At 40.1% G+C, this 287,286-nt stretch overlaps 4 long non-coding RNA genes across 7 annotated transcripts; 2 read left to right on the forward strand and 2 right to left on the reverse strand.

Moving 5' to 3' along the window:
* Positions 1-5,603: 5,603 nt before the first annotated feature.
* Positions 5,604-25,983, reverse strand: LOC109029100 (uncharacterized). 2 transcript variants are annotated; one of them, XR_002008114.3, is made up of 5 exons: positions 25,904-25,983; positions 18,888-19,222; positions 14,853-15,051; positions 11,832-12,715; positions 5,604-7,241 (listed from the first exon to the last, which is right to left on the reverse strand). It is a non-coding gene; the product is annotated as an uncharacterized lncRNA (long non-coding RNA). The 2 variants fall into 2 exon arrangements; XR_010129363.1 differs by lacking the exons at positions 5,604-7,241; positions 25,904-25,983 and having other exon boundaries at positions 11,600-12,715; positions 18,888-19,181.
* A 33,801-nt stretch (positions 25,984-59,784) lies between these two features.
* On the reverse strand, positions 59,785-69,600 carry LOC129525667 (uncharacterized). Of its 3 annotated transcripts, XR_008670095.2 has the most exons (4): positions 69,470-69,600; positions 68,560-68,797; positions 66,471-66,564; positions 59,785-63,531 (listed from the first exon to the last, which is right to left on the reverse strand). It is a non-coding gene; the product is annotated as an uncharacterized lncRNA (long non-coding RNA). The 3 variants fall into 3 exon arrangements; XR_008670096.2 differs by lacking the exon at positions 69,470-69,600 and having other exon boundaries at positions 66,471-66,746; positions 68,560-69,438; XR_008670094.2 differs by lacking the exon at positions 69,470-69,600 and having other exon boundaries at positions 68,560-69,423.
* LOC129525668 (uncharacterized) lies at positions 66,744-192,657 on the forward strand. Its single transcript, XR_008670097.1, has 4 exons — positions 66,744-66,889; positions 180,984-184,446; positions 188,410-188,479; positions 189,392-192,657. It is a non-coding gene; the product is annotated as an uncharacterized lncRNA (long non-coding RNA).
* A 34,267-nt stretch (positions 192,658-226,924) lies between these two features.
* On the forward strand, positions 226,925-267,959 carry LOC109029109 (uncharacterized). The gene is made up of 3 exons (XR_002008126.2): positions 226,925-227,353; positions 230,241-230,353; positions 267,752-267,959. It is a non-coding gene; the product is annotated as an uncharacterized lncRNA (long non-coding RNA).
* The last annotated feature ends 19,327 nt before the right edge of the window (positions 267,960-287,286 follow it).

Raw genomic sequence — 287,286 nt, forward strand, 5'->3', positions numbered from 1 at the left:
GTTCTCACTGGGTTTCATTCCACAATTGAAATATAATTACACTGTAGTTTTTGAAGCGCTCCAGGAAATGCAAGTGGTTTCTATGGTGTGTTCATGGGTGTCACAAGCACCCAGAAATTCAATCGGAGTTGTCCATATTTCTAAACATTTTTATAATGAAAAGAAACTCTTTTGTTATCCTCACTCCATGAATTTAGAGATCTGTGAGAGAAGGCAATTAAAAATGTTCCTGAAATTAAAAAAAAAACTTATGTGTAAGGTAGTGTTATTGATTAGAAGTCTTGAGTTATCAACTTTACATCAGCTGTAATTTGTAAAAAGAACAAAACAAACTAGATGACTTTTTATGGTCTGTGCTTGGTGGTGTAATGCTGTAGAAGGTGGCACTTTTTGGAGGGGGCTGTAGCTCAAGGATGAGGCTAAACCTCTTTACACTGCTTCAGGCTGTCTTGTTTTTCTATACAGTGACATAACATTCTGCTGACATTCTTAGCTGTGGAAAAGGGGCACTGGCTGGCATGGGAAGTGTTCTGATTATTTTTAATTAAATCTAGTAGCTTGAAAACAAACTGTAGAGGTCTTCGTTGTCAGAAAACTGCATAGGTACTGCTTCAAGGAAGGTGCATAAGCCTTCTGACCTCAAGCACACACTTTGCAACATTCTGTTATTTTTTTTGTATCATTAGAACGCTAAGACTCCCTTTCCTATTAATGTTTTTATTGAGGCACAGCATAGCACAGAAGAATGCATAGAGGAGGCATAGAGCACTGTGAGTTTCCACAAAATGAACATACCTGGGTGACAACCACCCAGGATGACAAGCCCCCATGCACGCTCCTGGAAGCTCCAGCTGCCCCTTCTCCCCAGAGGCAACCTACATCCTACTCTTAATACATAGATTTGAGTTCTCTCAGAATGTTGAAATGCTTTTGAAGCAAAGTAGAGTATGCTGTTTTTAAAACTGGGAGGAAAAAAAAGAAATTTCACTCCAAGATTATGAAGATCTTTTCCTGTTTAGGAGTTTTATTGTTTTATCTTTTGCATTTAGGTCATGATCCATTTTGATTTAGTTTTTGGTGTGGCAGTGAGGCCAAGTTACTGGCTATCCTTGGCCCAACGGAGAACCTGGTGTCTTCACCGGGATCCCTTCCTTGGCAGGTCCTGAGTTCCTATTTTTATCTCCTGAGACTGCCAGAAACTCTGATGATTTTAAGAGGCTTTCTACTTCTGTTTTTCAACCTCTACTCCTTGTATACCCCCAATTCAGCACATGCTTTGAAGGGAAAGCCAACTGTGTGTTTGAAACCCTTCAGGTCTCTTTTAGAAGTTCTCTGGCTTCTCTGTCCTCAGATTCTCGGCTCTGCCATCAGCTCACCTCTCTGCTTTCTCAAGTCTTAGCCCCTCCGGTTCTCTTAGCCTTGACAGCCCACCACTGCCTTCAAACAGGTGATTTCTGCATTGAATTTGGGCTTTCTTGTTTTGCTGTAGTTCCAGGTGATGTGGAGTAACAGTGCACAGTGACTCCATATCACCTAGAACAATGGAAACATTTTAAATTGCAATTATGTAAAGTAATAAAGGAAAAAAACCCATAGTGCTGTTATAAGAGGGAATATTAGGAGTCTGTGGCTCAAGTTCACTGTGTTCTGTAGAAACACTGTAGTTTATCAATATCATACCTGAGCCTTCAGCACATAGACACAGAATTAGTGAAAGAAGCCAGCAGCTAAATGCCTAATTCCACTTCCCCCATCAGCCCTTCATTTGTAATGAGTAATTTAACCTCTCTAGGCACCAGTTTCTCTGGTTCTGGCATTTATTCTTCATCTTAGTGGCAAGATTTGTCTTACGTGCTTTAAACCCTTGGAACAAAAGGCAACCTTTGACTAACTTGGCCCATTTAAAAAGAGGTACCACAGAGGTTCCCTTCACTCATTTAAAGTGGTGCATAGGGGCTGGGGAAGGGGTAGAAGGGGGGAAAAAGAAGAAAAAAAATGGAGTGTGTATGCTTGAAAAATCAAGACAATCACTTTTTGTTTGTTTGTTTTGTTTTGTTTTAAAGATGAAGAGGCAGAAGAAATTCCCACAGGGCCACATACTACCAAAAGCTACTGAGAAATAATCCCTTGAGGAAGGATATCTAGGGCAAATGTCACTTTGCTTTCATGCCATTTCTTCCATGGTTCCTTCCACATCTGCTCCAGCAGCCTGGGGTGAACACAGATTTATAAGAAGTCGTTTGTACAAAATAAAATTAAAAGCCACAAGTTAATGCTACCATAAGATTAAGGCTGAGCTTAACTTGATAATATTTAGTGTCCTAGGAAGGCATAGAGTTCAGCTTACTTTTTTTCTCTCATGGTTGAATTTGCAACTGATGATGCTAAGTGATTGAGAAAGGAGTATTTTAAAAGAGAGCCAAGGGACGGGCAGGTGTGGAGGCAGGCTGGACAGTCATCTCTATCCTTAGATAAGGACAGGGATGGGCAGTGCTTCCTGCCAGCTGTCTTCAAGCTGATGGAATTCTGTCATAGAGTAGGGCAGCAGGGACCTTAGAAAATCTGAGTGATCACCCCTTTGGGAGAAAAAAACACATAAATAATTAATTAAAATTCCCTTTTAAAGTAGAGTCAGAAGAATATGAATGCTGTCTACATGGGAGTCAACACCCAGAGATAACATCAGTTAATAGAGGATGTGATGGCTCAGAAGATAAACAAAACAGAGTGTAGGAGAATGCTAAGAAAAACAAATGAAGGGAAATAGGGAGGGGATAAAGCAGATGATGAATTGGGAGGAAGCGGCTACTTGGGGACAAGCCAGGGAAAAATGTGGAAAAAAAAGGAGCTTAGAAAAAGCTAAACACATGTAATTGCTGGGGTGGGGGTGGGGCCATGAGCATTCACTAGAAAAGCATCTTCTGCAAAGGCTTGGACCTTGACTTCTTCATTTAATATTTGGGATATTTCTCTTGAGATTTGGCTCCAGGAAAATAGCAGAAACAGCCACGTGCTGAACAGAGAAAGGCCCCAAAACCTACCAGAGGCAGTCTCTCAAGAGAGTTCCGTCTTTCTCTCTCTGTCCTTTTGAGTTCTCATCCTCTCTCTCAATTTTTGCCATGCTTTTTCCATTATTTTATGAAGCTTTCCCATCTTGTCCCTTCTGATATTTCTTACTCCCATCCAGTTGCCATAGCAATAGCCATAGGAAGTAGAATAATAGTAATAAAAGCAAAGGTGATAATATATATTATTAGCTATTACATGTATTATGGTATATGATTTATTGTATAATATATACCATTCTATATTCTATATATTAATGCACAGTATATTACTATTAGTTTAACAGTTGCGAATAAGCATATACCATTCTTGAGAGTCTTCTGTTTTATTGTGAGACGTGAATGGTCCCTGAATTTGAGTTTTAACTTGGCACTTGAAGATTCGCAGTGTTTTTAAAGGCATTCTAACTCTTGCTGGATCTCAGAATACCCATTCCCAAAACAGTACAATTTCTGTTATTATTTCGAAATACATATTTCCTATATTATAGCACTATGAAACTGTCGAGCAAGTTGTAATCATAAAAATAATGATACTTTGTACTTTTAAAGTGCCCCATGCTCTTAGAGCCAGAATTTCTCAAGCATTCTTGCAAGCTAGGCAAGCAATACCCACCAGTGAAAAACTGAAATATAGAAGTTAAGACCTTGAGCCAGTGCCTTAAAGCAAGTCAGAAATAAAGCTGGAATTTAAGGGAAATATCTTACACTGGACATTGGACTTCTTGTCCTGGCAAAGATATAAAATGAGAAAAATTATAAAATGAGAAAAATTATAAATTAGAATTGAGGAAATATTTTAATCAAGCTTATATAGATACCAATTAAAAGCTAACATATCATAAATAATGCCATTTAAGAGTAGTACTAATAAAGAATTTTTTTTTTTTTTGACAGAGTCTCACTCTTGTTGCCCAGGCTGGAGTGCAATGGCGTGATCTTGGCTCCGCCTCCTAGGTTCCAGCGATTCTCCTGCCTCAGTCTCCTGAGTAGCTGGGATTACAGGTGCCCGCCACTATGCCCGACTAATTTTTGTATTTTCAGTAGAGACGGAGTTTCACCACGTTGGCCTGGCTGGTCTCGAACCCCTGACCTCAGGTGATCTGCTTGCTTCGGCTTCCCAAAGTGCTGCGATTACAGGCGTGAGCCACCATGCCCAGCCTAAGCTTCTATTAAAGATAAAGCCGCGTGCTTTATATCTTAAAAGACTTTGTGCAATGGTCAAAGAGAAAATTCAGAGTCCTGGATCTTGTAACATAATAGGGCCCATACGAGCTGGAGATTGCTAGGCTGACATTGTATTTGTCCAGTCCAGAAACTGCTGGAGAACTGAGGTCCGACGCTGCTGCTGGAGGGAGGGTAGTTGGTTAGGTGAGAAGGAATTAGGAATCAGAACCTGGAATTTGGTTGGTGTTTGCCGTGAAGTTGTGTCACACCCACAGATGTGAAAACAACCCATAAACGCAAACTGTCAATGCCCATCTGTGTACCTTCCATCTTTCATTAGTGAATAATTGCTAGACTGCAGACCTCATGTTCTGTGCCTCTTTGTAACCCACAACTCTTAGCACCAGGCTGTGTTGAGCATGTGGAATGAAAATTGGATTTGAGGTCAAATGACTTGCATTTAGGTCCCATGCTGGCTGGCTGAGTGGCCTTCAATGAGTCACTTGACCTCTTTGGACCCAACTTCACCTTGTATATAACAGGGGTGACATGAATATCTCATAGAATTGTTGCTTCAATACATGAGATACTGGATCTGGCAGAAGAGCTTTGTAAACTATAAAGTACAATAGAAATATTAGTTACTGTTAAATAAATAAAGGATTATCTGTGTCACTCAGTAACCATACACTGATGCTTTCTGGTCCTACCTGTCCTTTGCTTCTAGCACCTACCTCTGGAGAGACCTCTTCAAGACGCTACAAAATGTATCCTGCCCCCAGGGCCAGCTTCATGGGCATATGACCTGTGCAATCTCATAGGTTCCCATGCTCAGAGGCCCAGGGCTTAGTTTAATGCTCTAGCTGTCCTCTTAATATTCTTAATAATTTTTGAAGAAGGGGCTTGTGTTTTCATTTTGGACTGGGCCTTACAGATTAGGGAACCAGTGATGGCTGCCATTTCTTTCTAACTTAGAATAAAATCCCTGATTTTAAATTCCTTGAAATTTGCTTCATTCCTAATCTTTTGCTTTGAGGATCTCCATGGAGCAAATAGTTATAAATTAATATTTCTGGTTAAAATACTTTATATATATGAACTATTTTAAAGTATATAATATATAATAGTTTCTAGGTAAAGCAGAATGCAAAATAGTGACTTGGTGATTGGGATTACTACTATTTTCCCTCTAAATGATCTTGATTCTGAATTTCTGAAGGAAATATTTCTTTATATCGGTAACAGAAGTGCCAAGCACACTGTGAATAGTCAAGAGAAGACAGTGGAATGTGTGAACTACATCATGTACATGACATCAATCTATTGTGAGAGGCGTTCTCTTTGGATGATAAAAACAATCTTATAGGGTGATGGTTTTATTTCATGTATTGGTTTTATTTCATTTATTGTGGCTTAAACTAAGGGTATTTGAATTTCAAAACGCCAGTTGGTGCAGCTTTCTTCACATTCTTTTACAGCAACCCATTGAAACCTTAGACTGTCTAGGAAAACAAATATAATTTATGTTTGTTTCCAATCATAATATAGACAAACCTGATATTCTTGTTAAGGGAAGTTAGGTTGTTTGACTTTGTTGGGTGTATTGTTTGGCAATAAAATGGTGCTCAAATACTTTTAAAGTACATATAATTTGTTTTCAATTATAAGTAAAGTTGGCTCACCTTAGATGGGCTTCAGCTATACCTTTGTAAGTGGTGGACATTTCTGCAGGGGGAGGTAAGTAGTGGCAATTTGGAATAGAAAGTTTGTCTTAGTTATCTATAGCTGCACAAAAACTTGCCAAAAATGTGTCAGTCTGGTTTTGTCTTTCACACTGTTTCTGAGGGTCAGGAATCTGGGAGCAGCTTAACTAACTTGTTCTGGCTCAGGGTCTTCCATGAAGTGGCAGTCGAACTGTTAGGTGGTCCACTGGGCTGCCCAACTGTCCATGAGACTGGCCACTGGCTTCCACCAGAGCAAGTCATCCAAGGGAAAGCAAGACAGGGCCAAATGACATCCATAATCTCTCTTCCAGAGTGGTATCTACCACTCCTCCTGCACTCTACTGGTTACACACCAACCCTGATACAGTGTGGGAGGGGACCATATTAGAGTGTGAGTATTGGAAGCCAGAAATCGCTGGAGACTATTTTAGAGGCTGGCTACCACAGGGTAGGTGGGTACTGGCATATTCCTGAGTTCCACTGAATCCTCTGCAAAAGAGGGGCAATTTCTAAAGTTTGTCTTCTCAGAAGCCCCACACAGCAATTTGAAGGCATGGAAGATCATACTCTGGTCAATTTCCAAGCCCTGTCAATGTATCTGTAGTAGATACTGAACTGGGGGTGACAAGCTTGAAGGAACAAGCATCTACATAAATGAGACCATGTGAAGTGGCCCTACTTACTACACTCTTATTGCCATGTTAAGTGGCACCAGATTGAGGGTACAGGTTGTCTTAGAGAAAGATAAGCAGAAAACATTATGGTATGACGGATCACCAAGCAGTGGGGAGTGCATTCCAGACTCTATACTGTGAATTTAGGGTTTCGTGCCAGTTTGCAAAGCTTCCTGAAGGTAGCGGGGAAGGCTTGGTGGAGAACTGAATAAAGAGATGACATGGAGAGGTGAAAGGGCCTGAGGGGAGGGTGGAAGCCCTGAGAAACGCAGGAAAGGGCAAGAGGCTGGTTCAGCAGCCTCACAGGCTGGGGTGAGGCTGGCTTCTACTTTCAGGGAAAGGCATAAAGGCTCCCACTCACCTTTTACATCAGGAAGATGAGGAAAAAAGAGTTATCAGTAGAGGAGAAGCCAAAGGTGTGGGCATTTATCAGACACCCACCTTATGCAATGCACTTTCCGTGGGTTTCGATTAACTCCCCACATGACTGGGAGAGGAGAGTGTGGTATTCTCTTCTTTACAGAAGCAAGTCTTGAACCCAGGATCATTTGCATCCAAATCACACACTATTTTCACAAAACATCATTGCTGTTGGGTGCCTCAGCTGGAACCTGTGAAAAACAGACGGGACTCCCTGGTGACTCAGAATGAGAGGAGGGAAGGAGGACACTGTGTAGTCAGCATATGGCCATGGGTAAACTTCCTCCTTTCTGTTCACAGTCCTAGGAGGCAGACTTTGACCCTCATAAAGGCACAGCTGTCCACAATCTTTGCCCCGCCTCTAGTTCTCCAGACAAACCCAGCATAGACCAGATTCAGGGTGTGCTGTGGAAGCCAGGGAGAGGTGCTCCTGTTTCAAAATGGTAGTGCTTGCTCTATGTTACTTTAAGTTTAAAAAGTGATTCCTCTTTTGGAGATGAGAGTGGCAGTTTAAAGAAGAGAGAATAATTATGTAGGCAAGAATGTGAAAGGAAGGACCAAATCACAGTGTGGAAAATAAAACCAGAGTGACATTTGCTGCTTAGAGAGTGTAGTGTAGACAGCATGGACAGATAGGCTCAAATTCAGGCTCCACCTTGAAGTGGATTTGTGACTTAAAACAACAAATGTAAGCTCCAGGTCTTACCTGTGAAATGGGGTTGATGATGCCCACCTCTCTAGAACACTGTGTTAAAGGAGGTAACTTTAAATACTGCTATAGGTAGTATGTAGTAGGTGCTATATAAGTTGTAGTTATAAGTTGTAGTTCCTTTTTTTTTTTTGAGACGGAGTCTCACTCTTGTTGCCCAGGCTGGAGTGCAATGGCATGACCTCTGCTGACCGCAACCTCCACCTCCCGACCTCCCGTGTTCAAGTGATTCTCCTGCCTCAGCCTTCCGAGTAGCTGGGATTACAGGCGCCTGCCACCATGCCCGTCTATTTTTTTTTTATTTTTAGTAGAGACCGGGTTTCAACATGTTGGCCAGGCTGGTCTCGAACTCCTGACCTCAAGTGATCCGCCTGCCTCGGAAGATTAATTTAAAATATTATCTTCTGCTTAGAGTGATGGCAAGCTGGAGGAATTGGGGTAATGATGGTGTGTGGGATGGTGTGGGGGAGTGGATGTGGGACAAAATAAAGCTCGGGCAGAAGATGGGATGTCCTTACGGATCTGAAGATGCTTTGTAAAGAATGTGCCATGCACATTATCAGTGGGACCCACCTCATGCCATCAGTGTGTTTGTGGCAGAAGAAGGGAGGATGGAACACAAGGTTCCTAAAACCCAGCCAAATGCTTGTTCCTGCACCATATCATCTTGGGAATGTGGATGCCACATCTCTCTTTTGACATTTCATGGTTATTTAAAGTTTAGCTGTAGCACAGCGTGCATATGTCTAATGCCTGGTGGGAGAAAGTGAATTAATTAAAGTCCCCTCATGCTGTTATTAATCAGCTTCTCTACAATTTTTATAGGAAGGCCAAGTCATCAAAGAGAAACCAAGACTTTCCTCCGTGGAAAGCTTGCATGGGGAAAGGAGAGAGACTCAATCCTCAGGAGAAAAGTTGAGGAGGTAGAGCTTTGGGGGACAGGGCCATCTGAGCCTGAGAACTGTAAGAAGCTTGCCTCTGGAGGGACCAGGAACATCTTATGGGGTGAGGGAATGCTGGTGGGGAAGATTCAGTCAACCAAAAGGAATCTTGCCTAGCTAGGCTTTCACTATATATGTGGAATGAAAGAGCCTTAAAAAAATAGAAGATAGATAAATAGATAGAAAAGATGATGAAGAAAACAAAATTGTTGGGGAAGATTGGAAATTAGTCTCAAAACTACTTTGTAGTTATGTCTCTGTATTTTAGAACTTTTGGCTTAAACTAAAAGGTAGCAAAAATATATAGTTTATGCTCTAATGTAGATTTAATTTTTATCAACAAAAAATTTGTATATGACATTACAGAAGATGGGTGCAGATAAACATTAACCATTTATTTATTAAACTTATCAACTATAATGTAGCAGAATATTTGCGATTACGATTAAAGTAAGGTACCTAAATCAACTGCTTTCAGCTTTGCAGTCACCATTCTAGTATCTAATTATGTAAGTCTGGTAAAGATAATTTCCTGCAAAATTCCCCCAGTTTAGAGCTATTCCTTACACTACCCATTGTGCAGACATTTTAAAGGAAAACAGCAAAGAGAAAGCTCAGTGCCAGGAGCGGTGGCTCATGCCTGTAATCCCAGAACTTTGAGAAGCCGAGGCGGGCAGATCACTTGAGATTAGGAGTCCGAGACCAGCCTGGCCAACATAGTGAAACCCCATCTCTACTAAAAATAAACACACACACACACACACACACACACACACAAATTAGCCATGCTTGGTGGCACGTGCTTGTAATCCCAGCTACTTGGGAGGCTAAGGCAGGAGAATTGCTTGAACCTGGGAGGTAGAGGTTGCAGTGAGCTGAGATCGCACCATTGCACTCCAGCCTGGACGACAGAGTGAAACTCCATCTCAAAAAAAAAAAAAAAGAAAAGAAAGCTCAGTGCTAACCAAGTGTAAAAGTGTGCATTTAAGTCCTCTAGTTTATGTCATTTGTATAGTATATTCTCTGGGACTATAATCTGTTTAAACAAAAACAGCAAGGAGGTACCTCCTCTTTCACCTTTGGAGCCCCGTGCTCCTTCTGTCTCTGTACGAGGGAGCTTCTTCCGTCTTCTCCCTTCCTTCTTGCCTATTAAACTCTCCACTCCTTAAAACCACTCCACGTGTGTCCGTGTCATTTTTTCTAATTTGACATGAGGACCAAGAACCCTGGTGTTCCTCCACTTATCAGAGCCTTATCATTTTGGTGTGTTGGCCGGGAAAGGAAATTCAATCATCAGACTGGTGTGGAAGCTCGGAATTTATCTTGGGACCTCAAGCGGAGAGGATCACCCAACTCACGGGTATTTGAGGATACAAACCCAGGGATGGGCTCGGCTTTAAAGGTCTTATCTGAGATTGCTTGATGGAACAGAGTTTCATCAAAGCCAATCCAAAAGGCCTATGTGGAAATAACCATTCTTGCTGCACTTCATGCAAATAATCAAGCCAAGTATAAGACTAAAGTTCATTCATAATTAGTTTTTACCAAAAATGAGGACTGGAGAGAAAAATTTGGCTCCAAAGCTTATCATGCATTTGTCATTAAATCCTAGTCTCATTAATTGTTTTTAAGCTTTTTTGCCTACATTTTAGATTAACCCTGCTTATTCCTGTGAATCAAGTGGTAATCTCCTGCAGCTTGGAAGAAAGAAAAAGGGATGGGTAATGTAAAAATCTGGACCAATATACTAGTTTTGGGCAATTATCCTGCAAATTCTGCTAGGTAATAAAAGTAAGTAGGGTACCCATAACCCGGAGGTTTCTTTGTTTGGGAAAATAAAACCAAGGCTTCATAAACCACCAACGGGAAATTCTGTATCTGGCAAATAAAACTTTACATGGAAATTATCTACTACACCACTCTTGTGGGAACTGCTATACTCATTCTACTATTTGCAATAGGGTTACACACAGTAGCTCCTTCTAACTGAAATATTAGACAAAGTTTCCACTGCTGTTGTATTTTGCTTATTATCTTTATAGCAGGGATAATAGTTATGGACAAAAAGGAAGCATGAAAGTTTTACTATCACTGAGTCTGCTAGGACTTCTTTTTGGGTCTAGTGATGCACTTTTAAATGAAACCTGCTGCTTTTGGATTAACATCTCTAGTATAGTAAAGGAAAATCTAAGCAGACCCTTAGAAACTGGGTCCACACAACATGGTGATTCCCACAGCCTTCTTGCCCTTGGCCCATGTGTTCCTGGCAACATGACCACCCCCACATATCCCCACATGTGTAGAACATCATGGTGCCCTGCATTTGCATATTAAAAGGCTAGGGTGGGAGGGCCAGCTCTTTCCAGGGCCACGTGAATGACATGCCTGGTCAAACCAATCCCCTGAGCCCTATGCAAATGAGACACCACCTCCTCCAGCCTCTGCATATTATACCTGGCTGGTGTCCACCACACTTGCCACCTCCTTTCTTGGCTTTGAAGCCCCCCACCCTCTGTCTGTACTGGGGAGCTTCTTCCGTTTTCTCCCTTCCCTCTTGCCTATTAAACCCTCTGCTCCTTAAAACCAAAATGAAAACAAAACAAAAACAAACAAAAACCATAACAATGAAAAACTAGGGAATTAACCTCTTGGTTTACTCGTTGTAAACAAACCATCAGATAATCTAAACCACAAGAAGCTTTGTCTCTCTGGCAGGTTTATTTATTCACCCTCCCTTGCCAGAGCAATGTGATTTTAATGGTGTCCAGATGTCTTGGAGGTATTTGCTTGTTTCACTGTACCTTACACTCAGGTTAACCTTACACTCAGGTTAAAGAAAAGGCCTGATGGTTCCTTTTTTATTATTTAAAGCCAAAGCTGATGATTCCATAAGTGAAAAACACTTGCAAAATATATAGTAAGAAAATGAACGGATGTTACATTTAGATTCCAGAAGAATTTTAGAAACATTTTGGAGGTGGGGAAAGTGGAGAAAAGAATGTGTATTTATTCACAGGATTTATGTGACTTACCTACAAGAAGTTGTAAATATTTCCCTTCAAAACAAGAACGTATGCCTACTATATCCCTCTGTGATTTATAAGTGAGAGGTTTGAAGGGGAGAGACTCACATGGCATGGGAGTCTTCCTGGGGCTCATGATGGGGAGGGCATCAATCATCAAATCAGATGAAAATTCCTGAAGGCATTGACCTTTAGTGAATTCTAGGTCTGGTATCAATGGCTGCCTCTTCCTTGAGTTGCTGGAGTCCAGTGGCTGCAATCCTGGGATGCACAGTGTTCTCTCTGGTCCCACTGAAGTGCTTCTCTGAAGAAGACAAGATGAAGTGGTTCCCAAGAATGAACCCTAGCTGACGGGACTCTTGCATTTCAAGCATGGTAGACAGATATAGTTTGTCATTCCCTCGAAGACACTCCTTCGTCTGAGAGACTAGGTTTTTCCAGCTTCCCTGTGGCTAGGTATGATTTTGATCTTGTGACTACATTCTGGCCAATGAGATGTAAACAGAAATGTTTCGCAGCTTCTCACACCTTTTCTAAGAGAAAACCATGTCCTTTTTCTTTCCCCACTTTGTGGACTGGAACATGGACCACTCCAGTGATGGCAAAGAGGGAAGAGGGAGGCTGAGTCTAGACCCTTGAGGACTTTTTGAGACTGCCGTAACAGCAGTTGTGGACTTTTTGCACCTACTGATTTCATTTAGGTAAGATAGAAATGCATGTCTATCTTGTTTAGGCCACTGTTATTTTGAGTTTTCTGGTCCTTGCAGCTAAACTAGGTAAACAGCAGGATTTCATTTTTGTTTGTTTGTTTTGTTTAGGCCAAGATCTTTAATACACCAGTGACAATACAGAGATACTGACACATGATAGGCACATGGGAGAGTACGGAGTTTGGTCATAGCCCTGTTCCTGGGATTCTAAAGCAGTTTCCTGATCCATGTCAGTGGGTCTCCTGGGGTCATGCACAAGTTTCTTTTAGGGCCAGGCTGCTCCTGTTAGCAGTAAAAAAAAAAAAAAAAAAAAAAAAGTAATAAAAGGTAACATGTCAGCAATTCCTTAAATATATTTTATTTGAAGCCAGTTAAGAGAGCTGGTAGAATTCATAATAAGTTCTGCCCTTTAGGATAGTTATTTCTGAGAAGAGAAGAAGAAAGTTGAGAATTAAACATATTCCAAGTAGATATCCTTCAAAGAGGTTAGGGAATGCAGGAAAAAACTACAAGACTGTCTCATAAGCAAATAATTGTTATTCAAAATTTATAAAAAGAGAAGACAGCAAGAGTGTATACCCTACTATTCAGATAAAACAAACTCAACAAAGATTGTTGCAAATATGGCAAAACCCCAGCTCACTACAACTTTTGCTTTTTCTTGTGTCCTAGAACTTCTTTTATGCCAATGATAGTAAGAATGGTTCTGCATTAGTTCCTCCCCTGAGCTGTTTGCTTGTCATTGGGAACTCTCAGCCACAGTTCACATCTCATCCTTAACTAGGACCCTCCTTTATCCTTTGCTTCATTTAGCACAGGGGGTGGCAAACTATGGCCCATTGGCCTGACCACAGTCTGTGGGATAAGAATGGTATTTATATTTTTTAAATGGTTCAAATAGTTTAAAAAAGAATAACATTTTGTGACACAAAAATTACATGAAGCTAACATTTCAGAGTCTATAAAGTTTTATTTGAACACAGCCTTGCCTGTTCATTTACACATTATCTATGGCTGTCTTCACACTCCAGTGACAAAGTTAAATAGTTGCAACATAACCTGCAAGACCTGAAAAGCCTAAAATAGTTGTTATTGGAGCTTTACAGAGAAAGTTTGCCAACCTCGGATCTAGTATGATGTGACATCTTAGTTTTGGAATTCAGAAGTTGAATTCTGGAATTTGAGAGCTGAAAGACTATTTAGAATGCCTCTTGTCAACATCCCTGACACATACCTGGCTAAAGTCAGCAGTCTTATTTTTTGTACAGCTGTTCTATTCTTAGAAGTATTTACTTAAAAGGGAATCCTCTGATGTTCATTTATTTGTCCTAGTTTTACTCTCAGCATGGCCAGGGGTTGGCAAATAATAGGTGCTTTAAACTATTTCATTATTTGCCGAGCACAGTGGCTCACACCTGTAGTCCCAGCACTTTGAAAGGCCAAGGTGGGAGAATTGCTTAAGGCCAGGAGTTCAAGACTAGCTTGGGCAACACAGGGAGACCCCATCTCTACAAGAAAATAAAAAAATTAGCCAGGTGTGGTGGTGCTTGCCTGTAGTCCTAGCTACTTGAGAGGCAAAGGTAGGAGGATCGCTGAAACCCAGGAGGTCAAGGCTGCAGTGAGCTGTGATCGTACTACTGTACTCCAGCCTGGGTGACAAAGCAAGACCCTGTCTCAAAAAACTAAAAAAAGGGCCGGGCACAGTGGTTCACACCTGTAATCCCAGCACTTTGGGAGGCCAAGGTGGGCAGATCACGAGGTCAGGAGATTGAGACCATCCTGGCTAACAAGGTGAAACCCCGTCTCTACTAAAAATACAAAAAAAAAAAAAAAATTAGCCAGGTGTGGTGGCGGGCGCCTGTAGTCCCAGCTACTCAAGAGGCTGAGGCAGGAGAATGGCGTGAACCCGGGAGGCGGAGCTTGCAGTGAGCTGAGATCGCACCACTGCACTCCAGCCTGGGTGACAGAGTGAGACTCCATCTCAAAAAAAAAAAAAAATTAATACTAACTTAGCACTTACTACATGATACAATTAGTCTAAGAACTTTCCAAGTAACGCACAGAAGACTATGAGGTAGAAGAACATTTTACAGGGAAGGATGCTGAGTCACAGAGAGGTTAATTAAATTTTCCAAGCACACGCATCTTGTAAGAGGCAGAGCTGTGAGTAAAACTCAGTCTGGCTCTGGAGTCCAGGTTCTCTGCTGCTCTATTTACCAAAGAGTTAACGAATCAACATTTGATTGTTGCATTGTATGTGTCAGTTTTTCAAATATGTGGAGATGCCTACCAAATTCCTAAAAAAAGGATTTACAGTTCCTCCAAAAGCTCAAGCCATATAATGCTGCAATATGAGAAGCAAAGGAGAATAGTCTCGCTACACTTTCTGTTTTCTCTAATTGTTCTCATTTCTACGTACCCCCAGGATAGTGTGTCCGGAATTGGTGGGTTCTTGGTCTCACTGACTTCAAGAATGAAGCAGCAGACCCTCGCGGTGAGTGTTACAGCTCTTAAGGTGGCGCGTCTGGAGTTTGTTCCTTCTGATGTTGGGATGTGTTCGGAGTTTCTTCCTTCCGATAGGTTCGTGGTCTCGCTGGCTCAGGAGTGAAGCTGCAGACCTGCACAGTGAGTGTTACAGCTCGTAAAGGCAGTGTGGACTCAGAGTGAGCAGCAGAAAGATTTATTGCAAAGAGCGAAAGAACAAAGCTTCCACAACGTGGAAGGAGACCCGAGCAGGTTGCCACTGTTGGCTCTGGCAGCCTGCTTTTATTCTCTTATCTGGCCCCACCCACATCCTGCTGATTGGTAGAGCTGAGTGGTCTGTTTTGACGGGGCACTGATTGGTGCGTTTACAATCCCTGAGCTACACACAAAGGTTCTCCACATCTCCACTAGATTAGTTAGATACAGAGTGTCAACACAAAGGTTCTCCAAGTCCCCACCAGAATAGCTAGATACAGTGTCCATTGGTGCATTCACAAACCCTGAGCTAGACACAGGGTGCTGATTGGTGTGTTTACAAACCTTGAGCTAGATACAGAGTGCCGATTGGTGTATTTACAATCCCTGAACTAGACATAAAGGTTCTCCAAGGCCCCACCAGAGTAGCTAGATACAGAGTGTCCATTGGTGCATTCACAAACCCTGAGCTAGACACAGGGTACTGATTGGTGTATTTACAATCCCTGAGCTGGACATAAAGGTTCTCCACGTCCCCACCAGACTCAGGAGCCCAGCTAGCTTCACCCAGTGGATCCCGCACAGGGGCTGCAGGTGGAGCTGCCTGCCAGTCCCGCGCCGTGCACCCGCACTCCTCAGCCCTTGGGTGGTCGATGGTACTGGGCACCGTGGAGCAGGGGGCGGCGCTCATCGGGGAGGCTTGGGCCGCACAGGAGCCCACGGAGGGGGTGGGAGGCTCAGGCATGGCGGGCTGCAGGTCCCGAGCCCTGCCCCGCGGGAAGGCAGCTAAGGCCCAGTGAGAAATCGAGCACAGCGCCGGTGGGCTAGCACTGCTGGGGGACCCAGTACACCCTCCGCAGCCGCTGGCCCGGGTGCTAAGCCCCTCATTGCCCGGGGCCGGCAGGGCCGGCCGGCTGCTCCGAGTGCGGGGCCGCCAAGCCCCCGCCCACCCGGAACTCCAGCTGGCCCGCAAGCGCCGCGCGCAGCCCCAGTTCTCGCTCGCACCTCTCCCTCCACACCTCCCTGTAAGCTGAGGGAGCCGGCTCTGGCCTTGGCCAGCCCAGAAAGGAGCTCCCACAGTGCAGCGGTGGGCTGAAAGGCTCCTCAAGTGCCGCCGAAGTGGGAGCCCAGGCAGAGGAGGCGCCGAGAGCGAGCGAGGGCTGTGAGGACTGCCAGCATGCTGTCACCTCTCAATAGTAAGTGGTTTGAAAACCATTTAGTATAAAAAAAGGTAGAAGAATCTAGGAATATTTAACCTGGAGAAGACAACTCTTGTTAGGAAAATGGCTGGAGCAATTCTAGGCTTTCCATGATATTCATAAAATCCAGAGCAAAAAAGAGCATTTCCCCAGTGCCTACCTCTTAAGAACAAAGAAACTTATTTCCTCAAAATTTCCAGGAAAGTTTTGGTGTTAGTCAGGGTCTTTCAAGAAGCAGATGTTAAGATGGACTGATATGTGCTCGGATTTTACTAGGGAAAATGAATGTGTAAATGGAAATAGGCAGGGAGCTGGGAAGGCTGCAAGAGCGTCAGGCACTGATGGAAATTTGACTTCAATTAAAGGAAAGGGAGAGAAAGGCTGAATGGAAGTGCCTTATACTGTGCAGTCGAAGCAAATCTTAGGGGAATCCTTCACCCCAAATCAGCTGACAAAGGAGTTGTGTCTCCCAGAAATTAGTCTGTCTTAGTATTCCTTAGGATTCACAAACTTGGGGATGGATTCCAAAGTGCAGCAGCTGGGGCCCTTGGTCAATTATGCTGCCATAGAAGGAGGTGTTCTGGGTGCATTCTCGTGACTGCTACTTCCCTCCTCACATATCATTGGTCTATTATTAAATCAGTCCTTGTCTCAGGGGATTAATGACCTCATTGGCTGAGGCCTGAATTCTTGAGCCAATCACCCTGGCAAGGGGGCTGGAATTTCCCATAGGCCCATTAAGTCTACCGTCTGGGCCAGTTCCCCTGAAGCATGTGGGTTGTGGGGAGGAGGGACTGATGTCTAAATAAAAAATCTGGATATCTTTAGGAAGGGAAAAGGGAAGTCTCATCTATGATACTGAAATTTGAATCCCTATCTATCTGAGGGCAAAGTCTGTGTTTATTTATCTGCAACACGACACCTCTTAAAATCTATGGTGGCTACAGCTTTTAAAAGTTGTGGTTTTGGGAGCAGGAGGATGGGGTCAAATTCTAAGCCACTGAAAATCATCCTGTTATCTATGCCATATGTGTTGTCAAGCCTGGTTTTAAAGGCTTCATAAATTGTCGATGAGCTGGCATGTGCAGTAGAAATATAACCGTCATAATAGCTAATAATTTTAGAGCAATAATGATGTGTCTGATACTGTATTTTATATCCATTCTCACACTTACTGCCCATGGTACCTATTAGGTAAGCATCCTTACTAGTTGCAGATTATCTAGGAGGACACTGAAGTCTTAGGGGGTTAAGGAACTTCCCTGAGAACACAGTTAAGAAGGTAACTGGCTGATTGTCTGATTGCAAAGTTGTAACAGCTCCTGTCCCTCCTCACAATTCTTACTCTATTGCTTCTCCAGCTTGTTTCAACAATGCTTTTAAACAATAAGTTTGCTTTTCAGGAGCCATCCTCTTCCAGGTGAGAGTGGGAGAGCTTTATGTTCTCTCAGGCACTGTATTAGTGGCACTCTACCAACATGGACTTGCGATGGCCATTGAAGGCTCTTGAGACTGGCACAATGCCAACGGGAAGGGCAGGTTGCCCTCAATGTCCAGGAATTGTAGGTAGCCGAATGCAGTGCAGTGCTTTGGAATTACAGCACTTGGCTGACCTTGTAAAGGGAACTGTTTTCCTTATCCATTTTGGTTGCTTAGCTATGTGTTAGTACACACCAAGATCATGTGGAGCTGGCACTTCAGGAACCGAAAGAAAGACAGACAAGGACCAAAATAACAAGGGCCATGCAGAGAATTCCACTGGTCATCTCAGTGACAACTCATATGATTACAGTAATCTTTACTGTGGGTGTGCCCTGCTTTAGGGAACATATGTTAACAACAGATAAATGAAGGAGTGATTATTCACTTTAAAAAGGCATAATGAATTTACAGAAGGATTCACTGGAAGAGTCTTTTAAATATCAATGAAATGCAAGTAAAATGCAATTTATTATACACAATATCATGTAATATGTTTTCAAGAGTACAGTCATTCGCTTAAGGGCTGTTTACATAATTATATTTTGAAGAAATATAATTCAGATAGCTTCCACAAGATCAAATTTCAATATATTTTCATATGTCTATACATCAAGATATATTCATTAGGGCCCTACTATGTCCAAGGCACTATAATATATTGACTCAGTAAGTCTAGGGTGGGTCCCAGATTCTGCCTTCCTAACAAGTCCCCAGACCACACTTTGAGTAGCGAGGGCTTCTAGAGATTCAGGCCCTCAGCTTCCACGGCTACTGATGGTCACTGGGTGTTGTAGTCTGTGCAGCTGGAGTGAATCCCTATTACCGTAATTGTTCCAGTCTCTAAGACCTGAGTGAGAGCACCTGGTTGGCAGCCCAGGCAACACACCTGCATTTTATTCCTTGGAGAGTAGAAGCTTGCTATCTGCTCTCTTCCACTTCTGTAGTGGAAGGTAGGCCCTGCTTCCCACCATGACTCACAATAGAAAAAATCCCTAAACAAGTGCAGATGCTGAGCACCTAAAAAGATGATAAATGTCCACTGTATGAACTATGCGAATTTATAAGTAAAAACTTCATTTAGTTATGTAGCTCACCTTTGCATGATCCATTGTGCAGATGTGGAAGTCCCAGGAGCCTGGTCAGCCACATGATTCTAGCCTTGGACTCTTCCCCCTCCAATCTCAAATGGAAGAAATGGCTCTCCTTTGTCACATGCCCTTTCTTATCTGGCATGCAAAATGCTCCACATTCCAATTTTCATTTGCTTTATTTATTTTCCATTTAACTGCAATTTTTTCTTGTGTCAGGAAGTTTTTTCTCTGGATTTAGTTTGTGAGAGATGATGAACTCCCCAGGTATTTAGTTCGTCCACATGTTAGGATTTACATGGCAAGTTCTCCAATATTAAAAAATAAAGGTAAATCTTATGCTGCAGTTAAGAAGAATGAGAAATGTCAAAGTTTACAACTGTTTGTTCCCCTTTTAGGTTCACTATCCCCATCTAAACTGTAAGCTGACTTTTATTAAAATGTAACATTTACCTTCCCAAAGTGAATTTGTCTTCCTACAATAAGAATAGGAAAATATCACAATTTACTGCAAAAAAAATAGCAAATACAGAAAAAACCTAAGTAATTTTTAATAAAAGCCATAATTTTAAAATAATGGCTTTCTTAAATATACAATACTCTAACAGAGGCCAAAAAATTGGCGTGAGAATTCAAATAAAATCTAATATCCTATGAGAAGAAGATATTGGACAAAGATGCTTGTCAAAACACTGCAATATAGACTTTGATTTCCACATATGGTTATTCATTACCAGTCACTGAAGGGCAGGAATCATAAACAGACATTTCTTGCCTGGGAAGTGAAGACAGTAGGTTTAGATTTTGTTAAGTTAGACAGAAAAAAGGGTACTCAGGACAATCAGTCACTTGGTTGAATTTCTCCACTTTTTAATCAGGTGTAGATATAGCCCATCAATAAAAGGGTCCAACTGCTGGAGTGGACATGAATTGTGGGAGGCTGGATACACTGTCCTAGATGAGGCATGATGCCACAGGGTAGGCAGAGAAGCCTTTCTGTCTTTTCTTCCCTAGACAAACAGGAAATGTTTAGCTCACCTAATTTAAAACTAACTATGGGTAACTTCAACATTTACGTCATAAATACAGCAAATTTGAAACGCTTTGGACTCGAGGTCCCAGAACCTGATTTTAATTTTGGTTCTGGGCCAGGCGTGGTGGCTCACACCTGTAATCCTAGAACTTTGGGAGGCTGAGGCAGGTGGATCGCTTGAGCTCAGGAGTTCAAGACCAGCCTGGGCAACATGGTGAAACCCCATCTCTGCAAAAAATACAAAAATTAGCCAGGCATGGTGATGCCTGTAGTCCCAGCAACTTGGGAGGCTGAGGTGGGAGGATGGCTTGAGCCGGGGAGGCGGAGGTTGCAGTGAGCCATGATCATGCCACTGCACTTACAACCTGGTCAACAGAGCCAGATCCTATCTCAAAAAATAAAAATGAAACAAAATAAAATAAATTTTAGTTCTGACATCCTTTCTTCATCTGAAAAGGAGAGGGTCAGAGTAAATGATTATAATGATTTTTCCTCTAAGATTGTGTGAGTCTAATGACTAAAATGATTTATATCTACAATGTACTCTGTTACGAGAGACACAGGATTAGGACAGGACTTGAACTGGAGATGGAAAACTTTAAGATGTCAGAAATACTTGGAGAAACATGGGAAATATGGGAAGATAGGTAGGTAATAAGAGGAACCTTAGTCAAAAATATCTTCTTGTTGCTTCTCCCATTCCTTGGGGCTGTGGAATGAGGGACATATTTTGCCACAATCATTAGCTGATTCAATGTTGTTTGCAGCTCTAATATCTGTTTCTTGAGAAGCTTTCTTCTGAATGAGACAGTCACAGCAGCAACTCGCCACAAGGAGAAATGATTTTCTGGTTATTGGTGGAGGTAGCCAAAGCACCATCATACCACGGGCAAGATAAAATCAAGTCTAAGATTGCAGATTCTCCATCCTTGATTTTTAAGATTCTCCTCTTAAATAAAGGACATGCAATCACCATACATGGACCTATGAAATGTGATTCAGAACCAGGGAAGATGTAAGAATCAGGAAGTAAACATTAGCCACTGCCGTGAAGCATCTAAATGAAGGTGTCTGCTTTCTGGTTTTCTACGTCATATTTTTCAATGTGTTGAAAAAAGAAAAAGGGGAGTCTGGCTTTCAAGAAAATAATTGTCTTAAAATTCTCTGCTAGGTGAGAGTTACATGGATCTGGATGGATTTACCTATTGTTTTTCTTTTGTGGCTTGAACCATCCAGTATAGCAAGCAGAAAGGAATTTTATTATTCTGCTTTGACACTGAAAACAGTAGCTCAGCACAACACTTCCTACAGGCCCTCAGTGTGTCCAGGTCTTTCGTATACATTATTTAGCACTCACAAAAGCTCTGTGAGATTGGTGAAATGGCCCCCATTTTGATGTGAATATATTATAGCAACTCTGAGATGTATGTCAAGGTTCCCTAGGGATCCCACTCAGGTCTCCTCACTTTAAGTCAGATATATTTCGAGCCACTACTCAGCTTCTGGACTCATCTGGAAAGAGGCATGGCTGTGAAAAGAGAATGGACTTGGCTCAAGAGCAAGTCAAGAAACCAACCAGGTAAAGACTAAAAGCATTGAGGCTAGCCCAGCCCCAAGGCATCAGTGTATATTGGGACCATTAATTGTACAGTGTCTGCTGGGACAATGATGTGCACATCACAGCCTAGTGGGTTGAATAAATGAGTGAATGATACATGTATTTGCCTCTCTCTCTGGAAGGCAGACTAAATATATGGAAGTTTGTCCAAAAGAATGAATATTTCTAAACATAAATTGAAATGCTAATTTCAAATAGATCTCTTTGCCTTCCTTTCTGAAAATGAATTTTGATCTAACTAATTAGATTGTTCCTATAACTTAGGTAAATTTCTCAACCTTATTTCAAGTGTTAACTTTTGAGGACTGGAATATAATGATGAGTGACCACATGCCCTGATAAATCTTGAGCTTACCAACATAAAAAGGAAACTGCATAAGCTTGTGTAATTTATCAGAATTACCAAAAGAAAACTGGCACGCAAACCAACAATTTTCCATTAGCTTGAATTGTTTCCTAGATAGGAAAGTCAGTTAAGAACAAATCTTCATATTCTAATAAAGATTTTACTTCACATAGGTAGCTTTACATGTTATCAAGAAATGGCACTCCCTTTCTAATAGATTAAAGGCATCAAACAAAGGGTTTACAATTGAACAGATCCAGCGCTATCAGAATTTGCTATCTCAAGTGTAAAATATTTCAGACCATAGATAGGAGTCAGGGTAAAGATAAAAGTAGTATCTACAAATAGGTTAAAAAATTAAAAACTTGAAGGAAGTAAAGACCCAAAAAACTTTTAATTATAAATTATTGAAAACAAACACCAACCATGAAGGAATAAGGTTAAAAAAGTATGGCATATCAGTTCAGTGGATATATGATATTATGAATTATGATGCTGATGTCTCTCCATTTTTATACATGTTTCCATGTCATTCAATTTATGCATCATACTCTTATCTAGAAGAGGAAGAAGGACGTAATGAGAATCACAGATGCAGAGCTACATGTATTTGCATAGAAAAATGTCCAAAAGTATTGTTGACTAGAAAGGCCAAGTTGTAGGACATTATGTCCAATCGCATTTACATGTACATGTTCATAGAAAGAAGTCCCAAAGGCAAAATGTAAATCTTATCTTCAAGACAAGATTTTGTCTTCAGCAAAATATAAATAAATGGTGGCTATCTTCAGAGAATGGGAGTTCAAGTGATTTCTACTGTCTTCTTTGTGCTTTTCTGCACTATTTGAATTTTTATATGAAGCATATATCACATTTTGGAAGAAAGAAATAAAGCTAGACAGCATTAAAAAGAAGCAGAGTAATAATCATTAGCAGTAGTGGCAGCAGTTGGTTTGAAAAAGTAAAAACCTTTCTCAACAGAATATAACACATTTGTAAAGGCACTTCAATTTGGCGGCCTTGTGTTAAATTATTTTTTCTACCACTTGAATGGTGTGTATAAATATAGGCTCTGAATGGAATTCCACCAAGATATTAAGATAAAAAGCAGAATATCAAGATGAAATTTCAGCCAAACATCTGAAACCTTAGTCTAAATAATACCAAATGTTTATCTGTTTTCTATCATGTACGAAAAGTACATAAATAATGAAGTTTTCATTTGTCATGCAGACATTGTTAGAATTATCGAGCTACAGCCCAGAGGGAAGGGAATGAGGTAAGGGCATTTTATTTTGCTCCTGTTTTTTTGGAGACATTTGTAAGCAAAAGAAGTAACAGGGTCAGTAACATCTCAAACACAAAGGAAGTTTCAATGCACAGGACATCATCAGATGTATGTTTCAGACATAGTGACAAAATTCAAACAGCACTTCAGTGTTAGAAATAGAAGATTATGCAATGCTCAAATCCCAGTTTGATGCTCAAGAGATACAAGGATATAGGGAAAAAACCAAACTGTTGCTTCCTGCTCTCTACTCTGTACTCTCGCAGTCAGTCAACACTTCTGACACCAGGTGTGTGGGTGTTTTTCTAACATACCAACCGAAACAAGTCTGCAAGGAATTCTCCTGTGGGCACTGGCTGGGTATGTTCTAATTCAATCCAATTATGACACTATCTACCTAGAGATAGCATCAGATACCACAGGATGATGGCTCCGTCCCACAGGATTACCCCCCTCTTCAGATGCCAGTCACGAGCAAGTTGTGACCTGTGCTTCTGACCCATGGCACCTCCTTTGGTTTGATTAATTTGCTAGAGCAGCTCACAGAACTAAGAAAAATGCTTTACTTATGTTTACTGGTTTATTGATATAGAGTATAATATAGGACACAGGTGAACAGCCAGATGGAAGAGATGCGTGGGGTAAGGTTTGGGGGAAGAGGTGGGAGCTTCCATGCCTTCCCCATGCGCACCACTTTTGGGGAACCTCCATGTGTTCAGCTATTTGGAAGCTCTCTGAACCCTGTCCTTTGGGGTTTTTATGAAGACTTTATATGTAGACATGATTGATTACCATCATTGGCCATTGCAGATCCACTCAACCTTCAGCACCTTTCTCCTCCCCAAAGGTTGGGGAGTGGGCTGAAAGTCCTAACCCTCTCATTGTGTTTTGGTCTTTTCAGTGAGCAGGCCCATCCTGAAGCTACCCAGGGGCTGGCAGCTACTGGTCATCTCATTAGCATACAGTGACACTATTGTCACTCTGGAGACCCCAGAGGTTCTAGGAGTTGTGTGTCAGGAAGCCGGGAGGAAGATCAAAGATATATATCTTATTAGAAACCACAGTATCTCAAGAGGTTTAAGATTTAAATGGTTATCTTTCACTTTATCTATTCAGAAATTTGGTCTGCAAGAGTTTAATGTTATGAAGATTAGCAGACAACTAGAGAGAACTAGATTTTGGATTAAGCAGGAACAATTCTCCTCCCTGACGATTTATTATTCTCTGCCTTGAATAAGCACTGGCATTAGAAAGCTAAACCACAGAACACATACAGAATATTAGTATTCAGTAAATAATCATGATTGCAGTCACCAAGTGCAGACAGTCTGCAGTGGGAGTGTTCCCGGTCTCCCTTAAAATACTGCAGCTGTTACATTAATGGGTGAGGATCCAGGGTAATATCAAGGAACAAAGATTGTTGAGTTTGATTAGTTCTAGTGGATGTCATCTTCAAAATGCAACTAATTTGATAATACCAGAGCATTTCTGAGGGAAGAAGGAAAACAAGGATAATGTTATGTAAATAGACATTATTATTTTCATCTCTTTGGATGAAACCATTGACATAAACCATTCTAGAAGCAAAATGAAGCAAGGAAGTGAGAAATGAGTGAAGCAGCCCTTTCTGTCTGTAAATAATTGCATGGTGGGCTGACAGCTCTGGGCCAGAGGCTGTAGAGTGGGCCCAAAGCAGGCTGGCTTCCCCCTAGTAATTGTCATAGTAGCTAGTATTTATGGCATGTTTAATATATTCCAGGCCCTTTCCTAGCTGTTTCACATGGATTATGTAATTTAATCTTCACTGCCATCCTGCAGAGTAAGTACTATTATCACTGTCATTTTAGAGATATGAAAATTGAAGCTTGGGAAAGTTAGGCAACCTCTCAAGGTCACACAGCAAGGAGTGGAGCTGGCATTTGGACTCAGGCCTACGGCCTCCTGAACCACTACATTCTATTGTTTCTAAAAGCTTGCTAGGTAAGAAGGGCCTTATTATTTATAATCCACCAGGGGCTTCATCCTCTAGTTTCAAATCGAGCCGCTTTTTTTCTAATTTGATGCCTTAGAAATAGTCACTGTCAAGCCAAAACCATTTTTATGCTGTTGTGTTTGAAATACTCTCCTTCCACCTGTCTCCTTTCCCACCTCCCCTAGTTCTTAAAGCTGGTCTACAGAAGAATTAAATATCTACCTAATTTGAAAACAAGAGGGAAGGATGGCCCTGGAAATGCTTAGAACTAAAATTTGGGTTTTGAACCTACTGGCAGTATTCTTGCCTTACTCAGTCTAGTGACTTGAAGATGGCCAGTGGACATTAAATGCTCCTGGAGACTTGAATCACTATTAAAGCCCAACTCATTCTTGGTTCAAATTCTTTTATAAAATAAGAACAAAGTTTACGCAGGTAGTAAATAAGTGGTAATGCATATTCAGCACTTAAGTCAGGCTTGATTATCTCCACTAACCTAGAGAAAGGTTAATATGACAGTGTGCATCCAATTTTCCTGCTCCCATTGAGGGAAATAAGGTGGTTTCATCTAGACATTTGAGCCTCAACTCTTTCTACTTTTTAGTAAATAATTTGTTTGTTCTCATTCTTTGGAAGATGAATTCTTTTTGAAAACATTGACCTCTTTTATCGCTTTTGGTTGTCTATTGTCTTTGTCCATTGTCTGTTGCTGTACAGAATACATGAGACTAGGTAATTGTTTTAAAAAAGAAATTCATGTCTTACAGTTCTGGATGCTGGGAAGTCCAAGGTCGAGGGTCTGCCTCTGGTTGCTTCTGGTGAGGGCATTGTGTTGTGTCATAACTGGCAGAAAGCATCACAGAGAGCCAAACTGGCTTTTATAACAGACCCGCCCTCTGATAACTAACCCAAGCCTATGATAACCCATTAATCCATTAACCCATTAATCCAGTAATCCATGAACGGATTAGTCCGTTCATGAGAGCAGAACCCTCATGACCCAATCACTTCTTAAAGGCCCCATTTATTAATATGGTTACACCGGGGATTGTGTTTCAGCTTGAATTTTGGAGGGGAAAAACATTCAAACCATAGTAAATGTCTAAATCAGGACATTACATTTTTCATTAATGGTAACTATTACCATCAGAATTACTGAAATTTATTTGTAGAGAAAATTTCAGATGTCCTCAAGATATCCTCAAGGTGGTCACAATTCTGTTAATAAATTGTTAATCAAAGTGCTAGATCACTGAGATTTTAGTTAAGAAATCATTCTAAAAGTTCTGCTACTAAATCTGATATAATCATTTTTCAGAGAGAATACAAATTTAAAAGTATAGTGTTGAGCAATGGAACTCATAACATTCATGTCTGAGTGCTAGGTTAGACCTAGAAGATGCTGAAAAATCTATAGTTTGAGTGGATAGGCACAATGGTGCTTCTTCTTATTAAAATAGAAAAAGTGACTAAAACATCTTTTTCCAATTGGAGAGGTCTTGTTTCCTTTATCGTATTCAGCTTCCATAATGAAATTTGTATTCCTGCTTTAGTTTTTGTATCTTGTCCAGATTTTTACTCAAAATATTAGTCAAGTCATGTATTTTCACTGTTTCTCACTATTTAATTAGGTCCAAAATCTAACCATTTTATTAAGTACAGATGAATTACCAGTATGTCTTCATGAACGACTCATGGGAGATAATGAGCAAGGGGAGATTTCTATTAGGAAGAAGAAAGAATTGAACTAGTGAGCTGGATCTATATGTCTCCTGCTAAATTTAAAGGCTGCCTGGTTCTTTTTGCTTGTTAAAAGTCAATTAAGCAACAGGTTTTTATTGAGCATAAAATATTCTGGGCAAGGTAATGTGCTAGATATATTGCAACATAGTGGGAAGGGTAACACCCTAAGTTTAAGAATTTAAGTCAGGAGATGAGAAATATGTACATAAAAGTATTATTAAGAATATAAGGTAATTCAAAGCAGATGGAGAATAAGAAGAAAAGAATATAAGGTAAATGTGAAATATTAGTATGAGCAGTAAGTGCTGAAAGAATTCAGAGACTAAGAGTTTGCTTCTGGGTAATCTGGAGAGACTTCATGGAGGAGGCAGGATCCAATATGTACTGGGAAGGATGGTGTGGTGGCTGAATTAGTTGCCTAACCAGCATCTATTCACTATTCTTTTCATACTTTAGAAACCATCCCACATACAGCACACTTGTTTCAGGGAAAGCAAACTCCCTCTTAAGCTCCAAGGGAGAATCCTAATTAGTTTAATGCCAAGCCAGTGATAGTAACATCTCTTCCCTCCCCTCCCTCATGATTCATTCAGAGAACTAGGCTTATGCCAATCAGTAAATGGTAGTTCCTTAGCAATTGGCATTGATCTAGGAATGGGCACAGGAGTGCAGCACACTTGTCTCAGGAAAAGCAAACTCCATCCAAGTTTGGGTCCAAGCAGTCTAAGAGGAAAGACGTTTATTTCATAATTGGGCATCAGATTGGCACTCTCTCCCGCTGGACATGAAAAAGACATCATCAGTTGCCCCAGTTTCTTCTGGTGACCATGTTAAGAGATGGCATGAAGACAAAGCTGATACCTGCAGGAAGGCTGAGGCTGGAGAACAGGGGAGATGCAGATCTGGAGCCCGTTCCTGTGGTGCCTGAAGTTTGATCTGCCTCCAGATCGCCTATTGTGTGAAACAATATATTCTCTCAATGCTCTAGCCAGTGAGAGGAAGGCTTTCTGTAACTTTCAGCCAAAATCATCCTGTCTTCAATAGTAGAGTGGACATAAGCCAGTTGCCCTCTTGGCATTTCTTTCCCTTTTTTCTTGGCAACAGAACCCTGGTTTTATTTTGGAGATCCCTCCTCCACCATTTTGCCGTGTGGTTTGAACACGAGAGATGTTCTTTCAGCTCCAGGTGGCAGTTCTCTGGATGCAGTGATTGATTCAGACATGGGCACAGGAGAAACAAGGAAAATTTGCTGAGGCTTCTGAAAAGAAGTTTTTGCTCTTTTGCATGGGAGCTGCCAGATACATGGTTCTCTATTCTCTTGGATGGCCCATGAGCAACGGGGACCTGTGTTAGTTTCCTAACACTTCTGTAAGAAATCACCACAAACTGGCTGTCTGCAAACAACAGACATTTATTCTCTCATAGTTCTCGGGGCTGGAAGTCCAAAATCAAGGAGCTGACAGGTGATGTGCCTTCTGAGGTGCCTCTGAGGCTTTAGGGAAGAACTCTCTTCCTTCCATCTTTCTAGCTTCTGGTGGTTGATGGCAATCCTTGGTGTTCCCTGGCTTGTGGCTGCCTCAGTCAAATATCCGCCACTGTCCTCACCTGGCCTTCTCCCTCTGTGTCTCTAAATCCATATTCCTTTCTTCCTGTAAGAACACCAGTCACTGGACTAGGACCCATCCTAATTCAATATGACTTCATCTTAATGCAATTACACTGCCAAGATCCTATTTCCAAATAAGGTCACATACTCAGGTCCCAGATGGACAGGAATCTGGGGGGAACACGATTCAACTGAGCACAGGGTGTAGAACTCTTGCAGCCATTTCTGCTATTCTGAAGGAAACCAGCCTGAGAATGAAATCAACACACAGAGCCAAGATCATCTCAAAATAAATGACATCATGAACTTCTGAATCAAACTGTACCAGAATGTGTTTTACTTTGGACTTTTAGTTTACTTGAGCCAAGAAATTTTTTTGTTTAATCCACTTTGTGTTGGGTTTTCTTTTGCTAGTTACAAAAATATTTTAATGAATAAAAGTGGATATGAATTTGGTGACAGGAGGAAAAGCTCTTGCTGAACAATAGAAAATGGCATGAGAAAAAAGAGGATAAAATAAAAGGAGTGTTGGAGAAAAGGTTTGGCTAGAGGAGAGTATTCATTAGTGGAGCAGGGGACATAAAGGTGGATAGTTTAGCTAGTGTAAGTTTTTGGAGGTCTGTAAATGTCAAGTTAAATAATTTGAACTTTTTCTATAGAGCAGATGGTGTCTATAAGACAATTTTTGAACAAGGAAGTTGAATCAATTAATGTGCCACTGAAGTGCAGGCTATTTTGGAAGGGGACAGATTAGGAGAAGAAGTATTCATTGCAAGAGGCTGGAATCAGATTAAAATGTGTTGCTCTGATGTTTCCCAATTCAATCAAGCATCCAGCCATAGATCGCAATTTCTGGACTGGGATTTAGTCCATGCCTATTCCTCTGAACTCATTCCGTCCCACTTTCCCACCCTGATCTTCTTCCTGTCCCCAGAAGAGACCACAATGATTCTACATTTGGGCCTTTGCATTGGCTGTTTCCCCGGCCTGAAATGCTTTTTCTTCTTGATCTTTGTATGTCTGGCTCCTTCTTGTCATTCAATTCTCAGGTCAGCTGTTAAGCTCATCAGAGAGGACTTTCCTGATCGGTCAGTCTAGGGTAGCCACCTGTCCCACTCTGTCAAACTGCCCTACTTTGATTCTTTGCAGCATTAGCACCACCTGCTATTTTATTATTTATTTATTTATTTATTAATTTTTTAGTTCTTCCTCTTCCCTAACTACAAAGTAACCTTCAGAAGAGTAAGGAACTTGGCAGTCTTTTCATTGCTGTATCCTTAGAACCTAGTAGGAGCTCAGTAATTACATCTTGTATAAATGATTAAGTAATATATTTAGCTATGAAGTTTTAAAATTGCTGAAATATTGAATAAATACATAAATTTTAGAAGAGTGGCAAAATTAAATGATTTTACCAACTGAGAGATAAATAAAATATTTTAAATATAAATTTTACTCAAAAAGCAGGCAGGCGTGGAAGAACTAAAGTATGTAAGTATTTTTCTCAATGTTCCAAAGAAACAAGGATAATTTTTAAAATATCACTCTTGTCTCTTTAGGCTGTTTCCACCAGAAATGCCTTGGGCATAAAGAAAAGCCCTGGGGAGCTTTGAGGGAATGTATTTAAGCCTTTCTGTTTCCATTTTTCCCCAGTGGCAGTTTCATTTCAAGGCCAGTGTTCTATAACTAGCTCTAGGTTTCTAGAGCAATCTACGTCTCTGAAATGATTTGGAGTAAGACACATTCTCTGTTTCATTGTATCTACGATGGAACCCCTCCTCCCTCCCATTTCTTCTCTAGTAAGTAGAAACTTGTGTGTTATTTGCCTCCACGAAAGGGGTTTTGACCTTAGCATGAAGCTATCCTACCATTAATCATTATCTTCTTTTCCTTGAAATACGCCATGGGGCATTTACCAGCCCATTATGAAAAATTTTTGTCACATAGAATGAAGCCCAAACAAGCCTTAGCAAAGTAATAAAGGGGAGCATTCTATGATGCAGAGAACTTCCTAAGGCTGCCTTTCTTTATTAGTCTCCCAGGCTGCAATTACTTATAATATACCAGTGCGACTTTTTCTGAGATTATAATGAATGAGCTTGTGTATATTACTGATTTGCCCCTTTAAGCTGAATTGGCTGGTAAATTATTTGAAGTTGCTTATCCAGGCCATGCGGAAAAATCCTAGAGTGTTGACTTGAAGGAATGGGCCAGCCTGGGTGAATTGGGTACTAAATTCAAATGATAAATATAATAATAGCTCAAAAGAGATACACATGATACACATCTGAATTCACTGCCAATCAAGTTTGGGAATGAAATTCTAAAGGCTCCATGATTTTGGTTTGCTAAAACGTTTGTAGTGAATACTATTTGAAATTACTGGTATGTTGGCTGGGATTTAGAAATCTTTAAGTCACGCAGAAGTTTTTGTTTTTCTCCCTCCCTCCCTCCTTCCCTTCCTCCTTCCTCTTAATAGTTTCATAACTTATAATGGCATTTAATCAGGGATGTCTTTTGAATAAATACCCTTAAGGAAGGCCTCTTTAAAAGTAAGAACTTCAAGGGAATTAATGGAGTTATATAATAATGAAATACATTTTATAACTATTTGCATAGTTTAAAATGCTTGACCAGTACCATGCATTTTCAAATTAAATAATCTTTTCTTTTTCTTTTTCCTGGAGAATATGTAGTTCTGTCATAACTACTGTAATTTGTAAAAGTTGTAAAGAACCATTTTAAATAGGCTAAGATGTATATTGGAAAAGTTAATGTACCACAAACTAAATATGTGTTAGTTTATCGTGAGATGTGTGTGTATTTTAGAAATCTCAGCAAAATTTTTGCATTTAATTGAGCAGTCACATTGGAAAGCTATTAATTTATTTCAGCAATGTTGCGTTTTCCAAAATATTTTTGGGCTGTGTCTTTGTAATTAATTTAAGAACTTATAGCATGTTCTTTTGAATATTGTTAATGGCAGATTTTCTTCCATCAAAGACTGATTTGAATGTTGGAAATAGTCAAAATGTATTTGTTCTTAAATCAGTTTTATAAAATAAAAGATCAACTTGTGTTATAATCTTTGGAACTATAGACAAAGCAATACAAGAACATAGGATTTTAAAGCTATTTCATTAATTTTCTTGAGTGGTTCGGAGTGCATCTGAAGTCACTTTTCGAATTGCGATAAATATTTGTTTCCTATTTGATTGCTGTTTAATTTACTTCTATGCTATAGAGGAAAATGTTTTAGATTCCCAGTAATCATCTGACATAATTACTCTTTCGGAGCTCAGGAATCCCTTTACCACTGCAGTACAGAAAAGAGCATCTGCAGATATTCAGGTGTATTTTAAAGGCATCTCATCCCTCATCTCTGCATAACTCAGATTTATGCAACAGCAAGATGAAAACTACAAAATAAAATAGAAACACACTGTTGAACTCCATGTTCCTGAGATAAAAATCTATCTTTTAAATATGCATCTCTGAGTGCTCTACAATGAATAAAGACAAATGTATAGGGGATCAAGACTCATCATTGGTGAAACAAAAATATAATGGGAAGTTTATGGGTTGCAGGCACAGACACAGGGAAAACTGCACTTGAATGAGAATAGGTTCACCAACCACTTCATTACTCCTGATTGTATCCACACCCTTGATTCATTTATTCAACAAACATATATTGAGCATCTCCTAGGTGCCAGGCACTGTTCTTAAGGGCTAAGGTTCTGTCGTCGAACATACCTTTCCCTGTTCTCATGGAGCTGACATTATGGTGGCAAGGACAGACACAATTAATTAATTATATATTTTTAGATATAGTGTAGTTGTGTGTGTGTGTAGAGAGAGAGAGAGAGACAGAAAGACAGAAAGAGAGAGAATAATTTTAAGTAGTTGTAAAAGGTATGAGGAAAAGTTCAGTAGAGAAGGAGATAGAAAGTGATGTGGGCATTATTTTAAAGAGGGCTCTTGGAGACAGCCTCTCTGGGCGAGGTTGGGAGGTATTTGAGGTGAAGCCTGGATGACATTACAGAGCCAGCCTTGCCAATATTGGGAGATAAGCATTCCAGGCAGAAGCAACAAACAGGAAGAGGCTCTGAGGTGGGAGGGGCAGCTTGGGGTGATTGAGGACAAGCAAGGAGACCAGGGTGAATGGAGTGGACGGAGCAGGTGGGGGCTGGTGGGAGACAAGGTCTGAGATCACCAAGGGCTCAGACCCTAGCGGGTTTGAAGGCCCTGTGAGGACTTGGAATTTTTTTGGAGTACAAAAGGGGGCCATTGGAGAGATTTTAGCCAGAGCAGTGACATAATCCAATTTCATGTTTTTAAAGACTCTCCTGTTAAATTTTGTATTTTTAAATAAATTCTCTGCATAATAATGATACTAAAATTTATTGTTTTCCATGTGCCAGGCACTGTGCCAGGCATTTCACATGGGTGCTTAGAATAAAATCCAACTCCTTTCCATATCTTACTGTTATGAGTTGAATTGGGTCTCTCCAAAAAGATCTGTTGAAGTCCCAATCTTCTCTACCTCTGAATGTTGATCTTATTTGGAAATAGGGTCTTTAAAGAGATAATTAATTCAAACAAGGTTAAAATTAGGGTAGACCCAATCCCATATGACTGGTGTCCTTATAACAAGGGGAAATGTGAACATTGACAGACATGCGCAGAGGGAGGCCTATGTGATAAGCCACAGGGAGAAGGCCACGTGAGGTAGAGGATTGGAGTGATCAATCTACAATCCAAGGAACACCAAAGATGACAGGCAAGCCACCAGAATCTAGGGGAGAGACTGGGAACACATTCTCCCTCACCGCCCTCAGAAGGAACCACCTTGGTTCTGACACCTTGGTGTCAGACTTCTAGCCTCTGGCACTGTGAGAATAAATATTATTTTAAGCCACCCAGTTTGTGGTATTTTCTTATGGCAAAACCCTAAGGCACTACTACAGTCTCCTTCTCCCTAGCCCGTTAGGGTTAGTCACACTGCTCTCTTCTATACATGCCTTCAGGCCCTCTGCTTGGAGCAAAAGCCCCAGGGTTCACCCATGGCCAGCTCCTTCCTGTCCTTTAGGTCCCAGGTCAACAGCACCTGGTCTCCTGATCTAAATAGGCACCCCATTTCTACTCCTGGGCACCCTACCCCTCTACTGAAGGACTCCCAACAGTCCCTATTTTAGTTATTTTTTTCATAATACACCCACTACCTGAAACAATCCTGGTAGTTTTTTTTTTAATTTGTTTACTGTCTGTCCCTCATCTGCTCCTGTTCTGTTCACCACCTAGAAAGCCAGGTAAAAGAGCAGGAAGTTTGCCTTCTTCAACACAGAAATCCCAGTGCCTGTAAAATATCCTGGTACACAGTAGGCACTTAATAAATGTTGATTGAATGAATGTGTAATCCGGATTCTAGTTACTCTGGGGTTTAATAGAAATTGGTGGAAGCCCCTCTCCCACATCTTGAGGAAATACCCAGGGTCCTCCTTAGATTTCTATGACTTTCTAGGGATTCACATTCCATGGGACCGTTTGGCCTGAATGTCTGTCTCACCCACACCTTGTCTCCGTGGCTCGTGCCTTCTGTGTCCTCTGCACCCACCCAGATGGGGGCACGTGGCTCCTTTCCTTGACTTCCCTCTCAAGCTACTCTGCATGAATGTGTGTGTGTGTGCACTAGACTTTTCTGAAGCTTTGGAGTAACAGAGGGAGTTTACATCACAGAAAAACAGAAAATCTAACATCAGACAGTAGACATTGATTTTCTTTGTAAAATTGTTTGGCCTCCTCACCTTTGAGAAAGTCTTTTCTGGGTGCCTTTCTCCTAAGCCTCCCAAGCTGCGCAGCTTTCTTCCCTACTCCTTTTACCCTCTTTCCTTTCCTCCCTTCAATGTTTCCTTCCAAGTCCTGCTTATGTATGGTGCAGAGAAGTTGATCATTTTCATTATTTTTCTTGCATTATTCCAGCCCTTGGCCCCAGCCCCATCCCAAGCCCCTTGATATATATCATTTTCCTACACCAGATAGTTCTGTCTGGTAGTATGACTCTGGTGCCAGCTGGTAAAATTATTATTATTATTATTATTATTATTATTATTATTATTATATTATTTTGAGACGGAGTCTCGCTCTGTCGCCCAGGCTGGAGTGCAGTTGCACAATCTCGGCTCACCGCAAGCTTCACCTCCTGGGTTCACGCCATTCTCCTGCCTCAGCCTCCCGAGTAGCTGGGACTACAGGCGCCCGCCACCATGCTCGGCTAATTTTTGTATTTTTAGTAGAGACAGGGTTTCACTGTGTTGGGGTTTCACTGTGTTAGGTTTCACCGTGTTAGCCAAGATGGTCTCTATCTCCTGACCTCGTGATCCACCCGCCTCGGCCTCCCAAAGTGCTGGGATTACAGGCGTGAGGCAGGTAAAATTATTTTTAATTTTACTACATTTCAAACAATTATCTCATTTTATTGTCACAATAACAACCCAATGGACTATATCCTACTAATATCTCCATTACTTATGAAGAGAATGAGAATGGTTAGAAATTTTAAGTAATTTGATAAACATCAAATGACACTGTTAAGACTCGAACCAAAATCCTGGGCTTGTAACATGAATAATGAATATTATATACGTATATAAAAATACAAACTTTATGCAATTATAATTACATATATTATGTATATATCCACATGTACATATGAATATATATATTTTAATAAACTGTCAAAATATGTATACAATTCATCCAAAATATAATTCAGTTGACCTCAATTGTTACTTCTTTTGTCCTTATAGAGTCTTATGTTAAACTCTTCAGGTTTGTTTGTTTGTTTGTTTGTTTGTTTTTGAGATGGAGTCTCGCTCTGTTGCCCAGGCTGGAGTGCAGTGGTGTGATCTTGGCTCACTGCAACCTCTGCCTCCCAGTTCAAGCGACTCTCCTGTTTCAGCCTCTGAGTAGCTAGAATCACAGGCATGCACCAATATGCCTGGCTATTTTTTGTATTTTTAGTAGAGACGAGATTTCGCCATGTTGTCCAGGCTGGTCTCGAACTGCTGATGTCAAGTGATCTGCCCACCTCGGCCTCCCTATGTGCTGGGATTACAGGCATGAACCACCGCACCTGGCCGTCTTCAGGTATTTTTAAGGGACCTGGGAGAGTCTAATTACATTATCCTGGTGCCAAGATTGAGGGGACCAGAAAGGCTTGAAGAATATGGGGTCTGGAATTAGACATACCTGGGCTCGAATACATGTCTGGCCCTGGCACTACATAGCTATGTGAACTTGGACAAGCCTCTTAACCCTGAGCCTTAGTTTCTGCATCTATAAAATGGGAATAATAGCAGTATCTATATCATAGAGTTGTTTAGAGGATTAAATAATACTGCATGTAAGGTGCTGGAAGGTGTGTGGTAATATTTGTGAAATGGTACCCTATGCATATAACATACACAACTTTAGCTAGCAACTCTGAAATAAAAAGTGAAAAGCCAGGCCGAGTGCAGCAGCTCACACCTGTAATCCCAGCACTTTGGGAGGCCAAGGTGGGGGGATCACAAGGTCAGGAGTTCAAGACCATCCTGACCAATATGGTGAAACCCCGTCTCTACTAAAAAAATACAAAAATTAGCCTGGTGTGGTGGCGCACACCTGTAAGTCCCAGTTACTCGGGAGGCTGAAGCAGGAGAATCGCTTGAACCCGGGAGACAGAGGTTGCAGTGAGCCAAGATCGAGCCACTGCACTCCATCCAGCCTGGGCAACAGAGTGAGACTCCATCTCAAAAAAAAAAAAAAAAAAAAAAAAAAGTGAAAATCCTTGTTTAGTGTTGACAATAATATATCTTTAAGAGAAATAAATCAAGATCAAATTCAGAAAAGTTTGCTTTCCAGATTTGTATGTTAAAAAAAACCCAGCCTCTCCCTAAGTTATCAGTTTCTCTTATGAGCTACAACTTCACAATGTTACTTACCAATAGCCTCAAATTTAATGACTCTCAGTCACAGGCAGAGCCATCACAAGTGACACTTGGGAATAGAAATTTCATTTAAAAGGGAGTAGGCTTTCATATTTAGGAATCGAGGTCACCAAGATACTGAAAATTATCTTTAATTTATATTAATTGTACTTATATTTTTATAGGCAAACTGCAATAATGGTATACACAATTCATAGTTTTATGAAGACGTGGGTTAGAAATTCTTATACAGACTTAATCCTTCTTGCATTAAAAACTTTTAAAATATGTGAATCATGGAATTATTTTACTTTTTTTTTGTTTTGAGATGAAATCTCGCACTGTTGCCTGGGCTGGAATGCAGTGGCATGATCTCGGCTCACTGCAACCTCGGCCTCCCAGGTTCAAGTGAATCTCTTGCCTCAGCCTCCTGAGTAGCTGGGATTACAGGCACCGACCACCACGCCCGGCTAATTTTTTGTATTTTTAGTAGAGACTGGGTTTCACTATGTTGGCCAGGCTGGTCTTGAACTCCTGACCTCGTGATCCGCCCGCCTCGGCCTCCCAAAGTGCTGGGATTACAGGCGTAAGCCACCGTGCCCAGCCTATATTTTACTTTTTAATATCATATCCTATATTAGAAATACCAATGTAAACATGTTACTTCCTGTGAAATGTAAAAAATACTTGGGAAATGATTTGATAGGAAATAAATGAGATCTGGGAGCTGAAAAATTATTTAACAAATTCAGATTTTTTCAGGATATAATTGGGTTTAAGTGTGATTACCAACAGCTTGCAGTTTTTTTAAGTTAATGGGTAAGAAGTTAAGCAGTCCCTAGGTTATCAACAAATCTGAAATTAACCATTACTTGAAACCAGGATTTAGCAAAAATGACTGGTAAAGATCTCCTCTTATTTTTCCGGTTCCCACTGTGGAGAAAGTGCCAAGAAACAATAGAGGGGAGGAAAATGGATGAGTCTGGAGCAGCTCTGGCACCGCAGGGGTGATGCATTGTTCATTCAGTACATGGGAAAGCAAGCATATGGTAGAAAGTGCTTTATAAATCCGAAGGAATTTGTTGTTATTTGTTACTATTATTTGTATTATATTACCATGAATGAGTCTCTATTTCTCAGAGCAGATTTTTAAAAAGCAGGTTTAAACACCAGTGAGTGTTAAGTTAGGAAAAAACCAAGCAAGGATTTTTTTTTAAAAAAACATAGATGGTTATTTAAACAATATGCGAGTTAATGGTAACCTCAGAAACATAATCTTTGAAAGTCTTCAAAAGGTGAGTCTTTCTGGGATGTCTGAACTGCATGCCTTGCTGAAGGAGAGAGGCCAGCTTTGCATGGTGTCAGGACCTTGTTTTGCTTAAAATCATGCAACTCACTCAGAATCAAGCTATTTGCCTAGAATGCTAAAATGCTAGAAGAAAATGAAGCATCATTTTACATGTTTTATAGAAGAATCATCATTTTGAAAGACGTGTTCAAAACCTGAATCATCCACTAACAATGCTCAGGAGACCCTCTGTGGCAGTCAATTGTACTTTCTGCACCAAGCGAGATGATGAAAATGTGCAGATATTGGAAAGCCCTGGCTCCTCATCTGCAATGAAGAAGATATACTGTACACATACACCCATATACCACTGGAAACGGATAGGATGTGTTATCCCTCAGGACTGTATGTTTTCTTTAAAAATTCTTATTGTTTCATTAATTCAACAAATATGTATTCATCAGTGACCATATGTAGGACTGAGTTAGGAACTGTAGGAAACACAAGGGAATCGGTTATGGACCCCTTTGTTCAATAGCTTAGAGCAGAGGTCCCCAATCCCTGGGCTGTGGATGGGTGCAGGTCTGTGGCCTGTTAGGAACTGGGGCTCACAGCAGGCGGTGAGCTGTGGGCAAGCGAGCAAAGCTTCATCTGTATTTACAGCTGCTCCCCATGGTTCGCATTACTGCCTGAGCTCTGCCTCCTATCAGATCAGCGGTGGCACTAGATTTTCATAGAAGCACGAACCCTATTGTAAACTGTGCGTGCGGGGGTTCTAGATTGCACACTCCTTATGATAATCTAGCACCTGATGATCTGCCACTGTCTCCCATCACCCACCAGATGGGACCGTCTAGGTGCAGAAAAACAAGTTCAGGGGTCTCACTGACTCTACATTGCGGTGAGTTGTATAATTATTTCATTATATATTACACTATAATAATAATAGAAATAAAGTGCACAACAAATGTAATGCACTTGAATCATCCTGAAACCATCCCCCACTTCCTGGTCTGTGGAAAAATTGTCTTTGATGAAACTGGTCCCTGGTGCCAAAATGTTGGGGCCTGCTGACCTAGAGTCTGGTCCAGGGTTTCTCAGCCTCACACTGTTGTCATTTCTTTGTTGTGGGGGGGGTTCTGTGCATTGTAGGATCTTTAGCAGCTACCCTCGCCTCTACCTACCGGCTGCCAGTAGTACCTCCCCGTCTTGAGTTGTAGCAACCAAAACCATCATCAGACCTTACTAAATATTCCCTGGGGGACAAAATTGTCTCCATTTGACAACCACTGGTCTTTTACAAATGATAAAACATATGCACACTTAACACAAAGATACCAAATGATGACTGACAAGAAAGAAATGCAGATAAACAAACGCTGTAGACATTCACAGGAGGCAATAATCACTTTCAGCTGAAGGCTTGCTGGGCAAGGAAGTATTTACATTAGGCCTTGAGGAATTCCCAGGATTTAGAAATACAATTAAGAGGGCATTCCAGGTGGAAGAAACAGCAGATACCAAGGAATTGAGGTACAGATGGAGTAGTTAGGAGTTTTGTTGGAAATCACATCAGATTGGCTATTGGGGCAGATCCTGGAGGATCAGATCCTCTGATTAAGGAGGGCATATTCTGCAGTGATGGGGACACAGCACAGTGCCTTAGTTCTGACTGGGACAATCCCCTATGGGTAAACTGTAGGTAAGATGTATTGGAGGTGAAATTAGGATGTTGAGAGCTGGATGGCAGGGTTGCCACGGACAGCGGATTACCAAGAGAGTCTAAGGAGACATTGTGAGTGTCAAGACTAGGAGAATATGGACCTTAGAAACATTTCAAAGTAAACTCAAAAAGACTAGGAGTAAAAATGAAAGAGGAATCAAATACGACCTAGCTGTTTGAAGCTTGGAGGTTATTATTAATAGAAATGGAAACTGTTGGAGAAATGGAAAGTTAAGATTAGAGGGAGATAAATTCACTTGGGTCATGCTCAATTTGAGATGCCAGCAGGATACAGTGGTGAATATATCGAGGGCATTGGAAAACCCATTTCTGAGGTTTGGGAGGGAGATCAGCGCAAGGGGAAGATTTTGGAACAATAGGCTCTCATGGCTGTTTCCTCCTCTCTCTGTCACTATTTCTTACTTTATTTTTCTAGCTCTTCTTTCTTTTCCTTCCTCTGAATCTGTTGTTACTTGTTACTTCTCCTTCTCTATTATTCTTTGAATAATAGTAAGAAGAAGAAGAATAACAGCTGTCATTAGGTAAGCAACTGTTACATTGCAGGCAAGGAATGGTGTTTCCTGATGTCTTTGTCCTTCCTCCCACCAGTGTGTTCCTTCAGCTCACCTCCAGCCAGCACATCAGCCTCTTTTATTCCTAGAAAATACCTTACTTGTATTGCTAGTCTCATTTAACCTCTTTATAACTATCAGGTAAGGTCAAACGTATTATTTCCATTTTCAGATAAGAAAATAAAGGCCCAAATATATTAGATTAGTTCCCATGGACCTGACTGGTAGGTGACACAGATGATATTCACACACTGATCACACACTGAGATTATTCTCTTTCCACTAGAACAGGTATGGGTAAATTACTGCCTGTGGGCCAAATCAGACCCCCTCACCTGCTTTTCTATAGCCTATGAGCTAATAACGGTTTTTACAGAAGAGAATCAAAGAATACATGATAATGTTTTGTGACATGGGAAAATTATATGAAATTCAAATTTGTGTCCATTAAAGAAGTTTTACTGGGACACAGTCACACTCATTTGTTTGTATATTGGCTGTGGCTGCTCTTGCCTTACAATGGCAGGACTGACTAGATGCAACAGAAATTCTATGTCTCACAAACCCAAAAATATTTACTCTCTGGTCCTTTGCAGAAAGTTTGTCATTCCCTGCTGTGTGCTCCTTCTGGGCACGTCATTGAATCTATGGATTCAACTATTGCCTCTGTGCACGAACTCTCATGCTGGAATGAAACAGAAGAAAGAGGAGAAATGGCACCCTCCCCCACACCAAGTTATAATAGTCCCACCAATAACATCCCAAAAATGCAGACAGGGAACACATTACACCTGTCAAAAAAGTGGCAGAATCTGAAGCATGGTAGTCAGTGGAACCGGCCACAGTCATTGTGACACACAGTTTATCAGTGTGTCTTTTTCTTTTCCTGAGGTAGTAAAAACATCATATATATTTTTCAAGATGCAAAATAAAAACCTATAAAATCTATGATGACTGAGAAAAGAAAATAAATCTTATTTCAATAAAGCTGGGGGGATTAGCAGATGCCCTGAGTGCCCCCACACTCAAAGCACAGTGTGTGGTGTGAACTCATTTAAATAAATATTTGCTGAAAAATGAATGTATGAAAGCAGAAAGGAGGGGCTAACCCAATACAAAAATCAGCATAAGGGAAAATAATATTTAGGAGGTAAAACCCTGTATCAGGCCATTCTTGCATTGCTATAAAGAAATACCTGAGATTGAGTAACTTATAAAGAGAAGAGGTTTAATTGGCTCACAGTTGTGCAGGCTGGATAGAAAGCATGGTGCCAACATCTACCTGGCTTCTAGAGGAGCCTCAGGAAGCCTACAATCATGGCGGAAGGTGAAGCAGGAGCAGGCATTTCATATGGCAAAAGCAGGAGAGAGGGAGAGAGAGAGAGAGAGGAGTGTAGGGGGGTAAGTGCCACACCTTTTAAATGGCCAGATCTCATGAGAACTCACTCACTATCATGAAGACAGCACCATACTGTGAGGGATCCACCCCAGTCATCCAAACACCTTCTACCAGGCTCCACCTCCAACATTAGGATTACATTTTTTTTTTTTTTTTTTTTTGAGACAGAGTCTTGCTCTGTCGCCCAGGCTGGAGTGCAGTGGCTTGATCTCAGTTCACTGCAACCTCTGCCTCCCAGGTTCAAGTGGGAATTACATTTTAATATGAGATTTGGGGGCAGTGACAAATACCCAAACTGTATCAAACCCTATACCTGAGACCTTCCTTTTCTGAGAATAAAGAAGGGCAGTGAGCTGGAGATAAACCAAAGGTACATGTTGGTGGAGAGGAGGGAGAAGGACAGGCAGGCAGAAGGCAATGACAATCTCCAATATTCCAAGAACACTCATGTTTCAGAGTTTCTGAAGCTTGCCTCCCAGGTGCTGAGCTTGCCTCTGAGTGCAGCTTCTAATTTTCCATTTATTTTTCCTTCCTTCATCTTCCTTCACAGAAGACAATTTGTTCACATTTTTTTGCAAATGAGATGACAGAATGCAATGCATATTCCAATGGCATACTTGAAGAGTTTTAGATCCTCTTTAGTTTTAGAATCATGTGTAAGCTGTTTTAGGGCCTATACATATTTGCTTCAGAAATGTACCATGAACATTGATATTTTTCTATTTCATTATTGCTTTTGGAGAATTTGCTGCCCACTTTAATAACTGAAAATTTCTAATATAATTACTTAGTTATGGTTAATTTTCTTAAACAAAACTGTAATCTTTTGCAGAATTCACTTTAAAAAAAGATATAATCAATTCATTGCCATGTTCTTAAAGATTGGGTGCCCAGCCAGCTTTTGTGAGGCAGAACAGACTGGAATCTTTTCCACCTGTACATCTTGACAAAGTTTTCTTTGAGTATATCTTCTTTCCTTCTTTTAAATCTATTATCTTTCGTTACCTACGGCCCTTCTCTGTCTGTTTCTCTTTACTCTGTTTTCCTTATTTCCTTAATGCAGGGACAATGCTATTCATCTCTACATCCTTCACATAGTAGTTGCTCAATAAATGCTTGATATAGTGATGGATGCTTTTGTTCTTCCTTTTTGTCCTCTTTCATCCATCTCCTTCCTCACACTCCTCCTGTTTTGCTCAGAGGGAATAATATACATTTATTAAGTCATAACCTTAGTCCCTTATATGATTCTGCTTTGCCGAAGAACTTTGTGCCCATCTGGTACCCATCTGGTTAGTGTCATCTTTTGGTCACACCAATCTTTACCCTGATGATATCCAACTTCCCTAGCTTCTAGCCCTAACCCAACACTTCCCAATGTATGTTCTGTGGAACACATTAATGAGATATTGATTTGTCTAATGTAAAAAACAATTTGTGATCAAATTAGAGAAGTATGTTATAAAACATTTAAATTATTTGTAGTGAGATTTTTCAAGTCTTTCAATATGCGAATGAGCAATGAGAATCTTTAAGAGCAGGTATAGAATGCAGTACTTTTTAAATGTTTGACCAAAGAATTTCTCTCCCTCTTCCCCCAACCAAGAACTTCTCAACGGACGCAATTTGCAAAATGCAAAATGCAAAATGTTTGTACTCCTCACTTAGGATACAGACATCTGCTGGACTAAGTTTATCCCCTGCCAGGAAAAGGGACTGAAATTGACATTGAAATTCAATAAGGGAATTAATATTTATTGAGAATCTCTTCCATTGCAGACACTATGCCAGGAACTTCAAAAATATACATTGACATAATTTTCTCATTTAGTACATATCCTTCTGTTAATACTATGAGGCTGACATTATTCCCATTTTATAGATAGTGAAACAGTAGCTCAGTTGGTTAACCTAGCCATGGCCAACTAGCTAGTAGGTGGCAGACCCAGCATTCCAGCCTACATTTGTTTGAAACTAAAGCCAGAACATTTTCCTTTCCACTTGGCTGCTTGAGCAACTGTGGCAACTATCAGCCAACCTATCTCATATGTAACAGTAAAAATAGGCACAAACACAATTTTTTAAAATTAAAATTTATTTATTTTAGAGATAGAGTCTCACTTTGTTGCCCGGGCTGGAGTGCAGTGGCCCGATTATAGCTCACTCTAACCTTGAACTCCTGTGCCCAAGTGATCTTCTCACCTCAGTCTTCTGAGTAACTGGGATTACAAGTATGTGCCACCATGCCCAGCTAAATTTTTAAAAGATTTTGTAAAGATGGGGGTGGGGTGGGGGTGGGAAGGCAGAGGGTGGACCTGGCTATGTTACCCAGGCTGGTCTTGAACTCTGGCCTCAAGTGATCCTCCCATCTTTGTCTCCCAAAGCACTGAGATTACAGGCATGAGCCACCACATCTAGCAAAAACATGACATTTAAAAAGTTTTAGACCAATTTTGCATAAGGAATTAAGAGAACCAGGCAAGACTACTGGGTATGGTTGTGCAGATTGTACACTGCACCATTTGAGGGGAAGCCATGTGACTGGCACCCCCTAAAATAAAGTGCTGTCTTCAACGTCAGCAGCCATATGTGCAGCTCTGGAACAGGAACAGATTGGGAAAGGTAGCCAGGTGCCATGGTACTTTGAGTTTTCAGATGCAAATATAAATTTTGAGCAAGAAATTAGGACAGAATGGCAACAAGTTTTAGGAAAATAATATATGTAAAAACTCACCTCGAAGCAGGTAATCAAAACTTGCACATAGTACAGTATTGGCAAGAGAGGACTGGTACATCCTGATAAACCAAGAGTTTGGAGTCACTTTTTATTATATTCATAATCATTGTGTTCCTAATATCTACGGATTCACTCTCCTCCCTTTTTTTTTTCTTTCTCCTTTTTTCTTTTTACCATCTTCTGTCTTTTCTAGATGTTTCATTTGAGCTGCTCTGCTCCCCACTGGTGGCTGAGCCAGGCCTGACCAGGGCAGGAAGGGTGATCAGTAGCCTCACACACAGCAGCTGGTAGAGTCTGAAGGTCACACTTGGCCTTCCACCAAGTGTCCAATGTGCTGGGGATTAGCCTCTGAATCACAGCCTTTCCCTTCTCCTGCCATGTTGGCCCAGCCATACAAGAGGCTCTCTCTGCCCAGCACACAAGTCCCTTGCTGTGACTGGCATTCTGCTGTGAAAACCAGATTACTTATTAGACGTTATCTTCAGTGAACCTTTGACTAACTTCTGCATGGGACTGGAATATGATCTGCATACCTTTCATTACTGGCCAAGATTTTCATTGTGCATATTGGAAAGCATACAGACTTTGGTGTCAGATACTCAGAGGAACAAAGTCCAGCCTTAACAATTACTAGCTGTGTCACCTAAGACAAATTACTCAACTGTGCTGGACTTTGCCCTTCTCATCTATGAAAGGGCATATTAAGGAATGGCTCACATGAAGGATATCATCTATATGGGTTTGTATTACTCCTCCCTTGTTTTTCTGAGGAGGTCCCATGGAGTAGATATTGGTTAGAATGTTTTCAGTTGCAGGAAATGGTGACTCAATTCAAAGCAATTTAAACAGATAGGATATTTCTTGGCTCATACAAAACAAAATCCAGAGGTAGGACAGCCACAAATCTTGTTGATCCTCCTGCTTAATTATGTCATCAATAAACAAGGGTCCCTCTGTCTCTCCACACAGGAATCCACAAAGAAGACTTCATCCTAAGGTAAATGCTCTACTTAGTAGTATGGTTGCTTTGAGTAACAATTGGTGTCATGAGCTTCTCTGTTCACTTCCAGAGGGAAAATCAACATTTCTCACTGATCTTTGGAGCCCAAGTTCTTCCCGTTCATTTCCTTGAACCAATTTAAGTCATATGCTCTTCTTGAATCAATAATTTGAGTAGCGAAAGGCTAGATGCTGACTGGTCTAAGTTCCTGAACAACCACTGGTTAATGAATCACCATGATTGACTAAGACCAGTAAAAACCATTCCTAACTGTATTGCAGGTATCTAATGTGGAAGGGGTGGGGTGAATGTTGAAGAATCAGACTGTACAGGGTGAAACGCTTGAGCTTTGGTTTATATCCCTACCTGGCAAGTACCAATGGGGTTACAATTTCTGAACTGCAATTTATCCATCTAGAAATGGGGGATAAAAATAGTACCTCTCTCACTGGCTAGCTTCACAAGATTTGTGATGCCCTTAGCCCTGAGCCTAGCAAATTGTTTACAAATTCTAGGTGTTATTATTTCTTTATATGCCTAGAAATGTGGTGCCACTTGCTATATTTGTTTGTTACTTGATTCCTGGATTCCTACCACGGACTCCTCTGCACCAAGGTTGCTGAATTCCATCTGCACATTTCATGCCCTCTCTACATTGTACCTCTGACAATTCAGTTGCTCATGAAGGGTTGACTGGATTAGTCATTAGTCCCTTCTCTCTTTCAGTACTGCCCCATCAAATCTAGACTTAAAACTCTTAAGTCCTCCCCAGTGACACAGGGTATTGAGGTCCCAGCTTGCTTTGTGCCAGGGTGTGATGGTTGGTTTTGGGTATCAACTTGACCAGATTAAGGGACACCCAGATAGCTGGCAAAACATTATTTATTCTTACTACTTCAGTAGGCACTGAACTTGTTCCTCTTATGGAACAAAGCTTCTTTGCTTTGATAGCAAAGCCAGGTGACTTGGAGTTTGATTAAATGATTGGGCTGCCCGAGGTGTGAGGATGTTTGCAGAGGAGACTGGCATGTAAGTCAGTGGGCTGAGTGGAGAATATCCACCTTCAATGTGGGTAGGCACTCTCCAGTTGGCTGAGGGCCTAGATGGAACAAAATGGGAGAGGAAGGATGACTTCTTACTCTCTCTTCCACAGCCAGGATGCCCATCTTCTCCTGCCCATGGAGGTTAGACCCCAGATTCTCCCATCTTTGGACCCCAGCACTCACACCAGTGGACCCTTGGGCTCTTGGACCTTTTGCCTTGAACTGAGATTTACACCATTGTCTTCCTTGGTTCTAAGGTCTTCAGACTTGGACTGAGCACACTGCTGGCTTCCTTCATTCTCCAGCTTGCTGACAGCCTATCATGGGACTTCTCAGCCTCCATAATCAAGTGAACTAATTCCCCTAATAAGTTCGTTTTCCCCTCTTTCTATATATATACATATCCTATTGGTTCTGTCTCTCTGGCAAACCCTGACTAAATCACAGAGCAAACTCATATTTTGATAATTTTCTTGGTAAGCAAGAAATAATAAGTAATGATCATGAACAACTAGCTTGGCAACCAGGGACCTCTATCTATGCCAGAACTAAACATCTCCTATTGTTCTCATTGCTAAGATGCCTGCTACCCACAAGTGAATATTTGCGTGTGACACCTGCATTTAGGCTAGACCTACTTTATTCACATCCGAAACAATATCATTATTGCATTGCTTAGAGTCTTGTTTCTTCTTGGAGATAGTGTTATCAAATATTACATATCCTCACCTGTTTTTAAATTCCCATGGGTTGTACCACTTCTTAAATAGGGTCTTCCTCTTTTGCTGTGTCACTGTTATCTTGAAATATCAAACAAATTTGATATTATTTTTTCCATTTACTTTCTTTGATAGCATGCACAATTTTTTTTTTTTAGTCTAGCCAGTAATGTTCTGAAAGATGTAGTGAATTCCATAGGTTTGTTATGTTCTCATATTTTACTTTCTAATCCTTTGTTTCTCTTTCTTGGTCCTCCCCATGGTAGCTTGGAAGTGACACACAACTGCAGCCCTTTAAAAAAGTAGACTGTGCTTGTGGTGGTGAACAGCTCATGACAATGGCTCTTGGCTGTCCAAACCATTCTAAGAGGATATGGTGTCTAGTCTGTTGTGAAAGACCAGGGAGACCCAAAGGCTACAGTGGCAGTTTCAAGCTGGCATATGGATAGGCGTAAAGGTTACAAACAGATGGTAGATGGAGTTAGAAGCAAATATTTTCATTTTCACAACAGCAGACACAGCACCAGGCACCTAAAGGCAGTGTTTCACATTGCAGTGGGGGAAACCTGAGCTCAGTGGCAGGCTTTGGCATCACCCAAGAGGAGTGGCGAGCTGTCCACAAAGGCAGCATTTGGAAGGGCAACCCTCTCCTCCCTGGGCCACATTCACAGATGTGCACTGCTGGCGGAGACCCTGCTGGCTAGGATGTAGGTCTGGGAGGGAAGTGGTGTCCTGAGGGCCCAGCCTTAGGACAATTACCCAGCCACAGGACTGGGCTTTAGTCACAGATCATATACAGAAATGGCACCACACAAATGTTGAAAAGAGAATGTCTCTCCCCTCATCCCCAGAATTTTGTCTTAAAGAGTAACACATGCTACTTGTACATATGAAGGAGAAATACCAAAACCCAGGTGACAGTTACTGCTGAATTATCAGAAGACCAAAGAGAGGGGGGATTTTACTCACCTTAACCTACTGGTGTTACTTTCTCCGCTTTATACTGACTTGTGTGCAGCTGCCCCCAGGAAGCATGATGGTCACCTAGAGTCCAGTGTTGTTTAAAAGAATCACAGCTGCATACTTTGATGTAGACAAAAAAGAGAGAGTTGAGTACAGTTAGGGCAGCTGTGTGCATGCAGTGCGTGTGCACATATGGGAGACACACTTCTCAAAAGGAGACTGTAGACAACACAGCCCTCTTGTGATGAGAGCAGCATGGCCCTTTTGCTCGGCTTTCTTTGAGGCTGTGCTGTAAGGGTGCTTCTCTTTCCAACCCTGTTGGAATCTATAAACTTTCTGGGACCTTGGTCCTTGGCATGTCTGCCTGGGGGTTTTTGCTTAGAGGATACTGCTGCTTATCTTGCTCACTCCTGATGGCTCACAGTCTCTTTCTGCTTACTTTTGCATCAGGGCTGAGCTTCTGTGACTCCTTCGGCCCTCCAGCCACTGCGGAAGTTATAAGCCCTCAAGAGACAGCAGGAAGATTAAAGGGATGAGCCTCTGAAATTGTATGAATCTGGGGCTTTGGGGAGCCGAGCTTGATTTACATTGGAGCTTTGCTGGAATCATTTCCCATGGACATATTCAGGAGGCTGTTGGAGGCTTCCACTGCCCTCCTCCTTTTCAAGGTAGCTATTTCAGAAAGTTAATTAACCTGGGATAGTTCCCTCCTTTGGAGCTTGAGAGAGACCCAGAATTTGTCTTTTTAAAATGACCCATATCCTGGAAAATGGGGAAGACAAATCCTCATCTTCATCCTCTTTTATCTTAGTAGGCTCATTTTTTTCTTCAACTCACGATAATAATTTAACTCCCCTCTTTTAGATTTATTAACATACATATTTATTAGTTGCTTGTTTTGTACAAATTGCTATGTTAGGGACTCTGAAGAATATAAAGAAGTAGAAAACTCAGTCTTTGACCTCAAGGAATTTGCAATCTTAATGTGATTATAAAACTTGAAATGATAACTGACACATTTTAGACTATGTTAAGTCTCAGATGACTGGAATAGGTGACAAATGCCGTAAGAATTTCAGCACATATTTCCCTCTCTCTCATCTTTGTCTTTAGAGTTAAGCAGTGTGAGTCTGAATCTTGAGTCACACTCCTGTGTGACCTTGGACAAGTCACTTGTCCTTTCTAAGCCTCAGTTTTTCATCTGCAAAAGGGGAAGAAATAATACGAGCCTCTCAGGAGTTGACTGAATTAAATAATGTATAAAAAGCATTTAACACCTTGCCTTGCACATATGAGTGCTCAATAAAAACTGTTATTATTGTTAGTTACCTAGCAATTTTATGTACTCCTCAATGCTGTGAGTAGACATATGAGAGAAAGCTCACAGATACTGACTGCATGGCTAATATAACATTTTCAGACTTTTCAGTGATGTCTGCCTCTATGGAGCTGAAATAATATTTAAACTCTCAGTATCCCTTGCTTTCCACTCTCTCCATGGTTTAATGACTAAAATAAATATGGGGTAATCAAATAAGTTGACCCAAGGCTTTACCAAATGAAGTGACCCAGACCCTGGACAGCTATCGATAAGGACAGAGTCAGAGGGGAGGGGTGGCAATCCTAATAGAGGAAAGATATTTCATGAAGCCAGCACCAATCCCTGCATTCATGGAGGGTGGTAGGAGAGAAGGAACATACAGGAGTTCCTAAGTCTTATTTTAACCTGTTGCGTGCCATGTTATATTTCTGTTCCTTAATTTAGTAGAAAATCTGTTTTTTTTTGTTTTTTTTTTGTTTTTTTTTTTTTGTTTTTTTTGTGACAGAGTCTCGCTCTGTTGCCCAGGCTGGAGTGCAGTGGTATGATCTTGGCTCACTACAACCTCTACCTCCCAGGTTCAAGCGATTTTCCTGCCTCAGCCTCCTGAGTAGCTGGGATTACAGGTGTGCACCACCACACCTGGCTAATTTTTGTATTTTTAGTAGAGATGGGGTTTCATCATGTTGGCCAGGCTGGTCTCAAACTCCTGACCTCAGGTGATCCACCCGCCTCAGCCTCCCAAAGTGTCGGATTACAGGTGTGAGCCAATGTGCCTGACCAAAAATCTTTTTATCCTAACACTTGTAAGTACTGATGCCCCAGGAATAGGGCCTGTGAGGACACAGATTATGAATGCTAACAGACATAGAAGTAAAACTCTCCCTTCCTATGCTTTAAAACATCCCTAAAACTCACCACCACTGTCTTGCTCAGTGCGGGCTTGGTAACTAACAGCTTCATGGGAAGATTTCCTTTTGCCTTTGAAAAGTGCTCTCCCAGTGGCTTTGAGAAATAGCTGATTCCTCTCCCACAGGCCAGCGGTTCCCTTTTCCCACAGGAAGCCCACAGCAGCAGCAGGTGGGAAGCCAGGGAGCTTTTGAAAGCTGATTCTGTTTGTGCTTTACCTATCGCTCCCTTTGAAGGTACTGTGGAAAAGAGAGCCCATAATCGAGGTTCTAACAACTCTCCAGTTAGTTTTAAAAATGATTCAGCCTATGAAATTGTTTCCAGGCCACAGGGCTTTTCCCAGCTCTTCCTAAACTGTGAGCTCAAAGCAAGGACAGCAAAGGACAGAGCTCAGACAACGCTCCCAGTCTGTTTCTGGGAATGTGCTGTCTCCTCTTAGGCAGAACAGTTTACTCGGAACCTGTACTAATCTTCAGGGCTGGTTTATTAGCATGCACCCTAAGGCCTTTCACCTGGCAGCCAGAAGGGCATTTAGTATCAATACAGCATCCCCCATTTAGGTGTTTAATATGATATCCAAATGAACTTCTAGCCAGCCAGAACTATGGGGATCCAAGGACAAGACCAAAAGATGTTTATATATCATTAAACTGGTGACCCAGTAACAAACCACACCATCCAAAGAGGGTGAGTGTGTGTGTGTGCGCATACACAGAATTATACAAATTTCACGTGAATAGCACAATTATATTACACTGTATTTTGGGGGGCTTCAAGGTATTCAATTGTTTAATGCTGATGTATAAATCATCTCACAACTTTTGTAACCTTGATTTGGCATTCTTCATACACACACAATACACGCACACACATACACACATACACACATACATATATATGTGTAGTATGCTTGCAGCCCTGAAACTGAGAGTGACCTAGGACTGCTTTTTATGTTTAAGAGGCCTGGTTATGCAGCAAAAATCACAGCAAGTCTGAATTATGCTGACTATAAACTAAGAATACAAGGTACCCAATATGGCAAGTACAAGGGTATTTACGGCAACAAGAAGGCAAATTAATCAAAGTGGGAACTGTTTTGGAAATTTAGATGGAACACTGTCATAAATATAGATGTTTGGAAATTTCTTCTGGAAAGTGAAGCTCACTCTAACACCAGGGAGAGTTCTCATCATCCCCCTTTTCCTCAGCATTGGTAGTTCATTTTAATCTCTTAAAAATCATGTCATTTTGCATTCATCCATTTCTCATTTCACAGTGCCTACTATGCATCAGATACAGTGGATGTAAAAGCAACTTGTACGTTGTTTGGTTCTATTAAACATTAATGATTATTATTAAGAGTTTAGTACAGACTTCATCCAATGACAGCTATGGTATGGAGTTCTGCAAATCTCAGAGACTAGATCTAGTAGTAACTTGAAATCGGGAGTGTCAATATTCTTAGGTGAACCTAATCAAACATGAACAGGGAGGACTGCATCCCTGAGTTGAGGACTGCAGTGTTTGCTGCCTAAGTGCACGGGGCTGAGCGTTTGGCTCTGAGAGGTGTTTTGGAAATATTTGAATTGGCCTGAATTCTCACCTATGAGGCAAGACTGTGCACTCTTGATGTAGACTGTTTGCTGTGGTTGCAGTTGCCGACCCTGCTTCTCTCACTTTAAAAGATATGCTTGGAGAGGCTGTTCTCTCCTTGTGTGTGTGCCAAAGGGACACCTTCAGCAGCAAAGAATTTGAAAGCAAGTGTGTGTGTGTCTGGGGTGAGGGGAGAATGAGGTGGGGAAGAAACCCTACTTCTCTGATCGAGATTCCAGGGAGGAGATAAAACGCCCTTTAAGAAAACAAGAAATTAGCCATTAGTTCTACAAAGATGCATTTCACCAAAGGAGGAAGTTCTCTTTGTTCAGGGGAAATACTTTTTTTTTAAAAAAGGTCCTAATTCCAGTTGTTGCCCAAGTCAGTTCCTAATTACAACTGACTGTGGCATAGACCTCTGTGAATCCCCTGATGTGGTCAGTGAACTGAAACCCAACTTTTAAGAAGATTTGAGATCAAAAGTATAGTTTTATTAAGTCAACTTAAGATTACATGTTCTGGAAAAAGGCATATTGAGTCTATGGATAAGAAATAATAATTACATACCTGAAGAACCAAAAGGAGAAGAAAAGGGGACCGGTTGATTTATCCCATTACAGATGCAGTGTCTTCTAGCTAATCTTCATTTCATTTCTTTTCTTATTTGGTCTGCTCTGCCCTCCATGGGGTTATTCACCAAAGAGTGAATTGTGTCATGCACTGGGGTCTCATGAAAACTAGAGATAGAAAACCTAATCCTAAATTCTTCTCTTTGAAGAAAACACCTTTCTGAAAGGCTTCTCAGGAGATGCAGAGAGCTATGGTTTTGAGTCTCTGTATTGGAGCCATTCCCCTTCTCCCTCCCACTCTCTAGCCTCCAAGTTTCTATGGTGATATTTCCTCTTCACAGTGATCAATAGTAGTAGTAGTAATAATAATAATAATAATAATAATAATAATAATAATAATGCAATGTTAACAGAAGAAGCAAGCAGTAATAACTCAGGGCTAAAGAAGTCTTCATACTAAATAATTTTAAACCTACAGAACAACTTCAGCTTTACCTCCTGAGATGCTATCTTGTAGCAGGACATTTTTTTTTCTTTTCTAATTTTGCATGGTGTAAAGTTACTAATTATGTAAGTTGAGAATTAGACATGTATCCAGTTTCCATTATCATCCTACAGAGAAACAGAATGCTGAATTCTAGTGCCAAATGTATCATTTAGAGTGCAACATCAGTTCTTCAAAGAAAAGCATTATTCCTTGGGCTGGGGAAGAAGCAGTGAAAATCACAGTTTACATGAACCATTTGATCACTGTCTAGGTTAAAATGGGTCATTCTCTACCTTTGCTGAGTTCACTTAGGAAAAAGAAAAGAAAAAGCAAATGGGTTTTCTCCTGGTTTTGTTATTGCTGTGATGTTCCTTTCTTTGCCATGCTAATGGCTTCCTGCGTGTGTGTGTGTGTGTGTGTGTGTGTGTGTGTGTGTGTGTGTGTGTGGCTATTAATTCACTCACTTGCACTTTGTGTCTGTAGCATGCTTGTCTAATCTGTGTCTACCTCAGAGACCTTAGGGCCAAGGCTATCACCTATAGCAGGGCACCTATACAGTGCCCTGCACAACCCCACTGTAACAGGGCAGTGAATCCTTGAATGAAAGTCTGTACCACTGCCAAGTTTAATACGGCCTCTAACATAAAAGAAAAAAAAGCCATCCTCTTTCTCCTGTGCAAGGAAATAGGTTAGGTTAAGCAAGAACAAAGTTCTTAGATAAGATGGAAGGGGGTCTATTGAGGAAGTGGCGATGTTTTTATCTTTGGTGGTCAGTGGGATTTTAACAAAGAATCAAAGTAGTGCTGCCTGGCCTTAGGTAGATGAGGTAGTTTTATAGCCTGAGCACAGGTCTGGGAGTATCCAAAGACCTCAAGGCAGCTAGGGAGTACTGGGGCCTGAGCAGGAGGTAGCCCTCCCTGCCCTGGGTCACCCTAGCTCTACTTTTCTCTTTGGTTGGAAACCCTTTGGTTCTAGCAATGCCACGGCCATCTCTCAAAGTGAGTGTGGCCAGGAGAACCAAAGAAACTTATCCTCTTCATTTGCTTTGCATTTTCTGCATTTCCGATTTTCCCAGACTTTTAATATATTGAATCATGCAACCTTATGCATTCTGCTAGAACTTTTAGGTAGTAGCAGAGGTTCTAATTTGATTCTATTTTAATTGTTTTGGGGGTTGTGCCCAGACATGGACATTTTTATAAAGCTCTCAGTTGAGCTTACCATTTCTTGAGAGTGGAGAAAGGCTAGGATGAAGCCAGTGAGTGAGCTAGGGTTTAAATCCAGACTGCCAGGCTGGGGCTCTTGATTATCTACTTGCCCATTCTGCATTCTTGCCCATTCTGTATTACCAGTGCACTCCTTCCAGCCCTTCATTCATCCCAATTCTTTACAAAACTCCATTGGACATCTTTCAGTATGGCCACTCTTAAAGTTGGAGACCCCTCTTGGCAACTAGAACAATATGTATGGGAAGGGGCAGATTGTTTGGCTGGGCTAATTGCCTTCATGTGACCTAGTGCTCCTTCTTATGGGACAGGCAAGCCAGTCTGCCCCCTCCCCAGGACCTCCATTTTAGTGGGTGCTATCAGACCAATCCTTGCCTTTGAGAGTACTGTGAGGTCTGTACCTAGACTTAGGATGTTTGAAACATTGTCTGAATGCAATCCGAATGCCTTTATGGAATGCTAGATTCCAACTATGCATCCAAGCTGGCAGAGGAACAGATGGCAGCTTGTCGCTCAATCTGGACTTATAGGAAAAATTATCAGAGAATGCAGTTTTGCTAGTGAGATGAGCAACAGCAGAAATTGCACTAAGTGAAGCAATTTGAAGGTTGGGGATTAGTAGGTCTGTGTCTTTTGACTAGACTGCTATAGTTTAATAACTGAGAAGTATACGCTGGGTTATGTATTGAGATTCATGTATGTTTCTCAGACATGAATTCATGTATGAGAAATCCTGCTATGGTTTGAATGTCCCCTCCAAAACTCATGTTGAAACTTTATCTCCAGTGTGGCAGTATTGAGGGATGGAGACTTTAAGAGGTGTTTGGGTCATGAGGGCTTGCCCTCATGAATAGATTAATCTATTCATAGATCGTTGGATTAATGGGTTAAAGGATTAATGAATTATCACAGGTGTGGAACTGCTGGCTTTGTAAGAGGAAGTGAAACCTGAGCCGGCATGCTGAGCAGCCTTGCTATGTGGTTCCCTGTGCTGTCTGGGGATGCTGCAGAGAGGCCCCACCAGCAAGTCCCCATCTCACCAGATGTGTCCCTGTGACCTTGGACTTCTCAGCCTTCATTACTTAAGAAGTAAATTTTTTTTTTTAAATAAACTACCCAGTTTTAGGCATTCTGTTATAAGCAATGGAACATGGACTAAGATCCCACCAGATTAGAACACGTATGATCAGTGCGGGGAGGCTCCAGAGGCCTTTGCTTTAGCCCAGCACCATGAATGGCTGTCTGTGGCCTTCCACTGGCTCTGCTCCATCTGCATGCTCTGTCAGAGATAATGAAATCAGACAGGCCCACAGAGACTGCTTTCCCCTCCTCACAAATTTTTAATAAAACTCTTTGAACAGAGCTGGGCATCTCTGAAGCCTGAAATTGAAGTGATAAGATAGAAGATTACTCACTTGTCAGTCTGCACCTAACTCTGCATCACCAATACAAATTCCAGGGGAGTTTCAAATCTGCCGACAATTTGAGGCTTTCCATCTGGAGTCTTTTCTTTTTTTCTTTTCATAGGAAGAAAACACAGCGCTAAGGAAGAGAAAAGAAACACTTCGTTCTCTGCCACGAACAACATGTGAATCAAGCCCTGAAACAGGTTTTCACAAAAAAGTAATTTTTGGAGAGAATTGCCTTTGAATAAGTAAGTGTCCTGGATTCAGACTTCCTGAGAGAAAATGTAATCACAGCTGTTTGGTCAACACCACCCATCCACGTGCCTTTCAGGAGAAATCACCACTGCAGGGGTCCAGCCTTGCTGGGTTCCCCTGTTCACGTGAACCTTGATGCCCACGGTCCACCTGGTGCTGGTGAACCAGCACACAGCACACCTGGCCTCATGGAGCTGGTATTCTGGGTGCAAGACCAACAATCAACAAACACATAAGCACCGTCATGTAATGTTAGGTGGTGCCAAGTGCCTGGTGAAAACAATGAAACACATCATGGGGCAGTGGATTATGGTGGAGGACCAAGGATGGGAGAGGGTGAAATATTTTAGATAGAGTTGTTCAGGAAAGGCCTCTCAGTTCCAGGTTATAAATTAAGTATCTATGTAGGCTGGCCCTTTTTACAAAGCAAAAATCTTGCCATTAATTCTGCAAATAAAATTATTCAGTTTTCAAAAAAAGAAAATTTACTAGCCTTAGCTGAAATTTAAGAAAGAATTTATAGTTCTCTCTTTTCCCCACCCTCAACCCTTTCTTTCCTTCTTTCCTCTCTCCTCTTCTTCCCCTTTCTCCTCTTCTCTCTCTCTTTTGTCTAAGTACCAGTGTCTTGCCTTGACTACCTTCTTATAGCCGGGGAAAAGCAAATGCACAATGCCTCTATTCCTTTATAAATGGTTATTTGGGAAATATTTGTAGGGTCCTAAACTCTCTTAATGAGAGAGGAGAAAGTAAGAAACCAGTCAGGCAGCCAGTTAGAGTGAGTCCCTGGTAAAAATTCATTCAAACAAAGAACAGCCTGAAAATCAACCGGCAGGCCCCAGATAAGAAAGAGACTGCATCCTTGAATGGAAACACTTACTCGGTGAACCCAGATGAACAAATTCTACCCCTATTTGGACACGTTTCTCTCTCCTTGGCATGCCTTAGTCACTTATTTTCACCTACTGGTTTCTTACTTTTCACCTATTTTACATATGCCTACCTTTCTGTAATTGGCAGTGGGCTAAGTCTTCATTTACATAGGTTGAGTCATCACTTCAGCCTCTGATTGGTCCCAGGCCAAGGTCCCAAGCCAAACCTTCGCCTTTGCCTCCAATTGGTTCTTTACACTATGATACCTCTTTCTAAGTGGTGCTTTCTCCAAAACAGCCTGCAGACCAGTCAGCACATTCCTCCCCTTCCCAGTCCATTCATACCCTGGACTCAGCCTCATAGTTGGCAACCCTGTTTTGGGCCTTCTCTCCTTGGTTGGGAGCTTTCTTCTTTTGCTTATTAAACGTTCATTCCAACCTCACCCTTTGTGTCCACGCTCCTTAATTTTCTTGGTCATGAGGCAAAGAACCCTGGGATACCTGAAACAACAAGAGACTGCTACATGGTGGTGCATGCGCAAGACTGTAACATTAACACTACTCAGAAAACTTGCTACAACTAACTTCTGCTGTTTTGTTTTATCTTTCTGGGTTCCTAGTAATGTAGATTTTATAATGGATATCTGGAGCTCTGTCCCAGACTTCTGTTATGCCTATAGAAAGATCATGGACCCCTGCTGAAAACAATGAGAAAACGACAAACTCCGAATCTGACTTCTGTACTAATGTCATGTTATTTTCCACATGAAGGCATTGCATTTAAATAAGGTACCAATGGTATACTGTAGCCATTTGCCTTAGATTACAATTGTAGTCTTTTTGTGTGTGTGACAAGCTATCTAGGACTATATGAGTCAGTGTTCTGGCAGAAAAAAACAGTTCAACTCCAGAGGTTTGAGTGAAGCAAATGTAAGAGGGGCTATTGTGAAAGGTGTGAGTAGGATGAAGGGAGATGGTGAGGCAACCAGAGATTAGCAAGAGCAGAAAACCATTATCACCTGCAGAGCTGAAAGGCAGGGGAATGGTGTTCCCAGAGCCCACTGAGAACTAGAGGCCTGGAGAGAGTGGCCTGAGAAGATGCTGCCTTGTCAGAGCTTAGCAGTGAAAGTAGAGGGCAGAGCAGAGGAAAATACCCATATCTGTCTTTCCTCCCACTCTCTAGTCTCAATTCCAATAGAAAGCCAATGGTCCAGTAGCCTAGACAGTGTGTAGGATTTAGCGGCCTCTGCGGTACAGAACAGGACAGAAAAAGGCAGAGAAGGGCATCTGAGGAGAGCAAATGCAAATCCAGACCCCAGCAACCACAGGGAACGCTCACTTGCTCATTATACACTATCTCTGCGCATATCCGTGAGCGCTTCTTCAACCATTGATCCGTCTTTTCTTCTTTCTGTTGTAATAGCCAAATATCGAGCAACGTCACATTTGGTAAATGGTCTCCCTGATCAAAGTGCTAAGGTGACCTAATTAAATCAATGGCTTTTAATTTCATCTATTTCAGCAATTGGCCTGTGAAGGCCTGATCTGACCATGTGTCCTGGTTATGGTCTCTTCCCTCCCCAAGGGCCTCTTTTGTACTTTAAGATAAAAGATAATTTCAAAAGAGTTTAATTAATTTTCTTTCTAAGTAAACTCAAAAGAACTTCCTCTTCTATTCCATTTTTAGGGCCCATCTATAATTTTCTTATTCCTGCTAATAGTTTCTTTCATAAAGAAATATAGGTCTTGAAAGTCGTTGTAAGGTCATTTTCCTGTAGTAGAGACGGTAAAGATGAAAGCACAGCTGTCTGGGGCCCCTCACAGTCTTATTCTTACTGAGGCTTTCCCAATGACTGCATTTTCTGGCTCTGGCTACAATTATTTCATGAGTTACATTACAAACCATTGCAGTTCCTTTCTTAGCTGAAATAGTTTCCTTGGCCTTTGCTGAGAGTTTCTTTTTTTCCCCCATGAAGAAAGAACAGCTCTTGAGAACTTTGCCAAATGCACACATTCACACAAACCCACCCATTAAATCTGTGTTTAAAACACAAAATGGTTCTGCTGATGTTTGTTGTGAAAAATGGTCATTGTCTACATCTTCACCCACTTTTGAAGAAACTGATCTCTCTGCTGTTTCCTAGAAGAATTCTTTCCTTTGTTGTGCTCTATGTGTGAACAGAGAGAAACAACCTTTAAAGTGATATTGATCCCCTGGCTTTACCAACTCAAAGCCCTACAAAGGGCATGTCAGCTCGTCTTGGAGCTGAATAGCATTACTAATTAAACTCAAGATTTATGCTTCTGTTCATCAGAGAGTACTTCATAAGCACCTCCACCTAACCCGCTCTGTAGCCTGAGACTAAGGAGGGTATGCATGAAAGAAACCTCATGAATATTAAGTGATGCTTTATTGAGACCCTCGAGGCCTTGCCAATGGCATGGGAAGCATGTCATTCTTCATTTGTAGCTCTTGAGCATTTAGGTGGTCAATCCTGCAGAGAAAATCTCTACCCACAAAAATATATCTCAGCCCATTCCAAATTAAATATTGTCAGCTCCCTCTCTCTTCACTCCCAAGTCACCAGAAGTTAAGTTAGACTCAGGAAGGTAAGAATTCAGTATAGATGTTTTCACTAAGTGCTAATGAGCTGTGGTATCAGAAGCTGTAAAAAAGCCATCAAGATATTAGCCAAAATCGGAGGGAAGAAAGTTCACCCAAAGCACAGCTGCTGAAATCATTATATTCTTCAGGTACCATTTTACAAACAGTCTATTCCCAGGCCTGATGTCTGAAATAGGGATTTTGCTTGTCTTTACCAGTTTAGTTTCCTAGGCCTGGAATATGATACCAAGATCAGGGTAACAGGTCTTCCGTATTAGGGGTCTCCAACCCCCCGGGCTACAGACTAATACTGGCCCCTGGCCTGCTAGGAACCGGGTCACCCAACAGGAGGTGAGCAGCAGGCAAGTGAGCATTACCACCTGAGCTCCACCTCTTGTCAGATCAGCAGGGGCAACAGATTCTCAGGAGCACAAACCCTATTGTGAACTGGACATGTGAGGGATCTAGGTCGCGTGCTCCTTATGAGAATCTAATGGCCGGTATGATCTGAGGTGGAACAGTTCCATCCTGAAACCATCCCTCCCTCTACCCCCACTTCACCGTCACTTTCCCTCACCCCCCGCAACTATCACACCCTCCCACCGCCACCACCCCCCACCCCGTCTATGGAAAAATTGTCTTCCATGACACCAGTCCCTGGTGCCAAAAAGTTTGGTGACTGCTGTCCTGTATAACCTGGTGGGTCAGTTCATGTAGCTAGGTTGGCTGTAGGAGCTACTTACTTTCCTGGATATAATCAGAGAGAAAGACACTCACTAGCTGCTGACCCAGAGGGAGAAGAAAGGAGCATTTCTACCTGGGATTCTGTGATACATGTTAACTTCCGAAACGACTCAGTTCCTGATGATGCAGAATTTTCAAACTTTAAGAGGCTAAACTTGGAAGAGCCTCTTGAGTGGCTAAGATGATATGCAGGTGCGCCACAGTTTTCTGGGTGTCTACATGGTCATCGCATTGGTGATAAAGCTGTGGTTATTAATAATTAGAGCACAATTTAGAAATTGTTGACATTAAACCTGGAATTCAGATCACATTCCTTCTCTGCTAAAATCTCTTCCATGCCTTCCCACTGAAATTAGAATTAAAATGTCAACTTTTTTGTGGCCTTGTCTGGTCCCTCCCTACTGACCAACCTTATCTCTCTCCTCCTTCCCCTCATTTTGCCAAAGACTCAAGCCCTGCACTGATATTGCTTCCGGTCCTAATCCTAAACTGGCTCTTGTGTCAGGACCTTTGTACTTCCAGGCCTGTCTTAACTCAAAATGTACTATTCTCAGAGAGGTCTTTCTCTTCAGACTGTACTTTCTAAAATAATGCCCCTGTGGCAGGTATTCTCTTACTCATCATATCACCCTATTTATTCCCTTCATAGTAATGATGAAAATAAGTATTTATTTTTACTTTTTATTTATCTGTTTCCTCCACTAAGAGCTCCAATGAGTAGGAACTCTTTAGTCATTATATCATCTCTATCAGCTAACAATAAAGAACGACATGGAGCAGAACTCAAAATATAATTGTTGAATGAAGTAAAGAAACCTTATTTGTTAATATTAATTTTTAATATAAACCATTTACAAATATGAACATGCTAGGTTCATGGTCCACATTTTTTAAAGGATCTGGTACTCCTGACATGCAAAGCTCCAAAGCAGTACCAACCTTCGCTATAGATATGTTCCCCAACCCTGTGTGGGGTAGGGAAGGCTGGCTAAAGTTCGGTTGTAGCTTTGAGGTTATGATTTAGTGACATTAACTGTAACCACTGAAAGAACTTGAGGGAAGTATCTCTTAACCTCTTTTTAAATTTTTCATTTTAGCTACAAATACGGGTATTGAAAGAAGTTTTGACAAAGCACTTTTTTATCTATGCTTTATTGAAAATAAGTAGTCTTTTTAATAATTTTTTATTTTTTAAGAGACAGAGTCTCACACAGTCACCCAGGCTGGAGTGTGATGGTACAATCATAGATCACTGCAAACTTGAACTCTTGGACTCAAGGGATCCTCCTGCCTAGGTCTCCCAAAGTGCTAGGACTACAGGAGTAAGCCACCACATCCAGCCTGAAGTAATGCTGTTAACTGCCTCTTGGTATTTGTTTTCTGCCAATTGCATGCCATTTATTCCTTTTGTAATAGTGTCTATTAGATAGTACAAGATGAGATCTATTAATTTCTATGCTTTTCTTCCTTCCTCATATTTCCTGATACTCTTTGTAGTTGCTAGAGGCTTCCACATTGATACAAGAAGAATTGGGATTGCTGTATCTAAAACTATAAGGGAAATAAATGGTTAATTACAGGTTTGTTTCTTTATTTACTTGTAGGGTTCATTTGGATTAAAAGTAAAGGCTTTGAGAGGAACTAAGTGTCCCACTTGTGAATTTATGCAACAACAAAGGTGAAGAAGAAAACCGTGTGTGTTGTGGGGGAGGGGGAAGTAGGGTAGAAGATGTTGCCCACCCTACCTCTTGGAAAACAGAAAAACTTAGGTGGGAGGTACCCTTGAAGGGCCAGATCTGGGTTACTAGGAGGGGAGAAAAGAATGCAGAGGTGACAGAGCATGGCCAGTGGCCAAGAGCCACATGGAAGCCAAGCCAAAGCTGCAGGTGGCCGTCTTTCTTTCTTTTTTCATTACCCAAGCAAAGAGCCTTTGAGGCAGTTCTCACCTGTGCCAGGACGGAGGCTTTCTTCCACAGCTGCCTGGGGTTCAGCCCTCAGCAGAAGAACACCTGTCTGCAACCTGAGACTCCACAGAGCTCCCATCTACCTGTCCCGCTCAAAAACCACCCTGGTTTTTGAGTGGGACAAAAGGTAGGGTCCTTGGCCACCCAAGAGAGGCAGTAATAAGTGGAACAGACACAAACCTGGGCGGGGCTGGACAGCAGAGAAATTCACTGCATGTGCCCAACCATTTTTCATTAGGAATAGGATGATATCCAGCAGTTTAGGTCATGCTTTTTGTTACAAATAAGCCCTACCACTGCCACTTCTAATTTAGAATTACCTCTAATGTGCTTCTTGGGATTCTGGCCTTGATAAAAATGTAGAAAACCATTTTTCTAACACAGGACTTCAGAAGGCAAATAATCACAGCCTTGTTGGCCTGCAGTGAGGAGTGGGACCAGACCCACCTTCAAGAGCACCCACATTTGAACCCTTGAGGGAATAAATACTTGATGCTCTTTACAAAAATCCTTACCCTTTCCGTCTTCCATTCATATAACCCCTCTACCAAATTATGGACACCCGTGAAACGCTGAGAAGCAGCAGCAAAAATCTGTGCACTGAGCAACAGCATCTTGAAACTTAACTTCATTTTATTATACATCACTCTGTCTCAGAAAGGAACTCACCAGTTCTAACAGTCCTCTTATTGGGAAGCCGGCACAGAGATTTCTCTTTTCTCCAGAGGAAGGAAGAGGATTTTAGTATTTCACTCTAACACTTGAGTGAGTTATTAGGGAAATTCATTGCCTAACTGCTAGCTGCTGCTTCCTTATTATTTCTTCCAGAACCTTTAGCCTCTGATCAGCACTCTGAAATATAGACTGGTCCTGAAACTGCCTTTGCAAAAATTATAACTGAGACAATAATTACAGTGACAAAGATCTGAACTAACCGACTCCATCTTGCTTCTAACCTCCGAGCTGTCCTTGTTCATACCTGGGCGTAGGCTGAACTAACTTTGGGAGCAGCTTAGTTTATAGTTTAGCATGGAAACAAAGACAATCACAACCCTTTCTCAAAACAAACCCCCTTCCTGCCTGGGGACTAGACTGCCTTTTTAGGACTAACAAATTAGCTACAAGATTAGAAATTATGATTTAGGAGTCATGTAGCTGGAGGCTGCAAGATTCTCAACCTCCCAAATTGCTCCTAGGGATAGCATCACTATTGTAAAACCTAAGAACAGTGCTTGAGATATTTTGCAGAACCTGCACTCGATGGACCAGCTGGCACCACCTAGATCTATAAACTAGCTCATCTGGTCTTGTGGACTCCAACCAGGAACTGACTCAGAGCAAGAGGACAGCTTCGACTTCCTATGATTTCATCTCTGACCTGATGAATCAGCAATCCCCACTTTCTGACCCCCTACCTACTAAATTATCCTGATTTGAGGAATGATAAAACTCCTGTCTCCCATACAGCTGGCTCTGCATGAATTAAAGTCTTTCTCTGTTGCAATTCCCCTATCTTGATAAATCAGCTCCATCTAGGCAGCAGGCAAGGATACCCCGTTGGGAGTTTACAGTCCCTGTCCTTGGGGTGGTGGGGTTTTCATGCACGTCTGTGTGAAGAGACCACCAAACAGGCTTTGTGTGAGCAACACGGCTGTTTATTTCACCTGGGTGCAGGCGGGCTGAGTCTGAAAAGAGTCAGAGAAGGGAGATAAGGGTGGGGCCCTTTTATAGGATTTGGGTAGGTAAAGGAAAATTGCAGTCAAAGGGGGTTTGTTTTCTGGCGGACAGGAGTGGGGGGCCGCAAGGTGCTCAGTGGGGGTGCTTTTTGAGCCAGGATGAGCCAGGAAAAGGACTTTCACCAGGTAATGTCATCAGTTAAGGCAAGGACCGGCCATTTACACTTCTTTTGTGGTGGAATGTCATCAGTTAAGGTGGGGCAGGGCATATTCACTTCTTTTGTGATTCTTCAGTTACTTCAGGCCATCTGGGCGTATGTGTGCAAGTCACAGGGGATGTGATGGCTTGGCTTGGGCTCAGAGGCCTGACATTCCTGCCTTCTTATATTAATAAGAAAAATAAAACAAAATAGTGTTGAAGTGTTGGGGCGGCGAAAATTTTTGGGTGGTGGTATGGAGAGAGAATGGGCGATGTTTCTCAGGGCTGCTTCAAGTGGGATTAGGGGCGGTGTGGGAACCTAGAGTGGGAGAGATTAAGCTGGAGGGAGGTCTTGTGGTAAGGGGTGATATTGTGGGGTTGTTAGAAGAAACATTTGTCATATAGAATGATTGGTGATGGCCTGGATACGGTTTTGGATGAATTGAGAAACTAAATGGAATAACAGAAGGAGAAAAACAGGTATAAAAGGTCTAAGAATTGGGACGACTCAGGATGTCTGATTAGAGAGTGCTTAAGGAGATTCGGCAGAGTCCTGCCAGCAAAGATTATTTATTTACTTCAAGAGTTAAGAGTGGCAGTTTGGGGATAGCACCAGGAGATATCAGCTGTGATGGCTTGGAAAAACAGTGTAAACCGGCAGTGTAAACAAGAGCAGGGCATGTATGAGTAGTTGAGAACGGTGAATAGGAGTATGACTAGACAGAAAATAGTAGGGATGACAAGTTTTTTTTCGGGGAGGGGGGCACAGTCTAAGTTGGTCTGGTGTCTGGAATGAGACTGGGGCCTAATAAAAAGGAGCATCTATACAGGAGCTTAAATGGGCTGTATTCTGAGAAGGGAAACTGGTAAAACTATTGTCCAGTCCTTTTTAAGTTGGTGGCTGAGCTTGGTGAGGTGTGTTTTTAAAAAAGACCTTTAGTCCATTCTACTTTTCTTGAAGTTGGAGGACCATAAGGGATATAAAGGTTTCACTGAATACTAAGAGCCTGAAAAACTGCTTGGCTGATTTGACTAATAAAGGCTCGTCTGTTATCAGACTGTATTGAGGTGGGAAGGCTAAATTGAGGAATTATGTCTGACAGAAGGGAAGAAATTACTGCGGTGGCCTTCTCAGACCCTGTAGGAAAGGCCTTTACTTATTCAGTGAAAGTGTCTATTTAGATTAAGAGGTATTTTAGTTTCCTGACTCGGGCATGTTGAGAGGTTCTAAGAGGTGGGCTAGTGGCTTGTACTATAGCATAACCTGCCTTTGCTGGTGTGTGGCGATTAGGCCTGGTGGAACCGCCATCAATAAATCAAGTGTGATCAGGGTGAGGAACAGGAAAGAAGGAAATTTGGGGAAATGGGGTGAATGTCAGGTGGATCAGAGAGATACAGTCATGGGGGTCAGGTGTGGTATCAGGAATAATGTGGGAGGCTGGATTGATTGAAGTCCGGGCCAGGAACAATGGTAATTGTGGGAGACTCAACAAAGAGTGAGTATAGCTGAAGGAGCCGGGAAGCAGAAAGTATATGCGTCAGGTGTGAGGAAGAAAATAGATTTTGGAAGTTATGAGAACTGTAGAGAGTGAGTTGAGCATAGTTTGTGATTTTGAGGGCCTCTAAAAGTATTAAAGCAGCAGCAGCCGCTGCACGCAAACATGAGGGCTAGGCTAAAACAGTAAGGTCAAGTTGTTTGGACAGAAAGGCTACAGGGTGTGGTCCTGGCTCTTGTGTAAGAATTCTGACCGTGCTAACCATGCCTAGGAAGGAAAGGAGTTGTTTTGTAGAAGGTGCTGGGGTTTGAGAGATCAGTCGGACACGATTGGCAGGGAGAGCACGTGTGTTTTTATGAGAATTATGCCGAGATAGGTAACAGTTGAGGAAGAAATTTGGGCTTGATTGAAGTAATGGGGGCTGTCTGTGAAGCTCTGCGGCAGTACAGCCTAGGTAATTTGCTGAGCTTGATGGGTGTCAGGGTCAGTCCAAGTGAAAGCGAAGAGAGGCTGGGATTAAGGGTGCAAAGGAATAGTAAAGAAAGCATGTTTGAGATCTAGAACAGAATAATGGGTTGTAGAGGCAGGTATTGAGGATAGGAGAGTATATGGGTTTGGCACCACGGGGTGGATAGGCAAAACAATTTGGTTGATAAGGAGCAGATCCTGAACTAACTTGTAAGGCTTGTCTGGTTTTAGGACAGGTAAAATGGGGGAATTGTAAGGAGAGTTTATAGGCTTTAAAAGGCCATGCTGTAGCAGGCGAGTGATAACAGGCTTTAATCTTTTTAAAGCGTGCTGCGGGATGGGATATTGGCGTTGAGTGGGGTAAGGGTGATTAGGTTTTAATGAGATGGTAAGGGGTGCATGATCGGTCGCCAAGGAGGGAGTAGAGGTATCTTATACTTGTGGGTTAAGGTGGGGGGATACAAGAGGAGGACGCAAAGGAGGCTTTGGATTGGGAAGAAGGGTGGCAATGAGATATAGCTGTGGTCCAGGAATAGTCAGGGAAGCAGGTAATCTAGTTAAAGTGTCTCAGCCTAATAAGGGAACTGGGCAGGTGGGGATAACTAAAAAGGAGTGCTTAAAAGAGTATTGTCTAAGTTGGCACCAGAGTTGGGGAGCTTTAAGAGGTTTAGAAGCCTGGCTGTCAATACCCACAACAGTTATGGAGGCAAGGGAAACAGGCCCTTGAAAAGAAGGTAATGTGGAGTGGGTAGCCTCCGTATTGATTAAGAAGGTGATGGGCTTACTTTCCACTGTGAGAGTTAACGGCGTCCGTGATGGTCCAGGGGGCTTCCGAGGCGATCGGGCAGTGTCAGTCTTCAGCCGCTAAGCCGAGAAGATCTGGAAAGGAGTCAGAGATCCTTGGGCCAGAGTTCCAGGGGATCTGGGCGTGGCTGCCAGGTGAGTTGAACAGTCCGATTTTCAGTGGGGTCCCACACAGATGGGATGTGGCTTAGGAGGAATCCCGGGCTGCGGGCATTCCTTGGCCCAGTGGCCAGATTTCCGGCACGTGTAGCAAGCTCCTGGGGGAGGAGGTTCTGGAGGAATGCCTGGCTGCTGCGGTTCAGGCGTTTGGAAGTTCTTGTGTGCTGGAGATGTGGCTGGGGTTTGTCTCACAGTGGAAGCGAGGAATTGCAACTTTTTTCTGTTATTGTACACCTTGAAGGTGAGGTTAATTAAGTCCTGTTGTGGGGTTTGAGGGCCAGATTCCAATTTTTGGAGTTTTATTTAATGTCGGGAGCAGATTGGGTAATAAAATGTATATTGAGAATAAGACAGCCTTTTGACCTTTTAGGGTCTAGGGCTGTAAAGCGTCTCAGGGTTGCTGCCAAATGAGCCATGAACTGGGCTGGATTTTTATATTTGATGAAAAAGAGCCTAAACGCTTCTGATTTGGGATAAAGAAAAAGGAGCATTAACCTTGACTATGCCTTTGGCTCCAGCCACCTTTTTAAGAGTAAATTGCTGGGCAGGTGGGGGAGGGCTAGTCACGGAACGAAACTGTGAGCCGGACCAGGTGTGAGGAGGGGAGGTGATAAAAAGATTATAGGGTGGAGGAGCGGAGGCTGAGGAAGAATTGGGACCTAGTTTGGCCTGGCGAGGAGCAGCCTGGGGAGGAAGGGAGAGGTCAGATGGGTCTGTAGAAAAGGAAGATTAGAAAGACTCAGCGACGCTTGGGGTTGGTACTGAGGGGACAGGCGGGAGGGAAAGAAAGAAGATTTGAGACGAGTTGCACTGGGCACAGAGACTAGGAAGGGACTGATGTGTAAAAGAATGCCTGGACGTCAGGCACCTCAGACCGTTTGCCTATTTTACGACAATCATTATTTAGATTTTGCAGGATGGAAAAATTCAAAGTGCCATTTTCTGGCTATTTGGAACTACTGTCGAGTTTGTTTTGGGATCAAGTGGCATTGCAGAAGAAAATAAGGCATTTAGGTTTTAGGTCAGGTGTGAGTTGAAGAGGTTTTAAGTTTTTGAGAACACAGGCCAAGGGAGTAGAAGGAGGAATGGAGGGTGGAAGGTTGCCCATAGTGAAGGAAACAAGCCTAGAGAAAAGAGAGAGTAGAGAAATGGAGGGAAGGGGTTCGGGGGTTCTTACCTTCCAGAAAAGTGGCAAAAGGGGTTGGGGTGCAGAGACAAGAGGTTGGGGCATGGAAATAAGGGATTGGGGCACAGAGATATAAGAGGTTGGGGCACGGAAATAAGGGATTGGGGCACAGAGATAGGAGGTTGGGGAGTGGAAATAAGAGATTGAGGGTTCTTGCCCCATAGAAAAGCGGGCCTTGCCACTAAGGGTGAAGGAGAAGGGGTTGAGGGGTACTTGACCCTCTCCCAGAAAAGCGGGACTTGCCGCTAAGGGTGAAGGAGAAGGGGTTGAGGGGTACTTGCCCCTCCCAGAAAAGCGGGACTTGCCGCTAAGGGTGAAGGAGAAGGGGTTGAGGGGTACTTGCCCCTCTCCCAGAAAAGCAGAGAAGGGGTAGAGACAAGGAGAGAAGGGGTTGAGGTACTTGCCCCTTCCCCAGAAAAGCGGGACCTGCCGCTAAAGGTGAAGGACCAAGGCAGGTGTCCCTGCGTGGTCTGACACCCTTGAAACGTGGGTGTATAATCAGAGAGGTGTCCCTGCAATGATTAAACACCAAGGGAAGGCTGCCTTCCCAGTCCGTGACCGGCGCCGGAGTTTTGGGTCCATGGATAAAACGTGTCTCCTTTGTCTCTCCCAGAAAATGAAAGGAATTGAAATTAAGAGAAGGGAGAGATTGAAGAGTGGAAAGGAGAAAGTAGTTGAGGGACAGTGAGAGAGGTTGGAGAAGAGAGTAAGAAGAAGCCGCTTACCTGATTTAAAATTGGTGAGATGTTCCTTGGGCTGGTCGGTCTGAGGACCTGAGGGCGTAGGTGGATCTTTCTCACGGAGCAAAGAACAGAGGAGTACAGGGGAATGATATCCCAAGGGAGGTCCCCCGATCCGAGTCACAGCACCAAATTTCGTGCGCGTCTGTGTGAAGAGACCACCAAACAGGCTTTGTGTGAGCAACATGGCTGTTTATTTCACCTGGGTGCAGGCGGGCTGAGTCTGAAAAAAGAGTCAGAGAAGGGAGATAAGGGTGGGGCTGTTTTATAGGATTTGGGTAGGTAAAGGAAAATTACAGTCAAAGGGGGTTTGTTCTCTGGCGGGCAGGAGTGGGGGTCGCAAGGTGCTCAGTGGGGGTGCTTTTTGAGCCAGGATGAGCCAGGAAAAGGACTTTCACCAGGTAATGTCATCAGTTAAGGCAAGGACCGGCCATTTACACTTCTTTTGTGGTGGAATGTCATCAGTTAAGGTGGGGCAGGGCATATTCACTTCTTTTGTGATTCTTCAGTTACTTCAGGCCATCTGGGCGTATATGTCCAAGTCACAGGGGATGCGATGGCTTGGCTTGGGCTCAGAGGCCTGACAGGGGTCTCATAAATACTGGGAAGCATATCGAGCGGCCCATGGAACCCATTCTGTGCTCTCTGTTGGGGTCTGATGTAAAGTAGGCAGGGACACCTGTTTTCCTCTTTGTCCTGGGCAGCAGCTGCTCCCACAGAACAGTCTCTGGGGAAGGGGTGGCACACACTGGTCAGTCCCTTTGTTTCTACTGCCTTTACCACCCTCCTGAGAATGTTTTCTTTCCCGCCTTTATTTTTCTTTACCTGTTTCATGTCAATGACCCATGGAGTTTAGGCAGTTCCTTTTGCCCTGCTTCCTCCATCTAATGCTTACCATCCATAAGTATTTGTATTTGGAAAGCAGACTGGATCCTGGTTTCCAGATCATGTCGATTTTATGCATTATTATTTGTAACCAGAGAATCTTCAGCTCCCAGTGGTCAATCTGTCTTCCATCCTGTCTTCCACGAAAGGGTTAACCTTAGGAAGCCTGTAAAGGCAGCACTGCTTCCCTTCTGCGTTCAAGGGCTGATAGGCTGCAGGGCTAACCATATTAGGAGTGTGTGAAGATTTAGCTCCGGGTGTACACAGCGGGAGCTCTCCTGTCAGTCTGAAAGGCAGGAGCTATATTTAGTAACAGGCACTTGGGAATAGCAGCTTAAACGTGGGAGTGGGTTGCTGGAATGCAGATGTGTAGTGAATCTCTACTCCAATCCCCATGGAAGCTTTAAGCTGAAGCCTTAGGAGAGATCTGGGCTCTTCTTCCCCCACATTCTCCACATTGTCTGGATGGCATCCTTTGCAAGTCTAGAAAGCATAATGCAGTCCCTCTCGGCTCCGCTCCTTTTTTAACATGGAGGAAGAGAATTGTGATTGTTGAAAGAACCATCACTCAAAATGTTGTGAACAGTGATTTTTCTCCCCTAAGCACTCACCTCCTTTCCCATATCTGGTTAACTAACCACTAATAGGATGAATGGAATAATTTTATTGTCCTATGATTTCTCCCCTTAGGAAATAAAAATAATCACCTCCCTTTTGTTTTGCAGGAATTTTTGGTAGTAGAAGTATTTTATTTCAGGTGATAGAGGTCCTTACGTCTAGAAATGTCTTCTTTATGGAATGTAATTATATAATCAGGACATAATTATTATGTATGAAGTGATTTCTTATAAGTCTATGCAAATTTATACAAAATTCTATGAGAGTAAAAATTAAGGAAAAATAGTCTTATAGATAAAGTTGTTAACACATTTAATGGTATGGAAGCAAATGCCTATTTAATTGACTCATGGCAGCTCTATTTTAAGGGTAATTTGTTTATCTAGAAATGATCAGTTCAGGGCAGCTTTTGGACCCATTTCACTTTGCTTTGCTTCTTTCTCTCTTTTTTTTTCTTTCTCCCTCTTCTTCCTTTCTTTCTCTCTCTTTCTGTTTCTCTCTCCTCTCTGTCTGTCTTGGCTAAATTTGCCATTTCAATTGACTGAGACTTTAGTTTAAATGAATAGACTAAGGTCATTTCTAACTTTGAGGTTTGGGGAACATGTAAACATTTAGAATATGGAGTTCTCCTTGTTTCCACATATTTACATCTGCTGTAAATCTACTTAATTTCCCCAGATTATTCAGTAGTGGAGAGTTCTAGTCAAAATATCACATAGGCCTAAAGCTCTGGCTGGGAAGATCATCTGACTAAAAGGCAAAGCCCTTGTTTTTTTTCACTACCATCTACTACAGCCAGAATCCTTTCACTTCTGAGCTCCAGCTAGGAGGAGATGATTGGATTATTTAGATAACTCTGGTTAAAAGTAACAAAGTGTAGTGTAATCTAATATGTGTGATTATCTGGGGATCCTTGTTGGAAAAGAATCTCAAGGAATTTAGCTAGGTCAGCACACTCTCTTGGGGGCAGTGATAGGATTCAGCAAAAGTGTTCACAGCAAATAGAAGACGTACATAGTAACCACAGATGGGAAATAGGGTTAACCTTGACACTCAGTACAGACCCAGAGGGAGGTGGAAAAGCTGGGGGTGGGGGAGACATTGGAGATGGAGTAGATTCAACAGAGGAGGCAAGGAAAGGCAACCGGGAAGGCTAAGGAGTACAAATAGCCAGGGAGGGAAGCCCAGGAAAAGCTGGAGTCAGGAGGACACCCCACCAGAGATGATGGTGTCTGCAGAGGCAGGAAGATAGAGTATGACATTAGGGAACTTCAGAAGGTAGTGTTGAGAGATCCAGGCCGGCAGCGAAGATGGTGAGATTGGCTAACCAGGTGCTAGGCTCCTACCATCATCTTGGGGTGGTAGTTTGAATGGGGGGTTGGGGAGGGAAAGGGGCAATGCAAGGCAGAGATGCATTCATTGAGGAACTAAAATAGTGAAGATTTCAAGGCAAAGATTCAGAGATAAATCAGTAAGACTCTAACTTCCAGAGAATTATAATTCATAGTAAGTGATCATTATAACTAGTGTTGATTGCCCATTATATGCTAAGCATTGCAAACACTGAGAGGGCACGTTGCATGCGCTGTCTCCACTAATTTATACAGCAAGCTTATGAAATCCAGTCTCTTATGTTCATTGTTAAACATATGAGGAAACTGAGGCACCAAGTGGTACTTGACTCATAAGTGATAGAGCTGGGATTTAAGCTCAGGTCTCTGACCAGAACCCCAAAACTTAACTGCTTCACTAGAGTAACTGCCAAACTGCTATAGATCTTAAAATCAGTTGGGGGTTTTATTTTAAGAAAAAGGTAGAAGCTCTTTTTCTAGAGTTGCTGTTTTTCTCACAGCAAATTGGATCTGATGCTGTTAGTTGTCAAACATAAGTGCTCATTATATGCAAGGCATTGTGCTAAGTGCTGGGCCTGCAGAGATACATTTGACATAGTAGCTGAAGAAACATTATATAGACAAATACATGAATCACAACGTGATGTGATAAGTGCTTGGAGAGCCAGATATTAAGTGCTGATGGGAAAACTAAGGAGGAATGGAATTAGAGAAAGCTTGAAGACCGAAAATTTGAGGAGCCTGGAGGGAACAATAACAGCTCCCCAGGTGAATAAGGCCATGAAGAATGTCACAGGTGGAGAGGGGAGATTTTTGAAGGTAGAAGTCATCAAGGATCTACAACCAGCCTGGTGTGGTGGGAAATGAACCTGAGAATGTAGATTGAAGCCATGTTATATGAAAGGCTTGTATGCCAGAGTAAGGAAATTAGAACCCCCTGAGTTCTGAACAAGAGCTCCTAAAATCACCTTGTCTTAAGGTCTGGACTGACCTCAGAGCTAGTGGGATGATTCTGCAGGCCAGTCTAAGAAATGATACCTCGTGGGAAGAAAAGATCCCAAGACAAGCAACTGGCAGACCCTAATAAGAGCCAGGTAAACGGGTCCAGGGCAAAGAATTTCTCCTGCAGGGTCATAACTGTTTTCTGGAATAAATAGATAAGTCATCCTCCTTTGCCCTATAACACTCTTAGCTCATTAGTCTGAGCTTCTGATGAAAACTTGTCTCAGTACTCACTAAGATTTTCAATTTCCTTCTTAACCTGTAAGAAGCTGATTAAATTAAGCACTATTGACATCCAGGCTCTTAAAATAGAAAATCATTTAAAGGGATGGGCAGTCTGAATAACACATAGTGTCACTCTCTGGTTCTCCTTTCTGCCACCCTCCCTTGGTTCTAAAGATAGGATATTTAAATGGATGGAGCCCTGTAGGCTTGTAGGTTTCCCTGGTGAACTCAACTCTCCACCTGCTCAGTAGCTACTTGTTGAAGAAAATAACAGAACCAGGCTGATTAATTTTAAATTGATGCTTTAACCTTAAATTCTGGATAATAAACCTCAAATGAACACCTGACAATGGCAGGGAATTCTACTATGCTTCCATAGTGAGTGTACTTTCCTATTATTTCAGATAGTTATTTCACACAATCTGCTCTCTCTTCCAACTTCCCACATCTCCCCTCTTCTTTTCAATGAATGACTTTGTCTTATTATTAAGAAAATGGGATCCAGTAATCCCAGTCTGGGTATAAATCTAAAGAAAATGAAATCAGTATGTCAGAGATGTATCTGCACTCCCATGTCCATTGTAGCATTACTCACAATAGCTAAGATATGGAATCCACCTAAATGTCCATCAATAGATGAATGGCTAAGGAAAATGTGATATATATACATAATGGAATATGATTCAGCCTTTAAAAAGAAGGAAATTTGGTCATTTGGGACAACATGGCTAAACCTGGAGGACATTATGTTAAGTGAAATAAGCCAAGCACAGAAAGACAAATACAACCTGATCTCCCTTAGATGTGGAGTGTAAAAAAGTTGAACTCATAGAAACAGAGAGTAGAATGGTGATTACTGGGTGATGGGGGTATGGGGGATTGCCGGGGGAAATGCCGGTCAAAGGACAAAAAAATTTTAGTTTGGAGAAATAAGTTCAAGAGATCTGTTCTACAACACGGTGACTACAGTTAACAACAATGTGTTGAATTCTTAAAAATTGCTAAGAGAATAGATTTTAAGTGTTCTCACCATAAATATGTGAGGTAATGCATATAATAATTAGCTTCATTTAGACATTTCATGATGTAAACATATTTCAAAACAACATGTTGTACACAATAAATACATGTGATTTTTTGTCAGTGAAAAACAAATTATAAAAAAGAAAGAAAAGAAAAGCTCTTAGCTGGGTGCGGTGGCTCATTCTGTAATCCCAGCTCTTTGGGAGGCTGAGGCGGGCAGATCACTTGAGGTCAGGAGTTCGAGACCAGCCTGGCCAAAATGGCGAAACCCTGTCTCTACTAAAAACAAAAAAATTAGCTAGGCCTGGTGGTGCACACCTGTAATCCCAGCTACTTGGGAGGCTGAGGCAGGAGAATCACTTGAACCTGAGCAGCGGAGGCTGCAGTGAGCCGAGATGGCACCATTGAACTCCAGCCTGAGCAATAAGAATGAAACTCCATCTCAAAATAAAAAGAAAACCTCTCAGAGAAGATAACCTTATCTTCCTGCCGATCTTCCCTATAAATCTACACCTATGCACGTCAGAGGCCAGTTCCTGTACATCTGTGTTCTATATCCTGTTCCCTTTTGAGGGACTTTATCCCTTCCATGAGTCTCTGTCACTTCTGTGTTGTCAATTTCTTTTTTTCTGGATCAGTCTATCAGTGTACAAACAGTCTTCAGTATCTTCCACCTTTAACAAAAATACCTTACATTTCCCAATCCCACATTTCCTTCCAAATATTGTGTCATTTCTTAGCTCTGATTTTTTTTTTTTCTTTTAGATGGAGTCTCACTTTATCATCCAGGTGGGAGTGCAGTGGCGCGGTCTCAGCTCACTGCACCCTCTGCCTCCCAAGTGATTCTCCTGCCTCAACCTCCCGAGTAGCTGGGACTACAGGCGTGCACCACCACACCTGGCTAATTTTTGTATTTTTAGTAGAGACAGGGTTTCACCATGTTGACCAGGCTGGTCTCGATCTCCTGACCTCAAGTAGTCCGCCCGCCATGGCCTCCCAAAGTGCCGGGATTACAGGCGTAAGCCACCAATCCTGACCTTCTTAGCTGTGATTTATCGTGACTTATGGAACCAGTTGTTTAAATCTGGGCTGTTTACTTCCTCACCTCCTATTTCCCCTTAAAGTCATCCCATTTGACTTCTTTTGCTACTACTCTACTGAAAACTGTTCTTAGGCCTATTTGGCACCTGTATAGGTACAGTTCAAGGGGTTTGGAGAAAAACACACATGTTGATTGACTTCACTTTAAATTTGTGATCATTAACTACTAGCATGTCCTAAATGCTGCCCGGGACTTAGACTCCATTTCTCTCATTTATTCACCTCTGAGTATTTCTTTTTTTTTTTTTTCTTTTTTTTTTTGAGACGGAGTCTCGCTCTGTCACCCAGGCTGGAGTGCAGTGGCATGATCTCGGCTCACCGCAAGCTCCGCCTCCTGGGTTCACGCCATTCTCCTGCCTCAGCCTCTGAGTTAGCTGGGACTACAGGCGCCCTCCACCACGCCCAGCTAATTTTTGTATTTTTAGTAGAGACGAGGTTTCTCCTTGTTAGCCAGGATGGTCTCGATCTCCTGACCTCGTGATCGGCCCGCCTCAGCCTCCCAAAGTGCTGGGATTACAGGCGTGAGCCACTGTGCCCGGACACCTCTGAGTATTTCATACTTTCTCTTTTCTCCTTGGACCTTCAGCACCTTCCCATTCTTACTCTAGCTGATGACCTCGCTTCCTATTTTACTTTCCCATTTTATAGAAGACCGAAATAATCTAAGAGACATCCACAGGTGCACACAGCTGAATAGACTCATTACTTGAATCTGTGTCCAATGTTCTGTCCTGTTAACTCAGGTGTCCATGGGCCTGGCTAAGGTCAGCTGCTTTATTTTTGCATCTTTATTTTCTGCTTTATTTTGCTGCTTTATTTTCCCATCTTCTCTTGCCTAGTCGATCACATGGCCCTGGCAATTCTGCCCTTTCATCTCTTATCATCAATGTTTCTCCTTCTGTGTGATTATTCCCAGCAGCCTTCAAATATGCATCACTTCTTCCATTAAAGATAACAGTAACAAAACTCTTGAATTGCTTGAGCCAGGGAGGAGGAAGTTGCAGAGAGCCGAGATCATGCCACTGCACTCCAGTCTGGGTGACAGAGCGAGACCCTGTCTCAAAACAAAACAAACAAAAAAACAAAAACTACAAAAACTTCTCTTGGCCTAATTTCTCCTCCAGTTGCCATTCCATTTCTCTTCTTCCTTTATACCAAATTGCTTGGAAAGAGTAAGCTACACTCGATGCCTCCAGTTTTGCTCTTCTCATTCTCTCTTGAATCCTTTCCAATCAGGCTTCTTCCCCACCACTCCAAAACTGGTTTTTATAAGGTCAACGACTGGCCTCTAAGTTGTTCCATCCAAACAGCGTTCTTATTTGTCATTACCTGAGTATTTATTTTATCATGCTCTTCTCCCTGAAACACTTGCTTCACCTGCCAAACAAAACCTCATGATTGCCTAGCTTTCCACCTACCTCTCTGGGAGCTCCTGTGGGACTCCCTTTCTGATTCTTTTTTATTGCCCCAACCTCAGATACTGGAGAAGTCCTGGGGTCAGCATAGGAACCTTGTCCCTTTGCATTCCACTCTTGCTCTCTTGGTGGTCTCATCCAGCCTCATGTCTTTAAATTCCATATTATGTGCTCCGATTACTTCCAATTTCATATCATATCCTGGACCTCTTCCCTGAACTCCAGATTCATTTATGTGTCAAATGCCTATTTAACTTATCCATACGGATATTTAATAAGCATTTCAAACTTAGTATGTCCAAAATGGCTCTCTTTATTTTCTCCCCTAAAACCTGCTTCTCCTGCAATCTTCCTTGTCTCAAGAAATGACCACATTCGTTGAGCTTCACAGACAAAAACTCTTAAAGTCATTCTTTTTCTCTCTCATGCCCTCCATCTAATTCATTGGCAAGTCCTGTGGCTCTACATTCAAAATATTTTCCAGAGTTCAACCACTTTTTTTTTGAGACGGAGTCTCATTCTGTCACCCAGGCTGGAGCGCAATGGCATGATCTTGGCTCACTGCAACCTCCGCCTCCTGGGTTCAAGAGATTCTCCTGCCTCAGCCTCCCTTGCGAATAGCTGGGATTACAGGTGTCCACCACCGCACCCAGCTAATTTTTTGTATTTTATTTTATTTTTTATTTTTTGAGACAGAGTCTCGCTCTGTCGCCCAGGCTGGAGTGCAGCGGTGCGATTTTGGCTCACTGCAAGCTCCACCTCCCGGGTTCATGCCCTTCTCCTGCCTCAGCCTCCCTAGTAGCTGGGACTACAGGCACCCGCCACCTCGCCCGGCTTTTTTTTTTTTTTTTTTTTTTTTTTTTGTATTTTTAGTAGAGACGGGGTTTCACTGTGTTAGCCATGATGGTCTCGATCTCCTGACTTCGTGATCCGCCCACCTCGGCATCCCAAAGTGCTGGGATTACAGGCGTAAGCCACCACGCCCGGCCTAATTTTTGTATTTTTAGTAGAGATGGGGTTTCGCTATGTTGGCCAGACTGGTCTCAAACTCCTGACTTCAAGTGATCCGCCCACCTCAGCCTTGCAAAGTGCTAGGATTACAGGCATAAGCCACTGGGCCTGACCAAGTTTAACCACTCTTATCAACTCTCTTTTAATATCCTGGCCAAACCATCATCATGTATTGCCTAGATTATGAGGAACAGCTTCCTAACTGGTCTCTCTACTTCTGTTCTTGCTTCTTCTATAGTCTATTGTTAACACAGTAGCCAGAGCTACCCACTTAAAACCGGTCAGATCATGTAAATCTTCTGTTTGCAATTTTCCAATGTCTTTCCCATATCATTCAGAATAAGTCATAAAGTTCACATGGTGCCTATGAAACCCTAGCCATGCTGAACCTGTTCCCCATCTTTCCTCTACATAGTCACTCCTCACTTCCTCCACTTCTACCACTGTGGCCTCCATGCTATTGTTTCACGTGCCAAGCACATTCTTGCCTAAGGGCCTTTTCAATTATTTTTCCTTCTGTCTGGAATGCTTTTCCCCACATACCTTTGTGGCTCATCCCTCACTTAAAGGTTTTACTGAAATGTCAAGTTTCTGTTTAGGCATTTTCTAACCAGCCTGTCTAAAATGAGCCCCCTTCCCCCAGACACACTTCCTTTCCCCTCTCTGTTTTTCCTTTCACGATAGCACTTAACACTATTTTGCATACTATATCTTTTATTTATTTCTCTTATGATCTGCCTCTCCCATTGGAAGGCAAGCGCCATAGGACGGACCAGAATTTTTTTTTTTTTTTTGAGACCGAGTCTCACTCTGTCACCAGGCTGGAGTGCAGTGGCACAATCTCAGCTCAGTGCAAGCTCCGCCTCCCAGGTTCCAGTGATTCTCCTGCCTCAGCCTCCCAAGTAGCTGGGACTACAGGTGCCCACCACCACGCCCAGCTAATGTTTTGTATTTTTAGTAGAGACGGGGTTTCACTGTGTTAGCCGGGATGGTCTCAATCTCCTGACCTTGTGATCCACCCGCCTTGGCCTCCCAAAGTGCTGGGATTACAGGTGTGAGCCACCGTGACTGGCCAGGATGGGAATTTTTAAATATTTCATTCACCACAATATCTTCAGTCCCTAGAACAGTGCCTGGTGCCAAATAGATAATTGCTTGATGCATAAATGAACTCTGCTAAATGCTGTTAAGAACTGAGTAAAATAAGGACATAGAAAGTCTAAAAACTTTTAGCTGCATAGGTGCAGGTACTGAATAGGCAGATAGTCAGATTTAACCAAGGTTTGTTTCAGCCCCACAACCACTTCATTTCCCCAGTTCCTCACTTATTACGGGTAAGACTGTGGAAAGTTTAACACCTTTGTGTCTCAATTTCCAACTATGAACAGAAAATCATAAAGTGTCTATCCTCCATTAAATAGGAGGGTAGATGTTAATACATGTGAAGTACTTAGAACAATGGGACAATAAACAGTGCTCAATACATGCTATTGATCATCAGTCTTGTTGTTCTAGTGATTATTGGTAAAGCACTCTTCCCTCTGCTTCCATGATACCACATGTTTCTAGTTTCCTCCTACCTGATTGGCTATTCCTCCCCTCTTCTCTGCTGGTTCTTCCTCCCTTATCAGACCACTAAACATTAGAATGGGCCCCAGGGCTCAGGGCTAAGTGCACTTCTTTCCTTTAAAGCTCTCTCCCTAGATGATTGTGATGGTTAATACTGAGTGTCAACTTGATTGGATTGAAGAATGCAAAGTATTGATCCTGGGTTTGTCTGTGAGGGTGTTGCCAAAGGAGATTAACATTTGAGTCAGTGGGCTGGGGAAGGCGGACCCACCCTTCATCTGGGTGGGTACCATCTAATCAGCTGCCAGTGAATATAAAGAAGACAGAAAAATGTGAAAGGGCTAGGCTGGCCTAGCCTCCCAGCCCACATCTTCCTCCCATGCTGGATGCTTCCTGCCCTCGAACATCGGACTCCAAGTTCTTCAGTTTTGGAACTCAGACTGGCTCTCCTTGCTCCTCAGCTTGCAGATACCTTATTGTGGGACCTTGTAATCGTGTGAGTTAATATTTAAAAAGCTCATATGTGTATATATATAATAGAAAATATACATATATTTATATATATTTACATATATTTATATATTTTATATATATATAAATATATATATATGTGTAAATATGTATATATATATATAAGCCTCCACCTGGATGGCTTAGCCCTGTGGTCTTTGCTTTCTGACATGCTTTCTATAGTGTTTAAAGGAATTCTGCAGAAATCTTCTTAGTGTAGATATGTGTATGTTTCACAAGTGGATAATGACATTTCATCCAATGAGATTTCCACCCAATGACAGAACAAGCTTCAGCAAAGGCGATGCATAACCATAACTTCTACTCAAAGGCATACAGAGAGAGATGAGCCTCCAGTTAGAAGAAAATCAACTAATTTTGTATAACCAGCTTTTATTGAGCAATCTCTGAACTTCTTACTTAAGAAACCAGATTTCAAACATGATAGCTTATTTCCTAGTTCCCCGGATCCACATACATATAGGCTTCCTGGAAAGAAAGGTACAAGTAGAGAATGCCAGACACACTACAGATTGCCAAAATACACTCATTTGATTTTCCAATGGCATCAATGTGGCAGCTGGATCCAAGATCCCAGGACTTACTCAACAGAAAAAACAGAGACTGGCCTTTGGTAATTCATTGGCTTAGATATAAATCAGCCAGGGGAATGGAGCCTTTTTTTTCCCCCTAAAATATTGATCAGTTGTCTTTCACTAAGATATATTGACCTAATAAAAGAGACATAGAAATTGATCCTGAACCCAACTTTGCAGTGCATGATGAGTCTCTTGACAGACATGAAAAAAATCAATTTATGTGTAATTAAAAAGAATGATAAAAAATTAACATAAATGAAAATTGAAAAACAGAATCCTACCTATCCAGTTGCATTTTGGGATATTTCTTCCCATATATGTCTAGTTTAACAAAGTTTTAAAGCTTCTTTGCCTAGAGGTAAAATAAGTTTTCAGCTTCCTGTCTGTGTTATACAAAAGGATGTCTTAGAGCCTCTGATCTTCCTGAGGAGACGACCCCACCTAAATCTCCAGGGAAAGTCCCTTTGTTTTAGGTTCCAGGCCTTCCCTTTTGCAATTTCCCTCTAACTTTACCTTGAGACAACTTCTTCCTCTCTCTTAAACTTTTCTGTGCTCTTTCACTTCCTTCCTCTCCCTTCCCTGGCTTCCTCCCTAGTCAGACCCGCCCTTGAATAAACACATGTATCCTGAAGTGTTATTGATCGGTTACACTAATTGTGTTATTTTTAGGTATTTTACATTTTATCAGTAGATAAATCCCTTTTGTAGTTAAAGTCATCAAAATAGAATTTGACTTGTGAAATTTTATCCACCAGCCCTCTTGAGGAAATTATGGCATGTAGGAATTATATAAGCTGTAGAGCAAACAGGCTTGGATTGATCGTCTGTTCTGCCAATTAACAACTAGGTGACCTTATGTAGATTATGGAACCTCACTGAACCTCTTTAAAATGGAAATTGTAATGTCTATTCCACAGGGTTTCTGAGAGGATTAGGTCAAATAACATATGGAGACGTTCTAGCACAAATCCTGACACACAGTTGCCTTCAGATGAGTCTCCCTCCCCTACTTTTCCTTATATCATCTGACATGGATTCATGACACTTCTTAGGACCTATGTCAAGCCTTTCCCCAGTACTTAGACCTCACTAGGAAGAAGCTGGGTTGAAACTAGACTGACAACAGCAGTAGGCAAGAAACTGGGTAAAGTTCTGGAGCAATGCTTGCTGAAGGACTTAATTTGAGAGGCACAGGGGATCCTGGGGCAACTATCGGCAATTGGGACCTTCCTCCACTCTGTGAATGATAGAGTTGCGGAAGGTCCCACTGGGTCGCTAAGACACAGTGATGAGTAACCAAATAGAAAGTTCAGAGATTCCATCAACTGCATGTATTGAAAAATCTTCATGTCAAATCTTCATTGGACAAAGATGAATAAAACATTCTCGTCAAGAAGCTAAATAGGACAATATGGCATGGCCATTAAGAAAAAGGCCAACTGTCCAGTGTGGATGCCCTTCCACTGCTGGCTGGTAGAGTGTTTGAACAAGGGTCTAGGGAGTGTGGCTAGGCCAGATCTAGAGTGACTTCTCAGGCCTTACTTCTCAGGCCTTACTGAGGAGTTTGTACATTGCTTTGTAGATAATAGTCACTGGAGAATTTTGAATTTGAGAGTATTCTAGAAATACTATGACAGTAGCACAAAGAAAGTTTATTTAAGAAGGCTGGCCTGGATGAATAAAAACCATTTAAGATACCATTGAAATAATAAAAGAAAAAAGGGAGAAGGAACTAAGAGAAGAGAGAAGAAGTAAGGCATTGGCAGTGAGAATTGATAGGGACAGCTTCAATAATTATTAGGAGGTAAAACTAAGAGGGCAAAGTGACTTCTGAACTGTATTCCAGGAAGTGGAAGGAGCTAGAATGGTTTCTCTTTTAGCTGCTATTGTGGACATCAGAAATGGAACAGTTTTGTGGAAAAGGCAAGTTCAGTTTTCGATGCTTTCAGTTTGAGGCACTTAATGGGCCACCCAGTGGACGATGTCCAATAGACAGTTGGATTTGTGAATCAAGAGCTCAAGAAAGAACTGGCTTGGAAAAACAGGATCAAGAGTCATCAGCCTGTTATTGGTGGTTGATGTCATAAGATTCAATTAAATTGTCTAAGAAGAATATTTAGAGGAAAAGAGGGAATAAGTAGACTCTCCTAGATCACTAAAGTTTCGGCAGCAGACAAAAGTAGAAGTGGTATGAGAACACATTGAGAAGTACTTACAGAAGTAGGATGAGAATGGGAATAAATTAATGTCATAGAAGTAAAGACAAGAAAGAATATCTGAGCAGCAGTGTTAATGCTGCACAGAGGGCAAGTACAATAAGGACCAAGAAGCATCCTCTGCAGGTAACAAGGCCGCATCTACAGCTGAAGGAGTCAGTTCCGTGGATGGAAAAAATCAAGGAGGGACCCTAACCTATGAGGGACCTGTGATAGGTACCACTTACCAAAACAGACACTCAGGAACAAGAACCAAGAAAGATGCCCAACGACACAAGTTGGTGGCAAAGATGAGGCTGGTCTCAGACCAGGAGAGAGCACATTTATCAAACAGATGTTCAAGGTTGGGGGTCAGTGAAGAGCATAGGTGAATTGACACGAAGCCCCAGACTTACTTAAATATATTACTAGAATAGGGCCAAACTTACAGGTTTCTGTCAAATGACGGAAGCTTTTTGGGAGCCACCTTTTCTACTTAAATCATTTCTTTGCATCTTGGGTTAGTCAGTGCAATTTGGATTGAAAGTACCATAAACCCAATTCAAACTAGCTAAAGTAAAAAGGGAACAATATTGGAAGAATATGATATATCTCATATAATTAAAAGATTGAACAATGAAATCACAGAAACGATGATATGCAGGTAAGCATCAGGAAAATGGAAACTTGAGTCAAGTCCTGCCAGGATCCTCTTTCTCAATTTCTCCTCACCTCTTCTTTTCTTCATGTTAACTTCATTCTCTCTATATAAACCACTTCCTCACCAATAGTACCCAAGTTTGTATCTTACCATTAGGGAGAGCCAGTTCTAAAAATACCTCAGGGACAGGCTTGATTGGGCCTGGTACCACCTGTGGTGGCTGAAGAGCGACCAGGAATCACACTTCTGGAATGGACAAAGTAGGGAGGAGCACTCTACAGAAAAAAGGGGTCGAAAGAGCTGGGCTGACAAAGCAATTGATGCCCAGTCTGCACATTCAACTTCAAAGAAGATTGAGGGTATATTAATAGTGTGACCAGATGTCTTTATTTGTCTGGAAAGTCCCTTTTTACACCTGTTGTCCTGGTACAATTATTAATAGCACCCTTATCACTTTCAAAAAATGTCCTGATTTGGAAGATAAATTATGCAGTTGTCTTATTCACTGGGACTCTGAACTGGCCAAAATAGTGAAGAGAATGAGGTTTGAAAGGGAGGTGAAGATGACAGACAGTGACCTCCTTTAGGGTAGGTTATTCTTCACGGCAGTGCCTAAGTGTCCAGAACATAACATGTGCTCAGAAAATGTTGCATTAAAGATCCAATGTTAAAAAAAAAGAATCTAATGTAATAAAAAGATTTTCTCCCCCAAAGTGTTTTATGAAGTCATATACAACACATTTTCCCAACTCTGTATAATATTATAGAGGACTTTTAGACTAATAGTATCATAGAATCTCAAAGCTACCAGGAAATTTTAAAGATTCTTAGTTCAACTGCTTTCTAATTAGACAGTAAACCTGTGAGCACAGCACTCGTGCCTGTTCTGTTCAGTAAATCCTGGACACCCAGGAGCTGGCAAGTATAGGCATTGAATAAACATTTGATTCTGTTTTCAGGGCTTGCTTTTCTTCAATCATGTTTCTATCATAAGGACATCCAATAGAGGACCACTAATATTGGAGGTCTCATGCTTGATAAAACAGTCTTCCGGTCTCTGTCTGAGAAAGTCCTCTCTTGTTGTGAGCTGAAATGTGACTCCCTGTAATTTTCACATGTCCTTGTTTCTCTGCTTCTGAGGCTAACTCTTCTTCCATAGCACAATCTTTAGTCTTCCTTAACCACAGTTTCCTTTTCTTTTCTGACATGGTTTTCAGATCCTTTGCTATCCTGATCACTTTTGGACATATTCAGTTTGTCCAAAGACCTTGCTATGTCTTGAATGCCTCCTCCAAAACTCATGTTGAAACTTAATCCCCAACATGGCAGTATTGAGAGGTAGGGCCTTTAAGAAGTGATTGGGTCTTGAGGGCTCTGACCTCATGAATGGATTAACTCATTCATGGATTAATGGGTTGATAGATTGATGGGATATCATGGGAAGGGATCTGGTGGCTTTATAAGAAGAGGAGAGACCTGAGCTAGCATGTTAGCGCACTCAGCCCCCTCACCAGGCACTGTCTTAGGATGCTAGAGTCCCCTCCAGCAGGAAGGCTCTCACCACAAGCACCCCCTTAAACTTGGACTTCCCAGGCTCCATAACTGTAAGAAACACATTTATTTCCTTTATAAATGACCCAGTTTCAAGTATTCTGTTATAAGCAACAGAAAATGGACTAAGACAGACCTGTAGGCAGAGTTCAAAGATGTGTTTTGGCCATGACAAAAAAAAAAAAATGAAAGGCAATCTCACAACGTTCCTTCAAGAAAATAATGTTTCTATTAATATTAAGCTAAGATTATTCAGATGTTTTTAGCCATGTCTCGCTACTGACTCACATATAGTTTCTCATTAATTATTTTTAATTAGGTATAGCCTCAGTATTTGAAGTTTGAGTAGAAAGAGAAGCAGAGTTTTACATGTGTTTCTGCCAAAGTCAGATCTGCTCTATCACTTCTTATGCAATCGGTGTATTGAATTGTGTTAGAGCCTTGAATTTATCCCTGTTAAATGCCACAGTAACATGCTTTACAAGAGTTTCAAATGTTTTTGCATCGTAACTTTGATATCAGAATCTTTTTTGACTCTCCCATTTTGTTGTTGTCCTCATATCTAATGGGTAAAGTATACTTGAAAGGAAGTGGCAATCACTATGATTTTATGAGCCAGGGTCTCTTAAAAAACATTTTCACAGATTTAGTACCCTGGTAGGTAACCAACAAGTTACAAAGCAGCACCTCTCACTAAAAAGAAAATTTTGCAAAAATTGAAACTGTTCTGCCCTGAATGAGCTGCCTTCTAAGATATTTCCTGATCACTGGTAGGTGTAGACAGACAGGATAACCATCTGTCCAGGATGTTTTACTGGGAATTCCTGCCCTGGGTGGGACTTTAGACTAGATTACCTCCAAAAATATTTTCAGCTCGTAGATTCCATGTACAGTACACATTTACTATTAATAGCCTACATTGGATTTTTTTTATCATCCCATAGCGGAGAGGACATTACATTTTCCCGTGAACTAGTTGTAATATAATTCCCCACATGATGGTGTCTGGGGGATGTGTTTTTGGAAATTTTAAACCACTCTATGTTTCTGATATGTTCCATTTAAGTGGGGGTTAAGTTTTATCTTAACAAGGAAAAATGAAGGCTGAATGATTATTTGTTGTTAAATACACATTATTAACAATTACAATCATTGGTATGTACATAATGAGTTTACGGGTGTTCATCTGCTGGTTAAGAGCACAACCTGTCTTGCTTCTCATCAGATTTAATCATCCATCTCTACTCTCATCTATCAATTCATCTGTTCCTCCATCTTAGTTAATATAAATTATGGCTCTTTTGAAATAGCTAGTAATTGTGCAACTAGCTTAGAAAGTTGTAGCCCTCAAACCTAGATTGTCATCCTATAGTATAAGAAACTGCTTTGAGGCTAGAAGGAAAAAGGAAATTACAGTATTAAAACTTCACTAAGAAAAATGCCAAATTCTAGCCTATTATTTATTATGTGCTCTAATGCAGAACTCAGAACTTTTGCAGATGAGCATACATTTGATTAAATATAACTTCTGAATCCTCTAGTGGATTATTAGGGTGGTCTGGCTCTCTTTGAGAAGCAGTAATGGATTCCTATGTTATCACTTAGCGAAAGACATTTAAGAAATTTCAGCAGGTGATAAATGAAGCAAAAGTGATATTTAAATTGAGGGAAAGAATGAATGGCTCTTTCCAGATCTTATTTCTGGGGTCAATATGGTAAAAGCATTTAGAAATGTACGTATTTTTTTCTTATTTTTTTTAAATTTACATCTATAGAGAATGCTAACTAGCTAAACTTGAAAGATGATTCACTTTGTTTAATTTGGATTAAATAACCCTTCTAGCTGTATGTTTTTTCTAATTATAGGGTCCCATTTTACATAACCAATTTGAAGCATCTCTGATTCAGCTCTGAACTCTAGAGTTTGTGCTATTCTCCACTTTCTCCATTGTGGTTTTACTAGTTCACTCTAGTTTGACATTGAGAAATGGAATCAGTCCACTGGAACAATTTCCATTCTTACAGGAAACTCTGATGACACTCAGAGTGCTCTTCATTGGGTGCAATGGTGAAGAGTCTTAGCAGAACTCTCAGACTTATGTGTGGAAAAGTTTTAGCCATGTTACAGTGATGGCCAGAGATTTATTACCATTTCACTGATTTTAGGAAATATTGTCCTTTCATGGAAGACCCTGGAAATTCAAGGGCTCTTTCTAGAATAATCTGAAGTTTTCTCTTTCTGTTGGCATTTTGCTTACTGAGGTCACAGCTAATTAGTAGCCTACTTAGAAGAGGAATTTCTTTTCTTCTCTGGCAGCCAGTAGAATCTCATTGGATTGTAGCTGATAAAACAATCTTCTCTTTAGTGATAGTCTGTATTCTAATTGTACTTATGAGGCCTGTAGGTTATGGTTAAAATTAAAACACAATAAATAGAATAAATTTAATACATTAGCAACTATGCAAAACAGCAGCCACAAGTGACATGGATTTGTTTCTGTGTCCTAAAACTCAGTAGTATATTAGTGCAACATAATTACAGTAATCCTATGATGTTCTGCCATACAATGGCATCTCCAACTATATGAGCTCCTTCTGTCACTAGGGTTTATTTCTAGCGCTTCTCATATTTCAGAGTAACAAAATAAAGGTATTTAGCAGTGTTTCTTCTGGGCTTGGATGCAGTGTTTTGTAAATTGATTTTCATCCACATTCATATCAGGGCTAAATCAGAGAAACAAGGAACTTGACTTTCTACTGGAGATGAGCTAAATTGAGTGTAAAGATTGAGCATTAATGTGTGTGTAGTCTTTTCTCTGACAAGTTAAGGGGGCTTTGGTAGACAGCAGGAATGATTTAACCTTGGCAGTGTCTTCTGTTCAGAGTGTAGCTTATTTGGAAGTAACAGGCTAGAGGACTTCAGCCTTATGGGTTTCTTAATGGAAGTCTTCTTTCTTGAATAGAGAATATTACAGTTTGTGGATAGAAGCTTCAAAAGGATATGAATCATGAAGGTTTAACTTACAGTAACGGGTGGGACTCTTATACCTAGTTTAGAATCAAAGAACTTGTAAAAAAAAAATTGGCCTTCTTATGGGCTAATTATCTAGCTACAATTTCTACAGCATTTTTGAATGAGGTATGACTCCTCTACAGATGACAATTTATCTTTGCACTGTCAGAAAGGCAGCCTGGTTTAGTAGTCACATATCATCTATAAGACCTGTAGGCTTTTGTGAGATTAAGCTACTCATGACCTTCTAAATGTCGTCCCAGTCTCTGATCTATATCCATTGCTCTCCATCCCTTCTTCCTCGCCCTCTCCTCCAGCACCCTGTGGATGTTCCCCCACTTCAGGAGTCTGGCTCTCAGAGGATTTGTTTACACTACCAGTGTGGCATGTGTAACATGACCTGGACATCCAGTCCATGACAGTAGTTTTTGGTCTTGCTCTATTATCAGCAAATATTTCTGAGCACTCATCACTAAAATATGTATTCTTATTTTTAAATTATGTAAGCATACTATATATACTGCATTTTATACATAAAACATATACAAATTTAAAATGATAAAAATTAAAAAACAATGTAATTGGAAAACCTATTATTTTCTTCTGTGTACCAAAAGATCATCTTCCACATTTCCTGGAAAGTCTGCCCCTCACTTTGGAGAACCTGTACTGTAGTACTGGTAGTTATAATTGTGTCCTCTAACTAGATGTGCACTCTATAAGGGTACAGAGTATGTTTAATTCAATTTTGTATCCATGAAAGTTATCATGGCATCTTGGACATTATAATAACTTAATGATCCCTATTTTGAATGCATTAACAATTTCTACCTCTGCGTTTTTTTTTTTCATTAGTGCTCCTGTCAAAAATATTTCTCCTTCCCTTCCTTTTCACCTGGCCAAAGTCTACCTGTCACCCAAGTCAAGGCCAGGTTTTTTTTTTTATTTCCTATGAATTTTTTTCCTGTCACTCTAAATCTCATGTAATCTTTCTTCTCACCTATAGAAATTACTCACTCTGCTGTTCACTTAACATATCGCATTCATTGTCGGTGACATATCTCAGATGACATTTTCTCCTTCACTTATGAAGCTTAGTTTGGCTGGATATGAAATTCTTGGTTGAAAATTCTTTTTTTTAAGAATGTTGAATATTGGCCCCCACTCTCATCTGGCTTGTAGGGTTTCTGCCGAGAGATCTGCTGTTAGTCTGATGGGCTTCCCTTTGTGGGTAACCTGACCTTTCTCTCTGGCTCCCCTTAAGATTTTTTCCTTCATTTCAACATTGGTGAATCTGACAATTAAATTGTGTCTTGGGATTGTTGTTTTTGAGGAGTATCTTTGTGGTACTCTCTGTATTTCCTGAATTTGAATGTTGGCCTGCCTTGCTAGGTTGGGAAAGTTCTACTGGCTAATATCTTGAAGAGTGTTTTCTAACTTGGTTCCATTCTCCCCATCAATTTCAGGTACACCAATCAAACGCAGATTTGGTCTTTTCATTTGGTCTTTTCACATAGTCCCATATGTCTTGGAGGCTTTGTTCATTTCTTTTCACTCTTTTTTCTCTAATCTTGTCTCTGGCAGGTGTCTCCCAGTCAGGCTACAGGGGGTTCAGAGACCCACTTGAGGAGACTGTCTGTTATTGGAGCTCGAACACTGTGCTGGGAGAACCACTGCTCTCTTCAGAGCTGTTGGACAGGGATGTTTAAGTCTGCGGAAGTTGTCTGCTGCCTTTTGTTCAGCTATGCCCTGTCCACAGAGGTGGAGTCTAGTGAAGCAGTAGGCCTTGCTGAGCTGCCTTGGGCTCTGCCCCGTTTGAGCTTCCCGGCCACTTTGTTTACCTATTTAAGCCTCAGCAATGGCGGATGCCCCTCCCCCTGCCAGGCTGCAGCCTCCCAGGTTGATCTCAGACTGCTGCACTAGCAGTGAGCAAGGCTCCATAGGCGTGGGACCTGCCAAGCCAGGCACGGGAAGGAATCCCCTGGTCTACCAGTTGCTAAGACTGTGGGAAAAGCACAGTATTTGGGCAGCGGTGTTCCATTCCTCCAAGTACAGTTTGTCACAGCTTCCCTTGGCTAGGAAAGGGAAATCCCCTGACCCGTGTGCTTCCCCGGTGATGTGACGCCCCACCCTGCTTTGGCTCACCCTCCACAGGCTGCACCCACTGTCCAACCAGTCCCAGTGAGATGAACCAGGTACTTCAGTTGGAAATGCAGAAATCACCTGTCTTCTGGGTCAATCACACGGGGAGCTGCAGACCGGAGCTGTTCCTATTCGGCCATCTTGGAAGCCACTCAGATGACATTTTCATGCTGGTATATATCTTCCCAGATACATTGCAAGCTCTTCTTTATTTCCTTCTCTGTAACTCACTAGCTTCCTTTTGCTATATTTATTTAAAAGTCATTCTATAAATATTCATTGAACAGATGACAAAGCTGTCAATTTACTTAGCTACCCTTTTGACTCAAAATTGTCATAAGTGTGTTTGGCATTTTGTTTTCTCATAGATGTTTAAAAACAGCTGTTCTTCCTCCAGAGCTCCCCACTAGCTATTATTTTCAATACTCAATTTGCAAAAAAATTTGCCATAAATTGAGGAAAAAAACTGGAGAACACAATGTAAAAAATAAGCCTCTTAAGCATGTGCATAGAATTATGGCTCTGCCACAACAGAATTAGTGGGTTTTAGATTCCTTGAGACACACTAATATGTATTTTAGACCATCCAGACATATCAAGCCAATGCTTTGGAAACTGACTAAAGAATTAATGTACCTGGTTTGTCTTAAAACAACTGGTTATAGATGCAAATCAAAACCACAATGAGATACCATCTCACACCAGTCAGAATTGCTATTACAAAAAAGTCAAAAAATAACAGATGCTGGGGAGGTTGTGGAGAGAAAGGAATGCTTATACATTGTTGGTGGTAGTGTAAATTAGTTCAGCCATTATAGAAAACAGTCCAAGGATTCCTCAAAGACCTAAAAATAAAAATACCATTTCACCCAGCAATCCCTTTACTGGGTACATACCCAAAGGAATATAAATTGTTCTATTATAAAGACACATGAACATGTATGCTTGCTGCAGCACTGTTCACAATAGCAAAGATACGAAATCAGCCTAAACGCCCATCAATGGTAGAATGAATAAAGAAAATCTGGTACATATGCACCATGGAATACTATACAACCATGAAAATGAATGAAATCATGTCCTTTGTAGGAACATGGATGGAGCTGGAGGCCATTATCCTTAGCAAACTAACGTAAGAACAGAAAACCAAGTACTGCATGTTCTCATTTATAATGGGAGCTAAATGATGAGAACACATGGACACATAGAGGGAAACAGTACACACTGGGGCCCACCAGAGGGTGGAGGGTGGGAGGAGGAAGAGGATCAGGAAAAATAACTGTGGGTACTAGGCTTAATACCTGGGAAACAAAATAATCTGCTCAACGAACTCCCATGATGCAAGTTTACCTATGTAACAAACATGCACATGTACCCTTGAACTTAAAATAAAAGTTAAATAGAAAAAAAAGAAATAAACAAGAGTTCTAGAGAAGGATGGTAGAGATGATTGTACAACAATGTGAATGTATTTAATGTCACGGAACAACAAACCCCCATGTTTACCTATCAACAGACCTGCACATGTACCCCTGAACTTAAGAAACAAACAAACAAGCAAACAAACAACTGCTCATGCCTTTCTACGTTCAAACGCTCTGTATAAGATCTAAATTCCTAAGTTCTGAGAAGCCCCTTCATTCAGAAGACTCTGGTGTTTTCTTTGGGCAGCTCCTTGGATGTGAGCTCTCAGCATATGTGATGTATAGATTAGGAATTCAAGAGCCTTAGATATTGGCAGCCAAACCAAAGGAGGCAGAGTTCATATAAATAAGACTTCAGCAAAGTCTTCAACAAAAGTGATTTCTGTCTGATTACATAAGTATGGTAATGAGTTCTGGCTTTAATTCCGGTATACTTTCTGCAACCCTGGTTCATGCTCACATAGAGAAATAAGGAAAGCATTTTTAAGCTTAATAAAAACATTTCTAGTTGCCTGGAGCCCAGAAATAATTGCAATTTCACCTTCATGTTCTAAAACTGTATGATTTCTTTCCATCAAAAGTCTAGTAGCATTTTTTACTCTGTATGGATGGTGCTTAATAAATGCTTGTTGGATGACTCAGAGTAGAAAATAAATGTGTTTATTGATGAGGGAATGATATTCATGTTCTACAAAATATCCCATTTCTCCCTCAGTATGTATCTTGGCAGAGTTTATTAATATATTCCATTTGTTTCTGAAAGGATTTGAAGATTTATTCTTCTATTTTATCCTCACAATCGCCCTCAAAGGTAGGTGGGGCAGGTCTTATCCATCAGTAAATAGATGACAAAATTGGGCCCAGATAGACTTGAACACTTCTAGTCTTAGTCTTGGAGATTCTTTCTCTAAAAGCTATGTATGTGTGTGATGGGGCAGGAAAAGAGAAGAAAAAAACACTCGTGTGATGTGCTGATGGCATTTAGATGTACAGTGGGAGGGAAAGCAGGGTTTCTCAACCTCAGCACGACCAACGTTTTGGGCTAGATTCCTGCTGTGGGAGGGTGCCCTGTGCATTGTGGCATTTTCAGCATCATCCATGGTCTTTATACAGCAGCAGTTGGATGCCAGTAACAGTTTCCTCACTCCCCAGTCATGACTTTCAAAAAATGTCTCAAGACATTGCCAGGTATTCCCTGGGCAGTCAAGCTGGCCCCCCATTGAGGACTCCTGAAGTAAAAGGGAAACACAAATGGCTTAGAATTTCCCAGGAAACATAGAAGAAGCCAGAATCAGACCTCTTAATTTGGTCACTTGTTTTGTTAACCATTTATTGAGTTCTTATTATATATGTAAGCTATCATAAGTTACTAGAGGCGGTATAAAGACTGGGAGGACGTGACTCATCCAAGGAGAAATTTACAGTCTGGTAAAGAAGGAAAAGGTCATGTGGACAATTGTGATAGGTGTTTATTGAATGCCTACTGCATGCAAGGTACTGTACTAATTATGTTCCCTTTTATGGCAAGACTCAAATTGGGATAAAGTACACAGAAAAAAACAGTGCCGTAGGGATATTTTCTATGCACAAAGAGTTTTCAAACTAGAAGGGGGGAAAATGGAAAGAACTAGAAAAGAACAACATTGAGTAGAAAATAAAATGTGGCTGGTTTTAAAAAGTTATAATAAAATGTTTAATGTGATCCTGAAAATTACAGGAATTTTCAAAAGCAGAGCTAGAGAAGTAGGAGAAAGTTTTAGGCATAAGGGAATAGAGGTGGGCTGTGGGGAAGAAATTTTAGATCAGAGGAGCAAAGGCATGGGGTACCCAGATTAAATACTCTTGGATTTCCTCAAACCTACTACACATTTCCATCACATTTTACTCTATTTTATTTGCAATTTTGATGACCCTAAGTCTACCTGTTCTTCAGCATCATGATTTTCTCTCCTCTACTGATCTTGATGTTTATTTTTTAAACTCATTTTTAACTTAGATGACGGGTTGATGGGTGCAGCAAACCACCATGACACATGTCTACCTATGTAACAAACCTGCACATTCTGCACATGTATCGTGGAACTTAAAGTAAAATTTTAAAAAATTTCCTTATTACAAAAGTAACATAGATTTAGAAATGATAATAAAATGAAAATGATAAAATACACACAAACCTACTACCTAGACAAAAACCCTCTTTAGAGCTTACGCTCGTTAAACTGCTTCATAATGTCATTTTTTGCCTAGCACAATATTATGAACATGTTTTCCCATTTGAATAAATTCACATCTGCGGCACCTTTTAGTGATTAAATATGTCTGTTATTTAGGTATATCCTCATTTATCAACAACTCTTCTATTACTAGTTTTTCTTATTGCTTTAAACTTCTCTTTATCACAGGCAAGGCTAGAATAATTTTTATTACAGCTACATTTTCCTTAATTACTTTCTTAGAATAATTTCTCAGTAGTTTCCAATATTTTCACCCTCAAGGACTCCTTTTACTGGGTCACATGTTTTGAAAGATACTATCTACCAAACTACATTTGGTATGAAAAAATTTAGTTTACTATTTTTTAATTAACCAAAGACTTTGATAACTACTTATCAAAACTTTGGGTCAGTTGAGATTTAAAAAAGGATATTTACTGCATTAAGATTATATAATTCCAGCCTAAAGCAAAGAACCTTGATATGAAAGTTAGCGTCTGCAGCCTTATCTTAAGGAACCAGATTCTTTCTGTGAGGTTTTCTGTAATATTACAATTCACTTGTAGACACCCTTTTCCCACATTTGCGACTGCTCAAAGTTAGGGCTGAAATACTTGAAGTCGGTGAGTTGCTTTAAATTGCAAAAGAGAAACATAGGCATGATTGTCTAATTACATTAAATGTTTACTCTATTTTCTGTGGCCTGATGGTAGATTTCACATAATTGCTTTTTATTTGAAAACACCTTGTGCTTGGAATAAATTACTGGAGAACAAGGTTTTAGTCTGATGTGGGTTCCTTTTTTTTTTTTTTTTTTTTTTTTTTAAGTGGTCCAAGTAGATTATTTCTGACAGTCTGTGAACAAGAGTAGCCAAACACAGGGAGCCCTGAAGTTACCCTTCAAATGTGTGTTCATGTATACAACCTATTCTGTCCCTTGCCAGAGAGTGGGGCAGCTGCAGGGCTAATCTATAGAGAAGCTGAGAACCTCACTCATTTCCAAAACTGAATTCACTTTGGCCATTGCTGCTTGTCAGTTACATTGCTTCGTTTAATGGTATGATGTCCAGAATAGCTCTCTGGAACCAAACAAGAAGGAAAGAACTTCAGTGCTTACTTGGACATTCTAAATTTAGATCATTTTCTGTTTACTGCCAGTGGGTTAAATGGTTTGGCTCCTGGACTGAAGTTTGGGTTACAGAATTCTTAGGCGGGTCCCTTCTTGCAGCATTCTGAATTCTGATTAGGCTTTGCAGCGGCTGTGCATATGCATGATGGTGCTAGTGGAATGGTTCCCAGGACTGTTCCAGCATTCATTTCAGGACAGATTTTTCAGTGTGGGTCTTCTATATGATGGTGAGTCAGGCGGTGCAGTGGTAGAGAGCGTCAGTATTGAGCAGTCTCAACTGAAGCCGTGATTGGCGGCTTGCCATGATGTCTGATGACACAGTATCTGCCACGCCGGGGGCATTTTACACCTAGCATCTAGATATTAATTTGTTAACATTTTGGGAAACATTTGAAATTACACTGTAATCTTGCTGTTTCTTAGACAGTAAATTCCAGCATAGAGTGGGTTGCTGGTTTCCTGTTGAAGGGATCTTAAGCCTTGAAGCATCCAAAGAAATTCATTTAGGCAGCCCAGTCACCTAGAAAGCAGGCTTACTGCATGGGCTCTGTGTATGGCATCAGAGTGAGACTTCCTGTTATAGAATTGTTAAAGGACCATAACAAAGATAGAGTCAAGTTGGAGAGGGCTTGGACACATCCAGATTTCTGCCAATGCCCTCTGGGGTCCCTTGGGGCAGTGGCTGCCTAGAGCAGTGAGCCTCTGGGCTTTGTCTTCCTCTGAATTCCATAATGAATATCCAAAACCTTTTGTTTAGTAAAAAGAATTTTGTTGCAAAAAATTGCAATAAAAGAACAACAAAAATAAATAAAAGCAAAGCCTTCAAAACTCGGATATGAAATAGCCAGTAAGTATACACAGAAACTCAGGCGAAGAAGTGTCAAAAATTCACACTTAAGTTCAAAGACTGTAAGTTCAAGGACCACAATTGGACCTAGATCTCACCAGATTTTTGTCCACAACTCCTTTTGCCACCTTTTTCCCACCCTCCTCCCTCCCTCCTCTGCCCTCCTCTTGCTCCTCTCCTTCCTCCTTTTCATCACCTTCCTCCTCTTATTCTTTTTCTTATTTCTCTTCCTCTCTATTCTTACTCTTACCTTCTTCCTCCTCTGGTTCATCTTCTTCCCTCTCCCTCTTCCATTTTTCCCCTGCCTTCTTTTTCTTCTCTCTCTGTATATTTTTATTGTTGGTTAAGGCAGAAACAGCTAAATTGTTGTGTGATATTTATGTAAGCAAATATTTAGCCATTTGTCCTAACTTAATGCCAGTTCATCTTAGCTCTAGCTAGGGTTTGAATCTAAGGATATTTTGAACTTGGATTTTTCATATCAGCTTTCCTATTGACCCATTCTAAGTAAGGTGTTTGGTTTGAAGATTTTCTTATAATAAAACTTGACTGATTTTCAAGACACACGTAGACTCACACATACCTGCCTGGTTTTGTAAGAGTTGGCAGGCTGCTAGCTGAGAGTCACTCTCTCCTCCCTATTGTCATTTCATACCAAGGACATTACCTAGAGATTTTTACAAATGAAATTTGAAAAAAAAAAAAGTGCCCGTCCTAATGACAAATGGTCAAGAGAAAATGACAAGGTGGGGCTGTTTGAGGATATACTGAATACTTTACTGATCCTAAGCCAAGCAGAGCCATTAAAAAATAGTTCCCATGGCATTTCTGGCCTGACCAGAAACAGTTATATAAGTCATGGGAAAATGCCTCTTCTCATGAAATGCCCCAGCTGAGTTCACATTATCTGAAGCTGTGATTCTCAAATCTGGGATCACCAGGACGTTTTCAGCAAAGCCTGTGCAATTGTCAACCAGCAGCTCTGTCTCCCTTTGAATTGTTTGTTCTGATAGACAAGGGTCTCCCCCAGGTGACCTCATTTCCTCCCTTTCTCCTCCCCTTTCCACACTGGAAAAAATCTCACTTTCTGTTTGTTTGTGCTTTTTTTCCTCTCTCCTTTCTATCAATGACTATTGTTATGGATTGAATCACAGTCCCCCAAAATTCATATGTTGAAGCCCTAATCCCCAATGTGGCTATATTTGGAGATAGGTCCTCAAGGGAAGTAATTAAGATTAAATGAGGTCCTAAGGATGAAGCCCTAATCAATAGGACTGGAGTCCTCATAAGAAGAGGAGGAGGCACCAGAGGTCTCTCTCTGTGCTCACACAGAGGGGAGGCCATGTGAGAACACAGGGAGCAGGCAGCCATCTGCAAACCAAGAAGAGGCCTTAGCAGACACCAACCCTACTGGTACCTAGGTCTTGGACTTGTAGCTTCCAGAACTCTGAGAAAACAGATGTATGTTGTTTCTGTTGTTTAATACCATCTGTGGTATTCTGTTATGGAAGCCCAAGGTGACTAATACAGCTACTTAACAAAAATGTCACGTGAACCTTCCTAAGCCACTAGGATGTCACAAAAATACTATTTCTTTGGTAGATTCAGATCGATAATGAGGTGTTAGTTGGGCATGGTGGCACACACCTGTAGTCTCGGCTACTTGGAAGGCTGAGGTGGAAGGATCACTTGAGCCCCGGAGTTCAAGTTCACTCTGGGCAACATGGCGAGACCCCTCTCTCTAAAAATAAACACATAAATAAATAACATTTGCTGTCTCTTTGAAAAAAATTGTCTCTGATCCAGGAGTCTGAAAAACAACAAAAGAGTTGGTAATGCTTCTTCCGGCTGCATGCCTGCCTAGATGTGGGTTGTTCTGTGTGTTTGTGTGTGTGTGTGCATGTCTGTGTGTGTGTGTTTTCATGTAACAGTCACATATAAGCTCATGTATATTTGTTTTTACTATAGCTAACATTAGTTGAGCACTTACTACATGTGACAAACTGTAAGTACTTTGCATGCATTACCTCATAATCCTCACGCTAACCCTCTGAGGAAGATACTCTTATTTCCTTTATTTATTTTAGTTTTATTTTAAAATTTCAGTTCTTTTCATTTTGTTTTCTTCATTTGTTTGTATCATCTTTTGACTAACATCTCACAATTATTTCCTTTATTTAATTGGAGAGGAAACCCATGTTAAAAGAGTCAGGGAACATGCCCTCTTTCAAGTTCCCATTAGTGAGAGAAAGAGTCAGGACTTGAACTCAGGCAGTCTAATTGTAGAGCTCATGTTCTTACTACCTGATTGCAGTGCTTCCCATTTTTGTTCATAGCCCTAGTTTTTTATATCTTCTAATGTTCTATGTTAAAAAAAAGTCTGAGGCAACTTCCAAAGACATATAAAATATAACATGGCATATAGGCAAAGATGAAGAAAAAATAAGGATGAGAATGGAACTTGGATCTAGAAATGAAGGGAATGTATATACTTGTGTTTAACTTGAAGGTCTCTGGCAGGCAACAAGAAGATGGAAACCTGTTCATTCTTGCAAAGTAAAGTGTTCTCAAATTTAAAATAATTGCAATTGCTCGGCAGAAGCACAACTCCTCTTATAATTAAGCCCAGGCAAGAATTTCTCCTAAATGTGCATGTGTGATACAGTGAACAAAACCGTCAGCCTCCTTAGTGCCGATGAAGTGACAAGTTCGCTGTGCCTGCCACAAGTGCACAGATATACGTACATGCACACATAACTGCATCCTCATCAAGCTGCTTATGTCACCAGCTATTCTTCTTTATTCTCTCACCTTGTGGCTGTGGGTCAAAAATTAGCAAAAATCAATGACAATACCTACATCATTGTGAGAGTCCAGGGATGCATTAATAGTGAAACTGAAAACTATGAAATTGGTGGGGGGAACCAGGATTTAGAGAATGTTTTCTCAATCTGGGGGTTGTGACCTAGGAGTAAATTATGAAATCAAGATGGTGGGCCATAATCAGTACTTTTTAAGATGAAGGAGAATAGAATAGAAAAGTTCAGAGTGAAATGCAAATGGCAAAGGTGAACTGTGTATTATGAGATGTTTCAGTACATGTATGCAGGTATATGTACATGTATGTACATTTATAACTAAAATGATATTTCTTGTTGTTCCAAAAGGTAACCTATAAAATATATAAAAATATATAATAATATATATAAAAATATAACCTGTTTGCTTATATTTACAAAACTGAATATTTCTGTTTTATATATATTCAGATTTAGCCATTTTAATTATAGGATGCGTAGTAATGAGATCCTATAGCACTGGTCAGATTCAGTGTATATTCTTAGAGGATATAAGAATAAGAAGCTAGAAAAGTGTCTCTGGTAATTGCTGAAGAAAGGACTATCGATCCAGAAGAAATCGTTTTTGGCTTGAATATGGATGAAATGGATCAAAACCTAGGCCATACTGCCAGAACATGGAATAGCACAAATAATGACAGCAACCCTCTACAGTTAGTTACCATGACAGCTTCACTTAAATTTGTGCATTATAAAGTCCTTACACTTTGGGGTGAAAAAAAAACATGTTCTTTGAGAACATAAGTATATCATTTTGTTCACTTAGCATGAGCCTTCTTTAAGGCATTATGAAATTTCGTATCAGACTTGGGTAATAAAAACCGATACAATATGTACTTAATAAAAGATAGTTCTTTTTATTATTTTTTTAATGTTTGTATTAAGATGTTTGCATCTGATCTAGGCAATAGAAAACCACCTGGCAGGTTCAACTTCACATATTTGCTCATATTTCTTCATTTTTATAGTCCCTAAAGAGTCTCCATAAAATTTCTATCTAGGACATTGAAAACACTTCTCATTCCCAGGGGTGATAACTCACAGGGTCAATTAACACATATACACAGACAACTCTCAAGTGCCTGTCTCCATTGCAGACCTCGATTCTAAGTAATTAGACTTGTGTATTTATTTGCCTACTTAGATATCTTAAAGACAACTCAAAATCAATGTCTTAAGTCAAAATGATGAAATCTAGTCTTCCAATGCTGTATTTCTTATCCTAGGGCATGATCGAAAGCCACAAAACAAGGAGTTATTTTTGACACCTCAATCTCTTACTTACTTCATCTCTCCATATTGAATCCATCAACACGTCCTGTTCATTTTTCATTCAAACGTCTTTTGAATCCTCTGTCTTCAACTTTAGCAACACTTTAGTCAAACTACCAGGATTTCTTCTCTGGATCACTGTAATAATCTCCTAACCTACCTATATCTATTCTCTTCTTTTTTAAACCTATTCCCCAAATATAGCCAGAATTATATTTTTGAAATTCAAGCTTAAAACATTCCAATGGCTTCATGATATACTTGGGATAAAAATAAAACTCTTTAACATTCTGTTTCAGTCAGAAGATACACTCTAAAGAGTTAAACTGAAAACAATTTATTAAAGATGCTATCGTAGAGGTGGGAGAAGATGTAAGGGAATCAACAAGGAATGTTGGGACCCGCCAGTAACAATCAGCTGCGGGATTCCACTTCCACCCCTAGGCAGAGAGAGAAGGGGAGGGAACTGGAACTGTGGGAGAAGTTGTAGTCACAGCAGCCTGCAGTCACTGCCAGAACCATGGTACGGCAGGAAGAGCAGGAACAAATACCCTGACTGCCTTCCTCGCTCACCTTTTGTTCTCCTGCTGGTGCCTCTCATTCACTAACCCAGACTTAAGACTAGAAGGCTGCAGAGCCCAGGTGGTGCATCACAGGAGTGAGCTTCCCAGAGCACAGAATAGGGAAGAGAAGAGCAGAACATTGATTTGGAAACTTATAGGGCAAAACTGTTTCATGGGCAGCACCAAAAATAAAATTAGATTCAGTCTAAGTCATATGGAATACATTTAAAATTTTTAAAAATAATCTAATTGGTAAGAGATCACTATCCCCCACCCAAATCCCTGGTTGCTTAGACAAAGAGTCACTAAGTTGCTTTGGGCTACTGTCTTAGTCCATTTGTGCTGCTATAGCAAAATAAATATGAGTCTGAATAATTTATTAAGAACAGAAAGTTATTTTCTCACAGTCCTGGAGGCTGAAAAGTTTAAGACCAAGGTGTCAGCAGGTTCCGTTGTCTGGTGAGAAATGCTCTCTGCTTCCAAGGGGGTGCCTTGTCACAGCCTTCTCCAGAGGGAGGAACTCTGTGTCCTTGTATGGTGGAAGGCAGAAGGCAAGCAAGCTGACCGCTGTGTGAAGCCTCTTTTATAAAGGCCTTAATTCTATTTATGAGAGGAGGGACCCTTATGACCTAATCATCTCTTAAAGACCTCATCTCTTAGTTTCAACACCTGATTTTAGAGGGGACACATTAAAACCACAGTAGGTTCCTAAAAATGATTGCCCTTCTTATGCTTACCTTAGGCAGAACCCTAGAGAATGGGCCTTGCTTAACGAAGCAGGAAGCAAGGATAATAAATTTGCATGACAATATATTTTTAAATGCATGGAAAAAATTCAGGCTGGTAGCAGATTAATCAGCGGAATGTCAAGACACTTTGTTTAACAATCTCCACCCTCCTCCATGTGGCCTTTCCCCTTACTTGGTCCTGCTGATCCAACAGTAGACTAACAAAGTAGGAAGCAGTGACCTGCTCAGTCTTCCCTTTGTTGTCTGGAAGTCAGGACCAGTTCTTATTTTCAGATGCCTTTGCAAGATAGCTGGTTTATATCCTGACTTTACATACCTCTTGAAAATCTTTTAATCGGACACACTTTACAGAAATTCATTCATCACACATTTCTGAGCACTTGCTATGTTCTATGCAACTACAATAGATGTTGGATGACATAATAGATGCCAGACAGTGTGAAGATACAAACTCCTTGACTTTCCATTTTATATGAAGTTTGAGATAAATGTTGAAATTTTTCATTATTAAATTGGAAAGCATCGCATGTTTATTTTTGGCTTGCTTCCTTAGGCTGTTTTTTTCTGCAATAATAAAGTCACCCTGTCTGTGGGTCGATCTGTAGAGAGTAACTGCACAGGTGGCTGGCATGACTGTGACAAGTTTTCAGGGCAAACTTATGGTTTGGGAGGCATCTGTGTTTTATGTGGGCTGGAGATAGGCTATTTCCTTTCTTTAGAAACAGGCAGTGACAACAATTGAAACTACTGCCTCTAGGAGTTTTGACTACTCATTAAGTCACTTACAGACTACTGAATGCATCTAGTCCAGTTGGGTAGGTCCCTACCTCTGGTGGGACTGCATCTTTCATTTTCTTTTTACCTTGCCACAAAAGGAGGCAAAACACTTTCCACATAACTGAGTCAGAGAAAATATATATTTGCACATTCCTTATAACCTTTCCACCTTCACTTTTGATATCATGAAAATTGTGTCAATATTATGACACCGGAATAGACTATTCCTTCATCACCCACTTTTAAGCCCCTGCAGTGATCTCTGCACTATAATAGATGACGGGGAATAGAGACATGAGTGACCCCAGACCCTAATTTTAAGTGATCTACAGTCTGGTGAGAGATTCAGAAAATAAACAGTAATAATAGACAAGAGAAATACTGTGAAAGAGGAAAATACAAGATTCACGAGGGGCCAGAGGAGAGATTGATTAATTTTTCCAGAGGGGAGTTTTCAGAGAGGAAGTAGGCTTGCATTAATACTTGTAGGATGGGCTTATAGAAATTCTAGAAATTCTTCAGGCATCAAGAGAGGGGTGGGCCTTCTAGACACAGGAACTGTGAAAGTAAAGTGTGGAGAAATGAGAGAGCCTGGGTGTTCAGGGAAGTGTGAGTAGCCTTACAGAGTGGTGTTCTCAAAAACTGTGTTCCATGAGGTCCAGCTCAGGTTGTTCCCTGGATAAAGGGGCCCATGGACAAAAAAGTTTGAGAAACCCAGATGAAACAAATGGAAGCAGATTTCCTTTTTAAACGTGTTATTGGTTTTTCTTATTATGTGATTTTCTTAATGACAATGTGCTTTGTGATTCTTTAAAATGGGGGTAGAGTATGATGACATGATCAGATTTCTTTGTCCATAGTATCATTTGTTTGTGGCACATCTATTTGGGAAATGCTGGGTAGAGTATAGAATGCTCATGGGAGAGTGTTCAGAAATGAGGCTAGTAAGGACAATAAGGGTAGAATGTAAAACCTGTATCCATGCTAAGTATTTTTGGGTACAGGAGGGATTTAGAATGTGTTGAATATTATGACCCACATGACCAAATGTATTAGTCTGTTCTCATGCTGCTGATAAAGGCATACCTGAGACTGGGTAATTTATAAAGACAAAGAGGTTTGATGGACTCACAGTTTCACGTGGCTCGGGAGGCCTCACAATCACGGCGGAAGGCGAACGGCACGTCTTACATGGCAGCAGGCAAAGAGAGAATGAGAGCCAAGCAAAAAGGGAAACCCCTTATAAAACCATCAGATATCATAAGACTTATTCACTACCATGAGAACAGTATGGGAGAAACCGTCCCATGATTCAATTATCTCCCACTGGGTCCCTCCCACAACACCTGGGAATATGGGAGCTACAGTCAAAGATGAGATTTGTGTGGGGACACAGCCACACCACATCACCAAATGTTCATTTTAGGCAGTTGTGTTAGAAGCAGAGTGACTGAGGCCTGAAGAGACTGAGATGGGAGTAAGGAGATGGTTTGTTTATCCTCCCTCCCTCCTTCCCCACCTCCCTCCCTCCCTCCCTTCTTTTCCTTTCCTTTCCCTTCTCTTCTCTTCCCTCTCTTCCCTCCCTCCCTTTTAATCTGACACACTTTACAGAAACTCATTCATCACACACTTTTGAGCACTTGCTATGTTCTATGCAACTACAATAGATGCTCCCTTCCTCCCTTCCTTTCCTTCCTTCCTTTCTTCCCTTTTCTTCCTAGCTTCCTTTTCTCTCCCTTCTAACATTTATTAAGTGCCCAAGATGCTGAGCGTATAATGTCGAACAGAACAGACAAAAGAGTCTGCTCTGATAGAACTTATATTCTAGTGCAGGGGACAGATACAGACAAAGTGTGGGGGAGGGGCACTACTAATTTAAGGAGGATGGTTAGGGAAGGCTCTAGAAAAAGATCTTTGAGGTATCTAGTGGAAGGTCAGTCTGGGCAGAGAAACTGCTAATGCCATGCTCTGAGGTGCTGCATTTGCAGTGACTTTGGGGTGTCCAAATAGAGACTTCCTAAAGGCAGTTGAGTATATAGAAAAGGAATTCAAGGAAGAGGTGAAAACCCAAGACCCATGTTTGAGAAACGTTCCCATATTGTTTCCATCTGAAGGAATGGGCATGGCTGGAGTGGGGAAAATAGCCAGAACAGACCAAGTGTGGAATCCAGGACAGAAGATAAAATTGCAGAGTTCAAAGACTACCTCTCTGAACAAAACCAGAAGGGAGAGGCCACCTAAGCTAAAGAAAGTGTGCGTATTATCAGTGGCTGCACATGCTGACTTTGAACATTATCTGCCAAGGAAAAATTGTCAAGAAGGGGTTTAAAGACTTAAAACAAGTTCACTGGAATACAGGTGAGGCAGTTGCCTTCTTTTTTAACAGGGAAGAGTCATTTGAAGAGTCTTCTTCAAATGGAGAGGGCAGAGCTAAAAAACAAACAAAATGAAGCAAGAGCACGTCAATAAAAACACAACCTAGTAATTTCAGAATCCTGAGCAGAATAGTTCACATTTCATAAGAGCTGGGGACTTCAACCTTGGGGCAGACCATCCCTGTGGGTTTCTATAGATATCCAAAGGAAGAGTAGACTCTTTCTGGAATGGAGGAATTTGAGCACCAAGGAGCCAAAAGGCTTAAAAAGGTAATGCAGAATGTTATTTTAACAGTGGACAAACGTGTACCTTTGCAAGTTGTTTATTTAATTAGGAGGTAGAGAGTCGTGAAGAGGCCATGCTTTTAAAACCAGGCTGCCTGGACTCCATCCCAGCTCCACCTCTTAGTAACTATTGTGACTTTGACAATTTCCTTAGCCTCTCTCTGTTTCTGTTTGTTTCTGTAAGTTTGTGTTAGAAAGAATATATGACTTACAGAGTTATAGTAAGTACTAAACAAATTAAATCATGTAGAGCATGGTGCTCATAAGAAGAACCCTAAACATTAGCTCATTTGTTAACTGTGTATACATAAAGCTTAATCTCAATCTAGATTTACGCTTCCCTTTAAATGGGTTATAAATTATTGCTTGTCTTTGGAATATTGGAGAGAGACCCTGGATCCCACCAGGCAGGAAGAGATGAGCTGTTGAAGAAGCAGGCACCCAGAAAGAAAGAAGTCATCACTGTCAGAGTAAGTGTAAACCAGGCTCAATTTGGAAAACACAGAAACATTCTCTGGAGATTGCCAGAATTCACTGGAAGGAGAACCAGGTAGAAGTTTTGCCTTCCCATAATCAAGCAGGAGGGGAGCAGAGCCTTCATAATTTGGATGTTATCTGTCAATACGATGTAATTTTAGGTGTCATGGTAGAGTCCTGGGCTGACATACTAGCTACACATAGACCAGAGGGGTTCTCTCCCCAGCTCCTCTGTAGAGGAAAGTATGTCACTGGGCCCTTGACAAAAAGATGTGCTTTTGTTTCTGCTGAGAGTCTGCAGGAAGGAATGTTCTACAGTATGATTGTCCTCCTTCCTCTGCTTCTAGAAAAGATTAAGGCAGAAGTCAAGCCAGAAATAAAACTGCTCTTTACTTCTGTCATTGGAGATTAAGCAGATGATGACTAATCACCTGTCCTTCTCTCTGTTTCCAAGCCAAATGAAAAACTTTCAGTACAACTCAGGACAGCTTTGGGGCTCCGTCCTCGTGTTGTAATGATGTATAGATCTGGACTGCGCCTCTCAGACACAGGGACGACGAGCTTGTCTGGAGTTTGAAAACATATTTGTAAACTCCTGAGGGAACTTTGGAGGCTGAATAGATTCTCAGCCTCTAGCCTAGTTCTTTGGATTGAAAATCTAGACCACATCTTTTTATTTGACAAAGCTTCTGTGTCTCTGTGTATATTATGCTTATTACTTCTTTCACTTTTTCCTCATTACGTTTAGTCAAAGGGCTGGTATTCCACTTATAGAAAAAGGGATTTCTGAAGCATTTAAAAACAATCCTTAAAAGTTCTGCCATCTGTTTCTGAATCATTCAGAAAACGAAGTGAAGAAATGCAAACCTTTTTCAAAAAACTGATGGCATATCAGCAGCTCTACTCTTAGGGGGCATGTGACTTGTTTTTCATGTGGATCTCTCAGTTTCTTGACTCTGGGGTTCCAATCCCGATTCTGATTCCCACTGAACAACAAAAAAGTGCTATGCTGTAGCACTATTTTATCATTTGCACTTTGAGAAGTCCAGTCTTCATAAGTGTGTGTGTGCCTTGGGGCATTTAGAAATGCACTAACATAGTTGGCAAAGAGCAGTGGGCAGGGGCAAAGGGTTTTCTTTTTTTCTTTTTTGAGACGGAGTCTCACTCTGTCGCCCAGGCTGGAGTGCAGTGGCACAATCTCGGCTCACTGCAAGCTCCACCTCCCGGGTTCACACCATTCTCCTGCCTCAGCCTCCCGAGTAGCTGGGACTACAGGCGCCCACCATCACGCCTGGCTAATTTTTTGTATTTTTCAGTAGAGACGGGGTTTCACCGTGTTAGCCAGGATGGTCTCGATCTCCTGACCTCGTGATCCATCTGTCTTGGCCTCCCAAAGTGCTGGGATTACAGGCGTGAGCCACCGTGCCCGGCCAAGGGTTTTCAATGAAGATAAACTGTTAAGACATTTTCTTCTCCTTTTGCTTCATTTTGTGTCTCCTTGCAGTATTTGTGTTTTTTTCCCCCTCTAATATTGAAGACATTTTCTATTTGATTTGTGATTCAACATTCAGTGTGGAAAGTCTGCTCTCTAAGATCCAGATAGAAACTAATATACTGCTTTAGGTAATCTTACTCTATGACCTTCCTCACTAGATGCCTAATGTAGGACAAGATTCTCCTTTTATAGTTTCTGAGTGCCTTCTTTTTATGTAGGAGATTTAGCAAATGATGCTTGACAAATCCTTTCTCATAACTTCTAACTATTAAAATGTCCTTTTTGTGAGTCATGTTTTCTTTTTACCTTTACTTCGGGAGTTTTAGATTTATGTTCCATACCCTGCAAAAAATAAAGATTTTTCCCAATTTAAAAATAAAGCCTACTTCATGCAGAGGGCAAAACTCAATACCACAGAGATGCCACCAGAGGCCTGATATATAAATGGATTAAGAAAGGATCTGGATAAAGTTTTCAGGGTCACAAAAGACGTAGGTAAACTCTGGGCTATGCCTCACTATAGTAGATCACATTTGCCCAGTTGTAAGTAACAGAAATTGACTCTGGCTAGCTGACACACAAGGAGAAAAAGGGGGAATTCAGCAGAAGGCAACTGGAGAATCACAAATATATAAAGGAACAGTTAAAAACAAAACTATAGGAGGAGAAGTATGAAAGCAGCTTCAGGGACCTCAAAATTCAAAGCCCATGGACTTTTTCTTCAAGGAGCTCTTGAATATAACTGAGCTCCTTGGACCCCAGTACTTGTGTCTCTGTTGTTCACACCTCAGATTCCTGGGACTCAGTATCCAATGGTTCCATTTTGGTCAGTTGTCTATTTTTATGGCAGTTATGGCAGGATCCTAGAACACTGACTCAGTTCTTAGAACCACACCTGTAGAAGTAAGCAGGTATTAGTTTGGGCCCTCTAAGAAGCAGATGCCAATTCAGCATTAGGCATGCAAATGATTTACTGGATAAAACACCTATGAAAAATAAAAGAGTGGAACAGAAGATACCATGATGCAAGTCTCACCCCTATGAGGGAGAGAGAAAAGGAAGCAGATTTGAATTGCTTCCTGAGAACTTAAGACTGCAGCACTAAGGAAATTCTGGCCAAGCCAATTCAAATTCTTGAGCCAAAGTCACCTATCAGAAAATTCTTACAACCTCATTAGAATGAGCCTGCCTTAGTATCCCTACCATTCTCAGTCATTGGCCAAGAGCAGCCCAGGGAAAAGATGGCCTTGGATATGAGTATTATGGTAGATTCAGAGTGCAGCAGCTGGGGCCATCAATCAATGATATCCCTCATAGCAGGAGATGTGAGTAGTACATTTCCATGGCTGCCACAGAGCTGTTCCTCAATAAGAGAGAATCACAGACAACGGGAAGGTCACCCCAAGAGAAGTCCTCTGCATTTGCCTTTTCAGTTAAACTCTTGAGAATTGAGTGATGCCTCTGTTTGAGGCTCTATTGGTACCAAGCCATGGGTCTGATCGGACTCAGTAATTTCTAATATCCATTCGGCTTTGGCTTTGCATTATCCTGTTTTGTCACATTCTATTTTAAGATCCTACCAAATGAAATAGAGTTGAACAAAATGTCCTCTATAGTATTATATGAAAGTCATCCCTTGGGTAATGATACATAAGACCCTATCAAATGAAATAGAGTTGAATCAAATGTCCTCTACAGTATCATAGGAAAGTCATCCCTTGGGTAATGATACCTAAGACGGCTGGCCCTGGGTTGTTTTGCTAATATAAGTAGACTCACTCACTGGTTTGCTCTGTTTTCTTGTTTGCTAGGAGCCATATCTATAGAGCTACACTTTGGCTGCTACTTTAACAACAAACAGAGCATGATTTTAGCGGCCAAAACACGACTGCTTTCATGGAGGAAAACAGGAGTTGAACATAGAAAAAGATCAGAAATGGCATGTTGATGGGGAGAAGAGGTGCCCAGTATTCCAAGGAGAATCCCCCTGCCCTGCTACATATAATTGATTCTGGCTTTCCCATCTACAGAAGTCTCAGGATTCACTTAAATTACAGTCTTAGCTTTGTTTTCTCCTTAGCTGCTCACTAAAAGATCCAAGTGAGTTCAAAAATTCCACTGACTATGTAGACATGCACGCCCTAAGAGAAAAGTAGAGACTTGCTCAAAACCACTCCATAGGTATACCTCTGATACTGCACACATACTATATCCTAGGTCTCCTCTGAGACCTGGTACATGTCTTCTGTTCTTTTTTCAAATGTCTTCCTTTGCAACTTTCAGTTACTCTTTTGCGAACACGTTATAATGATATTTACTAAGCACTACTTAATGGCATAAATTCTACCTTAAGGCCTTAAAAGCTTTATTTTCAGATGTCTGTAAAATCTTGTTTAAGAATAATATGGGTCCAAATAAAATTCTTATTTGACCACCTTAGTCATGACATAAGCTCCTATAAAAAGTAACCTCCAAATCTTAGCTACTTAACACCCAGTGTAGATGTTTCTAACTGGATGACTCTGCAGTAGCTCTCTTCCAAGCAGTGACTCATGATCCAGGCTACTCCCATCTCGTGGCTCCATTATATTGAGATTTTAGTCACCCTAGCATTACCCAACACCAGACAGGAGAAAGACAATGAGAATGGAGGATTACATATGGAAATTTCTTTCTCAGCCATGCTGTAAAGTGGCTTATATTATTTCTCTATATATTCCATTTACTATAACCCATCAAATGGCCCAACGAACTGCAAGTAATGATTTACTGGGGAAAATACCTGTGAAAGATAAAGTAAGTAAGGCTGGGAAATGTCATTTCTTCATTGTGTGAACATCACAGAGTGCACTTACACAAAGCTAGATGGTATAGCCTACTACACACCCAGATTATATGTTATAGCCTATTGCTCCTAGGCTACAAACCCGTACAGCATGTTACTGTACTGAATACGGTAGGTGATTGTAATACAATGGTAAGTATTTGTGTATCTAAATATAGAAAGGGCACAGTGAAGAAATCACAGTATAAAAGATAAAAATGGCACACCTATACAGGGCAGTTACCATGAATGGAGCTTACAGACCTGGAAATTGCTCTGGGTGAGTCAATGAGTGGGTGGTGAGTGAATGTGAAGACCTACAGCATTACTGTACACTACTGCAGACTTTATAAACACTGCACATTTAGGCTACACTAAATTTATTTTAAAAACTTTTCTTTTTCAATAATAATTTTAGCTATTGTATGTAGCTTTTTTACTTTATAAACTTTAAAAAATCTTTTTGGTTAAAAACTAAGTCACAAACACACACATTAGCCTAGGTCTATACGAGGTCAGGATCATCAAGACATGTAGGCGATAACAATTTTTCAGCTTCATTATAATCTTATGGGACTACTGGCATATACGCAGTTCATCATTAGCCAAAACATCGTTATGCAGTGCATGACTGTATGTCCTATATTTATTTTTCATAAGTATTAAAAGCTCTAATTTCCCCTTAAACACAGTTGTAGCTGCCTCCCACAAATTTTACTATGTTGTCTTTTCATTATCATTCAGTTCAAAATATTTTCCTTGTGGTTTATTCTTTGACTTACAGATTATTTAGAAGTGTGTTGTTTAATTTTTACATATTTAAAATTTTCTTACACATTCAACTAATTTCTAATTTAGTTGCAGTTTCATCAGAGAACATACTCCCTATGATTTCAATTGAGACTTATTTTATGGCTCAGAATATAGTCTACCCTCAAGAACTCACCATGCACTCTTGAAAAAAGTTTATTTTGCAATTTTGCACTTGTTTGGTATAGTGTTCTATGTATAATAATTAGGTCAAGACTGCTGAAAGTATTGTTCAGAACTTCTTTGATTTTTGTTTGAGTGTTCTATTAATTGCCATGGGGGCAGTATAAAAATCTTCGACTATAATTGTGGTATTATCTATTTTTCTGTTTAATTCTGTCAATTTTTGCTTCTTGTATTTTGAAGTTTTTTATTAGGCACATATGCATTGGTGATTTCTAGGTTTTCCAGATGCTTTGTCTTTTATCAGTATGAAATGTCCATCTAACCTTTTATAAAGGAATTGTAAAATACAAAATCTATTTCATCTGCTGTTAATAAAACCACTCCATCCTTTTAAAAAAAGTTTAATTGTGGTAAAATACACATACAATTTATTATCTTAACTACTCTTAAGTGTACAGTTAAGTATATTCACATTGTTGTGTAACCAACATCTATAACTTTTTCATCTTTCAAAACTGAAACTATACCCATTAAACAACACCTCCTCATTTCCCCCTCCTGCCAGTCACTGGCAACCACCATTCTACTTCTGTTTCTATCAGTTTGACTGCACTAGATACCTCATGTAAATGAAATTGTACAGTATTTGGCTGTCTTTTGGGACTGGATTATTTCACTTAGCATAATGTCTTCAAGTTCCGTTCATTTTGTAGCATGTGTCAGCATTTCCTTTCTTTTAAAGGCTGGATAATATTTCGTTGTATGTATATACTGCATTTTGTTTATCCATTCATCTGTGAATGGGCATTTGGATGGCCTCCACCTTTTGGCCGTTATGAATAATGCTATGAATATGAATGTATAAATATCTCTTCAAGACTCTGTTTTCAATTGTTTTGGTGATACACCTAGAAGTATGAGTATTGCTGGATCATACGGTAACTCTATTTTTAATTTTTTTAGGAACTGCTGTACTGTTTTCCATAACAGTTGCACCATTTTACATTCCTACTGTATTAGTTCATTCTCATGCTGCTAAGAAGAAATACCCGAGACTGGGTAACTTATAAAGAAAAGAGGTTTAATTGACTCACATTTCCCCATGGCTGGAGAGGCCTCAGGAAACTTACAATCATGGTGGAAGGCTCCTCTTCACAGAGTAGCAGGAGAGAGAACGAGTGCTGAACAAAGGGGGCAACCCCTTATAAAACCATCAGATCTCATGAGAACTCACTATAATGAGAACACTGTGGGAGAAACCACCCCCATGATTCAATTTTCTCCACCTGGTCCCACCCTTGACACGTGGAAATTATTACAATTCAAGGTGAGATTTGGGTGGGGACACAACCCAAACCATATCACCTACTGATGGTGCACAAGGGCTCCAGTTTTTCCACATCCTCACCAACACTTATTTTCTGCCTTTTTAAAAGTTTATTTTATTTTATTTTATTTTATTTTAATTTTATTTTTTGAGACTGAGTCTTGCTCTGTAGCCCAGGCTGGAGTGCAGTGGCACAATCTTGGCTCACTGCAACCTCCGCCTCCTGGGTCCAAGCAAGTCTCCTACCTCAGCCTCCTGAGTAGCTGGGATTACAGGCGCCCACCACCATGCCTGGCTAAGTTTTGTATTTTAGTAGAGATGGGGTTTCACCATGTTGGCCAGGCTGGTCTTGAACTCCTGACCTCAAGTAATCCACCCGCCTTGCCTCTCAAAGTGCTGGGATTACAGGCATGAGCCACTGTGCCTGGCCTCTGCTTTTTTTTATACCAGCCATCCTAATGGATGTAAAGAGCTACCATGCCTGGCCTCTGCTTTTTTTAATACTAGCCATCCCATTGTGGGCTTTTCATCCTTCTTATCTATACTGTTTGCATGCTATACTTTTTCCATCTAGTTACATTCAAACTTTGTCTTTATATTTAAAGTGTATCTCTTAAAAACAGCCTACACTGGAGTCTTGTTTTTTTTCCTCACATTCTGATAACATCTGCATTTCACTGGGTATATTAGGTTTAGTAATGGTTGGGTGTGGTTTTTACCCACCCAACCAATAAAAACATTTATTCTTTATTTTATATTTATTTCCTCTTTTAAAATTCTTTTAGTACTCTTTATCTGTATTTTTAAATTATTTGAATATTTTTAGAAACTTTAAAAATGTTCCCATTGGCTTTTTAGGTATACTTTGCCTTTTCGGCTGTTCTATGGATAAAATATGTATCTTAATATTTTCACAGACAAAATAACAATTAATATTACAGCATTTCACATAAAAGATAGAATCCTGCCAGCCTATAGATACATACCCTGTCCTCATCCTTTATGCTACATCTACCTTCATTGTCAACATTGTCATTATTCACTCTCAACAATTCATTATCAACATTGTCACAAGACACTGTTATAATTTTGGCATTAAACACTGTGTGGTAAAGAATTAATCTTGCTCAAAGGGAGGTCTGCCCTGTGCCCTTGACTTCTGGAAGGTAATCTTGAAGCCCTTGGAATGTCCTGCCTGATAAGAGTGTCTGTTTACCTGAGGGCTTTAAGCCACATCAAATATAGCAATGTAATGTATAGTGGAAACTTTGGGTCCTATGGTGTCAGCTCAACTACTGGAGGGGCTGGAAACTAAGATCAGCCGTGTGGATGGTCCATCATGTCTATGTGACACAGCCATGATAAAATCCTGAACAAGATTCAGGTGAGTTTCCCCAGTTGGCACTACTCTATATATCTTGTTATACATCATTTCCATGAATACTGAGAAAGGACAACTGGAAGCTCCATCCATGGAATTCTCTTGGACTCTACCCATGTGTCTCTGTCTCTTTCCTCAGCTGATTGTAATCTGTAATAAACCATAACCATGAGTATAGCTGCTTTCAGTGAGTTCTGTGAGTCTTTCTAGAGAATTATTGAATCTGAGGGTGGTCTTGGAGACCTCAGACTTCTAGTCGGTATCAGAAGTGAGGGTGGTCTTGTGGACTACCCTTTAAACTCTTACATACTCATATGTATGGTAAAGAAATTAAGGGGATTAAAAAATTATAGTCTTTGAATTTACCCAAATATTTTCATTTCTGATACTCTTTTTTTGAGGATTTGTGTGTCCATTTGGAATTACTTCCCTTCCACTAAATAACTTCTTTTGGCATTTTCTTTAAGTGCAGGCCTATTGATGATACATTCTTTTAGTTTTCCTTTATGCGAGAGTCTTTATTTCACCTTCATTCTTGAAGAATTTTTTTCACTAGATACAGAATTCTGGGTTGACAATTTTTTGTTTTTTGTTTTTCTTTTGGCACTTAAAAAATGTTTTTACACTCTTTTCTGGTCTCCATAATTTGTGATGAGAAGCAATTTGCAAATTAAATGATTGTTCCCTTATATGTAATCTATCATTTTCTCATTTTCTCAAGTTTTGCTCTTTATATTCAGCTTTCAAAAGTTTATGATGTTCCCAAGCAAAGCCTTCTTTATGTTTGTCCTGCTTAGTGTTTCTTGATCATATTTAATATTTTTATGCTTCATAAAATTTGGAAAATTTTGGTTATTTTTTACATTTTTTTTCGTTGCCCAATTCTCTCTCCTCTTTCCTTGTGGGATTCCAATTATACATATGTTGGACTATTTTATATAATCTACAAGATCCTTGAGGTTCTGCTCATTTTCTTATTTTTTTCTCTGATATTCACTTTAAATAATTTTATTGGTCTATCCTCATGTTCGCTTGCCCTTTTCTCTGTCATTGCTACTTTGTTTTTGTAGGGGAAGAAAAATATATATATATTTTTCTCGACCCTCATAAATTTTCAGTTACAGACTTCTGTAAAAAAAAGACACTTTAACAACAGAAAAACAGAAGTTTATTAACATGGATATTTCATATATACATGAGAGATACCCAGAGAATGAGTAATTCTCAAAGAGGTGGCTTTGAATTTCAGCTTATATAGCATTGTCAACAAAGAAGAGTGAATTTTTAGAGGAATGACAAGAAAATGAAAAGAGTTTTGAATCTCTAGGGCCATTAAATTGTGAGAAGGCATATAAATTATATAAATATAGATTTCTTTGGTGTTATCTCCAGGTCTACAAGGGTCTAAAGTTAACTTTTGTTCTCCCTGGCAGAGAAGGGAGGTGGGATATCTTTTGGTTTTATTAATTTGTGTTCAGCTTTTAGGCAAATGAGGGGTAAACACAAGAGTTTTCCTGCATCTGCTTCTTTTTAATTGCCATCTGTGCAACAGTCACCATGCCAAAGAGGTATATTTTGGGGTGACATATTCTGGCCTCTCACACTCTTAAATCTATCTGACAGTTTTAAAATTTCACTTATATTTTTCAATTTTAGAATTTATATTTGTTTTATTTTTACTTGCTCAATTTCCCTGCTGAAGTTTCCTACCTTTCACTCATTATAAGCATTTTTTTTTTTTTTACTTTATTGCAGGGTCATAATAATGGCTTTAAAATCCTTGTCTGATCAGTCCAATATTTGGATTATTTGATAGTTAGATTTATTTAATTTTTTCTTACGAGTATGTCCCATTTTCCATGTTCTTTATTGTCAAGTAATGTTGATGTACCCAGAGTATTATGAATGTTAAGTTGTGGAACTTGGATTCTGATGCTTTTCTCTGATAACTGTTAGCTAGTTTTAGCAAGCAATTTTACTTGGTTTGAAATGAAAACTCAATTTCTTATGTAGCATCTCCAAATGCAGTTCATATCTTTTGTCTTTAGCAGAGCTATTTTGAGCCTACTTGACACGTGTGGTTCAAGAGTTATTGAAAATAAAAGCAGATAGAATTTGGAGATCTTCTCTCTGATCCTTTTCCTTACAGGCTATTCCTCTGTAGTGACTGTGGTCTCCTCAGATTAAGTCTTCTGGGTCCCTGGGACAAAAAGACTGCAGTTTTTCCCCTACCAGTGTCCCAGTGTTACTCAATCCCCACTGACTGCACCTTATCCCAGGCTAAAAGAACAAACATAGAAACTCACTCTATCAGCTCCTTTCCCAGGAGGATGAACTACTTATAAGAATTTGCTTGTATCACTTCACTCTCTAGTGACTTCAGCTAGCTACTTTTTACATTATGTCCAGAGTTTATAGCTATTATCTGCATACAGATCAATATCTTACACAGCAATTACCCCATATTTTCTTTATAACCATCTTTTAACTAGTAAATTGGAATTTTGTCTGTGTGGGAGGCATCCCATGACTATCTGCAGGGATCTCAGTTTCACAGATATTGATTACTGTAAGCTAAGTGACAATGATGATTCACATTTAAATTCTTATTAAATTTAATTCAAATTGATACAAATTACATACCCACATATAAGACAATGGTATACTAGCTATGACTTACAACTAGAATATAACTAAGTTATAGCTTTTGAAATGAAATTAATTGAGCCTAAGGAATAATTCTATTAGGCATTGATATTTATTTAATTTTAAGAGAATAATATTTATATTTAAGCAGTACCTGAAAAGTTACTTCATTTTCACAAGATTCTAAGAGTATAACATTGTCATTTGGTACATCAGTGCCTTGGGCCTCTCTTGCCCTATTATTTTTAACAAGAGTAGGGATGGAAACTGTGAGATGATTATCTGTTGCAATGACTAGCTTTGCTGTTTTGGAGAGGAAGTCCAATGATAGAGAAATCTAGTTAATGCAGACACTAACTCAAAAAGCTTGCTGCAAGTGTCATCGTTTATAAATAAATCTCATAAATCTGACCTTGGCCAAGTTATTCAAGACAGGGTTCTTTTCCTCAGTTTCTTCACCTATGACAAATGGATAGGCTTGTGGGGCTGTGGCTAAAACAGATGAAATAAGTAATGAAAAACAGTTGGCATAGTGTTCAGCCAGTTTAAATAATCTGTGGCAATAACTATTTGGTGGCTTTGCAATGTGTCAACAATCACCTAAACTGAAATACATTTCCCAGAATTCCCTTTCCTGCACACTTCCAGTTGGGTCAGGCCACAGAGAGATTTGAGTGGCATATCAGGCAGAGTGAGGCAGCAGCCATCTGTAGTTCGCATTCATTGCCATCCATTTGCTAGCTCACCCTGCTGGCACAAGGCAGCTGATGGGCCTATAACTGACCACCATTTCCTGGAGATTTCTGCAGCTTGCCTGACTCCTGGGCCATTTGTGTGTGTTTTGTTCCATGATGAAAGGCCACCACTTCTGCAGGACAGCCATATCATACAGGTCAGAGGAAACGAGATGATGTAGGTCTCAGGCTGCCCTTTTGGGTTCATGCTTCTACTGTGGGTTCCAGTCTATCCTTGCTCTCCTAACTTTCCATCCATCTCCCCTTCCTGCCATCCTGTTCTGTGGCTTCAAGATCCAGTGTCAGATGGAAAGGCAACAGCCTTGCGGAGACTGTTAAGCCAGATCCCACAATCGCATAAAGTCAAGTACTTGGGACCAATTGCTCCTTTTCAACACACACATACACACAGTTTCTGCTTCTCTGATGGAATGCTGATACAAACAATAATTGAGAGTAATTCAGTTGGTAATACTCTAATTAAGCATCAAAAACCCTCCTTTAATGGCTGGTAAACACAAATGACTCTTAATATGGCACCTTGGTGCTCTAGAATGCATCACGGTATGTTGCTAAAAACACCTGAAGAGCACCAGCACTTCTAATAATAACAATAAGAAGTTTAACAAAGGCAGCCGGGCGTTGTGGCTCACGCCTGTAATCCCAGCCCTTTGGGAGGCTGAGGTGGGTGGATCACCTGAGGTCAGGAGTTCAAAACCAGCCTGGCCAACATGGTGAAACCCAGTCTCTACTACGAATACAAAAATTAGCCAGGTGTGGTGGCGAGCGCCTGTAGTCCCAGCTACTTGGGAGGCTGAGGTGGGAGAATCTCTTGAACCCGGGAGGTGAAGATTGCAGTGAGCCGAGATTGCACCGCTGTACTCCAGCCTGGGCCACAGAGCGAGACTCCATCTCAGAAAAAAAAAAAAAAAGAAGTTTAACAAAAACTTCTTGAGTAGTATATATTATACTAAGTCAAATACTATTTCAAATATTTCTTCTTCATACGAACAATATGAAGTAGAATTTATTAGTAGATATCATCATCCACATTTTGCAGTTGAGGAAACAGACGGAGTAGATAAGTAACTTCCTGAAATCACACAATTAACACATAATGCAGTCAGGACTCACACACACGGCACTGATTCCAGAGCCTGTACCTGTAATCATTACACCACACTGCTTTCTGATGCCAGGGGTTACTGTGAAAGTCCACAATGAGTGAGAGCAAACGAACATCACTGAAAATGAACTGGGTAACTGCTTAATTAGAAAAGTTGCAGGCATGGCTGGGTGTGCATTCCTTGAAATTAAAATTGACTGGGATGTGTTAATAACTTTTCACCCTTCTCAATTTAAAAGATCATAGTTTCTTTCAACAATTTTTGTTTTTATTTTGTTTTGTTTTGCCTTCCTTTTCCATTATTCCTTTTCTTTTTCCACTGTCACTCTCAGCTTCCAGCCTTCTTCTTTTTTGATCTTTTTCTTGCCAGCACTCTGAGCTGGAAATATTTTAGGAGCAGCTTGTTACAAGATATTTCACTAAAAATAATACAAGTCAAGTTACTGGCAAAAGAGTTAGCCTTGGAGAAACAGTTGTTCAGAACCTGGAAAGCAGTGTAGTAGATCTGTCCCGGCTTTTCAAACAGGATAAATCTCTGAGACTTTGTGTCTGGTTGTGAGGGTGTCCAGACTAATAGAGATGAATGATCATGCGACTCCTCAGTGGGCTCAGCTGCCTTGACAGGGTGAGGCCTTGCCGGACAAACATTTTGGGACAAATGGGTCTTATGGATTTGTGGAAGTGATATGGCCGCTTTACCATTTACTCTCCTCTGCTGATTTAAAAGTTTGACCTCCTCAAGCCTCTGTTCTCTCCTCCTGTTATTCCACATCTCTCTTACTCGCCCACACCCATTCGATTCCTGCGTACTGTCTAGAAGCCTAGCGGTTCAGCATGTGGACTCTGGAGCCAGACTCTCCGGGTTTGAATCCTGGCTCTGTACTCCTACCCGGGGGATTTTAAGAATTCTGGGCCTCAGCTTTCTCGTAGGTAAGTAAGTCCAACAACTGTACTTGCCTCAGAGGGTTGTTAGGAAGATTAAATGATTTAGTATTGATAAAGTGCTTAGACAGTGACTGGTAAAAGTGAGTGTTTCCAAGTCAGTTTGTTAAATAAACTTGCAAATCTATCTAGTTTAGACTTTTCCTCTTTATTCCAGACCCACATGTCAACTCCTTATCTCTGCTTGGATATGAGACTAACAACATTTCCAGAATTCAGTCTTTAAAAGACGTCCTTTGCTTTTGATGTGCCCTATGTTGGGGATCCCCTCCCCTCTATCCATCCTGTCTAGAAACATGGGGGTCAGTTTCACCTCACTCTACCTCACTCTATCCATTGTATTCTTGACTCTGCCTCCTAAATATCTTCCAAATCCTTCTATTGCTGTCCATTAACTTTGCCATCCCTAGTGGGCCAAGCCACCACCATCTGGTTTCGGACCATAGCAATGAGCACCCAAATGGTCTCCATGTACCTGTGCTTATACCTCTCCAGTTGATTCCTCTAACTGTGGAAAAGGATAACTTTCAAAATGAAATGCAGTGGCATGCATTTTAAAAGCTCTCCCACTAATGTGCATTGTTCTTGGTTTATAAAGCTTCAGATTCTTATGCTTCAAGGAGTAGTGTTCTGCCTCTGCTTCCCTCTCCACTTCCATTCCTCACTCCCACTCCACCTAGGACCTTAAGCAACATAGTTCCCTCTGCTTAGAATATCACTGCTGTCCCTTTCTGCCATTAGTCCTGCCCCTCACTCGCCCCACCCATCAATTTCACTCTCCCTTCAAGATGCAATCCAGTGTCACTCCTTTCACCCATTTGGTATCCTAGTTGGACGTTTCAATCACACTCTTGCTTATCCTTTGTGTCACTTATTACAATCATAATTAAATATTTTAAATTTAATTTCTGTCTTCCTACTAGACTCCCCACTGGTCAAAGACTTTATATCACCCAATGTTGTATTTCCAGCACACAGAATGAGCCCAATGAATAGCTGTTTAATGAATGAGCAAGTATGTGTATGGCTTTACTCATGTTGTTATACGTTTGATCACTGTTAATGAGCACAGAAAAAAAAAAATCAAGCACCTTCTCCCACACTGACGCCACATCCATTAAGAAAAAGAAGGATCCTGGGTTCGTGGATCCCAAATTTCTACAAATGTAATGTCTACATTTTTTAAAAAGGATTTTATTTCAAATTACCTTCCACAGTTTGGAACCACACTTGATATCCCTGAAAACATTTATTTGCTTTAAATGCACATTCTCAATGCATTTTGCATAACTTAAAAAGAAAAGTTCCGTTTCTATACAATTTTTTTTCCCAAGGTATGCCTCTATTCCTATCTATGACAAGCTTGAAGAACAATTAAATCTCATTATGACCTTTTATTTCAACTTTGTCCCTCAGTGCCTATAATGAGCCACAAATGTTGAAATAGATCATTCTTTTCGTCATTCCTCAGTGGCCCAATTACCAGGAAAGCACAATACCCCAAGAAAAAATAAAGGAGAATGAAAGCCTGCTCAAAGGACGCATTTACATTCTTAAGGATTTCTAGCTTTTTTGATGAAATAAATTACAATGAATGAATCAGAAACTTTATCAGACCTTTATTTCAGGAGAGCCACATGAAAAGGAAGCTGAAGTTCCTTTACTTATCCAATAGTCAGTTATAAGGCTATGAATATTCTATAATATTTTATGTCTTCTAATGTAAATGGTAATATAACTGAAGAACAATTATATTAACTATAAGTTATAAATTGGAAAAATTTTAAAAATAGAAAATAAAAAATCTGAATATAATTGTTTAGCTCTAATACACAATTATTTGATTTGTTTTTGGATCCTTGAATTTTAAAACATGTTTGTGTTACCCTCTTGATTCTCTTATGCAGATTACAGCTGCATTTTCTTCTGTCTGTTGGCTGTAGAAATGATACAATAGAAAGCGCTTTTTCTTTATAGACTGGTTGCATGTCTCTGCTTTGCTTAATCCCTAAAACTCTTTCAGGGATTTAAAACTGCATGTAAAAATGTTTCCATCATGCTTGCTGAGTTGAACTAGGTTAATGAGGTTGGGGCACTATCCAGGAGAGTACATGGATTGCTCAAGACGGTCATTTAACTTTGTTTTCAGAGGGGGTCACGAGAGTCTTGGACGTTCTGAACTTAAACATGCATTTTAGGTGTTTTATTCCTTTTCTTCATTACTAATTTAGGCTTTATTTCTCCTGAATCTTTTGAATTAATTATATTTTTTAGAGGTATAGCCTCTTGATGGTAGAGAATTCTACACAAATATTGCTTTTTACATGAAATAGCAATTCTCACTGCTAAAATACCTTTCAGAATTTTAAAGGTGGTATTCTCATTTTAATATCTAAGGATTTGATTTTCATTCATATAAAATTGTGTACAGTTTTAAAGACTTCCATTAGGTGCTCTCTCAGCCTTCATCTTTCCTAACTAAAGATTTCCAGCCTTGTCATCCTGACAACTCAAGGCTCAGTGACCTTCCCTAGAATAGTGGATATTCATTAGTTTTTGGCTTATCAAAATCTAATTCATTCCCAATTCCCAGTTGTTCAATGGGGATTCACCACTTGCCACTCTCACTATATATACACACACTATACACCAGGAAATCTGTTTTACATATATATATATTAAAAATATATATAGCATATTATATATAATATAGAGTGTATATATAATATATAGTGTATATATAATATATATAATAGTGTATATATAATAGTATGTGTGTATATATATACATATATGTATACATATATACATATATTTGTATATACATATATACACATATACAAATGTATATACAAATGTATATACAAATATATGTGTATATATATATACACATATACAAATGTATATACAAATGTATATACAAATATATGTGTATATATATATACACACACACAGTGTAGCTGTCATCAACCCTGGCCTAGGGATGGTATCTAAGTCATGTGTGGCCACACAAGGTCTCATATTTCCCTGTCTGTAGTGATTTGTTTAGAGGCAGACTTGTGACCAAATAATCAGTGCCATTGAGATGCCATGAAATATTTCTTAGAACTCTTGGATAAGAGAATGGCATGCTTTGGGGGGATATATTTAAACAGAGACAATGCGTGTTCTGAGGCTGTTGTAGATATCTATCACAAGGGGACATTTTTTTGAGGATGAAACTCATTGTAATTAAACAGTAGCCTTTTACAACCCTAGGAGAAAGTGAAGCCTGAGACCTTAATATGTTATTAATGTTCTGTAATAATCAATTCTCAGTCTCTGAAGGATGATGTTAATGATTTGAAATATCTGAGGGCCCCAAAAATAAAATAAATACACAATGGGAAAACCCCAAGTTTTGAGGGCTGTGGAGCCAAGTCCCATCATTGGCTATACAAATGAATTATAGTTAGGGGAAGAAAAGCAGATGCATGGGTTAGCTGAGGTTTCATGGGGCCACAGGGTACAATGGTTCATTCAATAATTAAACTAATTTTCCCCACATTCAATTAACAAAACAATACATGGTTATAACATATTACATACCAAAGTTGAACAGTAGTCAAGTAAAACATGATAGGATTTTCATAAGATCAAAGGATCCACCAGTGAATTACAGCAAAATATTCTAATTTCTCTAGCTGATACAAACTCCAGCTTGGTCAATGAGTCCATTATCTTTATTTTTTGCAGAGTTGTAACAGATTAGTGTAGTAAAGAAGGAATTAAGCCTAGCCTGAGTCCCATAGCTACTGAGCCGTATGCCAAGGCAATCTTTATCTCAGTGCCCTCATCTTTAAAATGGAAGGGTAGATAAATAGCCTTCAAAATCCTTTTAATGTTTTGCTTTTGGTCTATTTCTTTTCAAACATTTTATACTTAGCCCAAATCCTTACTAATACATTTTAATTATTAATCTTACAAATAAATGAATGGTCCTCAGAATGGAAGGGAGAACATATCATAGACCAAAAGTGGGTATTTATCAAACTCTTATGCCTACTTACACTGCCTGTCTAGGATGTCTCAGTTTTAGGAAACAGAGGAATATTATCTTGAGAAAGCTCCAAGTGGTCCCCAATGTATACACACCTACCTCCATTTACAATTACTATACTAAATCAGCAATTTCTTTCCATTCAAGGCTTGAGATTCATTTGAATCTCAAATTGAATCACCAAATACATCATAATTGGATAAGAATTATCATTCATACTACCATTAATTAATTAATTTTGCCTTTACTGGAATATTCCAAGGCAGAATGTTTGGGACTGTTTTACTGACTGCTTTTTCTTGAGATCTAATTCATTCGACATTTTCCTATGGAGTAAACTACAGGCAAAACTAATTAATATTATTAATAATGATATGACAATAATAATAGACATTTATTGAGTACATACCAAGCAACATTCATTTTACTAAGTTTTTACAGTGGATTATCTCATTCAGTCCTCTCAAAAATGCTTTGAGGTAGGTGCTAATATGTCCAAGTTTTAAAATGGAAAAGCTGAGATTTAGATTTAAAAGCTTGCCCAAAGTTACACAGCTGTAAACTGGCTGAGCTGGGATTTGAATTCAGGTCTGCCTGACAACTAAATCTGTTCTCATTATTACTATTGCTTCTATAATCACTAATTACATTAATTTAGTGTCTACTATCTTCTATGTGCCAGGTAAGTGTTAAGTGACTTATATTCATTATCTCACACTGAACCACAACCCCACAAGGGAGTTTATTATTCTTACAGAGTTGCAAGGCAGAAGAATTTGAAGTTTTTGGATTATTGCATGCTATAAGTAGGTTTCTTTCATACATTTATGAAACTGGTGCCTTGCTACATGTATACATATGAATGTCAGCCATCAAAGAAAATGGTAGCTTAGGATGAATGCTGTAGAATGGCCCTGTCTACCGAAGGCCAAATGTATCAGAATGAATCTATTCCATGTAGACAAATGAAATTTTTTTATAAACCTTCTGATTATTTGTAATCAGAGCCAGGAAAGAGACAGTGGTTTATGACCCAGAACTAATGAGGCTTGAAATATTTTTTCAATAGTTAAAAAATATATAGTGATATTCTTTAAAAAGTTAATATTCTTGTTGTATCACTTTTAAAATAATTATAATATCAATATTATTAGGTTTTAACTTTTATATTTTCTGGTTTTCTACATAAAAGTACTCCTGTATAGTCTTATTATGTTTATAGAGGTAACAACTATTTCAATTCTGCTTAACAGAGATTTCTAGCCAATAAAGGGTGCCAGACATGAGTCTGGTCCCAGGGAATCGCTGGGGATTAAGACTCAGTCTCTGGTCTGGAGGAGTTTACCCCAGAACCCTCTGTCCATTTTTAAACACTTCCCGTCTGGGGCCAAGATTCCTCTATCTCCAGTCACCTTGCATGCTGACTGGCTGCATAACAACTATTTTAAACTTAGTCTTTGGAAGGAGTTTAACCTTCATTTAGTAGAAGGAGATAATACATACTTTGTTTTCCTCTGGCTTTGATATGTATCTTCCATAGTTAGAATTCCTATTAATGTTTTAGGTTCTGCTTCGCCAGAGTGAAAACAAGGGCCTGTCTTCAAGCAGGTTAAGACCTAATGATACACTAAGTGTTTAAAAGACTTCTTTTCTTTAAAACCTCTCAAAAATGAAGCAAAGCGAGGGCTGGGAAACAACAGGCACAGAAGGGACTTGATAATGATCTTGAAATTTGTGAAGGGTTATTGTACAAATGAGGATTCAGAAGCAGTGATATTTTTCAACTGATAGTCCAACAAATAGTAAGTAAAACATTAAAAACAAAAAGTAAAAGGCCTTTTTTTTCAGCAGAATTCCAGAATTTGTAAAATTATAAGGCTCAGGAAATTTGAAAGATGCTGATACCTAAAGGAAGCTGAGACACAACTTTAAAAAATATTTCACTATGTGCATACAGCTTTCTGGAGAAACGGAACCGACCCATTTCTGAGGTCCTTCTATGGCAGTCTGTGCAAGGCACACAAACACCCCAAGATATTTTCTTATGGCCTGTATTTTATAAAAGAGAAAACAGAGACTCAAAGATATTAACTTGTCCAAGGTCATGCAACTAGTGAGTGGCAGAATAGGAATTCAAACCCAGCTTTGACTCCAGAGCCTGTACTCTTCCCATTAGATCATTCTACATCCATTTTTGGGATGGTTTAGTTGCCAACTGGGGATAAAATAAATGGTCTTTTGAAATTCTTTCCATTGCCTTGATTCTATTCTCCCTTATTTGATCCCAATATTGGCCTTAACACTCACTGTTTAGCAATTTGTTATACTGAGAACATGGGTTAAGAAACAATACAATTTGATGAGTTTAATGTAAATTTTTTTCGAACTTAAGTTCTCACTCTTACTAGGTCATAAAATCTCAGTGAGAAGGCACCTCAGAGTTCATCCGGTACAAGTCAAGTCCAGTGTGTAATTCAATCTGTCTTTCTCCTGTCTTTCAGCAAATATTTAGTAGCACTATGTGTTAAGTAGTGTATATACAGCAGTGAGTAACACAGACCAGCCCCTGCTATCATGAAGCCTTTTCCTTGTTGCCACTGCTCTCTTCCGCATTTTATAGCTGCTCATTCGGTGGAGTAGGATAGACTCTGGGTTATAAAGGAAAGAGAAAAGGCCAAACCATTTCAAAGACTCTCTTTTACATAGCTTATTAAGAACCCCCTGTTGAATGGTTGACATCTAAGGCAGTAATTGGGTACATAAAATTCGATCTTAGTGCCTTGCCCTTAGTCTGTGGTCTTATTAGCGAGTTTAAATGCATTTTCCCCGTGTGGCTTAAAGATTGTTAAAGATCTAGAAATACTTTTGGACTCGTCTGAGCAGACAGGAAGACAGATGGACTTAGAGAGTAATGGTTGGCAAGAACATGCTGTTAGTAGCTTGATTTGAAGGTGGTTCTGAGAAGGATCTTAGAGATTTCAGTGGGTGTCTGAGACAGGATTTACTTAGAAAGGGAAAAAGAAAGTGACTGTAGAGACAGCCCAGGGAGTATGACATCACTGCAGGAGCAGAGTGGGAAGGCCGGGAAGAATAGTGTGAAATAACACCTACCAAAACATACGCCAGAAGACAGGCAAAGCCCCCATGCAAGAATGCCACTTGTTGCCTAAAGCACTCTGTGCATTTTGTTACTTTGCCTCCGTGTAGATCTGTCTTATTTTGTCTTGTGTGTGGTTAGTGATACACTGATCTCTCTCCCTCCGTAAGAATGAAAGTGAGTCAGAGCAGGGAACCGTGGCTTAGTCATCTTGGAATACCCCAGTACCTTGCTCACTGTCTCTTAGACAGAGTGGGTGGCCCAATAGGATAGAGGATCTAGAACTTTTTGATTGGGTAAAAGGCCTATACTTAGCAATAGTTTTTGAATAATAAATGAAGTTACGGAGAAAAAAGCAGAAATGTGTCCTGTTCCAAGCAAGCTCGGAGGGAAGAAAATAGAGCAGTTCAGAGTTGTTTTTATTCTTTCAGAAGTCACTAGCTAAAATTAAAGAGCATCAAAAGATGAAAGCAGGGGGCCATTTGCCTTGTTTTATCATAAGCAAAATCCTGATTTGTGGGGTTCGTTGCACAACCTGCTTCCCTAGGCCTAACCAGCCTGGAGTTAAAAACAGTAACAAAACAGAATTTGCTTTAGTTTGCCCCCAGTTTCCCCTACAAGAATTTCAGTTACCTTTGAATCTCTCCCTAATTGTTCTGGGAAGTCCAGGAGTTATTTCACTTGTATTCTCATCTTGGCCACCATCTGCCAGGAGCCACTTTCTTCTTCTCTGCTCAGCAGCTGAGAGGTTGCCAAGAAGCCAACAAGAGGCTTCTGATAAGTGTATGCAGGCGTTAGGCATCCATTTTCAGTGTGCATTAAAGCCCACTGTTCTCCCATCCTCCATTGCAGATGTAGGCCCATATGATGACTTCTCAGTCCATCATTTCTTTCTGTACTACAGCATGCTCCAGTTCTTCTTGGTGAAAGACAGTATTGTTAGGTGGTCAAGAGTGTGGATTTTAAATTCAGAGAGATGTACATAGAATCCTGGATCTGCCATGTTTGAGCTATGTGTCCACAGGCAAGTTACACATCCCTTTTAAGCCTTAATTGGAGAAAATAATGACCATATCATTGGATCACTGTGATGATTGGATTAGATAATGTATGCAAAATGTTTACTAATTAGAAAAGCTCAATAAATGTTAATTATTTGTATTACTGCCATGAGTTACCTAGGTTACACAAAAGCACTTCTTTGTGCTCTCAATATCTAAAGATTTTTTGTAAAAACAGCTCTTAAAATTAAAAAAAAAATTTTTTATGGAAATGAGGTCTTATATTACTCAGGCTGGTCACAAAGTCCTGGCCTCAAGTGTTCCTCCTGCCTTGACCTCCCAAAGTGCTAGGATTACAGGTGTGAGTCCTCCTCCAAGGAAACCAAATGGGGAATGATCTGAATGATAATGTTATTGCCCAAATGATCCTCTCCTCCAACTCTATCCCACTGTCTTCAAATGTATTCCCCTCAAATCTGTTCTTATAATGAGCTATTTCCTAGCGAGATCTTGAGTACTTCATGCCAACAGAGCTCTGAAGGGTCCCCTACAATGAATCTCCAGATGGGGCCAGGCATGTTTGAATGGTAGTATGAACACAGCTAAGATCTTTAACATCTAGGTAAAAATTTGGCAATAGCTAGATGGTAGGTGAAAATGTTAAGGAGGTAAAATGTTAAGGAGGTAAAATAAGGAAAAAGGAAGAGAACATTCAAGTCCCCCAGGAAAGCAAGCCAAAACTCCATCATAGAGCATACTTTCTGGAAGTCAAAGGTTATATTTTAATTTACATTTTCCCACAGAAAATTAGTACATACAAGCAAAAAACCAAACAAATGTGGCTTTACTGCATTCTGAGTAATATTCTTCAAAAAAATGCTGGCAGAAAAGCTGGGACGTGTTTTATGCCTTGGTTGGAAATGCGCATCATGATTCACCAGACACAATTCAATTCACTTTGAAATTATCCCCTCTTTTATGCCCTTCAATGGGAGAAAAAAATGAATCTACTCAGTAATGAATGCACAGTCCATTATAGTTATTGTGTTCTTCTTGAAAAAAAAAATAACATGACAGCTTTATTCACTCCATGTGGCAAACCAAATTGCATCAAGTAAAGTGCAAATAAGACAAACACTAAAATTGAATTTTTCCTTCCTCTTATACCCAGAGGCATATGCTATGGCGGGAATGCATAAGTTAAAATGGCAACAATAATAATAACAGTGGAAAACCAAATGCAAATATTAAACTCAGTTAGAAAACTGATTCCAAGGGGCAGCAATTTTCATGCTCCATCTGCTTGGAGAAAATTTCTTGTTAATCAGGTCTATAAATGAGTATGGGTGTTGGATTCTGTTCTCTGCTAAAGCCATAAAAATTTTCGTACAGTAATGCACCTTATCTGTTGAATCTGCTTTATTTATTTAAGTTCCAAAGACCCCCAGGAAGTTTGCTAACTAATACCCCAGGGAAACTGGTCAAATGAATGCATGCTACTAGGTACTACGGCAAACACTAATGGAGAAATAAATCAACTATTTCTTTTATTATTTTCTAATAAATTAGAAAATTTGACTTTTTAATTTAGATGTCAACTGAGGACTATTCTTTATCACTATGCTGGTGAGGCCCAGTGAATATATTCATGGGAGAAAACCAGCTCACCAAATTCCAGTAATTTGCTTTAAGTATCCTTTGTGAAATTTCCTGTGCATGCTTAGATAATAGAAAATTCTCATGGGACTTTCTTTTCCTTGGTCTTGAAAACACATCTATTAAGACTAGTTCTGTTTTATTTCTATTGCTTTTATGTTGCAAGGCTTAATGGAACATGTGACTTAGATTAATATGCAATTTTTTAGAAAGCAAAAGGAGTATAGAAGCTAAGTTTTTTCCTATGTTTTATTGTTGTTACTATTTTTTTTTTTTTTTTTGAGACGGAGTCTCACTCTGTCGCCCAGGCTGGAGTGCAGTGGCCCGATCTCAGCTCACTGCAAGCTCCGCCTCCTGGGTTCACGCCACTCTCCTGCCTCAGCCTCCCGAGTAGCTAGGACTACAGGCGCCCGCCACCGCGCCTGGCTAATTTTTTGTATTTTTAGTAGAGACGGGATTTCACCGTGGTCTCGATCTCCTGACATTGTGATTCGCCCACCTCAGCTTCCCAAAGTGCTGGGATTACAGGCGTGAGCCACTGCGCCCGGCTTACTATTTGCTTTTAAATCATGATGCAGAGCACAGGCTTTGGATTAAAATGGATGCCCTTCTGTTTAAAATCCAACTCTGCCAAGAGCTAGTTCTGTAACCTTGGACAAGTTATTTAACCTCTTTAAACCTCGACAACCTATTCTGTAAAATAGGTGCAAGAGTTTCTTTCTCACAAGACTGTAAAGATGAAATTCACCTTAGTAAAGTAGCTGGCTCATAGTGAGTATTATACAAATGATAGCTATTAACATTATTATTAAGCATATTAATTTATGATTATGTATTCAGTTTGTTGGGGGGGAATTGATTGACTTCACTCTAGGTGTAACCCAATAGATATAAATCTAAACAGACCAGTCATTGTTAAGGAAAAAAGCTCTTGCTAAGAGTGACTCTTTTAGTACAATGCTTGTGACATGCACATAAACAGGCAATGAACTGCCTCTAGGACAAAGGACCTCAAGCAGCTGGTTTCACACAGAGCAATCTAACTTTATGCCACCGAAGGTTAGAATGCCCCTACATGCTCATCACAAACTTAGATGAAATAACAAACCAAATAAATATCTACTTTGTGCCTTCCATGTGTCAGGCATTGTGTTAAGCACGTCACATATCTAATGACGCTATGATGTCTTCTCCCCATTTTATGGATAAAATCACTAAGCCTCAGAGATAATAAACAACTTGATTAAAGTTTCTCAGCTATAATGGTGGAGTGGGAATTGTGGTTTAAGCTGGGCTTGCATTTTCCATTAGACCATATTTTGCTTTTCATAATGGGCAAGGTAAATTACTCCACCTAAAGCAAAAGAGAGGTGCAGGAGGTGCATTTTCTTTAAGAACAAGGAGCGTGCATGGAGGCAGGAGGTGGGGGCTGATTCTGAGTATGGCTGCTGCTCCAAGTGTCCCCTGACCCACATCCATAGACTCAGGCCGCAGGCCACAATATGAGACTGAGGGAAACCCCAGGAGTTGTTTGGGTCACAGTCCAGGAGAGGCAGATGGAAGACGGGTGGAGACCTAGACCCTAGAACCACTCTGCATGGGTTTGTCTTCCCAGCTTTCCTATGGACATATTCGCTGACCTTGCACAAGTTACTTTAACTTGTCCTAGCCTCCAATTTTTTCATCTGGAAAGTGGGAGTAAAATACTACCTGCCTCCTAGGCTGTTATGATTATTAACTGACTTAATACATACAAAGTGCTTAAAGAAAAGCCTGGAATCTAGTAAGTTCTCAAAAAATGTTATCTGGTGCTGTTCTGTGATGTATCAAGATTATGGCAGATAACTATTTGACCTTGAGAAGTTTGTCTGGTATCCTTGCATTTCCTTGCCTGTCTCTGCATTGTCATTGGCATTTTCTGCCCTCAGGGATGTCACAGCTAAGGAGCCAATAGCAGTAGGGCCTCCAGGGCCTCTGGGCAAAGTGAGCACAATCCTCCTCCCTTCCCGTCCCTCTCCAAAGCAAGGTCATGTTCCTCCTGGAGTAGGGCAAGGAGAAGAACGGGAAGGAAGCAAGGGAGGCAGATGCCGGTGTGTGTCACTCAAAAAGGGAGCAGCCGCTTTCCCTTAACTCTTAGCCAGAGCCCCCAGGAGGAGAGAAGAGTGGACAAAACAATCCGGATCAGTCCAGGGAATCTGGCAATAGAGGGCTTCTGTGCTCATTCAGAGACGGAGAAACAAGCAGGAGTCGGGAGACTTGCATGAACGGCCAGATCATCCGTAGTAGGATTTCCCCCACACTCACCATGGGGCCAGTGATGAGGAAGAGCAGGAACCATCCTCAGATCTCTGAGGCTCTAGAGTGGCGTGCAGGTATCTGTCAGAGAGCTAGGTCTGAAAGGTCTTTAGGGTGGGAGTCAGGGGAGATGCATCCGCTGACTCTGTTGATGGTTGAGGACCCCAGAGAGGCCAAAGTACATCATTGTTTAGGAGACAAGGACTTAGTACTGCCTCCTCCCACCACCAGACAATGCAGAGGTAGTGTGTAATCCCTTGGAAACATATATGTAACTTGGGAAGGGGGCTCTAAATTCACCGAGTTTCTATCACCATTCAGAATGGGTGCTTAAAGTAGAACTTAAGTGAACTCGAAAGTCAAGAGAATTACATTGACTGCTCACTTGAGTGAAGTGTTACCCAGGGAAGCTGAAGCTATGGTGCTGATGGAAGATGCTGCCATGAGCAGGCAGCAGCATTTTGAGTGTGTATGCTGGCAGGTATCAGTGGCATGACACATGAGATTTTGTTTTGTCTCTGCTTGTAGGATATACTGAAACTTTATCAAATGGGAACTCTATGCTAGGCACTGTGCTAACTTTTTAAACGGGATTATCTCATTTCATTATCACAATCACACTGTGGGATAAATACTATTATCCTCAATTTACTGAAGCTAAAATCAAGGCCTAGATACATCAAGGTTAAGCTTCAAGTATGTGGTGGGACTGGGATTTGAGTCCAGCCATTCTGTTGCCAGAGCCTGTGCAGTTAAGTGCTGTGACGTCCTACCCGGCTCAGACAATGCTTAAAGGCAGACTCTGTGGCAGACATTGGCATTGGCGGTAACAGGAGAACTCACCAAGGGGCATGTGCAGCAGAGGTGGAATGCGAGGCTACCTCTTGGAGCCAGGAGGACAAAGTTGCAGGTTGCACCGATTAAGTATTTAGGAGGAATTCAAAAGATAGCTGGAGTTCTGCTGAAGAGGGCCAAACCAGAAAAATAGTTATTTTGTCACTGCCATTGTAGTCTTATTTTTGTGTCTGGGCTGGTGTGGCTTAGAAAAGAGGGTATACAATCAGCATCTCCACTTATTGCAAAGAAGGTAAATGGATGGCCCTTGGAAGAAGGCTTTGCTAAATGGTCTTTCAGCATCTAGTGTCGCTGATGAGATGTCTGATTCCAATCTGGTTCTCATTACTTTCTTGTTAACATAATTATTCTCACTGGGTTTTTATTTTAGGATCTTTTCTTACTTCCTTTTATTCTAAAATTCCCTAATGATGTGAGCAGTGTGAACTTCTTTCTCTCTGTTTGGTGTTCAGAGACCGTTTCAACCAGAATCATTAAATCTTTTTTCAGGCATGGGACATGTTTTCTCATCTAATCCTTGGTAACACATATGCCATCCATTCTGACTTCTTTCTTTTTAGAACCCATTAGTTGCACATGGAATCCTTATGAATTAGCCCTCTAAGGACTTTCTGTTTTTTCCTTTCTTAATTTTCCATCTTGTTGTCATTATGCTTTATATCCTGGGAAATCTTGATTTTAACTTTTAGTGTATTTTTATTAGTAGTACATAAGAAGTATTCATATTTGTTGATGTCCATGTGATATTTTGACATATGCATACAATGTGTAATGATAAAATCAATGTATTTAGGATATCCATCACCTCACACATTTATCATTTCTTTGTGTTGGGAATATTTCAAATGTTCTCTTCTAGCTATTTTGAAATACATAATAAATTATCATTAACAAGCCACCCTACTTTGCTATTGAACACTAGAATTTATTCCTTCTCTCTAACTGTATGTTTCTATTCATTAACCAACCTCTCATCTTCCTCACTGCCACCCTACTCAACCTCTGGTAACCAGTATTCTAATCTCTACCTTCATGAGATCAACTTTTTAACCTCCCACATCTGAGAGAGAACATGCAATATCTGCCTTTCTGTTGCTGGCTTATTTCACTTAACATTATAACCTCCAGTTCCATCCATGTAACAAGATTTCATTCTTTTTTATGGCTGAATACTATTCAACTGGGTATTTACATCACATTTTCTGTATCCATTCATCCATCAGTGAACACTTAGATTGATTCCATATCTTTGCTACTATGAATAGCACTGCAGTAAACATGGGGATACAGATATCCCTTTGCTATGCTGATGCCCTTTCCTTTGGATAAATACTGAGTAGTGGGATTGTTGGATTGTATGGCATTCTATGTTCAGGTTTCTGAGAAATCTCCATATTGTTTTTTATAATGGCTGTACTAATTTACATTCCCATCAACAGTGTAAAAGAGTTACCTTCTCTCCATATTCTCAGCAGCATCTGTTATTTTTTGTCTTTTTGCCAATAGCCATTCGAACTGGGGTGAAGTGATATCACATTGTGATTTTGAATTGCATTTTTCTGAAGATTAGTGATGTTGAGCATTTTTTCATAACCTGTTGACCATTTGTGTGTCATCTTTTGAAAAATGTCTATTCAGATCCTTTGCCCACTTGTAATGGAATTATTGGGCTCTTTGCTATTGAGTTCCTTGTATGTTCTAGATATTAATCCCTTGTTGGATGCATAGTTTGCAAATATTTTCTCCTATTTAACAGGTTGTCTCTTCAATCTATTGATTCTTTTCCTTTGCTGTGCAGAAGCTTTTTAAGATTGTCCAATTTGTCTATTTTTGCTTTTGTTGCCTATGCTTTTGAGGTCTCAGCCATAACATCTTTTCCCTGAACCATGTTCTAAAGCATTTCCCCTTTGTTTTCTTCTAATGGTTTTAGAGTCTTGGGTCTTATAGATCTTTAATCCATTTCTAGTTGATTTTTGTTTATAATGAGAGATATTGGTCTAGTTTCATTCTTCTGCATATGGATATTCAGTTTTTTCAGCACCATTTATTGAAGGGAGTGTCCTGTTCCCAATGTTTGTTCTTGGCACCTTTGACAAAAATCAGTTGGCTCTAAATATATACATTTATTTCTGGATTGTCTATTCTGTTTCATTGGTCTATGTCTCTGTTTTTATGCCAATACTATGCTCCTTTGGATACTATAGCTTTGTAGTATATTTTGAAATCAAGTAATATGATTACCAGCTTTGCTCTTTCTGCTCAGTATTGCTTTGGCTATTCAGCATCTTTTGTGGTTCAATACAAATTTTAGAATTGTTTTTTTCTCTCCATTTCTGTGAAAAATGTCATTGGTATTTTGATAGGGATTGCATTAAATCTGCATATTGTTTTGGGCAGTATGGTCATTTTAACAATATTAATTCTTCCAATACATGAACATCAGATATCTTTCAACTTGTTTGTGTCCCCTTCAATTTCTTTCATCAGTGTTTTATGGTATTCACTGTAGAGGTCTTTCATATTCCCGATTAAATTTATTCCTAGGTATTTTTATTTAGAGCTATTTTAAGTTGGATTGCCTTCTTGATTTCTTTTTCAGCTGGTTCATTATTGGTGTATACAAAAGAGAAATGCTACTGATTTCTGTGTTTTGATTTTGTATCCTGCAGCTTTACTGAATTTATTTATCAGTTATAAGAGTATTTTTGGTGGAGTCTTCAGGTTGTTTGATACATAAGATAATGCCATCTGCAAAGAGTGACCATTTGACTTCCCCTTTTCCAATTTGAATCCCCTTTATTTCATTCTCTTGCCTAATTGCTCTGGCTAGGACTTCTAGTACTATGTTGGGTAAAAGTTGTGAAAGTGGACATCTGTGTTTTGTTCCAGTTCTTATAGGAAAGGCTTTCAGCTTTTACCCATTCAATATAATGTTAGCTGTGGGTTTGTCATATATGGCCTTTATTATATTGAGGTATGTTTTCTCTACGCCTAATTTGTTGAAAGTTTTTATCATCAAAGGATGTTGAACCTTATCAATTGCTTTTCGCATCTGTTGACATAATCATCTGGATTTTGTCCTTCTTTCTGTTGATGTGATGTATTACATTTATTGATTTGTGATGTGGAACCATCCTTGCATCCCTGGGTTAAATCTCACTGGATTATGTTGTATTACCTTTTTGATGTGTTGTTGGATTTGATCTGCTAGGGTTTTGTTCTGGATTTTGCTTCTGTGTTTATAAGGAATCTTACTCTGTAGTTTTCCCTTTTGGTGTGTTCTTATCTGGTTTTGATATCAGGGTTATGCTGGCCTCATATAATGAGTTAGGAAGAATTTTATCCTCTTCAATTTTCAAAAGATTTTGAGAAGAACTGATGTTAATTCTTCTTTATAAATCTGATAGAATTTAGCAGTCAACCATCCAGTCCTGGGCTTTTTTGTTGTTGTTGTTGTTTTCATTTTTTATTACTGATTCAATATCTTTACTCATTATGAGTCTGTTTACTGTATCCTCCTGATTCAATCTGGGCAACTTGTATGTGTACAGGAATTTATCCATGTCTTCTAGGTTTTCCAATTTGTTAGCATATATTCATAATAGTCTCTAATGATCCTTTATATTTCTGTGGTGTCAGTAGTAACATCTCCTTTTAGTTTCTGAGTATATTTATATGGGTCTTCTCTCTTTTATTCTTGGTTAGTCTAGCGGTTTATCAGCTTTGTTTATCCTTTCAAAAAATCAACTTTTCATTTTGTTAATCCATTGCATTTTTTTAAGTCTCTATTTCATTTAGTTCTGCTCTGATCTTATTTCTTTCCTTCTATTAATTTTGAGTTTGGTTTCTTTTTGCTCTTTTTAGTTCCTTAAGGTTAGCCATTAGGTTATTTGAAATCTTTCCAATTTTTTATGTAGGTATTTATTGCTATAAACTTCCCTCTTAGCACTGCTTTTGCTGTATCCCACAAGTTTTGGTATGTTATGTTTACATTTTCATTTGTTTCAAGAAATTTTTTTTCTTCTTAATTGACACAGTGGTTGTTCAGGAGCATGTTGCTTGATTTTCATGTATTTATACAGTTTCTAAAGTTCCTCTTGCTGTTGATTTCTAGTTTTATTCCACTGTGGTCTGAAAAGATACTTGATATAATTTCAATTTTTAAAACATTTTGAGACTTGTTTTGTGGCCAAATATATGATTTAACCTGGGGAATGTTCCAAGTGCTGATGAGAAGAATGTGTATTCTGCAGCTGTTTGATAAAATGTTCTATAAACATCTGTTAGGTACATTTGGTCTATAATGCAGATTAAGCCTGATATTTCCACACTGATTTTCTGTCTAGATGATCTAATGCTGAAGGTGGAGGGTTAAATACCTCAACTATTGTTGTATTGAGATTGATCTCTGCCTTTAGCTTTTACAATATTTGATTTATATGTCTGTGTACTCTGGCATTGGGTGCATATTGTTATTAATATATTCTCTTGCTGAATTTATCCTTTCGTCATTGTATAATGGCATTCTTCGTCTCTTTTTATGTTTTATTGACTTGAAGCCTATTTTGTCTATTGTAAGTATCACTACTTCTACATGCTTTTGGTTCCCATTTGCATGGAAATTTTTTCCACCCCTTTACTTTTAATAAATGTGTGTCTTTACAGGTAAAATGAGTTTTCTGTAGGCAGTTGGGTCCCAGGTTTTTAAATTATTATTATTTCAGCCAGTCTATATCTTTTAATTGGGGAATTTAAACCATTTACATTCAAACTTGTTATTAATAGCTGAGGACCTACTCTTGTCATTTTGTTAATTGTTTTCTGATCATTTTATATATCTTTTGAATATATCATCCCATTCTCTCCTGGCCTATATGGTTTCTGCTGAGAAATCTGCTGAATAGCCTTATGGAGATTCCCTCATATGTGACTTGACACTTTTCTTCCACTGTTTTTAGAACATTCATTTTGTATCTGCCTTTCGACAGTTTGACTATAATGTTCTTGGAGATCTCTTTGAGTTTAATCTTCGTTAGGAATTTTGAGCTTCCTATACCTGGATGTCTATATCTTTTGCAAAACTTGAGAAGTTTTTAGCTATTATTTCATTAAATAGGTTTCCTCTGCCTTTCCTCATCTCTTCTCCTTCTAGAACTCCAAAAATTCAAATATTTGGACTCTTTGTGGTGTCACATATATCATGTAAGTTTCTTTTTTAGTCTTTTTTCGTCTGATTGAATTATTTCAAAAGCCCTATCTTCAGAAATTATTTCTTCTGCTTAATCTATTGTTAAAACTCTTGATTATATTTTTTATTTCACTAATTCCTCAGTTCCAGGACTTATGTTTGGTTCATTTTTATCATATCTATCTTTTTGTTGAATTTCTTTTTCAGATCATAAATTGTTTTTCTGATTTCTTTGTATTTCTTATCTGTGTTCTCCTGTATCTCACTGAATTTCTTAAATGTTGTCATTTTGAATTCTTTTGCAAGAATTTCATAGATTTTCTTTTCTTTTGGGATCTATTGCTGAAGAATTATTATGTTCCTTTGATTATGTCATTTACTTGCTTTTTTAATGTTTCTTTTGTCCTTACATTCATATCTGCACATCTAGCATAACCGTTGCTTCTTCCAATTGTATGGATTGGGTTTTGTAGAGAAAGACTTTTTTTACAATAGAGGTATCTATAGTATTGGTTGACTAGGGTGCTTTGGCTTTGATTCTGGGTGGCCACAGTAGTGGAGTCTCCATATGATATCTTCGACTGTAATCAGTGTTAATGGAGTCTCTGATTTCCTCAGTGGCTTAGGTTGTGGTTATTAGTGGAGGCTGTGGCAAGGCTATGGTGAGGATGGGGATGTCAGGTGTGTTTGTTTTGGGGAACCAATGGTGGTGACAGTGGGCTGGGCCTGCTAAATCCTTGGGCCCTCAGCCTGTGTATGCAGGTGCCAGTGATGTTGGTTCTGGGTCTCACGGCTCCAGGCGGCATGCTGTTACCAATGATGGTAGCAGCAGGCCAGGTGAGTGGGTCCTTAGGTCCCTGAGTGGTGTGTATTGCATCAGCAGTGGTAGTAGAGGTTGCACATCAACTCTGGGGTTTCTGAGCAGCATATGCAGGCACCAGTCATGGTGATGGCAGGCTGGGTCCCTGGATATTGTGTGAATTCACTGGTGGTGGTGGGCAGGGCAGGCCTATCCTCAGACCCCTAAACAGCACATGCGGACAGTGGCTGTGTGGAGGGTAGACCCATCTTCAGGCTCCCAAAAGGCATTTGCAGCTTCCAGTGGTCATGGGAAAGGTGGGTCAAACCCTACACCCCCAGACAACGCAAGCAGGTGCTGGTAGCGGTAGTGGTGCATGGGGCAGGCCTGTCCTGACATCCCTGCAGTGTGTGTGTGGGCCCTGGTTGTGGTGGGTGGAGTGGGTTAATCCCTAGGCCCCTGGACAATGTCCATAGGAACTATCAGTAGCGGGCAGAGTAGATCTGTCCTCAGACCCCCCAATGCTGCATGTGGGCACTGGTAGTGGTGGACAGGGAAGATCAATTCCCAGGCCCTTGGACTGAGCTCTTAGGTGTTGGTGGTGATGAGTGAGGTAGGCCTGTCCTCAGGCCCCACAGTGGTGTGCAGGAGTGTTGGCTGCAGTGGGTGGGATACACCCCAGGACTCTGGATTGCACTCGGGTGCCAGCAGCAGGCATGGCAGGCCTGTCTTCAGGCCTGAGGATGGTACACGTGGGCACCAGCAGCAGTGGGTGAAATGGACCTGTCCTTGGGTCCTGGGATGGCACACAGGCAGACTGGCCCCCAGGCTCCTTAAAGGCACATGCTGGTGTGTGGCAGGCCTCCTACTGGAGAAGTCGGGGTTGCTGTCAGTGGCAGCAATGCTGGTTAGGCAACCCTTAGGCTCTAGGGAGAGCATGCTTTGGCTCCATTTGTCCCAGGTTCAGCCTCCCTGTTGCATTGCACCACCCATTTCCCAGGGTGTAAGATACTGTGTGGGCTAGAGTGCTGGGAACCTGGCTGCACTGCTGGGTCCAGCTGGCATTGCAACACCGCAACCCTCTGGGTAGATGTAGGGAGATCTCAGCAGGGCTCAGGGATGTGAAGATGCAAGGGCTGTTGGGCTCCAGAGCAGGATGCAGTCTGGTGGGGGCTGGACTCTCAAAATAGCACTGTGCTGCAACTGGTTGGGTCTTGGGGTGTGTGTGGAACCCAGCATAAACCCCCTTTCTGGACCTGTGCTGTCTCATGCACTCAGGGCATCTTTCTTCAGCACTCTCAGGATCCATGAAGGCCGAGTGTCCTGTGGCCAGGATTGTAGGCATCCTCGATGTGAATATAGATTTTTAGGGAGCTCTCACTTAATTTTTCCTACAATGGGAAGTTCCCTCTCATTCTGAGCCATTCCTGGCCAGGCCAGCTGCTTTGCCTTTCCTTCTGTCTCTTCTCTGCTGGGTTCCAATGTTCTCTTTTAGACATGTGGTTATCTACCCCCTGTCTTCGTCCTTCTTTGTAGAAGAGGCAAGTGCTGGGTACCTCTACTCAGCCACCCTGGAGCCCACCTCTAACATTCTTTTGATGGTTTTGAATTTTCAGGTTTTTAACCTCAAAGAGCTCTTTTTTGTTATTGGTTTATTTTTGTAATAGCAGATGTATATAGGTATATTTTGTGGTGGATGCAATATCGGTTGATATCTCTGAAAATTCTAAGTGGATTTTTAAAATTCTTGATGTTGTTTTTTAGCTTCTCTTCTTCTCCCTGAATTATCTCCATTACCTCTGGGATCAGTTTTTGCTATTTGCTTGTCTTGAATATTTTCTTACACATGCTGGTAAATTCTGCTTAGTGATCCTAGGTTTTCTCTTTGCATTTACAACAAATGACTGAGTAGTTGGGATGGGTTTATTTTTATATTAGTAGGTCTATTTCCTGATATACCTTCTCATTCCTTTAGTGGGAAGTCTGACTGGAAACCCCATGTAGTTGAGGGGGAGAGGTTCACTGACAGGACTGTTTTAGGATAAGTGAGCAGGGAGCCAGCAATCAGGTACTAATCTCCCAAATTCCAGATTGAGGAAGCCTTTACTTTGAGACTCAAATTTCCATACCATAATCCATAGATGTTCTTCTATGGTTTATTCAAGAGGTTTGTTCAGGAAGTATTGATAACAATGATAAAAACTATTGATATTGCTACTATTTATATAGTATCATGTGCTAGACACTGTCTTAAGCACATCACATATGTAAATTCATTTACTACTTACAAAAATCTTATGAGTTAGGTACTATTATTATCCCGCTTTCATGCACAGGGAAATGGAGGCACAGAGAGGTTAAATAATCTGCCCAAAGTTACAGAGTTAGTAAATGGCAGAAGCAGACTTTGAACCAAGATAACTTGCTCCACAGTCCATTCTTTTAACCTCCAGGTTATGTTGCTGGGCTGATTGTCCTCTGTGAAAAGATGGGACAGAGGGTAACTAAGCCAAGTAACTAAGGTCATATGCAGACCTTAGTTTTCACACACAGAACTGCTGTCTGCTCCAGGTTTCTCTCTTTTCTACTAACTCCAAGCTTGTGGTTGCTCCAACTTTGCTACTGGTAAAGCTCCCACCTAATCATAGCCCCTCTTTTAGAAATTCTGTGCTATTTATCTGCCTAGAACCTTCCATCTGCTTCCTGTCATCCAGAAATTTGTTGACATTTCTCATTCACTAATGATCAATGCTCTTCACATCCTTTCCCAAATAACTTTTATTCTTTATTCTTTTTTGTGCTTCTATATTTCTATTTCAGTGGACTCTCAGGAAGCCCGGATCATAAATGTGTGCTCAATTTGCCATCTTGAAATAACTTCGAAAGGAAATATATTTCTATGGATATTTTTGCTCTGTTGAAGTGATGTTGTGCAAAGAAGTATAGATTCAATTGGTACCATTAATTTCCACTTATTTCTTTTACACTTATATATGATTAAGAAAGATATACATTATCACCCTGGGTATAGAATTTAATAAGTATGGGTTCCAAACATATTATTCTGCATAATTTTCACTAGAAGTCCAGCTAGATATTTAATGGGCTGGAGAAAAGGTGTATTTAAGCTGAAATAACTTTCGATGTTCTGAGTGCTTCGGTGAAGCAATTCTTTAGGAAAATGTGAGGGATGGTAGTCTGTACTTCAGAATTCAGTGAGTTCCTAAGAAATCATCTGAAGTGGTTTATGGGATGCTTATTCTATGTTTGCAAAATGCTCAATATCAAAAGAGTTTATTTTTTCTTACAAAATGTTCCGTACTTTTCTTCTATGGCTATTGTAAGAATTAAATCACCTAATAAGTATATATAAAAGCATAAGGACGAGCACATTGTAGGTACTTGGTAAACACTTGGTTGGCCCTTTGTATTATTTTAATTAGGCTAAAACTCCATTGTGGAGTTGTGGAATCAACTCAATCTGAAGCATGAAGGTTAGAATCTGAAAATTTAATTTGATATGCAGAAGAGAATGCAATGTAGAGATGTAGTTAAACTCACAGACTATGGAGTCATACGAACTGAGGTTTGAGTCATATCTCTACCTCTTAGTTGTGTGTCTTCTTATGACTCAGTTTCCTCATCTATAAAATGGAGATTACAATAGTATCTACTTTGTGCAATTATCAAAAGGATTAAATGGGAGAATGTGTAAAGACTTTAATGCATTATAAAATGGACACGAAGTACTTAGCACGTTATGCAATACATAGTAAATGCTCAATAGATATTATCTGCTATTATAATGATTGATTGCAACACTCATACATTATGAGTATCTTTTATACCTCTAAAATTTTTTCAAAACCATGGAACATTAAGCTACTGGGAGGTAATGTTATCTTCCCAGCACGTTATGCTTATAGACTCATTTTCTTTTTTTTTTTTTCTTTTATTATTATACTTTAAGTTTTAGGGTACATGTGCACATTGTGCAGGTTAGTTACATTTGTATACATGTGCCACGCTGGTGAGCTGCACCCACTAACTTGTCATCTAGCATTAGGTATATCTCCCATTGCTATCCCTCCCCGCTCCCCCCCACCCCACAACAGTGCCCAGAGTGTGATGTTCCCCTTCCTGTGTCCATGTGATCTCATTGTTCAATTCCCACCTACGAATGAGACTATGTGGTGTTTGGTTTTTTGTTCTTGTGATAGTTTACTGAGAATGATGATTTCCAGTTTCATCCATGTCCCTACAAAGGACATGAACTCATCATTTTTTATGGCTGCATAGTATTCCATGGTGTATATGTGCCACATTTTCTTAATCCAGTCTATCATTGTTAGACATTTGGGTTGGTTCCAAGTCTTTGCTATTGTGAATAGTGCCGAAATAAACATACGTGTGCGTGTGTCTTTATAGCAGCATGATTTATAGTCCTTTGGGTATATACCCAGTAATGGGTTGGCTGGGTCAAATGGTGTTTCTAGTTCTAGATCCCTGAGGAATCGCCACACTGACTTCCACAATGGTTGAACTAGTTTACAGTCCCACCAACAGTGTAAAAGTGTTCCTATTTCTCCACATCCTCTCCAGCACCTGTTGTTTCCTGACTTTTTAATGATTGCCATTCTAACTGGTTTGAAATGGTATCTCATTGTGGTTTTGATTTGCATTTCTCTGATGGCCAGTGATGATAAGCATTTTTTCATGTGTTTTTTTGGCTGCATAAATGTCTTCTTTTGAGAAGTGTCTGTTCATGTCCTTTGCCCACTTTTTGATGGGGTTGTTTGTTTTTTTCTTGTAAATTTGTTTGAGTTCATTGTAGATTCTGGATATTAGCCCTTTGTCAGATGACTAGGTTGCAAAAACTTTTTCCCATTTTGTAGGTTGCCTGTTCACTCTGATGGTAGTTTCTTTTGCTGTACAGAAGTTCTTTAGTTTAATTAGATCCCATTTATCAATTTTGTCTTTTGTTGCCATTGCTTTTGGTGTTTTAGACATGAAGTCCTTGCCCATGCCTATGTCCTGAATGGTACTGCCTAGGTTTTCTTCTAGGGTTTTTATGGTTTTAGGTCTAATGTTTAAGTCTTTAATCCATCTTGAATTAATTTTTGTATAAGGTTTAAGGAAGGGATCCAGTTTCAGCTTTCTACACATGGCTAGCCAGTTTTCCCAGCACCATTTATTAAATAGGGAATCCTTTCCCCATTGCTTGTTTTTCTCAGGTTTGTCAAAGATCAGATAGTTGTAGATATGCGGCATTATTTCTGAGGGCTCTGTTCTGTTCCATTGATCTATATCTCTGTTTTGGTACCAGTACCATGCTGTTTTGGTTACTGTAGCTTTGTAGTATAGTTTGAAGTCAGGTAGTGTGATGCCTCCAGCTTTGTTCTTTTGGCTTAGGATTGACTTGGCAATGTGGGCTCTTTTTTGGTTCCATATGAACTTTAAAGTAGTTTTTTCCAATTCTGTGAAGAAAGTCATTGGTAGCTTGATGGGGATGGCATTGAATCTATAAATTACCTTGGGCAGTATGGCCATTTTCACGATATTGATTCTTCCTACCCATGAGCATGGAATGTTCCATTTGTTTGTATCCTCTTTTATTTCCTTGAGCAGTGGTTTGTAGTTCTCCTTGAAGAGGTCCTTCACATCCCTTGTAAGTTGGATTCCTAGGTATTTTATTCTCTTTGAAGCAATTGTGAATGGGAGTTCACTCATGATTTGGCTCTCTGTTTGTCTGTTATTGGTGTATAAGAATGCTTGTGATTTTTGTACATTGATTTTGTATCCTGAGACTTTGCTGAAGTTGCTTATCAGCTTAAGGAGATTTTGGGCTGAGACAATGGGGTTTTCTAGATATACAATTCATGTCATCTGCAAACAGGGACAATTTGACTTCCTCTTTTCCTAATTGAATACCCTTTATTTCCTTCTCCTGCCTATTTGCCCTGGCCAGAACTTCCAACACTATGTTGAATAGGAGTGGTGAGAGAGGGCATCCCTGTCCTGTGCCAGTTTTCAAAGGGAATGCTTCCAGTTTTTGCCCATTCAGTATGATATTGGCTGTGGGTTTGTCATAGATAGCTCTTATTATTTTGAAATACGTCCCATCAATACCTAATTTATTGAGAGTTTTTAGCATGAAGGGTTGTTGAATTTTGTCAAAGGCCTTTTCTGCATCTATTGAGATAATCATGTGGTTTTTGTCTTTGGCTCTGTTTATATGCTGGATTATATTTATTGATTTGCGTATATTGAACCAGCCTTGCATCCCAGGGATGAAGCCCACTTGATCATGGTGGATAAGCTTTTTGATGTGCTGCTGGATTCGGTTTGCCAGTATTTTATTGAGGATTTTTGCATCAATGTTCATCAAGGATATTGGTCTAAAATTCTCTTTTTTGGTTGTGTCTCTGCCGGGCTTTGGTATCAGAATGATGCTGGCCTCATAAAATGAGTTAGGGAGGATTCCCTCTTTTTCTATTGATTGGAATAGTTTCAGAAGGAATGGTACCAGTTCCTCCTTGTACCTCTGGTAGAATTCGGCTGTGAATCCATCTGGTCCTGGACTCTTTTTGGTTGGTAAGCTATTGATTATTGCCACAATTTCAGCTCCTGTTATTGGTCTATTCAGAGATTCAACTTCTTCCTGGTTTAGTCTTGGGAGAGTGTATGTGTTGAGGAATTTATCCATTTCTTCTAGATTTTTTAGTTTATTTGTGTAGAGGTATTTGTAGTATTCTCTGATGGTAGTTTGTATTTCTGTGGGATCAGTGGTGATATCCCTTTTATCATTTTTTATTGCATCTATTTGATTCTTCTCTCTCTTTTTCTTTATTAGTCTTGCTAGCGGTCTATCTATTTTGTTGATCCTTTCAAAAAACCAGCTCCTGGATTCATTAATTTTTTGAAGGGTTTTTTGTGTCTCTATTTCCTTCAGTTCTGCTCTGATTTTAGTTATTTCTTGCCTTCTGCTAGCTTTTGAATGTGTTTGCTCTTGCTTTTCTAGTTCTTTTAATTGTGATGTTAGGGTGTCAATTTTGGATCTTTCCTGCTTTCTCTTGTGGGCATTTAGTGCTATAAATTTCCCTCTACACGCTGCTTTGAATGCATCCCAGAGATTCTGGTATGTTGTGTCTTTGTTCTCGTTGGTTTCAAAGAACATCTTTATTTCTGCCTTCATTTCCTTATGTATCCAGTAGTCATTCAGGAGCAGGTTGTTCAGTTTCCATGTAGTTGAGCGGTTCTGAGTGAGATTCTTAATCCTGAGTTCTAGTTTGATAGCACTGTGGTCTGAGAGATAGTTTGTTATAATTTCTGTTCTTTTACATTTGCTGAGGAGAGCTTTACTTCCAACCATGTGGTCAATTTTGGAATAGGTGTGGTGTGGTGCTGAAAAAAATGTATATTCTGTTGATTTGGGGTGGAGAGTTCTGTCGATGTCTATTAGGTCTGCTTGGTGCAGAGCTGAGTTCAATTCCTGGGTATCCTTGTTGACTTTCTGTCTCATTGATCTGTCTAATGTTGACAGTGGGGTGTTAAAGTCTCCCATTATTAATGTGTGGGAGTCTAAGTCTCTTTGTAGGTCACTCAGGACTTGCTTTATGAATCTGGGTGCTCCTGTATTGGGTGCATATATATTTAGGATAGTTAGCTCTTCTTGTTGAATTGATCCCTTTACCATTATGTAATGGCCTTCTTTGTCTCTTTTGATCTTTGTTGGTTTAAGGTCTGTTTTATCAGAGACTAGGATTGCAACCCCTGCCTTTTTCTGTTTTCCATTTGCTTGGTAGATCTTCCTCCATCCTTTCATTTTGAGCCTATGTGTGTCTCTGCACATGAGATGGGTTTCCTGAATACAGCACACTGATGGGTCTTGACTCTTTATCCAATTTGACAGTCTGTGTCTTTTAATTGGAGCATTTAGTCCATTTACATTTAAAGTTAATATTGTTATGTGTGAATTTGATCCTGTCATGATGATGTTAGCTGGTGATTTTGCTCGTTAGTTGATGCAGTTTCTTCCTAGTCTCGATGGTCTTTACATTTTGGCATGATTTTGCAGCAGCTGGTACTGGTTGTTCCTTTCCATGTTTAGTGCTTCCTTCAGGAGCTCTTTTAGGGCAGGCCTGGTGGTGACAAAATCTCTCAGCATTTGCTTGTCTGTAAAGTATTTTATTTCTCCTTCACTTATGAAGCTTAGTTTGGCTGGATATGAAATTCAGGGTTGAAAATTCTTTTCTTTAAGAATGTTGAATATTGGCCCCCACTCTCTTCTGGCTTGTAGGGTTTCTGCCGAGAGATCCGCTGTTAGTCTGATGGGCTTCCCTTTGAGGGTAACCCAACCTTTCTCTCTGGCTGCCCTTAACATTTTTTCCTTCATTTCAACTTTGGTGAATCTGACAATTATGTGTCTTGGGGTTGCTCTTCTCGAGGAGTATCTTTGTGGTGTTCTCTGTATTTCCTGAATCTGAATGTTGGCCTGCCTTGCTAGATTGGGGAAGTTCTCCTGGATAATATCCTGCAGAGTGTTTTCCAACTTGGTTCCATTCTCCCCATCACTTTCAGGTACACCAGTCAGACGTAGATTTGGTCTTTTCACATAGTCCCATATTTCTTGGAGGCTTTGCTCATTTCTTTTTATTCTTTTTTCTCTAAACTTCCCTTCTCACTTCATTTCATTCACTTCATCTTCCATTGCTGATACCCTTTCTTCCAGTTGATCACATCGGCTCCTGAGGCTTCTGCATTCTTCACGTAGTTCTCGAGCCTTGGTTTTCAGCTCCATCAGCTCCTTTAAGCACTTCTCTGTATTGGTTATTCTAGTTATACATTCTTCTAAATTTTTTTCAAAGTTTTCAACTTCTTTGCCTTTGGTTTGAATGTCCTCCCGTAGCTCAGAGAAATTTGATCATCTGAAGCCTTCTTCTCTCAGCTCGTCAAAGTCATTCTCCGTCCAGCTTTGTTCCGTTGCTGGTGAGGAACTGCGTTCCTTTGGAGGAGGAGAGGTGCTCTGCTTTTTAGAGTTTCCAGTTTTTCTGTTCTGTTTTTTCCCCATCTTTGTGGTTTTATCTACTTTTGGTCTTTGATGATGGTGATGTACAGATGGGTTTTTGGTGTGGTTGTCCTTTCTGTTTGTTAGTTTTCCTTCTAACAGACAGGACCCTCAGCTGCAGGTCTGTTGGAGTACCCTGCCATGTGAGGTGTCAATGTGCCCTTGCTGTGGGGGTGCCTCCCAGTTAGGCTGCTCGGGGGTCAGGGGTCAGGGACCCACTTGAGGAGGCAGTCTGCCTGTTCTCAGATCTCCAGCTGCATACTGGGAGAACCACTGCTCTCTTCAAAGCTGTCAGACAGGGACATTTAAGTCTGCAGAGGTTACTGCTGTCTTTTTGTCTGTGCCCTGCCCCCAGAGGTGGAGCCTACAGAGGCAGGCAGGCCTCCTTGAGCTGTGGTGGGCTCCACCCAGTTCGAGCTTCCCTGCTGCTTTGTTTACCTCAGCAAGCCTGGGCAATGGCGGGCGCCCCTCCCCCAGCCTCGCTGCCGCCTTGCAGTTTGATCTCAGACTGCTCTGCTAGCAATCAGTGAGACTCCGTGGGCATAGGACCCTCCGAGCCAGGTGCGGGATATAATCTCCTGGTGCACCGTTTTTTTAAGCCTGTCAGAAAAGTGCAGTATTCGGGTGGGAGTGACCGGATTTTCCCGGTGCCGTCCGTCACCCCTTTCTTTGACTAGGAAAGGGAACTCCCTGACCCCTTGCGCTTCCCAAGTGAGGCAATGCCTCGCCCTGCTTCAGCTCGCGCACGGTGCATGCACCCACTGACCTGCGCCCACTGTCTGGCACTTCCTAGTGAGATGAACCCGGTACCTCAGATGGAAATGCAGAAATCACCCGTCTTCTGCGTCGCTCACGCTGGGAGCTATAGACCGGAGCTGTTCCTATTCGGCCATCTTGGCTCCGCAAGTTGAGACTCATTTTCTCATCCAGTATTTGGTGGAACTGTAGTCTCTGGGGATGTTTTGAGACAAAAAATTTTATGTTCAAATAAGAAAACAAACCAGGCCAGTCATGGTGGTCCACACCTGTAATCTCAGAACTTTGGGAGGCCCAGGTGGGTAGATCGCTTGAGCCCAGGAGTTCGAGACAAGCCTGGGCAACATGGCAAAACTCTGCCTCTACTCAAAGAAAGAAAAAGGCAAAAATTAGCCAGGTATCATGGTGCGTGCCTGTAGTCCCAGCTAATCAGGAGGCTGAGGGAGCAGGAGGTTGCAGTGACCTGAGATGGCGCCACTGCACTCCAGCCTGGGCAAAAAAAAAAAAAAAACACAAAAAACATTGCATCCCACTTTGCATAATAAAGGTCTAACAAATTTTACCTTAAAAAAAAAATCTCCTTAACTTTATTTAATCCAGAGTTTCCTCCGAACTCCATGTTCACATACTAGCATTTACAACCTCCAGTACCAATGTTGTGAAACATATTTTGAGAAATGCTGCTTTCTGTCTTTAGGTCTAAGAACATTCAGTTTTATTTTATTGGGATAGTACTCTTAGTGAGTGTTAGATAGGCTTTAAGTTCATGCTTCTAACTATCTAAATCACCTAAAATTGTATCAGTATTTCTAAAGGAAAATACACACAGTTTTAATTATTTCAGGGAAAAAAGTCAATAACCACTCTAAAACAAGACTTGGATACTATGAGAAAATTTTCAACTAAAAAATAGATCAGATTAAATCAATTATCTAGACAGAAGAAAATACTTACTATTAAAGAACACATTAGTTTTGGTAATTGTGTGTCTTGGGGGTGGGATGTGGTAGCTCATCTCCAACGATGGCTTCCAACGAATCACATTTTCTAGCGTTTACTCCCTTCCACATTAAATCTGGGTTCGCCCTGTGTATTATTTTAACTAGGAGTATATGGAAGGTCTGTGACCAAGTCTTTGTGTTTTGGGGGTCCCTGAGCCACCATGCAAGTTCTAGTGGAGAAGCCACATGGAGAGTAGGAGAGACCCTGTGACTATGTAGGAAGAGAAAGGAAAAAAAAAAAAAAGCCCCAGCTATCTGAGTATCCCAGCTGAGACGGACAGGAGGAAGGTAGACAGAAGGCATCAGCTTTCTAAGCTTTCCTCTCAAAAGCCTAGACATGTCTGAGCCACCTTAGACACTGTGGATCAGTTGAATCATTAGATGATTGTAGCTGCAAACAGAATCACATGGGGCAGAAGAATTACCCAGCTGATCCCAGTTAACTCACAGAGTCATGAAAGGGAAAGAGTTATTTTTAAGCCACTAAATTTTGCAGTGGTTTGTTAAACAGCAAAGATGACCAAAACAAGCAGCTAATATGGAGGAGTGTGCAGAAAAGTATTCAAATGGCTTGCTCTTCATTTTGTTTTCCTAAACACTAGTTGAATGCATTTAAAATTTGTTCTCAGGTTCCCTCTGATAATTCTATGCTGATTGAATTTATAAGATCGTAAAAGGGTAAAAATATCACAAAAATAGCTTGTTGAGATCCTGCAGAAAAACATGTTTTATAGCCACACTCATGCTTTGTGTCAGAACTTTTCTTCTTCAGAGAAAATTGCTAACATTATCTAAAAAGAGATTTTTTTTTCAGTTCCGACTTCGCTTTTAAGTTTTAAAAATAATAAAACATTAAAAAGATGAACATAAAAAACAAGCTGTATGTTTAATGAGGAAAAATTATTACTGTATCATTATCATAGACATTTCCAGGTCAGCTTCTGGATTTTTTTCTCTGATGATGATTCTCATTTTAAAAGTGATGAAAATGAGAGATGAAACTATAGTTCACAAGCGGCTTTTTCAGTGTGAGAAATTGAGGGAACGCGGGGCAGAGAATAAGGTCTCACAAGATGGGAGTGTGGTACCCAAGGGCTAGGTGGCATAAAAAGAGAACAAGAGATTTTGTTTGCTTGGTTTTTGTAATTGCTATACATATGAGACTTTGATAAGAATGATACCAAGACAAGACATCTAGGAAGTTTCTGGATAGTGAATGCATGATACAAAATGCCAATATTTTACCAATAGTAAAAATATATAAGTTTTTTCTCAAGTTATGCAGGCAAACTGGTGTTTCCTTTGACTGTGACTCTGTAAAGACATTGGGTCATATCCCTTAAGATTTCTAGGATTACACGTGAAAAGTCACCATCAAATCAATTAAAAATGATTTATAAGACACTATTTTTAAGTATTGTGTGGGGATAGAGAGAGTATAAAATTGAAACATTCTTAAGTTAATGGTAATCTAGTAGGAAACTAAGAAATATATTTTGTTATGTTCATAGATATCAGTAGAATAGGATAGCAGAATGTCATTGCTAAATCAAGACTAGGATTGAGAGCTTAGCTATTGGTAAAACTAGAAGGTTTATAACCTCTCTGACAATCAGTTTGCATGAATAAATGTGCACTGATTTGCATTTTCTAGGCAAAGAATAAGGATTTTTTTTCCCTTTGTTGATCTGCCTGGAAGAGCTCCTGATAGAGGAGAAAGGGATGAGACCAGTAGAGGGGTGGAATGCTTTTCTCTTCTGCCCTGGATATTGGACTGGTTTGGAGTCTCTGCTCAGTGAGTTATGAGTCAAAATTTAAAAAGCTGATTCATAAAACCTTTCCAAAATAGTAATCCCAAGTAGTGCCAGGTAAGGGCCCAGTAGCAAAGTATAGAGCAGTGATGGGGAGGGTGCCACGGTGTCCACACAGTGGGCACTCACTAAATACCTAGTGAACAAACACAGCCCTGGGACATTTGGACTGTTGGCTTGGGAGCTGCAGGAATACATGCCCTTGGCCTGGATGTTGCTGGGTATAGTAGGCACTGTTAATATCAGCAGCAAAGCAAACTTCTTAAGTGGCTTAACAGGAAAAGGACAAGAGGGATGTGAAAAAGAAAAGAAAATCACATCACACAGCGACCAGAGAGATCAAGTTGTTCACAGCACATATGAGATACTTGGGAACTCAAAAGATACATACTGGCAGATGGGAGGAAGAACAGTGGAGGGAGGAGTGGATTTGCATGTACCGGCAGCTGTGGGCAGGAACAGGACATTTATTTCATGAGGATTAAAATGACTTCATTTGTATCTACTGGAGCCTAAGGATGTTTGGTTACATAAGTACAACGTAATAAGAGAAAAACTGAAAGGTTTGCTGTGCTATAGAAGCAAAGAACAAGGGTAGACAAATCCAGACAAAGTTTACATCTGGTTGCAGTATGGTCCTGTTTTATAATACCATACAGGTTGGGATGTTGGGAAGTTAGTGCCAAAGTGAAAGTGCCAGTCTTCGTGTTATTGACTTCGAGTTTCAATAAAGTGACCTCTTTTAACAGCAAACATCATGTGTTTGGAGAAAATGTTCTCCCTGGGGTGGGGTAGGAGGGATTGTCTTCATTGTGCTGAATAGCTACTGTAGTGATATAAGCTTCTGAGTTATCATCTAGCCTTAAACACTTGTCAGTGCATCCGCATGAAAATCTAGGCCAATTTAGTTTGAAGCAGAGCCCAGAAAAGTTCTTGCACAATATACATTTAAGAGGTTTTCTTTGGGCAAAAATAGTTACACCGTGAATTCTGTTCTCAAAGACATCCTTTTCTTCCAAGGTTATGTGGCAGTGACTTCACTTGGCAGTTCTATACTCTGGAACAAAATCTGAAGCAATATAAAAGCCCAGACCAAAAAAAAAAAAAAAGCCAAATCACCTTCTCAGGGAAATTAAATGTACAGATATCCTCAAGGCACCAATTAGAGAGAAACGACACTCCCTACAGTGAGAAATATCTAAACCAAACTTCTTGTGGCAACATAAACATTTTTCTTTCTGTATTGTCATATTAAAATTTATATAATGAATTTTCATAGCCATAAAATAAAGTGTGATATACTATTGGTAACTGTCTAGGAGTGTGATGCTTAAAATATTTTAGTATGTGGATATGTGAATGAGAACCTTGTTTGGCTGGTTGTTCCTTCTATGAAACTATCCATTTCTTTTGGCATTTCACCTTCTTCCTCTTCGCTTCATTTTCCTCTTCATATTTCCGCTGGATCTATCTGAGTTACCTGACATGTGGTCCTTTGTCTTACAGAGCCATGTAACTGAAAAGCAACTGTAAATGCCTTCCACATTTGGACACAGGTTGTACCTTCGGCTGTTGAACGCCTCCACATGTCCTGTTCCCTCAAAGACCTCCCTTCTCCCTGCTACCTTTGTTTCTGTGCCACCATACTTTTTTGACATAGGTTTCCAAGCTGCCTTTATTTTTCCATTTTGGTAGTGCAAGCTCCCAGCCTGACAAACACAACTTCACTATTAGAATCCTTAGGATTTGATGTGATTTATTCATAGTTTCAACCTAGATGGCAAACGGTCCTTTTTTTAACTCATGCCCCTCAAGTGTTTATATGACTGTCTTCAAAAAGGATTAGGTAGGAAAAGAACTGGAATATACCTTAACATATTGCATTTGTGCTTTTGCATATATGTGCTTTATCCAAAGCTACACTTTCTTTTCATAATACGTCCTCCTGGCTGAGAGGGAAGAAAATATATCATGGATTAAAATGCCATTTCTGGAAACTCATTTCAGACTGGCATTAAGCAAGCCAAGAAGACAGCATCTTAAAAGATTGTTAATGAGTAATAGACTCAGTATTTATGTTGCCAGGAATGTACAGCAACCAGTCTTCATTAATCACTGATAAGCACATTAGTGAATTATATTGATGAATTGTTCAGAAAAAGACTGGCTTCTAATGATCATTTTAAATACCATATAGAGCGAACATTTTATTTCAGTGTTGACCCTAATGTCTCACTAGTATGCAGGAAAGGACCCTACACCTAAACCTGACACAGGAGAGGGGGCAGGAGGGGAGGAGACAGTGTTGTAGAGTGGTTAGGCAAGGGCTCTGGTCAGAAATATCTGTTTTAAAAACTCAGCCGTAGAACATACTGCCTATGGGACCAAGGGAAACTTATTTCACCTCTCTATGCCTCTGTTTCCCCATCTATAAAAGGAGAGTAAGTTTGTTATAAAGATGATAAACACATTAGTGAATATGTTGATGAATTGTTTGGAAGAAGACTTTCTGACTTCCAAAATGATGCATCTGGCGTAGTAAGCAGAGTGCCTGGTGGAGAATCTACTTTCAAAATGGCTGGAGGCTGACATTTGTCATTCTTTTTGACTGTCCATTAACTTCACTGATTTACTATGTTCGGAAAATTCCTTATGTTATGGGCTTAATTGGGATGCAAAATTCCAGAAAATACCAGATTTTTCCTTTCCCAGCCTCCCATGTGGCTTGAGCCATGTGGCTTGAGTAGCCATGTGACCTAGGCTCAGTCAATCAGACACTCATACACAGATTGAGTCAGGAGTTAAGAATCACGAAAGGGCAGGATAGGGGAATGTGTCCTAGTGATAGAGGGTGGTAGCTCTAATAGCTCATGCAGTCCGTGGGGAAGCAGAGCTGCAGTGCTGTGGAAGCTTCCAGAGTTCTAACTCTGGCAGAGGTGCTGCAAGTGCTGATATCCAGGGTACAGCAGTGGGGGCAGCAAGTCCTCTCTGGACTGGATTTTTGACATGAAATGTGGTCCTACCTGCTGCCTTGCCTTTCTTGTTTCTGCCCATTCTGAGTCTGGTTCTCCAGCCTTTCCAGCGATTCTGTGAACTAATGAATTTCATTTCAATAAATTCTATTTTTCCTTAAGTCAGGAAGAATTTATTTCCATTGCTCAGCTTTAAGTATTCTGACTAGAGTGTCCATTATTGTCCATTTTTAAGCTATGTACTTTTACTGAATTCATCTGGAAACATATTCCGGATTCTTAGTTCACAAACATCATGAGGGCAGCAACTGCATTTGCCTTGTTTACCCTGTGTTCTCAGTACCCAGAAAAATATCTGGTTGTGTAGTATATGCTTAATGAATATCGACTGACTAAATGAGTGAATTATGGGTACAGAAAGAGCAATTGCTATGACATATTCTAGTCTCCTCCCCAGAGAGGTCACAAATCACATATAAAGCAATTATAGTCTGGTATTCTTGCTAAAAGAAAAGATACAAGGTGGGAGAATTACTACTTGATGGTTTTTGATTCACAATTCATGAGCATTTTCTAGAGTGGAAGGGAAGAATATTCTAGATAGGAATTTCTGCACTTATAACTTTGGCTGTATAGAAATAGGGAAATCAAAATATTCCCTTCTCATGACAACTGGCTGAAACAACTGGCTGAATGATCTCTATGAAAGACAAAATTTTTAAGCATCAAAAGGCAAATAAAACAGTGAGAAATTTCCAGGCTGATATCCAGAAGGTAAGGATGAGCACCTCACTTGGAGCTGTTTTTGCCCTGGTGACATTTGCTGAGCCAGTAGAAGCAGCTAAGATACCCAACGGTAGTGGTGGCCTCTCAGTGCTAAGGGGGACATATAAAGTCTAAGGCCTATCAAAGGCAGGATCCCAGAAATTCACTGCTTGACTTTGGGCTGGGACCTAGCGAGCACTGCCTTCTGGGTCAAAGTAAATTGGCAGGAAGTCCTCACAGTGATTACATCCCAACTTTGCGTCACTGAGCAGCCAAGGAAACCTCACACTTTGAAACTGGATTAAAGTTGTATTGGACAGCTAGCACTCCCTCATGCCTGGCTGAAGAAAATTAAAATCCTCTCCAGAAGGTGACTTGACTTTATGCCTCAAATTACTTCTACAAATAATTTTTCAAATATACAAGTGGAACATTGGTAAAAAAGACAACATGAGTGAGCACCAATAAAACATATCAAATAACAAAACTCCCCAGGGACCACAATACTGGAATTATCAGAAACAGAATATGAAACATGCTTAGAATATTCAGGGAGATAAAGAATGGGCATAAAATGTGTGGGAACAAAAACTATAACATTCAATAAAACAAAAATAGAAATTCCAACTAAAATTTACAATAAAAATTTGAAACTTAATAGATGGGTTTAGAAGCAAATTAAACACAGCTGAAGAGAAGATAGATTAGGAGAAATTATCCAGAAAGAAGCATGAAAACACAAAAAGATGGAAAATGTAGACAAGTAAGTAAAAGACAGAGGAGAGGTGAGAGGGTTTAACATATTTTTAACTAAAAGAGATAAACAGAAATGTGGCAGAAGCAATTTAGAGGTAATGACTTAGAATTGCCCAGGACTGATGAAATATATCAATTCACAATCAGAAGCCTAACAAATCCCGAGTATAATTTTATTTTTTTTAAAGAAAGAAACCCAAATTCACATAGTGATTGCAGAAAACCAAAGCTGAAAAGGAGAGAGACAGATTTTCTTCAGAGGAGCAACACTTACTTACACTAAAACCTCACTTTTCAACAGCAATCATGGAAGCTAGAAGATGGTAAAATAGCATGCTGAAAGAAAATAACTAACGACTCGGAACTTTTTTTTTTTGAGACGGAGTCTGCTCTGTTGCCCAGGTTCAAGTGCAGTGGCCCGATCTCGGCTCACTGCAACCTCCGCCTCCCAGGTTCTCACCATTCTCCTGCCTCAGCCTCCCAAGTAGCTGGGACTACAGGCGCCCGCCACCGCGCCCAGTTAATTTTTTTTGTATTTTTAGTACAGACGGGGTTTCACCGTGTTAGCCAGAATGGTCTCAATCTCCTGACCTCATGATCCGCCAGCCTCGGCCTCCCAAAGTGCTGGGATTACAGGCATGAGCCACCGCACCCAGCCATGACTTAGAACTTTTATCCCTTGAAAATATTCTACAAGAAAGAAGGTGAAATGAAACATATTTTCAGAAAAACAGAAACTGAGAGATTTTACAATAAACCAATATACACTAAAGGACATTTTAAAGGTATATTTTGGGCAGAAGGAAAATTATGCCAAATGAAAGTTTAGAGATGTAAGAAGGACTGAAGGACAAAAAAAGTTACAAATATGTGGGTAAATCAAAATGAAAGTTAACTATATACAACAAAAATAATGTCTTGCAGCATTTGTAAAATAATATGTAGAGAGAATATTATATATTTCATATAAGTGGGAAGCAAAAATGAAATCCTAAAAACTAATCAATCCATAAGAAGGCAAAAAAGATGAAGGAAAAGAATATGGAATAGTTAGCAAAACTAGGAATTGCATAATCTGAAACCAAATAATTAGTAATTATATTAAATGTAAATAGACTAAATATTCCAGTTAAAGGAAAAAATAGATTCTCAGAATATATTAAAAATAACCTAATACTCAACTGTAGGTAACTTGCAAGAGATCGATCTAAAACATGAGGATATCAAAAAACTGAAAGTAATAGAAGGAAAAAGATCTACCATGCAAGCATTAGTTAAAAGAAAGCTGGTGTAACAATATTGTGTAAGGCAGATTACTAGAGAAAAGTCGGTCACTTCTTAATGGTTGAATGTTCAATTCACCAGAAAGATGTGAGAATTTCCTATTGCTATACACTTAATAATAATAAAATGTACACAAGGGAACGGTGGCTCACGCCTATAATCCCAGTACTTTGGGAGGCTAAGGCAGGCAGATTGTTTGAGTCCAGGTGTTCAAGACCAGTCTGGGCAACATGGCAAAACCGCATCTCTACTAAAAATACACAGAATTAGCCAGGTGTGGTGGTACACACCTGTGGTCCCAGACACTTGGGAGGCTAAGGGCTAAGGTGGGAGCCCCAGGAGGTCAAGGCCGCAGTGAGCCAAGATGGTACCACTGCAGTCCAGCCTGGGCAACAGAGTGAGACCCTGACTCAAAAAAAAAAAAAAGTTCACAAAGTACACAAGTATCAGGAAAACTAGGCAAATTCCCAATCACAGTAAGAAATTTTTAAATACCTTTTTCTATAATATATATAACAAGCCAATGAAAATTAGTGAAATACAGAAAATTTGAAAGCACCATTAGCAAACAACCTATTGGATGTTTTGAAAACACTGCTCTTAACAACTGTGGGACACATTCTTTTTACAAACATACAGATGATTGACAAAATTTATTACATATTTGACATCAGAAGACTGAAATTATATAAAGTTAGTTCTCTGATTACAATGCAATTATGCTGAAAAATTAATAACAAAGTATAAAATCTGTATGTGCTTAGAAATTAAGAAGTTTATCAATAGCTTATTAGTTAAATAAGTTATAATAAAAATTAGAAAGTATTTTCAACCAAATAACAAAATTACATAGTAAATTTATTTGTTTGTTTATTTTGGAGATGGAGTCATGCTGTGTCACCCAAGCTGGAGTGCAGTAGCACGATCATAACTTACTGCAGCCTCAAATTCCTGGGCTCAAGCAATCCTCCCACTTCAGCCTCCTTACTCAGGAGGAGTAGCTGAGATTACAGGTGCACGCCATCATGCCTGGCTACATACTAAAATTCGTGGAATGCAGTCAAAGCAGTAATTCATGAAAACTACGTAGCCTAAAATGCACTTTTTTTTTAAGAAAACCCCACAAGAAGTGAGCTAACCATCCATCTTAAGTAATTACAAAAAAGAATAGCAATATAAATTTGAGGAAAGTAGGATAAGGGCAAATTAAATAAACTGAAAATAAATGCATATTAAAAATGACAGTAAGGCAAGAAGTTTCTTCTTTGGTAAGGAAAATGAGCAATAGTACAAGTATTGACACCAAGAAGGAAAAATCAAATATTGCTATAAAACTGGCAGTTGATTAAAAGGTAATAAGGATATTATAAAAAATATTATGCAAAAAAGTTGAAAATTTAGATGAAATGGACATATTTGTATAAACATACAACTTACCAAAACTGAAACAACACAAAAATAAATAGAAAATCTGCGAACTTCTATTACTATTTGTCTTAATTCTTTTGTTCTCCTTTAATGAAATGCTACAGACTGGATAATTTATAAATAATAGACATTTCCCACAGTTCTGGAGGCTGGGAAGTCCAAGATCAAAGCACCAGCAAGTTGAATGTCTGATTAGAGCTGCTCTCTGCTTCCAAGATAGCACCTTGTTGCTGCATCCTATGGAGGGAGGAATGCTGTGTTTTCATGTGGCGGAAGGGCAAGAGAGCAAACCCATTCCCTCAAGCCCTTTTCATAGGGCCCTAATCCTATTCATGAGACCTCTACCCTCGTGACTTAATTACCTCTTAAAGGCCTCACCTCTTAATACTGTCACACTGGTGATTACATTTCACGTATTAATTTCAGGGACACATTCAAACCACAGCACTATTAAGATAAATGTTTAATTCTAAAACTTTCCACGAAGATAACTACAGGTGTAGTTAGATTAAAACCAATTAAAAATAAATAAACCAATGAACAGAAATGTTTTTTTCAAGGTCATCTCCAAAAGTCTTCAAGGAATGCAATTTGTGTTCTCCTAAAAGATTGCTGTCACAGGGAAAAGATACAGTAAAATAACAGACTTTGGCTACTAGGCATCTACTCTAAATATCATTCCCTTAAAAGACATCAGATATATTTTTTTACCTGATGATAATTGCATATCTCTGAATATGTGTGGGAGAGGAAGGAAGACCAAAAAGGAACTGCTGCTCTGGACTTAATTATATCAGAGAAACACTATTCTGTGAAATGGAAATGAAGTCACCCTTGTCCTTGAGAACAGAACCTGGATCCTGATGGAGGAGACAGGCAGAGAAGCCATTTACTGGGACCTCACAGTCATGAATGACCTCAGGTTTAGACTTTGGTGTTACCTTCAAATGAGGTTATACACAGCCACTGCAATGTTTGTGCACACATGTGTGCACTATGAAAGTTTTAGTTTTTTTTTTTTTTTTTTGAGATGGAGTTTCATTCTTGTTGTCCAGGCTGGAGTGCAATGGCACGATCTCAGCTCACCACAACCTCTGCCTCCTGGGTTCAAGCAATTCTCCTGCCTCAGCCTCCCAAGTAGCTGGGATTACAGGCATGAGCCACCACGCCCAGCTACTTTTGTATTTTTAGTAGAGATGGGGTTTCTCCATGTTGGTCAGGCTGGTCTTGAACTCACAACCTCAGGTGATCTGCCCACCTCAGCCTCCCAAAGTGCTGGGATTAGAGATGTGAGCCACCACACCTGGCCAGTTTTAATTTGTTAAATGGTAACATCTAAAAAGTACCAACAACATTTTCATAGCCCCATTTTGGCATTAACTCATTTTTAAATATACTTTTAAAAATGAAAGTTATCAGGACTTTGCAAATCTCTGAGGCTGTGATTGAAGAAATAAACTGTATAGGAATAGGTAGGAGAGATGGGTCTCCAGCTATTTTACTTCACCTAGGTGGGCCATCATCAATAGGGCTTGGAAACCCCTGATTTTCCTATGCAATGCAGGAATTTTTCCTGTTTTACTCTCTTGGTGATGACTTTGTCGTCCACCAGCTGCGCAAGAGAGAAATATGGGAATCATCCGGACTCCTCCCTCTGGCTGAATCTCATACTTTCTCACATTTCTTACACTCTGCACCTTGGAACACCTGATTCTGTGTCCTGAATGAAACTACTTTTTCACCTTTGTCTGTAAGCACTTCCCATCCTAGACCCCACGTGGCCATGTTAACTTCTACTCAGCTCAGAAATTATTTCCCGCTAGGAAGCCCTGGCTGACCCGCCCTGCACCCTCATCTCCCCCGCTAGGCTGATCCCACAGCCTATACTCTTAGCTTTTAATTTTACTGATTAAAAAAAAAACTCAAAATGCATTCATTTTAGGGTTTGGACATATCTTGTCATAGAGCCCTCCACAAAAGTAAAACCAACATGCACTTCCTCCAAGAGTCTGTGAGAAAGCCCAGTTTCCCTGGAAAACATTGACTCTTATTGCCAAAAACAACAACAGCAATTTAAAGACAATAATAAGTTGTGTTTTAATCTTCAGATCTTAGATAACTAGTGATATTTAACCCATATTTTTTTCTCTTAGAGTTTTATTGCAAACAGATTTTCTGGGATGTTCAATTTTTTTCTTACTGATGTATATATAGCTCCTCATAGAGTGACATCATTTAAATGATGTTTATAATATAATTTGTAATTGTTTCAAGTTTGACACATTATTTATCTCTTTCTGTGTAATGGTATCTTGTTCATTTACTGGGTTACTTGTTTATTGTCTGTCTTCCCCTCCTCGAATGTAAGTTCCATAATATTGAGAACTTACATCTATCTTGGTCACAACTACATCTCTAGGATCTAGTATAAGGCATGGCGCATGAGCAATAAATGTTGAATGAATGAAATACATAAACACTCACTATAGGCCAGGCCCTGTGGTGGTGCTGAGAATGTAGGGGCAAAAAACAAACAACAAACACACAAAAATCCCCTGACTTCATGACACTCCCAGCACAGTCCAGGGCTGACTTGAAGTATGTTCTTAGAACCATAAAATTATGGGCTTCAAAGCCAGTAGAATTCTTATATAAAGGGGATTGAAACCAAAGGGACCGGCTTCTAACATGCGCCACCACCCCCATCATCCTTGCCTCCTGGTATTCATACTTTTGTAAAATTTCTTCCCCTTGAGTGTAAGCTAGATCTAGTGACTGCCTTAAAACAAATGAAACATGACAAATATGATGGATACTACGTCCAAGATTAAATTACAGATAGATTTTGATTATTTTGGTCACTCTGCCTCACTGTTTCTTGCAGAGCCTTTGTTCTGGGGGAAGCAAGTTCCCATATTGTGAGTGGCTCCATGGAGAGGGCCACCAGGCAGGGAACTGAGTGAGGGGAGCCCACAAAGAACTGAGACCCTCAGACCAACATATCACAAGGAACTGAATTTTGCATCAACAAGATTAGGGAGTTCGGAAGCAGATCTTCCCTCAGTCAAGCCTTCAGATGAGACCACATCCCTGGCTAATAACCTGACTGTAACCTACAGAAAGACCTTGAGCCGGAGACACCCAGCTAAGTTTCACTCTGATTCTTGACCCACAGAAACTGTGAGATAATAAATGTTTGTTGTTTTAAGCCACTAAGTTTTGGGGTATTTGTGTTAGACAATGATAATTAGTGCACAGGCCTAGGAATTTTCTGTGTGATTTTCCCAAGTTCATGCCCACAGTAATGCAGTGGTGAGTTATATCTAGAATTCACATTACTTCCATGATTCCCCATGCTGTTATCTCCCTTTGATGTAAAAGGAATGGGAAAAAGCAGCAAGCCAGTAAAAGCAGAAAAAACACTTTTGACAAAAAGAGTCAAATTGTGTAAAATATTTGAAGAGATTTATTCTGAGCCAAATATGAGTGACCATGGCCCCATGACACAAACCTCTCAGGAGGTCCTGAGAACATGTGCCCAAGGCAGTTGTAGTGCAACTTGGTTTTATACATTTTACGGAGGCATGAGACATCAAACATATTTAAGAAATGAATTGATTTGATCCAGAAAGGTGGGACAACTCAAAGTATGGTGGTGGCGCAGTGGTGGTGGGGCTTCCAGGCAATAGGTAAATTTAAACAATTTCAGGTTTACAATTGGATGAGTCTGTCTAAAGACCTGGGATTGATAGAAAGGAAATGTTCAAGTTAAGATAAAAGATTGTGGAGACTAAGGTTCTTTTGAAGTCTAATAGTCTTATAGATGACAAGTGTTTCCTATTCAGACCTTTAAAATGTACTAGACTCTTAATCTCTTTAGGATTGGGAGAGCCTGGAAGAAAAAGATCTAGCTATGTTAACAGAGATTCTTTTTCTTCATGTATATTTTATTATTTACACATTAGGTACTACACATCTGTCTTAGTCCATTCAGGCTGCTATAACAATATCCTTTGGACTGAATACTTTATAAATAGTAGAAATTTATTCCTCACAATTCTGAAGGCTGGGAAGTCCAAGATCCAGATGCCAGCAGATTTAGTGTCTGGTGAAGGTTGGCTGTCTGATTCCAAGATGGTGCCTTCTTGCTGCATCTTCATATGGTGGAGGGAAAAAGGGACAGACTTGCTCCCTCCATCCCTTTCAATTTTTTATTATACTTTAAGTTCTGGGGTACATGTGCAGAATGTGCAGGTTTGTTACATAGGTATACACATGCCATGGTGGTTTGCTGCACCCATCAACCCATCATGTACATTAGGTATTTCTCCTAATGATATCCCTCCCCCAGCCCCCAACCCCCTGACAGGCCTCATTGTATGATGCCCCCAACCCCTGTGTCCATGTGTTCTCATTGTTCAACTCCCACTTATGAGTGAGAACAAGTGGTGTTTGGTTTTCTGTTCTTGTGTTAGTTTGCTGAGAATGATGGTTTCCAGTTTCATCCATGTCCCTGCAAAGGACATGAACTCATCCCTTTTTATGGCTGCATAATATTCCTTGGTATATATGTCCCACATTTCCTTTATGCACTCTATCATTGATGAGCATTTGAGTTGATTCTAAGTCTTTGCTATTGTGAACAGTGCTTCCAAAATAAACATATGTGTGCATGTGCCTTTATAGTAGAATGATTTATAATCATTTGTGTATATACCCAGTAATGGGATTGCTGGGTCAAATGGTAGGTATTTCTCTGGTTCTAGATCCTTGAGGAATCGCCACACTGTCTTCCACAATGGTTGAACTAATTTACACTCCCACCAACAGTGTAAAAGTGTTCCTATTTCTCCACATCCTCTCCGGCATCTGTTGTTTCCTAACTTTTTAATAATCACTATTCTAACTGGCATGAAATGGCATCTCATTGTGGTTTTGAGTTGCATTTCTCTAATGACCAGAGATGATGAGCTTTTTTCCCTATGTTTCTTGGCCACATAAATGTTTTCTTTTGAGATGTGTCTGTTCATATCCTTCACCCACTTTTTGATGGGGTTTTTTCTTGTAAATTTGTTTAAGTTCTTTGTAGATTCTGGATATTAGCCGTTTGTCAGATGGATAGATTGCAAAAATTTTCTCCCATTCTGTAGGTTGCCTGTTCACTCTGATGATAGTTTCTTTTGCTGTGCAGAAGCTCTTTAATCAGATCCCATTTGTCTATTTTGGCTTTTGTTGCCATTGCTTTTGGTGTTTTAGTCATGAAGTCTTTGCCCATGCCTATGTCTTGAATAGTATTGCCCAGGTTTTCTTCTAGGGTTTTTATGGTTGTAGGTCTTATGTTTAAGTCTTTAATCCATCTTGAGTTAATTTTTGTATACGGTGTAAGGAAGAGGTCCAGTTTCAGCTTTCAGCATATGGCTAGCCAGTTTTCCCAACACCATTTATTAGATAGGGAATCCTTTCCCCATTGCTTGTTTTTGTCAGGTTTGTCAAAGATCAGATGGTTGTAGATGTGTGATGTGATTTCTGAGGCCTCTGTTCTGTTCCATTGGTCTATATATCTGTTTTGGTGCCAGTACCATGCTGTTTTTGTTACTGTAGCCTTGTAGTATAGTATGAAATCAGGTAGCATGATGCCTCCAGCTATGTTCTTTTTGCTTAGGATTGTCTTGGCTACGTGGGCTCTTTTTTGGTTCCATATGAAACTTAAAGTAGTTTTTTCCAATTCTGTGAAGAAAGTCAATGGTAGCTTGATGGGGATAGCATTGAATCTATAAATTACTTTGGGCAGCATGGCCATTTTCACAATATTGATTCTTCCTATCCATGAGCATGGAATGTTTTTCCATTTGTTTGTGTCCTATCTTATTTCCTTGAGCAGTGGTTTGTAGTTCTCCTTGAAGAGGTCCTTCACATCCCTTGTAAGTTGGATTCCTAGGTATTTTATTCTGTTTGTTTTGGCTGTTTGTTTGTTATTGGTATATAGGAATGCTTGTGATTTTTGCACATTGATTTTATATCCTGAGACTTTTCTGAAATTGCTTATCATCTTAAGGAGATTTGGGGCTGAGACTATAGGGTTTTCTAAATACACAATCATGTCATCTGCAAAGAGACAATTTGACTTCCTCTTTTCTTAATTGAGTACCCTTTCTTTCTTTCTCTTGCTTGATTGCCCTGGCCAGAACTTCCATACTATGTTGAATAGGAGTGGTGAGAGAGGGCATCCTTGTCTTGTGCCAGTTTTCAAAGGGAATGCTTCCAGTTTTTGCCCCTTCAGTATGATATTGGCTGTGGGTTTGTCATAAATATCTCTTATTATTTTGAGATACGTTCCATCAATATCTAGTTTATTGAAAGTTTTTAGCATGAAGTGCTGTTGAATTTTGTCAAAGGTCTTTTCTGCATCTATTGAGATAATCATGTGGTTTTTGTCATTGGTTCTGTTTATGTGATGGATTATGTTTGTTGATTTGCTTATGTTGAACCAGCCTTGCATCCCAGGGATGAAGCCAACTTGATTGCAGTGGATAAGCTTTTTGATGTGCTGCTGGATTTGGTTTGCCAGTATTTTATTGAGGATTTTTGCATCGATGTTCAACAGGGATATTGGCCTGAAATTTTCTTTTTTTTGTTGTTTCTCTGCCAGGTTTTGGTATCAGGATAATATTGGCCTCATAAAATGAGTTAGGGAGGATTCCCTCTTAGTTTCAGAAGGAATGGTCCCAGCTCCTCTTTGTACCTCTGGTAGAATTCGGCTGTGAATCCGTCTAGTCCTGGACTTTTTTTGGTTGGTAGGCTATTAATTGCTGCCTCAATTTCAGAACTTGTTATTGATCTATTCAGGGATTTGACTTCTTCCTGGTTTAGTCTTGGGAGGGTGTATGTATCCAGGAATTTATCCAATTCTTGTGGATTTTCTCACTTATGTGCATAGAGGTGGTTATAGTATTCTCTGATGGTAGTTTGCATTTCTGTAGGATCAGTGGTGATATCCCCTTTGTCATTTTTTATTGCATCTATTTGATTCTTCTCTCTTTTCTTCTTTATTAGTATGGCTAGCAGTCTATCTATTTTGTTGATATTTTCAAAAAACCAGCTCCTGGATTCATTGATTTTTGAAGGGTTTTTCATTTCTCTATCTCCTTCAGCTATGCTCTGATCTTAGTTATTTCTTGTCTTCTGCTAGCTTTTGAATTTGTTTGCTCTTGTTTCTCTAGTTCTTTTAATTGTGATGTTAGGGTGTTGATTTTAGATCTGTCCTGCTTTCTCTTGTGGGCATTTAGTGCTACAATTTCCCTCTACACGCTGCTTTAAATGTGTCCCAGAAATTCTGGTGTATTGTGTCTTTGTTCTCATTGGTTTCAAAGAACATCTTTATTTCTGCCTTAATTTCATTATTTACCCAGTAGTCTTTCAGGAGCAGGTTGTTCAGTTTCCATGCAGTTGTGTGGTTTTGAGTGAGTTTCTTAATTCTGAGTTCTAATTTGATTGCAGTGTGGTCTGAGAGACTGTTATGATTTCCGTTCTCTTGCTTTTGCTGAGGAGTGTTTTACTTCCAATTATGTGGTCAATTTTAGAATAAGTGTGATGTGGTGCTGAGAAGAATATATGTTCTGTTGATTTGGGGTGGAGAGTTCTGTAGCTGTCTCCACCTTAAGTTCACTTGGTCCAGAGCTGAAGTCAAGTCCTGGATATCCTTGTTAATTTCCTGACTCATTGATCTGTTTAATATTGACAGTGGGGTGTTAAAGTCTCCCACTATTATTGTGTGGTGGTCTTACTCTCTTTTTAGGCCTCTAAGAACTTGCTTTATGAATCTGAGTGCTCCTGTATTGGGTACATATATATTTAGGATAGTTAGCTCTTCTTGTTGCATTGATCCCTTTACCATTATGTAATGCCCTTCTTTGCCTCTTTTGATCTTTGTTCATTTAAAGTCTGTTTTATCAGAGACTAGGATTGCAACCTCTGCTTTTTTATTGTTTTCCATTTGCTTGGTAAATATTCCTCCATCCCTTTATTTTGAGCCTATGTGTGTCTTTGCACATGAGATGGGTCTCCTGAATATGGCGCACTGATGGGTCTTGACTCTTTGTCCACTTTTCCAGTCTGTGTCTTTTAATTGGGGCCATTTAGCCCATTCACATTTAAGGTTAATATTGTTATGTGTGAATTTGATCCTGTCATTATGATGCTAGCTGGTTATTTTGCCCGTTAGTTGATGCAGTTTCTTCATAGTGTCAATGGTCTTTTCAATTTGGTTTGTTTTTGTAGTGGCTGGTACCGGTTGTTCCTTTCCATGTTTAGTGCTTCCTTCAGGAGCTCTTGTAAGTCAGGCCTAGCGGTGACATAATCTCTCAGTATTTGCTTATCTATAAATGATTTTATTTCTCCTTTGCTTATGAAGCTTAGTTTGGCTGGATATGAAATTCTGGGTTGAAAATACTTTTCTTTAAGAATGTTGAATATTGGCCCCCACTCTCTTCTGGCTTGTAGGGTTTCTGCTGAGAGGTCCATTGTTAGTCTGATGGGCTTCTCTTTGTGGGTGACCCGACCTTTCTCTCTGGCTCCCCTTAACATTTTTTCCTTCATTTCAACCTTGGTGAATCTGATGATTGCGTGTCTTGGGGTTGCTATTCTCAAGGAGTATCTTTGTGGTGTTTTCTGTATTTCCTGAATTTGAATGTTGGCCTGTCTTACTAGGTTGGGGACGTTCTCCTGGATGTTATCCTGAAGAGTGTTTTCCAAGTTGGTTCCATTCTTCCCATCACTTTCAGGTACACTAATCAAACGTAGATTTGGTCTTTTCACATAGTCCCATATATCTTGGAGGCTTTGATCATTTTTTTCACTCTTTTTTCTCTAATCTTTTCTTCTTGCTTTATTTCACTGAGTCGATCTTCAATCTCTGATATCCTTTTTTTCACTTGATTGATTTGGCTATTGATACTTGTGTTATGCTTCACAAAGTTCTCATGCTGTGCTTTTCAGCTCCATCAGGTCATTTATGTTGTTCTCTAAACTGGTTATTCTAGTTAGCAATTCATCTAACCCTTTTTCAAGGTTCTTTGCTTCCTTGCATTGGGTTAGAACATGCTCCTTTAGCTTAGAGGAGTTTGTTATTACCCACCTTCTGAAGCCTACTTCTGTTAATTTCTCAAACTCATTCTCCGTCCAGTTTTGTTCTCTTGCTGGCTAGGAGTTGTGATCCTTCAGAAGAGAAGAGGTGTTTTGGTTTTTGGAATTTTCAGCCTTTTTGCTGTGGTTTCTCCCCATCTTCGTGGATTTATCTACCTTTGATCTTTGATGTTGGTGACCCCTTTGGCTGGGGTCTCTGAGCAGACGTCCTTTTTGTTGATGTTGATACTATTCCTTTCTGTTTATTAGTTTTCCTTATAACAGTCAAGCCCCTCTGCTGCAGGTCTGCTGGAGTTTGCTGGAGGTCCAGTCCAGACCCTGTTTTCCTGGATATCACAAGCAGAGGCTGCAGAACAGCAAAGACTGCTGCCTGTTCCTTCCTTGGGAAGCTTTGTCCCAGAGGGGCGCCCGCCAGATGCCAGCCAGAGCTCTCCTGTATGAGGTGTCTGTCAGCCTCTACTGGGAGGTTTCTCCCAGTGAAGATACATGGGGGTCAGGGACCTACTTGAGGAGGCAGTCTCTCCCTTATCAGAGCTCAAATGCTGTGCTGGGAGATCTGTTGCTCTCTTTGGAGCTGTCAGGCAGGGTCATTTAAGTCTGCTGAAGCTATGCCCACAGCTGCCCTTTCCCCCAGGTGCTCTGTCCCAGGGAGATGGGGGTTTTTATCTGTAAGTCCCTGAATGGGGCTGCTACCTTTTTTTCAGAGATGCCCTGCCCAGAGAGGAGGAATCTAGAGAGACAGTCTGGCTGCAGTGGCCTTGCTGAGCTGTGGTAGACTCCTCCCAGTTCAAACTTCCTGGTGGTTTTGTTTACACTGTGAGGATAAAACCACCTACTCACGCCTCAGCAATGGTGGGCAACCCTCCCTCCACCAAGCTTGAGCATCCCAGGTTGACCTCAGACTGCTATGCTAGCAGCGAGAATTTCAAGCCAGTAGATCTTAGCTTGCTGGGCTCTGTGGGAATGGGATCCGCTGAGCCAAACCACTTGGCTCCCTGGCTTTAGTCCCCTTTCCAGGGAGTGAAGGATTCTGTCTCACTGGCGTTCCAGGTGCCACTGGGGTATGAAAAAAAAAAAATACAAACTCCTGCAGCTAGTTCTGTCTGCCCAAATGGCTACCCAGTTTTGTGCTTGAAACCCAGGGCCCTGGTGGCCTAGGCACCAGAGGGAATCTCCTGGTCTGCTGGCTGCAAAGACTGGGAAAAGTGCAGTATCCGGGCCAGAGTGCGCCGTTCCTCCCGGTACAGTCTCTCATGGCGTCCCTTGGCTGGGGGAGGGGAATCCCTCGACCCCCTGTGCTTCCCAGGTGAGGCAACCCCCGACCTGCTTCAGCTCACCCTCTGTGGGCTGTACCCACTGTCTAACCAGTTCCAGTGAGACAAATCGGGTATCTCAGTTGGAAATGCAGAAATCACCCACCTTCTGCATCAGTCTCGCTGGTAGCTGCAGACCAAAGCTGTTCCTATTTGGCCATCTTGCCATCAGAACCCCCAAGATTAGTTACAGATGTAATTTTTTCCCCACCAAGAACAGCTTTGCAGGGTCCTTTCAAAATATGGCAAAGAAACATGTTTTTGAGGTAAAATATTTTTACTTTCTTGTCACATAATGTTATATCAGGATCAGATTGGAAAGTAAGTCACAATATATAAGGTTAAGTAAAACCCATCTGATGAGAATTTATGGTTTGTAGGACATGACACCTCAGACCCTTTAGATAGGAATTTGGTCAAGATAAAATAATCAGAGCTTAGTGCTTACATCCATGAGTGGTGAGGTGACAATAGAAGAATGGGGGCCCGGGGGTGGGGGGGGGGTGGGTCAGAAATTCTATCTTTTATTCCTTTTCTTTTTAAAATCTCAGTATGGTCCCTAGCATAGCACCAACTAGTGGGGCACCTTGTAAATGATTACAAGATGATTATTTGAACTCATGGAAGCACTAGAAAGATGTCCTAAAAATCTACTTCAGAATTATCAGGTAAACACAATGAAAACCGCATCTTTGTAAGTACAGAAACACACATTATTGGAAGGGTTCTGATCGATGACACAACAAAAAACATAGACTCAAGTGAGAATATCTAATTCGGATCAGGTGAGAGGATGTGGATGGAGGTGTTTTGCAAACTGTCAAGTGTCTCATGGATATAATGAACACATGAGAGTTGCTGTGAATATTGAAGAAAGGTCTGAACAGTCACAATCTTCCATCAGACTACAATGAAACTCTACTGCATACCAATATTTTTGGTGGCAGCAATGTACCCAGGTTTTTAAAAAAAATGATTTTCTAAGGTACTTTATAGACAGCAGTGGTTATATGATAAAATACTCACCAATGAGATGAAAGATGAAATCTGTGATAGGGCTTTTAAGAAAAATACTGATTTCCTGATTTAAAGACAAGTAAACTTCAACAGCATATGCCTTTGCTCTTCACTCCTTGCTCTTTTTCCTTTTACCTGCTTGGAATGCAATTACAATCTGAGGGCACAGTAGCTATCATGTGACTATACGGAAAATCTACTTCTCAAGGGTATTGGAGACAGACATGAGAAGAAATCAGATTCCCCGGCAGAATCCTTAAGCCACTACACTGGCACTGAGCTGTTATCTCCAAACTTCTTGTTATGTGAACAAAAATAATCATTTACTTAACTAATCCACGGTTATAAAGGTTTTCTGCTACTTACTGCTGAATGCAATCATAATAGCTGATTTATCTATCCTTGTAAAATGCCTAACATCCATATGTAAAATTAATAATACTAAAAAGTCTGTTGAGTTACAGGTACCTGATGCTGGACTAGGCTCACCCTCTAGTTAAGTGATCTGTCCATGCCCATAGCCTCACAGCCTTTGAAGTTCAAATTTGTGTTACAGCAAAGTGGTAAGTTTCTACATGCAGAAGTTTGTGGTCACTTTTGAATGTTAAATCTTTTATTGCTAAAAGTTTGGCCGTTTTGGATGTCGACAAAGAGTTGAACTCTAAAATATTGGAGATTTATTCTGAGCCAAATATAAATGACCATGGTCTGTGACACAGCCCTTAGGAGGTCCTGTGCCCAAGGTGGTCAGGGCTCAGCTTTGTTTTATACATTTTAGACAGGCATGAGACATCAGTCAAATACACTTAAGAAATACATTGGTTTGGTCCAGAAAAGTGGAACAACTCAAAGCCAGGGGGCTTCCAGGCTATAGGTGAATTTAAACATTTTCTGGTTGACAATTGGTTGAGTTTGTCTAAAGACCTGGGATGATAGAAGGGAAATATTCAGGTTAAGATAAAGATTGTGGAGACCAAAGTTCTTTTGAAGTCTTATAGTGGCTGCCCTTAGAGACAATAGGATGACAAATGTTTCCTGTTCAGATTTTAGGTAATCTTTTTAGGATTGGGAGGGTCTGAAAGAAAAAGATCTAGCTATGTTAATAGAGATTCTTTACAGATGAACATTTTCCCCCACAAAGAACAGCTTTGCAGGGCCATTTCAAAATATGACAAAGAAACATATTTTGGGGTAAAATATGTTGATTTTCTTCTTTGTCTCATAATGTTATGCCGGAGTCAGGTTGGAAAGCAAATCACGATATGTAGGCTTAAATAAAACCCATCTGATGAGAATGTATTATTTTTAGGGCATGACTCCCCAGATCCCTTAGATAGGAATTTGGGTGAGATTAAAAAAAAATCAGAGTTTAGTCCTCATGGATTTTGAGTACAGTTAATATACCCTACAACTCAGAAAACGCAGGAGGAATTTTAACTCCATGGCCAGAATTTCTCTAAATGGCTTCTAAACAATTATCCAGTGACTACAACACTAAACTCTAGAATACATATATTTTTTAAAAAAAACTTTCATCTAATTCAAGATACACTGTCTCCTTTAACATATTGAATAGACTATCCCATTTGTTATATATAAAAGGAAAAAGAGTAAAATATCATTTGAAAGGGATGTGGATTAAGGGCTGCTTCAGCAACCTTTTTGGGCCCTGTGAGTTCCTCACATAGCTCTTGGACTGTATTATGGCTGTGGCACTCCCCTAAAACTGAGATCTTGATATGTGATAGCTTTCTGGGGGTGAGATTTCAGTATTTCTCAGAACAATTTCTGTAATATATCAGACCTGAGAAATGCTTTTGAACAAAAGGGTGTAACTGAGAAATACTTCATTGACTATCCTTCTTTAAATAGTCACAGTAAATGTTAGCTTATTAAAGGCACCGAGCAGTTTCACAGTAAAAACACTTGTTAATATTTTTTTAACTCAGCATAGTTCATAGAACCCTTTTCTTTTATAATGCTTACTTCTATAGAGCCCTTTTGAGATGGGGGCTTAGAATACCATCATGATCTAGCTGAAAGAAATCTAGTTGAAGAAAATTTGACACCGTTTTCAATTTTCTTTCTTGGTTTTTTGTTTTGTTTTGTTTTGTTTTGTTTTGTTTTTTTGAGATAGGATCTCACTCTGTTGCCCAGGCTGGAGTGCAGTGGCATGATCATAGCTTACTACAGCATTGACCTCCTGGTCTCAAGTGGTCCTCCCACCTTGACCTCCCAAAGCACTGGGATTACATGCATGAACCACCATACTTAGCCTTTCCTTGATATTTTTCAAGTTTTTTTTTTTTTTTTGCCTTAAGTTGTTTTACACATTAGAAGAACTTGCAGACAACATTAAGCAGAATAGCACTAACCTGCTATGCAAATTCAGTCACATAAATAACTTCATTTCCTCTTCCTTAACTGAGATTGTTTGCTGAGAATCTCCAAGACTCTTCTGTTGGAAAAAAAAACAAAACAAAACAGTGATTCTATTCTGTTTTTCTTAACGATATATCTTTGAGTGTTTTCTTCCAACTGGTTGAATAAACACCACTGCTGTCTATCTCTATCCCAAAATGGAACTGCCCTGGGGTGACAAGTCACTTTTCTATCTCTGTAGAAGTCTTTGATTCTCCTTATTTCCAGAGCTGATGAAAGCTGCAATAAACACATGTGAGCTGTCTATTAGCATGGTCTGTGAGACCTTAGAACATGTTTGGAGATGTGGGGCAGCCTTAAGGATAGAGATAAGCTTATTCTCAACATCTACAACAAATAGAGCAAGCAAAAAAGGACACAGACTCCTACACAAATAATGCAAATGACACTATTGAGAGCCAGCCTAGAGAGACAGTTGTTAATAGGGCAGATCACAATTAGTGACATATTTCTCTTAATGTTTTTAAAATTGCATGAGTGCCTGTTTTATAGAGTAGGGGATAGACCAGAGACTAAAGCAAAGTCTTTTAAAACTACTATTACATTTTAACTACTTTTAAAATTTGTTGGGTTGGTCTTCTACTTATACAACATTTTTAGGCAAATTGCTTTTATTATATTCATTTGACAAATATTTACTGAGCACCTGCCTTTTGCAAAGCATCATGTCAAAAAGTCTGATGGTGTGGCGGGTGATATTTTCGAAATTGACTCCCATCCCACATGCCCTTAAAATGTACCTTTAACACTACCATCGGGAGGTGTGATCTATATTTCCTCCTTTTTGAAATTGGGTGGGCTTTTGTGACCAACAGAGTATGGTGAAAGTAATACAGTAACATTTTTGAGGCTGTCATCACAGGTCATACAGCTTCTACCTTGCTCACTGGAATTGTCTCTTGAAACTCTGAGCTGCCATATATGCAGTTTTAATGCCCTAAGGCTATGATGCTGAACCGAAGTCCAAACTAACCCATGTGGAAAGACTATTTAAGAGCAGCCCTGAGACCACATGAAGATTGTTGATAGATACCAAGCCAGACCCCAGCTACTCCAGTCCTCATTCCCATTGTCACAGCTCCAGCCACCATCTGACTACAGCCACATCCTAGACTGTAAGCCAGAGCTGCTCCACCAAGCCCTTCCCAAATTCCTGACTTACAGAGACAAATGATTTTTGTCTGAAGCCACTAAATTTGGGGATAAAATTGTTACACAGTGATAGATAACTGAAACAGAGGAATACAGTGATGACAGTTCATGATCTTTGGGCCCAGAGAATCATGAATTCCAGGTGGGAAGCCCAGATATGCACAAAGGAGAACAAAAGAATGAATGAAGGGAAGAAACAGACCGAAATAGCTTGCAATGGGCTAGCTGTAGCACAAGGTGACTCACGTTTTTTTTTTTTTTGAGTCTTGCTCTGTTGCCCAGGCTGGAATGCAGTGGCTCGATCTCGGCTCACTGCAAGCTCCGGCCTCCCAGGTTCACGCCATTCTCCTGCCTCAGCCTCCTGAGTAGCTGGGACTACAGGTGGCTGCCACCACGCCCAGCTAATTTTTTTGTATTTTTAGTAGAGATCGGGTTTCAACATGTTTGCCAGGATGGTCTTGATCTCCTGACCTCGTGATCTGCCCATCTCAGCCTCCCAAAGTGCTGGGATTACAGGCCTGAACCACCGCCCCCGGCCTGTGACTCAGGTTTTCAAACTGGTATGGAGAAGCCCTATCAAATCTCAGACCCATGGCATATTGTTGAGAGTCTCAACAGGTCCTGAAGGCCAAAGGGTTGTCAAGGAATGGAGGTTCAGATTTATGGCTGGTGTTTGAAATTTCCACAATCTTAAGTTTGAAGTAACTTGAATTTACACATTTGGGATGAATAATAAGCAGCAGCATATATATGCATTATATTGTTTGACCATCATAAAAGCCTAATAGTGTCCGTCTGGCCGAGCTTTATAATTCTACTGGATTATTTATTTAAAAAAATTAAGAAAGGCCTCACTCAAATTATTCAATTAAACATATTTATTGCATGCTTACTCTGGGCAAAAAGGCAATGCAATAAACATAATAGCAGAGAAATAACAGTTCTTGTCATCATGTAGTTTAAACACTAGTTGGACACTTGTAGCATAGAATGACACACACACAAATAATTCACAGCAGTGAGGAAGAAATGTTAAGTGTACAATGTTAAGTACAAATTAAATATAGAGTTTAATATATTTGTCTATCATAGTCTTTTGCTTCAGATTACCCTTGCTCTACATGCTTTTCATGGTTCTGACCCAATTCTGAGAATAAAAATCTAAACTCAGCCAGGTGTGGTGGCTCACACCTGTAATCCCAGCACTTTGGGAGGTCGAGGTGGGCAAATCACAAGGTGAGGAGATCGAGACCATCCTGGCCAACATGGTGAAACCCTGTCTCTACTAAAAATACAAAAATTAGTTGGACATAGTGGTGCGTGCCTGTAATCCCAGCTACTTGGGAGGCTGAGGCAGGAGAATCACTTGAACCCAGGAGGCAGAGGTTGCAGTGAGCCGAGATTACACCACTGCACTCCAGCCTGGGCAACAGAGTTAGACTCCGTCTCAAAAAGGGAAAGGGAAAGGTAGAGGGAGAGGGAGAATGTAATTGCTTGGGGCAACGTTGAGGCAGGTCCTGAGTTCACATGAGATCTCGTCATTTACCATTGTGTGGCACCACTCCCCACCCTTTCTGTCTTGCTCCTGCTTTCATCATGTGAAGTGCCTGCTCACCCTTTGCCTTGTGTCATGATTGGAAGCTTCCTGAGGCCTCCCCAGAAGCAGATGCCACTATGCTTCCTGTGCAGCCTGCTGAAGTGTAAGCCAAGTAAACCTCTTTTCTTATGAGCTACCCAGTCTCAGGTATTCCTTTGTAGAAGTGGAAGAATGATCTAATACAATGCCATAGAAGCAGTTCCTGGACCACATAAAGCCATGTGGCTTTATGGTGATCAGGATATTCACCTGCTGTTTGTGCCCGTTACCCAGGTCATGGTAAATGTTGTGGTCAAGGGTGCCCCTTTTGCCTGGACACCACATGTAATGATACTGCTGCAAAATTGAGCTGTGGTCAGAGAAGCCTTGTCAAATTTGCTGTCTTCCTTCCCCGCATGAGTCTTACAGATGCTAATAAAAACAGTAGGTTAATTAACAAGAGAATGGAGAAAGGCAGAGGGAAAGTCAAAGAGTTCATCTCAGGCAGGTGGAAATTTTAAAATGGTTATTAAGAAATGAGATGAACAAAGAAAAAAAGGAAAGGGGAGAGTCATGAGATTTGTTCCAGGGTGGAAATCTTTAGATGGTTATTAAGAAATAGGATGAATAAAATGGAAATTGATAGGGTTAAATCAAAGGTCTTAATACAACACTATAGAAGGTTGGGTGGACCAAAGGGAGCCTCTGCTGGTCCCCCAACAGTAAGGGGTTCCAAACAGGTTTGCTGTATTTACCCCAGTTTGGGGAAATTTTAAAAGTCAGAAGGCAAAGATTACAATGAGAAAGCTGACCAACAATAGCTTGGGGCAATGTTGAGGCAGGTTAATTCAGATAGATTGACAAAAAGGCCAGGGACATTTGGCTCAACCTGCTGCTAAGGACCCAAAGCCTTTTGCCCAAGAGAAGGTAAAATAGTCTGGGGGTGGAGAAGAGAAGGTCATGCGACTTGAACATAAAAATGTAAGGGTTGGCCGGGTGTGGTGACTCACGCCTGTAATCCCAGCACTTTGGGAGGCCGAGGCGGGTGGATCACGAGGTCAGGAGATCGAGACCATCCTGGCTAACACGGTGAAACCCCGTCTCTACTAAAAATACTAAAAATTAGCCGGGCGTGGTGGCGGGCGCCTGTAGTCCCAGCTACTCGAGAGGCTGAGGCAGGAGAATGGCGTGAACCCAGGAGGCGGAGCTTGCAGTGAGCCGAGATCGCGCCACTGCACTCCAGCCTGGGCGACAGAGCAAGACTCCATCTCAAAAAAAAAAAAAGTACAAAAAATTAGCCGGGTGTGGTGCTGGGTGCCTGTAGTCCCAGCTACTTGGGAGGCTGAGACAGGAGAATGGCATGAACCCGGGAGGTGGAGCTTGCAGTGAGCTGAGATCATGCCACTGCACTCCAGCCTGGGTGACAGAGCAAGACTCCGTCTCAAAAAAAAAAAAAAAATGTAAGGGTTGGTAGCATAGTGAAATATGGAATGTTTAAACAGGCTGTAAGTAAAGTAATTTGCATCTCCTTTTTAATAGCAATGGGATATTTTATCTGACTGGGGGATGTCCCCTCTACCTAATATTGTAAAAGAGAAGGCATAAAAATCTGCCCTCTGAGCAATATTAAACATGCTAAATGGGAACCAGTAAGACTCCCTAAGCCCGCACAGTATATAATAGAAGCTGAAGTGCTCGTAGGGACAAATTCTCCATTTGCTAGTTCTTTGTGGAACGGTTACTAGGACTTACGGCAAAAGCCTTTGAGGGCCTCTCAATGATAACTACAGGGGCTTTGGACTTTGATAATTTCCACTTGAGGGGCATTTACAGCCTTGCAATAGAACTTTAACTGAAGCTATCCCTGTGACTGAAGGACATAACATGATCTTGAAATCTGGAATATGCATGCTGTCTTGGTGATGTCAGGGAAACACTCTATTAGGGATAGTGGTCCCCAGAAGTGTTCCATAGTAAAATGGAGATGATTTATACAGGGCCATGCTACCTAGGGAATTCAAAGAACAGAACTCAAGAGCAGGGAACCTCTTTTCCCCTAGGACTGACTCTGGAACTGTGTGAGGAGCTGCTGGATTCTATGGACACTTGGATAGTGCCCTATAGCTCTTGACTGCAGCTCTTGACTGACCAACAAAGAGCTGCTTGGTGTGTGGATGGCAGTTCCAAGGGGAATGGACAACATCCTAATTAAAAGGATGGCACTCTGGTTGAACAAGGTAAAAACGAATCAGCTCAGTGAGCTAAATTTCATGCTGCCTTCCTAACACTGATGAAGTAATTGGACAGTGGTAAAAGCCCCTGTGTTTGGGTTTTTACTGGCTTGTGGGCAGTGGCCAATAGCCTGGCCACACATGGTCACACAGAAGGGCAGTAGAAACCTGGCCTTTTAAAGGGATGCTCATATGGAGCTTGGCCTTCTGGAAATATGAAAGGTGCATTAAGGTGGGCTGTGTAGATGTACATTGGAAGAGCCTCCTTCCAGGGTGGGAAGGTGACTGGAATCAACAAGCAGATATCCTTGTGTGCTCCCTTGAGGTGGCCACCTGAGTCCATGAAATGAGTGGATATGGGGGACCTGCAGAAGTGTAAGGAGGGGCCGGAGCTAGGCATGTTCCTTTCGCACCCTCTCTGGAACACGATGCCAGTAAGAACTGTTCTGTTACTCAGCAAGTGAGACAGAGACTGCAGATGGCTATGGGACAGATTTCATGACGGAAAGGCCCTGGACACAGCTGGTGAGTGAGACCGACGCTGTTAGCCCTGGGAGGCTACAAATGGTTCTTGACAGGAGGAGACACTGATTCTGGAGTGGGTTTTCCTTAGCTGGTGGAAGATGCAAATACTCAGAGTGCCACTAACAACAACAATAACAAAAATAGAACAGAAGATATTGCTCGGATTTGGTCAGCCAACTGTTATTTCTTCAGACTAAGGAATACACTATGCAGCCAACAATGTTCAACAATGGGCAAAAAGATCTCCTCCTCAGAATAATGATTTTTTGATAGGAGAAGTGGAACAGGCAATTAAAACATCGGTTGTCTAAAATGGGGAAGGATAAAAGCACAAGAGGCTGGTTTACACGCCTTCATGAGGTTGTGCTCACACCCAACATGAGGGAGACTAAAGGAGTGTCCCCACTAACATTTCCTATCTTTTTCTGGTTGATCTGCGGAAGAGGGGTTGTGGAAGCATGCCGGAAAAACTATGTAATTTCTGCGAAGGGAGGAGTACACTGGCATAATGATTATGATGTTTTCTTTCCTCTCCACGACACCTCTTTCCACCTCTTTCCCTCTTTTCTCCTGTATTTGATGCAGTGGTTCTGGGACCAGGGCTGCAACAAGTGCTGGAAGCAAGGATGATTCCTAAGCAAGAAACTGTCACTATGTTTTTAAACCTTATGTCAGAATTTCTAAAGGCCTGACAGGCTTAAGGGGGATGGATTGTGCCTTCACCCCATTTGGCAAAACTGAGCTTAACAGTGGATACGGTTATGTTGCCTGGGGATCCACTATTGCTGCACCTATGTAACCCACTATGTATGTATGTATGTATGTATGTATGTATGTATGTATCCTTACCCTATCTGAATGGGAGTGGACTGAGGGGAGGCATACACTAGACTGCTATTGCTGCCTGCAATCTAAACAGCACAGCAACAATGCTAATGCTCCTTGCAAAGGTTTTTAATGAAGGATGGAAAAATAGTAGCTGAGGATAAAGGAATAAATGGGTTATGAAGTCAGGGAAATCCAATATTACATTAACACCTCAAAAGAGGCTCAGAGCAAGAGATATCATTGTCTCTTAGCTCAGTGGTAACAGATGCCTGAAAGGGTGAAGCTTCGTTTGCAGAGATCACTCCTGTTTTTGGAACATGGCAAGATTGAACGGAAGCCTGCAAACCTGAGTGGCCTTGCCCTGGGAGACACATTCTTAGGACATAATGATGGGCTGGACTAATGACTAATGTGACTGAATGGGAGTCTGATAATGTGCCAGTATCTTTTGGGTTGTGTGTTCTTTTGATGGAAGGAATCCAGGGTTACACAAAGAATGATAAAGTGAAGTGCCTTTTACCCCGTTTTGTGTCTTCTTAACTATGTGGCCTTAGGTAACTTAGTTTACTCTTCTGAGTTGTTCATCTGTAAAAGAGGAATAGCTATAATAATTTCTACTTCATAGGGCTTTGGAGAAGTGATCCCTTCTTTCCTCAGGGAATTAATCTGACCCCTTCAAAGGTGGGTGTAGAACAGAACTCTCAGACTTCCTACAGCACAGATATTGGACCAATCACAAACTGTGCCCCTACTTAGGGAAAATGGGCCCAAAAGGAAGTACAATTTGGCCAAGATGTTCTCCTTGCTGGAGTCCTCTGTCTTAGGGGCTGGCACACTCAAGGACTAGGCTGGAAAGGCAGAAGCACCTTGTGGTTAAGCCCTTCACATCTGAAGTCAGACTGCCTGAGTTCAAATCCCATTTCTGTGACCTGTTAGCTGCATGGCCTGGGGCAGTTACTTAACTCTATGTCTTCATTTTCTATCTGGAGAATGGGGACAATAGTATCTACATCCTAGAATTGGTATACAATTGAACAGTGTTTAGAACATAAGTATTAGCGATTATTACAAGTTTATAAATATTAACGGAGATACAAAATTGAAGTAATATCCAGTCCCACTTTGGATCTAAAATGGCCAAGTAGTTGAGGCAAAATTATTTTGGTGTTATACTCTTTTTATTCAGAATGATGTCAATTTTCTACTTTGCTAGTTTGAACCTGACCTCAGAAATGACACCACCACCATGATCTTCTTGAATCACTGTAACTTCCTTGTCATGCCCTTGCAGTTCTCCAAGTCTTGAGAGGTCCAATAAATCAGATAAACTTTTCCATATCACTTCACCAGACTCTGTTAACCCTAAGAGAGCAAGGCACTGTCTAATGCATAATTATTTGGTTTAATAAAAGGAAATTTGGCTGAAAGCAGTTATCACCATGGATATACAGTCATAAAAAGTTGGTAGGGTACAGAATGGGCACCATGAAAATTTCACAAGGTTGAAATCAGGGCAAAGCTCAGCATGTGGGGTGAGCTGGAAGAATGCTCTCAGCAAAGTGGTTATTAATATCTGCTAAAGAACCTGACCTTTGTTGCTGTAAACAAGACCAGATAATTACATGTTCCTTCGAAGAGCAACCTTGAGATGAAAATTGAGGCATTTGTCAAAGGGAACAGGAAAGTAATTTGTACTAAAATGAAACAGTTTAGGTATTAATATCTAACAGCTTTGGCCCTTGTCATGAAAGATTTGTTATGTTAGGTAATAATTATAATTAGCATTCTTGTCTATGAGGCTTCTTCTTCTCATTTTCCAGAGAAAGGGGCCTAAAGGAATGTGATAGTCTGTGGGAAGGACTATTTTTCCCTCCTTTTTTTCCAGTGGGCTCATTCTTTTCCCTGTCTCAATTATTTATCCAAGATGAAGATGCTTTCGGGTCATAGAGTCATGATTAAAAACAGGCCCAGGCAAGTAAGGTGAGCATCCTCCAGCTCTGGAAACACTTTTTCCACCACTGACTCACAAGCAGGTGAGAAACAAACCTTAAAGCCCAGTTTGTTTATAGTTACTATCTTGCTGTGGTGCCCTGCCACTCCTTTCTGTTCCTGAAGGTAAGATACGTTTTCAGGGAAAGAATTAATCAGAATTACCAAAGTGTAAAACAGTCATTTTAATTTAACATTCTTTTTCCTGACTCTTTTAGTTACACACTCTAAAATACGTAGATTTATGTGAAAATGACAGGATATAAACAAATGAAATACATGAAAGGATCACTCATTTCCAAGTCAAATTTCATTTTCATTCTTCAGGGTTACATATTGTCTCTTTTCATTTTTTCCATTCTCATTCTTTCAGGTTAAATGAAAGCACTTTCATTAGTAGATGAAATAACTGGCTTTTATCCAGGTCAGATGGTCAACAGGGGGTTATCCTTGCTAATACTGTCACATTATTCCAGAAACATACCTTGATGCCTTGTGCCACATTACGGTGTTGTTAAAGAAACCAGGACAAGGATCTTCAGTGCCTGCTCTATGCCATGCAATATATTTTGTACTGCACAGTTGATACAAAGGGTATAGGAGTAGATTCCTCTCAGACCACTCAAATTTTAAAAGTTAAAGAGCATTCTAAGATTTAAATAGTGTATCAAGATGCTGAAGTAGACATGTCTTTAAGTCATATACATCAGTTGGCAAATGGACCAACAATTACTGTTGAATTAATAACAAATACTGTTAAAGTAGAGGGTAAATGCAAGTATTTTAATCTGGATTTTCCAGATCACTTAGAAAGTGAAATTTGAGCTGGGTTCAATAGGGAGGTAAGCAGCAGATTTTAAGACAGGTGGAATGAACTTGGTAAAAACAGGGCAGTGAGCAAGCACCCGGTATATTTCATAAAGAAAGTGAACCCATTCCATCGGAGTAGAGGTTTAGTAAAAAGGTGACGAGGAACAGGCTGCAAAGCAGGCTGAGGTCAGATTGTGGAGGCCTGTTACATTTCCAAAACAGTATTTGTGATCTATTTTCTGGGGAATGGGAAACTATTGAAAGTTTATTAATATTAAGCAAGGAGGACAAGACAGTTTGCAATCAAACCTAGTGTGAGAATGAAACAGGGATTAAATTATTCAACTCAATCACGGACGGGAATGTGATTGCTTGAAGGCATACACACTCAAGGCAGATTTGCCAGGCTTCCCTTCAACCTGGCCGGCATGGAGAAGGAGCAGCTGTGATGGAGTGGAAAATGCGTGGTCTGGGTACACACAGACATGATTTCCAATCACTTCCCAGCTACTTTCTTGTTGTTTAACTTTGGGCATTTCCTTAATTCCCCTGATACTCTATTTTCTCATCTGTAAAGTGGAGATAGAACATCTACTTCACCATGTTGTTAGGAGTAATTAGAAATGACATATGAGTTTCTGGATCATAGTTTATACTCAATGAATGGTAGCTATATTAATTTTAATTGGAATTATATTTATTGTAATTGTGTATCAGTCATCTCATATATTAAATAGAAGCTTGAAAATTGTAGCAGGACCAATTCTGATTTATTAACCATATTTCCCCACACCCCCCCGCCCCCCAAAAAAAATGCTTGTTAAAAATGTTTGGTTGGCAGTGAGTAACCAAGTCATCTTTATAGATGAATGTCAACACCTTCTAGGTAGAGTGATGGTACCGTTTGGGAGGACAAGTGCTTTGTCTCCCCTGAGGAAAGTAGCAGCTGAGAACCCAGTGATTTCACTGACACCTTGGCTGGGGACACAGGAAGTCTCAATCGCTGAGACTCCATGGTGAGGAAGGCAGGGAGTAGGGGCACCCGAGGACCTTGATCTGCCCTCCCTCTTGCCTCTGTGGGGGCTCCATACATAGAAGGATGGGAAGCAGATCAAGCATTGGGTGACACAGATCCGGTTTCAAATTCTGGCTCTGCAATTTACCAACTGGGAATCCAGTACAAGTTGCTTAGACTCTTTGAGCCTCACAAGTCCCATCATTAAAAGAAGGATGATAATCCTTTGCAGGGTTGTTGTGGGAATTAAATGAGCTAATATGAAGGAAGATCCTGATTTCAAATAGGCCCTCAGTACATGGTGGCAATGACGATTCTCCTCATTCTCTCACTTTTTCTTCCTTCCAGCCTCCCTTCACCACCTGAGACTCTTTTCAGGAAGGACATGAGCCAATGCAGTCCATGAGAGCTGGCTACGGAAGGGGACATCCTTGCTCCTTCTTACCCCTGCTTATCCTCAGCTGTAATCTGGTGACTAAATGGCTTCTCCTTCCATCAGCAAGGGGACAGTGAAACCAGGCATGGTGTTGGTCACTCTGGATAAAACCCTTAACTGATGACTCCATTGGTAAGGACAAAGCAGAGTGAAATACCTGATAATGAGGTAAATCTCTTTTGGAATCTGAAGAAAGGTGAGAAGTGAATGGGTGTTAGTAAGACGATAAGAGAAGAAAAATTCTCAAAGATGGAAGAAGGAGAAAGTAAAAAGAACCAATTGTAGGGCAGTATTTTAAACAAGTGTTTTTTTCATTTATCAATTAGAGAATCTGACTTTTTTTATTTCTTAAGCCAGTTCTTAGAAAATTGCCATCTTCCACATTTCTTATTCAGATACCTCCACAAAAGGAGAAATTTGGCAGCTTTATATTCTGGGGTTTTGTGAGAAAAATTCATTTTGTCACCCAGAGTCAGCTGCTGAGAAAAAAAAATAGCAGCAGGACCTTTTCCTCTCGTTGTTATTCAAATACAACCCAGTTCTCCAGGCTGACTGAGGAATAAGTTGGAAGCAAGCAGTGAGCAGAGACTAATGCCTTAATTGGCTATTAATATATGGTCACTGCTATTCTTAGAAATAACTGGTGTTTCAATAACTACCTCAAAAGTGGAGTTCAGATTTCATGGCTGTGTTCTATCACACATAAAACCAGGAAGAGTTGATGGGTAATAGGTTGGACCACGATGTCATTTCTGGAAAGCTCCAGTTACATTTGCTATTGCTTTAAAAAGTCATGCTTGGAAGGTTGCCTGGTAACCTGATTTATCTTGAATATTAATAATTCACCCATCAGGAAACTACCTTGCCTGTAACTCAGTGTCAAAATTGAACACCTCTTTGACTATGTGGTCTGCAAGGTAATGGTGGTGGGGTTGGAAGTAAATTAGTTAAATTTGGTTAGAGAATGAATCTGATAATGTGTTTATCCAACTTGCGAAGAATTTAGATGTTGTTAAAGGATATAAAGTATATCATCTTAAAGAATTGAAATGGGGATTTCTTTCTAAGTTCTACGTAATTGTTACTTGATAAACTCAGATGACATCTCACACTGAAAGTTCACTAACCACATAATTAATAGGGACATGTATTATTGATGTACTAAGACTACTTAATAACACTTCGGTTCCATTTACAGAAGGATAAAATAGTCACCAGGCGTGAGATCAATAAATCACAAGTTTTGAGTGTTATATTTACAGCCTGAGAGTCAAGTAACTCTTCATCATTGAACAGTCTCCCACTTGGAACTATGAGTGACCTGTTTCAGGTTTGTTGAGTGCCCTTGTGAAAAAATTCTAAGCTATGGAAACCATTATTTTCCCCCTGTGAAATGTCCCCATAGTACTTAGTTGGGCCTCCTTCCCTATGTGGACGCTTTGAGACGTCACAGAGGCAAGCAGTACCAAAGATCATGAAAGATTTGGTGGTTACAAACACACCTTGGTTCGCATCCAGCAACTGTCTCCCAAATTCAGCTGGGTCTGACATAGCAGCTGAGCTTCCTGCTCAATTTGGCCCCAACTCTGCCCAGACAGAGGACTTCTCTGTTTCCACTAGAACGAGCCAGGAACAAAAACTCCATCCATCTAAAAATGCTTGAAATAATTCTAGTGTTGGGGAAGACAAAGAGAAAATAACCGTGTGGTTTCACTGTAAGGATTTAGGTATAAGGAAGGGAAATGGTGTCAGTCAGGGATTACATCCTCATATGCCACTTGAGGAACCAAATACCTCCTAAGAAACAACCCACATCCGACCCTAAACCCTCAGATGCCAGGAATCATTAAGAGCATTCACCACAGGAGAAAATTTCTCTGTTAAACTAAAGATAAACCACTGTGCCCCAATTCCCAGATGATGGAAATGGGGCTTTAAATGATATAATGAGTCACATTTGCATTCTTTTTAGAAGATAAACAGCCAATTTATTTTTTACCTTGAATGGCATGTCTTTTAGTAATGTGATTGAGGAGATAAAATAACCAGTGGTAACTGATTAACTATTTTAAGTCATTGTGTTCAAAATGTATGATATATTAGTTCACTTATCCAGAAGTGATCTCAATGATTAGGATTTGAGCCAAGGAAATAAGCAAAGCAGCTAAGTGAAGTGTAAGCAACTGAAATACTCACAAATTGCACCCTCTCTCTTATGCTCTGAACTCACAGAAGAGGGCCTTAGAGCACTCCCCAGTATCTATTTATTTTATTTAAGATACAATTCTAATAGCAAAATGGAAATAGTTGTTGCAAAGAGATAAAAAGGATGCTGTCCAAGTCAGGCAACTGAAAGTGGCAAGAAATGACAGAACTGACAATGATAAAAGAAATGGATAAATCAAAATGGCAGGAAAAAAATTCATGAACATTTTCTCAGTGTGGGACCATTCTGCGTAGAGTAAAATAAAAATAATTAAGCAAAACACAGATTTGGTGTTCACATTTCATAACCCTCTAATATCAGAAAATATGCGATCTGTGTTAGGAAGACAATTGATGTGTCTTAGAAATAGTTCCAACATAAAAGGTTAAGTTATTTTTAATTCAGTCATCTTGAAAATAAGTGCAATGCTAACTCCTCATGTTGTTCTTCATGGATTACAAGGAAGCAGTGGAGTATCACAGTTAAAAGGATGCATATGGTTCCCAACTGCCCAGATTTCAAATCCCAGCTATGCCATGTGTGACCTTGGACAACTCACTTAACGTCTCTGAAGCTCAGTTCCTCCACTGCAAAATGGGTAGTGGTAAGGATTTAATGAGTTAATGTATACAAAGCATTGGAAGAGTACCTGGCACATAGAAAGTGTTAGATAAGCATTCTCTACAAAGATATTTGCATTTACCAAGTACCTAATGTGTGTCAGGTACTGGGAAGGGTGCTGTGATCTTTATCATTATATTTTATAAGCTTTTACTACATGAAGTGAAACACCAGAATCTTGCCTTCAATATTCCTCAAGCCCAGCGTAACTGGCAATAAAGAGTTATCAACCCTAGTACAACACAATGTAATCCATTATACCTAAAGTTCTTTTAACCTGATTTCTGCCATAGTAATTAACTTTTGTTTCTTGAAACTTTATGTCCATTTTGGTTGGCTACTATTCTATCTCTCTGTGAAATGTTCCCCTCTCTTCATTTTGCATGTATATTCATCACCTTTTCTGTTCAGTTACTATTTTAGACCTCAAGGATCCAATGATCTGGGAACACAGTTCATCTGAGGATAGGCATTACAAGGTAAAAACAGTGTTGATAAAAGTTCTGTGTCCCTGATGGTGTGAAGAAGAAATGTGCAATCATTTTCAGGTAAAAACAACAACAAACAAACAAACAAAACTAAAACAACCAGGAAATCTGCATCTGCTTCCTGAAATATGTCCACAAAAATCAAATAGGTGTAGATATACTCTTGCCTTAAACAGATAAATGAAATGTTTGAGTATCAAAAAATTATTTTCAACATCCACAAAATACTGAAACAGTACTCTTTAAAACAGTCAAGGTAATGACAAACAAGGAAAGACAGAGAAAATGTCACAGACCAGAGAAGACACGGCATGATGACTGAATATAAGGGAGTGTCCTGAATTGGATCCTAGAACAGATAAAGATTATTAGTAAAAAGCAGTTGAAATTTGCACAAGGACTGGAGTTTAGTTAATAGTAATGTATAAATGTTAACCTCATAATTTTGATGACTGTAATGTGGTTATGTACAATGTTAGCATTGAGGAAACTAGGTTAGGGGTATTCAAGAACTCTCTGTACTATCTTTGCAACTTTTTCAGAAATCTAAAGTGATTCCAAAATAAAAAGTGTATTTAGAAAAGTATTTTCAGATCTTTGAGAGGCAGGAGAGTGGGAACAACATGCACCTTAATGTCAGGAGGTTGAGTTTGTGTTTTCCTTTCACCACCATCCAACAAGATGACTTAATGCAAGTTGGTTGAGCCTCAGGATTCACATTCATAAAAGGGGGGGATACAATTTCTACCTTACACAATGTTACTGAAAAGAACAAATAAAAATCATGAACCCATACAAAAAGTAATCATAGGCACAACTATTTTTCCAAACCCTGATTTACAGCTTCAATCTAACCTTAAAACTATTTACTCAATTGACACATACATTTTTCTTATTTTACTTTTCGAAAAAGATCAATAAATGATGTGATGCCTTCAATAGAGAAAAATTAAGAGTTGGATATCAGTCTCAGAGGGTTTACATTTTCAAGATGTTTTTCTTTCAAAAGTAACATTGAGCTTATTGAACTTGACAAATTAGTGTTTTTTCGGAAAATCTCCTGCACTGATCTGGGGTAAGTGTCCCTGGGTGTGTATGAAGACTTGGGCAAGAAAGAGCTCAAGAAAAATTCGTGGATTTGGTGTATTACTTTAGGGTTGCATGATTCTGACTAACTTTAAGCCAAAACTAGGTAGAGGCAAAACGTTGCTGTGGAAGTTGTGAGAAAGTCCTTGGCAGAAAGAGCAGGCAGTGAGAGGGACAGGGGTGAAATTATCCTTTCATTCTCTGGGAGGTACTGCCAGTGAAGTGGTTAAGAGCATAGGCTTTTGATCCAGACCTTCTGGATGTGAAGCCAAACTCTGACTCTTCTTCCTTTTTAGAGCTTGGGCAGGTGACTTAAGCTCTGTGTCTTGTTTAAAGATAATTAATAAGGACATGATCCTATCTGTATTTTGGAAAACTCCTCTGGAAGCAGTGTGGATGATCGATTAGAGCAACATCAGACCCAACAAGGGCCGTGGTAGAGAAGCCAGCACAATAGTAGAGAGGTGATGAGGGCCTAAGCTGCACAGGGAGCCCTGAGCATGGGGAGAAGGAGTCTAGAAAACCATGAAGGAGATGGGTATCAGGAGAAAGTGGGGGAATCAGGGAAAGAAAGGACTCTAGATGGATTCTTAGGCTCCTGGAGACTGGGATTTTGTCCATTAACCAAGATAATCATGGAAGAGTAGGGAAAAGTCATGCTTGTGATTTGGGACATACTACATGTTTGTGTTTGGGGACATTAAGAAGGAAATGCCTATCTGGGACAGGAACTTGTGTTTTATCTCATATACCACTCTGAGTAAATGGGAGCTTAAAGAGAGTTAAGTACAAGATAGGGGTTAAGAATGCTGTTTCTTTGACTTACTAGCTGTGTGTTTAAAAAGGTCAATTGTTTAACCTCTCTGCTGCTTTTTCTTTTGTTTTGTTTTGTTTGTTTTTTTGTTTTAAGACAGAGTTTTGCTCTTGTTGCCCAGGCTGGAGTGTAATGGCACGATCTCAGCTCACCGCAACCTCCACCTCCCAGGTTCAAGCAATTCTCCTGCCTCAGCCTCCATAGGCATCCACCACCACGCCCGGCCAATTTTGTATTTCTAGTAGAGGCGGGGTTTCTCCATGTTGGTCAAGCTGGTCTCGAACTCCCGACCTCAGGTGATCCGTCTGCCTCAGTCTCCCAAAGTTTTGGGATTACAGGCATGAGCCACTGCACCTGGCCTAGTTTGTTTGTAACATGGGAACAACAACAGGCTGGTCGTGGTGGCTCATGCCTGTAACCCCAGCACTTTGGGAGGCCCAGAAGGGCGGATCACTTGAGGCCAGGAATTTGAGATCAGCCTGGCCAACATGGTGAAGCCCCATCTCTACTAAAAAATACAAAAAAATAGCCAAGTGTGGTGGTGTGCACCTGTAGTCTCAGCTGCCAGGGAGGCTGAGGCACTAGAATTGCTTGAACCCAGGAGGCAGAGGTTGCAGTGAGCCAAGATCGTGCCACTGTACTCCAGATTGGGCAACAGAGCAAGACTCTGCCTCAAAAAAAAAATAATAAAAAATAAGTGGGAACAACAATAGCCATCTTTTAGAGTTGCTGTCAGAATTAAAGGAGATAATCATACAAAGAACTAGCCCTTTCCAACTCACTGTAAATCCTCAATCCATGTTAGCTTTTTGTAACATTAATAACATAGCAATAATAATTTGTAGCTTGAATAATAGTAAGTTGCCTAAAGAGATGTAGCTAAGGAAGTCTGAGTTAGCCTTTGGACTCTGAACTGCCTCTGCATTTAGCACACTGATATGCAGAGCAAGCTGTATCCACACTGATCTCAGAGTGCTGCAGTTTCAAAAGCTGTTCAGCTGGGATCAAGGAAAGCAATGACCGCCTACTCCCCAAATCCTTTCCATTTTGAAATTCCCAGGTCAATGATGACCATTGCCAGAGGGTCTCAGGAAGGTGGAATCCACATGGAGAGTTGGAAAAGGGAGGCCGAGGTGGGCAGATCACCTGAAGTCAGGAGTTCAAGACCAGCCTGGCCACCATGGCGAAACCTCGTCTCTACTAAAAAATACAAAAATTAGCTGGGTGTTGCAGTGGGTACCTGTAATTCCAGCTACTTAGGAGGCTGAGGCAGGGAGAACTGCTTGAACCCAGAAAGCGGAGGTTGCAGTGAGCTGTGATTGTGCCACTACACTCCAGCCTGCAACTCTGTCACAAAAAAAAAAAAAAGAGAGAGAGAAAAAGAAAAATGAGTGGGAACTGAGGAAGTCTAAATAAAATTCTAAACAGTAAGTATAAACCTTTGTTTTTTCAATGAAGAGGAATCACTAGAGTGGACACAGGAGGATGGTGGAAATTGAAGACAGGCAAGAATAGAACACATTTATTGACAGAGAGGAGGGAGCTAGCAGAAAGTATGGTTAACAGAGAGAGAAAATAAGTGAAGGCCCCAGTCCTTAAGGAAGGACTATGAGGATGGGGCAAGAGGAGGGAAGGAAAAGCGTCACCTCTTCCACTGAGGGCTGGAAAGGAGGTGGAGACAAGTGCATAGGCATTTGCATGTCTGAGCAGGGCTTTGAAGAGGGTAAATGTCTAAAAGCCTCTAGCATCTCAGAAAAGTTGAAGATGAGGTTATATGCTACACTGGAGAGGAGTAGAGACAAGACTAGAAAATTTGAGTGCATGGCTTCAGGTCTGAAATAAACATTGGAAGGCGACAGAGAGGAAGTTGAACCAGTCTGTGTAGAAGAATGTGAGCACTGGGATTTCAAAGACGAGGTTTGTAGAGGCCCCAGTCTACATCTTTATATGATTTCCTCCAGCATTTTTGTAACATTACATTGCATTTTGTAACATTGCTGAGCCCCTCTTTGAGTAATTGGCAGAAAAGGCTGAGTCCTCATAGAATTGTGTGCTATTTCTAAAACATATCCATGGTTTAAAAAGCTTTAAGATCTATAAACTAAAATCCACCCATTTTGCAGGATGATTCACAGTGTCGACAGTTTGGAGCAATTTCCTGAAGAAAGGACAAAACTGGAAGCTATTCTTTATGTAAGTGAAATCTAGAAGATTATCATGTTTCTTTGGGCTGAAACAACCATCCCTCATCTTCTACATTAAAATGCAGCTGAATTTGTAATTAGATCCCTGTCCAAAACTTGTATTCCCTTATTAAGAGAATTAATTGAGTTATCTCAGAAGAGAATATTGATTACATTGAGATTTGACTAATAAAAACTTCTCTCCAGAACTTATCTAAAGTGAGGTCTGGAACTAGGTCACCGTCACTCATGAGAAAGCCCTCAGAAACCAAGATAAGACAGAGAAGAAAGGGAATTCAGCACAAGGGTCAAGAAGCCAGGGCTGGGGGCATCCTTCAGTGGAGGAGAATAGCATTTGACAGCTGCCTCTAGAGAAAGTGGAAGATGTGCAGGGCTCGCAATGTTGGGCATGTTAACAGGGGGAGAAATCCATGAAAAAGCTGTGAAAGGAAGTCTGTGCAACTGAATGAAGTGCTAAAACAGATGACCAATTTTAAAATTTAGGGGCTTGAGGGCAGAGTGTGCCTGTGGCTTTTTCTCTCTGTGCTAAGTGGTTTCCTGAGTGGACCCTGCCACAACTCACTATCACATCATGTTGAGGCTCTTCCTTTGTTTCTCCTTTCGTGTCAGTTTCCCTCATTTCTTCTGCACTGTAGCCCAAATAATAGACATCTCCATGCCTGCTCATTAATCCACAGGGCAAAGAAAAGAAGCATCTTTGAGGTGTTTGCATTTTAATGGGCTGTACACAGACAGGGTTCGCCTGCTTCTGATCCTGGAGGACTGAAGGAAGAAGAGGCTGGATCATATTTTCCCTTTCTTGTCTAATTTAACAAACCTGCTTGGCTACCAGCAAGAAGTTGACAGATTGCATACTGTCATCATTTAATCTTAAGACTAAAATTCAATTTTCCTTTCTCAGGATCAAAATTGGGAGCAGGGGGGAATAAAACACCCCAAAGACACAAGGTGACCTGTCTCAGTGGGGTGACCTAGTGCACCAGCCAGCTAATGATGCCCGTCTGTCAGCTGGGCCCCGGGTGCCAGAGCCCGAGGGAGAGGAGACCAACCCTGACAGATGGTGGCGGCTTTGCTGATTATAGAGCTCAGTTGGACCAAGGCTCTATTTTATTCCCTGCACCAAGGTCCCTTCTGAACATAGGCTGTTTACTTAAAACATATCCATTCCTGTTTCTGCTCATCATATTCTTAGGATAAAAATGAACATAGGCAGCTGTTGCATTTTTTGGTACTAAATATTCAATTCTGCTTTGTGTTAAGGAAATTTATAATCCATTTTACCCCATAATTATTCTTTATAAGTGAGAAATCAAATCCGAAGTGGCAACAGAGAGTGGACTCTAGGAAAAGAAATTCAAATAGGCATTGCCTTTGGTTATGCTATTTCTCTGCATGAGACATTCAGACTTTTATATTATCCCACTAAAAAAGGAAACAGCAACCAAATTTAGCAAGTTGGTGTTTTCAAGCACAAAAGAATGTCAGGCCAGGAGCTTGGTTCTTCCTTTGCCTTCTGCTTGAGAAATCTCAGCTCTCCTTCTCAGAGTAATTAAAAAGTGACTTTAGAATGTTATGCCCCCAAAGTCATTGAACTTCACATCCAGCCACATATAAACATTTAAGACTAGGGGGAACAAAAGTCCAGTAGTGCATGGACAGAAGGGTCATAAGGAAGAAAAGCAACACTGGAAAAATGATCCCAACCCTCTGCCACCCGAAACCTCAGGGAGGAAAAATGTCATTCCAGGCGGCAGCTGTGAATTACAACATGCCCAGGAACTTACTCGGGCCCCTTCAGGCTGAGTCTCATGCTGTTTGGAAAAGTGGCAGGGGGTTATATTTTCACACCCAGCTGTTGCTTTATGACTTAGTAGGCAAGAAGTTGTGGAGGCTTCCCCAGCTACACAACACTGACTTATTTAGAGCTCCTGCCTGCAGTGGCTAATGAAGGTAGGACAATGGGGCAGGTGTCTCAGCAGACACAGATTCTGAACCAAGTTAAGTGGGTGATGTAAGCTATAAGCCATAGCCCCATTATAAAGGCGAGGCTCTGTAACCTCATTGGCCAGCTATCTTGGTAGCTTCATATGGCTGCTGCTTTTTGGCATCTAGAAAACAGCCCTTCCATTTTTAAAGACTGCAGAAGGAAAGGCTTGAATAGAGGAAGAGGAGGCTATCCTCCAACTTCCTAATCATTATCCAGCACAGGCTTTGGTAGGTTACATATGCTCAACAAAATAGCATGGTTTAGAGAAGAGAACACTGAACAAAGAATCTAGAAATGAGTATTTTATTCTTAGCTCTGCCACTTTGGAAGAGTTACTTTTTATCTCTGCATTTCCATTTCTGCAACTGTAAAATAAGGGAATTATCTGCTATGCCCTGGGGTTGGCAAACCTTTTCTGATTCTTTGGTTTAAGAATAATGGGGGCCCCAATGAGCAGATCAGTAGTTTATCTTTAAGCAGTATTGATTCATTTGAGCATAATGGGTCAGGAATCTGTAATTCTGGTGATCTTTCCATATTGGGAAACACTGAACTACATGTCTGCTAAGATGAGATGGTTCTGTATCTCCTGGGAGATCCTTCCTAAAGGAACTGCAGATAAAAGCCAATAGAGTGGAAATTCTTCTTATCTCTCAGCATCAATAGTACAATAGCGATCTAGCTAGCACTGTTCAATAGAACTTTCTGTGATGGTGGAAATGTCTAATATCTGCACTGTCCAATACTGCAGCCACTTTCTACATGTGATTATTGGTCACTTAAATTGTAGCTAATGGGGCTGAGGGACTGAATTTTAATACTGTTTAATGTTAATTCATTTAAATGTAAAAGCACATACTTTCCCATTTTGGACAGCACAGATGCTACCATGTTTTGCTGCAAGAAGGTAACAAGTGTTATGCTGTGGTCAAATGAAAAACAGGTCTTTATTTCCATTTTTACCTTCCTGGGCAGTATGGGGGAAAGGGCAAGGCTTTGTGACTCAGTTTCCTTATCTCTCAAATTCAGATGGTAATATCTACTTCACAGTATTGTTCAGAAGATTTAAACTAGATATGTGAACACCTTTGAGAACCATAATAAGATCAATAGATGCAAGATATTATAAGGGGTTGAAAGTTGATTTTGTCTCAGTACAAACACAGTGACATCTGAGAACATATAACTAAATGTGGGTGGAGATTGGTAATGTCAGATGTGAGAGGTCGAAAATAAAGAGGGGAAACTACAAAGTAAATGTCAAAGGCAGAGTAGATGAAAAGGGAGAGTAATAAAAAAAAGTCAAGACATGTGGCATAAGGTAGTGAGGAAGAGGGTGCAGTGGAGGTATCTGGTGGGAGGACATTTCAGGGTTGAGAATTGCTCATGATGAGAGGTGCATGGACAGGTGTCAATTTTGAGTGACAGTAAATGGGAAAACCATTAAGTTGAATTAGGACACTTAGTTTTCCATTTACCTGACTGCCTTAGAGAAAGGTATCTGGAGGGATTTGGACAGGAGCCAGATAGGCCAGAAGAATTTATGCTGTTCAACAGTAATGTGGATGGTTCAGTTTAGAAAGGCGATGACAGCACTGGATTATTTGGGGTGAGTCCATAAGCCTTCTTACATATAAAGGGCTCTGGAAAGGAAGCATATACTGTAGCAGAGATGAAGAAAGCCTTGTTTGACAAAGATGTCCTGAGATCCTATCAATCACACAAAGTAGAACATCACTGTGAAGGCAGTCAGTTGGAAAAGGGTGATCTTGAACCTGGCTTGGCATAGTGTCCTACTCCTTAGAGTAGAGGGAATGAAAGATGCAATAGGAGACAAAATGAGTTAAAGAACATCCTGGGAGCTTTCTAGCACTTATGAAAATGGCAACTTGCCATCTACCTCACTGTCCTTTTCCTGTCCTACTACAAACTGAGAAGGATTAATGTTGGAGTCTGCCTGGGTTCAAATCCAAGCCCTACCATTTAATAGCTGTGGTAGCTTGTAATAGCTTGGGCTGGAAACAAACTCTCTAAGTCACATGTTTCTTCATTATGGGGATATAATAGCACCTGCTCCAGAGAAGTAAGTAAAATAATTGATGTACAAATTAGCACAGCCCCTAGTCCACAGAAAACACTAAAAACTATGTTTGTTAAATATAATATCTCAAACTTCCCAACATACCATTAAAATTGAATGTTTAACAGATACGAAACATTACAACTAGAAACACTACTTTCTATAGATCAATAGTTTTGAAAAATTTAGTCACATCAAACTAAGTATTGCTTTTATTCATTCACTAAATTCATTCATTTCCCTCGATTTTTAAAATTAGGGGACTGTTCCTTTGAAGGTTTATCGAGGTATAATTTTTAAGTAGATTTAGGGGGTACAAATGTAGTTTTGTTACTTGAATATATTGCATAGTGGTGTAGTCTGGGTTTTTAGGATGACCATCTCCCAAATAGTCTACATTGTGCTCATCAGGTGATTACTCATCCCTCACCCTGCTTCCACCCTCCCACATTTCTTAAGTCTTCACTGTCTATTATCCCACTCTCTGTCTATGTATACACATAATTTAGCTTCCACTTACAAGTGAGAGCAAATAGTATTTGACTTTGTTTCTGAGTTATTTCACTTAAGATAATGGCCTCCAGTTCCATTCATGTTGCTGCAAAAGACATGATTTCATTCTTTTTTATGGCTGAGTAGGATTCCATGGTATATGTGTACCACATTTTCTCCATCCAGTCATCCACTGATGGGCCTTTATGTTGATTCCATATCTTTGCCATTGTGAATCATGCTGTGATAAGCATACAAGTGCAGGTATCTTTTGATATAATAATTTCTGTTCCTTTGGGTAGATACTCAGCAGTGGAGTTTGTTGAAATATAATTTATATACCATAAACTTACCCTTTTAAACTGTATAATTCATTTAACTAATATTACTGAGTGCTGCCAAGTGTCAGGCCCTATCCTAGGCACTGGAAATATGGCAAATAAGACAGATGAGGTCCCTGCTTTCAAAGAGCTTCTGGTCTAGAGAGGAAGAGAGATCATAGACAGTATATAACCTAAGGGCTAAGAAGCAGTGATATAGTAGGTAAGACAATCATGTCAGGCTGTCCCACTTTAGATAGGATGGCCAGAAACATTCTCTTGGAGAAGGTGGCATTGAATAATATGTGGATGGGAGTCATATGAATGTCTAGGGGAAGAGTATTTCAGGCAGGGAATAGCAAATGCAAAGGCCCTGGGGCAGAAGCATGCCTGCTATACTCCTGTTTGAGGAAAATCTGGGAGGGCCATGCCACCAAAGCTTAATAGATAAGTAAAAACAAGAGAGGAAGAAATCAAGATAGAGAGGACACGGGAGCAAGATCGTTAAGTCTAGGTTTCCAAAATAAGGCTTATGGATTTTGTTCTAGGTATGATGGAAAACCATTGGAGGGATTTGAGGAAGGAAAGGAGGCAATCAGTATATATATAATATACATAAAATATAAATAAAATGTATATAAAATACACATATAAATTTATATATCTTATATATGTATATTTTTCTTGAGACAGTATTGCTCTGTCACTCAGGCTGGAGTGCAGTGGTGTGATCTCGGCTCACAGCAACCTCTGCCTCCCGGGGTCAAGTGATTCTCCTGCCTCAGCCTCCAGAGTTGCTGGGATTATAGGCACACACCACCACACCCAGCTAACCCTTTTTTGTATTTTCAGTAGAGACGAGGTCCCACCATTTGGGCCAGGCTGGTCTTAAACCCCTGATCTCAAGTGATCCACCCACCTTGGCCTCCCAAAGTGCTGGAGTTACAGGCATAAGCCACCACGCCTGACCAGGTTTATATTTTAAAGAAGCTCTCTAGCAGTTATTTGGAAAACAGATTCCAAGAGGCAAAAAGCAGGAAGAGGGAGACCAGTAACAGGCCAGGCAGTGGCCCAGGTGACAGACAGCAGAGACTCGGAATAGCGGTGGAGTTGATGAGAAGGGGTGAGATCATGGGTATGTTTTCATGACAAGATTACCTGGAAACTCAATATGGGGTTTAAGAGAGGGGGTTCAAGGATGACTCCTAGGATATTGGCCTTAATCCTTGACTGGTGGGGCCCTCTGCTAAGATGTGGGATGCTAGAGGAACAGGCTTGGGGTGGGGTGTGAATCAAATGCTGTTTTGACTTTTTTATTTTATATGCTTATTAAAAGTTCAAGTGGAGATTACACACTTGTATGTACTATGTTAGAAAACAAAGGCTTTGTGGTGGAGGATTTAAAAACAAGAACAAGAAAACTTCCTAGAAGCCTAGATTAGCAGAGCTATAAGCTGCACCCCAAGTGTGTCCTATAGGCTCCTATATAACAAAAAAGCTGCAAAACCTCACACCTATGTGCTGAGAAACAGACTAGCTAATGAGTAAAGCAGAAAATACACGTGGAAAAAATTAGATTGTCCTATCTCTTTCATATGAAAGTTGGGGAGGGTTGTGTTAGAGTTCTAATGACCTGATTAATTGCTGAGGAAATAAACCTAGGTATCAGGTAGCTTGAAGGTAAGAATGGAGAAAGATCTGTTTATAAACAAATATCTCCATTTGTATTACTGCAAGAAAACAATCTAGTAGATTCACAGAATGCAGGCTGCAGGATTATTTTTCATTTATCACTGAGAAGCACTTCTTGAATTTTTATAGCCATCTTGTTACAGGATCCTAAGCAGGTTGGTATAACTGGCTGTCTTTTGAGAAGGATTAGGTGTATTTCCGTATTTGTTCATTTCTCAATTTAGTAGTTAAGTCTTCAAGACGTTTATATTTCAGAGTATAATTTCAGTGGTTTTCAAGTTCTAGGAGTTTCTTTTTCTGGAGTGTTGGAGCTATAATTTTCTTGTCCCTTATCCATTTGAAGCTTCCATGAACCTAAACTGGAAGATCTGAGAAATACCTCCACTGAGCGACTGAGGTGAAATACACAATAGGATCTCAGAAATTCTTAACCATGTTCTTATCATCGTGTGATGCAAGCCGTATTAAACAAGTAAGGGAACTCTACAGGATGCAGAATTACTTAACTGCATCTCATGGAAGAGTAGAGCGGGGTTAAGCTCCTGCCTTTTCATAATCATATAACTGAGGAAGTAACCATTGAGACTTCTACTTTATAAGTTAACCTAAAGACATTGTTCCAATCAATCAAGTATGTCCTGACCATATGCATTGGGTAAAGCATTAGTTGACATTGTTAAGAACAAAAGATAATTTGTTGTATAACCACTCTGTACACTCCTATGATCATAGAAGCTGGTGTTCAAACCAGCTTTAGAATAACATATGTATGACATTTATATGTCCTACTAAAATAGGATAGTGGATTGTAAATGATTATGCAGAGCAATCTATGGTTTTTACAGGAATAAAATAATTAGCCTTTCCTTTTTCCTTCTTAGCCATTATATTTATCTGTCCAAAATATTTAACAAAGTAATAAAAACGTTCCATAACTCATTTCATTCATTAGGCCTCAATATCTTGATCTTTAATTTCCAGAGAGTCTTCTGAGATAGATAAGATCCACTCTTCTCATTACTCTGCCTAGGAAATGTAATAGCATTATAGCATATTTGTGTAATACTTGAAGCACAAAGTAATTTTCTGCCATGTAGCCTGAAATTCCTGATCAGTCTGCTCGGAGGAAAACACTGTAGTCAATATATATACATATATGTATAACATTTATATATATAACATTTGCCCTCACTTTATACATATATGAATAGATATGCAATATATATAAACACACATAATCAGTAGAGTTCTGTATAGATGTGTGTGTATATATATACATAAATATAATCAGAATTTTGTGTAGATATATATATACACACAGACATACATAATCAGTAGAGTTTTGTGTGGAATAATTTCTTTAAATTGATTTATATAAATAGGACAGTTTTATAACTTGCATTTCACTCAACAATAGGACTGAGTTTTTTAATGTGATTACATATGAATGCTCTTCATCCTTTTATTTATTGCATAGCATTCCATATTTAGATGTGCCATAATTTGTTTCACAATTCTAGCCATAATGAACATTGTTTGATATTTTATGATGAAAATGATCATTAAATGGACCTCTTTGTACAAGCTTCTCTATGCACATGCACAAACACTTCTCAGGATAAATGTGTATAACTCATGTAAACACATGTGCATGCACACACACAGGTCTTTAATCCATCAAGAATTTGTGTGTGTGTGTGTGTGTGTGAGTGGATAATCCATTATCCCACCACCATTCCAGAGCTGTTCATCTCTTCCTCACTGGTTGAAACTCTATTGTTCTTATGTATTAAAATCATGCATGTTGATATCCATATGTGCATCTACCTGGACTCTCTAGTCTGTTCTGTAGTCTTTTTACCTATTTTTAAGCTAAAATCACATTGTTTTTATTACAATATTTTGTAACATATTTTGAAAATTGTCTTGGCTATTTTTGTACATATACTCTTCTATGAGAAATTTTGATTGAAAATGCATTGTATCTGAAGATAACTTTGGGAAAAACTTTCACCTTTCTAATATTGAGTCACTACATTTGTAATTATTTCTCCATTTATTCAAACTTTTTTTTACTTTCTTCAGTATAGTCTTATAGTTTCCTCTATAAAGGTCTTGTATATTTATTGTTAAATGTATACTTGGTTACTTTTTAGTTGCTGTGGCCATTGTGAATTGGAATTTTTTTTAAAAAAATACATTTTCTTGTGAATAATGCCGCAATAAACATACGTGTGCATGTGTCTTTATAGCAGCATGATTTATAGTCCTTTGGGTATATACCCAGTAATGGGATGGCTGGGTCAAATGGTATTTCTAGTTCTAGATCCCTGAGGAATCACCACACTGACTTCCATAATGGTTGAACTAGTTTACAGTCCCACCAACAGTGTAAAAGTGTTCCTATTTCTCCATATCCTCTCCAGCACCTGTTGTTTCCTGACTTTTTAATGATTGCCATTCTAACTGGTGTGAGAGGGTATCTCACTGTGGTTTTGATTTGCATTTCTCTGATGGCCAGTGATGATGAGCATTTTTTCATGTGTTTTTTGGCTGCATAAATGTCTTCTTTTCAGAAGTGTCTGTTCATGTCCTTCGCCCACTTTTTGATGGGGTTGTTTGTTTTTTTCTTGTAACCAACCCAAATGTCCAACAATGATAGACTGGATTAAGAAAATGTGGCACATATACACCATGGAATACTATGCAGCCATAAAAAATGATGAGTTCATGTCCTTTGTAGGGACATGGATGAAATTGGAAATCATCATTCTCAGTAAACTATCGCAAGAACAAAAAACCAAACACTGCATATTCTCACTCATAGGTGGGAATTGAACAATGAGATCACATGGACACAGGAAGGGGAACATCAGACTCTGGGGACTGTTGGGGGGAGGGGGGAGGGATAGCATTGGGAGATATACCTAATGCTAAATGACAAGTTAGTGGGTGCAGCGCACCAGCATGGCATATGTATACATAAGTAACTAACCTGCACAATGTGCACATGTACCCTAAAACTTAAAGTATAATAATAAAAGAAAAAAAAACTTAAAAAAAAATGCATTTTCGAGGGAGGAGCCAAGATGGCCGAATAGGAACAGCTCCGGTCTATAGCTCCCAGCGTGAGCGATGCAGAAGATGGGTGATTTCTGCATTTCCATCTGAGGTACCGGGTTCATCTCACTAGGGAGTGCCAGACAGTGGGCGCAGGTCAGTGGGTGCGCGCACCATGCGAGAGCCGAAGCAGGGCGAGGCATTGCCTCACTTGGGAAGCGCAAGGGGTCAGGGAGTTCCCTTTCCGAGTCAAAGAAAGGGGTGACGGACCCACCTGGAAAATCGGGTCACTCCCACCCGAATATTGCGCTTTTCGGACCGGCTTAAAAAACGGCGCACCACGAGATTATATCCCGCACCTGGCTCGGAGGGTCCTACACCCACGGAGTCATGCTGATTGCTAGCACAGCAGTCTGAGCTCAAACTGCAAGGCAGCAGCGAGACTGGGGGAGGGGCGCCCGCCATTGCCCAGGCTTGCTGAGGTAAACAAAGCAGCCAGAAAGCTCGAACTGGGTGGAGCCCACCACAGCTCAAGGAGGCCTGCCTGCCTCTGTAGGCTCCACCTCTGGGGGCAGGGCACAGACAAACAAAAAGACAGCAGTAACCTCTGCAGACTTAAATGTCCCTGTCTGACAGCTTTGAAGAGAGCAGTGGTTCTCCCAGCACGCAGCTGGAGATCTGAGAACGGGCAGACTGCCTCCTCAAGTGGGTCCCTGACCCCTGACCCCCGAGCAGCTTAACTGGGAGGCACCACCCAGCAGGGGCACACTGACACCTCACATGGCAGGGTATTCCAACAGACCTGCAGCTGAGGGTCCTGTCTGTTAGAAGGAAAACTAACAAACAGAAAGGACATCCACACCAAAAACTCATCTGTACGTCACCATCATCAAAGACCAAAAGTAGATAAAACCACAAAGATGGGGAAAAAACAGAACAGAAAAACTGGAAACTCTAAAAAGCAGAGCGCCTCTCCTCCTCCAAAGGAACGCAGTTCCTCACCAGCAACGGAACAAAGCTGGATGGAGAATGACTTTGACGAGCTGAGAGAAGAAGACTTCAGACGATCAAATTACTCTGAGCTACGGGAGGACATTCAAACCAAAGGCAAAGAAGTTGAAAACTTTGAAAAAAATTTAGAAGAATGTATAACTAGAATAACCAATACAGAGAAGTGCTTAAAGGAGCTGATGGAGCTGAAAACCAAGGCTCGAGAACTACGTGAAGAATGCAGAAGCCTCAGGAGCTGATGTGATCAACTGGAAGAAAGGGTATCAGCAATGGAAGATGAAATGAATGAGATGAAGCGAGAAGGGAAGTTTAGAGAAAAAAGAATAAAAAGAAATGAGCAAAGCCTCCAAGAAATATGGGACTGTGTGAAAAGACCAAATCTACATCTGATTGGTGTACCTGAAAGTGACGGGGAGAATGGAATCAAGTTGGAAAACACTCTGCAGGATATTATCCAGGAGAACTTCCTCAATCTAGCAAGGCAGGCCAACATTCAGATTCAGGAAATACAGAGAACACCACAAAGATACTCCTCGAGAAGAGCAACCCCAAGACACATAATTGTCAGATTCACCAAAGTTGAAATGAAGGAAAAATGTTAAGGGCAGCCAGAGAGAAAGGTCGGGTTACCCTCAAAGTGAAGCCCATCAGACTAACAGCGGATCTCTCGGCAGAAACCCTGCAAGCCAGAAGAGAGTGGGGGCCAATATTCAACATTCTTAAAGAAAAGAATTTTCAACCCAGAATTTCATATTCAGCCAAACTAAGCTTCATAAGTGAAGGAGAAATAAAATACTTTACAGACAAGCAAATGCTGAGAGATTTTGTCACCACGAGGCCTGCCCTAAAAGAGTTCCTGAAGGAAGCACTAAACATGGAAAAGAACAGCCGGTACCAGCCGCTGCAAAATCATGCCAAAATGTAAAGACCATCGAGACCAGGAAGAAACTGCATCAACTAACGAGCAAAATCACCAGCTAACATCATCATGACAGGATCAAATTCACACATAACAATATTAACTTTAAATGTAAATGGACTAAATGCTCCAATTAAAAGACACAGACTGGCAAACTGGATAAAGAGTCAAGACCCATCAGTGTGCTGTATTCAGGAAACCCATCTCATGTGTACAGACACACATAGGCTCAAAATAAAAGGATGGAGGAAGATCTACCAAGCAAATGGAATACAAAAAAAGGCAGGGGTTGCAATCCTAGTCTCTGATAAAACAGACTTTAAACCAACAAAGATCAAAAGAGACAAAAAAGGCCATTACATAATGGTAAAGGAATCAATTCAACAAGAAGACCTAACTATCCTAAATATATATGCACCAAATACAGGAGCACCCAGATTCATAAAGCAAGTCCTGAGTGACCTACAAAGAGACTTAGACTCCCACACATTAATAATGGGAGACTTTAACACACCACTGTCAACATTAGACAGATCAATGAGACAGAAAGTCAACAAGGATACCCAGGAATTGAACTCAGCTCTGCACCAAGCGGACCTAATAGACATCTACAGAACTCTCCACCCCAAATCAACAGAATATACATTTTTTTTCAGCGCCACACCACACCTATTCCAAAATTGACCACATAGTTGGAAGTAAAGCTCTCCTCAGCAAATGTAAAAGAACAGAAATTATAACAAACTATCTCTCAGACTACAGTGCAATCAAACTAGAACTCAGGATTAAGAATCTCACTCAAAACCGCTCAACTACATGGAAACTGAACAACCTGCTCCTGAATGACTACTGGATACATAAGGAAATGAAGGCAGAAATAAAGATGTTCTTTGAAACCAACGAGAACAAAGACACAACATACCAGAATCTCTGGGATGCATTCAAAGCAGTGTGTAGAGGGAAATTTATAGCACTAAATGCCCACAAGAGAAAGCAGGAAAGATCCAAAATTGACAACCTAACATCACAATTAAAAGAACTAGAAAAGCAAGAGCAAACGCACTCAAAAGCTAGCAGAAGGCAAGAAATAACTAAAATCAGAGCAGAACTGAAGGAAATAGAGACACAAAAAACCCTTCAAAAAATTAATGAATCCAGGAGCTGGCTTTTTGAAAGGATCAACAAAATTGATAGACTGCTAGCAAGACTAATAAAGAAAAAAAGAGAGAAGAATCAAATAGACACAATAAAAAATGATAAAGGGGATATCACCACCGATCCCACAGAAATACAAACTACCATCAGAGAATACTACAAACACCTCTACGCAAATAAACTAGAAAATCTAGAAGAAATGGATAAATTCCTCGATACATACACTCTCCCAAGACTAAACCAGGAAGAAGTTGAATCTCTGAATAGACCAATAACGGGAGCTGAAATTGTGGCAATAATCAATAGTTTACCAACCAAAAAGAGTCCAGGACCAGATGGATTCACAGCTGAATTCTACCAGAGGTACAAGGAGGAACTGGTACCATTCCTTCTGAAACTATTCCAATCAATAGAAAAAGAGGGAATCCTCCCTAACTCATTTTATGAGGCCAGCATCATTCTGATACCAAAGCCTGGCAGAGACACAACCAAAAAAGAGAATTTTAGACCAATATCCTTGATGAACATTGATGCAAAAATCCTCAATAAAATACTGGCAAAACGAATCCAGCAGCACATCAAAAAGCTTATCCACCATGATCAAGTGGGCTTCATCCCTGGGATGCAAGGCTGGTTCAATATATGCAAATCAATAAATATAATCCAGCATATAAACAGAGCCAAAGACAAAAACCACATGATTATCTCAATAGATGCAGAAAAAGCGTTTGACAAAATTCAACAACCCTTCATGCTAAAAACTCTCAATAAATTAGGTATTGATGGGACGTATTTCAAAATAATAAGAGCTATCTATGACAAACCCACAGCCAATATCATACTGAATGGGCAAAAACTGGAAGCATTCCCTTTGAAAACTGGCACAAGACAGGGATGCCCTCTCTCACCACTCCTATTCAACATAGTGTTGGAAGTTCTGGCCAGGGCAATTAGGCAGGAGAAGGAAATAAAGGGTATTCAATTAGGAAAAGAGGAAGTCAAATTGTCCCTGTTTGCAGTTGATATGATTGTATATCTAGAAAACCCCATTGTCTCAGCCCAAAATCTCCTTAAGCTGATAAGCAACTTCAGCAAAGTCTCAGGATACAAAATCAATGTACAAAAATCACAAGCATTCTTATACACCAATAACAGACAAACAGAGAGCCAAATCATGAGTGAACTCCCATTCACAATTGCTTCAAAGAGAATAAAATACCTAGGAATCCCACTTACAAGGGATGTGAAGGACCTCTTCAAGGAGAACTACAAACCACTGCTCAAGGAAATAAAAGAGGATACAAAGAAATGGAAGAACATTCCATGCTCATGGGTAGGAAGAATCAGTATCATGAAAATGGCCATACTGCCCAAGGTAATTTACAGATTCAATGCCATCCCCATCAAGCTACCAATGACTTTCTTCACAGAATTGGAAAAAACTACTTTGAAGTTCACATGGAACCAAAAAAGAGCCCGCATCGCCAAGGCAATCCTAAGCCAAAAGAACAAAGCTGGAGGCATCACACTACCTGACTTCAAACTATGCTACAAGGCTACAGTAACCAAAACAGCATGGTACTGGTACCAAAACAGAGATATAGATCAATGGAACAGAACAGAGCCCTCAGAAATAACGCCGCATATCTACAACTATCTGATCTTTGACAAACCTGAGAAAAACAAGCAATGGGGAAAGGATTCCCTATTTAATAAATGGTGCTGGGAAAACTGGCTAGCCATATGTAGAAAGCTGAAACTGGATCCCTTCCTTACACCTTATACAAAAATCAATTCAAGATGGATTAAAGACTTAAACGTTAGACCTAAAACTATAAAAACCCTAGAAGAAAACCTAGGCATTACCATTCAAGACATAGGCATGGGCAAGGACTTCATGTCTAAAACACCAAAAGCAATGGCAACAAAACCCAAAATTGACAAATGGGATCTAATTAAACTAAAGAACTTCTGCACAGCAAAAGAAACTACCATCAGAGTGAACAGGCAACCTACAAAATGGGAGAAAATTTTCACAACCTACTCATCGGACAAAGGGCTAATATCCAGAATCTACAGTGAACTCAAACAAATTTACAAGAAAAAAACAAACAACCCCATCAAAAAGTGGGCGAAGGACATGAACAGACACTTCTCAAAAGAAGACATTTATGCAGCCAAAAAACACATGAAAAAATGCTCATCATCACTGGCCATCAGAGAAATGCAAATCAAAACCACAATGAGATATCATCTCACACCAGTTAGAATGGCAATCATTAAAAAGTCTGGAAACAACAGGTGCTGGAGAGGATGTGGAGAAATAGGAACACTTTTACACTGTTGGTGGGACTGTAAACTAGTTCAACCATTTTGGAAGTCAGTGTGGCGATTCCTCAGGGATCTAGAATTAGAAATACCATTTGACCCAGCCATCCCATTACTGGGTATATACCCAAAGGACTATAAATCATGCTGCTATAAAGACACATGCACACATATGTTTATTGTGGCATTATTCACAATAGCAAAGACTTGGAACCAACCCAAATGTCCAACAATGATAGACTGGATTAAGAAAATGTGGCACATATACACCATGGAATACTATGCAGCCATAAAAAATGATGAGTTCATGTCCTTTGTAGGGACATGGATGAAATTGGAAATCATCATTCTCAGTAAACTATTGCAAGAACAAAAAACCAAACACTGCATATTCTCACTCATAGGTGGGAATTGATCAATGAGATCACATGGACACAGGAAGGGGAATATCACACTCTGGGGACTGTGGTGGGGTGGGGGGAGGGGGGAGGGATAGCATTGGGAGATATACCTAATGCTAGATGACGAGTTAGTGGGTGCAGCACACCAGCATGGCACATGTATACATATGTAACTAACCTGCACAATGTGCACATGTACCCTAAAACTTAAAGTATAATAAAAAAATGCATTTTCTTTTTTAAAATTTATTTTATTCTTAAATTTTTAATTGACAAATAAAAATTGTATATATTTATAGTGTACAACTTGATGTTTGGTTATATGTATACATTGTAGAATGGCTAAATCAAACTAATATATGCATTACCTCACATACTTATTATTTGTGTGTATGTGTGGCGAGAACACTTAGAATCTACTTTCTTAGTAATTTTCAATTATACAATAATATTATTATTAATTGTCATCACCATGAACAATAGATTTTTTTTGAGAGATCTCTTAAACGTATTCCTCCTAACTGAAATGTTTTGTCCTTTGTCCAACATCTCCCCAAACCCCCAGCCCCCAGCCTTTGGTAACCACCATTTTAGTCTGTTTATGAGTTTTACTTTTTTACACTGCACATATGAGATCATGTGGTATTTGTCTTTCTGTGCCTGGCTTATTTAACATAATGTCCACCAGTTTCACCCATGTCGCTAATGACAGGATTTTCCCTTTTTTAAGTGTGAATAGTATTCTACTGTGTGTATATACCACATTTTCTCAAACAAGGGAGTGAAGAGACAACCTACAGCATGGGTAAATATACTGTATTTGTAAACCATAAATCCAATAAGGGGTTAATATCCAAAATATATGAAGAACTCAACTCAATAGAAAACAAATAACCCAATTTAAAAATGGGCAAAGGACCTGAATAGACATCTTTCAAAAGAAGACATGCAAATGGACAATAGGTATATTAAAAATATATATTCTAATGATTATCACTGGTGGGTGGAAAAGCTTTTTTTTGTATATTGATTGTGGATGCTGGCTATTTGATGAACTTCTTAAAGCTGTAATAGAATATAAGTTAGTTGTCTTAGATTTTCAAGGTAGATGATCGTATCATCTGCCAATTCTTTTTTTCTTTCCATTAATTAAACCTCATTTCTGTTGCCTTATTTTGTTGGTGAGGGCCATCGGGATGATGTTGAATAATATCATGAGAGTTAATATTGCTGTTTTAGATAAAACTGAGTCTAATATTTCCTCATAAGTATGATGGTTTCTAAAGATGTTTGCTATAGCCACTCTATATTAAACCAAGGAATTTTTCTTATATTTCTAGTTCTTAAAAGACTTTTATTTTCCTCTCTCCTATAAATGGGTTTTATATTTGTTTGAATTCTCTTTTTTTTTCAGCTTTCTTGGTATAATTACCTGGTTTTCTTCATTTAATTCACTGAATTGCCTTCATAGATTTGCTAATGTTGGAGCATCTTTGCAAGAATTAATGTTGATTTATTTTAAATGTCCTGCTGAATTCAACATACTGAGTTTTTTAAAATAGAATTTTTGCACTTATCTTTATGTTTTAAAACAAATGAAATTGTTTTCTGCCTCATGGCCTGTAGCCTGGTTAGTTCCTCAGCTAAATTTTTTTCCCTCTGTTCTTTGAATGCCTCACTCCTTCTATTTAGTTCTCAGATTGAAGGTCAACATTTTTGCTATCACTTCTTGATTTTACTGTTTAATATTTCCCTCACTGCAGTGTTCCCTTACATATTATTCTGTTTCATTTTCTTCAGGGCACACATCACTGTTTAAGCCATTTTATTTATTTGTTCACTCATTTATTGTCTGTCTTCTCCAAAAGAATGTAAGTTGCATGAGGGCAGCAAGTGTTCATTTAGCCTACCACGTTGACTTCAGTGTCTCCACATTGAAAACACCACATACACTAGATGGCAGAAGTTCAGAGGCATGGGCTTGGGCTTTGGTGGTGAACTGTGTGGCCTTATGCAAGTTATTTAAACTCGCTAAGCTCCAACTCTATCATATATAAAAGGGGAATAATAGTAGTCACATGACACATCTCTGGAGGGATTAAAGGAGACAACATATTTTAACAAATTTCAAGAGCTAGGATAAATTAGCTAATCACTAAGTGTTAGTTTTCTTAACTCCCCCTTTTCCCTTAAGATTGTAATAAGATACCAGGAAAAAGGAAACAGCGCCTAGGAAAATGCTGTGTGCAATCAGGTATATATGCTGGCAAAGAATCTTTGTATGCAATTAGGCAGAGCACTCTGCCGCTGTTATTACAGCTCAACACATTGGTTTGAAACAGCTTCGCTTTTTACTGAGATAACATTTTCACATGGAAATTTCAGTGAATGTTAGCCTTCAATATCTGAGTTTCTAATTCGTTCAGCAGAGTTTATAATTTTCCAGAATGCCCCTTCTTTTAAGGTGTTAGTTACAATGTAGGCTATTTCATGAGCATTTTCTAACTCCAGCCTTTAAGACAGAATTGTAAAGCAAGAGATAGAATTCTGCAATAATTTACTCGTTGATTCCCAAATTTTGAACTTTAACATAGGTGTCAGAACAATAAGATGATTTATGATTATGACTGACAACACAGGTTGCTCTTATGCATGTATCTATTCAGGAGCCAGTTATATTTTTCTAGCTGAAAAATCATCTTTAAAGTTGTCTTGAGGGGTCTGAGTATCCCCCGATTGCCATGACACAGTAGCTGTTTTGCTCTCAGTTTCCTTGTTTCATTTTTTCCATCCACTTATTGAGCTCCAGGTTGTATACCTGGTGCACACCTGCACCCAGGCAACTTACCCTGTAATTACTAGCAAATTACCTAAAAGTAAATAAAGAGCCTGAAGTATTGAGTTAAAAAAGGTAGCTCCACAAAGTGATATTACCATGACCCCTTTCTGGATTTGGCTCTTGATATCGCTGACAACTTTTTCTTGAAATTCTCCAAAGTATGTCACCCAGTTGACCAAATGGACAGCAGAATGCTTTAGGTGTTTTCATACTTTCCAGTGGCACAGCTATGCCTCATCCAATGGCAGTGAATATTCGCCAAAGTGTCACTCTTCACCAAAATGTGCAAAAACATAATAAAAATAAAATTATGTAATCTCATTGGAATTTGTGCAGGCTAAACAACCGTGACTGAGCTAAACCACCTATATAAATCATATTTCAAAGCATAAACTGCACATTCTCTCAATTTAAAAGAGCTGAATCTGCATTAAAACCTCAAATGGTCCTGAATTGAGGCCTCATTAAATAGAAAATTCACCAACTAATGCAGGTCAAGAAACCAGTTTGCTTAGGCAACAAAACATTTATGGCATTTCTCTCCTGTATGAATTCGTGCACGCTGGAAAAGGCAATGATTCTGGTTGAAGGCTTTCCCACATTCATTACTTTTATAAGGTTTCTCTCCGGTATGCATCTGAATTACATCATGGGAAAGCTAGTTTCATGACTCCTTTGGAATAGTTGTGGTCTTGAATATGGAAAATCAATTAATGTATAGCTTAAAGCACAATAGTCAACAAATAGATGTGAAAATTCTTTGTGAACTTTAAAGTCTTACTTAAACGTGAGATATTATATACAGTGTTTTATGTTAGACTGTGAGCTTGTTAAAGAAAGAACTATGCCTTCTTTTTCTTTCTACCAGTTCCAGTGCCTCGTACAACATAGAAACCATAAGTGTTTTTGAATGAGCAAATGAATATTGGAAGGAGTAAGGTGATAGCTAAAGCTAAAAGAATGTTTAGGGAGAACAACTGAAACAAAAGCAGCATTTGTGTCTTAAACTCATGGCCTCTGAAACAGCCTTGGCAGATAGTAGAGAGGGTCAGATAGAGAGAGCCTGACTCAGAGATTGGGAAGCCCTATATGGTTGGAAGAGAAAGTAAGAGGAGACCCAAAGTATTAGACCACAGAAAGAAGGTCTAATAGTCAGTGTCAAGAGATTCAGCAGGAGGTTGTGTATCAGGATTTGGGTTTGGGAGTGGTATGGAGCTTACCTATCTCTAAAACGAGCAGGAGGGCAAAAATGAATCCCAGTCCCAAAGAATTCACTAATGGCCAGCAAACCAACACAGGAACCCCAGCACAGACACACAAGATAGGAAACCAGTTGTTGAAACTACAATGTAACGGGCTGATTTAATAAAAACCTGTTACATGAGTTATAGGGTTTTTTTTGTTTTTTTTTTTTTTAATGTATGTGCCCCACCTTAGGAAAGCCAGAAATAATGGCAACCAAGAAATATTCATTCACAGTGAGAAAGCCATTAGAACGTTGGCTGGAACCTAGGGGCATATCGAGGGCCCACGTGGGAAGGGCAATGACAACTTGTTTAGTCCTCACTGGTTTCCCAGTCTGTGGATCTTATTTGAATTATCCAAGTCATCCAGACAATGGGAAATACAGAATGTGAATCTTCCATATTGTGGTATTATTAAAGAGCATTAAGTAACGAGCTGGTAGGTTCTTTACCTCTTATTCATGTATTACTCAGAAATGCCTCACTTTTCTGGAATTCCAAATCTCTCAGCAATCATATTCAAATGCCATCCCTTTTACTAACACACATATAAAGTGGTGATAGTTGGTTTTTTGTTTGTTTTTTTTTTTTCATTGAAACCTACACTTGGCCTCTGGAGACAACTGAACTTATTTATAGCAGTGCAGGGATTCATTTTTAAAATTACTTTCCCATGTCGTCTATGACACATAAAAAAGAAAGGCGTGCTCTGAGCCAATTGGGATAGGGATTATGTATCGCATATGTAGCAACTGCTCCTCTCTTCCTGTTTTGTACATGTGTCCAATAGAGGAAGAGCAGCTGCATCATTTGTCATTAAGTATTAGGCAAGTAAGGGCTTTGTCTGGGGAGAATGACACAGAATAAACATTTCCCACCTTGGAAATAAATGTCTCCTATTGGCTTTGATGTGTGTGTTGATAAACGATTTTCGATTGCCTAAGGATTTCTCTGCTAATGGGAGGCCATTACTTTCTACAACCTTCAACAACACTGATATTATCCCTCGATGCCAATGCATTTGTGCTCCGTGGCAGTCATGGAGACTGAAAGTGCCTGCCAAACCAGTGTGTGACAGGTCGCATTTGCAATGCCAGTGCACAGTTACCCTCTGCAGAGCTTTGCTCTCCTGGGATACTTCTATTCTTAACTATTCATCAGAATTTAATTACTAGCAGACTTTTCATCCTGAAAATTGCCACCACCAGCTAATTTCAACAATACAAGAAGCCCCAGTGTCATCCAAGAAGGCCACCTTATACAAAGTACCTAAAATAGCTGCAAGGTTCTCAAGTGAGTATTCATAGTAAGAGAAAAGAGTGCACGCTGGCCAAGTTAGAAGTGGGATCCTGGAGCCAGCCTCTCATTCTTGGCAAACAACGCAAATGCAGCAGGCCTCTCTGTGATAGCAGCGTGGCAGTGAATGAACAGCTCCTTCTCTCCCTTTAGAAAATGTTTAGGGCCATCGTTACAGAACTCTTCAGGCTTCAAGTTTTAATGTTCTGGTGGGAGAAATGAAAGTATCATTTCCCAACACATTAGAAAATGCCTAAGGTACACAGATAGGATGGGCTACCTGTTTGCCTTACTTCATATATCCAGCCAGATTGTCTATGTATTGCCTTCTGAACATACCTTCTACTCTCTCCTTTCCAAATATCTGCTTCCTTTGATTTCTGCCAAATGAAATGTTTGCCCCACCACCCTGTCCTACGACCATCCTCTCTGATAAGCAAGGTACTCAAATAAACTATATCTTAACAAATAGTTACCCCTGCAGCATGATGGACTTTCAATTGGAGAGCAGAGACCAAGGAAGGAAAACGAGATTTCAGGAATCATGCACAACATAATGGACCAAAAGAAGACAATGGCAGAGAAGTGAAGGGAGAGATGCCAGAGGGCATCACTCAACAGTACTCTTACTGTTCTAGGGACACTGATAGATGGACCGCATGATGTACAACATAAGACAACAACAAGGTTATGTGGATAAATTCTATAGTAAAATGCACTTAAGAAACAGTAGTCCAAATAATTAAAATACATTTATTTTCTGCAAGATTTCCCAGAGCCTGATGTGTGTTGTTATTCTCCAAGAAGTAGATACATTTGACCCAGGATTCCCCCCGCTCCCTTTTTTGTAATAGCCTCTCTTAGAACTAATATTCCATGGCACATGGGTTTTAAAAGAGTTTCTCAGAAAAAAAGGAGAATTAAGCATATGATAGAAATGAAATGATTTAAATCTCGGGATGACTGAAAAATATGTACATTCTACCCAGATATATATATATATATATATATATATATATATATATATATATATATGAATCAAAAGTTGGGTAAAATATAAATTAAGTAGGATAATATATGAATAAAGGGATAGATTCTGTGTGGTATCTCTGTCTTGACCTAAGGACAATGACATTGTTGCTGGTTTATAGGGTTTTGGGGGGTAGTAGGGCACCCAACTGAAGGTATTGTGCTCTTGCTTTTGAAAATGTCAGTGAACTTTGTGCACTACAACATGGCTTATAAGTCCTTTATGATCTGCATCCCGTCTCATGCTACTTTCCCTCCTTACTCCCTTTGTTCTAGTCACCTTGACTACATGCAGGTTTTGAATAACTCTCTCATTTTGGTGCTATTGTGTTGCTGCATCCCTGTCTAGAACACACCTCCCAGCCTTTCTTCCTGGATAACTCCCAGTCATCATTCAGGTTTCAATGTAGATGTTTCTTTCTCCAGGAAGCTTCCCTACTCCCTCTGCCAATGAATCAAGTCCTGCCAGACCCCCACCAGGTGCTCCCATTGCCCCTGAATGCCCATCACATTCGATTACAGTTGCTGCTGTGCCTGTCCATATTCCCCACTAGATAGTAAGTTCAGGGAGGGGACTGATCTCAGTCATACTCTCAGCCCCCAACCTCATGGCACAATGAAGCCACCCCAAAACTGTTAATTATCAATTAATTAATCATCTAATGCAATATCTCTGTCAAGTTACTCCAAGAAGATAGTGTGATGGAATGGGGCCCTAGCACCTCCCCCCAATACACACACAGTGACAAGAAGCTTAGCCCTGACAAGCTTATGCTAGCTTCTATCAAAGGACTTGAGGATTTTTCCTCTTTATTCTGCTTCTTGAGGATCAAAGTCCTCCAACTGATTACAATTCAAAAGTGGGACTTTTAGGGTAAGGAGAAAGTTGTGATATAGGCAATGTACATAGAGGTTGACAGATTGACCAATTCATTCATCTACTAGCATGTAAGGTCCATGAGACCAAGAATGAAAGTCAGTCCATCTGCAGCAGTGTGTGAGCAGAGGAGTGGCAGGATAATGCTGGAGAAGGCAGGAGGAAACTGATCACACAGGGCCTTGTAGAATAGTAAGGATTTTTGTATGAAGTACTAGGACACAACTTTATTATACAGGGCTTTTAATGTTAAAGTTTTATAATGATCACTTTTCTCATTCTGTAATTCTTCCTTATTTCTATCACCAGCCCAAAAAGAGAAGCAATTCTTTCTTCTTCTTTTAGTGCTTCTGTTCATTACAGAAGCAAAAATATTTAGGCTATTTTTTTCTTTCCCTTGAATTAAGGCTGGAATATATGCAGGCATCTCTTAATATGTTATATCTCTCTTCAGTCTCGTTTCTGATGCCTCCAACATACTCCATCAGAAAAATCAATCTGAACTTCAGCTGAGGACAGAGTTAAAGCTTTCCCTAGGATCATGTGTGGTTGGATTGGGGGTTGAAGGTAGGTGGTGGTTATTCCACATGCCAGGGCAAATAAACATGAGATCCAGCCCACTAAGAACTACCTCTATCATTATGTATCCAGGGTATTTCTAATAAAAAGAATGAGGAGAAGCTAGAGAAAGATAATTTTATCAAAAATCAGAAATTAGATAATTACCACAATTAAGCACTAAATTAATTCTGAGCTTATGATTACCCAAGGCAAAAGACAGTGTCATAGGATATTTCTGTCTAGCAGAAGGAAAGATATTAGTTTTTAAGGAGAGAATAACTTTTTTTTTATAGGTTATAAAATCAAGGACAAATTACTTATATGGAATTTAATCAAAGAGACTTAGAGAAATCCAATGGAAAATATGGTTTCTAAAATATTTCACATGTATTTCTCATGGCCATTTCTTATGCCAATTCTTGATTAAAAACAATTGAGATCGTGGCATATAATTGTGGTTACATTAGAACATTTTGATGAGGCACTGGACTTATATAATCCAAATATATTACAGTTATTACCCAGAATATTATCAGATAGATGGTTAGTATTTGCTTTGGCTATCCACAAATATGTCATTCATCTTAATCAATGTTTTGACAGAAAGCTAAGATTAGGATTTCTGAAAAGTATCTCCAGTACAGATAGTCCATTTTGCTTGAAAAGAGATCTGTAGGATTTTTAGATACCAAATGATTAATCATACCTGAAAATACAATACTTCGTTGCACCAACACACAATAATCTTCCTGAACAACAATCCCTCCCTAATGGCCATATATTCAGAAGTTCATGACAGTTCATATATTCTGTGGTCTCTGCTTCCATGGGCTCACTGCCTTCCAGTCAGTTTTTCTAAGTAGCTCTTACTTGTAGTCCCTGAACTTCAAACCTGTCCTATGTTCTGCAATGCATATATCTGGCTTTGCTTTCATACTGCTACCTGATCTTATTATCTTCTTCCTGTCAAATAATCATTACATTACTAGGAGAAGAAATGAGGACTTACAATGTAACTTACAGCAGAAGGATGAGGAAGGAAATTTTCAGCACTACAATAAGGTCAAGTTAAAACTATGTGTTAGAAATCTCCCATCAAAAATGTGTACGCTATAATAGCACTATCCAATTGGAAAATAGTACAAACCACGTATGCAACTTAAAGTTTTCTGGTAACCATAATTTTAAAAGTAAAACAAAAACAGTAAAATTCATTTTAATAAGTCTAAATGCAATATATCCAAAGTACTATTATTTCAACATGTAATACAAATTTTTAAAAATATATTGAGATGATTCAAAATTCAGTGTGTGTTGTACACCCACAGCACATCTTAATGCATTCTACCTACATTTGAAGTCCTCAGTAGTCACATGTTACCATACTAAACAGCATAACTCTATAATATAGTATTATGCCCCTCAGAAAGCTTTTAGGTAAACTTCAGTCTACAGTCCTGAAAAATATTATGAGTGGCAGAGCTAATGCTGAATCAATATTTACATTTTATGTAATACTTAGCATGCAATTAGAGAATATATTGATTATATTATTTATTCAACAAATATTTATCAAGTCATTAAAATATGCTATGCCAGGTAAGATGTTGGTAGATCCTTTGAAGGGTACTGTCAACACTTACTTCCTGATTGTTTTACAAAGGAGTAATCAGCTTTGCCCCTTTGAAGTATACAGACATGATACAATTTGGTATCCTTTGTTCTTCTGTGTAGAAAGAAGGACCAGGAGGCCGGGCGCGGTGACTCACACCTGTAATCCCAGCACTTTGGGTAGCCAAGGCAGGCAGATCATGAGGTTGGGAGTTCAAGACCAGCCTGGCCAACGTGGTGAAATCCCGTCTCTACTAAAAGTAAAAAAAATTAGCTAGGCATGGTGGCATGCATCTGTAATCCCAGCTACTTAGGAGGCTGAGGCAGGAGAATCGCTTGAGCCCGGGAGGTGGAGGTTGCAGTGAGCCAAGATCGTGCCACTGCACTCCAGCCTGGGTGATAAAGCAAAACTCTGTCTCCAAAAAAAAAAAAAGAAAAAGAAAGAAAGACCTGGAGCCAACAGGGTGTCACCTTAGAGGCAGGCACCTGAGAGCAGGCAAAGGAATAATTCCGTCTGCTGAAATACTAGGAGAGGTTGCAAGAACACTTTGAACAGTGCCTCAGGGCTGAGACTAAACACAAAACAATAACATTTATAACATGCTGACATTTTTAATTGTGAAAGAAACTGTATATGACTTGGAAATTACAGAAAACAAAGAAAGAAATCACTCATAATTCAACAATTTCTATGTATTTCCATTGCACATTTTGATGCATTTCCTTCCATCCAGTCTTTTTGCCCAGTCCTCACCATTTATGTCCCAGACCTGACAAGTCTGAGCCATGAGAAAATGTTATGCTTGCCTTTGATATCTAACTTGTGATGATGTGAGCCCCCACCCCAACTCCCACCAGCTTGATTCCCAGGAACTAGCTGGCCCCCAGGGGTCTCCTGGCTGCAGTCTCCCAGGTAGGACTCCTGCTGTCTCAGGAATGCCCCACAACCCCCGTTTCTCTAAGCTGGCTGGCTTCTTACCTTGCACCGCACTGTGCCCCTGTGCCTACCATCCTCACAACATCACCGCTCTTCAGGGACACCAGTCTGCAGCTAATCTAACCTCACCTAGCCCAGTGAGGGGCTTCTGAAGGTTCCACTCTGAAGCTCTTACTAAGGGTCTACAGACCCAAACTCACAGCATTCTGCCAGTGGTTAGGGCTAACTCAGCTCACACTCATCAGAACTCTCTAGGCCTTTCTGTACCTTAGAGTATAGGCCTGACTCAACCCCTAAATGGAGGCCGCTTCATTTTCAGAGCCAGAATTAGCCTCTTCTCAGGATGACTGGACAGCGGGAGCACATGTTCCTTTATGGAAACATCTCTCACAAACAAGGCTGTGGTCTGGTTCTGTGGCCTTAGCACGATCATTACAGCAGCCTAACTATGAACTTCTCACTGCCTGGGCTAGAGTCTTGTCTTGTTTTCTGTTTCTCTTCTTTTTCTGCTTTTTCTTTCTCTTTTTTTCTTTCTATTCACCTGCCTTTCTTCTGCCTTCCCTGCTTCCTTCCTTTTTCCTTTTTTAAATTTTACTTATATAAAATGGTATCTTAGAAACATTCTTCTGTTATAAAAGTACAATATATTCTCATCACGAAAAACGGGAAAATTCAAATAAACAAAAAAAGCAGAAGAAAAAAACCTCATGAATGTAGTATTTCCGAGCTAACTACCCTGTAAATCTAACACCTTGATTATCTTAAGAATCTGAAAGCTCAGGCGCCTCAAGTATCAGAATCCTGAGATAACTCAGAAATCTGAAAAGTTGGTTGCTAAACTAAAGCTTTGATTGATAATAAATTAGTGTTATCTTAGCAAGTTCCCAAGTATAGGTAGGTACTTATGTAAAAGTTTATCATAATAATTTCACTTGCTGCTTTATTAAAGGAACTGTTAAAAGTTATTTATCATTATATAAGACCAAAACTTTGGCCAGAAAATTGGAGAAAAAAAAATCCGAACTTGAACTCCTAAGTTATACAGATGGTCCCCAACTTATGATGGTTTGACTTATGAATTTCTTACTTGATTATACTGTGAAAAATGATACACATTCAGTAGAAACCACGCTTTGAATTTCGATCTTTTCCTGGGCTAGCAATGTGTCGTACAAAACTCTTACATGAGATATTTGACATTTTATTATAAAATAGGCTTTGTGTTCAATAATTTTGCCCTACTCTGGGCTAATTTAAGTCTTCTGAACACAAACTAAAATGTTCTACAGTGTAAGCTAGAATGTAGGTAGGTTGGATGTATTAAAAGCATTTTCATCAAACCATGGTAGGTTGAGGGGCATCTGTAAACTGCTACCAACAATATCATATCCACACACTTAGGAAATGTCGACTTCCGCTAGGACTTTCTCAGTCATTAGTGTTTCTTTTCTCTTTCTTTTGTGAACTACTAAAAATAATACAAAATGGGAATCAAAAAAATCTGGATTCTAGCTGTTTCTTTATTACACAGTATCTGTTTCCCAGATGTCAAATGAGGATAAGAAAATTTGTCTTAGAAGCTTTGTGAGGACAAAAATAAGACATTTGCTGTGAAATAACTTCAAAACAGTAAATCAATTGCATGATACATGGCATTGTTATTTTCAGAAAAAAATATTTCTCAACGACTTTTTACATGGTTGTTACCATCATTATAATTGTTTCGGTGAAAAATGATAGCAAACAGGATAGAATTTCTTTGCATTGCTCTACTCTTATATTTTAAAGTTTGGGGATCCAGGTGCTTGAGATTGAAGACTTGCCAGTGACAAGCTCAGTTTTTCCTGCAGGCACTTTGAATTCCAGCCTTCCAATTTGAACCTAACACCATTAACTTAGTTTTAGCTACCATGTTTTTAAAGGCACAAAACTCTGTTTCTGTAAATAACCTGAACAGAATGCCACACTCACACTCACACCTCCATCATTGCTTCTCATTGGCCTTAGAGACATTTCTCAGGACTTGAATTATAAAACTTCATGAACAAACCGGCAAACCAAAAAATTTGCTCCACACCATTTAAAATGAAATAAAGTTAGTATTTATCATTTATAAGCTTTACAGGGAACTTTGCTAAGGAGCCAGTGACTTCCATATAGAAGGCAGTGGTATATTCAAAATTTAGATGAACGTATATGATGAAATCTTATGCAACTCTGCTAAAGTTTGGAGAACAATTTTTTCACTTGATGTAGAGGACACGTGTGCTACTGGCTAGCAAGGAAATAAGTGTTTAGCAGATTTACAAATCCCATGTCTGCTACTGCCCCAGCTCCGAGGGCCACAGCACCAGCAGGAATATGGCTGGAGGCACCTGGTGTGGGAGCAGGCAATGAGGTCCTCACACTGCCAGTCAGCTACAAGCATCTCCCACTGTTTCTCATTTTTCCATGATTTTCACTTCTTGGGGCTCTGTACTAATCAGGTAAAAATTACATATACCTAGTTCCTTCCCATGATAGATTCTAAAGTTAAGTGGCATGATGGCGAACATGGTGCAATTTAAAGTATGCAAAAGCCCCTGTTTTCACTCTTTCTTCCTGAATCTGTGTGTGTGTGTGTGTCTTTGTCTCTCTCTCACACACACACATGCACACACCCAGGTACACACACACACAATTTGTTCAGATAGAATATATCATACTACTCCACATTCTTCTTAGAGTTAAACCAAGTGATGACCCCTATTTTAAATACATATTTAAGGTGAAAGAGAAGTCCTTGGACTATTATTGGTCATTAGAACAAGATTTTGAATGAGGTGACCAAACTCCCTATTCAATCAACTTAAAGGGGATGGAACTATATTCAAGAACATTGTGATTGTGAGAAAATAGGTATAAGGTATGGGGCACTCCCAGGATAAATTCTTGGGTGATGCTACCAGGGGGTCATGCCATGCCATGGGGCCTGAGGCAGTCTTAGGACACTGAGCGTCTTGAGGTGGGAGAATGGCAGAGAGAGAGCATTCAAATCCAGGTACGTAACAACCACCAGCAGACAAACCAGAAGTTTAAGCAGCCGCATTGCAATGGGAAAATCAGAAGGCCTGGGGGGCCCCAGACCTAGATTTTACTCAGCTTGCATTTTCTCTATGAAAGAAATTCTGAACACTGTAATAAGCTTGTGAGTAAACAATGACTCGTTAATTCAGTACTTTCAAAGAGATTCTCAGACAGGCAAAAACAATACATGGAGCCTGAACCAAAGAGAACATCTTGAACTTCTTCCAGGCAGAACAGGCCTAAATATTGGGAGGTATGTAGAAAGAGAATAAGGAGAGGAGAGAAAAGAATACATAAATCATGTTGCATATCTTCCTTCTTCTTTCTCCAAGACCATTAATTCAAGTGACAGAAGGTAATAAGGAATAGAAAAGGCTAAAATAAACATTAAAAGGGAAGTAAGTCACTAAGTTGAATATGCAGTCTGGGGATGTTGTGGCTGAAGGTTATGCTTCATTTGCTTTGACTTTAGGATTAATGTTTGTGGGCTTATTGAAGCTACCTAGACCCCAGAGCTTTCCTTTGGTATCAGTAGACAGTGCTTTATCCTTTCTCACTCGTATCTGTTAAATTAGCAACCAGTATCTTGCTCACCCTTGACTAGTACTTCTTCCATTCACTCCACGTCTCTACATTCATACATGCACACCTGCGCACACACATGTTCAAACACACACATACACAGATACATAACACCACAGTCAGCTTGCTTCAGTTTGCTGCTCTTCATAGCTAGCTCTAGCCCTAGAAACCTGGTTGTTCACAGCAGGGAATACAAACTGAATTGAGCCCTCCTGCCTTCCATGGGAAAAACCACAGGGTCCCAAGTAAGGATAGATTTCTGGGGCCTAGAAAACCAAGAGCTATGAGCCACTTTTATATGCACTTCGGCAGAGCTTCCAGGAAACAAGACAGCTGACAAGCACCTTAGTTTATCAAAACCAAGACAAAAATGCAAATAATGAACTTGAAGCAACAGCAGGACAAGTCAGATGGAAAAACATAACTCACCTCCTTTTCTCCACCCCACGCAGTCTTTCTTTCAGAGCAAGGCACTATTACCATGAGGACTATGCTAAGAATATATGAGAGAAAGCAAGAGAGAGCTGTCTCAGGTGGGTACATTTACCTGGCAGATCTGCAGGAAGTGTTGCTTATAAAAGCATGGTTGAAGATTGTACCTGGGCCGATGATGCACAGTGAAGATTTTTGAGGTTTTCCCTTCATCCATTAGCCTGGCATTCGGTCACTCTCAAAACATGTATTCAGTGCTTGCTGTGTGCATAAGACACTTTGCCAGATACTCTGGGGGTATGAATCAGATACATCTCTATACTCAAGGAGTTTGCAATCCAGGAGGGAGCTGAGCAGATACACACATAAATAAGATATAAAGTAGAAAGTGATAGGAGCCCTAGGAAAGGAATTTAATGAATAGAGGTGTCAGCAAAGGTTTCTCAGAAGGGTGAAGCTGAGCCCTGAGTGAGATGGGGTCCTGCCTTCCTCACTGAGGGCAGAGAATGATCAAAGCACACACTGTGGTACCAGTGCCTGTGAGGAAGCAGCTGCACCAGGCTACAGCTAATGGCATATGGAAGGATCTCAAGGAACAAGAGCTTGGGGGTATAGCTTAGGCATATATTTGAGGTCTTTGAATGACATGTGAGGATGTTTAAACTTTATTCTGGAGGTAGAACAATGAAAATCCAAAAGCCCAAGGTCAAGGCGGGTTGTGAAAGTTTAAGTCAACAAAGATACTGACATGAGGAAGGGGAGCCCATTCAGAAGCTATTGCAGGAATCCAGGTAAGTGGGGGAAGGGCCTGACCTAAGGACGAGTGGGGCTAGGAAGAGCAAGAGATGGAAGAAACAAACAAACATCCATTGATGCATGTCCCATTATTCAGAAAAAGCTGACAGCTGAAGAAGCCAGCATAGAGGGTTTTCCACATGCTTCTTGGTTTTCTCCAGCATGTTAAAGCTAGCAGCAGGGATGTGAGTAACTGGGGATGATTGGCAGTGCCTGGGAATTTGCCCTTTGTTCCAAACAGACTGCTTACATAGCTCCAACTACAGCTTGGAGTAGTTGAGGTTAAGCAAAGCAAAAGGGTGATTCTAATCTCACAGGAAAGAAAGAATTAGGATTGACAGAAAATATAGTAAAGCTGCTTTGAAAGCAAAAATAAAAAATTGACATTGGATACTATATCTCGCAAATGTTTAGACAATGGACATGTTTCAGGATATTAGTGTCTTTCAGAAATATTACTGAAATGGATTTTATCTGAGGGAAGAGGGCATCTTGAAAAAAATTTGTTTTGATACAGGGTCTCGCTCTGTCGCCCAGGCTGGAGTGCAGTGGTGTAATTATGGCTCCCTGCAGCCTTGAGCTCCTGGGCTCAGGTGATGCTCACACCTTAGCCTTCTGAGTAGCTGGGACTACAGGTGTATGCAAAACACAGTTTGTTTGTTTGTTTTTTAAATTTTTTTATAGACAAAAGGTCTGGCTATGTTGTCCAGGCTGGTCTCAAACTCCTGAGCTCAAGTGATACTTCCACCTTAGTGTCCCAAAATGTTGGGATTACAGGCATGATTCACTGTGTCCACCCCCCGGGTTTCTTCACCACACCAGCACAATGTCAGCAGTGAAAGGGCCTGGAAGCTGGTAAAGCTTAAAAGATACAGACTGGACCCGAGGCACTGAGTTGGTTTAATACTGTGAGCTGCAATGTGGGTGCTCATTTTAAGCCTCACTTGAGTGTGCCATGAATATGAAAATGCATTTCCAAGGCATCTAAACTATCCTTACCTGCCTCTGTGAAAAAATCAGTCACTATGCAGAAGGAAGGAGCTTGACATTTCTTTTATGGTAGGAATGGTTGAAGGGGTAGGAACTTGCCTCTTGGATATCCTACCAGCTAGATGTGCAGGGAAAGGCAAGCTTTTATTTTGCTCTCCTGGGCAGATCAGTTGCCACATTAAACCCAAATAAAACAGAAATCTTTTTCTGCAGAAAAAGATTCATGAGGTGTCAGACGTTTAATTTCCAAAATGTACAAGAGGGGAATGTTTTGAAATCCTGTTTCACAGCCATAATTCACATGCTTTGTACTTGTATATTTCTGTAGGTTATTGGTCGCATGAAGCAAATATGGAATTTCACAAGTTCTACACATGGTGGGAGGCAGGAGCAGGCTCCCAAGGTGTCAGCTTTTAATGATGTTGTGTATTTAAGGAGCAATTGATGCCAGTCTAGAACCCTTTTGGCATGTGCATATGGGAGATGTTACTGGTGTGTGACAATCCAGTTTTTATGCTACTGTGTTTTGCGTGCCTACTACGTGCTAAGGTCTATATACATAATCACATTTAATCTTCACAGCCACCCCATAGGAAGTCTTATTACCCCTATCTTGCAAACAAGGGAAAAATGAGGCACAGAGAAAGAAGTGCAAGAGGCAGAGGTGGAATTTGTTTATCCAATTATTAGGCCTTAAGATGCAATCAGCATTGTTGACCAGCACCTGGTCCCACTCTTCTCAGACACTGCATTCTCTTCCTATTTTTCTGGTTGAACCTTCTTTTGTTCTTTTTCTTTAGCTTTCCTTTAAATGCTGATCATTACGGATTGAGTTGCATCTTAACAAAATGTCTCTGTTGGAGTCCTAACATGTGGTACCTCGGAATGTGACCTTATCTGGAGATAGGGTCTTTATAGGGGTCATCAAGTTAAAGTAAGATCATTAGTCGGGGCTGTAATCCAATATGGCTGATGTCCTCATGAAAAGGGGAAAATCCGGACACAGACATGCGCACAGGGAGAATAGAAGATGAAGATTAAGGTAGAGACTGGGACGATGCTTCCACAAATCAAGGAATGCCAAAGGTTGCCAGCAAACCACCAAAGCTAAGGCAAGGCACTGGACAGAGTCTCCTCTCACAGCCTCAGAAGGAACCAACCCTGCTAACACCTTGACCTTGGACTTTTAGCCTCTAGAGCTGTGGGACTACAAATGCCGTTGTTTAAGCCACCCAGCTTGTGGTACGCCTTGTTGCAACAGTCCTAGCAAACTAATACACAGCTATGCTTCAGTAAAAGGCACCTCATGGAGAAAGACCTCTGCCTACCTCCCCAGGCTTGCCTGACTTCATCCTCATATACTAGCCACCTGCACCCCACCAAATAATTAACTTCTGCTAGTTTCCTGGACACCCCAAGCCATTGTGTGCCTTGTTCCCTTGCTATGATATTCCCCCTTTCTGGAACACCTCCATCAATGTTCCAGCTCAATTATCACCTCCTACAGGAAGCCTTCCCTCATTTCCTCCTATGCCTATCACTCAAGAAGTATTAACCACACTTTTCTCTGTGCTGTAGCTTTTTTTTTGTACCTGGTTCTATGGTTACTTTTATACCGCATTGTAACCTGGTATTCATGTGCTTATCTGTGTCCCCTGTGGAGCTGTCAGTCTCTGAAAGGCAAGTGCCTACTTTATTTCCTCTCTAGATTCCAGCACTGAGATGGTGCCAGGTGTCAGCCCTCCTTGGAAGCCTTAGGAAGGTCTCTCCAATTGCCCTACCCCAACCACAATATAGAGGACTATAAAATGAGCACATAGTGGGAGGACAGAGAGTGGTTCCCTGATTACATGCATGAACGCAGCTAGAGAGAGAATATGTCCTTCCAATGTGGGTGAGGTAGAAAAGCAGCACCTGTGACAGCATGAAAAGGAGGAAATAGGAGTTGCTGGACCTATTGAGGAATTGTCTGATAGGGAACCTAAGTTATCAGGCATCCAATCTTTTCAGTCACATTGGAAAGTAATCTCAAGAGACAGATGATTCAGGGTCCCCTGGCTCTTGGTCCTTAGTCTCTGGTTTTATATAACTCCCCTTATCCTGCTTCCATGTTTCTCAGACAACCTCTCATTCCCATCTGGATCTCCCACTGAACAAGAATACGATAAGTGCATGGATTCCACGTATTTCCAGTCCTTGAGCAGTGATTGCTCATGGCCAGTGGACAAAGTGGCTTTGGATTGTTTGGCTCCCGAGCAGTCTGACAACAACCAGAGAAGGCTTGGAGCATGTCAGTATGAGAATTTCTGGTCTGAATGACAGATACATTTGTCAAATTCAATCAATAAGCTGTCATTCTGGTAGCCACCCCAGTCTCCTTTGGGTTTTGCTTAGTGTAAACTAGTGAGTTAAATCAATCTTGGTTTGTATTTATTAGGTAAATAGTAATACTAGCACCTGAGCTGGGCACCGTGGCTCATGCCTGTAATCCCAACACTTTGGGAGGCCAGGGTGGGCAGACCACTTGAGGTCAGGGGTTCAAAAGCAGCCTGGCCAACATGGTGAAACCCTGTGTCTACTAAAAATACAAAAATGAGCTGGGCGTGGTGGCAGGCACCTGTAATCCCAGCTACTTGGAAGGCTGAGGCAGGAGAATCACTTGAACCCAGGAGGCGGAGGTTGCAGTGAGCCAAGATCACACCACTGCAGTCCAGCCTGAGCAACAGAGAACGACCCTGTCTCAAAAACAAAAACAAAAACAAAAACAAAACAAAACAAAAAAAAACACACTAGCATCTAAAACAAACAGCCTACATCCTAGTATCCTAGTGATTTAATAATAAAGGCTTATTTCTCACTCATGTCCTTACATTCCAGTCCTTACAGGGTGGGTGAGGACTTTGTAGTAATTCAGTCCTACCTCCTCATTGTGTCTTCTTTACTAAGCTGGAAATCATGTGGAAATAAAAGCAATTTTGCTTTCATGTAGAAGATAAAAGGGAATGGATATGGCAAGTGGCCCATATCTCAAACACCCTTGTGCTCCTGGACAGCATTTCATCACATGGTCACTCCAAGCTGAGGAAAACTGGAAAATGTGGCTGAGCCAGATGCTTGGGAAAAAGAGAACTTGGCAATTGGCCACCCCAAGTGGTCTCTGCCACATAAGGACACAATAAACTGACACTCTAGATCCTTCTTTGGGCAATACCATGGCCACTTCCAGACTCTTCCTTCCTGACACTGATTGCTATACCTGGACCAAGAAGAGGTTGGTGCATGTTCATCGAATAAATGAATAGAACTTTTACTCTTCTCAACTCTCTTTGGCAAGCTTTAGTCGTTGCCTCTAAGTGGATGTCCTCTCAAATAACTTCATCTCTCTTCTCTCCTTCTGAGCTCCAACCTTACATTCCCAATTCTTTCCTGGGTACCTTCACATGAGGTTCAACCATTTCAAATTCAATATGACAAACCTAAGCTCAGCAAGCTCTTCCTGTGCTGAGCTTTGTTTTTCTTATACAATGCTTAAGGCAAGATCCTTACCTATCTCCAGTTACTATCCCTCCAAGCATCTAGTACAACTTTGCATGCTATTAATAGTCATCTTTTGAATAAATGTTTCTGTTGTAACTACGCTAACCTTAGATTAGCAGAAAAAAATGTAATTTTTCTGTTTTTCTATAGCTTACCTGATATTCCTCACACCACCTACCCCTCTGTGTCTGATAATCCAGTCTGTTGTAAACTCCGTTGCATAAAATAATTGAAAGACTTTCTATGTAACTCAGTCTATCATTTTTTTTTTTTTTTGGACATTCCGTCCTCAAATGTCCCTTTCCTCTGCTCTGTTCAAGAGGCATCTGTGGCTATGGCTGTACCTACTGAATCCAGGCTCAGGTAATCTGGCCTGTAGCCCTCAGCCACAGGGTCTGCCTGTTTAATCTCACCGCAGTAACATCCCTAGTAAACTTCCCCTAGCACTGTTATCTAACCTCTGCATGTCCTCCACAGGGGCCCAGAATGTCAGGATACCCAAGAGAGTGGAGGAAGAATTGGGAGAACTAAATATAGGCCTAAGCTTTGCATGCTTTGGCCTAAGCATACAACTGCTGCAAAGGTTACTCTGATGGAGCCCATCAATGTTGATGTGAGGGAAAGAGGGGCATCTGTGAGACTCTCTTCCCACAGTCCCCAACTGGAAATAAGGAACCTACTCTGCTCTCTGCTTTGCTCGTAACCAGCCACCCCTACCACCCTTCCAGGAATTCTCCTATTGAAAGGAGGGTCCATCTGTAACACCCATCCATGCCAGCTTCCTCCTAGTTCTCCTGAAGTCCACCATGGGCCTGCTTCTTCTTCCACTGTGGCCAACACTTTCCTGGCCCCATAGCTACTGCTTTTCCCGGGTGGCAGTGACTTGCCAGCTTTCCCTAGAGTGTCCAGTGGAATAACTTCTGAGTGTTATGAAATACAAGAGAGAAAATGAAAACCATATTTATTTTTTCAGACGGAGTCTCACTCTGTCGCCCATCCTGGAGTGCAGTGGTGCGGTCTTGGCTCATTGCAACCTCCACCTCCCGGGTTCAAGAGATTTTCCTGCCTCAGCCTCTTGACTAGCTGGGACTACAGGTGTGCACCACAACACCCAGCTAATTTTTGTATTTTTGGTTGAGATGGGGTTTTGCCATGTTGGCCAGGCTGGTCTTGAACTCCTGACCTCAGGTGATCCACCCACCTTGGCCTCCCAAAGTGCTGGGATAACAGGCATGAGCCACCGTGCCTGGCTGAAAACCATATTTAAAAATATTTTAAAATGTAATAAACATTTATTAAGTATCAGGCACTATTCTAAGAGCTTTCCAGATATGAACTCATGTAACCCTATGACAGTCTGCGGGGGGTTCTGTAATCAGACCCATTTTACTGACAAGGAAGCTGAGGCATAGCACATTTAAATGATTTGCCCAAGGGCACAGAATTTGGGTTCAAACTCAGGCAAAATGGTTCTAGAATCTCTATTCTTAACCGCTATGCTAAGCTGCCTCTATATTTGCTTTATACATTTTAAAAATATTACTCCTACTTCAGCTTATAACTAAAAGGACATTATAATTGCCTGTCATATTTTCCCACAGGCAGTAAACCAAGATGCCAAGTGAAGACTTCTCTATAGCATAGGGCAAAAATCCATGAGGCTAAATCCTGGTGTTCATAGTCTATGTTAATTTGAAAACCAAAAACCCATAAAACGGCATGTGGGGAGCTTCAAAAGAACTGCTGTCTTGGGAATTCTTACCAGCTTTGAAGACTTCGGGGAGGTGTGGTCTGTTTTTCCTTCTCTGGATTCTCCTCCCGGCCTCTAATCCAGAGCCTGTACATGTGGGTGAATTTGCACATGCACGCCTGCACACACACACCCACCAATGGTAAAAGCCTCTCTGGGATCCTTGCAGGATCCTTGGAGTCAGGGCTCTATACAGGGCTATTTTGAAGTGTGATGGTTCACTGAAAAATGTTGTCAAACAGCAAAGTACCAACCTTTTTGAATCACTAGGTCATATTTTAGAGACTGTGAGTTCTACCCTTGCAGGAACGTGACTTTTTCACACTGTATTTTCTCAAACAGGAGAGAAGAGAATTCCAACCAGTGAGATGAGAATTGCACAAATCCTGCAGCCCATCTCTGCCACAGCTCAAAGTAAGCAACTTTTACTGCTGTATTCTTAAATAGTCCCAAGGATCAAATTATATCTCTGCTAAAACATTGTTAGGCCTAACTTCCTCACCAAGAATGTGGACTTTGGTCCGACTGCCAGGTTAAGAGGGCGTTTCTTGAAAACTTTGGTTTCTTTGTAGGCACGGTAGGTGCTCATTAGATATAAAAGCTGATGGATTAACTAACTCCTTTAGCCTTTCCAAAATAGAGGTTTCATGGAACTATCTAGGCCTATAACAAATGTTTCTGTGATGAAACAAACTCAGGAAACTGTGTATTTTCTTTTTCCCTTAAAGCTTCACAGAATGCATCATCTCATTAAAAGCTCCAGAAACCCTACAAAGAAGAAACCTTACCTGGTATCCCCCAAACTAAGATTGATAGATTTCTACTGCTTTGTAAAAGAGACTCTTATTCTGAGAAGTTCTCATGGCTCTTAAAAAGAAGTCACCTTCTCATTGTATAGACTTAGACACACAATTTGTACTTTTTTTTCAGATTGTTGGGTAAGTAATGACCCAGACCATTGAAGAAAATGAGGAAACTGTGCACACAGACTGATGTCTTATGTGACCAACATGCATAGAAGAAATGGAAGCTTCCCCCTATCTTTCCAGAGTTCGAAAATCCTACTGCTGAATTCACCTCCAATTCCATGAAACAATATAGAAGATCCTCCATAAAGACCCCAGGTTATAATGTTTACAATTTATTCTGTACTCCTTTTCTCTGGTAATTGATGACTGCTATTATTAATGAAGACATTACAAGGAATAAAAGGGCTTGCCTGCCACTTCTCACCACAAAACCGTGTGGCATCAAACAGAATGAAATCCTTCTGACACTGACAGCTGGAGAAAACCTTGTCACCACAGTGACAGTGTCAAGTGTGGTGTGACATCTCTGTGTGTGTTTCCTTTGCACCTAATAACTTCATTGCCAATACAGACCAAAATAATGAAAGAAAACCTGCTTTTGCCAGCCCAAAGGATTAACTGTACTGTTGAGAAAACTGCAGGAATATTTGACATGAGATCACAATTTTTAATTCTTTTCCCCCCAGGATTCTGCATGAAGTATTTTTCTATGAAGGATTTAAATAGAATGACTTTTCCTCACATTGGTCATGGAGAGAATTAAGACATTAACTGTTGATCCAATTTATACTGCCATTTGATCCCATAAGTGCTATACAGGACTCGGTTACTCATGGAAAATAGTTCCTGCCAGATCAAACACTCTCAAGGCCAAAGTCACAAGATTCTGACTTTACATGCTCTGTTCTGCCTCCTTTCATTTTGCCTCTTGGATTGTCATGAACTTCCTGAGCAAGAAGGCCATCCACCATGCAGTGTAATGTCTTGCTAAGAGAAATTAGTATTCAGTCTGCTCAGGTTCCAGCAAGGACTTTCTTCATGAAGATCTTCAAGTGGAATCAAGGTAGGAACTGTTATCCTTTTCAGTCCTTGTCCTATTCATTCACACCTTGGAACAAAAACAAAGCTGAACTCTTTAGAGGGGAAAATTGATACCACATGGTTTCTGGTGTATCTGCAACTTTTGGCTCTGGTTTGGAAAAGGGTGTGTATGTGTCATGCACACATGTCTATTTCATCCTATCTGACAAATACCTTTGTGAATTGCTTTGTGGACTATTTGGGTGTTACTGCAGGTTACAAATTTCTAGAGGGCAGGGAGATGTCTTTAAACCCCATAGGCATTGGATCATGTGTCCTCTAGTGGCCATGAACACTAGTTTTAGAGAAAAAGTCTCATTTTCAGATAAGTATGAGGAATACTTTATTTTCAGCCCTCTCTTTTAAGAGGCATAAAATCTTTTAGTGCTGAAAACACTTGTACTACCTATAATAAAGAATTATGTTTAAGTCAGTGTGTTCCTAATTTGACTATGGAATTCAAACTTCTTGTAAGGGTCCACAGACCAGGTAAGACTTAAAGATTTGCCAACATTCAAAACCTCTGAAAAATAACCCATTACTTGGCAGCTAGGTGATCTCCCTCCTAATTTATCTAGCTCTATTTTCTTTTCTCTACCATCACCAATAGCATCTTTCTAATCCCTCACTCGGATCTTCTCATTCCTCCATTCATTAGAATACCAGTTCATTTCTTCAATAAACATGCCAAATAGGAGTGGCTCTAACAAGACGGGAAGTTTTTTCTGATGTGACAGTCTGTATATTTGCAGTCCAGGACCTGAATGGTGACAGCAAGAGGACAGAGGCTCCAGGTTCCTTTTGTTTTAGTGCTCTGCCATGTGTAGGGTGTTTCCCATCCAAATGTTCCAAGATGTCTTACCACTGTGTCTGTATTCCAGGCAATGGGAAGGAGGGAAGGGGAAGGGGAGAGAATTTTCCTTCCTTGCAAGAGCATCATCTGCAAGTTGTGTTTCTGCTCACACCCCATTGACAGAGCTTTATTGCTTGATCACAGCTAGCTGCAAATGAGGCTAGGAGATGTTTTAGTCAGTCTGGTAGCCTTTGTCACACTACAATTTCTATGTTAGAGGAGAGAGAGAGAACATATATTAGGGAATAGCTAACCATCTCTGCTACACCTATGACCTTCCATTTGGCTCTTACAATGAGTTTGTGAAGTTAGAATTTTTATCTCAAGTTTTCCACTGAGAAAAATAAAGCTCATAAACCTGAAATAATTTTAATATTGTCACCATGTTAAGAATGATTAAGGGTGTGAAGTTTTATCTGTTTCCAAGCTAACAAGGGAGCTGCCACAATTGCATGGATTCTTGCAGAAGACACAGATTCCTGAGTCAGACACAGAGGACTTTATCACTCATGGCACAGCAAGCAGCATCAGCTCCAATATTCATGTAGGTTCTTCTTGTCCTCCAAATCCTATGGGGCATTAGGGGGTGGCCAAGGTAGATGCTGCAAACGCAGTCGGTTTGCACCAAAGGTGAAAAACCCCGAGCTTAGGAAACTACAAGCGTTTAAAGAGGCTATAAGGAAACCTGCCCAACTTTTTCCTTAGAAGGAAACCTTTTTTTAAGTATCCTAGTTAAAAAACAAATCTCTCTGCTTGAGAGAGGCATGCTACCTCTAACCTCCAAGAAGTTCACCATACAAATATTCTTGGAAGGCAGTCCCAAATAAAAGTCTCTTTGTTGACAAGGCTTGCAGAAACATGAGAGACCCCTGGACATTTTCTTTCCCAACACGCAGATAGTCTTGCTGTCTTCATTACAATAAAGGTACTTCTTCAAGAAATCTCCCACTGACCATGCCTCCATCATCAGGGCAGTTCTCACTTTTTATTGTAATTGTTCACACCTCTGGATCTCCATATTGGAATATCAATTCCTTGAAGGCAGGGGCTATGGCTTTTGCTTTTATATCCCTAGCACCTAACACATTACTTGGAATATGGAACATGTTCAACAACTATTTTGAATGAAGTATATTAGAATAAGATTTACTTAAGGGATAGAACAAATCAGCAAGCATTACATGTTATTGAATCCACTTGAGGTTCTCTTTGTATGGATCCTAGGATAGGTGGCTAATTTTTATGATTCAGGCCTCAAATACCACTCCCCTGACCACTGTATTTAAAACATCATTCTAGATAAGTCTAATGATAAGCACTTGTCACTACCTGACATTATTCTGCTTGTTTATTTAGGTATCTGACTCCCCTTCCAGAATAGAAACCCATGACTTCAAGGACTTGCCTATCTAGTTCATGACTATATTTCTATACTCTAAAATAGTGTCGGGCCTAAAATAGAAGTTTCATAGGTATTTTTGAATGAATGAGTGAATGAGTAAATTCAGCAAACATTCACTAAGTTTATACCATCCGCTAGGAACAAAATGTTTTACCGTGTCACAGTGGCCCATAAAGAATACTGTTACTTTGGACAACTGAAACAATTCAATATCTGGGTTGAGTTGAGTGGCAGCATCACTTTTGTTGGGGCAATGAGCTTCCATTCCTCACTACAGATATTCCACTGCTGGCTTGAGCTGGGTCCTGAACACTGTCCTTTCCTGGTCTTGCTGGCGGAGGCATCCTGTGCCAGCAGGCAGCTTCATTGCCTTCCTCTCCTCTCCGAGCCCCTACGTAGCCATCCTGCTTATCAGGTACACACAGTTCTGGTCAGGTAGCCTCAGGGAGCCCATCTGATTGGCTCTGTGGGTCCCCACACCTCCAAGGACTCCATGCCCTTCATATGATGCTTAACTATTTGTTTATCCTCATTCTTACCTGGGCAGCAGGTAGCTATCAGACCCTCTCTCACCTTTCCTTTACTCTTCTTCCACCTCTATTTGATCTCCTGTAGCAGCCTTGCCCATAAAGTCATTCCTGTGGCTCCACTGAGAAATTCGATTAAGTATTCCAATACTGCTGTGAAACGAAGTGATCTGATTCCAGTGAGTCAATTTATCTTGCAAGGTATATCAATACTCATTTTATTCATTATTTACCCATTTCCAAAAATGATGTGAAGTGGGAAAATGTCAATGTTGAACAACAAAAATAGTAAAATCCCTTTGGGGGGAAGATCATTATAATTTGTTTAAATGATGACAAATATTGATATCAATGGTGAACGTAGAAGTGGGGCATGAGGGAAATTACCAGAGGGAAATGGCTAGGATATTTTTCAAGCCATCATTGATTCAAAATGAATTATGAGAGTAGAGCTTTGCATGGAAAATTAAAGGCCTAATACTAAAAATAATTATTAAGCATTTTCTTACTTTTGTAGATGAAGAAATTACCTCAGAGAAGTCAAATAATTTACCCACAGTCACAAAATAAGCAAATGATGGAATATTCAAATCCAGGTCTTCTGACTCTACCTCTATTGCATTGTCTGCCTTAGAGGTTTCCAAAGTATTGATAAGATGGAGGCTGGAAGAGCTTGAAACAGACCATATGAAGCCAGGTCTGAGCTGGAAAAGCAAAGAGGCCCAAGGAACAGCACAGACCCTGACTGGTGGGGTATCTGTGTATTTTAAATAACAAATACAACAAAGATTCAAGGTTCAGCATGTACCCAGATGTTTCCATTACTGATATATATGCCAATTTAAAATATTTAAATGGAAAACAGTTTGTGTCCACTTCATTTTAGAACTATGCCAGTTACAGGAATCACCCCAGTATCAGTTACGTCTCACTCATGTCAAAGAACCAGGGTCAGAAGAAAAAAATCTCCAGTAAAGATCCTTGCAACTCAGAAACACTCTTTCCTCTGAATATTGCTATGAACTAGAGTTAAAAGAAAGCATTTTTTAAAAGAAATGATTTATTTGTTCCTCATGATAAACATATCAAAACATCACATTGTACCCCATAAATATATGCAATTATTTGGTTAACTGAAAATAAAATAAAATTTAAAAAGAAATAGAATGAACCTGAGTTAAATCCTGAGTTAAATGACTTTTTAACAAAATTCAATGGATTTAATTTGAATTCATGTTTGCCCATATAATGAATAGAGTGTTATTTATGACAACATCCAGAAGAACAGATCTCAGGGGTTGGCTTTATTACAGTGTTAGTTTAAATTAATTTGCCACTATTCCCTACAGTTATTCTTTAGTCTTCCCCTGAAAATTTTCACACACACACACACACACACACACACACACACCTCCTTCCAGAAATGTAAGAAATATCTTTACCCTCATCCTATCCTATCTTTAAGATGCCAACTTCTAGCTTTGCAAGTAGGAAGGATTAAAACATGAGAAAGAAAAGTAGGCCTAACTTGTCATGAAAGTAAAATATATGGTCAAAGCCCATACCAAATGATAATGCCTGTATTTTTCCAGATATGAAGTTCCTCTTTTTTGCTCTTAAATGGATTGAGAGATTGTGATAGGTAGTGGGGGGAAAAAGCATTTGGGGCCCTGAATTTTTCATTATGGTGTTTTTGCTGCTAGAAAACACATGTCTCAATGGTGAATATTTTTAAAAAGTTACCATTTCAATTTAACTAGACCCTTAAAAATAATAGGTGTTCATCAACAAGTGGCATAAAGAGAGGAACAACAAACATTGGGGCCTACTTGAGAATGAAGGATGGGAGAGGGAGAGGATCAGAAAGGATAACTATTGGGCACCAGGCTTAGTACCTGAGTGAAAAAATAATCTGTATAACAAGCCCCCACGACACAAGTTTACCCATATAACAAACCTGCACATTTACCCTTGAACCTAAAATAAAAGTTAAAAACAAACAAACAAACAAAAAACAAACCTAGAGGCTCACCTGCTTCCATTCCAAGTGAAATGTCAAAATTTGTATTCTTTTCTCCTGCTTAATGAAAGTCTGGCATTAAAAAATCCAGAGTCCACTCTAGCATTGTTGCCATGTGTTCTAATAATGCATTTTTCACACCAGCAAACTCATAGAAAGTGTGGTGAAATACTGTTTTATTTCACCACACTTTCATGAGAGCCATCCTTCACCTGGTATGAAATGACCATGCTAGATTCTGTTTCACAGCCAAAAAACATGATTATTACACTGTGTGTATGGGGTTAACCTTGATTATTCTTATTCACCACACCAAGAAATTACTCCAAACCTAAACTGATCCAATTAATAAGACTGCAATTAAAACCAAGAAAAAAATTATAAACTTATTTTCTTGTTCTCAGAAAATATCTGAGAAGGAAAATTGACTCCAGAGACACAAATGGCCTAATGGAATAATTAAAATTATAATTAAATAAAACCAAGTCATCCCAGGCCTACTTAGCTGTACAACTCCCTCCAGGATTATTGTGTCATTAGAAGAGGGAGTATGAAGAAATCACTTTTCAGGATTTCTCAGTGTAAGAGAGTTCTCCAGACTTTCACAGCCTGAGAAGAGACCAAGGAGAAATAAATATCAGGACAGATGAAGCTGACATTACAGCCCTGCCCAGTCATTTCTACTTTACCATTGACAGCTGTGTGGCCAAGGAAATTGACCTTGCACCATTTATCTTTAATTTCCTCATCTCTAAAATTTCTGGGACAGCAACATGAATCACGGAGTTGCTATGAAGATTAAGTGTAACCAGGTATAATAAGTGCTATGGGCATATTCGGCATTGGATATCACTATTCATATGAGGAAGACATCAAATGGTATAAAGAGTATTCCAGAACAGCTGAAGATGGTGACAACAGTGAATGCACTGAGCCAGGTGTCAATGGTAGGAGAGTTTCTGGAGAGAGTTGGAATTGCAAATTGGAAAAGCCTCCCTGTAAACTGAATGTGGGACTCTGGGAATGGAGGGAGGAGGTGAAGCCTCAAGCAGCTTTCTCTGTCTCCCATTAAGTGCAGACCCCAGGAAGCTGGTCACTGATAAGGAGTGGGGCAATGAAAATGGGGAGAAGCCTGGTAAGGAAAAGGATTCCCTTTCCATAGGCCACATAGTCTATTCTCCCAGCTTAGCAAGTGTCCCAAGGTTGGCCAGGCACAGTGGCTCATGCCTGTAATCCCAGTACTTAGGGAGGGTGAGGTGGGCAGATCACCTGAGGTCAGGAGTTCAAGACCAGCCTGGCCAACATGGTGAAACCCTGTCTCTTCTGAAAATACAAAAATTAGCCAGGTGTGGTGGTGCGCACCTGTAATCCCAGCTACTTGGGAGGCTGAGGCAGGAGAATTGCTTGAACCTGGGAGGTGAAGGTTGCAGTAAGCCAAGACCACAGCATTGCACTCCAGCCAGGGCAACAAGAGTGAGACTACACCTCACAAAAACAACAACAACAACAACAACAACAACAAAAAACAGTGACCTAAGGTCTCTAGCTTTCTATTTCTTTAAATTATTGTTTAAAAATCATTAGTGAAAAACTACCTATTGGGTACAACATACACTACTTGGGTAAAAGGTGCAATAAAATCCTATACTTCACCACTGTATAATTCATTCACGTAACCAAAACCTCTTGTACCCCTAAAGCCATTGAAATATAATTTTTAAATAAAAAAATCAAACAAATAAAAATCATTAGCTACCACACTGATTAGGATAGCTAACCACAATGATAGAAAATAACAAATGCCGACAGGGATGTGGAGAAACTGGACCCCTCCTACACTGCTGGTGGGAATGTAAAATTGGGCAGTCTCTTTGTAGCACAGGTTGGCAGTTCTTCAAAGGTTAAACATGGAGTTACCGTATAACTCAATTCTACTCCTAGGCATAAACCCAAGGTCATTGAAAACAGATTTCCACACAAAACCTTGTACAAGCATGTCCGTAGAAGCATTACACATAACAGCCCCAAAGTAAAAACAACTCAAATGTCTATCATTGATGAGTAGATAAACAAAACTTAGTATATCCATACAATGGAATAGTATTTATCCATAAAAGGGAATGAAGTACTCACCTTAAAAAACATTATGCTAGATGAAAAAAGCTAGTCATAAAAGGCCACATATTGTATGATTCAATTTTACATGAAACGTCCAGAAAAGGCAAATCCAGAGAGATAGAAAGTAGATTAATGGTTACCAGGGGCTGGGGAAGGAAGGGGATAGGGACTGGTTGCTAATGTGTATGTGATTTCTTTTTGAGGTGATTAAAATGTTCTGAAATTAGTGATTATGGTCTTACAACTGTGAATATACATATATATATATATATATATATATTTTTTTTTTTTTTTTTTTTTGAGATGGAGTCTCACTCTGTCACCCAGGCTGGAGTGCAGTGGTGCAGTCTCAGCTCACTGCAAGCTCTGCCTCCTGGGTTCATGCCATTCTTCTGCCTCAGCCTCCCGAGTAGCTGGGACTACAGGCGCCCGCCACCACACCCAGCTAATTTTTTTCTGTATTTTTAGCAGATACGGGGTTTCACCGTGTTAGCCACAATGGTCTTGATCTCCTGACTTCGTGATCCACCTGTCTCGGCCTCCCAAAGTGCTGGGATTACAGGCATGAGCCACCGTGCCTGGCCAACTGTGAATATATTAAAAATCATGGTGTGTGCTTTAAAAAGGTGAATTGTGAATTAGATCTCAAAAAAGTATGAGAAAAAAATCAGTACCCCATTTAACAAATTATATTAAACTAAATTGAAGGCAAATAAAAGCCAAGGTTTTACAAATGCTTTAGTGAGCCTACACAAGTCATTCATTCCTGTTTCTTAATTTTCCTCAACTGGAGGAAGAAAAGAACCACACTTGCCACCTACATTTGTGATAAGACCTGAGTATATTTTTTAAACATCTGTGTTTTTCAGCCAAAGGTTATATACAAATACTAGGTGTTGTTATTATGAAACTGGCAACACTGAACACTGGGTAACTTTAAATAGAGTCACCATGTGGCAGTTGAGTCTTAGACATATGCACTGCTGTTCATTTCTCACAGCAAGTGAGTGGCCCATTTGATGTACCGTGGCTCTGAGTGGGTCATCTATGGGGGCAAAGCTTGGGAGACACACAGTTTTGAGATTCAAGCCCTAGGTGATTCCTCTAGTTATCATGGTGTCCTGAATATTAAGTTCTGTTTTCAAAACAGACAGTCCACAAAATTGTCAACTCTGATGATCCTTTTAGAAAATAACCCAGGGCATTCTTCATCGCACCTGGAAGAAGGATGGTCCTTAAGAGGGGCTGTTCACATCCCTTTTTGTGTAATCAAAAGATCTTGATTCTCTTCCTTCAGATTTCTTTCAAGGAAGTAGAAAGAATAAGATTCTGGAATGTGGAAAGGGTAACTACCCCCCTTTTCTTGATGGCGAATGTTGTTAGTTTAACCTTCTATGGAAAGAAAGGGCAATGTAGGAAGTGCAGTGAATCCTCAGTTCCAAAGAGCCATTGCAAATGGTGACTGCCTACCGTTAACCCACTGTAAACAAGTGCATTTCTAACACAATAATCTCCCTGCACCTCACTTGTAATTTACACAAACAAATTTAAGATCCACACAGTGTAGAAGCCAAAGCAGGGAGACAAAGCCACTGTCTACTCTCCCCACATTCTTTGTCCCAACCCCATCCCTTGCTGCTGGGCAGGTGCACAGGAGAGAGGGTGCGTGCACCTTTATACAGTGGAGAAGCACACACCTGCTTCCTGCACCCCCTGGTGTCTCTCAGAGCCACCAGCCAGAGGAGAGGTAAAGCTGAATTGCATGTTGCACTGAAAGGGCCGGGATCTAGTGACCCATCTCTCCACTCCAGTCTTTCACTCCCTTCAACACAGCTATAGAAGTGGAAATGAAAGAGAGGCAAAGACTGATATGGAAATCTAAACATAAGCAATGAATGATTTGTATCTTTAGGGAAACTTTTTCTCTTCCCACATTTTCCTCTTATCTCATAGAAGAAGGAATCTCCATCGTGACTCTCAGAAACACCAAAAAGGAAAGATCCACCATCTCAATTCCTCTTTACTTGCTCTTCTTTACGGAAATGGGAATAATAATCTGATTGGTTAATTTGCCTCAAATCAGCAGACTGGATTCTGCTGCTATCTAGGGTACCTGGAAGCAAATGGGGGCTAGGTTTGACAAACGCTGGATGCCTGTGTTCCGTGATGGTGGACATCAATGGTGGAAGGCTTCCAACCTTCATGCGACAAGCAGACCAAGCACTGGGTTTAACAGTTGAAGATGAGAAGCTACAAGGCAAGCAAAAACCAGCAGCCAAGGGTGAGAGTAGAGAGAAGGGGGAAAGAGGCAGCATGGAGCTATTCTAGAATACATGACTTGTATATAGTTTATAACAGACTAGCTTCAGCTGGATTGAACAAAAAAATAACTGTCTTAAAAACAGTCTTTCCTTCTCCCAAAATAAATTTGGAGATAGATGAGCCAGGAAGTATAATGTTCTCCACAATCATCAGGGAATGAGAATCTTTCTGTTTTCCACTCTACCTACTTGGCCTGTAGCTTTTGTTTTCAAGGTCACTTCAAGGTTGAAAGATGGCCACTAGAGCTCTAGACATGGCACCGTGTCCCAGGGCAATAGGAAAATAGAAGGAGCCAGAGGAAGGACACACATCCCAGCTGAACTGAAGTTACACTGGGAACCCCACCTACCAACTTCTGCTAGCATCTCATTGGCCACTTCCAGCTGCAAGGTAGATTGGGATGTGGAGTCTTATCTAGACACAGTAGTGGCCTGAATAACATCATATGGGGTCACAGTGCATTAGTAAGGAAGAAGTGGATGCCTGATGAGTTCCAGGGAGCAAACAGGTTAACCACATCTGCTCCTATGGGGAGGAAAAAGCAGAAGATAGAGAGGTTAAGACTCACTCCATAGTACATTCATGAGAGATCAAAAGAATTGGCAAAATTTTCTTTCTCTGTAATCTAAAGGTGAGTAGAAAATTAGGGGAGTTCTCTGAATAAATTAAGACCATTACCTCGTTACAAATATGCACACACACTTGCAAAAGTAGACCCACTTTTCATGGACAAATGCCAAGGAAAGAACAAGGTTAGAGAGGAAAAGGCTTCCTTCTACAGCTATATCTTCCCGTAAAACATTGTGGGGGGGGTGTGTGTGTATGTGAAAGAGAGAGGGAGAGAGAGTAATGGAGTGGTGGTACTATTTTATTCAGAGAACGTTCTTAACTTTCTATGTACTTTTACATGTATCAATACAATCTAACCCTACCGAGCTCCTATTATAAAAATTAATCACCAAGGTTAGGGCACAGTTTGTTCCTGTGCAAGGACATTCCCAAAGAACAGATGTGGGGAGGACAGCCTTTCCTCTGGGTCCTATCACTAAGTTAATGGTCAGAATTCATGCTGTGAACAGCCCATCACAGTCTGAGGCGTTACCATGGAGGATGAGCTTTAGGGAACAATGGGATACAGACAGACCAGACAGGACAGGCCGTCCAGAACACTGCCCAGAAAAATTCCCACCATCTCCGCCAGCTCCTAAACTGCCCGTGTAGGGAGATTTCTGCTGTTACACAATCAGCTGGTTTATCTTGTCTGCATGGCATGTTGAGAGAAGGCTGTTTAGGGGCCAGCTAAGTCAGTTTCTCTGGCTGCTGAAATAGCTTTCATAAAAATAGAGTTACAAAACTAATGTTAAAGCTTGGGCTGTATACTGTCTTTTTAAGAAAAATAATGGTTATTATAAACAAGGAACAGTAAAGGTTTCTGGGAGAAAATATAATAGAAAAGTTGTCCTGGCACCCTTTGGAGAAGGTAATGGGACTCTCTCATGACCTTTGTTTCAGAATTGCTTTGTAATTCTGGTAAGATAGACGCTAAATTGTCATTTCTGGACTGTATAGACACACTAAATTGTCATTACTGGAAGTATATACACAAACATGCAAAAATGGACCCATTTTAAAATAAGCAAATACAAGGGCCAAAATGTTCGATTACAGGTTCGTGATGGATTTTTATTTTTTTAATTATACAAATGCTTATATTTTTCTAACAATAATTTCATTCGAAGAAAAGTCAGTTGATAAATTTTAAGGTTGTATTTATTACTCCCATTGGTTTTTGAAAAGTGTTCATTCAATCTAGGTGTTTTTAGAGTATCAGCTTTTGAACTCAGGGTTCTCAATCTTGAAAGCATAATGGTAAAAGTCCTGCTTTCATTTATTTAAGTGTTCTCAGAGACTACAATTGCCAATATAAATTTGAAAAGACAAAATTTACAGTACCATCGCTTTTTGTTAACAAATACTATATGCAAATCCACTTGTAAAACTATCTTACAAATATTTTCTTAACAATGTTCTACAACTGGTAGTTATGTTTTGAGGTGCCCAGCAAAGGAAAACGAATCCATCCACTTTGTGCCAGTCAGTAACAACCACAACAGACCAGCTGATGTTGTTAACAATGCCCCTATTAGCTAAGGATCAGAAATGTTGTGACATTAGTTTCTGGGATCATGTCAGGATTGAATTAGACTGACTCATCTCAGGTCCTGGTGCTGTCTTAATTCTTTGGTCAGCAGGAATTAGTCCTACCAAGCTTTATCTTGGTCATACCCAACATTGTCCTCAAGTATAAGTTAAGTAGCCCTGCTATAGGATCACATTTGTCAGAAGTTTTCTCCTCTGTGCTTGGCTAAATTCCCACTGTCCATTTGCAAAAGGAGTGGTTTATGCAATTTGATTACTTTTAAGAGCTGTCTCACCTCCAAATGCCTGCTCAAGGGAACTCAGTGACACCAACTAAGAGGCATGTGAGTGTTAAGGTTTAGAGTTGCCCGTGTTTGCTTTCTGATACGGGAATGCCGGAAGAAGCTGAGTGCTGGATGAAGGTGAAAGAGATTATCAGTACCAGAGAGCCAGCTCTTCCCTTCTTCCCCGGAAATTGAGTTGTCAGCAGCCAGTTCAAAGCAGACATGTGAGAAAATCACCATGTCTTTTTATTTTAATGGAAATAACTTAAATAGTTGTCTTGCAGGAAACATGTTTTAAAAATTGATCTTTCTGGGGTTGAGGGAAGCTGACTATACTAAATGGGCCATGAGCAGGGGGTCAGCCGACTTATTACCTATTAGAGTAGAGTGCTTAATAACTTTTCCTTATCTCCCCTCAAGGGGAATATTCATTAGTAGATCAGAAGATAGTGTTACTAACTTATAGCATATTCATAATCTATAGCATATATAGAGGCCAAATTTTACCTCTGATTTATCCAATTGCTTAATGGTTTTAAACCAGATTCACATGGAACCCTTTTTAAAAACACATTGCCTCTCCATCCCAGGAGGTTGAGATTCTTTAAGTTTGGCGAGGAATCTGTATTTTAACAACTGTATTGATAATTTCAAAGTATGCCAAAGTTTGAAACCCGCTTAGGTTAGGGACAGGTCAATATGAGAGAAAATAGTCATCTTGATTTACTCTAATAGCTTTATCATTCAGATTAAAACATACACCCAATCCGTTAATAAAAATGTTAAAATCTAGGTTTTTTAAACTCTAGGTAAACATTGCCTGAATCCTTTAGTGCTTCAATTTAGCTAAACCATAAAGTAAGTAGAAACTGTGAAGTTTCCTGTCTGCAAAGATGGTAAAATGCTAGTTCAAACGTCATGCCTCTGGGAAAACTCCTTGTAAATCTCATCGTCCTTTGTGGAACTCAAGTCTTCTTTTTGGTTCCTGGCTAGTAGCAAATTGTATTTAGATGTTTTATCCGTGGCCACACCAATTGTGAACTTCTTGGGGGATAGACATGTTTCTATCTCCTCCCTCCTTCAACAAAGCATCACGCACACAGTAAACCCGAATAATGTGTGCTGATTTTCACTCTGTTATAGGTTTCCTAAAGTGATTTACCACTTATTTTAGAAAATTATGGACACACACAGAAGATTTAGATGAAATTACTGTAACATTTTAAATATTTGTTTGAATGTGGAAGTACATTAAACTCTTTAAGAAAAGATGTTTCCTCATCTCGAGTTATTTCTCTCAGGAAAGAAAAACACAGTAATTTGCCTAAAAGCTTACCCTTAATTTAGGTGTTGATTTAGCGTCTCCTCTAAATACAATCCCCCTTCTCTGCTGTGTAACTGTTTTTAAAAGGATTGGCAATGGATGAATAAACAACAACTTTAACAAACATTTGAAGACCCCATCCAAACACATACACACACACAACATAAAATCTCTTTCCACATCAATTTAGTGAGCCCTTAATTTTGCTTTCTAAGCACACAATATTATAAACCACAAAACACACACAACCAGTTTAACTCCTGCTGAAATGACATGAGAAGATTCTACTGAAATGCTTAGGGAAACTGGTAATTGTGTGCTGAATTTACTATAGGCTACACCACTAGAAGAGCTATAAGTAGCAACAGCAGCAAATGTTGAGCAGTCACTTTCCTCAACTTGTCCCTGTCCTTAGGCAGCTCACAGTATGTGGTGAAGACAGATACATGAACCATTAATTACCATGTAAGGCAAAAAAATGGCACATGGAAGAAGATGCAGCTGTGTTCTGGGAACAAGGCAAAAAGAACTGCCTGGGGTCACGTTTGACAGACTAGAAAACATTTGATCTGCCTTGAAGGATGCATAGGAGTAGGAGTTCACTCAAAGATATTCCACTAAGAATAGGCATTATGTTCATCCAGCTTGCTTTTCAGGTAGTTCAGGTTAAAACAGGCTCTAAAAAAAGTTTAACAATAAAATATATGAACTGAGGAAGGATTAGATGCAAACAGCCCAGCCAGTACATTTAGACCACATAAAATCCAGTTATGCTCATGAAAATGCAGGCAGCAGGATGTCCAATTTAATAGGAGAGGAAGAAAAGGAAGGGCACATAAAATAGAAAGGATTTATTCATTTTCCCCAATAAAGGCTAAGCACTTTCTTAGGTTCTTTTTAATTCATGAACTTTCCAATTCATATTCCAGGTACTAATCCTGCTGTTCTAAAATAGCTGTTGTGGATAACGGGATTTTATGTAGGCCACGTGACCTTAATTTTTATTTCTGCCTCACTCAGCTCAATGTCTACTCAAATTTGTTGGTCATAAACCAGGTATTTAATTAGATTACTTAGCGACACCTAGTGACCGAGATCGGAACCAAGTGCTATTTTAATACACTGGAGTGTGTGCCTCTGTTATTGTCATGCTTTAGCCCAAGACAGCCCTCATTATTCCAAGTTCTCTTTTCAACCCATTTCATCCCAATGATACTAAAGCAAACCCATGCCCAGTTTGGCCTGAGAAACAACTAATTAGAGAGAGGAAGTGAGAAAGAGAAGAACAAGGGAGAGAGGGAAGGAGGTGATTGAGGGAGTGGGTTGAAATCACAGAAGAGACAAGATCAGCAATGAGGGCTTCTATTTTTATGTATTTATTTGGCTGTGTTCATATCAAGAAATGGAAAGAAAGGTAAGACCACCTTGAAGCAGAGAAGGAATGAGAACCAGGGGCAGTCTAAAGAAAGGCTCAATTCATATTTTGTTTCTCTCTTTTCCACTTGTATTTGAAAGGGCAGAATAAACATGTTTTGATGATTTTGAAATCCAAGATAGATCCAAATTTAAATGTTTTTAAACAAAAGATAGTTCTCATTGTCATAAATTATAAAATGCCTTTCTCACTTTGCAATTCCTGTTCTTTCATCCCTGTCTATGCATCTTTTCATATCAATTTGTTTTTCCCACTAAATGGATCTATTCGGATGGAGTCATTACTGAGTTGGCATTGCTCTAAAAATAAGCTGATGATTTGCTATCTGCAGTACGTGCTGTCAAAAAAAAAATCAACCAAAGTAACAAAGCAAAATAAACATAGTAATTAACACGTTAAAATAAAAATCAAAATATAACAAAAATACTAGAAGACAATGTGAGTCACGTGACAATTTTAAATGAGTTGAAGGTGCTGATTCTAGGCAAATTCCAACCAAGGGGTCAGAGGGAATCACAAAAGAAAGTGCTGTTATACATTTTTGAGAAAATACAGAGAACATGAACAATGCTAAAGGACTGAATTCTAAAACAGATTTTTAAGAATGCAGACAAGTGAGCCCTCAACTGTAAACATGACGCTGGCACAGCCAATTAAGCAGCGGTCTTTCCCTGCTGTGGTCCAGCCCCTTTGCCAACAGTGGGGTTCACGCCCTACAAGTTGAGACCCTTGCAGGCTCTGGGTCCACTGAAACTAACTGAAACATAAGGAGTGACTTGCTCCTTGGAGTTGGAATCCACAGATGATGTTATACAGAATAGTCCTGATTCTGAGGCCAGAGGTCCCAGTGGGCTCCACTGTTCCAGGGTGCAGACATGGCACTGGACCATCAGTCTCCCTATTTTTCTCCCCTACCCAGTTAGCCATTATGTTTTATTGTATTTGTACAGACATTTATATAGATTTCTACCATCCCATTGCATTGTAATATATTGTCATGTCTGGTTTTCTTCTGTTAAACTATGACTTTCATGGGTGGAGTCACACTGTGTAGTCTTTGACTACTAGCCCAGCCTATTTAATTGTTAATTAAATGTTAACTGAGCATCTAGTATGCACTGTGCACTGAAGTGGGCTTTGGGGATACAATGAAGAAGATGTATGTCCTGGCCTCAAACTACTTAAAATCTGGTGGAAAATACAAGGAAGACTTTACTTCATTTTGGTATGTTTTAGTAAGTGCTAAGACGGGGGTAAGCACAGAATTCTGGGAGCACAGAGTAATGCCACTGGATTTACAGTTTGTGAACTAGTGTGGGGAGGCTTCCTGGAGGAGGAGGGGCTGAGGAAGGAGCATGGGAAGGGCATTCTGGGTAGCACAAAGCCTCAAAGACATAAACTAGCACAACATACGCTCTCACATGAGATCTAGTTGTCTGCCTGTCACTGGTCACTTCCCCTACAAGCCCATTATCCATATTGTCCCCAGAGTGGTCTTATCAACATGCAGATATGCAATATAAAGATCTTTCCATAATCAAGTTTCTTTGATGCCTCCACATTACCTGCAGAAAAAAAATCTAGCTTTTTTTTTTTTTGTGAGACGGAGTCTCGCTCTGTCACTAGGCTGGAGTGCAGTGGCGCGATCTGGGCTTACTGCAACCTCCACCTCCTGGGTTCAAGCAATTCTCCTGCCTCAGCCTCCTGAGTAGCTGGGACTACGGGCATGTGCCACCACACCCAGCTCATTTTTTGTATTTTTAGTAAAGACGGGGTTTCACCATGTTGGCCAGGATGGTCTCAAACTCCAGACCTCGTGATCCACCTGCCTCGGCCTCCCAAAGTGCTGGGATTACAGGCATGAGCCACCGCACCCAGCCAAAAATCCAGCTTCTTAACATAACCTGTAAATCCCATCTCACCTCACTGAGCCCAGGTGCCTACTGTGGTACAGTGCAGTACGTTGTACAAAATATTTTTGGATGAACAAATAAAAGTTGAATAAATGGCTCATGAATTGTAGACAGGATGAAAATAGCAAGAATACAAGAAGATTATTCCATTTCTATAGGCCATAATCCTCCCACATACCATCCTCACAGGGCTTTATCAGGTGGCCAAAAAACATTAGGGTAACAAAGGGTCAAAACATTATTAATGATAAAAGAACACTTTAGGTTATTTCTTTCTTTGCAGCTCACTTTAGTCTGGAAATGGCTTTGAGTATCTGAAATGTTATTTGTACTTTATACTTTTGTTTAAGCTTCCATTTCTTCAGTACTTACTGTACACGATAATATCCTAGGCATTTTTCATGCATTTATCTTAGTAAAAATCCATGAACTAGAAATGAAGGAGGTGCTATGGAAACCTCATTTTTCCAGAGAAAGAGATGAGCATTTAGAGGTTCAGGGACTGCAGAATGTCACAGTCGATAATTGGTAGAGCAGAAATTTGAATCCAGGACTGGCTAACTGTACCATCCATGTTCTTAAATATTCAATGTGCTGAACGGATCAGCTTGATCTAAGCCCCACATGGATCAGGAGAAAGGGGACACTAAGGCTGTATAGTTATGACATGAGGACTTGCCCCCAAAGGAGCAGCAACCAGAATTCTAATCTCTACTGTTGCAAGCCCAGGCTCCATGCAAACCAGCATCAGTATCTATATGCAGGAGAATCCAATCCAGCAGCTGGGATGCAGAATTGGAGGCAATTCAAATATAAGCGGTCTTCAAGGTCATACTATTACTTGGGTCATGGTTTCAAGGGACACAGCTATGTGAAGTTGTGTCTCCACAGTGAACTGGGACTATGAAACCCAAGGTTTGAGACACAGAGGAAGGGGCAAGGAATAGACAGGGAACCAGCACCACCTTCCCCATACATCATCAAGCCAACTTGGAATTCAAGGAACTGCAATAGACAGTCAGTAGGAGAGTCCAGTTCACATAGACACCAAGTACACAGGGGCTGGTAGAAAGCTGATTTAGTGGGTACCTTGGTGCCGTCATTTGAATTTATCCCCCAAAATTCATATGGTAAAACTTAATCATCAATGTGCTTATATGAAAAGGTCGGGGGGTGGATTAGTCATGACAATGGAGCCCTCATGAATGAGATTGAGGGCTTTATTAAGAAAGATTTGAGGGAGCTATCTCTTCTGTTTTGCCTTCCACTTTCCAACATGTAAAGACTCTCTGTTCAAGGTGCCATCTTAGAAGCAGAGACTAGGCCTTCAACAGACAACAAGCTTGCCAGTGCCTCTATTTTAGACTTTCCAGCCTCCAAAACTGTGAGAAATAAATGCCTACTATTTATAAATTATCCAGTTTCTGGTATTCTCTTATAGTGGCACAAGAAGACTAAGACATGAGGTGAGCCAAAGTGGTTCCAAGACACCAAAATACCAAAAGCTTATGGCAGCAAAACTAATACTAACTTCCACCTGTTGAAGTGTGGCATCTACTGGTTTCCCTATCCTACTAACGTAGTCCAGAAGGATGGGATAGGGCTGAGTCAGGTTAAAGTGAAGGATTCAGCCTCTATGGCTGAGAAGGCTAAGAAAGGCAGAGAATGACAGTGAACATTCTTGGTGTTTAGCCAGGATCTCCCCCCAAAAAAACCCATGAAACATGACGGTGAGGTTTCAGGTGGGTGTGGGAGATATTTTGGGGAGAAGAGAACTATTCTATGGTGTCCTTAAATAATATCTGTGTAAAAGGTCCTTATTTTTGGAAGACCCTCTGTTACTTGTATTTTCAACAAATGGGTCCGAAACCCTGCCATATTAACATCATATTGTACCATAGCCAGATGCTACAAACTATGGACTTTTTTTTCACTTTTATGAGCAAACGTCACAATTACTTTTTTTTTAAAAAAAAATCAAGAATAATTTTCATTCCTTGGAAAAATGTGTAAAAATGTTATCAAGATGAAAAGATTCAGAACACATTTATTTGTATGCAGCACATACACTGAGGACCAAAGCATTTGCTAAAATGAAATACACCTGTAAACAAATGTCTTAGGGAGAGTTTATAGGTGGTCAACTCCACTGTGCAAGGTATGCAGCTCATACCCTCTTTCTGAATAGACTTTGTGATAACTAAAAAGGTCCAATTTTATCTCAAAAGATGTTAATACATTTTTAAAAGGCTTGAAATGGGCCAAATTATAATTACATATATTAAAATAGCACAAGAATTAATTGGCTTCACAAAAATACTAATTGAAAAAAAAATCTTAGGCCCATCTATTAAGAGAAGAAATGTTTGACTCATGACTTGAAATGGGGGACATAGATATTTTGGTATAAGCTTTAAAAGATGACATATTAATTTCTGGTTCTACGAAAAGACTGACGTTAACACCCATCCTATTCTGTTCTACAGAATGCTTTGGTACAACTTCAATAAATCCTTATATACTTTCATTTGAGCCATAAATCTATGTTGCTGCATTTTGCTTTTTAAAAGAGTGAAGTCTAGGGTAAAAGCCAACCCTTCAACTCTTACACCATATATTCACAGTTATGTCTTCTGAAACCATGCAAGTTACCAGCACCAATGATTGACATTAAAATTATTCTTATATTTGAGCAGCAAATTATAAAAAAAAGATGCTATGCAATTTATGATTAGCACAATTGCTAAAATTTAAAGTAGCTCAATTGCTTTAAGATATAAAATTCAATATCTCCCCGTATTTATATATCTAATAAATACTTTCTTTAGCTTCTGAGAGAGAGAATCCTCTGTCAGAGAAGAACATACTGCAGTCTTCCTTGTGAAAAATTAGTTTGAATGTAAGTTCTCAGCTTAAAAAACATTAAATTGTAATAAACCATGGAATTTTAAAGTCAGAAAGGACCCTGGAGATCACTTAGTCCAACTTTTTTTTTCTTTTTTTTTTGGAGGTGGAGTCTCACGGTGTCCCAGGCTGGAGTGCGATGGCCAATCTCTGCTCACTGCAATCTCCGCCTCCTGGGTTCACATCATTCTCCTGCCTCAGCCTCCCGAGTAGCTGGGACTACAGGCACCCATCACCACGCCTGGCTAAGTTTTTGTATTTTTAGTGGAGACGGGGTTTCAACGTGTTAGCCAGGATGGTCTCGATCTCCTGACCTCGTGATCTGCCCGCCTCCGCCTCCCAAAGTGCTGGGATTACAGGTGTGAGCCACCACACCCCGCCAGTCCAACCTATTCTTTTCGGACAGGACGAATGAGGCCAATAAAGGGGAAATGACTTGTCCAAGGTCACACAGTAACAGAGGCTAGACCCCAGCAATCTCATCAGCAAAATATCTTGCAAGCTATGTTTCCAAACTTTTCTGGTTTTATTTGCTCTCATTCATTAAATTCAAAAACATCAGGCACACAGCTATATGATAAACATAGACTTTTACTTCAATTTTCAAGTCAGAACATTAAAATGATGCCTGAGAGTTTAACTACCTGCATTTTATTGAGAATGCAGTCAAGAGTAAATTATGACTAGCTATTGTGATTATCCTCAAATACACACATAAATTACCTTAACGTATTATACTGGGTGGCATAAATTTTGCATTTCAGGTATGTATACTGTGGCAGCTTTTATTTATATTATGCTTGCCTGTAAACTATTATAAGCATATCACAAATTTGACCTTTAATTCCATATCTCATGTATTAATTAAAAATAATCAGGTAATTAGATACCAGGTAAATAAAATTTTAACTCAAAATCAATTTGTATCCTTTACTTTTCTGAATACTCCAGAACAGAGATATCATTCATTCTTCTTGTTTCTTCCAGATATGCATACTACCTGCATCTAGGACATATTATAAACTTGTAAACCATATTTGAGGGTACAAGGACAAAAATCAGATGCATGTTCATACTTAACAGTCCTACCTTCAACTGCTGCCTTTTCTTAATACTGAACAAATAGTAACATTTTATTAATTTTTTTTTGGTCAAAAGGTTAATATTTTCAAATTGTGTAATACAATTAAATATTAAAATAAAAACATACATTACATTATATAGAGATTTAATAGCAACCTTTAAATCCTCTTACCAGCAAAAGATAATATGTTTTATTTCCTGAGAATGGAATCTGACCTGTGCTGTCTTTTACCATGGAGTTATTTTGAATGAAAACTTGCTTGGTTGAATGACAATATACAGTTGAAGTATTGTGTCACCATCAACGTTAGAAATAGCCATAAAATTTATCAAATCAGTATATAAATATACTTTTTGAGACAGTCCTGCTCTGTCACCCAGGCTGAAGTGCAGTTGTGCAATCTCAGCTCACTGCAACCTCTGCCTCCTGGGTTCAAGTGATTCTCCCGCCTCAGCCTCCAGAGTAGCTGGAATTACAAGCACATGCCACCATGCCCGGCTAATTTTTGTATTTTTAATACAGATGGGGTTTCACCATGTTGGCCAGGCTGGTCTCGAACTCCTGACCTCAAGTGATCTGCCCACCTCGACCTCCCAAAGTGCTGGGATTACAGGGGTGAGCCACCATGCCCAGCCATAAATATACTATGAAATTCGTCAAATAGGATGGATTATAGATTGATGGGGGAATGACGGGTGCACAGGTATGTGGTAGTGCAAGCAAAGTAAAATGTTCATAGCAGGATTGAGATGGTGGGTGCATTAATGTTTACTCTAAAATTCTTTCAACTATGCTGTATGTTTTAAAATTTTCATAATGTGTTGGAAAAAAAGAATCTGGGAAATAAGATAAAGGCTTAAAAATTCACGGGATTTCTTCAAAATTATTTATTAGATATTTATTGTCTACAGTTTAAATAAAAATCAAGGACGGCTTTAAGAAGTCTCATAATCCTGAAAATAAGTCAACACAGAATGACCTTTTTATGAAAAAGAAAAGGGGAGATTTTAAAATATCAAAATAATTCAGGTAAAATATATCTGGAGGTAATTCAAATAATGTGTATATTACCTGGTATTTTGAGATTATATATATTTACCTAAACTGAGATTATATATATATTTACCTGAATTCTTCTGAAACTTGATGCAGATAGATATGTGTGTATGTTTGTATGTATGTACAGATGTACTAGAAGCTGCAGGGAAAGAAGAGGAGTTAGAGAAGAAGTAAAAGAAACCATGAAAGAGACTATAAATATATAAATAGGTCTGAGAGATAAGATTTCATCATTTTAGATTAGAAAAACAACCAAAAAAGTTCCTGATATATGTTGAAGAAAACCCAGGATGGATTGTTTGTTAACTATGGCACATGCAAGATATTGGCATCAATATCATGTCCACGCATGGTATCAAGATCAATATACACATTCCTTGTTGCTGCAAGAACAGCCTGTTAGGGTCAGGAGGATTTAATATGGATTCATTCTCCCTGCAATGAATCAGAACCACTGGTGTGGCTCTAAAAAGATAGAAACCCTGAAGGGTTTACCCTTCTAAGATTCTGATGCCATAAGTCTGAAATGAGAGTTGGGCATCTGAATTGTTCTTAATGCTAGAGGAGATTGCCATGCACAGCTGGTTTCGAGTACAATTTCCTTACCCCTCACGATGCAAACAGCAAATTATTCTTAGTCATTAGATCAGTAGACCTATAAATTTATCTTTAAATTATTAGTCCTTGCTGTGTTCTCCCATTTTGTTCAGCTCTGCTCTTAGATGAAAGGATGTTATTTTCTCCAAGGTTCCAATAAACCATCATTTCACACTCAAGGAAAACACATTTATAAGATCTAATTGTAGTCTCTTTTTTTTCCCAAAAGACTTGAAATAGAAAAGAGGAAGTTAGTCTATTGGGGTTTGCAAAGAGGCCTGGCAGAGGACACAAATAGAAGGGAGAAGGATAATGCCAATTCAGAAAATCCTGGTGGAACACTTATATCTTTTGTCATGTGAATCTTTCTACAGATTTGAGGTAGAATGTCGTCAGCTAGTCAGGTCCAGTACAGTGGAGGGTGGTCATGAATTCCAGCATGCCTGGGAGAGTGCTGGTTTGTGACTACTCTCCCAGTATCATTAATAATGTCTTTCACTCTTTAAAGTATCCTGGTCTTTAGACAATAGATTATATGGTCACCGTAAAGAGTGTTTTGGACTGGGTGCAGTGGCTCACGCCTGTAATTCCACAACTTTGGGAGGCTGAGGCAGGCGGATCACCTGAGGTCAGGAGTTCAGCATCAGCCTGGACAACGTAGTGAAACCCCGTCTCTACTAAAGATATGAAAATTAGCTGGTCTTGGTGGTATGTGCCTGTAGTCTCAGCTACTCAGGAGGCTGAGGCAGGAGAATCGCTTGAACCCAGGGGGCGGAGGTTGGAGTGAGATGAGATCCCACCACTTCACTCTAGTCTGGTCAACAGAACGAGACTCCACCTCAAAAACAACAACAACAACAACAACAAAGGCTGTTTTGGAGATCAGATTATAAATATAAATTTGGCAAGTTTCTTAATCTTACTGAGCCTTTGTACCTTCAATTGTGAATTGTTAATGTTATCTCGAAGGTTGTTGTAAGGGTTAAATTAAATGATCAAGGTGAAGTGCCTGGTCGTGAGTCTAGCTCCCTGTGAAGGCTCAGCCATCAGTAGTAGTTAATACCTGGATGGATAGTTCAGGCTTGCAAGCCAGTCTGCCTGGATACAAATGAAGATACTATCTATCACTTCTTAGCAGTGTGACTTGGAACAATTTTCTTATTTTCTCTAGGCTATTCCTCAGCTTCTTCTCTGTGAAATGGATATGAGGGGAGTCCTTGCATACAGTGTGCGTTATAAGGATTAAATAAAGCAGAATATACATAGGGCTTCCAATAATACCTGGCACATAATAAATACTCAATAAGAGTAATATATTATGATTAATCCAATAAACTTAGATTTTTAAAATAGTTTTATTAGTGGACAAAAGACTAGTGGACAATCTACTGTGTACAAAATGACATCTGACTTCATATGAAGGTGTTTCTGTGGTATAAAAATATTGACAGTAAAACAGACTCACAATATATTGGCTTCTATTTTGACCTTTGCCATTTTGCCATTCTATTATTTCACTTTCATGAATTATAATTATTTTTGCTCTCTTTTTTGTTTTGGTATGAGTGGTCAGAACCTGTTCTAGTTTGTTCTCTTGCTGTCATTGTCTTAACTTCCATTCTGAGCAGGTAGGACCACAAAATTAGACTGGGGCATGACCTTCGGACTGCCTTCCTGATGAGATGAGGGGTTGGGGAAGAACCGAAAGAGCATGGACCATGTGTTAAAACAAGACAACTTGCTCAGAAGCTAACAAATAGGAAAACATTTGTTTCAACTGCAGATTCCAGTCTAAAGGAGCTAGAAGGTAGCAATGTAAGTACCAGGCTTGGGGTGGTAGGGAGGAGGGAGAAGGAGGCTGGTAAGTTTTTATGAAAACCTCCAATCTCAGAATAATAAGAGCTATCTATGACAAACCCACAGCCAATATCATACCGAATGGGCAAAAACTGGAAGCATTCCCTTTGAAAACTGGCACAAGACAGGGATGCCCTCTCTCACCACTCCTATTCAACATAGTGTTGGAAGTTCTGGCCAGGGCAAATAGGCAGGAGAAGGAAATAAAGTGTATTCAATTAGGAAAAGAGGAAGACAAATTGTCCCTGTTTGCAGATGACATGAATTGTATATCTAGAAAACCCCATTGTCTCAGCCCAAAATCTCCTTAAGCTGATAAGCAACTTCAGCAAATTCTCAGGATACAAAATCAATGTACAAAAATCACAAGCATTCTTATACACCAATAACAGACAAACAGAGAGCCAAATCATGAGTGAACTCCCATTCACAATTGCTTCAAAGAGAATAAAATACCTAGGAATCCAACTTACAAGGGATGTGAAGGACCTCTTCAAGGAGAACTACAAACCACTGCTCAAGGAAATAAAAGAGGATACAAACAAATGGAAGAACATTCCATGCTCATGGGTAGGAAGAATCAATATCGTGAAAATGGCCATACTGCCCAAGGTAATTTACAGATTCAATGCCATCCCCATCAAGCTACCAATGACTTTCTTCACAGAATTGGAAAAAACTACTTTAAAGTTCATATGGAACCAAAAAAGAGCCCGCATCACCAAGTCAACCCTAAGCCAAAAGAACAAAGCTGGAGGTATCATGCTGCCTGACTTCAAACTATACTACAAAGCTACAGTAACCAAAACAGCATGGTACTGGTACCAAAACAGAGATATAGATCAATGGAAAAGAACAGAGCCCTCAGAAATAACGCCGCATATCTACAACTATCTGATCTTTGACAAACCTGACAAAAACAAGCAATGGGGAAAGGATTCCCTATTTAATAAATGGTGCTGGGAAAACTGGCTAGCCATATGTAGAAAGCTGAAACTGGATCCCTTCCTTACACCTTATACAAAAATCAATTCAAGATGAATTAAAGACTTAAACGTTAGACCTAAAACCATAAAAACCCTAGAAGAAAACCCAGGCATTACCATTCAGGACATAGGCATGGGCAAGGACTTCATGTCTAAAACACCAAAAGCAATGGCAACAAAAGACAAAATTGACAAATAGGATCTAATTAAACTAAAGAGCTTCTGCACAGCAAAAGAAACTACCATCAGAGTGAACAGGCAACCTACAAAATGAGAGAAAATTTTCACAGCCTACTCATCTGACAAAGGGCTAATATCCAGAATCTACAATGAACTCAAACAAATTTACAAGAAAAAAACAAACAACCCCATCAAAAAGTGGGCAAAGGACATGAACAGACACTTCTCAAAAGAAGACATTTATGCAACCAAAAAACACATGAAAAAATGCTCACCATCACTGGCCATCAGAGAAATGCAAATCAAAACCACAATGAGATACCATCTCACACCAGTTAGAATGGCAATCATTAAAAAGTCAGGAAACAACAGGTGCTGGAGAGGATGTGGAGAAATAGGAACACTTTTACACTGTTGGTGGGACTGTAAACTAGTTCAACCATTGTGGAAGTCAGTGTGGCAATTCCTTAGGGATCTAGAACTAGAAATACCATTTGACCCAGCCAACCCATTACTGGGTATATACCCAAAGGACTATAAATCATGCTGCTATAAAGACACATGCACACATATGTTTATTGCGGCATTATTCACAATAGCAAAGACTTGGAACCAACCCAAATGTCCAACAATGATAGACTGGATTAAGAAAATGTGGCACACATACACCATGGAATACTATGCAGCCATAAAAAATGATGAGTTCATGTCCTTTGTAGGGACATGGATGAAATTGGAAATCATCATTCCCAGTAAACTATCGCAAGAACAAAAAACCAAACACCACACATTCTCACTCATAGGTGGGAATTGAACAATGAGAACACATGCACACAGGAAGGGGAACATCACACTCTGGACTGTTGTGGGGTGGGGGGAGGGGGGAGGGATAGCACTGGGAGATATACCTAATGCTAGATGACGAGTTAGTGGGTGCAGCGTACCAGCATGGCACATGTATACATATGTAACTAACCTGCACATTGTGCACATGTACCCTAAAACTTAAAGTATAATAATAAATAAAAATTAAAAAAAAAGAGAATTGCTTGAACCCAGTAGGTGGAGGTTGCAGTGAGCCAAGATTGTGCCATTGCACTCCAGCCTGGGCAACTAGAGCGAAACTCTGTCTCAAAAAAAAAAAAAAAACGGAGAAAGAGATATTGGAAATAACTTTCAGATAGCTAATGCAGTTATTTGGCAATATCTAAAATAAGTACAAGAAGGGTTTATTACATCTCCTTCCTCTTCCTTTATATCCATTTATTGGCTGTGTGACCTTAGGAAAGTTACTTAATTTCTGTCCTTCATATTGCTGGATTTTTTTAAATGATTTTTAAAGAACAAGATATGTCATCATAACCCTATGTTAAGAATTAATATGTTTATGTTTATATTTTGTTTTCAAATGTGAAATATAAAACATAACATAAATATCCCAAGATTATGAATAAATCTCAGTCTTTTTCCAAAAAAAAAGAAAACCTCCAAACTAAGTTTATATCTAATGTTTCCATCCCTTGATATAGTAAAATAAGATGGTAGGCTAATGGCACAGAATGAAGTAGTGCTAATTTATTCACATGGGTGTATCTCTGCAGGGTCAAGTGGAAAGCTAATAAATTAAACACGGTACTCTAATCTGAATGTTTGTGTCCTCCCCAAATTTATATGTGGAAAACTAATCGCCAGTGTGATTGTGTTCAAAGGTGGGAAGCCATTGGGAAATGATTAGATCATAAGGCTGGAGACTTTGTGAATGGGATTAGTGCCCTTATAACAGAAGCCCCAGAGAACTGCCCTGTCTCTTCAACCATGTGAGGACAAAGGGAGAAGGCACCATCAATGAACCAGGAAATGAGCCCTCCCCAGACACCAAATCTGCTGGTGCCTTGACCTTGGACTTCCCAGTCTTCAGAACTATGAGAAATACGTGTTTGTTGTTCATAAGTCACCCAGTTTATGGTATTTTGTAATTCAGCCCCAGTAGACTAAGACACATGGCATTAAGTTGTCTAGCAAAAAAAATTTTGTTAGTGCACACTGAACTATCAATATAGTTACTTCTACTGAATCAAAGAAACATGTAAACTCTAACTAGTTTATTAAATTGCTGAAGTTGGTAAGATGCAAACAGAAAGCAACTTTATATTTCTTAAGTAATCTCTCAACTTGGTCTTCCCCAACCCTTGATGAAATCTTGGTTGCTCTAAGAAATCTCATTTTTCAACACACACATACACATCCAATCAGCGTAATATGAAAATTTCAAACTCTCACCCAATTTAAACCTTTTATCTTTCCCTGAGCTGGGTCTGCTTCATGCTTGGAAACCCGCCAAGGGGAAGGGGTGCATATAAAGCTTGTTAGTTAAGGTTCTGGAACAGATAAATCCTGAAATACAGTGGCTTGGCACAATGAAAATTTAGTTTTTCTCATAAAAAGTGGAACCAGCTATAGTGGGATAAGGGCAACTCCACCAACTGCATGCTGCTGGAATTCTTGTGACAGGAGAAAAATAACTCCCTATTATTTTAGGTCATTAAAATAACCAGAAAGAAGAGATCACACTGTATTAACAAATAATGTGGTGGAGACCAAAGGACTGGACGGTGGTTTTGTTTTGATGTATTTTATTATTTTGTTATTTTCTGTTCTGTTCAGAAGGATGATTATTCAACTGAAAAATTATGGTAAAAGCATTTTTTGGAGCAAATCAAAAATCAGAATAAGTGGCAAGATTGTAAAGAACACTCATTTGCCTTAGATGTATCAAAGTTTTTAAGTCTAGGGGAATTACCCAAAATATACAAGAGCGTTCTGATAGAGCCACTCAACCACCCTTTGTTGAGAGCTCAGCCGGAAGCCGAACCGTTACAGGGCCTTTGTGTCTGGTTTGCCCCCCGTGCTGGAAGCACCTATGCCCCACAACATCCTCATCCTGCTGGCTAATTAGTAACTTAGACCTAGGGCTCTGCTGAGGGTACGACTTCTCCAGGAAGCCTTTCCTGGCTCCCAAGGCTGGTGGAGAGACTACTGCTGCACGTTTCCTGAGCACTGACTGCACTGTCCTCAAGGGACTCATCACTAAGCCTTGACTGTAAATTAGCTGTAAGAGGACTGGACCTCAGTCCCTGTTGCATCCCCTGGGCTTGGCATAGTGCCAGGCACTATTGTAACTTAAGTGTTCAGTAAACATTTCTTAAATCAATGAATTAAACACATTATTGTATCCTTCTCGATCCTTGCTCATAGAAGAGTTTTCCTGCTCTAAGGCCAAAGCTAAATAAATCATTTTGTCTGAGCACGGAGGCATAGTCTGAATAGTAGTATACAGAGATACCTGGAAGAAGGAGTACAAAAATCTACTGTCCTGGAAAAACCACTTCGTTAGGTCCAAAGCTGCAGCAGTGATATCTGGAAAAATATTCAATTCTTATGCCACTCAATACTCAAACAACCAATACACTGCAATAGTTTCCCTTAACCAAGCACTCACAGTTTGTCAAGACTTGTGCTAAAAATTGTAAAGTTTTAAATCCTAACAGTCCTGAAAGATGAAAATAATTCTCTCCCATTTTACAGTTGAAGAAACAGGCTCTGAGAGATCAAACGACCCACCCAGGACCTCACAGATGGCAGCTTCCAGAGGTGATCCTCAACTCTTGCACCTTGTGTTGGCTTCTTAGGGCTGCAGTGATAAAGTACCGCAAATGGGTGGCTTGTAAAAACAGAAATTTATTCTCTCACAGTCTGGAGGCTAGAAGTTTACAATCAAACTGTTTCTCCCTGAGACTCTAAGTAGAAGCCTTCTTTGCCTCTTCCTAGCTTTTGGTGGTGGTCATCGATGATGGGCATTCTTTGGCTTGCAGCTATGTCTTTCAAAGCACTGCCTGTCATCACATGGCCTTTTTCCTGTGTATCTGTCTTCACATTATCTTCCCCATAAGGACACCAGTCATATTGGATCAGAGCCTACTTTAATGACCTCATCTTAACTGATTACAACGGAAACGATTCTATTTCCAAATAAGGTGACATTCTGAGGTACTAGGGGTAGGACTTCAACAGTGTGGACAGAGTTCAACCTGTAACACACCTATCTACTATTATACTTCTTCTCTGAGAAATGTGGGAGTGGCATGATTTTCTTAATATTGAGAGCACAGAAAACAAATTGTTATGAAGGGGCACAACAGAATAATAAAGTAGAGGGAATCCTAAAAAGCACATCTAAACACCAATTGCATTATTCCTAGTTCCCATCATGAAATTTCAGTCAATAAAATATATTCCTTAACCTATTTCCATCTTAATAAGGATGCTACTGCCACGACAAAGTTTAACAGAAGCAAAGTCTTACACTTAAAAAAATGTTAATTTTTACATTAGGGATTTGACTTCATTATACAGAAAAAAATGTTAATTTGATCAATGTAAGGAACAAAAGCAGATGTGAGTTGGGTTTCATGCAGCTAATTGTCTAAGTTTAATCAAAAGATTATGTAGTATTTGTTGGCAGCAGTGGTAGATGAAGCCAGCTATTCACATACAATTTGTGCTTCCTCTTCCAGAGTGTGGAGTTGCCACTCAGAGGTTACATTACTCCTCACCAATGGGATGTGAGTTGAAGTAATGTGTCACTTAAAAGTTTCATACCCTCATTTCCCATCCATTGGTTAGAGGTGAGAATGTCAAAGATGTAGAGGCTTAAGACAAAGGAGTGCCCTAAATTAGTGTGTAAAGGAAAACTGCCTAGCAACCGGGACACATATTGGACCATTAGGTTAGGTAGAAATAACAGGTTAGGGTTTATGTGTTATAGCAGTTAGTGCTATCCTAATTAACACAAAAAGATATACCTTATAGAGTATCACTACAATTAAAAATATTATCTTGGATTAAAGGTCAAGTGTATGCAATGAGAAAATGGATAATATAAGCTGGAAAAAAAATGGAAACTAGTATTATACAGAGACAAAATATTTGGTAAAGTTGCCACGTGTCATAATTCAGGCAGACCATGTGTCTACTGCACATGTGGCTTTAAGAAAAGTTGTTGAAAAGAGTATTAATATAGGGTATTTTTCTTTCTACTTTTAGCAAGATATTATAAACAAAAAAAAGACCTTCAGCAAATCAGCAAAAATTGGCTCATTTGAAATCACAGTTGGACATATGTAACTTCACAAGGAGGAAAAAGCTAACTCCTAAAATCTGAGAAAAGAAGGACTGAAAAATAAAATCTTAAGAGGCCTATTAAGATTTCTCAGTTGAATCAAGTGATTCAGTCCCAGGGCAAAAACCAGCATAAGGCTATTTCAGTCCCACCCAAGCCTGTTCTTTCAAATGCCTCCAAAGAAGCTACTGTAAAGTTGAAATACAGGGACACAGGGAAAGGAAACAGAAAAAGCAGACATGTGAATCTACCTTTAGGAGATAATTTGGGATGTGATTATTGGTACATGGGACTGACTGAAAACTGATTAAAAGCCTACTATATTTCTGAGGGATTTTACTGCCAAAGACATCAGTAAAATATGTATTAGTCTGTTCTCACACTTCTAATAAAGACATACCTGAGACTGGGTAATTTATAAAGAAAAAGATTTAATGGACCCGCAGTTCCATGTAGCTGGGGAGGTCTCACAATCATGGCAGAAGGTGAAGGAGTAGCAAAAGCACATCTTCCATGGCGGCAGGCAAGAGTGTGTTCAGGGGAACTGCTCTTTATAAAACTGTCAGATCTCATGATATTTATTCACCGCATGAGAACAGCACAAGAAAACCTGCTCCCATGATTCGATTACTTCCCACAGGGTCCCTTCCAATGACATGAGAATTATGGGAACTACAGTTTAAGACATCTGAATGGGGACACAGCCAAACCATATCATAATATGTTGATTATTTGAGTCTTAAAACCCATTGGACCTCAAACTTCCATAGGGAAAATACACAGTGAAAGCACTGCAAATCCTGTAGACAGTATCCTTCCCAATACCGACTTCATAAGGCCAGGGAAAATACCAGAAAAGAAAGATTTTTCATAAAATGGAGCCAGGCTCCACAGAGAATAAATGAGAGGAATTTTTCTCCCTGAGATTCAGGATCTGACCTAGGAACTTCTCTCCCCTTTAGGCTACCTCCTACATTCTTTCAATATGTCTCTTATTTTGGGAAAACTCATGTTCAGCTTTTTCTGGTTCATCTTATACTTTCTGTTCCATATTAAAATCAGCCCTGAAATCACATATTGTTCCAAGGAGCCCAACTTTCTTTTAATGGGGAATAGCTTTCAGTAATCAAGATTTGGTGTGGTGTGCTCATTGTAATTGGAATGATTTTACTTCTAGACTCTTTTGTAGACACCCAGGGTTGAGGGGGATGAGACTGAGACACACACACACACACACACCCCTATTTTTCTACATCTATTATTTCCCTGGATGATGCCATCTCAAGAGTTTGTATTTGTAGTGGTGGTTTTTGCTGCAGCTCTGGGAACTGGCTCTAGATATCAAGAGGCTCTCGATATCTAGAGCCAGTTCCAAATGTTATTCAGTAAGGTTATATTTGACCTGTGATCTGAGGGACTCTGATCTCAGGGACTGTGGAAAGCTTGGGGCCTAGGCTCCCTCACCTAGGCTATGATAGAGACCTCTGGTTCCTCTCTTTTATATCATCCTTCAGGATGAGGAAGATGTAGGTCTCAGAATTCTTCAGATGGGGTATATGGGTGATATGCTTCCTGAATCCAACCCTTACATAGCCACAGATATCAGTCACCAGGTCAGAGGAGCCATATCATATGGGTGAGTATAGGATCCCCGAGTTTAGTTCTTTTTGATGTAGATGATTTTCTTCTGTCTTCTGACTTGCAGCTTTGAGATATACATATATAGCCACCACATATATTGATACTATGTACCAGGCACTGTTCTAAGCCATGTATCAATTAACTACTAGTTAATTTAATCCTCGCAAAACATTATGGATATCACGATCACTATTTTATATATAAGTAAACTGAAATAGGGTTAAGTAACTTATTCAAGACACATAGGCATTAAATAGAGAAATGTGAAATCAAAACTAGACTAGGTGACCCAAGCCATTATTCTAAACTTGTATGATATGCTATCTCACAGGTAACTTTGATTCTTTTCTTTTAGGGGGTATCTTGTTTTTTCTGTCTGCAAGCATACAAATTTTTCTTTTCCTTCTTGTGGCTCAAGAATTTTGCTATAATATGCCCAGGTATGCTGTTTAGTTTTGTTCTTCTTACCAAACTTACTTGGAATGTAGTATCTCCTTTCAAACTATGAATTCAGGTTTATGTTCAGTCTAGAAAATTTTCATCTATTACCTGTAAAATCATTGTCTCTTGCTTATCTTTTACATTTGTCTCTTTGTGGAAAACCTATTATTCTTACTCTAAGTCTTTGCACCCATCTATGTGTTTCCTTCATCGCATCTGTCTCTACATTTTTGTTCATTCATTGAGGGATTTCTTTTACTTGGCGTTTATGGTCACTAATGCAGATATCAACAGACTCCATTCTTTTCTTCAATACACCTATTGGTTTTTTGTTTCTTTGTTTGAAAATCATGCTTTTTTTAGTTTAGAAAACCTTTGGGATGGACTATCTGCTCCGATTCCTCAGAGATCTGCAGTAGTGCTCTTTCTCTGGGCACCTACCTCTGTGGTTTGGTCTTTCTCTGAATGATGGGACCACATCACTATATTCTTGCCATTTCTTTTCTTGGCTCATTTAGGCATATGACTGATATTTCTGGTACCGTAAGTGATTGTGGTTCACCTTGTGGAAGGCAAAGCATTTTCTAATTTTAGGGACGGAGAAGGGAACCAGGAGGAAGCCTCTCTGCCCTCTGTCCTCACACAGTAAAGGCCAAGCCCACCTGCTTAGTTTTCCTTGCACCTCTTGGGGATCAGCAAGAACAAACATACTCATAGTATCAGTGCCAGTTTTACCCCTGGGGGTACACAAATTCCTTAGGGTCCTCTGGTTCTAATTCTTGCCCTAAGGCTCCCCAGTAAAGGTTTAGAGACTCCTCTGATGCTCAGGGAGAAAGATCCACACTTGCTTCACGAAGGGTATCACCTAGAGCCCAAGACCTGCCACTCTGATCTTGTGGAAAGATGGAACTAGGGATAGAGGGAAAATACGAAATGCTTAGGTTGTCTGCCATGTTTCCATTATCCATCCTTATATTCAAAACAACTGAAAGAAGAAAAAACGTAATTACTATATTCAATATAGTTTCCCCAATATCAAGTTTTCATGTGTCTATTATTCAAACATCTCATGAAATTTCATTTTTACATTTTTAAAAATATTAACCAATTGGAATATTCTAATTATGAATTTGACATACATACCCAAACATGTATAATTTAGCTGAAGATAATTGTGAGGGCCAAGGTCAAAGAAAAATGTGCAGGAGGAAGAGACTGATTTCAGGGGGTTTTTGCTTCATTCAGTTCCTCAATAACCATATACCATTGATGTAGGCATCCCTTAATATGTAAAAATGGTAACTTTTACAGGCACTAGTAGATCAAGGCAGGGCTTAATAGCAAAAATTGAGCCGGGGTAGAGTTGAGATTCTCTTGAAAATAAAGAAGTACATCAGGACAACCACTTGGACAGAGGGTCTCTTAACTGTGTTTGGAGATTAATTAAGTTAGGGTATATATGTTAGGCCAAAGTTCTCCTTAGAAATCATTTACTTAGGAAGCTAGAGGTAAATGAGAAATCAAAGCCATAAAGTTCTATATCATGCTCATAATTTTAACCTAGAAAAATGTTAAGAGAAATATAAGTAGACAACCACTCTGGCTACATAAAATCTCAGTGAAGCACCCATAGAATTCTTAACTTTAAAAAATGATACTTCCGGATATAGTCTCTAAGATGAACTGTTTACAAAACGTGCATCACAGAAACCAAATGAAATTGTTTTCTCTTTGTCACCTTATCAGAAATGTCTTTTCTGACCACCCTACTCCTTTCTCAGCTGTTCTTTGTTCCTCGTACTTATCACCATCTGATACATATGTTTACTTGTTTATGTGTCAATGAGCAATCTCCTCCCCAGTTGATTGTAAGCTGAGAGCAGGGACTTTGTTTCACTCATTGCTGCCTACCTAGTGCCTAAAAGAGTACCCAAGATATGATAGATAATAAATATCTACTGAGTCAACGACTGATGGACTGACTGACTGACTGAATTATTTCTACACTAGGCAAAATCTACATGGTATCTTCACAAATAGTGATTTCAGTTTTGGAATATTTGATTTGTAACATTATCTTCTTGAACTTACTAAATGGCAGGATCATTCACCTATTAAATCCACTGCTGGATTTAGATATTAGACCCTGTCTTCTGTTTATAAGGAAATTTGTATTTTTACTCACATTGAGGTGGGTCGGACCCAAAGACTGGGAAAGTACACATCAAGTTATCAAAAAAGAACTTCACTTTTTTGTTTCTTTAATTAAGAAATAATTTTTATAAGGGGAGGCCAGAATTCATTCATATTTTCCCTTGCTTGAAAATATTAAATTATCCATCCAGAATTCTTCCTCTTTCTCTTCCTATTCTTCCTCCCTCTCCTTCCTTTTTGAGATCTCAGACTAACGGACATTACTCCATTGATACATCTTAACTTCATCTTTGTAAGAGGTGAAGATAAAGTCCTATTTTTAGTATAATTTACTTCTAGCGTAAACTTTTACTGTGCACCATAATTCTATATCAAAATTGCACATTATTCCAAAATTTTAAATACTCTTTTTAGTGTAATAAAGTATCTCTAACACAAAATAGCAGTTAATGTCAAAGTCTTATGAAACTGGATGGTTAGACCGTGTTCCTCAGAACACAGTTGTAAGATCTGAGAGCTATAGAATAGTAAACAAAAAAAATGAAAACAGAACATGAGCATCTGCAGGGCTTGGTTTATCAATGTCATTTTCATTAAAGTCTCAGAATTTCAGAGATATAAGCAGTAAGAAATACAGATTTAATTATTTCATAAAATATGCAGATTTATTGCATCTACAGTAACACTACAGTAATACTATTATGCTCAGTAAATGACAATGTTTCTTAAAAAAACAGTAATTTTATGCCAAGTTAATATTTTGAAGGATCTCTCTCCTTTCAATTCTTGATGTATTTGTGGGTTAATGACATACCAACTCAGTGAATACACTTAGGACACTTATCTGATAATTTCTAAGGCAGTGAAAGTAGCTGAAAATGTTGCCTTCAGAATTAGAAGGTGGGGGACTGAATCCTGTTTCTGCCACCCGTTTGCTATGCAATCTTGGGCATGTGGTTGAACCTTTATGTCCCCTCTTTTTCCCATCTGTTCAATGGGGGTGGTAAGAAAAGCACTCACAGTACTGGATTGTATTGTTCTGAAGATTAAGAATTAATCCATCTGAAGCACCTGAGACAATGCCTGGCACATAATGGAACACAGTATTTTCCTGGATTCCTTTGACTTTCCAAAAGGAATCAAGAGGATTTCTGAACTACAAGGATTATCAGAACTAACTGTATCTGCTTCATAAAGTTTCATGGAACATAATAGATTCTAGTTTAGGTTGACTGGCTTTGGTTGCGTTTCTATTTCCACTTAATTTCTTAAGTTGTTCTACATGGCTCTCTGAAAAGCAGGAGTGACACTTCCATTCTACCATATGATTGGCAAAAGTCTTCTGTTCTAGCCCTTGACTGAGTAGATTCCGCTTAGAACAAGGATGTTTTGTCCTTGTTTAAAAAATATATCTTGTACAGCTTAAGACTAGAGCTCTAACAGAATCATTGATTTATTAATTTCTCCTTTGGCCAATGGAAAGAAAAGCAAAGTTTGAAGCTCTTGTCTCACCTCAAAGAAGTGCATTTTATATTTCTTCAGAGCTTTCAGATGCCAATTTCAATACATTCTTCTCTGACAAGCAATTAACGTGCAGTGTTTTAAGATTAAAGCTTAACATTCCACAGGAGACAGTGTTTAACTCTAGAAGGCCAGCTTTCTCCCAGGGGACCTCTTACCAATATCTTTGCAAGGACATATTCATGGTAACTAACTAGAGACCTAGATTTTGTTCTTGTGAACGCTACTGACCTTCAATTTCACTAAGAAAGTATCCTCTGAATAGCTTTATGTTTAGAATTCTGTTCTCTTTTTATACCTGCAAAAACAGTGCTCTTCTCTGAGCAGAGCCCCCTTTACAAAGGGTTAACTAGTATGCCTTGTAGTTTTTAGGCTACAGAAATAATTTTATTTGCTAGATTTATTCAGAAATACAGTTTCTAAAGATATCTAAGACCAGTAAGATAAAATAAAGACTTTTAAGGAAGTCACATTAAAGCTACTCCTCTCTGCTTCTATATTTTCCTTGTCTTAGAGTATGCGTCTGCTGGTGTGCCATTGGTCTGAAATAGGTCATGTGGAGAGAGGAAACTAAAATATTTACCATGGAGCTGACCAATGATATACTTTTTAGAGGTGATGCATGAGATGTTTTCTATTGCTGACCCAAGCCACTTCTGCCTCTTCTTTCCAGCTAACAGAATCCCAATTTGTTCAGATAGGGACCTTCACCAGGGATGAACCATGACTGAGCTAAATAAACCAGGCTTTCTAATCTCATCCCTTTTGGAAGTAATTGGTCTGATGATGAGCAGGTGACCTAGTTCAACTGCAGATGGAGACACCTGGAGAGGACTTCTTTTCCTGACTAAAAAGACAAAGCTGTGCAAAAAGGAAAGATTTAACTTTCTCCCCTTCTTTCTTCCTGGAATATGGCTCTGGTTCCTGAGATGCAGCAGATGTTTTGTGACATGAGCAAAAAGTCCAAGGATGAAAGGTAAAGATGAAGATGGAAAGGCCCTGATTCCTTGGTGGGATCATGGAGCAGTTGAACCTACTCTAGCAACTGTCTGCCACTGGAATTCTCGTAATAGAAGAAAAATAATCCCCTATTCTATTAGGTTACTGAAGTTTGGTTTGCTGTTTCTTGTGATTGAATGCCTGACATAGATGGGCTCTCCTGAGGTTTGTTGTGAGACTCTATTGCTAACATAATAAGCAATCTGGGTGTCTTCATTTGGGTTCCCTCAATAACAGACCTTATGACAAGGATTAGGGTGCAAGTGGTTCATTTGAGAGGCAAAGGAAATATCAATAAGCAGTTAGGGAAGTGAAACAGAAAAAAGCAGCCAATAAAGGGTGCATTATCAAGCCAGCTACCACTGTGAAGAAACTCTACAAACCAACGGAAAACACATGCCTCAGGGGTAAAGGAGCTAGGGTATTTACATACCAACTCATTTATTGGTTGAGGAAGGCTTCCAGGGAACATTAATACCCTGGCATATCAGTTTACCATATAGGAGGCAAACTGGGCTTTAACAGTCAGAGAAAGCCCTCAGGAGAAGAAATGCAGAGACTGATCATTGAAAGTCCAGCTAGCATGCATTGAAAAACTAGGAGATATGGAAGGACAATCAAGAGCATCTGCTGCAACTAATGAGCTGCTGTTACAGGCAAATACAGGTATTGAGTTAACAGCTATAATTGCTGCATTCATCTCTAATAAGAGACATTTTAAAAGTACCTTACAGACACGTGTCTCCCTGCTAACTCCAAGTCTAAGTATAATCAGACTCCTCCTTCCCCAATAAATCCCCATAAACGTGCCTCAAAAGTCATTGGCTATTTCTTCCTGAAGTCAAAATTGATGGTAAAATAAAAAAGGTATGCATTCAACATGCCCTTTGGCTCTGACTTATGTTGGCCAAGGAAGGGAAGAGGATTGGGATTTAAGTGAAAGGTGAACAAACAGTATTCATCTTCCATCTGTATTTAGTCTCATATTTCCTCCCTATCCTTCCCATCCTGGTTTTGAGAAGTAACACCTGCCGGGCACAGTGGCTCATGCCTGTAGTGCCAGCACTTTGGGAGGCCGAAGCGGGTGGATCACCTGAGTTTAGGAGTTTGAGACCAGCCTGACCAATACGGTGAAACCCCGTCTCTACTAAAAATACAAAAATTAGCCAGGCATGGTGGTGTACACCTGTAGTCCCAGCTACTAAGGAGGCTGAGGCAGGAGAACTGCTTGAACCCAGGAGGCAGAGGTTGCAGTGAGCTGAGATAGCACCACTGCACTCCAGCCAAGGGACAGAGAGAGATTCGTCTCAAAAACAGTTACACCCTACTCTGTTTTAAAAGTTTTCTCATTTCTCTTCTCTTTCTCCACCTTCCTGCAATACATTCATAAGACCTGACTCACCTGTCTCATAATTCCTACTCCACGGTAAAAATAAAACATTATGATATGCTCCATGTGTTAGTTCATTTTCATACTGTTATAAAGAACTGCCTGATACTGGGTAATTTATAAAGGAAATAGGTTTAATTGACTCACAGTTCAGCATGGCTGGGGAAGGTCACAGAAAACGTACAATCATGGTGGCAGGTGAAGGGGAAGCAAGACACCTTCCTCAAAAAGCAGCTGGAAGGAGACGTGCCGAATGAAGTGGGGGGAAGAGCCCCTTATAAAACCATCAGATCTCGTGAGAACTCACTCACTATCATGAGAACAGCGTGGGGGGAACTGACCCCATGATTCAATTACCTCCACCTGGTCTCTCCCTTGACAGGTGGGGATTATGGGGATTACAATTCAAGATGAGATTTGGGCGGGGAGACAAAGCCTAACCATATCATTCCACTTATGTTTTATTGGATTTACATATTTTTTGGAGGTGGGTTAATATGGTTGATAAAAGTAGCACTGGACTAGAAATTTTGCAAGACCCAAATTCTTGTAGCAAACGTATAAATATACTAGCTGAAAGAACATGTGCAATGCACTTACCTTTTCTATGGCTCGGTTTCCAGATGAAGAAAATTCAGGGTTTGACAAAACCACCTCTAATGACACTTCCTACTCTGAAGGTCTAATTCTTCAATTGACTTGGAGCCTGGCTGCTTCTGTCTATGTTGTGTTTATTTTATTACTCAGGTTATTTCCTCCTAGAAGGCTTTCTATGGAGCTAGTCTAACTAGGCAGTGAAATAGGAAGCTAGCCCCATGATCCTCTTGAGATGAAACTAAGGGAAGGAATCCTTTCCTCAAATTCAAACCCTACTGCCTGTTATTCTACCAGTATAGTTTTATTTTATCATGTAAAGGCTTTGCCAGTTTTACTAAGTATCATTTTGGAGAATGGGGATTACTCTTTAATGAACAAATATCGTATCAATTAACACTATAGCAGAAAATAATGGGGGTGGGAAGGGTAATGACAGGTAGGGGAATAAAGACCAGAAGAAAAAAATAAAGAATGAGGCTAAGGGGGAAGATAGAGGGTGTGGAAAGACAAACTTTGCTTAATTTGTCATTTTATTCTGCCTGACACCTCCTTTATACAATGTCCAGCATAGCCCCAAGTCATGTGCGGGTGAGTGATTTTGATGGGATAATGACATGACACTTTTAGTCAATGGTATTTATGGAGGACAGAATTACTTGGGAAGAATGAAATTAAATCAAAACGAAAATACATTAAACTCCTTTTTTTTCAGAAATAGAATCTTATTTTCATGCTGAATGGGTCAGCATCCATACTTTGAACTTTTAATAAATACACGAAAATGTAAAAAACATAACTTGCAACAAAATTCTACATTTGTTAGCTTTAAAGTTATTACCAAGCTCTCACCTTTGCTTATATAACACCTGTCACTTTTCAATCTAAATCAGCCATATGTGCTTCAAAGGAGAATAGCCTGCTATTTCGAGCTTTCCAGCCATTATCACAAAATCAGACCACCACTCAGCACGCTGTCACTCAGACAGAAAAGAAATGCCATCTTATCTGTGCAATTTGTCACCCGAATGCTCTGAAGCTCCTTTGCTTCACAGCTAGGGTGCAAGTTAATTCATCCAACAAGCCAGACATCATTTTCCTAAAAAGGTCAGCTTGATACACTCAGAGACCACAAGCATGTATGCAGCAAGCTTCCAACAGCCACCTTGATATCTTTCCAGCACCGTCACATTTGCACGTGATATAAGGAACTAGCTCAAGAATTGGTGGTGAGTCTATGGGCTGCCAGATTCTCCTATCTGTGCTGAAAGAAACAATGGAATGTCTCCTGGATCCAAGTTCTACTCAAGCAGTTGGTGTGAATTTTCAGTTGGCCTCTGTTCCCCAACTATAGCCTGAAATCTTAGAAACATTTGTTTCAGCAGGACAGCTGGTTCTTCAAGTAAGAACACTCTTCAGCTCTATGATCATGAACATGACATTTCTTTTTCTTTTTAGCATAGCCCATCTGGATTCTTTACACTAAGGCAAGAGGCAAGCAGAAGACAGAAAGAGAGAAAGCAGAGGACCTCCGGGAAAGGAAGCCCCCTTTTCAGTCGGCCTAGGCAGAAGTAGATTTACTCTGAAGATTCACTCCAAGGGTGAAGTTTAAAGGGTGCTTCACTTGCTCTGGTTTCATAAATAAATTTTGATCTTCTTACATACATTTGGATTAAATTTTCATGTTTTTTTCTAAAAGAAATTGTACAAACCTGAGGACCCATGAACTTTCACCCCTCCTACTGGGGAAGCCTAGCAACTCCAAATGGCCTTTGTCACCATCTGATTCTTAAATTCTAATTTCCACATTGTTGTGTAAAAACAAGAAGCTATAGATAACAGTTGAGTTGTAAAGTTATCTGGTGTACTTTATTATTAGCAGTGATTGATGTGGATAATGGACAATCTGGAAAATCCTGAATACTTAACAAACAATATTATTTATATCTATCCATTTTACTTTACATACATAGATGGAGGCTTTTAAAGAGTGTTACTTGTGAAACATGTTTTTAAAATTATTTTATCCTATCTTATGTTATTAGACCCCTGAGAACTCAAGTTTATAGAGATTAGCAATATGATTTTTATAAATTTTTTAAGTACTTACCTCCCAGATCATTGTAAATGGGATGGGCCATAATTATAAATTTATCATTAAAATAAAAAGAATGTTAAGAAGCATATAAAAATTACACAATCCCAATCTATCTTTTCACAGATTGACTGTCAAATGCATTCTGATGGGAAAATGAATAGTAAAAAAAGACATAATATACTGACATTGAGCATATTTTATATTGAACAAGACTGTTTAAAATTCTTCACATAGCATGTTCAGGCTGCATTTTAATTAAATGCCATGCAGAAGTGCTCAGCTTTTGAACCATGTAATATTCCCAGGACAATAGTAAATTTCCAGGGAAAATTTGAACTGCTAAAAAGTCATTTCTGAAATTGTCCTCTGTTATTTATTATTTCAATGTAATGAACTTGCCACTCAAAAAAATCCATTAAAATATTTTTCTCTCATAAGTGATAACTTTATTTGATAGCAAATATCTTGACAACATAATAAAAACTAATATTCACATCACGTCATGTTATTTAAAATTATTTTCACACATACTTTGACTCATTTAAACAACATATCAACCCTATCGGTTTTATTTTTTTATTTTTGTATTGTACTTTAAGTTCCAGGATACATGTGCAGAACGTGCAGATTTGTTATATAGGTATACACGTGCCATGGTGGTTTGCTGAACCTATCAACCCATCATCTAGGTTTTAAGTCCTGCATGCACTAGGTATTTGTCCTAATGCTCTCCCTTCCCTTGCCCCCCAACACCCGACAGGCCCTGGTATTGTTGTTCCCCTCCCTGTGTCCATGTGTTCTCATTGTTCAACTCCCACTTATGAGTCAGAACATGCACTGTTTGGTTTTCTGTTCATGTGTTAGTTTGCTGAGGATGATGGCTTCCAATTTCATCCATGTCCCTGCAAAGGACATGATCTCATTTTTTTATGGCTGCATAGTACCACATTCTCTTTATCCAGTCTCATTGATGGGCATTTGGGTTGGTTCCATGCCTTTGCTATTGTAAATAGAGCTGCAATAAACATATGTGTGCATGTGTCTTTATAATAGAATGATCTATATTCCTTTGGGTATATAGTCGATAATGGGATTGCTGGGTCAATGGTATTTCTGGTTCTAGATCCTTGAGGAATCGCCACACTGTCCTCCACAATGGTTGAACTAATTTACATTCCCACCAACAATGTAAAAGTGTTCCTATTTCTTCACAGCGTCGCCAGCATCTATTGTTTCTTGACTTTTTAATAATCACCACTCTGACTGATGTGAGATGGAATCTCACTGTGGTTTTGATTTGTGTTTCTCTAATGATCGGTGATGTTGAGCATTTTTCCATATGTTGGTTGGCTGCATAAATGTCTTCCTTTGAGAAGTGTCTGTTCATGTCCTGTGCCCACTTTTTGATGGGGTCATTTGTTTTTCTTGTAAATTTGTTTAACTTCCTTGTAGATTCTGGATATTAGACCTTTGTCAGATGGGTAGATTACAAAAATTTTCTACCATTCTGTAAGCTGCCTGTTTACTCTGATGCTAGTTTATTTTGCTGTGCAGAAGCTCTTTAGTTTAATTAGATCCCATTTGTCAATTTTGGCTTTTGTGGCAATTGCTTTTGGTGTTTTTGTCATGAAAGTCTTTGCCTATGCCTATGTCCTGAATGGTATTGCCTAGGTTTTCTTCTAGGGTTTTTATGGTTTGGGGTTTTATATTTAAGTCTTTAATGCATCTTAAAGTTAATTTTTGTATAAGGTGTAACAAAGGGGTCCAGTTTCAGTTTTCTGTATATGGCTAGACAGTTTTCCCAGCACCATTTATTAAATAGATACTCCTTTCCCCATTGCTTGTTTTTGTCAGGTTTGTCAAAGATCAGATGATTGTAGATGTGTGGTGTTATTTCTGAGGCCTCTGTTCTGTTCCATTGGTCTATATGTCTGTTTTTGTACCATGCTGTTTTGATTACTGTACCTTGTAGTATAGTTTGAAGTCGGGTAGCGTGATGCTTCCAGCTTTGTTCTTTTTGCTTAGGATTGTTTTGGCTATACAGGCTCTTTTTTGGTTACATATGAAATTTAAAGTAGTTTTTTCTAATTCTGTGAAGAACGTCAATGGAAGTTTGATGGGAATAACATTGAATCTATAAATTACTTTGGGCATTATGGCCATTTTCACAATATTGATTCTTCCTATCCATGAGGATGGAATGTTTTTCCATTTGTTTGTGTCCTCTCTTATTTCCTTGAGCAGTGGTTGGTAGTTCTTCTTGAAGAGGTCTTTCACATCCCTTGTTAGCTGTATTCCTAGGTATTTTATTCTCTTTGTAGCAATTGTGAATGGGAGTGCATTCATAAATTGGCTCTCTGCTTGTCTATTGTTGGTGTATGGGAATGCTTGTGATTTTTGCGCATTGATTTTGTATCCTGAGATTTTGCTGAAGTTGCTTATCAATTTGAGGAGTTTTTGGGCTGAGATAATGGGATTTTCTGAATGTACAATCATGTCATCTCCAAACAGAGACAACGTGACTTCCTCTCTTCCTATTTAAATACACTTTATTTCTTTCTCTTGCCTGATTACCCTGGCCAGAACTTCCAATACTATGTTGAATAGGAGTGGTGACAGACAGCATCCTTTTCTTGTGCTGGTTTTCAAAAAGAACAATTTCAGCTTTTGCCCATTCAGTATGATATTGGCTACATATTTCTCATAAATAGTTCTTATTATTTTGAGATATGTTGAATCAATACCTAGTTTATTGAAAATTTTTAGCATGAAGGGATGTTGAATTTTATTGAAGGCCTTTTCTGCATCTATTGAGATAATCGTGTGGTTTTTGTCATTGGTTTTGTTTACGTGATGGATTATGTTCATTGATTTGCATATGTTGAACCAGCCTTGCATCCAGGGATGAAGCCCACTTGATCATAGTGGATAAGCTTTTTGATGTGCTGCTGGATTCAGTTTACCAGTATTTTATTGAGGATTTTCATATCAATGTTCATCAGAAATATTGGCCTACAGTTTTCTTCTTTTGTTGGGTCTCTGCCAGGTTGGTATCAGGATACTGCTGGTCTCATAAAATGAGTAAAGGAGGAGTCCCTCCTTTTCAATTGTTTGGAATAGTTTCAGAAGGAATAGTACCAGCTCCTCTTTGTACCTCTGGTAGAATTTGGCTGTGAAATCATCTGGTCCTGGGCTTTTTTGGTTGATAGGCTATTAATCACTGCCTCAATTTCAGAACTTGTTATTGATCTATTCAGGGATTTGACTTCTTCCTGGTTTAGTCCTGGGAGGGTGTATGTGTCCAGGAATTTATCCAATTCTTGTGGATTTTCTCATTTATTTGCATAGAGGTGTTTATAGTATTCTCTGACGGTAGTTTGTATTTCTGTGGGGTCAGTGGTGATATCCCCTTTATCATTTTTTATGGTGTCTATTTGATTCTTCTCTCTTTTCTTCTTTATTAGTCTAGCTAGCAGTCTATCTATTTGGTTAATTTTTTAAAAAACCACCTCCTGGATTCACTGATTTTTTGAAGGGTTTTTGTGTCTCTATCTCCTTCAGTTCTGCTCTGATCTTTGTTATTTCTCGTCTTCTGCTAGCTTTTGGATTTGTTTGCTCTTGCTTCTCTAGTTCTTTTAATTGTGATGTTAGGGTGTCGATTTGAAATCTTTCCAGCTTTCTGATGTGGGCATTTAGTGCTATAAATTTCCCTCTTAACACTGCTTGAGCCATGTCCCAGAGATTCTGGTACATTGTCTCCTTGTTCTCATTGGTATCAAAGAACTTCTTCATTTCTGCCTTAATTTTGTTATTTACCCAGGAGTCATTCAGGTACAGGTTGTTCAATTTCCATGTAGTTGTGTGGTTTTGAATGAGTTTTTAAATCCTGGGTTCTAATTTGATTGGACTGTGGTCTGAGAAACTGTTTGTTATGATTTCAGGGGTTTTTTTGTATTTGCTGAGGAGTGTTTTACTTCCAATTATGTGGCGATTTTAAAATAAGTGCCATGTGGCACTGAGAAGAATGTATATTCTGTTGATTTGAGGTGGAGAGTTCTGCAGATGTCTATTAGGTCCACTTAATTCAGAGCTGAGTTTAAGTCCTGAATATCCTTGTTAATATTCTGTCTTGTTGATCTAATATTGATGGTGGGGTGTTAAAGTCTCCCACTATCATTGTGTGGGAGCCTAAGTCTCTTTGTAGGTCTCTAAGAACTTGTTTTATGAATCTGGGTGCCCCTGTATTGGGTGTATTTATATTTAGGATTGTTAGATCTTCCTGTTGCACTGATCCCTTTACCATTATATAATGCCCTTCTTTGTCTTTTTTGATCTTTGTTGGTTTAAAATCTGTTTTATCAGAGACTGGAATTGCAACCCCTGCATTTTTTTTTTCTTTTCCTTTGCTTGGTAAATTTTCCTCCATCCCTTTATTTTGAGCCTATGCATGTCTTTGTACAGGAGATGGGTCTCCTGAATACAGCACACCAATGGGTCTTGACTCTTTCTCCAATATGCCAGTCTGTGTCTTTTAATTGGGGTGTTTAGCCCATTTACATTTAAGGTTAATATTGTTATGTGTGAATTTGATCCTGTCATAATGATGCTAGCTGGTTATTTTGCACACTAGTTGATGCAGGGTCTTCATAGTGTCATTGGTCTTAAAATTTTGGTGTGTTTTTGCAGTGGCTGGTACTGGCTTTTTCTTTCCATATTTAGTGCTTCCTTCAGGTGCTCTTTCAAGGCAGGCCTGGTGGTGACAAAATCCCTTAGCATTTTCTTGTCTGGAAAGGATTTTATTTCTCTTCACTTATGAAGCTTAGTTTGACTGGATATGAAATTCTGGGCTGAAAATTTTTTTCTTTAAGCATGTGAAAATTGGCCCCACTCTCTTCTGGTTTGTAGGGTTTCTGCTGAGAGATCCGCTGTTAGTCTGATGGGCTTCCCTTTGTAGATGACCTCACCTTTCTCTCTGGCTGCCCTTAACATTTTTTCCTTCATTTCGACCTTGGAGAATCTGATGATTATGTGTCTTGGGGTTGATCTTCTCATGGAATATCTTAGTGGTGTTCTCTGTATTTCCTGAATTTGAATGTTGGCTGTCTTGCTAGGTTGGGGAAGTATTTCTTGAATTTGAATGTTGGCCTATCTTGCTAGGTTGGGGAAGTTCTCCTGGATAATATCTTGAAGTGTATTTTCCAACTTGGTTGCATTCTCCCCATCTCTTTCAGGTACTCTAATCAATCATAGGTTTGGTCTTTTTACATAGTCCCATATTTCTTGGAGGTTTTATTCATTCCTTTTCATTCTTTTTTCTCTAATCTTGTCTGCATGCCTTTTTTCAGCAAGATGGTCTTCAAACTCTGATATCCTTTTTTCCACATGATTTATTCTGCTGCTGATACTTGTGTATGCTTCACGAAGTTCTCATGCTGTGTTTTTCAGCTCCATCAGGTCATTTATGTTCCTCTCTAAACTGGCTATTCTAGTTAGCAACTCCTGTAACCTTTTATCAAGGTTCTCAGCTTATTTGCATTGGGTTGGAACATGCTCCTTTAACTCAGTGGAGTTTGTTATTACCCACCTTCTGAAGCCTACTTCTGTTAATTCATCCATCTCATTCCCGTCCAGTTCTGCGCCCTTGCTGGAGAGCTGTTGTGATCATTTGGAAGAGAAGAGGTGTTCTGGCTTTTAGAATTTTCAGCATTTTTGCACTGGTTTTTCCTCATCTTCATGGATTTATCTACCTTTCATCTTTGAGGCTAATGACCTTCGGATGGTTTTTTTTGGGGGGGTGGAGGGTGCTTTTTTGTTGATGTTGTTGTTGTTGCTTTCTGTTTGTTAGTTTTTCTTCTAACAGTCAGGCCCCTCTACTGCGGGTCTGGTGCAGTTTTCTGGGGGTCTACTCCAGACCCTGTTCTCCTGGGTATTACCATTGGAGGCTTCGGAACAGCAAAGAATGCTGCCTGTTCCTTCTCCTGGAAGCTTCATCCCAGACGGGCACCAGCCTGATACCAGCTGGAGCTCTCCTGTATGAGGTATCTATCGACCCCTGTTGGGAGTTCTCTCCCAATCAGGAGGCACGGGGTCAGGGACCCGCTTGAGGAGGCAGTCTGTTCATTAGCAGAGCTGTTGCACTGTGCTGGGAGAATTCCCCTTGTCAGGATCAGCTGCTCTCTTCAGAGCCGGCAGGCAGGAAAGATTAAGTCTGCTGAAGCTGTTACTGCAACCTCCCTTCTCCCAGGTGCTCTGTCCTAGGGAGATGAGAGTTCTGTCTGTAAGCCCCTGACTAGAGCTACTGGATTTCCTGTAGAGATGCCCTGCCCAGTGAGGAGAAATCTAGAGAAGCAGTCTGACCACAGCCGCCGAGTCCAAACCTCCCAATCTCCTTAGCACTGTCAGGGAAAACTGCCTACTAAAGCCACATAATGGCAGTCACCCCTCCCCCACCAAACTTGATTGTCCCAGGCTGACTCCAGACTGCTATGCTGACAGTGGGAATTTCAAGCCGGTGGTGCTTAGCTTGCTGGGCTCCATGGGAGTGGGACCCACTGAGTGAGACCACTTGGTTCCCTGGCTTCAGCCCCCTTTCCAAGGAAGTAGATGGTTCTCCTGTCTCACTAAAGTTCCAGGCACCACTGGAGTATGAAAAAACTCTTACAGCTCAGTGCATGCCTGAACAGCTGCCCAGTTTTGTGCTTGAAATCCAGGGCCCTGGTGGTGTTGGCTCATGAGGGAATCTCCTAATCCATGGATTGCCAAAATCTGTGGGAAAAGTAGTACTCTGGGCAAGTAGCACAGTCCCTCACTGCTTCCCTTGGCTGTGGGAGGGAGGTCCCCTGGCTCCATGAACTTCCTGGGTGAAGCAATGTCCCACCTTGCTTCTGCTCATTCTCTGTGGGTTGCACCCACTGCCTAACCAGTTCCAGTGAGATGAACTGGGCATCTCAGCTGGAAATGCAGAAATCACCTGCCCTCTGTGTTGGTCTTGCTGGGAGCTGCAGACGGGAGCTCTTTCTATTTGGCCATCTTGGCCCCTCCCCACCCATCAGTTTTATTACCCTTGGTTTTCAGATAAGAACATTGAGACACAGAGTGGTTAACTAGTACTAAATTTTAAGTCACAGGGTCAGAATTACACCATTCCAAAACTTTCTTTTTCTTTTTATGAAATAATGTTAAAATTTATTAGTTAAAATACTTGATCTCCAATACGTTCTAAATAAGAGAAACAAATTGTTATGTTAACAGTTAAAATGTGAATCCTACCCAAAAACACGCTGTTCTAGTTTTTGAAATTGAACTCTCCACCCTGATAACTGTTCTTTCTCCAATTTCAAAAATGAGACCAATTTTTCATCCATCTTTGCTATGCAACCATTATTGCAGTTCCATGGAGAATGTGTCCATTTTCTCCTGCATTATTTCTACTACATATCAGTACCTAATAACCTGTTACTCCACCCCCATAAAAATCCCAGTGTCCTAAGGGTTTGGCCTGTTCTATATCATGGTCAGCCAGTAGAGCATTTCTTTCCTTTAACCCACAGTGCCCTCCTGTGAGGAGAAAGGCACCCTGAACACAATGAGCACGATGAGTGGCATCATCACTTTATTTTGTTCTCAGCCCCTGCCAAATGCTCTCTCATTCAGACAATATTTAATTTTGAAAGGCAGAGTCCTTCTTCTTCCAGGAACTTGGATAGAAACAATCGTCACCTAATGAAATGGGTCATCTCATACAATTGGTTCTTTCCCAGAGACCGTAAGGAAAGACCTGTGATCACACATTTGATCCATTGTCACCCATTTCAGTTTCTTGTTATTTGCACTTGGCTCTCTACAGTCCAAGGCTCTTTCCCTTGCTCCAACATGGAGATACTACCCAGGTCAAAAAGAGAGATTCCCAGGAAGATAAAGTTCCTTTAGTTCTCCAACATCACATCTCTGCATAAACCCCTCTGAGTAGAGTCTCCAGGCATGGCCACTTCTCCCAAGAGGATTCTATGGCCACATCCCTAAATGTCAATGGTCCCAGAGTAGGAGTCATCCCTGACTCCTTTTGTTTTCTCTTCCTCCTCTTCTAGGCTTCTTCCTGCTGTGGAGAGGGTGGTGTGGGGATTTTCAGATCCACAGCAATGCCTGGGTGCTGGGTATGGAAACAGGGGATGGTGAAGCACAGGTTGAATCTAGACAGAGGGACACTCAAGCTCCCTGGTGTCACCCTCACTCCATGCAATTCATTTCCAGGACTATCCTGAAACTTTCTATTAAACCCCAAACCACCTTTTAGTTACATTATATACGATCTCATAGTAAAAATATAAATTTTCAAAGCTTGCCACCATAACCACTCTTGACAGTTCTTCTACAAGACTTTTGTTACTGTCCCTTCATTACTCCAAATAGCAGGACTCAAAAAATAACTTTTATTTCTAATATCAATAGAAAAGTATCAAATGAAAAGAGCTGGGAAACATACAACCAAAATAAATACTATGTAACTGATATGGTTTGGCTCTCTGTCTCCACCCAAATCTCACCTTGAATTGTAATCCCCATAATCTCCATGTGTCAAGGGCAGGACCAGGTGAAGGTAATTGGATTATGAGGTGGTTTCCCTCATACTATTCTCATGATAGTGAGTGAGTTCTCATGAGATCTGATGGGTTTATAAGGGGCTCTTCCCTTTCACTCTGCACTTCCTCCTGCTGCCTTGTGAAGACGGTGCCTGCTTTTCCTTTGCCCTCCACTGTGATTGTAGGTTGCCTTAGGCCTCCCCAGTAATGCAGAACTCTGAGTCCATTAAGCTTACTTCCTTCCTTTATAAATTACCCAGTCTCGGGCAGTTATTTACAGCAGCGTGAGAATGGACTAATACAATAACGATTCAAAATTATGTTTTTAGTAGAAAGGGTAGAATGGGGAGTTATTGTTCGATGGGTACAAAGTTTGATTTTTTTCAAGATAAAAAGAGTTCTACATGGATGGAGCTGGAGGTCATTATCCTTAGCAAACTAACAGGAACAGGAAACCAAATACTGCATGTACTCACTTATAAGTGGGAGCTAAATGATGAGAACACATGGACACGTAGAAGGAAACAACACACACTGGGGCCTACCAGAGGGTGGAGGATGGGAGGAGGGAGAGGATCAGGAAAAATAACTAGGGGTGCTAGGCTTAGTACCTGAGTAACGAAATAATCTGTACAATAAATCCCCATGACACAAGTTTACCTATATAACAACCCTGCACATGTACCCTTGAATTTAAAATAAAAGTTAAATAGAAAAAAAAAAAGAAAGAAAGAAGAGTTCTAGAGAAGGATGGTGGAGATGATTGCACAACAATGTGAATGTACTTAATGTCACTGAACTGTACACTTAAAAATGCCTAATATTTTAGGCATTTTATTCAGGCATATTTTGTTATGTGTATTTTAACACAATTAAAAATAACTTTTGAAAGATAAACAGATTGAAATATTGAACTCATGGGGAAATAGGACTAACTACTAAGGGTACTGCCCCATAAATGTAGTTGTTTACATTTGGTTTGTACAATTAAAATGGACTTTCATTTTTTAAAAATTTAATGACTTGGGAAAATACTCATGATGTAATATTAAAGTGGAAAAAAACACAAGATACAGAACTGTATAGAACAACGTTGGTTGGAATGTCAACTAGTACAGCCACCATGGAAAACATTACAGAGATTTCTCAAAGAACTAAAAATAGAGCTACCATACAATCCAGCAATCCCACTGCTGACTATTCACACCCCCAATAAAAGGAAATCAGTATATCAAAGAGATACCTGCACCCCTATGTTTATTGCAGCACTATACAGAATAGCAAAGATATGGAATCAACTAAATTGTCCATCAAGAGATGAACGGATAAAGAAAAGAAAATGTGCTATTACATGTACGATGGAATACTATTCAGCCATAAAAAGAATGAAATCATGTCACTTGCAGCAACGTGGATGGTAGTGCAGGACAATATGTTCAGTGAAATAAGCCAGGCACAGAAAGACAAATATTATAGGCTCTCATTCACATGTGGTAGCTAAAAACAAGTTTATCTCAGGGAGGTAGAGAATAGAATGATAGATACCAGAGGTTGGGAGGTGTGTATGTGGAGGCGGAGGAATGAAGAGAGGCTGGCTAATGGCACAAACACACAGTTAGATAGAAGGAATGAGTTCTAATGTTCAATAACAGAGTAGGGTGACTGTAGTTAACAATCATGTACTGTATATTTCAAAATAGCTAGAAGAGAAGACTTGAAATATTTCCAACACATGGAAATGATAAAGAAGGTGGTAAATATTCTAAATAGCCTGACTTAATCATTACATATTCCATACATTTAACAAAATATCACATTTTTAATAAACATGCACAAATACTATATATCAATAAAAACTATAAACAGCAGTATCACAGACTTTGTTTTCTTAAAAATTTGCACAAGTGCTCAATAGAGATTGGGAAGAAGAGGCACCAGAATAATGGTGGTTATTTCTGGATTAAGGATCAGCCAAATTTTTCTGTAAAAGTTCAGATAGTAAATATTTTAGGATTTGTGAGCTGCATAAGGTCTGCAGAGAGGGGCGTCCCTCTAATTTTGGCTATATCTTGTAGATCAAAGTTCGTGTTCCCTGTACCCTCCTAGAAGGTATAGACAACTCAGTTTATTTGTTAGTTTACATTAGTTTATTTTTGTCTTCTTGAACCTCCCAATAAAACTCTGATTCTCCTCAACAACTTTCTTGCTTTTTTACATTTTTTGTTGTCAGTCCTCATTTTCTACTTCTTCTATTGATCCCAATACAAGTGATCAGAAATTCTTGTACCCTAGAACCGAAATGTCTGTGCTTGCCAATCAAGTTTTACAAAGGTATTTTCCTGAATATCTGAATTCCTGGAACAATAATGTGACAGGAATGGAGGAAATACCTTCTTTGAGACCTTTTGGGAACATGAGAGTGATCATCGTGGGTTTGTGGTGATGCTAACCAAGCAGTGGCAGAGCTTTCCCATGTCGCCTCTGCAGCAGCAGGGGGTTTAATTACAGCTCTGAGTAAGTCAGGAGTCATCTGACTTGGACGATGACTAGGCCTTTTGCTCACAGTTTCCACAGACATTTTAAAATATTAATCAAAATAATAGAGAAGATACTGATCTAGACTACCATTTTTGACAAGTCATGGCTTCTTAATTACTCAATTCTTATTCTTCAGAGGAGACAGGGAGAGTTGCCTGAATTAGCTCCTAAGTGTATCACCTTCTCCTATGCTTTGGTTGTGTAGAATCTGCCCTAATTAAAAATGATTCTTGGAAATGCTTCTGGGATCAGAGACTTTGAAGCGGATTGCATTAATATGAAATAAATTAAAGCAGCTGCCAACTAAAGATATGTTCCCATTTGTCTTTCTCCTTGACCATTCCATTCCCATTAAAATCAACTCTCAATGCTTTTAAAAGAGTTTGTTCCCGGCCTTGCTTTTAGAGAACATGCCCTTTGTTGTTGCACTCTGAAAAGATAGGGAGGAGGTATTCAAGGATAAATCGAACAAATGAATCAGCCTTGTATTCCAGCAGGCATGGGGGCAGGAAAGCTCCAAAGTACATGGAGAACACTCTAAGCATAGTCAGATGGGCTGTGCTCAGGGTTTTACAGACTCATTCACAATTTGGAAGTCATTATCTCAAGCACATCTCTGTTGTCATCTCATTAAATAGCAGTCTCATGCTCTCTATTTTTCTTTTTTTAACTTTGCATTGCAGCTTTGAAAGGAAAGTCAGCTTTATCACCAACAGATATACCTATAGAATGCAATGCTTTACTGCCTTTCTTTTCAATTAATCTTGGTTGTGCTGGCCTAGTGGGGCTGTGTTCTCTGGCGATGCTCCAGGGGTCTCCAGGACTGACCCCATCTACCTGTCGTTGCTTCCTTGGTGGTTTGATGATTTCCCTCTGGTTTTTCCTGGCAGCGGCTGCTCTCTTAATTGAAGCCACCTGTTTGGTTGCATGTCCTCCATTCCCCAAGAGGAGCTGAAACTCCGCATGGTGCTCCATTGTCGGCTCACCGCTGTCTATATTTGAATTAGATTGCAGAAGAGGAGCACAATGTCAGCCTGAATCCAAATTGATCCTGCTGTGAACAAGTGTATATACGTATTGCCCTGTATTACAAGTGTGCCTTGATTTAAACAAATTGAAGTATGCAAAAGTATAGTTTTAAAAACTGAAATATCCAAGGTGACAGTCTTAAGAACATACTCTTTGAGGCTGAAGGAAACTTAGAAGCCACTTAATTCAACCTTTTATCTAATATATAAATTCCTCTTATAACATCCCCTATAAGTGGCTCTCAAGATATTACTTGGCACACGCAGTAATAAGGTACATATTCTCTCAAGAATTAGTCCTTGCCATTTTCAGAGAGAGAATGGAATTTCCCCTGTGTGTCAAACTAAAATCAATCCTACTCTATTTAGCTCATTTTCTTAAATGCTGACACCTGCAACCACATAGAAAAAAATTTCTACCCCAAACTTCAACCATTTAAAGACAACTATATGGCTCCACGAATATTTTTTTCTCCAGGATATTTGTGGAGTGTTATAGTTTTCAATATTGTCTTATAATATCACGATTTGCAGATCTTTCCTTCCTTCATCATACTGTTTTTTTTCTTCTTCAACAAAATTGTCTCTCTTAAGGCGTGGATCTTAGAAGCAAATCAGTAATCTAAATGCTTAGTGTAGAAGGGAGTTATCACTTCCCTTAACCAGAAACTGTCTTCCATGATCATGGTCTAAGATCTTGTATTGGTCAGAGAAAGCCATGTGTGTTGCCTGCTATAGTTTGGATATTTGGCTCTTCAAACCTCATGTTGAAATTTGATCTCTAATGTTGGAGGTGGAGCCTAAAGAGAGGTGTTTGGGCCATGGGGGCAGATCTCTTCTGAATGGCTTTGTGCCTTCCTTCTGTTAATGAGTGAGTTCTTGTTCTGTTAGTTCCCAAGAGGGTTCTCTGAGAGCTGGTTTTTAAAAAGAGCTTGACACCTTCCATCTCTCTCTTGTTCTTTCACCATGTGACCTCTGCACACCCTGGCTCCCCTTCACCTTCTGCCGTAAGTGGAAGCAGCCTGAAGCCCTCACCAGAAAGCAGATGCTGGTGCCATGCTTCTTGTACAACCTGCAGAACTGTGATCCAAACAAACCTCTTTTCTTTATAAGTTACCCAGCCTCAGGTATTCCTTTATAGCAGTACAAAGGGACTAAAACATTGCCCCAACAAACAAACCCCCAAAACTCAACCATGGTAACAGTTTATTTGCTCACCCCACCATTGGATGAGAGTCTGAAGACCATTCTCCATCTCATAGCCAAGCTATTAGGTCCCCATGGCTCCAAGGGTCACTTGGAGTTGTGGAAGTGAGGACTGGAGTGTCGCTCTGATTTTAAAGGCCAACTCTGGGTTACATATTTCATTAGCTAAAACAGTAGATTTCCATGAATTTCCAGAAAGAGGAAATGCTATGAGAGACACATAGCTTTGTCTCCACCACCGACCTTATTAGCTTTCTTGCCATTACAGCCTGAAGACATCTTTGAAACCTGGACCCAGCTTATCTACTATCATTCTCACTTAACATGATAATAAATTTTATACCCACAGGAATCCTTATAAGTCAATATTATTATTTTCATGTTATAAATGGGAAACTGAGGTTTAGAGAAGTTAAATAGCACAATTGAGTTCACATTTGGGTATTTTACAAACATTTTTCAAATAACCAACTTTCTTTCCACACTGAAAATTTAAGATGCTAAAGCTCTTATTGCATTCAACATTTAAGAGCCCAAGATATACAGATATTGGCAGAAACTCTAAGAGATCATTCAGTACATTAGTTCTTATCTCTATCTGACCCAATGCCGCCTTTTAATAATTAATAGTTTGTAATGCCTTCTTGGTAAACATGAAATAAAGTTAATAATAAAATATAATATTCAATAGGCAAAACTAGACTAGAAGAAACTAAGAAAATGAAAGCAGCTGAATTAGTCAATGATTGCTGCATTACAAACCTCAAAATCTCAATGGTTTTAAAAAGTAAATATTTATTTTTCACAAAATTGAAAGTTAATGGAGACACCTTTGCTGAGTTGACTCTGCTCCAGGAGATCCTCATGCTCTTCCTGAGACCAATAGGCAAAATGGAGCACTGTCTTCTGTTGACTATGGCAATAGGAAAAGTAGGAAAAAACAAGCCCTCTCAAGGTGGCATGTACCACCATACTTAGCTAATAGTTAAATTTTTTTGTAGAGACAATGTCTCATTATATTGCCTTTGCTGGTCTTGAACTCATGGGCTCAAGCGATCTTCCTGCCTTGGCCTCCCAAAGTGCTGGGATTACAGGAATGAGCTACCATGGCCTGGCCCAGCTTGGCATTCTTTGGCTTATAGATATATCACTCTAATCACTGCCTTTATCACTAGGCTCGGGACCAATGCCATGTCATGCCTGCTCACATTTCATGGTCCAAAGCAAGTCACTAAGTCAAGGGGCAAAGAAAGTTACTACTTTGAGTGGGAGGAGTGGCACAGTTACATGGCAAAAAGTATGGATACAGGGAGGGATGGAGAATTGGGTCCCCTAATTGATCTAACTCAATGCCTGAGTATTACTAGTCTTTCAAGACCCTGATCCCCATGCATCCAGCTTCTGTTGGAGCCCTGTATTAGTTGCTAGGGCTGCCATAACTAAGTACCATAAACTTGGAGGCACAAACAACAGAAATGTACCCTCTCTCAGTTCTGGAATCCAGATATCTGAAATCAAGGTGTCAACAGATTTCATTCCTTCTAAGGGCTATAAGAATCTGTTCCATGCCTTGCTCCTAGCTTCTGATGATTTGCTGACCATCTTGTCATTCTTTTTTTTTTTTTCTTTTGAGACAGGATCTCTCTCTGTCACCCAAGTAGGAGTGCAGTGGCATGATCTCGGCTCACTGCAACCCCTGCCTTCTGGGTTCAAGCGATCCTCCCACCTCAGCCTCCTGAGTAGCTGGAACTACAGGTGTGCACCACCATGCTTGGTTAATTTTTAAATTTTTTTGTACAAATGATATCTCACTATATTCCCTTCACTGGTCTTAAACTCATGGGTGGAAGCAATCCTCCTGCCTCAGCCTCCCAAAGTTCTGGGATTACAGGCATGAGCTACCTTGGCCTGGCCCAGCTTGACATTCTTTGGCTTATAGACACATCGCTCCAGTCACTGCCTTTATCTTTCCATGGCATTCTTCCTGCATGTGTGTCTGCATCCTCATTACCCTTTATGTAAGGACACCAGTCATATTGGATTAGGAGTCCTCCATACTCCAGTATGACCTTAATATAATTACATATCCGATGATCCTATTTCCAAATAAGGTCACATTCAGAGGCACAGGTGTTAAAAACTTGTGATGGCTAATTTTATGTGTCAACTTGGCTGAGCTAAGGGATGCCCAGGTAGCTGGAAAATTTATTTCTGGTTGTGTTCATGATGGTATTTTTGGAAGAGATTAACATTTGAATTCATAAACTGAGCAAAGAAGAACCACTTTCCCCAGTGTGGTTGGGCATCCAATCCACTGGGACATCCATCTTCTCCTGCCCTTGGACATCAGTGCTCCCAGTTTTTGGGCCTTCAAACTCAAATTGGAACTTACACCATTGGCTGTCCTGATTCTCTGGCCTGTGGGCTTGAATTGGAACTATACCATTAGCTTTCTGGGCCTTCAGCTTGCAGATGGCAGATGGTGGGATTTCTTATCCTTCATAATCACGCAAGCCAAGCCCTCATAATAAAGCTGTTTTTATATATCTATATTTTAATCTATATCTTATTGCTTCTGTTTCTCTGGAGAACGCGGACCAACACAGACTTTAGCATATAAATTTGCAGGGCAGGAGGTGGGACACAATTCAGCCCCAAACAACCCCCAACTAATTTTGAAGTGTGAAGGGAATGAGATGGCGGAGGGGAAATAAAGGCAGGATCACTGGGCTAGTACCTACTAGTCATAAGCCTGGTTGAAAATAAAATAAAGGAAATGTTTGCATAGTAGAGTCCAGAGGAGATAAGAGGAGGTGAAATCACATGCATTGGTGAGAGATTTGTCTTTACAAGCAAAACAAATTTTAAAAAACTAATAAAACACAAATTTTAGAAAACCCTTTATATTCTCTGACAAGACAACTTTTATCTTACAGATGAAACATTCATTAACACATACTGGGTGCCTACTGTGTGTCAGGCATATTATCTTCTATCCCACAATAACCTGAAAGTATGGCACCACTGTCTTCACTTTATATGTGAGAAACCTGAAACCAAGAGAAATCAGAAAAATAGTTTGGCTCATAGTTTATAAAGCACGAGGTTGTCCAAACCCAAGCATGCCTGTTTCATCTCAACCACTTGTCTGTTGCTGAGTTACTGCTGCTTTTACAGAACTTGAGAAAATCCCAGATGTCATTGACTAGGAAATGATGTCCTGAAGTCCCTCCTGTTTGGTCAGTGTTTCCCATGGGATAATAGATAAGAGGACAGCTTGATTACCCTATTTTTTTTTTTTTTTTGGCCTCTGAGGTCCACCTTTAGGAACACCTTTAATCATAAATTCTTAACACTTTACCTCCTCCAGGTAGAATAGTAAAATTTCTCCTCTTGTTCTTGAGACCTTTTCCAGGCTTTCCTTATAACATTCATCATGTACTAATCAATTTGCTTATTTGTGCTTTCCTTTGTAACTCAACTGAAGTCCAGAATTTTCTTTTGTCTTTGTATCTCCAATGCCTAATATACTGACTGACACATGTTGGGGAGGGACTTAGTGGGAGATGACTGGATCATGGGGGCGGTTTCCCCATGCTGTTCTCCTGATAGTGAGTGAGTTCTCACAAGATCTAATGGTTTTATAAGGGACTCTTCCCCCTTCACTCTCTCTCTCTCTTTCCTGCTGCCTGGTGAAGAAGGTGCTTGCTTCCCCTTCTCCTTCCACCATGATTGTAGATTTACTGAGTCCTCCCCAGCCATGTGGAACTGTGAGTCAATTAAACCTCTTTCCTTTTAAATTACCCAGTCTTGGGTGTTTATAGCAGTGGGAAAACAGACTAATGTATCAACATTAGTTGATACATTAGAAAATCTCTCTCTCTCTCTCTCTCTTTCCCTCTTTCTCTTTCTCTCCTATTAATTCAATTAATTTTCTCAAGAACCAAGTGAGGAACGTGCTCCTATTGCCCACATTTTGCAAAAAACACTGAGATTTAGCAAAACGAAGTATCTTGCCCAAAGTCACGCATCTAAGAAGTGGAAGAGCCAGTCAAGGCCTTGGTCTGCCCGTGCCTGCCAGTGCTCTTGATAACACAATATGGAAAGTGCCCTTTAACAATGATTGGCAGTCAGTTAATTACTTTAGAATTTCATTCTAACCTTTGAAAATCTTCCCTCTCCTTTTCCAATAACGGATATAAAATAGAGGAACCTCATTTGTGTTGAGGACAGGAACCCGACACTTCTATCTGTGTCAATAGTCTCTGGCTCAGTGACTACCATATATGGGTGCTCAGTAAATCCGTAGGAGCCCAATACAGGACATGTTCAATCTTTATGCTAGAGGTGTCTTGGGCACAGAGGGCCAGGGTGACCTTTCCAAGATCAAACCCATGCCTCTTGGCTCAAACCCTAATCCATCTCTAGAACCTGGGGATGTATATTATATAATGTTCTATAAACTTTATATAACTTGTCCTCATGATACTTTCTTGGGTAAGTATGATAATTATTTCCATTCACATGAAAAAAAGGTGGTCTTGGAGAAATGCTAAATGACTTGCCCAAGTTCACATAGCTAGCAAGTGGCAGAGCTAAACTTTAGACCCAGGTTTCCTTCTCTCCAGCCCCTCCGCATTTTCTCCAGCGTAGTCTACCAACAAATCAGCACTGTTTACTTGGAGATTTTCAAACTGGCTGCAACGTGACTTGTTGAGGCCACACACATATAAAAGAGGGAGGGAGCTGTATTCTTTACTCTGTGCCAGATTTTGCTCAGATACGAAAATAAAGCTACTGAAAACTGTAGAACGGAAGCTGTTGACACTTTTTCCTCAAAGACTGGTAATAGGTCTTCAATAATCCAGACACATGTTGCAGTCCAGTTTATCTACAGCCAAGAGTGTATTTACAGGATAGCAATTAGCTGTGGTCTCTCCAGTCAAGGAACAGGATTAACCTAATCAGCCACTAATGTCACCAAATGCATGACCTGAAAAGGCAGGCAGGGGCTGCCCAAGCTGGAATAGCCAGCCACCAACAGTAGTTTAGAGTACCTCATACAGAGGAGGAGACTTATTTCAGTAGCATTTCAATTAAACACATCACTAAATCATACAGACACATGCGAATATAAAAATGCAAATTTGAAATACAACACTTTCTTGTAGGTGATTTTGGGACTGAAACAGGGGACTGAAACTTCACACAACCACTGTTTTGCCCCCGGTGGATTCCTAGGGAGTATCTCAGTGCCTTGCACTCAATACTGTTTACTGAGTAAAGGAATCAATGAGTACAAACATGATCTTATGAAAGCAAAATCACTTACAAAGCTACATACATCTCTAATTCTCATTTGGTTTTAACTTCCCCATTGCAGTTAAAAGTCTACCTTCATTTCCACGCATATCAACCAATATCCCCCAAAAAGAAAGTTGCATGAAAAAAGTTGCATGAAAAAAACAGAAAATTTGCATGAAAAAAACAGAAAAGCTGTGAATTTCCACCGTGTCCCAGATTTTCCAAATAATCCTGCCATTC

This window comes from Gorilla gorilla, chromosome 10 (assembly GCF_029281585.2).
Source record: "Gorilla gorilla gorilla isolate KB3781 chromosome 10, NHGRI_mGorGor1-v2.1_pri, whole genome shotgun sequence".
Taxonomy (NCBI): Eukaryota; Metazoa; Chordata; class Mammalia; order Primates; family Hominidae; genus Gorilla; species Gorilla gorilla.